Genomic DNA, 288,358 nt, shown 5'->3' on the forward strand with positions numbered 1-288,358 from the left:
GATTTTAAGGTCACTATAAACCCTGTACTAAAAGTTGAAAAATACCCCCTATCTCAAATTGAAGACACTTTTGCTACATAGGTAGGGGGACAATGATTCAGCAACACTGATTTGTCCCAGGTCTACCTACATGTTGCGGAAGAGTCTAAGGCATACCTTAGAATCAACAAACAAGGCTAGTGTTTGGTATTGCTTCAGCTCCTGCTATATGACAATGGACCATGATTTGCAAGATATTCCAAGGATACAGTGTTATTTAGATCAGTGGCTCTCAACCTTTCTAGATTACCGCCCACCTTTCAAGAGTCTCATTTGTCTTGTATACCCCCAAGTTTCACCTCACTTAAAAACTTACAAAATCACATGAAAATACAAAAGTGTCACAGCACACTATTACTGAAAAATTGCTTATTTTCTAATGCTTACCATATAATTATAAAATAAATCAATTGGAATATAAATATAAATATTTCCTTACATTTCAGTGTATAGTATACAGAGCAGTATAAATATGGGTACCCGCATGGCTCCTCAGTATGCCAACATTTTTATGGCTGCCTTAGAACAACGCTTCCTCAGCTCTCATCCCCTTAAGTCCCTACTCTACTTGCACTACATTGATTACATCTTTGTCATCTGGACCCATGGGAAGGAGGTCCTTGAGGAATTCCACCGAGATTTCAATGATTTCCACCCTACCATCAACCTGGACCAGTCCACACAAGAGGTCCACTTCCTAGACACTACAGTAATAATAAGCGATGGTCACATAAACACCAACCTATACTGGAAACCTACTGGCTGCTATACTTACCTACATGCCTCCAGCTTTCATCCAGACCACATCACACAATCCATTGTCTACAGCCAAACTCTAAGATACAACCACATTTGCTCTGATCCCTCAGACAGAGACAAACACCCACAGAATCTCTATCAAGCGCTCTTAAAACTACAATACCCACCTGGTGAAGTGAAGAAACAGATTGACAGAGCCAGAAGGATACCGAGCAGTCACCTACTACAAGACAGGCCCAACATGTTGACCAATTGCAAGACTCCATGGCTGACAAAAGAAGCAAAATTCGGGGAGTCGACAGTTGTTACCACCTCAGTGTCCCAGCTAGAAGCAACACCAATGATATTATAATGGAAAGCAGCTGTGCTGAGCAACCAGCATCATCTGAGGGAACATCTGAGTCAGACATTGCTGCAGACACGGTATTTCCTCATGGAAGTGTTCATAATGTTGGCAGACACTCTCCAGAAAGAGAACGCAAGCTGCCTGCAAGGCTTGATATGCAACTGGACATTTGGCTGTTTCCCCACAAGTACCAACCTGCTCCTGTATTTTTCACTTCATGCATCTGATGAAGTGGGTTCTAGCCCACAAGTACTTCTAAAGGTGTTTTGCCTATTTCATTTCAGTGGTCAGGACAGATGTTATATACCTGTACGTATTGAGCAGAGTGATGAATCTGTTTATGTGAATTTCCAGTTATAGTTCTTTAAGCAGTTTTTTATGTTGAAACTGTTGTTACATAATACTCACAGTTTCTTTCTTCTTCCGTATTAAAAGACAGAGTCAGCCCTTCAATCTTGTGTGCATGTCTATGTTTCTAATCAAGGATTTGTACTATATCTGCCATATACAATAGCCATGACAGGTGTACAAAATAATGATTCATAAAGAGAAAATAAATCAGGGGCTCATCGTTACCCTTTTGTATAATGCCAGACAAAAAAAAAGGGGACATTCAATTAAAGTGAAAGGCAGCAAATTTAAAATTGATGAAAATAAAATAAATTATTTTACAAAATAAACAATTAACCTGTGGAACTAATTGCCACAATAGATCATTGAGACTAAGAATTTAATAATATTCAAAAAAAGGATTGGACATTTATATGAATTACAGAAATATTCACAGTTCCACTAGATAAGATGAGAAAAATATTTAGAAAGAGTACAAAACTCTCTGCATCAGGGCATATGCCAGCCATCAGCTGAAAGGATCTGGAAGAAACTTCCCCATTGGACAAATTATTCCATATCTGTCTTGTCTGGAGTTGCTTGAATCCTTCTCTAAAGCATCCTACACTGAACGCTGTCAGAGAGTGGATACTGGACTGGATGGACCACTGGTCTGATCCAGTATGGCAGTCCCCATGTTCCTGTGAATCCCCACTCTAGCACAGCATGCAGAAATTGCAAACTGTAGCCCCTTGAGCCCAAGAAGGTGAATCTGGCCAAACATATGGAATTCACTGCCTGAGGTCACTGAGTCAAATAATGTGGACAATTGTTAAAAACAGCTGAGTAATTTTATGGTCAACCATAACATAAGTGTACATTCAAAGAGAAATGATAATCAAATCTCCTATTTCAGGGTATCAGCTGTTTGCAACAGGGGACAGTAAGAATTACAGTGTTTTGCTGGGTGTAAGATGTCATCAGATCAGATTTTTAATACCAAACTAGAGAGATGAATAGTCTGCTCTAATATGACAAAACCTACATTCCTATCATGCAAAACAAAAACAAAAAAACAGAATTCTAGTCCAATAATACGAGTGTTCTACACTGCTATTCAAATAGCTTTTAAATGATGTTAGTATACTTCATGCTAGCATCTTTTAAATAAAGGCTTTTTAAACAGCTATCTCCAGTGTATCCACAGTGGGTTCACTCATGCTGGAATAAGCATAGGAGAATCTGCTGTGAATCATGGAGGAGCATTGCTTTAATATAGTGCAACATAAGCAAGAGCAAATAAAACAATGAAAACACAAAAGAGTTCGACTCTTGAGGCTGTTTATTCTGCAGCAATTTCAGCACAAGCCATGCTGATGGCTTTTCTAATGCCTTAAATCAAACAGCAGGTATCTGTGGCCTTAAGGTAAAAAATATTAAACATCTGCCAGTTTTTAGTCTTGAAACATTGCAGTAGTCTTGTCTGAGGGGAATTCTTAGTATTGCTCCTCTGGGAAGCTCTGTCTTGCTGTCATCTGGGGATGCAGACATTTTCATCTATGCACATATGACTGTCACTTTGTGGTGGTGACCGATCACGAACAACAAACTCATGTTCAGCAACCAAAATTTTCAGCCACCAGTTTGCTGATCAAATTCAAGTTTGCTGAAGATTCATATCCATAATAATGTAATTTATCACTTGGGGAAAGATCTATCTTGCAGACCACTTCTTCTGACACACACAAACAGCAGCTGCTCATGTAAATTTTCTCAACTTTCTTGTTGTTTCTAAGAAAGACAATGTGGGTGAGGTAATAGCTTTTATTTTACCACCTTCTGCTGGTGAAAGAGACAAGCTTTTGAGATACATGGAGCTATTCTTCTGGTCTAGGAAAAGTACTCAAGAGTGTCACAGCTAAATAAAAATTGGAACAGATTGTTTTGCATAAGTAGTTAACACATATTCTCAGAAACCATTCAAGGAGAAGTTCAAAGTAAACATCTCTGCTGCCATAGGACAAAAAAAATGGGGTTAGTGGGTTACAGATTGTTGTAATAAACCATAAATGCAGTGTCTTTATTAAGACCATGATTTTGCATCTACAAAGTTATGAACTTAAGCTCCTAGGTTTGTCTTTTGAATGTGTTGAGCAGGGTTCCTTTGAGGATGAAAACTGAGAGGTCAGATATGGAGTGCTCATTTTGTGAAAAGTGTTCACCCATGGGTAATATGGTGTTTTTGTCTTTTATCATTTTCCATGTGAGTTCATTTGATAGTGTAGTGATTATCTGGTTTCACCCACGTAGTTGTTATGGGGCATTTAGCTGTGACATTCTGAGTACTTTTCCCAGACTTGAAGAAGAGCTCTGTGTAGGAAAGGCACTGAGTTTTACTTTTCCCCGTGGGTGCTCCACTCCTGCTCTGCCCGGAGGCCCTGCCCCCACTCCACTGCTACCCCAAGGCCCCGCCCTTGCTCTGCCTCTTCCTGCCCCTGCTCCCCAAGGCCCATCCTCACTCCTGATCGGCGACGGCACCCAACAGCTCTGGCTGGTGGGTGCTGTGCACCCACTGGGTTTTTTTTCTGTGGATGCTCCAGCCCTGGAGCACCCAGAGTCAGCACCTACGCTGTGTAGCTCGAAAGCTTATCTCTTTCACCACCATAAGTTGGTCCAATAAAAGCTGTTACCTGACCTGCCTTGTCTCTCTAATATCCTGGGACCAACATGGCTAGAACAACACTGCAAACAATGTTGTTCCTAAAGCAATAAATGATTCATCTGACACATAAGAACTGCCATTCTGGACACCTGGTTATAAACTATTATTGAAATCACGCTAGAGCAGTAATGGAAATGTTTATCTGCAAGTTGATGGCATCAGATGCCAGAAGTACAAGAGTAATGAGCTCTTTAAACATCACATAAAAGATGAACTTACACTCAGAGCTATAAGCCTCAGATCATAATGTACACTTCTGTGACACAACATTGCTTTTGTCTCATTTCCTGTGGTATCACACAATTGACTTAACTCCTGAAGGCCAACAAAGTACACTGCAATCCAAAGTGTTCCTGAGAGAAAAAGTCTAATTCCCAAGATTAAACCACGAAACTGAATTCCATATAAAAATCCAACTGATTTTGTCAAGCTGCTTACCCTTGATAAGTAACTATGAACTACTCAACCCAACCTTCAAAAAACAGTGATGTCCATGCTAGACAAGTCTATTTAGTATATGAAGTGTCAGCAGTCATTGAAACACACAATTGCCCACCATTCCAAAGTACCCAGTTTAACACAATTTGCTGTGTATCTTGATTTCCATCATTAGAAAATCTTGCCACATTGGCCACAAACCAAGGATAAAACCGAACACTTCATTAGGACACAAGAACATTCAGTGTATCTCCATGATAGCTGAGGTAAGAAGTTGTATCAGTTCTTATTAGTTCCTCAGGCTACCCCTCGCAACTTGATTAGTGCTATTGGATACAATTCTGTTTGGCCTGCAACACAGAACTAGGTTGCCCAAGGTAAAAACAATCACCTATGATGAGTCCATAAGAGTATGCATCACACCAGCAGATTTAAAAATAAAAGAATATGCGGAGCATAAAGATTCCACTTCTGAGCACTGGTGATGTGGTGCTCCTCAAGAATACATAACTACACAACAAACTATCCACCCTCTATCACACTGACTCTCACTTGGGCCATCAAAATCAAAGGCTGTTAACCAACAGAATAAGTAAATATGAGGTGATTTGCTATATCTACCTCATTAAAATGCAGTTCTACACTAAACATTGGCTCCATAAAGACTACATAATGAGGCTCCGTGTTAACTATTTCTCAGTAATTTATTTATCAGATTTGCTCAGTTGTAACTCACCCTGAGATCTGAAGGTAAAGCAGGGTTTTTTCCTTCTCAAACATCGAGAATAATGCAGGCCAAATGCTACACTCAGGGAGCAATCTGGCCAGTTGCTAAACACTCTGACCTAACCCAGCAAAGCATATAATCACATGCTTAACTTTAGGCATGTGAATAGTTCTATTGAAGTCAATGGGAGTGCACAGCATCTTATAGGATAAAGCCCTTACTCCTAGGAAACACTACTGTTTTCAGATTCTGCCCTTAGTTACAGCTCTACACCCTCTTTGCCGTCAGTGGGGTGGCAGAGGTGTAACAAACAGAGTTTGGCGTTCCATTTGGAATTTAGTTAACAATCCTAGTTGCTAATCTGCACCCACCAATAGAATCAGGCTCACTACCTCTTGTCTGTGTTGCTTTTGCTACCAAGTTTAAATTTTAGGAAGCAGATCTGTTGAGTGAGAAAATGTCCCCCGTTTACAAAGTCCCTTTTCAGAGTACAAGTACACTTAAGCCATGATCACAGCCAAGATTTTCAATGAGAGATAGGCATCTAACCAGTTTAGGAGCTTTTGAAAAATCCCACTAGGTGCCTATCTACACCTGTAGGTGCCTAAACACCTTGTACAACTGGCCCCTGAATCTTGACCCAGTTCTGAAAAGTGGTGATATCATTACATCCCTCCATCAGACCTTTCCTGACAGCACTTCCACCTGAGTTGAGCTGCTCTGTGCCAGGCCCAGTGAGTTGCCTGTGCTTCAATAAACAGACCACAGGCTACTGATTGGTTTTGGAAACTATAACACATGAACAGAAGCCTGTTTTTACAGTTAGCAAAAGGAAGGATGTATTGTTCTAAGTGGGTTCCCTCCAGATGTCTAGACTGATCCTAGAGACTCCATCTGTATATTGGCCAGTGTATGCTGGAACAGACCTGTGTATGTACTTAGCATTGTGTGCATTCAGTACAAAAATGATTAATAAAGTTCATGGTTATGTACCTCATTATCAAGTCTCAGGAAACTTCCAGTAACCTGGAATAAAATATCCTGCTTTCCAAAAAGCTTTAATAAGCACAAGCAGATTTTGACCTCACATTTTACTTCGTTTGGAAGCAACACGTTCAGATATGGTAACCTCTAGAACACACACTACCACTGTAATGAACCAGATGGACTAGATGGTGCACTAGATGAACAGATGGTGCACAATTGGAAGCTATCCTTAGTGGCAGTTCTCCATTGTGACTCTCACCTCTGTTAATACCAGTTAGGCAAGAGCATCAAGGCTAGAATTAGGCCCCAGAGTGTCCATTGTTCCAGATGTCTTTTCTTTTTTATCTGCAAATTTTATAAACATATCTCATCTATATTTAAGTGCCCTCTATCTCTGCTCTAAAATGCATTATGGTTAGACCATAGTGTTTCAAAGTTTGTGCTTCAGAGCATTAAGTTTCCATGTATATTTTCATCTGCAAGAAATCATAATGCCAAACTCATATGGGTCTGAGTCTCAGTTTCCTCATTCCTGTGTGTTGGCCAGTGATGGAGAGGGGACAACATTGGATTTATGGCACTCTTGTGCTCCCCATATTCTGGGACCATGCAGAGGCTGGTCTGTCCCCCTGTATACATTAAAGCAGCCTTGGACCTGCTCCAATTCGCACTTTGCTTCCCATAGCCCTCTCCAGTAGGCAATGGGTCCAGGGCTGATGCAGAGGCTTTACGACAGCTCTGCACCAAGGAGTGAGGCCCTCTCTACAAGTGGATTTGCAATGGGTCTTTTCCACTCACTTTAAACTCCTGCCAAAGCAGCACGAAAGGGATTTTACTACAAATTAGCATCAGATGCTATATGTTTAAGAAAGTTAGTAAAATCACATTTTTAGTGATTTAATTCCATTCCTATGGCTATACTGACCTCTAGTGACTACAATTCTGATTAGACTTTTTCACAATCAAATCCATTTATATTTTTCTTAATTTTTATTTTTTAAAATTAAATATTTATATGCTGTAAAATCTGTACTAATGATCACCTCCACTGGGAGCTCACTGCCTTAAATCCCTATATTAAAGTATCACCAAAGTTTCTGGTACAATTTTGTTCAAACTTTAAAGACAAGCTGTACAAGGCTACAAATTTGTGCTGGTCCTTTGGGTGTATACTAAAGAGAGATTTTGAGTTATTACTTATATATATAGCTTATTTCATGTTACAATGCTATTATACCCCTGGAGTTATTACTCTGAAATGTAGGGTCTCAGGATGGGAGTTTTTGCAGGTTCTTATAAAATACAGGTGATGGCATTTTTTAGTCTGCTAACTATCTAAAATGTCTAACCTATTTCAGGTGCCTAAAATGCCTAACCTATTTTATTACTAATATAATTCTGCTTTGAGAAATATGATCTGGAAAACAATGCAAAGTATGGGCCTGTTTGTGCAAAATGCTGATTTTCCTCAATTCCCACTGAAGTGCTTAATGGGGTACTAAAGACAAAGGCCTGGTCTACATCGGGGGAGGGGGGGATAGAGGGTGGAATCGATCTAAGTTACACAACTTCAGCTATGTGAATAACGTAGCTGAAGTCGATGTACTTAGATCTAATCACCGAGGTGTCTTCACTGTGGTGAGCTGCCACTCCCCCGTCGACTACGCCTGTGCCTCTTGCGGCGGTGGAGTACAGGAGTCGACGGGAGAGAGCTCGGGGGTCAATTTATCGCGTCTAGACTAGACGCGATAAATCCACCCCCACTGGATCGATTGCTGCCTGCCAATCCGGCGGGTAGTATAGACATACCCAAAGCCAATCAGATATAAGAGGATTAAACAATATTGTAGGAGAGGCCCTGGTAATTTGGAAATAACAATACCAGACATTGTTCCATTTTTGTTTGGGTATTTTTGTTTTTTAATTAATTCTAAGACTATTTTCCAACTGTGACAAAGACCTAAGCTAGGCATCTGATCCTGTAAAGTGCTGAAAACTCTCAATTCCAATTGACTTCAGTGGTAGTTAATGGCACTTAGCACCTCACCAGAAGTGTTCAGTACCTAAATATCAAGCTCTGTATTTATTGTGTTTTTGTCAATGACTGAGACTTAAAGTGGTAATGAACATGGGGGTCATGTTTGTAATGTCTTCCTTTAGGTTAACATTTACCAAGGGGCTTGTACACACTAGCACTTACTTTGGTATAACTTAAGTCACTCAGGGGTGTGGAAAAGTCACCTCCCTGAGTGATGTAAGTTACACCAACCTAAGCACCGGTGTGGACAGTGCTATGTCGGTGGGAGAAGTTCTCCTGCTGATATAACTACTGTCGCTCGGGCAGGTGGAGTAATTATGCCAACGGGAGGGCTCTCTCCCGTCAGTATAGAATATCTGCACTAGCAGCACTACAGTGGTGCAGCTCCGTTGGTACAGCTGAACTGCCATAGCAATTCTAGAGTAGACTAGCCCCAAGTCATTACAGATAGAGTTTAATAGTTGACAGGGCCGGCTCCAGGCACCAGCGTAGCAAGCAGGTGCCTGGGGCAGCCAGTGAAGAGGGGAGTGGCACATCCAGCAGTTTGGCGGCGGGGCCGTCACTCCCTCTCAGAGCGAAGGACTTGCCACCGTAGAATGAAGCAGCGATAGAGCTGCCGTTGATCGCGATAGCGGCTTTTTTTTTTTTTTTTGGGTGCTTGGGGCGGCAAAAACGCTAGAGCCAGCCCTGATAGTTGATAACATTTTAAAAACCCTAGTTCTCAGTTAGGCTATGTCTACACTACAAGTGCTACAGCAGCACTGTTGCTCTAACGCTGTAGTGTGGACACTTACTACAGAGACAGAAGGGGTTTTTCCATCGCTGTAGTAAAACCTCCTTTCTGGGAGGCAGTAGCTAGGTCAATGGAAGAATTTGTCCATCGAGCCAGCTGCATCTACAATAGGAGTTAGGATGACCTAACTATGTAGCACTGGGTATGAAATATTTTCAGAACCCTGAATAATGTAGATAGATTGAACAAACTTTTAGGTGCATACCAGGTCTTAGTAAAAATAAAATAGATTTTGGAATGCAAAAGGCATTAAGGACCTGATCCAAAACTCATTCATGTAAATAATAGAGTAAGAGCATTTCAGAGATATATGGATCTCAGTGGAGCCAAAACTGGGAATTAGGTACCTAAACCCAAAACTTAGAGGCCTGGGGTTTAGGTACTTAAGTACCTTTGTGGATCCCACCCTAAGTCCCCTAGTTTGAAGCTGTTCACAGACCCTATCTTACAGATCAAGACCCTCTCTGCCCAGAGTGAGATGATATTTCCATTGAAATCCCTCTGAAATGCTGCTGTGCTGCACTAAATCCAGCTAGCCATATCCCCATTCTTATTATTAATTATGCCCTACAGCATTTGGGCAAACAAAATGGAAGGAGGCTGCATTCAAAGATCTGGTTTAGCATCAGTCTGTACTTTACAGCCAGGATCACAGTTAAAAATTATTTGAATAGTCCAACTTTCAAACTAGGTTAAACTTCAACAATATACAGAATAGACTGCAGACCTCATAAATACACAAGCAGTATGTAGGTTTTTTTAATTTGCATTTTTATCAGTTTTGAAACCATACAGTGTACACTTCCTGCATCTTATTTTTAGAATTTGCATTTTATCATCTTTGGATCTCCAGTGTGAAGCATGTGATAATCTCATTCCTTGAATTTGCATTTTTATCATTTTTTATTGTAAATTGTATGATGGATTGTGCTTCACTTCTTTATTTTCTCGAAGTCTCTTTCTTTCTGTTTTTTACTTGCTTCCATTTCTTTTTGGATCTGTAGTCAAAATACACAGCATATTTTTGTATAATATATTGTTATAAATGTCTATGTCCATTTAAAGACTTATTCAGTATTTGAGCATTTAGCACTTATAACAATTACAATAAAGAGAAAATATTCACTCAATATAACTGACGCATTTTTAAAATGCAACACAGATTTTTTTTCTCCAACATCTTCACAAATAGATCTTTAAGCACTGTGTGAATGCGTGTGTGTGCACATTAAAAATGCATATCACATATAGAATTTATGCAATAACGTTTGGGAAAATGTGGGCAGCTTTGTAAATTGGAAAACCTGAATGGCAGAGCTTATTTATTAACTACAGTCAGACCACCACTGAAGTCTGATCCAACAGTGGAAACATTGATTCACTCAGGGACATCATTTTCAGCATTTAAGAGCAATTCAGTTCACCAGGTCTGTGGGTGTTCGCACACTATTTAAAAGATATCTTCTGAAACTAGCAATCTTGAGGACGATATAAGACTGTATGCCACCAAGGAAGAAGAACCTGCCTTGCATCACCTAGCAATTTCCATAGCTGGGGACTATGAGAGGATCACAGAGATTCCACAAGCTCCACCGCTGTATTGCCACATATGGATTGGGAAGGGCTTCGGGCCTGATACAGACACTGAAGTGAAGATGTCTGGACTTAGGTTTCAGTTCAGCAAGGTACTTGAGCATATGCCTAACTTTAAGTCTAAGTAGCCCACTACTAACATGGTTTCAGTTAGGTACATGCTTAAATACCTTGGTGAATAGAAGTCTTAGAAAGCAAAGGGAGGGTGAGGAAGGGTGCCAATTGTGATGACAACCCACCATGGATTGTCAGAGGGAACCGACACATTCTGCATTCAGTGCATCAGCTCTACTGCTTGAGCTACAAGACTTAGTCCCCTAGCTTGCAGCTGTTGCATTCTCATTAAGGTCTTCTTTGGACAAACCACTAAAGGGGGACAAAGCTCCACACTGTACTAATGTGGATTGCATAACCATATTACTTTGTCCAGCACTGCAAGCCAATAGCTACTCCATACAGTAACAACAGCATAGTAATTCCTGACTTTAGAGGAAGTCACGTATCTTGCCAAAAGTGGGAAAGCATGAGATATTGGGTAAAAGGAGGTGGTCTCAAAACAAAAGGGCAGACAACTATCTCAGATTTGTCAGCACCTCTTAGAAACCAGCAGTCTTAAGATAGGTGCCTAAGTAGAAGCTTCTTCCAGATTATAGCTGGAGAGAGAATTAAAACAGATATGTCATCTTTAATATATTACAGTGCACTGAAAGTAATGCTGTCAAATAGGTACCTGAATGGATTTTTTCAGATTTAGAGTATGCTTTTGTATGTGGGCTTCTTTTTCTCCACGCTGGTGAATTATAGGATGCTGCAGTCCATTTGTCTGTAAGAAAATATATTTCTTGATTTACATTTTCACTTGCAATTACAGTACACTGCTTCTCATTCTGCTACTCATGTTACAAACATATTAGCTATAATATCAACTGACACAACACAAGCCAGCTCCAAAATATAAATAATTTAAACTTCAAACAGAGACTGAGGGCTTGTCTACCCAGCGCCTCGGTTCACACCAGCTGGCATGTAAATTCTAATGTGCACCAGCATGTTGTGCACTAACTGGCCTGGGTGGCCCCTGTTGGCATGCACTAAAAATTCCCAAGTGCATGTTAAATTAGTACCATTTCAAACAGTACTACATTAATATACACTAGGGAATTTTTGGTGTGCGCCAGCTGGGTTCACATGAGCCAGTTAGTGCACAATATGCTGGCGCTCATTAGAATTTACACAGCAGCTGATGATGACTAAAACACTGTGTAGACAAATCCTTACTCACCAGTAAGAAATCATTTGTATTCTTGTAGCATTTTCAGGAGACCCATAGGCACTCCCAAATCCGATGAATATTTTCATGGCGATCCTCGTCTTTGACAAAACAATAATATAATAATAGCCTGGAAGATATATTTGACTTTTTGGTAAAGAAACAGATTTGGAAAGTGAATCTCAAAATGTGATTTCCAGAGATCTGTACAGCCCTTCCTAGAGCCACTGAATGGAATGTTGTGGGAATCAAACATCAGGGAAAGGTGAGTTTGTGTATACCTGTTTCTCTGTGGAAGTGGTATGAAGAACTACAACGTTTAAGAAACTCTGGCTTAGTAGATTACTACATTTCATAAAGATTAAGATCTCAATCCAGCAAACTGTTTAAATATGTGCTTAATTTTAAAGAACATGAGTAATCCCACTGAAGACAGTGTGCTTAAAGATAAGCACACCTTAAGTGCTTGCTGGATCAGGGCTCAAATTGATATGAAAGATTTTGAGCTGCTCTATTTTGTTTCCTAAACATGGCACTGAAAACATGCCTTTGCCACCATTAACTGAAAATAGGGGAAGAACTGAAATAAAATTAACTAAATGGGTAAGAAATAAGATGGCAATAGTAGACCTTAATGTTAAGATGCATAAGTTAACATTTGGAAACATATTAAAAAGGATGAGGTAATTGTTTACAGTTTAATAGTTTGGTAATTTGGTATGTGTAAAGTGTTGGTGCAGTCAAGCAGAATGAGATGGCATTTTAAGATCAGCCTATGTTGGCAGGCAGACAAGTGTGGGATGAGGTCAGGTAAAGGTAACTCCAGCAGTACAGGGAGCGATTAGTCAGGCATGTTCAGTCCAAAACTAGGTGAGAGTCACCATACCATAATAATAAACAGCCCATAGCACTAAAACTTGTGTAACAGCTCTGACTGACAGTTAGATTTAGCAGTTGTGATTGGCCTATAAGTATGGACCAATCAGACAGTGTGCTAATGTCAGGATTGGGAAAAAACGGTTACCTACCTTTTCGTAATTGTTAAAAAAAAAACAAGGAGTCCGGTGGCACCTTAAAGACTAACAGATTTATTTGGGCATAAGCTTTCGTGGGTAGAAAAACCACTTCTTCAGATATGTTGCTCATGTCCATTTCATTCTAGGTGTGTGCGCGCCCACGTGCACAGTCGGAGATTTTTGCCTTAGCGGTATCTGTAGTGTTGGCTGTAGCGCCTTCTTGTGTACTGTACCCATCTGCCGGTATATTAGATGCCGCCGGCCCTATGTCCTCTCAGTCTCTTCTTGCCAACAACTCCGACAGAGGGGCAGGAGGGCGAGTAATGGAATGGACATGAGCAACACATCTCGAAGAACAACAGTTACAAAAAGGTAGGTAACTGTTTTTTCTTCTTCAAGTGCTTGCTCATGTCAATTCCATTCTAGGTGATTCACAAGCAGTATCCTTGGAGGTGAGCTAGGAGTTCACAATCAAGTGGCTTGTAGCACTGCTCTCCAGAAGCCAGAATCATCCTGGGCCTGCTTGGTAAGTGCGTAATGGGACGTGAACATGTGGACGGACAACCAGGTGCTGGCCCTACAGATATCCTGGTTCAGCACTTGGACTCGGTAAGCCGCCGAAGAGGCTTGTGCCCTGATTGAATGGGCAGTTAAAATCGTCGGAGGGGACACCTTTGCCTGATCATAGCAGCAGCGAATACAGGCAGTGATCCAAGATGAAATTCTCTGAGCCGACACTGGGCGACCTTTCATCTTGTCGGCCCCTGCGACGAACAACTGCATTGACTGGCGGAATGGCTTAATCCTTTCAATGTAGAAGGCTAGCACCCTGCTAACATTTAGGGAATGCAACCTGTGCTCCTCCTCCAACTTACACAGTTTGGGGAAAAAAGACAGGTAAGTATATATCCTGGCCCATATGAAACTGTGAAACCACCTCGGGCAGGAATTCCGGGTGCATCCGCAGCTGGACCTTGTCCTTGTAGAAGACCAAACACTGTGATTCTGAGGTAAGCACCATAATCTCCGAGACCCTGTAGTCAGATGTTATTGCAAGTAAGAACATGACCTTCCAGGAAAGGAGGAAGAGGGCGAGCAGGAAGCCAGAGGCTCGAAGGGGTGGACCGTGAGTCACGAAAGCACTAAATTCAGATCCCTTTGGAGGAATGGAATCCCAGACATGGGGTAGAGAAGTTCCAGGCCTTTGAGGAACCTGAACGTCATGTCCTGAGTGAAAACCGACTTGCCCTGGAACAGAGGATGGAAGGCCGAAATAGCAGCCAAGTCGACCTTACAGATGAAAGGGACAAGCCGTGGAGCTTGAGATGCAGAAGATAGTCTAGGATCAACTGCAGTGAGGCCCACTAAGGCTGAATGCCTTTATCCAAAGTCCAACATGTGAACCACTTCCATTTGGCCAAGTAGGTTGCTCTGGTGGAGGAGGCAGAGGATGGAAGGGCTTCCTGGCCTGTGAGGAGTATGAAGGCCCAGAGAGTGGAAGGTGGCATGGGAGTCTGTCAGGCCATGCAGCCGTGCGTCCATGAGCTCAGAGGAGAGCCCAGTTCTCTCAAACAGTAGGTCCTGCAGAGTGGCCTGCATCTCCTGGCATAACCTGCAATCCAGGCTGGGCTGATGGAGGATATGACACTGAAAAGGTCATCCAATTGATCTGCCAACTCTTCAATTTCCAGATTTAAATTGGTAGCCACCCTTTTAAGGAGAGCCTGGAGCTCCTTGAAGTCATTGGAGGGACTGCCAGTCTGGGAGGGGCCCGCCACCACTATGTTTGGCAATGAAGACGATGATTGCACCACAGGGAGGGGCGGGTTCCTCTTCACTTTCTGGGGACGGGCTCCTTTGGCACTGGAGCCTGCTGTGTTTCCCCAGTGTCGGATTCTGCACCATATTCCAAGCCTGGTGTCTGCGGTGCCGTGGGTGGTTTGTCCGAGGAAGCCAGGGAGGAGTTGTAGGAGTGCAGGACCAGCATCATCAGCACACCCCGAGGATTCCAATAAGGCCATTGAGCAGGCCACTGTCCTTGCTGCCACGCTGCTGCCACAGATGTTGCACCGGTCTTGTGGGTGGGCAGCGACTCACCCTTTCTTGGCAAGAAGCTGAAATCCTGCTCCAAACTGAACCATTCCCCCTCCAGTGACCAGGGCAGAGCTGTGGAAGCCTGTGTCTGCTGACTGACCCTTGTCGGAGACCAGCGTGTAGAGGGCAAGGATCAATTCCTGTCCGATGAGTGGTACTGGGACGGAGAGGACCAGTGCTGCAATGAGGAGCAGTCCCACACATGGGTGGGGACTGACACCTGGGAGATCGTCTAGGCGATAGTGAACTGCGCCATGGCGATCTCTGGTGGGAGGTTCGCTGGTACCGCGAGAACGGGGACCGGTGCCTTGACTTCAGAGTTCCATGCCTCGTAGAAGGAGAACACAGCACAGGGACCTGGGTCTTCTGGCCGGAGACCGGGGTTGCGGGGCTGGGGTCCTAGGCTGTGGTGATGGGGCCTACCCCTGCAGTCCGGGGACCGAGGGCACCCCACTGCCCTTTTGGGTGGTCCCATGATTGGCTTGCCCTTAGACAGTAGGACCGTAGCTGAGTCCAGTGCCTGGCGCATCTGCGGTGTCAGCTGGCCCACTAGATCTTTAGCTGCCTGGGCCGCTTCAGGCAACAAAGACCCTAAGAGGAGCCAGAGTCCCCTGCCACTCCCAGGAATCGGAGTCGGATCCTTGGCTGGGGGGTCCAAATCCAGCAGTACCCCCTTGAAGCTCCGGGGCGGATATGTGGCCTGACGTAGGTCCTTTGCCTGAAGCCCCATTCCCCTCCTTAGTTGGTGCCAGGGAGCCCTTCTTTTTCTGCTGCTTCTTGGGCACTGGTAAGGGGGAATGGTGCCAGACGGGGCCCGGTGCTGGTGGTGCACTCCACACCGATGCTGAGGTGGCTAGGAGTGGAGTCCGAAGGGGAGGGCTCTGATGCCAGATGAAGCTCAGACTCCATGAGGAGGGCCCAAAAGCAGATATCCCACTCCTTCTGGGTTCTAGGGTGAAAGTTCTTACAAATCCTACACTTGTCCTTTATATGTGACTTCCCCAAACACTTCAAACAACTGTCGCGGAGTCGACGAGGGAGCCTGCCTGCCGAGTGTGGACCAAGGTAAATTCGAACTAAGGTACTTCGAACTTCAGCTACGTTATTCACGTAGCTGAAGTTGCGTACCTTAGTTCGAATTAGGGGGGTAGTGTAGACCTGGCCAAAGAGACTGATGTGCAGAGATTGCAGCAGAGAGGCAGGTGGCAGTAGAAGGTGACTGACAGTCAGCCAGCGAACAAGTGGCTGGCAAGGTGGTGAGCAGAACGAGCGGCTGGTGAGGCAGCGAGGAACTGTGGCTGGAGGGATGGCCAGTGGAGAAGAACCGCGACTGCAGGGGCAGCCAGGTGACAGGGAGCAGCGGCTGGCAGGGTGGCCAGGCAGCAAGGAACAGCGGCTGGCGGGGCGGCCAGCCAGAGCAAGCACAAGCAAGGTGCCTTCTTCCCCAGGTGGGAGGTGAACTGACACAGATGCACCTCTGAACCCCGGGTCCTCATTGACCAAGGACAACTACTGTGAGTGGGGTATGGTGAGGGATCAGAGAGGAGCACAGAAAAGGAACTTTTGGTTGTAGAACTCAAGAACATGAGGCGGAAGGCACTGCCCCATGCACTCTGGTGTCCTTCTCACATTTTTATGATTATGAATCCTGCTTGTGGCATTTTCCCTAATTCATGTCAGGTGACTTCCCTTCTTTCATTAAAAGTTTATTTTCTACACTCAGACTCTGTGGGGAAGTATTGCCTCTCAGAGGCACACAGGCATGATGTGTAATTTTCCCAGGTTACTGGATGGGGGCTTGAGCCAGTTCAGTGTTGTGTTGTTGAAAAGGAACCCCTAAATATTGAACCTGGCTCTGACTGCTGCCAGCTCCACCTGGCAGAAGGGTTACACAACTAACACTTAAACTAATGGCTAACTAAGTACATAAGAACTATAAAACAAAGGAGGTAACAATAGCTGTTGGGAACTGCTAATGCTCTTGCAATGCTAGATGAGGCGCTCCGACCAACCGTCACAGGCAGTAAGAAGGAACAGAGAGGACGTAGGGCCGGTGGGGCCTAATATACTGGTGCAATAGCCTGGCACTCAAGAGGGCACTACAGCCGACCCTACAGATACCGCTAAGGCAAAAATCTATGACGACTGTGCATGTGGGCATGCACACACCTAGAATGGAATCGACATGAGCAAGCACTTGAAGATGAACAAGCCAATCAGAACAGGTCAAAAACTATATAACAGGAGAGAGGGTTAACAGGCAAAAGTCAGTCAAGACAGGGAGCCAGGAGAAGATTAGACCAAAAATAAGGAATCTAAGGCTAGGTCTACACTACCCGCCTGAATCAGTGGGTAGAAATAGATCTCTCGGGGATCGAATTATCGCATCTCGTCGGGACACGACAATCAATCCCCGAATCGACGCACTAACTCCACCAGCAGAGGTAGGAGTAAGCGCCATCGACGGGGAGCCGCGGAGGTCGATTTTGCCGCCGTCCCCATAGCGGGGTAAGTCGGCTCCGATACGTCGAATTCAGCTACGCTATTCGTGTAGCTGAATTTGCGTATCTTAAATTGACTGCCCCCGTAGTGAAGACCTACCCTAAGAGAGCGAAGAACAGTGAAGAGGCAACCCCAGGGTAACAGCAGTAGCAGCGGTTCCACTGAGACAGAGCCGAGGGAGAGAAGCCTACAGAGTGTAAGCATGCTAACTATAGTATAGGATATAGAATAGAAGTAGGCTTAATGAATGTGTATCCTTGGGTAAATAAAGATGGGTGTCTGTGGTGTATATGTCTATGTTATTATGTCTAAAACTTAGAGTTTATTAAGATTGCTGTCAGTGTCCTGCACATGACACCATGTGCAGAACATAATCACTCAAGCCATTCTAACTGTATGACATTATGATCTCAGGTACTTTAATTTGTATACCTGTGCTAAGGGATTTATGTTTATATTTTAATTTAGGTTTAGATTAATTGTGTTATGAAAGATTGGTTACACTAAATAAAATACTTTGTTTTGCAAAATAACTGACTGGTTGTCAATACTTTGAGCGGAAGGCTATATCTGTGTCCTCCCAGGGGTGAACAGATCTAGTTTGTTCTGGGAAATTTCCTGAATGGCATAGGGAGATCCTTGGTAAGCCTTAGCAATTTCACTAGGGCGGGCCCCCTTTCTCCTTGCAAAAGCGGTCAAGTAAAGGGAATCACTAGTAAGCCCAGGAAGGGACAATAAGCAAGCTATTGTGGGGGGTACCCTGGATTTGTTTTGTGGGGGTAACAAAATGAGAAAGAAGTGGTGAACCAGATGAACACATTAATATTACAGGCAGAGCTGGTAGCATGGCCTATCATTAAGGTTACTTGACACTTCCCATTATAAGACACTGTCTTCAGTTGCTTATAACTTTGCCAAACTTTAACTGTTTGGGTTGCGGTTTTCCATACTGGGTATCTCAGGCTGAATGTTTTTTGGAAAATTTCAGCCAAAATGATTCAGCCTTTTCCAAGAACAAGACTAGGGGGAAAATACCTTCTTTTGCTTTGTCCATATGAAAAAAATCTGATGACCTTATTTTTGAAAAGTTTGAACACCCCTATGCTTCGGAACAGGGACTTGAAATTTAGCAGCACGGTGGCCTTTGGCAGCACATGCCTTTTGAATCCCTGTGAACAATTGCTCAAATTTGGCCAAATTGCAAGCCTTTGGAAATCACAATTTGCACATATACAGTGGAGACTTCTTAGATTTTAGCAGACAAAATCCATCTACCCTAAGTATGCTCCAGCCCTGGGCTGAGCCTACTTTCCCCACAATTGCATTTCTGGCCTGCTATGGGACATACTAGGTCTGAGTATCTGAACTGAGAGCAGGGAACCTGTCTCTGCTGGGCCTCTTACTGGCCCTGGCAGCCTCAAGGAAGAAGCTGCCTGATTTGAATGCAGATGGGACAACAGCAGGACCTGTGGAGGGTGGGACGGGGGAGTAGTAGATTGGGAGAAGGAACTGGAGAAGAGTAAAATGGAAATTGGTACTAGAGGCTGGCAACAGTGGGAGGGAGGGTAAAGGGAAACTGGGACTGAGAGTTAGGAAGGGAGGGTTGGGATTTTCAAGGAGACTAGGACTGGAAGCTACAGGGGAAACTCGGGCTAGCTTGGTATGGAGACTGGGAGCTGGGTGAGACCAATAGTGACTGGCTGAGGAAGGAGAATGGGAGTGAGAGAAATGGGGTGGGAGTGGACTGAATCTTTGTAATTACCTATGTCTAAGAACATTCTTTTCTCAGAGCAAAATTCAACAAGAGAAATCAGGAAAAAAGGAAACTAAAAGAATTTGTAATGACTCTGTAGTGTTTTTAGTGACTCTCTGATGGAGAGTGGACTACAGTTTAAATTATTTACAACTGAATTTGTGGCTGGAATAAGAGATGATAATTTGTCCAAAAGAATGACGTTAATCCCCAATTAACCCCTGGAGACTGCAATCATATGGGAGAGGAAAAGACAAGATGCTGAATTGCAAGTAATAATTATGATTTTGTTTGTGGAGTAAGACAGCTTCAACAAGTTTAAAACAGAGAGAAGGCCATAGAGTAAACTTAAAGCTATGCCCTGAAACAAAATGCCAGAAACAAAGACAAGACTTCAGAATTTGACCTGAAACTTTCTTCTCAAGTACCTAAATGGTACTAGGCACTGCCAGGAAGGCAATGAACATACTTCAAAGATGGAAGAAGAGCACAAGGAAAATGTCATTGTTGCCATCCTGGAAGGACTGCAGACAGAAGCTAATTCAGTTGTCAGAATGACAGAAACAGAAAGTGACAGCCTATCAACCTGTACATCATGAAAATCCCCAATAGATTTAAAACTGGCACAAGAAGTTTAAAAAATCCCCATTTTTACAATAGGAAATAGATCCCAACAAAACCCCAGCAAAACACTGGTGAATCAGGGATAAAATTATCTTGTGCAAAGGTGGTTCCTTGGTCTCCTGTTTAGGAAAAAAAAGGTTGAATAAGACATGTTTGTGGAAGGGAACTGGGATTTTCACTACTGAGTTGTTCAACTAGACAAGGTCTGGAATTAATATTCAGTATAGGCAGTGGAGTTAAAGATTGAACATTGGGTTATAAAATAAAGTTTCTTAAACCCTTCACAAGATTAAGCACATTATAAAACCGGATATCCAATTACACTAAACTCAGATGTATTGCCCCCTTTGTCCTATCTATCGAATAGCTTAAATTTCCTTTCCATGAACAGAAAGAGAAGCGGTAATGAGATAGAACAGAAATGCTTGACTAACAACCACAGCAGAAAACAAATGCTCTGAGATAATCATAATTCCCAAACCATTGACTAAATGTACATCTTTGAGGATTTAACAAAATGAAGTCAGAGTGCACACCATAGGAACTAATCGGTAATACATGGCATAAAATGCCTTCTGCTGCCCAGACCTTAGCCTGGCTGGGCAGAGAAAAATTCTACAGAACATGTGCCTAGCAAAGAATTCCAATAAATCCAACTCCCTCAGTAGACTCTAACCTAATACATCTTGGGGAACCTTCATTTTAAATCTCTTTACATGCCAGATGGAGGACATAAGGAGAGATCTGATCAAACTATGACAAAATGCTCAATGCTACTGTTAAGAAACTTCAAGAAGACGCCACGCTGAATGACAAAGTTCTCAAGAGACAGATTTATGTCTCTGGGTCATATCACTAACGGAAAAGGAAAGGTACAGTAGAGTCATCTAGTAAATTGATCCCAGAATATAGTACACCAAGTAAAATTCAATACTCGATTCTTGGACAAAACTAGATTCTGATCAATCTGCGGATGGGTTTATACAGGTGACGGGTCCTCTCTCTCCTGTGCTCCTGTTCAGGAACTGGTCAAAATCTTTTTGAGGACTACAGCTGTGGACTGCAGATCACTGCCAGTGCTCCAATGGGCACTATCTGTTGAAAATGGTGAGGATGAGAGTGAGGCCATGGACTCATCTCTTTCCTTCAGACAGCAGAGCTGACTGGACATGGAGGTGGATTTGTGCTGCACCCTCTAAAGATGACAGAACTACTGCTCAAGAAAATTCTGTCTGATTTTAATTGGCAACTTCCACAGAAGTCCATGACAGTTTTCATTTTTACCTGTAAATATTGCAATGAGACCTGCTTATTACAATTATATTGGGTCAAATTCTGCTCTTGGTTTTTCATAGACTCCAAGACAGAAGGGACCATTGTGATCATCTAGTCTGACCTCCTGTATAGCACAGGCTATAGAACGTCCTCAAAACAATTCCTAGAGCAGATCGTTTAGAAAAACATCCAGTCTTAAAATTGTCCATGATGAAGAATCCACCATGACCCTGGGTAAACTGTTTCAATGGTTAACTACTCTCACTGTTTCTAAGTGATGGAGAAGCCACCATGATGCTTGGTAAGTTGTTCAAGTGGTTATTTACTTTCACGGTTAAAAATTAATGCTGTATTTCCAGTCTGAATTTGTCTAGCTGGTTATGCTAATCTGGTGGAGTTGCACTGGCATAACTGAGGTACATGACCAATTATATGGCTCTTCTAGGCAAGGAATCCTGTGTAATCAGGAGCTCACCTTTAGGCGGATTCAGCTTGGATTCTTTGGTAACACTGACATTACTGTAGGTCGTGTTTGTTGATCTTCCAGGTTCTGGAGAATTCAAGGAAATGCTTCTCCCAGTGGCTCTTTGAGATGGAACATAACAAGTATTTTCAGCATCCTTGCTTTGATCATTTTGTTGGCAATTTGCTTTACCTTTTGGGTTTGAAGCATGCATTGCTGCAAGGGGGAAAAAACAATATTATGCTAAACTTGCTAGATGCTATTCAATGTCTGACATAGTGTGTCAGAGAGAAGGGCACTCAGAGTATGTCTACACAATGTTTTGGAGTGAGCCTCCCAACCCTAAGGGGATTCCAACAGCCAAGCCAAGGGGCTTCCACCAGCATTCTAAAAATAGCTGTGGAGACAGTGCTTTGAAGTTCCAGCTTGGGCTGGAGCTCGGGCTCTGATGCCTAGTGAGGGGGGTGAGCTTCTAGGGACAGGGAAATATTAACTTAAAACAAATTAACCAAATGATTTCTCAAAATACCTTTGCCTGCAAACATGCTGAATGAGTTTTTTGGTTCTTCAGAAATCCATTTCTTTTTCTTCACTCCTTTAAAGTGACGCTTCTTTACTGGCTCAGTGTGACTCATTGCTAAGGGAGAAAAATAAGACAAATTTATTTTTTGAAAAAACACATTATTCAGTAAAATTCCCTCATTAAAGTAGTAAAGTGTTGTGGTGAATTAAAACAAGAATAACTTCCTCACATTTTACATACACTCTCTGTTGGATACAGACCTTTCTTTTATGTGCTTAAAAAATGATTCTGAAAACAGTAATTATAGTAAGAATATCAGTAAGTATCATCCCTAAGAGCAAAATCATAATGCTTCCAAGAAGTTTTGTTGATTCTGTTAGAAAAAAAAGTTCTCAACATTTTGGCAGCAAATTTCCAGCTTATTTTAGAAAACTAGGTGTTACTAGAGTACGTAACAGATATTTCTGGCCCAAATTCTGGCTCAAAAGGTGTCCATATGCAAGCCAAAAAATCTGAGCCAATACAACATATATTTTAAGGAGTACAGATATTTGCTGTAATCCACACATATGTTCTCCAACTATAACCCATGGATTTTGTGTAAGCTTGTTTGAGCAGGAGATCCTTTACAAAAGTGAGTGTGTTACACCCACAACAGAATTTTATGCATGTTCACCCAAAACACAGCATGGCAACTATGGAATGAGCTATTATGCAACATATAACTGACCTGTATATGTCCTTGGCCTTATCAGTCAGCTGGACTAGATGAGACACTGGTAATTATGATGCTTAACATGTGCTTACACCAAGAGTAAGGAGATTGAGTAAGGGAAGAACAGAATCTCACATCCTGCATTGCATGGCAGCTATCAAGCTCTATGACCCTATGTTCCCTGCTCCATACAGGAATTCAGGGCTTTGTCTGCTCTCACATCCAGATGATCAGCATAAGCACTACCTTTTGTTCCTATCAGTTCAGGCCAAAATATAGGAGAAATGCATTACTTCCACTTCAATGTATGTAGGCAGTTTCATTACTTTTTAACCTACTTATGATTTATAGCCAGAATTTGTCTTCTTATCTTTTACTTCAACAACAGAAAAATAATATGCAAGAAATGATTTTCCCACAATAATCATATACATAAAAAACAATATATTCAGATAAGGAAATTTTGTGTTCTTCCAAACATATTCTGTAGTGCAAATTATGGTCCCAATTTAGAAAGTTACTTTAACGTGTGCCTAATCTGAAATACAAGAGTAGTTCTTATGTAGATTTAATCATGTGCTCAAGTGCTTAGCTGAATCAGGACCTTATACTGGTATTCATTAGGGTCCCGATTCTCTGAGATGCTATGCGCCCTCAATTCTCATCGACTTTCACTGGAATTGACAGTGATCACCGCCTCCAAGGATTAGACCTTTGGGCTTTAGGAAGATAAAGATAACTAGCAAGCTGATAGTGTTATATTGAAGTCATTGGGAGCAAGACTGCCCTAACCCAATAAAAGTGCTTTCATCAATTAGTATGATGAAAGAAACCATATTGTTGATGGGACTTCACCAATTCACTCAAAGTGTGTGGAATATAACATATATCATTTAGGTCCTGCCTCAAGTGTCCAGTCTAATTACAAAGGAAGCAAAAAATGTTTTCCAAAATTACAAAACATAAAAATAATGATTCAGACCTTTCACATCTGAACGTCTGGACGTAGTTAATTCTTTTTCTCCAGTTAAGATTTCACTTTGCTTCCCTCCAACAAATATGCTCCTTTGTGGTACATAACAATCACCTCCTGCAAAAAATTATGATGCATCACCAAATTATAAATAGAGACATAGTATGTCCTCATTTTAAGATAAAATTGATTGTACTGTATTTAAAATGCAGAATGCAACCTTTTCACTTTATTCTTTTTTATCATTTAATTTGTGTTAGTTTTTGGTTAAATTCATATAAAATAGTAAGAACATAAACATGAAAAACAAATAGAAACCAGTTATGTAAAAATGTATTTACAAAAGTCAGATAAATGAAAAATATATTTAATATTCTTTTAATTCATACCTCTCAATATGAATGTACATTTCTATAATTAATTCTCCCTCTGAATTAATTCTTGATTAACCAAATACAAAGCACTAGGACAACAGGCAATAACACATAAAACATAAAACGAACACATACCTTGCTTATAACCCATACAGGGCTCAGGAAAGTGATAAAATTTATAAAATGCTACCAAAAACCCTATTATTTCTGCTATTACTTACATCTGATATCTTTCTGATAAGATCACTCTTTATTTTTGCAAGAAAAATGCAGCAAAATTAATCTATCTGGGCTTCAGTAAAGCATCTGACACAGTACCACATGGGAAATTATTAAATTGGAGAGGATGGGGTTTCAAAGGAAAAGGGGATAGCCAATGCTAGGTAAACATAAATGCTTGTGGTATCCAGGTTCATTCTTAATGACTGAAATCCTGGTCCTGTACTGAGATCTCTAAGCAGACTCCTATGGCTGCACAGAACCCACTGAAAATGGGCACAAGGATCTGCCCACATGGAACAGGATCGGGGCCTTAATATTTTCCCATGTGACTGCCAAAAACATAGTCTGTTCAGCTTTACTAACGATATTCTCTCAAATACACCTCTACCCCTATATAACGCTGTCCTCGGGAGCCAAAAAATCTTACCGCATTATAGGTGAAACCGCGTTATATCGAACTTGCTTTGATCTGCCGGAGTGCACAGCCCTGCCCCCCCGGAGCGCTGATTTACCGTGTTATATCCGAATTCGTGTTATATTGAGTCGAGTTATATCAGGGTAGAGGTGTATAGCAATTTCTGAAAGTTTAGTATACCCCTGTTATATCTGACTGTCATGCATGTCTGAGTTTCTTTGCAGCCAGCGTAGCTCTAAGAAACAATCTCTTTTCAAGATTAAATTAAAATCCAATTAAGTGGAGTCACCAAACTGAAAATATTTTTTCACTATGTTACTGAGATGGGTGGAATTCAAATACAACAGTAATATTTTTTTTATTAACAGCACTGAAATAAAAGACTTTACAGAAAATACAGAAATAAATTCCATGAAAGGTATATTTGGAAATTATTTTATCTACCAACGGATATTAGATAATGAGAACACATATTTTAAAGTAATTACCTCCATTTTCAAAGGCACCAAGATCAGTCCTGGTGTTACCATCTAATGATGATGTTACCTCTCCTTGTCTTTCTATAATATTAAACTTTGTTGGAACTGTAACACCATCACCTGGAAAGAAAACAGAGGGTTTTTTTTTGGCTTAGTTATGTGGAGTCAGTGTATTTATGATAGATGAATGAACTTGGGAGAGTAAACAAAGATATGGATAGCACTGTGCAACATGGACATTTTTGCACACTGACTGATTTTATGGATAGACACATCTGCAAGCATTTCTGAATTATGAGCAAAACTTGCATGAATGCTTAAAGGTTTAATAGAATTAAATCTCAGAGTATAAAGTTGAGAGTAAACCCCTATCTCTGACAGAGGTATTCCAAAAATACAATGCACTAAAACTTTTGAATTGATATCTGAGCAAACCTTGTTTATTGCACATATATCAAACATATTTAATTGTACTGCAAATGATTAGCCATTTCACTTCAGCATAATTAATTTAATTCTACTTGTATTATTTCTTTCTGTAAACAATGACAGAGCACCAGCATATTTTTATTCATCAGCAGATTTGGTCGAAATTCAGACCTATGAAAGGAAGTATCCTCATAGGATGCAACTGCTCCAGCCTCCTGTCAAATCCACAGAGTTCATATTCCACAGACACTCCACAGCCAGACCCACGGAGGTGGGATCCTGCGGTGGGGGATATGGGCAGTATGCTTTAATAAATTCCCTGACTTATGTCTCACACAGGTCTTAACAGGAAAGATCTGCCTAAGATTTCTGGGGCCTCAGTGAGCATTTCTACACTGCCTCTGGGAGCAAGCCTCCCAGACCTGGTCCACAGACATGTGGTAGATGGGCTCGTGTTAGAGCTTTAAAAATAGCTGTGTAAACATTGCAACTGATGCTGGAGCTTGGGCTCTGAAGCACTGTCTACATAGCTATTTTTAGAATGCTAGCATGAGCCCCCAATAACACAAGTCTGCGGACCCAAGCTGGGCGGCTCACTCCCAGATGCAGTGTAGACATACCCAGTGAGGTCAGATTATGGATCCAAGTTAGTGTTGCTTTTGCTAATGAATATCATAAAAGTGAACAGAACCTGACTGCATCCCAAGAAGTATAGTGAGACATTGTGATATTCATAACTGACTGCTCTGTGCCATTATAAACTTTCCTTTTTGAAGATAATGTCCCTCTCCTCCCACACCACTCTCTATGACTTAATCATTGGTTTAGAGTATATTTCCTCTAACCTCTCCTTAAATATTCTCCTTTCCACTTTTATTGAGTCATTTGGGTGCTTTGTAATGTAATTTACACTGTAAGTACATGAAATACACATTACACGATTCCTGTGAAGTGCCACCACACACAGGCTATAGGAGAGCTGGTAAAAATTGGTAAAAACCAGAGGTCCAAAAATATAATACTTTTACCAACCAATATTATTTCAGATTATCTCTATCTGAACCAAAATAATATACTCTCTTTCACTTTGCAGTTCTTCATTATTGTTCACTATCTTCCTGCTTCAATTTTCTTTATATGTAATTGTAGATCCAGATGGTTATCCATGAAGTTTTCTATTTTGTTGTAAACAACTTTATGGCAATGATAAATGTGTTACTAATACTAACATCTCACTTCTTTCTCAAACACTTTAATGGCCAACACACTAATTACACTAACGTCCAGGAATGTTCAGAGCATAAATCACTCTGTTAAGAAGCAGCAATACTATCACCTATTATAATAATAAAAGCTGACATTGATTTTTGCAGGCATACCACCTGACTAACGGGGAAAAAGAAAAACTCTTTAAAATCTTGAGTGGAATAAATGTTCATTAATTCATGTGCCTTGGAGCTCAGATGTGTTGTAGCAGGCCCAATAAAAAAAAGAGATTGTAACCTTATTTCAAAAGATACTAGAAGACAAATTGTAGCAGAGATGCATGTCATGGAGTTCAGGAAAGTACAAGATGTTCTACTCAATTGACCTGGACTTATTTCATCATTCTGTAGTCAATGCAGGTGTCCCATCCTCATCACCATGTCTATGCTGTTTCCATTTAATTAAAAAAGTCACAAAAATATTTCTATTGGTTTTATTTTGTATAATTCTTTTTTTCTAAATTTGCAAAACCTAATATTTGGATCTAAACTACCTGATAGTGTCTTTCTATGTAATTACATATATATAAACCTTATCCTTGAAGTGAAAAGCGTTACCACTCAAGTACTTACCTTCCTGTAAGTCTCTGCCAGTTTCCATGGGTTTCAATAGCTCATTATCCAGCGTTGAAGACATGATTTTTGCTGACTCGTTCTCCTGAGGAGTCTGAATTCTGTAATATTCTCCTACTCATGCCCCCCAAAAGAAAGAAAAAATTGTCTTTACTTACTGATTATATTAATATTTTTAAAATTATCAATAATTATATATTTACCAGATTTATAACACATCTCCTTTATTGCTTTTTCTTCCTCAATGTCTGCTGGAGTCTTTGTCAATAAATAAGAGGCATCTATAGGAAATATTTTTAAAAGAGAGAACTATACCTGAGTACAGACACCTCAGGATTTGTTAATGCACTATTCTTAAATATAAACAAATTCATTATAAAATGAAGTAACTTCCCCCCTGCCCCTTTCCTATTGCTAGTGTATCCCAGCCCTCTGCTTTCCGGACAGAGAAACTATTGCTTATTGACAGATATTTTTATGACCAATATTGTCTTAGTTACAATGAAAGTCAAAAGGTTTACCATTACTGATGTTTATTTTAGATGGTGATTAAATTAAAAATAATTCAAAAGCCTTTCTTCGGTCCTATCAAAACAACCATACAATCACACATAAAAGGAAGTGATCCTGAGTGGGTAAATAAAAAATACTTTAGTTGAATGACCTATTCTCTGATAGGCTATCTGGGGACGCACTGAGCATATTTTGCACATTCATAAGACACTTGGCTAAAGCCTTGTCTTCAAAAGGAAGCTGCACAGATATAATTAACTATTTGTTTTTTAAACAGTTTAGTCAATTCAGTGCAAACTCATGTGTGGACACTCTTATTTCAGTTTAAGAGTGATTTAGTTCAGAAGCTCAACCAAAATAGGACTGTCTACGTAGGGGTGAGAAATAAAACTGATTTAAATTACAGTGGTGCAACTTTCTTATGTAGACAAGCCCTGTGGCTATGACCCTAGCCCTAGGTTGAATAGTTGTATGCAACTATATGCAAGCAGCCTCTTCAGAAAGGTAAGTACACACTAAGAATAGGGGTAATTTCAAGGGCAGGTGTAGTCCATGAGGTTAGTACAACCTCTGTAGAACAGCAAGCATGGAAATGACTTTAGGCTGGATAGAACTCTAAGTCTTCTTGTTTGGCATAAAAATTACATCATCTCTGAACTGCTGCAGATACTTTAAATTCTCAACTAAATGCCACCTAGCAACAGCTAACATGTTTCTTGTTAAAGCTAAAGCACAAAATGAAATTAGCATCCTGATCAAACATATACAGTGATAAATCTAAGAGCCTTGGGAGAAATAAAAGAATGAGTAAAATGATCATTTAAATTACAGATAGAGCCAAATAAGTCTGAACATCCCTGAACTTTGAGTGAGAAAGTTTGGATCTGTATCTGAATTGTTGTATTTCAATGCCAGGTGAATTGTGGCACTTGGATCCATTTCCAATTAAGGAAAAAATAGTATTTGAATTATATCAGTAAGAAAAAATAGATATTAGATATTTTGAAAGTTTATTCATGAGAGTCTACATTTACTATGTGTTTTGTACAATAAAATAAAGATAATTATAAAATGAGTTGTAATGAGGTTATTCCCAAATATTTGACCTCTTTCCTCAAAAATGGCATGATTGTTGAAAACAGCCAAAAATCTGTTGGCAACCATTTTGCAAATTATTTGAGAAAATCCATTTTAGTTTCAGATTTCAAAAAAAAAGTCATATTTACAGTTCTCCTCTTCTTCCTCTTCCTCTTCCTCCTCCAGGCTGATGTTTATGATCAGTGGAGGATGAATGGGTCTTAAAATGCTTTCTTGACCTTTTAGGGGTTCTTGAGTGTGGGCAGGATGCAGAGTTCCTTCTTGAACTTCCTTTTGGAGTGTGCCATCTATAGGAAAGTACATGAAGTTCAGTCTGTTAATAAGGCACTAGAACACAAAAATCAGGTTCTGATCAGTTTGTTATACATTTGAAATCATAATCGTATTTGACAAAGCCACAAATTGCCAAACTGTGTCTTTTAGGCACTGTACTGGGAAGGAGGTTGGCAGAAATGTGTCTCCACAGCAGAAGGAACAGGGGGAGACATGGTGACTCAGGGACACACAGTGCCTCCCAGAGATTTTCAGCATGCAAGGATAACATACCATTGCACCAGCCCTGAGTAGGAAATAGCATACAGTCCTTCCAGTGGCTGGCCATCTCTTCTGGCTGGTGTGTGGATGGGGAGGTATAAATAACTTTGCCTACTCCTGCCCCTTTTTAGGGGCTTGTCTACACTGACTGGGCTTTGGCTCAGGCTCAAATCCCCCTTCACCTGCACAAAATTCTGTTTAACTCTGTCCAAACCCCAGGATCTCACAGGAATGGAGGATTCAAGCCTGAGTCCAACAGAGGCTTTGGCCCAAACTCTATTGTTTTGCATTGTAGATGCAGCTCAGGCCTGGGCCCCCCAGATTTGGGTCCTGAGAGTCCACCAACCCCATCTCACAACCCCATGGACATGTCCTTTGTCTTTCCTATCCCAAGACTGGCCAACTGACTCCTAATTCAAATGCAACCCTCCTGGTTCAAATGCAACTGCTCAGCGTTTAACCCTTCCATTTTATTCTGCCCACTGAGCTGCAAGCAAAGTGACCAATTTCCTGCATTTGTAATGGTCACCGCCATCAAGAAGTCTTTTGCCAAGCGTGCTGCTATTTGGTCATGGGAGCACCACCACATTTTGCTTAATCTCTGGTGCAAGGTGAGCAAACAGTTCAACTTTCGCAAGAATTCCAGGAATGAGCATGCATACCAGCTAATAGTGAAGAAACTGGCAGTGCTGGGGATTCACTGGACCAGTGACCAGTGCAGGGCGCAGATTAAGCAGTTCAAGACCAACTCCCGGAAAGCTAGGGATGAGAACTGGATCTCTGGGAACTCACTATCATCCTGCCACTTTTACAAGGAGTTTGACCAGGTGCTGTGTACTGTGCCGAGCACTGAGCCACCAGTGCTCTATGGTCTCACCCCTGAATACAGTATAGGATCAAAAGGGAGCCAACAAGTGCTGGCTGAAGCTGCCCAAGTGACTCTTGTACCCAGACCAGTCCCCCAGAGCAGCTGTAGCACATTCTGGGTCCCTACTCTGAAGAACTTTTTGATGACTCCCTGGAAGAGCTGTCCACCACGGAACCGGCATCAGAAACACAAGAGGCAGAAGTAGCCCCTGAGCCTGGTAAGTTTCTGGATTCATGTTTGTTGTTATTAATATAGGGATGGGAGCGATTTCCAGTTTATGGGAGGGATTTCCAGTTTATTACCCAATGCAAAATTTATTGCACGCTCCAGGCAGCAGTATGTATCTGCTAATAGGGGATTGCACAAAGATTTTGAAGAACACAGCAAGCCACAGTAATACAGACAGCATTGATGACGCTGGAATCCTAACGTGTCTATAAACAGCACCAGTGGGATTTTAATCTGCTAAATGCACATTCAACCACCATTCCACACATACTCAGAGTGTAAATAAACCTTCTTTTGCTAGGGACTCTTATAACGATATGGTTTCATAAGCAAAAGAAAAAGGGGTTACACTGGATACTCTAAAATAACAGTGGGGATAGTAACTCCATTTATGACAATGTCATTTGGTGGGAATAGTGTCCCAACCTGTCCATGAATGTAGATTCCCGATCAGTGGAAAACCCTGGCATTATGAACGTTTCCAGTGTAGCCCACACTGGTGTCCATAAATCAGCCTCTGTGGTCCACGAGGGCCTGCATAATAATGGAGTAGTATCCTTTGCAGTTTATGCACTCATGTACTCCTTGAGGAGGTCAAACTGTGGGCACATGAGTCCTATCAATGGCCCTGGCACAGTTTGGAAACCCCATTCTCTCAAAACCAGCAATTACTTAAGGAATATTTGTTTACGCCCACCACCTTTGGGTAAATCACATGCCTGACTGCGTCTGAAACCTCTGTAACCACTTTACATGGTGGGGGGGATAGCTCAGTGGTTTGAGCATTGGCCTGCTAAACCCAGGGTTGTAAGCTCAATCGTTGAGGGGGCCATTTAGGGATCTGGGGCAAAAATCTGTCTGGGGATTGGTCCTGCTTTGAGCAGGGGGTTGGACTAGATGCCCTCCTGAGGTCCCTTCCAACCCTGATATTCTATGATATTCTACACATAGTTGACTTTTCAATGCTGAACTGGTTAGCAACAGACTTGTAGCAGTCTGTGGTAATCAGATTCCAGACAATTATAGCAGCCCACTTCTGGACCAGTATGGCTGCCCTCATGAGTGTCTTTACACTGGAGTGTAGGTGCGAGTTGCTCACAAAGTTCCAGAACTGTAGCTTTCTTCATGCAAAAGTTCTGGATCCACTACTGGTCATCCCAGGTCTGCATGACGATGTGATCCTACCAGGCTGTGCTTGGGCCCCTGCTCCAGAAGCTCTGGTCTACATGGGGGGAAATCACCAGCTACAGCAAGAGTTGTGAGCAGCATCAGCCAGTTTGATTCTTCCATGTCTGTATCATCCTCCTCTTCCATCAGGCACCTTTAGTAGGTCAGAAACCACCTACAGAACATCCACCAGCATCTCATGGATGCTTTGCCTGTTTGCTGAAACAGGCTTGGCAAGATCTATTGCTAACGTGGCAGACTGCAACAACTTCCTGTAACATGTGGGGTAGACAGTCAAGTTTTCCCACACTGCAACACTAACCAGGGGCTGGAATGGCTACAGCTGCAGAGGGCACTAGGATGCCAGAGAAACAGTGGTTTGACTCAGGACTGAGTATTGCAGTGTGGACACTGGAGCCCTGGATTTGCAGCCCAGGTCAAGAAATTCTAAACCTAGAGTCAATATGCAGTGTGGAGGCCAAGCCCTGGATTTTTTTGTAATATTTAATGACCTGCTCTCCCACAGACATCCGGAACCACTGTTGGTAAGAGGAAACCCTACTCCACCACTGAACAAAGCTCCCTATTTAATGCTGCCGTGTGCATCCAGCTGTGGATCACCTGTGAGTTTAGAAATTATACTTTCTAATAGCTCTTCCAAGCTGCACTCTCATCCATAATTTGGTATGCTTTTACAATTGTTATTCTAAAAAGAGAGCTTCCTCTGTTAAGTCTTTCATGGGTTGCCAGTGCACCATAATGTGTTTGGCTTGCACACGTGTCATCATGTACAGTACGCGTTGGACACACTCCCATGAAATAGACAGCTCTGGCAAAGTCTGCATTCAGCTTTAGTTAGATTTGTCTCACAGACAGAAAAGAACTCCCCCATTAGGCTACATTTTCTTTGTTCCTGTTCTTCTGGAACAAAACTGAAGCCTTTTGCCAATGCCTGTCCAATCAGTATGCTTGGAAATATGCCACATGATAGTCCATGTTAATGTGACACCACTATAATGATCAGTAGTGATCTAAATTATTGAGAAAGTATTGTTTAAGTTGTATTTTTTTTGCAAATTAGTATACATTAATGTGTTTAATATACATATTAAAGTAGTTTATAAAAGTCTAGAGTCATACTTAAGTCAAATATGAACTGAAGATTCATCACATATGTATTGTTTAAGGGCTACATAACACTCCCACTGAAGTTATTATTCCACTGACTTCAGCATAAGCCCGATATTTTTAGCGTCCATATTGATCCAAATGTTGACCTCAATCAGTAGGGTCTGTGACACATTCACTGACACCATCCCATTCTATGAAGTTGAGTTGGTCTTTAATATTTTGCCTTAAGGCTACAGTCACTTTTCTTGCTTTACAGATCCATAAGAGGGACACTTTACATGAAACAACCTATTCCACAAAATACAACCTTGTATTCTTTAAGAATATCATATGCAGTAGCTTTGGCTCCAGAGTCTGGATGTGTACATATGGTGATCCCAGTCCTGAAGACCTAACTCAGGCAAAACTTCATTAAAGTTGGTAGGAGTTTTGTTTTAGGAAGGGTTGAAAAAGTACTAGCCATTTTTCCAGAAATAGTCTGGATTTCTGGAAATCAGAGAGTAAAAGAGAAATCATAATTAAGAAGTATTTGCTTCACATATTCTCTCCCTACCCCCATCCCCATGTGCCCAGCCTGAAAGGCTTAATTGAAGTCAATTAAGGGGGAAAAACACTTAAAAGTGACTTGCACACATGATGCAGCATTAGAAATTATTTTTAACTGTCTCCAAATGAGGGCCATTTCATACATATGCAATTTTAAATTTCCATGATTTGATGTGATGTCCCATCATAGACTGCTGGTGACATCATACCCAGCAAAGAACCTTTTTCTTTTAAAATATTGCCTAGGTTTCTAAACTTTTTCATTATTTTATGAATAGTAAAAATAATAAAAAATAGTAAACATTCTGAGTAAATTCATAGATTCATAGATTCTAGGACTGGAAGGGACCTCGAGAGGTCATCGAGTCCAGTCCCCTGCTCGCATGGCAGGACCAAATACTGTCTAGACCATCCCTGATAGACATTTATCTAACCTACTCTTAAATAACCAATAAACCAAAATATGAAATAGTAAATGTTTGTATGTGTTGGTTTTTGTGAATATTTTATTGCTATTCCTATCTGCTAAATCTAATCTGTCTTTCATTTTGAGATTTTCTATTTTCATCACCACCGTTACTATGCGCTAACTTTCTTCCCCACCTCAGGCTGTTTAATAATTGAAGGCAATTGATGGAATCTAAAATTTATCTTTACTTAGCTAGCCTGTATTTGCAAAAACAAAAATCAGTTCTCTCCTATTTCATTTGTTCATTGTATTTTAATTTCTGGAGTAGCATACACCATGTTGTGGCCACTGTGAATGCTGTGTTTTACACCAGGAAAAGGTTTACATAGATTCTAACTCTCTGGTTCACTGTAACTATGAGGCACTTGTCTCAAAAACATTCCCATTTGGCAAAGCTAACCATTTAATCAACATCTAATCACTTGCTCCATTACTGAACGGAATCTTAAAATAAAAAGTTTTCCACTCAGCCAGAACCCCACTTTGAAAACACAGTTCTCCCAAATGCCAAGAGATGCTGTAAAACCGGTGCAGGAGGATGAGTTCTTATTTTGTTATTGACATTCGGCTGGTTACCTGCTTTGAACTTATAAGTGAGAAATTTTTACATAGCCTCACCCTCTTCAGATGTATAAATTAGATCATTTGTATCAGGAATGTGAGCAGAACAGCCAGCAGTTGACAGGAGAAAAATTTTGATTATTTCTTTCTATATTAAGATCAGTAGATCATTCCCACAGATGGAATGGATTATTTCAGATGTTGTTTTAGAAGGCTTCCTTGATTTGTATGTATGTGAGGGAGTGGGGGGAAATTAAAAAGAATAGCGAGAGAAGGTGTAACTGCTGCCCACACAGTTGCAATCCACTAGTCATGTATGGTTAACCAATGAATCATGGCCATGCAGTAATGTACAGTATACATTCTTCTAAAATTGTGACTGCATAAATGACCCCAAATGAATACTATATGCTGTGAAAAAAGTACTGTACTGCTTTAACATTCAGCTCCTGTGTTTGAGTGAAGCCCTGAAGAGACCTCACTGTCAGTGTAGAGGCCATTATGTAGTTGGAAGTGGATGAGAGTGGGTGTTAGCAAGGCCCAAAGCTTGACAGAGGTAGTAAAAAGTACAGGGATTTCCTATAACACAAACTCTTCAAACTAGATTTGACTGCTTATACACAAATCACTGCCTCACATGACTGTCATTCAGCACATCAAGGACACACATAGCATGTATAATGTTACAGTGTATAATTTTTCACTCGTGAGACAAATGGATTAAAATTTGAGTTGCTACTCAGTACATCACCTTTGATGTAACTGTTACCTACAGAAATTCCTAACACAATGGCCAAAAAAATTCCTATGGGAACCCTAGTCAAACATAACTATAAGTCCTTTACTAACCTTAACTTCAGATCATATTCCACCCAATCTGCAATGCTGTCTTTCTTCACCTACAAAGGTTTATATCAACACTAGAAGTGGCCAATACATTTTTAGCATATCTATTTCAATATGCAAATTATTGAGAAAATAGTTTTACTCACTGCTACTAGGTGGCAAAAAAAGTCCATTTATATTACGAGGTTTGCTATGATGGAAGACACAACTGATCCTCACACAGCCTAAAGGCTGTGTTTCCCAGAAACATGAGATTCTGTTGTATTTTTGCTACAGGAAAAATAAAAAAGGGACAGTTTTCAGATATGATGATTATAACAAACAACAAAAAATAATGGGCAGAACACTGATTAGTACCATATATCAGTTAAAAAATAATATGGTATTGTTACGAAGGCATAGGATTAGGATACATGAGGCCTGATTCTGATCTTTTACAACAGTGTAAATTAGGAATTTCTTCACTGAGATCAATGGAGTTATAATGGTGTCAGATCAGAATCAAGGCAATGGATTCTACTCCTGGCTCTGCTACAGACTTTCTGAGATGCTTAGAAAAAAAACATTAATTTTCTAATACCCCAAATTCACTTAATTTTTGTGTCTCAAGGCTTGTCTATTTGAACAGTTAGTGCGCAGCCAGCTGGGGTGTAAATCTATCTCACATTAGTGTGCCGCACACTAACTGTACATGTGGACCCTGCTATCACACATTAAAAGTTCCATAATGTGCTTTGATCTACTCTGCTTTGAAATGGGAACAGAATAAAGTGAACTATAGAACTTTTAGTGTGTGGTAGCAGGGTCCACATGGACAGTTAGCGTGCATCACACTAATGTGAGGTAGACTTATTCCCGCACTTACTGCGCACTAACTGTTCATCTAGACTAGCGCTTGGTTTCCTTATCTGTAAAATAGGGATAATAATACCTACCTCACAGGCATGTTGTGAAACTAAATACATTCATGTTTGTAATGTGCTTTGAGAGCCTTGTATGAAATCTGCTATATAAGTTCAAAGTATTACATTTGTATTCTTTTATTATAAAAAGGATATTATTAATTATTATTATGAAAGGAAAATCAGAAAAGCAATTAACATCCAGTGACTGACTTTGAATCAATACAAGTTTTAAAGCTTGCAGTGCATGCTAGCCACAGACTTGGAAAAATAAAAAAAAGCTTGTATCTGGGTGCCACAAGGTCTTCATATTTGAATATGAACTTGAGTGTTAGATGTGAAGTTTAACAGAAGTGAGGGTCAGTTTTGCTTTAAGAATGAGTGTACTTCAAGAAACTTATCTACCTGTATTTCCATATGTCTAAATCGGCAAAGCTGATGTGAACATCTTCCCTCTCTCCATAATGAGCAAACAATCTCACTGCCAATGGCTTTTTCACAGTGACGGAATCGGCACTTGGAACCCTAACACAGAAAAAAGGCAAGTCAAAGTTGTATGATGTTAGATGCGTCAGTAGTTGGTTTATATCTTCTTTATTAATGAGGAAGTGGGCAATACACTAGTCTGTATTATTGTTGTGACAACATACCTGCAAGCAACGGAAAAAATTTAGGACCTGATTCACTGATGCTAGGTCCACTATGCCCAATACCTGCTGCACAGGTAAAAATCCCAAGCCAGTGGGAGTTATACCTGTGCGGTTGAGGGCAGAAGAGGCCATTGGTCTCAATGGAACTGCAACTGATTTATGCCAGTGTAAATGGAGGGAAAAATCAGGTCCTGATATAATTGCTTTGTCCAGTCTAGTTAAAATACCTGAAGATATGGGGCTCCCATTACTTATGAACTTGGGAGACTATTCCACAGTCTACTGGGTATTACTGTTTTCCTGATATTTGAACTAAATTTCTCTTGCCCAGCTCTATCCCTTTACACCTATTTATATCCCTGGATCACCCTAAGCAATTCCTCACCCTCCTTGTTGTTTATACTGCTCTCAGATACTAGCAAATGTTAACATAACTCTCCCGTAGTAATCACTAAGCAAACTACATAGATTTTGTTCTTTCAGTGCCCTATTCTCCATTACATAAGAGCTATGCTCAGAGGTAGTGGGCAGTGGCAGTCACAGGACGTCAGAGTAGCAGGGGGCATTTTCTAACATCCGCAGCTAGTGTAAGACCTATAATGGGGCTTAAGAAAGCAGGAGATCAGGCTTAGAGAAGCTCAGCTCAACCACATCCCCCATGCCAGCCCCAGTCACCAACTGACACCAACTTACAGCAGGGATATCAGGGCAGCTGGTGTTATGCAGCACAAAGTAAATTTAGCAGACTGAAAGATTGATCCTTAATCTTTTCTCATAAATCAAACATTCCAGCTACTTAATCATTTTGTTCTCTTTCTTTGATTCCATCCAGCCGGTCAATATCTTTCTGGTTCTGAAGTGCCCACCACTACATGCAGTCTTAAAGATGTAGTTTCACCACCTGGGAGCATGGAGTGGTATGATGCAAACTACTTAAATGCTCTCTTGTATTAGCTAGCATTTGTCCAGGTTAAATTTCATTTTATTTTCTTTCTGTTATTCCTCTACCATTTTTGGAGTTTGGAACACCTCCTAATTTAGTAACATCTGTGAATTTTAATACCATTTACTCCTCTTTTCAGAGCATCATAAAAGACATTAACTATAATAGGACCAAGGAGTACTGTCTGTAAAATGCACTACTTTATTAAATAAAATCACTGCAGCTGGCCAGACTGGGGATTTGTACTGAAAGTAATACCTATTCACTAAGGTCCTAATCCTGCAACTGGAGTACTAACATAGACTTCTGCATCACCCCATTGACTTTGCCTACTGGGTCCATTCTCACAAGCACTTCTTCAAAGGGTGATAACATCAAGAATGTCATGTGTCTGACAAAGTGGGTATTCACCCACGAAAGCTTATGCTCCAATACATCTATTAGTCTATAAGGTGCCACAGGACTCTTTATTGCTTTTTACAGATCCAGACTAACACGGCTACCCCTCTGATATTAGGAATGAAGTGATTTCAAAAAAGCAGTATTAAGGAAAGTCAGTTAGTCACACTATCAATACCAGGCAAAGTTCCTGTTGTCTAACAAATTTATAAATGTTGTTTATCACAGGTTATAAAAAAGTTGTTTAAATGAAACAGAAGTGTGTTGAGTGATCTTTATGTAGTGTTTACAAAAGTCCACCTTGAACAGTGCACATTTTTTATGAATTAAACCCCTTTAGAGTGTGAGCTTGATTTTCAGAACTAATGAGCACGCACAAATCAATCTGAGGTGAATGGAAACTGCAGGTCCTTATCATCTCTCAAAATCAGGATCTATGGTATGTCAAATATACATGTATGGAGACACACACAGAGTGACATATATATCAGTATATAAAGAAGAGACGTAAGTTCAAACGATAAACTCCTCCTTACAGCAGGAAAATCAAAGATGCAAACCACTGTAAATTCTACAATATTTACCTTTATGCAGGTGGAATAAAAATAGAAATAGCAGTCATTCCCAACTTCTGCCATTGTCACCTCTTGTACTTCTACTCCACTGTCTTTATACAAGAAGAGTATAAACGTACAGGTAAGAACTACCAATGTGTATGGAAACAAAACTCCTTTTTCTGAAGACAGTGGTTTTCAGGATCTAAGCTCTATTTCCTTTTAAAAACAGACTTCCAATTATAGTATATCTCAAAATTATATTTAAACTAATTACAAATCAGACGGTACCTTCTCCAGGTTTGCCGAAGTGATGAAACATTGAAAGTGGTTGCTAGTCAGTGCACAAATTCAAACTTCCAGAATTTCTCTCATTGTTACTTTAGTTCTTATGACATCATCACAAATGACATCACATGACTGTTTAGACTGGGACTGCTCACTTATTTCCATTGCTGTTGAGTAAAAGAGAAAAAAACGAAGTTGTTCCAAATAGTCTGTTATCCTAGTGTTTCTCTGATTCAAAACAGATTGAAACATAATTCACATGAGTTAGAGAACATACAACATTCACATAAATATTTGATGCAGGAACATGTATAGTTTGTAGCCGTATCGATCTCAGGATATTAGAGAGACGAGGTGGGTGAGGTAATATCTTTTGTGGGACCAACTTCTGTTGGTGAGAGAGACAAGCTTTTGAGCCACACACAGCTCTTTTTCAAGTCTGGGGAAGGAACTCTCAGGTCAAAGCAAAATGCAAGGTGGAACAGAGTATTTAGCATAAGTAGTTATGTAAGGGACCATTGAAGGCAGAGTGGCCCATTAACACTGCGGCAGTCATAGGACAAAAAGAGGGAGTTAGTGGGTTACAGATTGTTGTTTGTCCAATGATTGCAGGGATGCTAATGGACTCCCCACCTCCCGTGCCAGTAGACTTGGGCTTGCGAGGCTCAGACTAAAGGGCTGTTGAATTACGGTGTAGAAATTTGGGCTCGGGCTGGAGCCCAGGCTCTAGGACTCTGCGAACCCAGCCAGACATCTGGAAAAGAATTTTCTGTAGTATCTCAGTGCCCTACCCATCTAGTGTCCCATCACCAGCCACTGGGGATATTTGCTACTAGCAGTCGAAGATCGGGTACATGCCATTATTGGCAGTCATCATACCATCCCCTCCATAAATGTATCAAGTTCAGTCTTGAAGCCAGTTAGGTTTCTTGCCACCACTGCTCCCTTTGGAAGGCCGTTATAGAATTTCACTCCTCTGATGGCTTGAAACCTTTGTCTAATTTCAAGCATTAACTTGTAGGTGATCAGTTTATATCCATTTGTTCTTGTGTCAACACTGGTGCTTAATTTAAATAACTCCTCTCCCTCCCTGATATTTACAGAAAGCAATCATATCTCCCCTCAGACTTCATTTGGTTAAGCTAAACAAGCCAAGCTCTTTGAATCTCCTCTCATTAGGTAGGTTTTTCATTCCTTGGATCATCCTAGTAGCCCTTCTTTGCACCCATTTCAGTCTGAATTCTTCTTTTTTAAATTTGGAAGACCAGAATTACATGTTATTCCAGATGAGGTTTCACCTGTGTCTTGTATAATTGTACAAACACTTCCTTATCTCTACTGGAAATACCTCACCTGATGAATCTTAGGGACTTCATTAGACTTTTTCATGGCCACATCACATTGGCACCTCAGTCATCTTGTGACCAATTAATACACCTAAGTCTTTCTCCTCCTCTGTTGCTTCCAACAGATAAATCCCCAGTTTATAGCAAAAAATCTTTTTAGTTCCTAAGTGCATGACCTTGCACTTTGTGCTATTAAATTTCATCCCATTTCTATTACTCCAGTTTTCAAGGTTGTCCAGATCTTCTTGTTTGATATTCCAGTCCTCCTCTGGATTGGCAATACCTCCCAACTTTGTGTCATCCACAGATTTTATTAGCACACTCCCACTTTTTGTGCCAAGGTCATTAACAAAAATGTTAAGTAAGACTGAGCCCAAGACAGATCCCCGAGGAACTCCACTAGTGGTCTCCCTCCAGTCTGACAGTTCACCTTTCACTATGACCTGCTATAGTCACCCTCGCCCCTTTAACCATTTCCTTATCTACCTTTCAATTCTCATATCAATCCCCATCTTCTCCAATTTAACTAATACTTTCCCATGTGGAATTGTATTAAATGCCTTACTGATTAGATTTACTGTATTCCCTTTGTCTAAAAAATCAGTTATCTTCTCAAAGAAAAAGATCAGGTTGGTCTGACACAATCTACCTTTTGTAAAATCATGTTGTATTTTATCCCTATTTCCGTTTATCTCTATGTCCTTAACTACTTTGTCTTTCAAAATTTGTACTAAGACCTTGCATGCAATTGAAGTCAAACTAACAGGCCTGTAGTTTCCCAGATCACTTCCCCCTCCTTTGCTAAAAATAGGTCCTATATTAGCAATCCTAAAGTCAGAGGGTACAACACCCAAGTTTACAAATTCATTAAAAAATCCTTGATATTGAGCTTTCAATTTCACGTCCCAGATCCTTTAATATTCTTGGATGGAAATTATCCAGGCCCCCTGATTTAGTCCCATTATGCAGTTTGTTTTTGACTTCCCCCTTGGATATAGTAATTTCCATTAACCACTCTACCACTATCCCTAAGCTCCTCATTACCCTTATTAAAAACTGAGGTGAAGTATTTATTTAGGTGTTGGACCATTCCTAGATTGATCTCCACCCCATCTTTACTGCTTAGCAGTCCCAATTCTTCTTCCTTTGTTTTCTTTTTATTTATATGCATACAGAACTTTTTATCCACTGGCTGTGGTAAGAAAAGAACTGAACTAATTAGCTCTACATAGCCCTTTTATATCCTCAGATCCAAATATTCAGAGCTGTGAGAGGGTGTTTGAGGAATCTCAGTGGGTGCTGCTTTCCAGCAGATTTCTGAAGCTCAACAGTGCCAGTGGGTTTATCTCATAATAAGAAATATGCAGAGGCCAACTCCAGAATCAAATTAGTTTTAATAAATCAAATTATTTTGTGATGTTTATGACCTGAGATGATTCTGCTTTCTCTCTGTGATTTCAAATCACTTTAGAAACGTTAATTGAGCACTATTCCACTTCTTATAGATGTGGAAACTGAGGTACAGACCAGTTACTTCCATAAGATCACACAGCAAGTTTGTGGGAGAACTAGGAATAGAACACAGAAGTCTTGACTCCACACAGTCCTCCATATTAAAAACGGTATTGTTAATAATAATAAATACATAAAATAAATAACAAAATGTCCTGGTACTTGGATAGGCCTTGTTGAGAACAGTTTAGGAAACTGGCATTCCACAAAGAAGTACCATGCAGCACATGCTAGTATTTGAGAAATTCTTACACGGGGAAATAGGATAGGACCCTCACAATACATTAAGTTGGAACCAGCAACATTTTCCAGTGACAGATATTTAGTTTATGTTCTTTCTGAGAAAGCAGACATCACTGCTCTCAGCCCAGTCCTGTCCATATGCCCAATGTCTCATTTCTATCTTTTCCCATAACCAGGTTTCACTGAGTTTCATCCACCCTTCCATGCCTGGAAAGTCAGTGAGGAAAGATGCGTTTACATTACTGAATAGAGGACAATGAAAGCCACGGACAACACACATGTAGAAAATGGAGCTGAGCTACTGCAGCAGAGGCAGCTTACAACATTGAGGCTACTTCTGAGCTGAACCAAGGTTGAGGCAGAGGATGAAGGTCTCCAACTGCAACACACAAGCGCAAGGCTCGCGCCCTACCTCCCTACATCAGGGGACTGTGGGGCTCTAACACCCACACAGCTACCCCACAACCATTCCTAGAGCAGGGGCATGTGGGGGTGTAACACCCACACAGCTACTCCCCGACCATCCCTAGAGTAGGGGAGTGTGGGGCTGTAACACCCTCACAGCTACCCCCCAACCATTCCCAGGGCAGGGGGTGGGGCTGTAACCCACACGGCTAACCTCCCTCCCATCCCTAGAGCAGGAGAGTGCGGGCCTGTAACACCCAGAGGGCGACGGATGCAATGAGCGGTCCCTGTGCGGCGGGGAGGCTACAACTCTCGCACAGACACACCCGCCGGGCCCGGGGGGCGGGCCACTCACACACACGCAGGGCGCAGCTGCAGGCCGCGAGGCCCTTCGGCGGCTGCCGCCCCTCGAACTCCATTTCCCAGCGCGCGCTGCAGGCCCGGCCCTGCCCTGCCCTGCCGGCGGGAGGCGGCTCCGGCTCCGCTCTCGGTCCGGTTGCGCGTGAGGGGAGCCGGGGCCATGAGCCGCCTGGGCTCGGTGCAGCGGAAGGTGCCCTGCCTGTTTGTGACGCAGGTGAAAGAGGAGCCCTCGGCCAAGCGGGAGCGCCAGGTACCGGGGCAGCGCCTGGGCCCGGCCGAGCGAGCGGGGGCAGGAGCCGCGGGTGCGGAGGGGACCTGCCGCCCATGAGGGGCGAGCTCAGGGGTCGCGCTGGAGCTACTGGCCGTGGGGGAGGAGAGGAAGCCGCTCGGGCGTGGTGGACACCGGGTGATGGAGGGACTGGCCGGGGCGTGTGCTGAGGAAGAGGGGGCGCGGTGGGTACCGAGGTGATGGGGGAGGGGGTGCCGTGGGTACCCGGGAGATGGGGGGGGGGGGGCTCAGGATGTTGGGGGGAAGGAGGAGGAGGGGGCGCGGTGGGTACCCGGGTGATGGTGGGACTGGCTGGGGGGAGCCTCAGGGTGCTGGGGAGGAGGGGTTGCAGTGGGCTGGTTGGGGACAAGGGCGTTTGAGACTTGCAGCCACATCTAGCTCTAGCAATGCTGGTGCATCTTTGAATTCTTGGTGGATCCATGCATCTTTTCATTGTGTAAGGCAGCAATAGGGAACTGTCCACATACCAGGTTGAGGGTAAGGCAGGTGGAATAAAACCTTATCTGAATGATGATTTCTTTTTGAGACGTAATTGGGGTGATTTGCTCTTTTTTATCCTCCTTCAGCCCACTTTTCTTTAGCATCTTTCTGGGGAGGTCTTTCCTGGAGACTTTGGTTGGTTGATCTATCCCAATGACTTCAGGGGTGGCCTGCTGGCATCATTCTTCCTTAACTCTGATGGAAATGATTGGTCACATAACACTTCTGATGGGTTCTCTTAGAGTATGTCTACACTACAATATTAGGTCAAATTTATAGAAGCCGGTTTTATAGAAATCGTTTTTATACAGTCGATTGTGTGTGTCCCCACATAAAATGCTCTAAGTGCATTAAGTCGGCGGACCGCCTCCACAGTACCGAGGCTAGCATCGACTTCCGGAGCGTTGCACTGTGGGTAGCTATCCCACAGTTCCCGCAGTCTCCGCCGCCCATTGGAATTCTGGGTTGAGATCCCAATGCCTGATGATGCAAAAACAGTGTCGCGGGGGGTTCTGGGTACATGTCGTCAGGCCCCTCCCCCTCCGTCAGAGCACCGGCAGACAATCGATTTGCACCTTTTTACCTGGGTTACCTGTGCAGACAACATACCACGGCAAGCATGGAGCCCGCTCAGCTCAGCGTCACCATATGTCATCTGGGTGCTGGCAGACATGGGGCTGCATTGCTATACAACAGCAGCTTCTTGCCTTTTGGCAGTAGATGGTGTATTACGATTGATATCTGTCATCGTCATATTCCTCAGTGAGTTCAATCAGAGGCACCTGGGCAGACATGTTTTGTCTCCTGGAGACTCAGTCCTGCTGGCAGTCCTATTGAACCGTCTTGACGATGATGACTAGCAGTCGTAATACAGCATTTTCTGCTAAGCACCCAGGAAATGCCGATGGATATCAGTCATGCTGCACCGTCTGCTGCCAGCTTAAGATGTAAAAAATAGATGGACCAGATTTGTTCTGTATTCATTTGCCCCCCCCTCCGTGAAATCAACGGCCTGCTAAACCCAGGGTTTTGAGTTCAATCTTGGGGGGGGGGGAGGCATTCTGTGTGACAGTTGTTTGTGTTTCTCCCTGATGCACAGCCACCTTTGTTGATTTTAATTCCCTGTACCTGTAAGCCATGTCATCACTCGCCCCTCCCTCCCGCCCTTTGTCAGACAATAGTTTCGTGCCTTTTTTCAGCCCAGACGCCATAGCACTGGGATCATGGCGCCCGCTCAGATCACCGCGGCAATTATGAGCACTATGAACACCACGCGCATTGTCCTGGAGTATATGCAGAGCCAGAACATGCCAAAGCAAAACCAGGCGAGGAGGCGATTGCAGCGCGGCGACGAGAGTGATGAGGAAATTGACAGGGACATAGACCTCTCACAAAGTACAGGCCCCAGCAATGTGCAAATCATGGTGTTACTGGGGCAGGTTCATGGCGTGGAATGCCGATTCTGGGCCCGGGAAACAAGCACAGACTGCTGGGACCGCATCGTGTTGCAGGTGCGGGACGATGCCCAGTGGCTGCGAAACTTTCGCATGCATAAGGGCACTTTCATGGAACTTTGTGACTTGCTTTCCCCTGCCCTGAAGCGCCAGAATACCAGGATGAGAGCAGCCCTCACAGTTGAGAAGCGAGTGACAATAGCCCTGTGGAAGCTTGCAACGCCAGACAGCTACCGGTCAGTCAGGAATCAATTTGGAGTGGGCAAATCTACTGTGGGGGCTGCTGTGATCCAAGTAGCCAACGCAATCAAAGACCTGCTGATATCAAGGGTAGTGACTCTGGGAAACGTGCAGGTCATAGTGGATGGCTTTGGTGCAATGGGATTCCCAAACTGTGGTGGGGCGATAGACGGAACCCATATCCCTATCTTGTCACTGGAGCACCAAGCCACCGAGTACATAAACCGCAAGGGGTACTTTTCAATGCTGCTGCAAGCCCTGGTGGATCACAAGGGAAGTTTCACCAACATCAACGTGGGATGGCCGGGAAAGGTACATGATGCTCGCGTATTCAGGCACTCTGGTCTGTTTCGAAAGCTGGAGGAAGGGACTTTCTTCCCGGACCAGAAAATAACTGTTGGGGATGTTGAAATGCCTATCGTTATCCTTGGGGACCCAGCCTACCCCTTAATGCCATGGCTCATGAAGCCGTACACAGGCAGCCTGGACAGTAGTCAGGACCTGTTCAACTATAGGCTGAGCAAGTGCCGAATGGTGGTGGAATGTGCATTTGGACGTTTAAACTCTGCCAGCACGCTTTTACTGACTCAGATAGACCTCAGCGAAGCCAATATTCCAATTGTTATTGCTGCTTGCTATGCGCTCCACAATATCTGTGAGAGTAAGGGGGAGACATTTATGGCGGGGTGGGAGGTTGAGGCAAATCGCCTGGCTGCTGATTACACGGAGCCAGCCACGAGGGCAGTTAGAAGAGTACAGCAGGGTGCGGTGCACATCAGAGAAGCTTTGAAAAACAGTTTTGTGACCAGCCAGGCTACGGTGTACCCCCGGTTCACTCTACTTCCCTGTAAACTAACCACCCTCCCCTCCTCCCTTCAAGCACCGCTTGCAGAGGCAATAAAGTCCTTGTTACTTCACATTCATGCATTCTTTATTAATTCATCACACCACTAGGGGGATAACTGCCAAGGTAGCCCGGGAGGGGTGGGGGAGAAGGGAAGGAAAAGGACACACTGCAGTTGTAGTGGCGGTCTCTGCTCCTGCTGCCTTTCCTGCAGCTCAACCATACGCTGGAGCATATCAGTTTGATGTTCCAGCAGCCGGAGCATCAACTCTTGCCTTCTGTCAGCAAGCTGACGCCACCTATCCTCTTCAGCCCGCCACTTGCTCTCTTCAGCCCGCGATTCTGCCCACCACCTCTCCTCTTGTTCATATTGTGCTTTTTTGCACTCTGACATTGACTGCCTCCACGCCTTCTGCTGTGCTCTGTCAGCATGGGAGGACATCTGGAGCTCCGCGAACATATCATCCCGAGTCCGCCGTTTTCTCCTTCTAATCTTCACTAGCCTCTGTGAAGGAGAAACATTTGCAGCTGGTGGAGGAGAAGGGAGAGGTGGTTAAAAAAGACGCATTTTAGAGAACAATGGGTACACTCTTTCACGTTAAATTTTGCGGTTCACATTACACAGCACATGTGCTTTCGTTACAAGGTCGCATTTTTCCTCTTATATTGAGGGCCTGCTGGTTTGGTGTGAGAGATCACTCACGCAGTGCCAGGCAACAGATTTCAGCTTGGAGGCAGCCAATGTAAGCCACAGTCTTTTGGCTTTTTTAACCTTCTTAACATGTGGGAATGGTTTCAAACAGTAGCGCCCTCATTTCCCGTACCAAGCACCCATTGGATTGGCCATTTAAAATGGGTTTGCAGTGTAAAAGGAGGGGCTGCGGTTTCCAGGTTAACATGCAGCACAAACCCAACTACCCCCCCCCACACACACACCCAATTCTCTGGGATGATCACTTCACCCCTCCCCCAACTGCGTGGCTAACAGCGGGGAACATTTCTGTTCAGCTGAGCAGGAACGGGCACCTCTGAATGTCCCCTTAATAAAATCACCCCATTTCAACCAGGTGATCGTGAATGATATCAGTCTCCTGAGGATAACAAAGAGAGATAAGGAATGGATGTTGTCTGCATGCCAACCAAACGCTGCCATGCTTTGTTATGCAATGATTGCAGACTACGTGCTACTGGCCTGGCGTGGTAAAGTGTCCTACAATGGCGGACGGGATAAGGCAGCCCTCCCCAGAAACCTTTTGCAAAGGCTTTGGGAGTACATCAAGGAGAGCTTTCTGGAGATGTCCCTGGAGGATTTCCGCTCCATCCCCGTACACGTTAACAGACTTTTCCAGTAGCTGTACTGGCGGTGATTGCCAGGGCAAATTAATCATTAAACACGCTTGCTTTTAAACCATGTGTAATATTTACAAAGGTACACTCACCAGAGGTCCCTTGTGTGCCCTCGGGGTCTGGGAGCATGCCTTGGGTGAGTTCGGGGGTTACTGGTTCCAGATCCAGGGTGATAAACATATCCTGGCTGTTGGGGAAACCGGTTTCTCCGCTTCCTTGCTGTGAGCTATCTTCATTGTCTTCATCATCATCTTCCTCGTACCCCTAACCCGCTTCCCTGTTGTGTGATTCTCCATTGATGGAGTCAAAGCACACGGTTGGGGTAGTGGTGGCTGCACCCCCTGGCATGGCATACAGCTCCGCGTAGAAGCGGCATGTTTGCGTCTCTGCCCCGGACTTTCCATTTGCCTCTCTGGCTTTGTGGTAGGCTTGCCTTAGATCCTTAATTTTCACGCGGCACTGCTGTGCATCCCTGTTATGGCTTCTGTCCTTCATGGCCTTTGAGACTTTTTCTAATATTTTGCCATTTCGTTTACTGCTACGGAATTCAGCTAGCACTGATTCGTCTCCCCATATGGCGAGCAGATCCCGTATCTCCCATTCTGTCCATGCTGGAGCTCTTTTGCGATCCTGGGACTCCATCATGGTTACCTGTGCTGATGAGCTCTGCGTGGTTACCTGTGCTCTCCACGCTGGGCAAACAGGAAATGAAATTCAAAAGTTCGCGGGGCTTTTCCTGTCTACCTGGTCAGTGCATCTGAGTTGAGAATGCTGTCCAGAGCGGTCACAATGAAGCACAGTGGGATAGCTCCCGGAGGCCAATAACATCGAATTCCATCCACACTACCCCAAATCCGACCCGGAAAGGCTAATCCCCTCGTCGGAGGTGGAGTAAAGAAACCGGTTTAAAGGGCCCTTTAAGTCGAAAGAAAGAGCTTCATCGTGTGGACGTGTCCAGGCTTAATTCGATTTAACGCTGCTAAATTCGACCTAAACTCGTAGTGTGGACCAGGCCTTAGTCTCCTGTTAAAAGGATTTAGGAGTTTATAACCCAGCAAGCAAGTATTGTGAAATCCCTGCTCTTGCAGGATCCAGTCCTAACTCTGTTTCAAGGAGTTAGCTCCTGCAGACCCGAAAGAGGGCGATGATATGGGTATTTGGTGTTTCACATTTTGTTCGTTTAAGTTCTTGGGGCTAATGTTATTTTGACTGTGGTTATGTTAGTGTGTTTTCTTCCTTACATTACTGTTTCTTACCGTTATAAGAAACAGACAGAAGGTTAGGGTAAAGTAAGAACTTGTTACATGCATAATTATCAAAAATTAGTCAAGTATTACCCTGTTTCCCCGAAAATAAGACATCCTCCGAAAATAAGGCCTACTTACAGTTTTGCCTCTCGTTGTAATATAAGGCATCCCCCCGATAATAAGACCTCCCCGATAATAAGGCATCCACCGATAATAAGGCATTTTTCATTTCTGAAAAATAAGACATCCCCTGAAAATAAGACCTAGCGCATCTTTGGGAGCAAAAATTAATATAAGACACTGTCTTATTTTCGGGGAAACAGGGTATGTGGAAGAACAGAAGATTAAGTATATATGTACTGAAACGGAAGGAAAAAAGTGTGAACTTGATTCTGTCCTGTCTTGCACCTTCTGTATTCATCTACACTAGTGCAATGTAGGTGTCATGCTCTAATAAATTTGTTAGTCTCTAAGGTGCCACAAGTACTCCTGTTCTTTTTGCGGATATAGACTAACACGGCTGCTACTCTGTAATCTGATCAAGTAGCATTTTACAGCCATGATGCACAGGTGTAGATTGCTGTAGAAGGTGCAAAACAGGGAGAGAATCAGGCGCTTTATTCTTATGTATTTCAATAACAGTAGTACTTAGAGGCTTCAACCAACATTGGGGCACCATCATGCTAGGTGCTTTACCACATAGTGAAAGAGACAGTCCCTATGTCAAAGAGCTTACAGTCTAAAGAGTGGGGGAAAGGATATTATTCTACAGGAGAATATTTTAAAAGTAACCTTTACCAAAAATGATTTTTCTTCATCTAAACCTATTTCTAGAAATCGTACCAACACCATTTCTCAGAAAACAATATCAACTTCACAATGTCCACTGGGTGTCTGTTCAGACTCCTTGGAACACTCACCTCTTTATTCTTTCAGGAAGAAAGGTTTAGTTCAAGACTACAATCTTTATTATGTTGTTCAAAATGTGTCTGCTTTAACCAGCTTCCATCACTCTGGTATGTTTATTATCACCATCGTTTTAGTACTAGTAGGGCTTCCATCTCTAAACTGAAGTTTAGGAGCAGTTAGTCCCTCAGATGATGCATGGAACTTTTGTTGCCATGGTAATGTCTTGAAGGCATCTATTGAAATTCTGTAGCACCAGGCTGGAACTCTTCTACATTACACACATTACTTCAAAGCGGGGGAGCAGATTGTTCCTAAAGATAAACCCAGGATAGAAAGGAGGGAAGCAGCCTCATTAAATGATTATTTATCTATGACAACAGGTGTGATAGTTTTATTCGTTTGCCTTGGTGCATTTTCAGATTGTAATATATTGTGAAATAGTTGCATTCTTAGGCAATATTAGAAACTAGGAATAAAAAAAATGATGCTGGATTTGTAGATGTCAATTATAATATATTAGAGTCCGTATGGGAAGTTATGGAGTGAGGTTTAAATAATTGTTGTCTTTTCAGCCATTTAAAGTTTTGGCAACTGAAACCATAAATAGAAAGGCGTTAGATGCAGATATATACAATGCAATTCCAACTGAGAAGGTGGATGGAACCTGCTGTTATGTAACAACGTATAAAGGTAATATGGAAGATTTGTATGCAGACTTCTCATGTTGATTAGTACCCATAAGTTGTGAATAAATTTCTTTTTATTGATTTCACATTTTATTGCATTCCTTTATCTGGGAAATTCAGATTCTCACATTAAAAAATATATGGCTTTACTATAAAATTATGCAGTAACTGATAATGTAAGTATACTGTAATTATATAGAAGATAGACCTAGCTGTAAAATTGTTCTGGATTTTCGTATAGCTTGTGAAACCAAAGTCCAGGTGAAAATGATCTTGTTTAAATTAACCTGGTAGCCAAAGAAAACTATTTTACCTGGCTAGTCAGGTTGGCATTTTGTCATTAGAACTATTTTTTCTCAGAAAGTCCGATAGACGGTATATTATTTGCAGAGGTGCGAGGAAAAAGTGTAGTTCAATGAATACCTGATGAACTCTTGAAAATTCCTCCTGTTCTCACTTACTACTGAAAGTATATTTTTAATATGCATATATCTGTTTTGTGGGTTTTTTAAATATATATTTCAAGCAGTTTGTGCATCATATTAAGTAAGCAAGGTACTGTTCACAGTGCTCTTAGGTTTTCTGATAAGTGAGCAAATTAACCTCAATTTAAATATGTCCTCTTTTTATATGTTGTTTTTTTTTTTTTTGAAGGCAGGAGGGAATAGAATATTTACTGTTGGATATTTTACCTCTCATGTTAAACTGTCCATTTTAATGGCAGAAATACTGTTTTGCATGCTATTATCTAATTTTTTTTCGTAATTGTGAAACCTGTAGGGCAGCCGTATCTTTGGGCGAGGTTGGATAGAAAACCCAACAAACTATCTGAGAAAAGGTTTAAAAGATTCCTGTATTCAATGGAAGACTCAAAAGGTCAGTGAGGGTTTTTTCTCTTTTTTTTCTCTTGGTAATTGAAGTATTTCTTTGAGATAAAGACCTTTGGTTAAACAAAACCAGTATTATGTTGAAATATTAATGATCCGGCTCAAAACTTTTATATTTCTTTTCAAATACTATGATGACTTTACTTATCTTCATGTACTATCATTATAATTTTGGCTAAATAGTCACTTGATCCTCACTCTGGGCTAGTATTAAATACTAAACTTTTTCTGAGTGCATGTCTCCTTCATGGTATTTCTTTTGCTAGAATGGAAATTCATTGCTAGCACAGAAAAATTCTTATCAAGGATTTCCTTTCTGCTAGCGCCATCTCCCACAATTCTGGATATCTAGAATCATAGAAGATTAGGTTGGAAGAGACCTCAGGAGATCATCTAGTCCAACCCCCTTCTCAGAGCAGGACCAGCACCAACTAAATCATCCCAGCCAGGGCTTTGTCAAGCTGGGCCTTAAAAACCTCTAAGGATGGAGATTCCACCACCTCCCTAGGTAACCCATTCCAGTGCTTCACCACCCTCCTAGTGAAATAGTGTTTCCTAATATCCAACCTAGACCTCCCCCACTGCAACTTAAGACCATTGCTCCTTGTTCTGTCATCTGCCACCACTGAGAACAGCCGAGCTCCATCCTCTTTGGAACCCCCCTTCAGGTAGTTGAAAGCAGCTATCAAATCCCCCCTCATTCTTCTCTTTTGCAGACTAAACAAGCCCAGTTCCCTCAGCCTCTCCTCGTAAGTCATGGGCCCCAGCCCCCTAATAATTTTTGTTGCCCTCCGCTAGAGTGTCTCCAATTTGTGCACATCCTTTCTGTAGTATGGGGCCCAAAACTGGACGCAATACTCCAGATGTGGCCTCACCAATGCCGAATAAAGGGGAATAATCACTTCCCTCAATCTGCTGGCAATGCTCCTACTAATGCAGCCCAATATGCCCTTAGCCTTCTTGGCAACAAGGGCACATTTCTGACTCATATCCAGCTTCTCATCCACTGTAATCCCCCGGTCCTTTTCTGCAGAACTGCTGCTTAGCCAGTCAGTCCCCAGCTTGTAGTGGTGCATGGGATTCTTCCGTCCTAAGTGCAGGACTCTGCACTTGTCCTTGTTGAACCTAATCAGATTTCTTTTGGCCCAATCCTCCAATTTGTCTAGGTCACTCTGGACCTTATCCCTACCCTCCAGCGTATCTACCTCTCCCCAGCTTAGTGAACTTGCTGAGGGTATAATCCATCCCATCATCCAGATCATTAATAAAGATGTTGAACAAAACTGGCCCCAGGACTGACCCCTGGGGCATTCCGCTTGATAGTGGCTGCCAACTAGACATCGAGCCGTTGATCGCTACCCGTTGAACCTGACAATCTAGCCAGCTTTCTATCCCCCTTATAGTCCATTCATCCAATCCATACTTTTTTAACGTGCTGGCAAGAATACTGTCAAAAGCTTTGCTAAAGTCAAGATAGATCACATCCACTGCTTTTCCCATATCCACAGAGCCAGTTATCTCATCATAGAAGGCAATCAGGTTGATCAGGCATGACTTGCCCTTGGTGAATCCATGTTGACTGTTCCTGATCACCTTCCTCTTCTCCAAGTGCTTCAAAGTGGTTTCCTTGAGGACCTGCTCCATGATTTTTCCAGGGACTGAGGTGAGGCTGACCGGTCTGTAGTTTCCCGGGTTCTCCTTCTTCGCCTTTTAAAGGTGGAGCTTCGTTCCTCTTTTTGCAGCTCTCAGAGGCAGATCAGTGTTTTAGTGTTGCAGTCTGGCCACAGCCCTTCTGCTCCTGCTTGCTGCCAAATGAGTTATTCCCAAGATGAAAAATTTGCATAACATCATTATTAAAAAACATTCCAGGGATAATGGAATAGCTATGTACATTAGACCAAGGAAGATGGTCATATGGTAAGGATTCCACTTAATATCTGACCTTTGACTCATGAACTATCCAGGGTGGGAATTTTGGGAGATGCTGCTAGCAGAAAAGAAATTATCAGTAAGAAGTTTTCCATTCTGCAGCCTAGCATCTCTCACAGTGCTGGACATCTGGAAAGTAGCAAGCAGTGAACAGATGTAGGGAGGTTATGAAACAAAAGTTCGGTAGGAAAGAATTACCCCACTTTTTGTGAGTCTGTATTCATTTCTGGGCCACTGCTTGCAGCATCTTCCTGCCAAAGGAGGCCTCTGCAGAAAATAGAAGGTCCATGTCATAATACTTAATGAAGGGGTTGGCTGTAGACCAAGTGGCTGCTTTTCAGATTTCCGCAGTGGATGCAGTTGCTTGTTCCACCCATGAGGTTGCTAAGGATCTCATGAAGTGTGCCTTGATCCCTTCGGGGACAGGAGCCTCTGATGATTTGTAGGCTTCCACAATACATAGTCTAATCCACCTAGCGATGGAGGATTTGGAGAGCTCTGAGTACTTGGCATTTTGGGTGGAAAGACACGAATAGGGAGCCTGGTATTTTTGTGGATTCTGTATGTTTGAGAGAGATTTTCAATGCCTTTTGACATATAAGATGTTGTGCCTTTTTTAGTTGGATGCTGTGGTTTTGAACAGAATGAAGGATGCACATCCTCTTGTGTAGGCCTGAGACCTGATCAACCTCCCTCCCCCCCTTCCCCAATATTAAACCAGCCTTAGGTGAAACTGAGGGAGTTCACCACTAAAATTGAAAAAAAGAATGTTCTGCTGCTGATAAAGCACCCACACCTCAGGAATGTCCCTAACGAGAGTTATAACCACCAGCATTGTAAAGTAGACACACCCAGGCGTTGGGAAATTACGGAGGATACAGAAAGAAATTCAACAAATGATAAGTTAAGCTCTAACCAGTGTTTTTATGCTGACCATCTGCATAAACGGAGAAGGTCACAACTAAGTTACAATTTGGGCTTGAAAGATAAAATGTAAAAAAACTCGGGCAGAAAGGCGGACACAGGTGCCAGTGTGTAATTGGTAAAAATTTTTGTTATTTAGGTTTGTGGGATAGGTTTAGTACATTTGAAGGAGGTAGATAGCTTTACCTATATAATATAAATGAAAAACAGTGCTCTTTGGGAGCCATTTCTGGACTGCAGTTCAGCATCAAGCTGCTGGAACTCTGACCCCTTTGCACAACCGTGATGTGTAGAGGCATCACCAGAAATCCCCAGATGAGTGGATCCTGACTGGCGATTGGGTGAATTTTGTCTGTATATTGGGAGTGATAAGCATAAGAGATTTGCATGGTATATGTATTCTGTGTGTGCTGCTAATAAATAGATGTTTAGAGCACAGCTGTGTAAGGCTCTTTCACTGGGAAAAGATTATGCAGACCTGTAGAGCTCTGAGCCCCATGGAAAGGGCAGGTACTTAAATTGACCAGGTTTCTCCCTGAGCCCCATGAGAAAGGGTAGGTGCCTTACGCCCCGAGCCTTTGGAGGGAGAGGGTTGGGGTGCCTAAATTGACAGGGTCACACCTTGAGCCCTCAGTAGGATATAGGCGGGGTGCCCTGTATTGTGCGAGGAACACTTGGGAAGTGTGGGAGGAAGAGCTTACCTTACAAAGAAAGGATTCTGTTGTCCTGAGCATCATCTTGTCCTCATGGAACATGCAGTAAGGCTCCTGTATAGATAAGACTACCAGCACAGACTCTTGCCTGGCAGACGTAATTGCTATTAAGAAATAAGTCTTATGGATAAATAAAAGATTAATACTAAAATCAGAGGCTTGTCAGGGCGTACAGAACTAGCAGAAAGTCCCATTTTGGGAAGAGTGGCCTGACCACTGGTCTGGCTAATCAGACTGCTTGAAGGACTCTAGCCACCTGTGGATTGTCTGCAGGGAGTCTGAGGATCCTGTGAATAACATGCTACTAAGAGCAGATATCTAGCGTGCAATGGTGCAGGGCTGAAGGCCTGTGTCTATGATTTCCTGGAGAAAGTCCAGAATGATTGGAATTCCTGGATTTCTGAGATTTGCATTGTGCTCCTGGCACCATGTTGTTAAATCCTGCCCAGACAAGGGAGTACGCTTTAGTATTGAGACGCTGCTAGATTAAAGCAGTCAGTGAGTGTGGAGGACAGACAGAAGCACTTGAATGTCTCGTTCTCAATAATCAGGCTGTTAGTTGAAGCCATTTGAGGTTCTCAGTCTAGAGGCCCTGGGCTATTTGGGTCTTCAAGTGAGCACCCCAGCCTTCTAGGCTGGAGTCAATTGTAAGGACTAAAGGATCTGGAAGGCAGATGGGCATATCATTGGGGTTATTGCCATGGACTGACCACCGCTATAAGTTCCAGCAGCTTGATGTTGAACTGCAGTTCAGAAATGGCTCCCAAAGAGCACTGTTTTCATTTATATTATATAGGTAAAGCTATCTACCTCCTTCAAATGTACTAAGCCTATCACATTATCCCACATACCTAACTAACAAAAAATTTACTAATTACATTACCTATGTGTCCTCCTTTCTGCCCAAGTTTTTTTACATTTTATCTTTCATGCCCAAATTGTAACTTAGTTGTGACCTTCTCCGTTTATGCAGATGGTCAGCATAAAAACGCTGGTTAGAGCTTATCTTATCATTTGAATACATATGTTGGAATATGTACTTGATCTTTCATGTGTTCTGGGAGTGGTCCCACACATTTAATATAAAGGCTGAAGACTTCTGATGCGTGATTGTGCCTATGGAGTGTTCCTCATACACAGCACAAGGAGTCCTAGCAATTCGAGGCATAGAGCTATGCCTGCAGCTCTGGAGTAAGAAAATAAATTCCTGGGTGGAACCAGAGCACTTTTCTTCGCGTTTATGATGAAGCCATGCACCTGGAAGAGATCTGACGAGGGTCTGAAACATAGCCCCGCATGCTGCTGACTGCACTGGAACTCTGATGAGGATGTTGTCCAGGAAAGGGTACAGCTGAGTTCACTATGACCTGTCTGTGGCTATTATCATCAACATCATCTTTGTAAAAACCCTGCGGCTTGAAACAAGCTGAACAGGAGAGTTTGGTACTGATAATCTTTCCTGCCATAGGCAACCCTCAGAAGTCTGCGGTGGCACTGTCTGATGGGGATATGAAAATATGTATCTGCTAGATCTACTGAAGTAAAGAAGTCCCCCAGGACATCGATGACATTGGTGGGCAGGGTCTTCTTCTGAAACTTCATTTTCTTCATCTACTTGTTGAGCCTTTTGATGTTAAGAATGGCTCAAATACCCCCTGTGCACTTCTGTACAGTATCATGCCCATATCCAGAAGATAAGATATTTCATTCTGGATTGGATTGTCTGGTTGTTAGAGCTGGGTAACTGGATGAAGAACGGATGGGGTGGAGTCCACAGCCTATGAGAGTATCCCTGGCTTATTATTTCCCTGATCCACTTGTCTGTGGTCGATGAAAACCATTCCGTTACGAAATGAGAAATCCTGTCCCCTTGCTTCAGCTCTTGGTGAAGGCTTATGAGATCTTTGTCATAAAGTGGATTTCAGGGAGGCTGAGGTCATCTGAACTGTTTCTTCCCTCCTCACCCCACTCCCTAATTCCATTGTTTGGGGAATCTGACTCTGTGGGGAAGAGGAAAGGTGCACTTCTTTCTGAATGCCAGTCTCTGTTCTTTTCTGTGGGCACTTAGTGGGAAGGGAGAAAATATTTGGATTTAGCCACATTGTCAGCAACCACCATATCCAGCTTTTCTCCAAAAAGGAGGGAGCCTGTAAACTTGGCTGAGTATAGGACATGCTTAGGGTACGTCTACACTACCCGCCGGATCGGCGGGTAGTGATCGATCTATTGGGGATCGATTTTATCGCGGCTACACCCCAATCGCTCTGCTGTCGACTCCGGAACTCCACCACTGCGAGAGGCGGAACCGGAGTCAACGGGGGAGTGGCAGCAGTCGACTCACCGCCATCCTCCCAGCCAGGAGGAGCTATTCGCGTAGCTGAAGTTGCGTATCTTAGGTTGACACCCCCTCCCTCCCCCCAGTGTAGACCTAGCCTTAGAGTGAGTATCCACCTTCCAGGGTTGTAGCCATAGGTGACGCCTGGCTACTGGACCTCATTGCATCCACTGAGGCATCAGCTACGAACACTGTTTCTAGGGAGAGTTCTTTGAAGTGGAGTAAAAGTCAGGGTGATCTCTCTCTTTAAAGGCCTTGAGATCTTACAGCCAGGAAAAAGATGCTCTTGTAAAGCAGGAATACTTGGAGAGTGGTGGAGGAAGCTTCAAAGTCCATTTTAAGAGTGGCCTTCATCTTTCTATCCGTGGGTTCCTTAAGCTTGAACTCCACTTCTGAGGAAATAATCATATCCCTGGTGAGGGACGCTACATTGGCATCAACTTTTGGTTTATCAGTAATAGAGCCCTTGGGTTCTTGAAGGTTGTAGAGTCTGAGGTCGTTGTTAATATGCTTGCCTTTTCCAGGTTTGTTCCATCCATCCCTAATCACTTCCTCAGAGGGAGAAGCGAAGGGATATTGCAGCCACATGTGAGGATTTTGAGGGGAGAAATTTACTCTGAAGTTTACTCACAGGAGTCTGCTTAGGTTTCAGAGTCAGAAAGCTCATCTTCCTCAGTGGGGGAGGAAGAGGAATCAGAGGACTCATAACTTCTGGATTTTTTAATGTGCTTTTTCTTTCCCTTTTTTGCCTTTTAGATTTTTTTTTTTTTTTACCTTTTGAATGCGCTTTGGGAGTGCAGAAACTCTGCTGTGGCTTTGGTGAAATCTTTTGCGGCTTGCCTTCCTTAAGACCTGAAGACCCTCTCGAAAGCTCTTTCTCAGAATCCTTCCCACCCAGTCCCATTGTCCCTGGGAGGGGGAAACTCATTGTCAGAGGGTATGTCTACACTGCAATTAGACATCTGTGGCTGGCCCGTGCCAACTGACTCAAGCTCAGGGGCTCAAGCTAAGGGGCTGTTTAATAGCCGTGTAGACGTTCAAGCTTGGAGGAACAAGCAGGGGGACACTGCAGTGGTGGTTCAGGGAGGTTGAACTCCCAAAGGGTTAACTGACTCAGGGAGGGGGAGGAATTCTGAGAAGGGAGAACACTGCTCCCCACTGGCCAAAAATTGAGCAAAGAAGTTAATTAGAGGTAGGGCAGGAGCAAAAGAACCTGCCACTGTCTGCTGCTGCAGTTGCAGAGAATCTGGCAGCAAGCAGGAACAGAGATGTTCTAGCCAGACCGTTCAGTGCTAAAAGGCTGCCCTGCCTCCATGAGCTGCAGAGAGGAGAGCAGCCCCAGAAGTCCAGGATTGTGGGAATGGAAATTCTTTGCCTAAATATCTTAGTAGACCAAATTACTTAAAAAACAAAAAACAAAAATTGAACAAAAAACCAGAAGTGCTGGTACTCTTCCTATGTCAGATTATTTGAAAGATGATCAGATGGTAGAATTAGCTAATGTTTTGTCACAAAATAAATATTACTTTTTTTTTTTTTTTTTTTTTTTTTTTAGAATTTATTTGGAATATTGAAGAAGACTTCAGACCTGTCCCAGAATGCTGGATTCCAGCAAAGGAAATCCAGCAATCCAGTGGAAACCCTTTGCCTGATGAAAATGGACACATTCCAGGTATATACCATACAGTCTGGTTTAAATGAAAACGGGACTTTTCTCTACTTCTAAAGTGGATTAGAATTAGGCCCAGAATTAAAATACCAACAGAACAAGACTCAAAATGGCACCAGACCCTGCCAGAACAATAGATGCAAAACCTGAAGACACCTTTCCACTGCTAAAATGATCAACACCTCCCACCCCACACCTTTCAAGATTCATTGATCCTACACATGCCTACCTCAAGCTATGGTGTACCTCCTCCAGAGCACTAAGTGCCCGAATAACAACTGTGTGTGTGTGTGTGAAACCATAGGCGCCGACTCCTTGTTCCACAGGGAATAATTAACGGGTGCTCCGCACCCACCGGCAACCAAGCTCCCCCCCCTCGCATTCTCTCCCCCCGTCCCCTCCAAGCGCGCCACGTCCCTGCTCTTCCTGCTGTTAGGCAGCGCTTAGGAATTTCCGGGAGGGAGGGTGAAGGAGCAGAGACGTGACACACTCAGGGGAGGAGGCGGAGAAGAGGCAGGACAGGGACTTGGGGGAAGGGCGTGGGAAGGGGGCAGGGCTGGGGTGGGAAAAGGCGGGGTGGGGCAGGGACTTTGGGGAAGGGGTGGAATGGGGGGTGGGACGAGGGCGGTGCAGAGACGGGGCAGGGGTGGGGCCAGGGACGGGTGGGGATTGAGCACCCACCGGGCAGAGGGGAAGTCGGTGCCTATGGGTGAAGCCAATCACTACCCTCTCTAATGAACTCGCACCTGTGGATGAACACTTTTCACAAAGTGATCACTCTATATCTGACCTTATCAGTCCCTCATGCTCAAAGGAAGCCTGCACAACACTTTCAAAAGACAAGTCTGGGAGCAAAAATTCATTACTCTGCTAGACATTAAAAATGTGGACTGAACAGAGACACTGGATTTATGGCTTATTACAACACTAACCCCCTCTCTTTGTCCTATGACTGCAGAGGTATTAACGGATCACTCTGCCTTTAATGATCCCTTACAATATGTGCAAACTACTTATACTAAACAATCTGTTCCACCGTGAATTTTGCTGTAACCCTGGGAGTACCTTTCCCGGGCTTGAAAAAAGCTCTGTGTGGCTCGAAAGCTTGTCTCTCTCACTAACAGAAGTTGGTCCAATAAAAGATATTACCTCACAGACCTTGCCTCTCTGATATCCTGGGACCGATATCACTACACTACACTGCATAGTACCATATGTTAGGAAGGGACTTCCTGAATGTCATTTACTCGTTATTCAGTCGTGCTTTGTTCCGCTGTCGTAGAAATTTTTTTTCCTGTGGCATTTGGCCTCGCTGATTTGCAAAGCTTTGAGCCAGAAGAGACAGTTGTCCCTGTTAAATTCCTTTGACACATTTCTTTGAGTACAGTGTAACTTTGTCCTTGGGATAAGTTTATTTTCCTTGTAAAAATATAATTAGATATGTAGCTCTTCATATTAGTAGAATGCTATAGTTTACAGCTACTTTCTAATGCATGTACAGCTTTTAATGTGATTGACAAGAAGTAAAATGGAATGTTTTCTCATAGGTTGGGTGCCAGTGGAGAAAAATAGCAAACAATATTGCTGGCATTCATCTGTTGTTAATTATGAGGCTGAAATAGCCCTTATATTGAAGTGCCATGCTGATGATCCTGGACTTTTGGAAATCAGTTCTGTGCCATTATCAGATCTTTTGGAACAAACACTGGAGCTTATTGGAACTAATATTAATGCAAATCCATATGGCAAGTATAATGTGTTGTTGTTTAATACTCATTAAAACCTTAAATATTTTAATGTGTTTTAATTGAGAGTGAATGGTATGGTGTTTCTTAATTACAAAATAAGAGATTGGAATGACTTCATTAAGCTCCATGAATTAGAAGCAACTTTTACGTTGCCAAAATGGCTTATTAACATATTATAATCCAGTGGTTCTCAAACTTTTGTACTGGTGACCCCTTTCACACAGCAAGGTTCTGAGTGCGACCCCCCCCCCCCCCCCGGCCCCCATAAATTAAAAACACTTAAAAAAATATTTAACACGATTATAAATGTTGGAGGTGAAACAGTGTTTGGGGTGGAGACTGACAGATCCGGACTCTTCCCCCCCCCCCCCATGTAATAACCTTGTGACCCCCTGAGGGTTCACAACCCCCAGTTGAGAACCCCACTTATAACCCTTTAAAAATGAAAATGAGAGGATAGTTACAGTAGTGCCCAAAGGGTGGAGTACAGAGATATTATTAGATATTTCAGTGATTGGCAGTTTCCACACAATGCACACAGTCTCTTTAACTATCTTTCTCTCCCTTCCCAACCTGTTGCATGTAATTCCAAAGGGTTGCCACTAAGATACTTTTCTTCTCCTCCATGCACGACTACAACTATGTCTTCACTGCAAACAATAGCTGTGCTTTTACAAGGTAGCTAAGTTGATATAGTACTGTAGTTGTTACCTCTGTGCAGCTAGTCAAGTTAATCCCTGTGCCTTCCACATGGGTTGACCTTAATTAGTTACATTCAGGTAAAAACTACCCAGGCTATGTGTTCACTAGGATTTTACATCAAGATAGCTATCATAATGCAAAAACACACTTTTTTCTTGCAGTGAAGACATAACCTTGAACTAGCAGGGGCAATGTTTGCTCCACTTTCCAAAGCCAGTCAGTGATGTGCTGCTAACTTTTAATAAGAGGCCTCCACAAAAAAATTTCCTTTTGGGTTGAGGTGAACTGCTGCTGCAGTGAAGTTGGATGAATGACTGGAGCATATACATTTGTTTTCCATTTAAACAGACATCTTTTCTCAGAACCAAAGAAGGGTGCAACACCACTTGGGAAACAAACAATAAATTACACTTCACTGGAAATATTTATTTATATATATATACATTGATAGAACAAAATGATCACCCCTCTCTCTCTCTCTCTCTTTCTTTTATAACACAGTTTAAAAATGAGCAGGTTAAATAGGCTTTGGAGTGTTACATGTGCTTACTTGTAACAGTTTATTCCGAACATAACAGCTTTTGTCCTAGCATAGCAGGAAGAGTATGCTATAGTTCTACTATAGCATCCCTATTATCACTTCAATAACGACACATGAAGTTTGTGTTATTCCTGGGGGAATTCAGCACCAAAGAATTAAACATTCTGTGCACAATATTTTGAAGTTCTGCAAAATTCTGCATATTTTGTGAAAATAACTATATAATCCTACTAGTTTCAATTATTTTGGTAATTTATTTCAAAATACCTGCCAGCAATTATGTCTGTAACAATACAGAGAACAAAAAAGATTCAGCAAATGTTTTTTTTTGACAGATTCCTGGCTAAGCATATTAATACAGAACTTTGAATAATAATTCATTTAAACTACAATACAGAAATATATTTCCCATACTCCTCAGAAGCAGTGGAAAGGCTTGGGGGAGTCAGGGGTAACGGAGCAGCTGAGGGAGAGAGGAGGAGTTTGAAAGTGAACCTGGAGGGTTGTTGAGCGTGGGTAGGAGAAGTATGGAACAGGTTTTTTATTTTTTATTTTTTTTTGATTGGGGGGGGGGGATGTTGGGGAGCCTCCCCCATGCAGACCCTGGCTGACCCCTAGCCTCTCCCATTCAGTCAGGCACATCTCCCCTTGTCCCAGTGTTTCCCTGCACCCCGACTCCCCATTCAGCCAGGCATATCTGCACATGTTCCCATGTGGCTCTGTAGCCCCCACTCTTGTTGAGCCCCTGGCTCAATGCTGTCACCCCCTCCCCCCCAGCAGCCCTGTGTGCCCCACTTTGTCCTTCCCCCCCATATTCTGTGCTTTCTCACCTGGCCACATAGCCAGGATGCTGTGAGGAAGGCAGCCTCTGACCCCTCCCTGCTCCAGCTTGTGAGCTAGCTGCCCTGTCTTCTGGTGCCACAGCAACCCCTGGTGGATGAAAGATGTAATTGAAGCACATCTCCCACAAAATGTATATTCTGTCACGGGGAGAGGAGGAGGGGGCGGGATTTGTGGGGGACATGAATTCTGCATGTGCGCAGTGGTGCATAATTCTCCCAGGAGTATTGTGTCAAGAAGTGTTAACTTGTGGCTCTTCAGAGCATATTGAAGCAGAAATCTCTTAGCTTGCAACAGAGACTTAGTATGTTCTAATCTAATTTAGACTATTTTCATTTGGTAACTGTAGAGCTTAAATATATAAAGCTTGCTGTTTACGTATCTCACCACAATAGTATGTTAAGGGTAAATCACAGTTTAAGAACTAAGAACTCTCTAGTTCTTAAACTGTGAGAGTTTTTTCTGTGGTAAGCATGTCAAGGTGTAGTTCCTTTGGATTCTAATAAGGTGGTTGTAGTAGTGTTGTTATGGGACACATCTGGAATCCTGTCAAAAGTCAAAGATATCTATCTACACACACTTTCTTTAAAAACAAAAAAAAAATACTTGTTTTTTAGATGCACCTTCCCATACAAACTGCAGAGGTGATTATTTAATTTCCTAGAAGCTGTACCTTTAAAACTGAGAATACAGCCTATATACACGACTGTACTTCTGTTGGCTTACATTTGTAATGTCATAATATTGTATGGGGCAAGAAGATACAGTGGAATCAGAAAATTATGAAGACTTGTTATGTCTCCCTAATATGAAAATAAAAATGAATATCCCACGTTACCCTGGACAGGAAATCTACTTCTATTGCTGAAAAGAAGGGGTGAAATCCTCTCTTTAGAAATCAATGGAAAAATTTCCATTTATTTCAGCTGAGCCTGGATTTCATCCAACGTGTTTTATAGGCCAACCCTGGGTATCTGACAGAAATATTCTGTGACAGCATTCTTAATGTGGCTGTAATAAGTAATAAAAATAAGGGAAATTTTGGCTTCAGTGACTGTACATGATTTAACAGGTTTTTTTTTTTTTATTTATTTCTAGGATTAGGAAGCAAGAAGCACCCTGTTCATCTTCTTGTACCACATGGAGCATTTGAAATAAAGAATCCACCTATGCTGAAACACAGTGATATATTGGCTTGGTTTGAAAGCTGTAGAGAGGGTAAAATTGAAGGAATTGTATGGCATTGTAATGATGGACATTTAATCAAGGTAATTATTTTAGAATGTCATGAATGAATCTGCACTCCCCAAAACTTAAAAAAAAAAAAAAAAAAAAAAAAAAAAAAAGCTGAAACACTTCAAGGACAAAACTACTAGTGTAAAAGGCACTGGATTAAAACACCATATGCACTGCTACTTCTAGTTGGGTGAGAATCAGTTTAGCTACTTCGAGATCATTTTTCAAATTAGCACTCGACAGCTTTGATCGGCTCCTCACAAGCCCAGTGTGATAATTTTCAACATAAACTGTGAGTTAGGCACTAGTCACCTATCTTTGCTCCCAGTACAAGCTTCAGTGGGAAGCCAACTGGAGTATCTTACCCAGTTTCTTTCCGGGGGCAGGAGGGCTCCAGCACTCCACATACCACTTCTCACTTCTTGTAGCCGGAACACATGGCTCTCTTGCCCAGCAGCTGTACCTTTTTGTAACTGCAGTGTGATGTAGCTTTTCAAACTATATTGGACTCCTTGCAATACTTACGGTATTTATTAACTGTTATAAAAAAAAATTAACTTCAAAAACTGCTATAGTCATTTAGGTTGATGGAGGTAAATCCACCTGCCATTATCCTATACATTGCTTTCAATAAACATTCCACCCCCCTTCAAGGTCTCTAAGGTGGATGCCAAGAAGAGCACACAAATGTCTTAGCATAATAGGTCCAAATATTCAGCAAGTAACAATGTATAAAACTCCTGCCTCCACCCTAAATAAATTATGCCAGTAGTTTGAACAATTAATTGAAAACCCCTGTATTGTCTTGTCCTGTGGAGGTAGCACCCAACAATTAAGGCTGGCTTTTTTTTTTAATTTCAAGGGCTTGTTTGTGCTAAAAAAAAACCTATTATAATCTCTGTAACTGTTGTTCTTTGAGATGTGTTGCACATGTCCATTCCAATGTGGATGTGTGTGCATCCCAAGCACAGTTGCTGGAATTTTTTCCCCTAGTGCAAGGGTGGGGAACCTATAGCCCACAGGCCAGATCTGGGCCATTGCTTAATTTCATCCGGCCTGTGACAAGTCTTGGTGCCCTCTCTCCCCGTGGGGCTGAAGCCACGAATGTTGGCTCACGCCACTGCAGGGGGAAGCTCTGAGCCTCCGTGCTCACCTGGGCAGGTGAGTTGAATGTTTTATATTTCTCTCTTTAAACTCCCTCCCCCCCCCACAAATTAATTTGTTTTTTACTTGTGTGGGGCCTGCAATTGATTTTTTTTCTGTGGGTCAGTGGCTTGGAGCGCTCACATACCTATATTGGAATGGACATGTACAAGCACTCGAAGAACAGATCCTTCTAAAACAAGGGATCACTTTATAATAATCAAAATGAGCTGGCATTGTTTCTGCAAGAACGGTCTTCAAACTCTGGTTTGTGGAGGACTAGTTAGTGATGTAGTCTGCCACTTTTCACATTCACCTGCTAAATCACATTAAAATGACAGCTAAAAAATATAACGCTGTCGTAGTTTTCATCACAGCAGTTGCAATTGTTGCTACCTACTTTTTTTGAGATCCCTATCCCCCTGCTTTTCTTCACTTTTAATGTCTGAATTCCTGCTGCTATCTAAAACAAGTTGTTATACTTCAGCTGTAGGAAAGTTAGTAGTTTGAAGTGGTATATGGCAAACTTCCAGAAGCAATTTGACATATAAGTTTCACACACTGTGTACAAGAGCTCTGAGCTTTGTAAGTGATTTGTCAAAACCGGGACATCAGTGACCACAGCAGCTAGCTGTTGAGTTACCAGTGATGGATATTTGTAATAAGTGGTCAAATGTATGAGGATGTTTACACTGATCTCCTGTTTCTCTCTTCTTAGCTCCATCGACATCATCTTGGTATGTGCTGGCCAATTCCAGAGACGTATCTGAATTCTCAACCAGTTGTCATTGCTGTTAATAGGACCAAATATGACTGTGACTTTGAACCAAAGTGTTTGTTTAACCATTTTTCAAAGCTGGATGGGCAGAGGTTCAGTAGACTAAAAGATATAAAGTTTGATGTTTAAAGAGAAAAAAGAATCTTGTCAGAGGTGGCTGCCATATGTATTATTGTACCTTCTTCTCCTGCTTTGCCCACAATATAAGTGGATATTTTTGCAAATAATTGTGGCATAGGGAGCTCCATAGCTACAATGCAAATGATTGGCATAAATATGATCAATAATATGAAGCAAAAGAACAGTAAAGGCAAATCCAAAATCCCTCTCTTAGATTTCAGCACATTTGTTGTTTGGTTTTGAAAGAGCCTTAAATGTTGAAACTGTTGGGGCTAAGAGGAGGACAGTGTAATGTTAGCTGCTTCCATGGGCTTGTATAGTGAAGCAGAAAGTGATGGTTTTAAAACAAAAACAGAAGTCAGCTAACTTTTAGAGTTTCTGAATTTTTACAGCCTGCAGTTTATTCTGAAGTCAAACTGCAACTCACAGAACACTCATGTTTGGGCCCAATGCTTTCTATTATATCTGTGAAGTAACACAGATTTAAATCAGTAAGTGAGACCATAATCAGGCCCTACATTTTTTAAAAATGTTTACAATTGTAACAATTTTTTATTTGGATTTAAACATTCCACAATATTTGTAAACCCTCTCCTCCCCCCCCCCCCCCCCCCCATGCTGCAGTAGCGTGCTACGGCTTGAAAACCAAGTAGTGAAATTGTTTACATTATCCAATCTCTTGGGACAAACTGTTTTTTTTTTGTTAATAAGCGAGCATAAATAGTGAAAAGTAAACTAGTTTTAATTATTTTGAAAATGCTTTGTAGAAACAGACAAATAAAAGGAATGTGATAGTCCATAACCGTTTAGAAAATAACTACACTATCAAGAGCAGCATGTAATGTTTCAAAAACTTAACTTAGAAAAATAGACAATTCAAATTGTGTATTTTCACAATTTGGTTCTATTTACATCTATGCTCTGCATGTACCATACATTCACCAACACTAAATCTATAAAACTATTAACAGTTTTCAAATAAATTAAATTAGCTTTACATCTAAGCACAATATATACATATATATATTCATTGCCTTGAAGTATTACAACTCTTTCTGTTGTGCAGTAGTGTCAGGCAGCAGGTCCGGCTTTGTAGTCAAGGGCTTCCTCACCCCAGGATTGCTGAAATCCTTTGATCTCTCCTGCTGTTTCCTGCTGACATTTCTGAACTAAAGCATAAAATATGCAAAACGAGTGGGGAGGAAATAAGACAAGTTTTCACATTGATTGCTAGATCTTTAACATCTGAAGTACTAATGACAAGATTTTAGTAACTTTTTTGAAAAGTCTGCTTCTCTCGTTCTCTGTTGTCAAACTATTGTAACTTCAATGGAGCTGGTCCTAATTCACAACGGTGAGAAATTAGAATCAAGCTTGCATACAAGCTTGCATACATATAACCGCCAAGTGACGCAATTTATGTGTTACTTCTTAAAATACTTAACATGGATTTAATCAATAGACACATTAGCTGGAATATCCACTTGAACACCAAACTGTTCAGAAAGCTTCTTTAATTTCTCCTCCAAGATAATATTTTTTTTTACTTCTTCATTGTAGTTGTATTTCAGATCCTCAATTTCTTCAAAAAAGGAAGGGTCAAAGTTATCTAGTTCTCTTTTCAGCTGTTTGATTTCTTCCTAATAAAAGAATTGAATAGTACCAATTTACTACAATTCAAAATTCTACATTCTGTTTTTGTGTCAACATGTATATAAAAGACTAAATGATAACATTAATTGTGTTATTGCCTTTTCCTTTATGGGATAGATTTTTAAAAACTAGCTTTGCTTTGTGCACTCTGAATGTAAAGGTACAGGTTATCATGTGTATACCTTAGTACCTAATTGCACCTGCAAGTCAGGTGCTCTGGTATATGAAAAAGGAAGCTGGGTTAAAAGTTTGGTACCTACCATATGTTGAAACAGAAATGTTTACAGTGAGACTGAAGTGAAATTGTTAAATTAATCACACAGTCAGTACAGCATAATTATTACATAACGTGATAAGAGAAAAGAGCTTTTGGGGGGAAACAGTGCTGTGCTTCTAAATAACGTATTCTTCTGACTCTAGCTTTAGGGACTGAGTCTCAAGTCCGAGTACATTCTATTCTGGATCTCCCCTTAATAGTTGAAAGAGAGCAGAACTTCCCTTCCTCCCTTTTTATTTGATACTCTCGATAGCCCCATCAAAGTTGTGAACCAAACATGCAGCTGTAAGAAGGTTTTGGTTGCAGTTTGAGTCATTTTGTAAAAGTGGGAGGGGCCAAGGAGTGGCAGTTATTGGCCACTGAAACATTCAGGGGAGAGACACGCATGACGACAAGCTGACAAAGTGGTTCAGTATTTTTAACAATGCCACTTTCCATCTGTCATGCACTACATGCATGAATCCATAGAGTAGGGATGTACTATAAACTTGTTTTTAGAGAATTTGTATTTTAAAAGTCATAAGTCTGGCCATTCTATAAGCTATTGTATTCTCAAGTTGAATTGCTTTGAATTAGTAAATGTAACTACAGATATAAGACCTCAACTAATGGGTGGATGCAAACTTCTTAGCTGTCCATTAGTTCATAAGATAAGTGAACAATATCACAGTGGTGGTATCCATACAATACTCACTGTAAGTTGCTTTTTTTCCAGATCTGAGGCTTGCAGCTGTGTCTGGAGATCTACTACATCTACCATTAATTTGTCAATTCTTCCTTTCTCTAAAAAAATAATCATGTTATGAAAAGGACAAGTTAGATTACTAAATTCAAGATACTGCAAGACAATTAAAATGCTTAACCTCTTCGTAAATATTATATCTAATAAGCAATACATAGTGGAGAACATTAAACCCAGTTACCCAATATTGCAATGTGGCAAAAAGTCATCCCCAACACTATTCTGGTGGCTCCATCTATTTCTGTACAACAAGGTTTCAATGAAAAATATTAAGTGGTTAGTCTTTGTTGTGAAGTAAACATTTTGATTGACTGAGTGCAGTGCTATCTTAATGAATCTGCAGTCAGAATCTGAAATGAATCTGAAACAATAGCTCTGAGAGGTTTGACATGCCCCCCCCCTTTTTTTTTTAAATTAAGTCTTATTAACTTTGGTTCCTGGTAATAAGTTTAAAGACCAACATTGCTAATTTCACTGTGATAGCTGAATGTTTCTGCTGAAACTTTTGTTTTTTAAATCCAATGCGCCTGGCAGTGCTAGACTGTTAAACACAGAAGAAAGCAATTATGTCATTTACTCCAGTACATTGTCCAATCCAGTTTTAAATGATTCAATCAACAGTGCTCCTACCACTTCTCCTGAGAAACTATTCCAAAACTGAAGGATGGGAGTTGTGGTAAATGTTCTTTAGATCAAAGGTGCTTTTAAAATTTAATTTAATAGCATAGTTCCACTGTTACGCCCCCGTCCTGACACTTGTTATGTGGTTACAAGCAGTACTGAGTAGCTGTAAACTTGCTAGTGGATAGCCTAAAACATGATTCCTGATAGCAGTTGTATAATACATACACAGTTGTAATTTAATTTACTGTTATGGAATTACTCCCAATTCTCACTAGCGTAGTAAATGAGAGCAGATTCCAGCCCAAATTATTGAAAAATCCTTATACTTTAGATACTGAAAAGGACTACCGGCTGCAGAGCCTTCGCTTGCATTGATGCCTGTTTGATGTCGGTAAGCCTCCACCTGGTGAGCTAGTCCTGCTTTTTCCTTCTCCAGCCGATTATTGGTTAATCTGTAAAACAATTAATTTGAAATACTGTGAAGAGTAAAAATTGCTCTGGGTATTCCTCTCTAAGAACTTCTCAGTCTCATTTCTGTACATGGTGGAGCGGGGGTTCATTTTTTAGGAGTGATTTTTCTTGGTACTTTACCTGAGAAGCTGAAGCTCTCTAGCAAGACCTTGCTCTGTGCTAGCACCTTCAGGAAAGTGTTTGAGAAGCTCAATCTTAGGTTTAAAAAAAGGATAAGGAAAATGAGGAAATTTTACATTTGAAAACAATATCTGTAGTTACATTTACTAATTCAAAGCAACTCAATTTGAGAATACAATAGATAAAGTAATACAGGGAAAGGAAAAAATAGAAGCTTAGTAGCAGAGAGAATTGTAGTATTAATCTTAAAGAAAAGGCAAACTGAACTTATGATTGGACAAACAAATAAATTGCAATATAAAATCTTTCAGAAGCATCTTTGTAGATGCTGGTAATTCCTATAAAGACTCTAAAGTTATCTGCAAGCCTATTCTAGTAAATATGAATTAGTGCTTCGGCTGCCTTGTAGGAAGGAATAGAAAATACAGAGTAGTCTAGATAAAGATCGAGGGCGAGATTTACTAAGGTATTTATATGCATAAAGATGCAGATAGACATCTAATGGGATTTACAAAAGTGTCAAAGTGAGCTAGGCCTAGCCTCCTTAGGTGCTTTTTGAAAGTCCCACTAGGTGTCTGTCTGCATCTCTAGCTGCCTAAATACTTTTAAGTTTGGCCATAAGGACTTGATTATGTAAAAAAACTTAAATGAAGGTAAAATTTTAATCTCTATGAATTCCACTATTTTAAAGTATTAACTTTCACATTGTTTGAAGCTGATCATAACTAACATCTTTTAAGCAATAAAAGCAGAGGACCTGATCATGTGATCCTTATTTTTGTTAGAAACAATTACTTATGAGTAAAGGTTGTAGGATCAGGCCCATAGTCACTAGTTGAGGAATTAGTGTCCTTTATCCTCACATACTGTTCTCTCTCAGAGGTTTTGGAAGGAGGGAAGTGGTCAGGAGTCAGAAGGAGTTTTGAGCATTATCAAATATGGAAGAAAGCAAAGTAGAGGTGGCAGTGGGTATGGGCAGCAATCAGTTAAAACAAGGCATTCAAAGAATCAGACAAATCAAATAGCACAATTGGCAAATCACCTAGATAAATGCAGTCAAATAACTAATTAGTTGAAAATATGGTAGTCAGTTGAAAACAATGGAAGATAAATGGGAAATAATCAGTTCAAATAAAATGCAGATCAGTCTAATAGGGGACTATACAGAGAAGTCAAGAATTCTGGGACAACGTGGATGCACTCCCTTCAAGCTTTGGTCCTGGATAGGTTAGATACAGATGAATGGAACCTTCCTGTGGCCACTGAGGGCTTGCACAATCTGGCCCTAGCAAGAGCTCTGGCTGTGTGGCATGGCTCGCTACTGGTGGCAGGTCAGAGGGAAATAGTATAGTAGTCACCTCACTGAGCCTATTTGAGTGAGCCCTAAGATTCTCTTGGCATGGGAAGCCTTCAAGAGAGTAGGAGTGCTAGATACACACTGATCCAAAGAGACAGACACATCAAAGAGTTTCTCCCTTTCTTGAGATCCTTCAGACAGGATAAATAATAATACTTTACTCTCATAAAGTGCTGTTCTTTTGTAGCTCACTCAAGGTGCTTTACAAAGAAAGGCAAGTTGTATTAGCTGAATTTTACAGAGGGGCAAACTGAAGTTTGGAGATAGAAAGTGACTTGCTCAAAATCACACAGCCAGTAAGCGGTAGAGACAGGACGTGAACTCAGTTCTCTCGACTCAACGTATGTCTACACTTACAGTGGCATGTAGAGTACAGACACTGCACATGCAACTAGCATGGGTATAAATAGCAGGGTAGATGAGGAGGCATGGATTAGGCGAGTAGAATACCCTACATGCTTGAACTCCCACAGTATATGTCCTACACAGGCTCTCTACTTGCCCAAGCAGTGCTTCCCACATCTACACTGCTATTTTAACTAGTGCAGTGCAATATCCTGCGGCTACCCCACTGCCAGAGCGTTTCCCTGCTACAGTGAAAGGCTCTGCCAGCTTCCCAGCTTTTCATTGCCACAGTGAAAGGCTCCAGTAGTGTGGAGCTGCTAGAGCCTTTCATTTTGGCATGTAGCTACACACAACAGTGACAAATGTGGACGTGGTCTACTTTTCACTGTGATGTTGTGACTTACTGTACTTCAAAATAGCACCCTGTAACCCCCATATTCACCACTTGTATATAGTTATTTTGTACAAAGAATGCCCTGTAAATTATCATATGAAAAGTAATGATTTGCTGAAACTCACTGTTCTGTCAAAATATGTATAACTTCATTCTACACAGAGTTATGAGATTTTGCTATATGGTTGTTACTGAAATATGTTGTGAATCTGGGAGACGCCCACAACTAGCTCTCAAGTGGCAACAAAGGACGTGACCTACACCCTGACAGGTGTTAAGTGACCATCACCAGCCATTGACCAGCATGGGAATTGTAACAAGAGATGTACTATTCAATAAGAGACAGCTGCTTGAGCTCCACACAATGGGGATTGCTTAATTCCCTGACTCAGCAACCTATCAGGACATGTGATACCTGACTCCATGTCTGAACCAGTATTTTTCCAGGCCCATGAACTGAGGGTATAAAATAAAGGACAGTGGCATCATAAGATCACTTCTCTCCTCCCCCATCTACTCTGAAGGCAATAAGAATGTTGGGAAGAAAAAGACTTTGAACTGGGGAGATTGGTTCTAGGCTAAGCAGTATTAAGAACTGTGAACTGCTTACAGTGCCTAGTGGGGTGAGATTGACTGACTGACTCAACCCATGCTTAGTCTGATAAAGTTTAGGATTTAGAATGCGTGTTTACTTTTTATTTCTTATGTAACCATCTCTGACCTTTATACCTAACACTTATAATTGCTTAAAATCTATCTTTCTGTAGTGAATAAACTTATTTTAATGTTTAATCTTAACCAGTGAGTTCGTCCTAAGCGCTTGGGGGAATCTCCTGAGATAACAAAGGCTGGTGCATGTCCACTATATCCTTTGATAAAGTAGCGAACAAATTAATGAGCTTGCATCGTTCATGAGCAGTATAACATTTCTGGGGTTGAAGGCTGAGTCTGGGGGGAATTTGCTGATGTTTCCCTGTGTACAGTTTGAGTTGCTTGGAGAGCACTCATGCAACTTAGTTGGGTATGTCTCTGCATGTTGTTAGCTGAGTGATAACAGGACCTGGGCGGGTTTGCTGCTTGTCACTAGCATAGCATTGGAAGAGACAACCCTGTCTGAAGAGTTAAGGGCATACCGGCTCCCACAGTTCCAGATTTTACCCTGAGGGTCTGTCACAGATATATAGCTACATGTGTAGTGCCTGTACTGTACATTTCTGTAAGTGTAGGCATAGTCTCCACCTTGTGTTCTATCCTTTAAATCACAGTGTATTCTTGACCTAAGTCAATGGGACATTTTGTCAGTGGCAGGGTACGAATGGAATGTTCAAAGGGAAGCATTTATACATGGGAATAGGGGGTGAGTTATGTATACTGTGGGGCCTAGCTCACACTCTACCTTACTATCAGGTTAAAAAAAAAAAAAAAAAAAAAACAGACCCTGGGGAATTTTGCCAATTTCACTCCAATGAACTAAGGCCCAAGAATGAGAATTCTGTGCAGATGGTATCTTTCAAGGATGAAATGGTCAATAGGGAGAGAGTTTAGAGGTAGTATTTTAATAAAGCAAAACATTTAAATCAGTATTTCCTAAATAAAGCCTTTATCTTTTTGTGCTAGATATGTTATGAATACAGTGGTTTGTATTTCAATTAGAAGAGGTTTATTCCAGTTAGGGCATTTGAATGAACATGCTTCTCAAATGAATTGTAATAGTCAATGATCTCATATAGTTTTGCTTTTTGTACTGGGTATTTTAATCTATTGTTGCTGAAGTGTTTATTCTTAATCACGTCCACAACTTCTGTTCTGCTGATATAGAGTTATGTTTGATGAAGAACAGCTGCAAACTTTATTTGAGAGAGACAAATAAATTGCAAAGTGTCTTGCACCAGATTGTTGATACAAAACGGCAAAGTTTACATACAGATCTCTGCTGATTTTGCCCCTGCCCAGTGTTCAGATTACTGATACTTAATCCAAAACTAGCAAAGAAGAATATAGCACATAAACTTTAAAAATTACTCAAAATAAGTCACAGTTCTATGCATTCTGACAAACCTTTGATTGCTCATATAATGCTGGAGAAATGGGATATACCCATTAAAAACAAGACAAGACTGAGGCTACTCCTGGCAAATAGAGTCCTGGGGCTAATTACTCGGGACATTTAAAAGAACCATGTGTCAAGTCTAGTGGGCCAAAAATTTGACCCAACTTTTCTTTTTAAATATATGATTGTAAAGTGTTTATTAATTTATATTTTTCAATATATTAAATACACTTGTAAGCATCTCTACATTCTGCATATACAGAATATAACATTAAACAGTTACAAGTTAAATGATAAAATGTCAAACTGAAAGCCTTCCTCCTATACAATGTGGGATTCCACCCTCTGAACCAACCCATGAAAGCTAAAGTCTGAATAAGGAGATTGTTGACTTTGACTTTCTGAGCATAGTGCAAGAACTAACAGCTCTATTGAATGAGTTAGAAGAAAATTTTAAGGCATATTAAAATATCCATACCTACAGTTCAGCACTTACAAACAATACTACAGTGATAAATGTTTAGACGTGTAAAGTGGAGGAAAGTCTACCTCTGATTATGTTTCCCATTTAATTATGTTAAAATGGAGTTAAAGTTGAGAATTCATATCAGAAATTTAGGGTTAATCACATTATAGGGATTAGACCAATATTAAGCTTTGTTAACCAAGAACATTCACAGTTAAGGTTAAATTTAAAAGAAATCCAAACATGCTGAAGTATGGAAATGTATAGTTAGGGTACACAAATAATGAAAAACATTACAATAACAAAGCTACAGACATGTACAAGGGAGAAAAAATCTGCCTTTTATTATAGATAAGATAAATTTGTCACCGTTAGACTATGTTTTACTCACTTGTTCCTTTAAGTCCTGTGTGTTTTTTTCAATCTTGTGTTCACGCTCTGTTGCCTCTCGCAGTAGCTGTTTAAGATCAGTAATGCTTTGATTTTTTTTGGCAACATCAGTTTCCAGTTCTTTCATCTTAGTTTCATACATCCTGAAAACAGGAAAGAAAATTAAGGCCATTCAGCAAATACTATGCTTAGTCTAGAAAATATTTTTTCCCCATCCTGCAAACCCGACACACAGTCCAAAGGACTATAGCAAAATCTAACCTTTTGAAAAACAAAGATGGTGACCCCAGTAGAACACGCGCATGTGTGCTAAAAACAGAATGTAGCCAAACAGCACAGGCAGCAGGACAGGCTAGTCACACTGAGTACGTACCATGGTCTTGAATGGGTACTTAGGATGTACCCATCCCCCTGTCTGTGCCATCGCAGTTACACTCTACTGATAGCCCATTAGCTCAGTGAAAGCTAGCATGAGTATGTCTCCTTGAGCTGGGAATCACACCCCCAGTTCTAAGTGCAGACATACCCTTAGTGTTCTAGAGTTCTAGTGCAGACACTCTTATTTAGATAGGCTGTCAAAGTTTTGGAAAAACAACCACCCTGTTTGTAAATAACTTGTACAGAGCATAAGAATGGGTGTTGGCTTTGATTTTCAAGGGAACAGTTGAGGAACATGATACACCTCTACCTCGATAGAACGCTGTCCTCGAGAGCCAAAAAATCTTACCGCGTTATAGGTGAAACCGCATTATATTGAACTTGTTTTGATCCACCAGAGTGCGCCGCCCCACCCCGGAGCACTGCTTTACCGCATTATATCCGAATTTGTGTTATATCGGGTTGCGTTACATTGAGGTAGAGGTGTATGTAGCAGTTTATAATGAAATTCATCAACATTAAATTACTTGCTACAATAAGAGTAAATCTAGTGTCAAATAACTCATAGTTAGGAGAAAAGATCCACAAGGCAACATTTATTAAGTGAATTGACTGTAGAAGAATGGAAGTTATATGAATAGTGTTGTTGAGCAATTAATATAATTTACCACAGTATATGGAAAACAAACTTTCCTTCAATATTAGCTAAGAAAGTGTTCTTCATTGTGCATTTTTTCTGGGCAAGTATATTTATTATGGCTAAACCAGAAGGAACTTGATGCCTTAAGATCAGAGTAACACTTTCTCATCCACTACAGGTGGAAGAATTGACTGGCTCCAGGCCCAACTGTTTACTCAAAATATATTATCTTGGAAAGGTAGGCAGAAGGGTCTGGGTATATTACCTTCTGTTCTCTCTAATCCTTTGTAGGATGCCTGGGGTTCATCTACCATCATACTCCTGATGTGGGGAAGGGGCTCCTTCCTCCTCTCAGACTATTGTTTTGTTGAGGTATTTTTTTTTGTGGTGGTGTAATTTTGAAGCAGCATAACCCCTTGTTTATATCCCTTCCCATTGACCACCACCACCAGAGTGCTATTAACAAGGCAAAGTCAGAGAAATTCAGGTCACAGACCTTTCAACAGTTTTGTGGGTGGCTGTTGTTTGATCAATTGTGGAGGAATTTGCCTTCATGATAGGGTGCTATGGGGCTTGCTTATCATGCTCAACAAATACCATAAAATTATTCTTCAAAGCCCAGTTACAATATTCTGTAATAGTACAGGGCAGAATCTGGAAGGTAGTCCCCTCAGCATAGCAATCCAGCATTTTGCAGCTGCAAGGGAGGGTTCATTCTCAGAACAGGAAACAGTTTCTGGAGCAGCAGAGCCCAACAGGGTGTAGGGACACATGTCTGCTGGATCTGGGTTAGAAGTTTGTATGTTGAACATACGTAATACAGTAAATTCATCACTGATTGCTATGAGGTCAGTAAAAAATGCTTTAGAAAAGGAACTGAGAACTATGATCATGAAAGTATCATTCATTTAAAAATACTTAAGAAAACAAATCATTTTCCCTGTTTTATTCTCAGTTCCTACCTTGTTACAACAATTGATTTCCAGCTTTTGCTGTCAGCTCCTTCGAGTTGTGGACCTCTGCTTTCAGCAAAGTTTAACCTCTTAACAGTCTCCTCCAGTTCCACAGTCAACTTCTCATTTATTATCTCTATGTTATTCTTTGCTATTCGTAGCTTTTCTGCAGTGTCAGCTTCCTGTTGTCCAATGAGGCACAAAATTATATACATTGTGGCAAAGTGCATTTATGCTTCTTTTATCTTATCCAAAATACAGAACCTCATGCAGCACTGAACTCTACAAAATTACACTCAGAAACTGGGTCAGTACTGATTCAGATGGAAGAGCGCCACATACTAGATCATAAACACTATTGCCAATAGCATCTGGGTATTTCTTCGAAGTCTCCCATCCAAGACACTGGCCTTATTCAATTCTGCTTAGCCTTTGTGATCTAATAGGACTACAGCACAAATTGGTATGGTATCAAGAATATAATGAATACTATCTATTTTGTATTTAGGGAGCCCATCAAAATAGTATCTGAGTGTGTACTGAATAGAACAAGTGTAAATTCAATATTCAATATGTATACTTCCAGCCAAATTAAAAAGAAAAGATGCTTAATATAACCAACCATTTGCTCAAATGGCTGGATACTATCCTATAACCGTACTTTTTTCAGCTCTTTACGTAGCCTCTCATTTTCAGCAATGATTTTTTCCATGCCTCTGGTTTTTGATTCATAACGCATACTGAGCTGGCCACCCAGATGAAGTTTCATTTTTTCCATTTCAGACTAAATATTAAACAAAAATCAGAAAAAAAATATGTATTTACACAACTTAGAATCTTTTGAGTTCTCATTTTGAATGCTACAGTTATCTAGCACATGCAGGTCCCAATTCAGCAAAGCACTTTAGCACATGCTTGTATCTATACCTCAAATACATAAAAATATATTTTGAATATCAAAATTTCCCTTAGAAACACATCTCTGTGTCACAATAACTTGCATTACACTAAAATTCACATTTTGCTTTAGAAGTTACTCATATAATTATGAGAGTGAAAGAATACAGAACATCTGTTTTGTTTGGCAGGTCTAGTACTTTGTGGAGGAAGTGCATATGTAAAGCTTTGCTTCTGTGTAGTACAAAGTTCACATTTGTGATTTTTTTTTTTTAACTGAAACAAATTTTTGTGCCATATAATGTGAATAGCTTTGATTATATACACTACAGAAAGTGTTTCATCTAAAACATAAATAACATTATTAATCAGTTTTCCTAATTAATTTACATATAAGTTGCTACACAAAATAATAATGAATGCTAAATTAGTACCTTTAGCCTCTCATTTTCAAGTTCAAGGCTAACTAGTTTTTCATTAGAGACAACTCCTGGGGCCTTTTTCAGATCTTCATTTTCTCTCTGCACTTTCTCTACAACCTTTTTCATCAAACCAATGGTTTTTTCTAATTCTGGAATGGTCTTTCCACTTCTACCAGACTACACAGAAAAGACGGGGGGAAAAAGAAAAGGAAAAAAAGCATAATGAAGTAAATGCTTGAAATTCTAAGTGAGATACAAATGTGTCTGAAGTCTTGTTTTTTTTTTTAAATTGCCTTGTTGTAAACACACAAAATAAGGTAACCATAATTTGGGATTATAGTTCTGAATCTGAAATTTGTTAGGACACAAATGGAGGTGGAGGACACAAAGGAAGTCCATGCTCAACAAATCGCAAGATTGGGGGTCTAAATTTTTGTGTTATCAAAAGAACTGACACAACATTTATACATTTGGTATGTAAATACATTGTGCTATGAAAATTCTGCATTTATACATACATATTAGCATAGTTCCACTGTGCTAATTCCTTTAGAATGCACCACTTGGCCAAGCAAGTATGAAGTACTGCATTTCAGTGGATTATCTCTTCCCCTTCCTACTTCATTAATACAGAAAAAAAAAAAAAGAAGGGAAAAAGACTCTACACAGAGTAAACTCCAACGTACAATCACTTCAGTAAATTAAGAGACTTTCACAACTACTTTCCTCTTATCCAGTAAAGGAGGAGACAGACCTTGTTGCTTCTGAAGTCAAGAAGTAAAGGAACAGTGGCATAGTGTAGGAGGTCAAAGGAATATGGGGAGTCCTGTTATGGCTCTCCGCAGCACTATGCTGACTCCTCTTTACTTCTTGGGAAGCCCAGGGAGGAAAAATTGTGGAGGCAGCACACTTCGCTCCTTGTACAGTTTAAGAGCCACAGTGTTTGCATCTTGTAAGTGTCATGCTTGTGGTTTCATGAGACGTTGGTAATGGAGGAGTGCTGTTTTTGCTGCAGTATTTGTTTTCTGGTCTTCTGAGGAATGAAGAAGGGAACTGACGACTGCATCAATCAATAAGATACGCTTGAGGTAAACTGAAGCTTCATTTATATAATTCTCTTGTATATTAAAAAACAGAATATTTCTCTAGCAACAGGTTCCACTGTCTAACATCCTAATCCCATTTGATTAGCTCTACCAAAAGATTTTCAAATACATTATTCAATATTTTGCATACACTTATGGTTATATTCTCTTATTGGTGAAGAGATATTTTTGCAGGTAACTGTTGTTAATCCAGATGGTAGACTAAGGCTCTGATCCTGCAAAGATTTAAGTGTGTGAGAAACTTTACTAACAGTAATAGACAATTGACTAGTATCTTGGATCCTTAATGAAGGAACTACTTAATGTAAAAAGTGTAAAAACTAATATTTCCCATCTTCTTTTGCTTGATGATAAACATTTCAGTTGTAATTAAACCGTACTTGTGTATTTCAATCATTTAATTATTCTGAAAAACACAGTAGCATTACTCACCCCTCTAACACTGCCTAGCTTGCGCTCGACTTCCGCTTTCTCTCTTTTGAGAAGCTCACACATTTCTTTCAAGTCACCTACTTGGTCCTAAAGAATACAAATAATAATCATTTTATTTAGGTTTTACTCAATTAACAGGTGAATTGAAACTTTTTTTTTAAATTACAAATTTTCCAGCTTCAGTTACTTTACTTTGAGAAACCTGAAACAAAACGAAAAAATAATTTCCCCCTTGCCCATATAATTCATCACTTGCTACCAACCACAGTTTACAAAAGCCATGCCCTCTAAGTTTGCCCCCATATTTTATTCTTTAATAGAAACATTAAAGAATGTTGGTATGCTGCTGGTCTTACATATTAAGTGCATTATAAAGATCTTTTAAAAACCCAAACAAAAAAATGATTACAGATTATGTGAGAGTTCTGTATATTTTCTCATAATCTAGATTCTTAGGTTACGGCACAATCTAGCTTCAACTAATATGTTAGAACATAGGAATAATTAAAAAAAAAAAAAAACCCACCTTTTCTGATTTTTTTACAAATTTCCCAGGAAAACTCTACCCTACTAGGAGAGATGTCAATCTGAAATTGGATTGGGTTTTTTGGGGGGCGACGGGGGTGGGGGTGGGGAAGGGAAATGGGCAGAAGTTGGGAAAGGGCCAGTTTGAAAATAGGGACTGTAATGGGAAGCTGGCTTCAACTACACAATGGAACAGCTACTACCCCACTCCATAATTTATACCATAAAGGGACAAATTTAAAAGGGACCTCTTACCCAGGCATATTTAATTATTAATTTTCTAAATTTGTAAACATTTATGTATGATAAACTGCAGCTACGTATTTAGGTCCCTTCAATGGGCAGGACTCTGTGCATATGCACAACTCCATTGACTTTAAAGTGCCTCTCTGAGGGTGCAGGGTTCCACTCTTATGGTATTCATTGCAGGATGTGGGCTTTAGACCCCTAAGCTGTAAATAGATGTATGTATTTGAAAGACTAGGCCTTACAGGTGGGCTTGTGAAATCTGCCCCCAGTGTTTTTGGTTTTCAATATATTTACATCAAATGTATATAGTATGTATGGAATATGTATTAGCACAACAGAGTTCATAAAAGTTTTTTTTTAAATGTACAATTACATTCTCAATGAGCCTTTAAAATATGTTATATGCTAAAAAAAAATACCTTTAATCTTGGCAGATCTTTATTAGCCTGCTCTAGCTGGAATCTTAGTTCAACATTTTCAGATGATAACCTCAAATTTTCTTTCTGAAGCTCCTGTTGTCTTTGACACTGATCATCTGATCCTATTCCTGACGTCTTAAGAAAAAGAAGGAGCAGAATAAAATATTATGAAATGTTGAGGTATTAATTCTTACATTAGTTACACTGGATAACGATCAATAATCTGGGCAATAAAGATACAATCCTGTTACATTCCATATTGAAATACTGAGACTAAAAAAAGTGTTTATACAGCAAGATACCTTCTTATAGAGTTCACCCATCAGTATTTTTTTTACCACATTAAAGTTAATAAAACAGATAGAGAAAGCTAATGTGGACCTTTGACTCAACTTCTTCCTTTAATTCCTTTATGAACATTTTAAAAATTTGCTTAAATTAAGTAAGGTGAAGGTATAAAACAGTATAGACTTCTGTTTGGCAAAAATAAACACTGTATTTTGAAATCTCAAAATCTAGTAAGGGAAAAAATTACAGTGTTCTAAACAGGGATATTATGCTTGTGAATAGCATCTATTTTAGAGCCACCTTCTGATACGTTTACTCACATTGATAGCACTTCACACTATAATCAGTCCCCCACTGAAGTCAGATCATTGAGACTAAAGTGCATCTCAACAGGAAAAGGATATCTGAATCTGGTCCCTAGTAATACCTAGCGCTTATACCTCACTTTTCATCTGTAGATCTTAATAAAGGAGGCATTATTATCCGTATTTTTACAAAGGGGAAACAAACACAGAGGTGAAGTGATTTGCCCAAAGTCACCCAGAACATCAGTGGCAGAGCCAGGAATAGAAGCCAGGCTGTTTGAGTACCAGTCCACTGCTGTGACTATGAGACCATACTGTAACTATCCATCTAGGTATTTTGTACCAAATTCATTACCATAGAATCTGAGCACCAAGTAAGATGAACAAATTAGAATGCAAGAATTAATAAAAGATAAGTGGAATTATTTCTACTATACTTTTACAGAGACTCAACTTTGAAACAGCTATAAATTGTCACTAGCCAAGAGGCTCCAACTGTTAGCATAATTTATGCAAAGTTAGTCTCAGAAGAAAAAGAAAAATCCCAAGAACCTTTTCTCTTTTTCAACCAGATCAAACTGCTTGGATTAAAAAAAAAAAAAAAAATTGAACAAGGAAACAAAAAACTCCACATTGGGCCCAATTCTGAATATGTGTGCAAGGGACTTACTCTCACAGGATTACAACATGAGTAGAGATAAGGCAGTAAAAACTAAGGATAGTCTCCCTTGAAATAAATATAAAATAAATATAGAAACCTGCAAAGATAAAATAAAGAAACTCTGATAATTCCACAAATAATTAGAATTAATGAACTAAGTATCACCAATAAAAACATGGGGGAATAAAGCAACTGCCTCACTAGTAAAATATATTCTCTCTAATAAATATAAATGATATTGTCACAGCACAGACTGCTAAAGAAGCACACAGCAGGAAGATAATCAAAAAACTAAATGCGTATCAGGAAACAAACAATTTTACAATAAATATTTTAGTCTATATCATGTAGACATATAAACAATGCAGCTAATAGGGAAGTGAAGGATTAAAGGACTGCTATAGTGCCAAACCTGAGGCATTTCACAAAGTCCTGGGGTTGGTTCAGTCCCCTCTGTACCAGTTTGGTGATTTCCATATGTATCTTCTTCAGTGTGTTTATCCACTCCATTATTCATTTTTATATTTTCTGGCTTATAATCATTAGGTTGATTAGAAGGCTCCCCGGAATCAGACTGATTGCAACTCATTCTAGCAGCACAAGATTCTGCTCTACTTCCTTCATTGTTATTAGTTGATTGCTTGCACACTTTTTGCTTCCCTTCTTTCTCTCCATCATGTTCTTCATTAACTTCACCCTCTTCAGGTCCTGTTATATTTTCTTGTTCATCACTGATACCCTCTTCATCAGCTTCGGTTTTCAGAGAGCTTCTCCTTTTGCCTTTTGATCCTACCCTAGAATTATTTGAATTCTCATGTTTTTCACAATCTTCAATTTCCTGTTCTGGAGTTAATTCAGTAATTGCATCTCCAGCAGCCTGATGGCATTCATCAGTAATGTTTGCACCCTCATCTATTTCATTGCCATTTGTAATACTAAGAGTGGGTTGGTGTTTTACTTTGCCCTTACTTGAAGCAGTTTTCTTCCACGGATATTTCAAATGCTTGTGTTTACTGACATTGTTAGCAAAAGAGGAATTAGTCAATGCAGCTGTGTCACATGCAGCACTCTGTTTGAAGCAGAAGAAAGGTGTAATGAAGCATGAAAAGAAAAGAGATAGATAGTAAAAGAAATAAGACAGCATACCTATATATAACATCATGTCCACTTGTGGTAGATTTATTAAGAACCAGATAACCTGACATTAGGAATACAGAGAACTCTGTGTGCAAGAGACTATGTAGCCAAAACGAAACTCATTATCTCCTCCCCAATGTTCCATTGCTGTGGACAACACAGCATCCTCCCAGGCTCTCAGTCTCACAAAGCTGGGTCATCATTGACTACTTGTCTTCTCCCTACACATTCAGGGTGTTAACAATAGTGCTGTTTCTATCTGCTGAACATTTAAAAGAGCTGGAGCTTCTTCTCTATTCTAAAGGCTAAAAATACTCTTGTCCATGCCACAGTCAGTGTGTCACAGACATGCCCAAGCATGTGCTGTTAGGTACATTACATCTGTGTTCGACCACTTTCTTGATATTACACAGAAAAGGGTCTTGTGTGGTCTCTGCCGAAAACAAAGAACTACATGATTGTCATGTTTATTACAAGATGTTTGTATGGGAAACAATTTTAGAGTGATGTAACATGTAGGATATTGTGTTCCAAATCTGTTGTGAGTGAAACCTATCACCTGAGGAGGGGGAGTCTGACAGCAGACTCAAGCAATGTAAGTAAAATGAACATTCCTGGAGACAGCCCATGGTTACTGTCTGGACTAGATGCAGGCTGGAGATTTACAAAGACAAACGAACCTCATGAGAGTTCTGAGAAGAGCGGGCCCTCTTGGTTAAGAGAGCAGGAGGAAATGGCCCTAGTGGTTATCCTTTATAGGAGAAGACTGACAGCGGGAAGGAGAGGTCTTATGAATGGTGAATCCCAGCTTTATGGGCTGGATAAGCACTGAAAGACAGACCATTGGATGCGAAATACCTTATTAGACAGGAATAGTCTAATTGTTAATAAGTATAGACTGTAGATTTGTGTTTTATGTTTTTTCTTTTACCTGTAAGGAGGGGTTACTCACCTTATGCAGTAACTGGAATTCTTCAAGACGTGTCCGTAGGTGTGCTCCTCTTCAGGTGCATACCCAACAGAGGGAGGACTACAGCCCTTTATGCCCTCACAAGGAAGCAAAGGGCACATGTACAGCCCTGACAGACATTGCTATTAAAAAAAAAAAATCTGATCTTGTGCATGAGGTGCATGCACACCTACAGTGGGATTCACACTGATACACATTCAAAGAAGAATTATTTATTTCCTACAGCCACACCCAGCTTTGTACCTTCTTCCATGCTGTGCCCTACACTGTCCTCCATCTTATTGTGCTGGTTCCCCGTTCTATTCAAATCCCTCCTAAACAAGCTCCAAACGCTAGCCAATGCTAGGCAATAAATAATGAAAGGGGGGGGGGGAAACCCTACACTAAGCCAAGACCTTCCTCTGGGTCTCCCCGTGTGTCTTGCCTTTTATGTCTTTTAGACTGTAAGATCTTTGAGGTAGGGAGTACAGTAACTCCTCGCTTAACGTTGTAGTTATGTTCCTGAAAAATGTGACTTTAAGTGAAACGATGTTAAGCGAATCCAATTTCCCCATAAGAATTAATCTAAATGGGGGGGGTTAGGTTCCAGGGAAATTTTTTGCACCAGACAAAAGACTATATTTTATACACACACAGTAAAAGTTTTAAACCAACAATGTAATACTGTACACAGCAATGATGATTGTGAAGCTTGGTTGAGGTGGGGCAGTGGAAGAGGGTGGGGGATATTTCCCAGGGAATGCCTTACTGCTAAATCTAGCACTCGGCTAAGCCCTCATGGGTTAACACATTGTTAATGTATCCTCACACTCTACAAGGCAGCACAAACGGAGGGAGGGGAGACAGCATGGCAGACAGAGACACACACCCCGTGTGTGAGAGAGAGAAATGTGCATTGCCCCTTTAAGTACGCTGACCCCACTTTAAGTACATTGCCTTTTTAAGTAGATCAACAAGTTGAGACAGTGGCTACTGCCAGAAAGCTCCCTCTATCCTGATCCCCGTTGTGTATCCCCCCTGCTCTATGGAAATGGGGTAAGCGGGGGACAGGAGCAGGGGGGGGAGGGACACTCTGACATTAGCCCCGCTCTACCCCCGCACAGCAAGCGGGAGGCTCTGGGGAGCAGCTCCAAGGCAGAGGGCAGGAGCAGCACACGGCAGTGGGGGGAGGGACAGCTGATCTGCCAGCAATTGATAGCCTGCTGGGCGGCTGCTGCACAGGGAACTTAGGGGAGCGGGGAGCTGATAGGGGGGCTGCTAGTCCACCCTGGTTCCAAGCACCCACCAGCTAGCTCCAACGGGTTGCTCTTTCTGCAAACAGTGGACAAAGCAGGCGGCACCCAAACAACATTATAAGGGAGCATTGCGCAACTTTAAATGAGCATGTTCTCTAATAGATCAGCAACGTAACAACGTTAACCGGGACGACTTTAAGTGAGGAGTTACTGTATCTGTCCTCTGTGCTTATAGCACTAAGCACATCTTTCTTCCTTTTAGCCCCATAATGTTTATGAAAAACAGTAATACATTTTAGTTCTTAGAATTAAAAATAATGCTAAACATTCTTGCCATAAGGTTAATAAAGGAGAAAAAAGTTCATTTTTTCAGATGCTGTATTGGATGATTGCAATCTGAAACAAAATGGACCAAATACTACAGAATAACAGATGGATGATAAATATGTCTTTGAGTAGGAGATGCATTCAGTTTTCACTTTGGGTAATAACATAAAGTTGTTTGCTTACCGAAGGTCTTGAAAATGTGTCTCTTGAAAACTGTCTCTCCAATGCATGAAGCTTTTCCTGCAAATATCGATTTTTTAAATGTAACTCTTCTACCACAGAATCTCGTGGGAGAGCCTGTTGTGTTCTATATCAAAAATAAACAAATCAATGTTTGTTATTAATACAGGAAAGCATCCTTTAATGTAAATCAAGTATGGACTTCTGGTTTCCTAGACTGAAGATTTTAAATATTTTTTTTAGATAAATGTAGATATACTAAATCAATTTTATTTATATAAACTGAATTAAATAAACCCCAGGATCCAAGAACTCAGAATTTGGCATAGTATTCAGACTTAAGAAATCCTAAGAGTCTATTTTCTCTTGATGTTTATGTGAAATTTCTGTTACCAATAATGGTGCATTATGCATACACACTGAAAACATAACACGTTTCCAAAACTTGAGAGAAAAAAAACCTAGCGCTAAGGTGTTATAGTTGAACTAACAACTCAACTGTGTTTTCACTTTCATGCACTGGGAGCCAGCTTCTATTTATGTGAATTAATTCCTTGAACAATAAACCCAAAATGTATTTAAACGGGAAAATTATAAGCTTTCCAAATGGGGTCTCTCCTTTTGGAACAACTCTTACCTCATATGAGCAATTTCATTTTGTAAGTCTATATTCCGTTTTCTTAGTTCTTCCAGCTCTTTCTCTGACTCTGATGCCCGTACTCCCACAACATGGTCAACAGTAATACCACTGGTCTTGAGTTTCTTTTGTAAAGCAATTTTCTCTTTATCAGCTCTGCAACATTCAATTTGTGTTTACTAAAATCTTGGTACATTTGTTTACCAATCTGCTTCATCTAAAAGTGAACAGCATTTCATTCTAATGACTCTAGACCTGCAATCCAATTGCCCATTGAACTTTTCTTGATTTAAATTACCTTATAAATGGACATTTTTCTAGTTTCTCATCAAAGATTTTTTTCTGGTTTCTCATAAAAGAATATTGAGTGAATATTGTGCATTTCACAAATCACTTGCAGGTTTTGCTTAAGCATTCATTGATATTTTACATTTATGTAACCCTTTACAAAAACAGAAAGCCCAAGCAAAGCATAGCTAGTGAAAGGAACTTACAAATATATATAATTCTTTGTTATTCTTTTGTTACTTTTCATCTCTTGAATTCTAGGTCAGTGAAAATTTTGCTATGACTACATTGAAAACATGGTTAAATGAAATAAAAACATCTTTTCTTGAGTTTTGCTGAAAAAGTCTTGGTCATCACAATGCCAGCGGGGTAAACACTGCAGATTAATACAGCTGCTAATTCTAGCAGTCTGATGAAACTAAACAGCGGTAAGAAAAGTCTGTCCTCACCTGCAGCTGGTGCTTCTTTGACTGTGATAAAAACAAATTATTAATAGGGCTGTCGATTAATCACAGTTAACTCACGCGATTAACTCAAAAACATTAATCACGATTAAAAAAATTTATAGCGATTAATTGCAGTTTTAGTCACACTATTAAACAGTAAAATACTGAAATGTATTAAATATCTTGGATGTTTTTCTACATTTTCATATATATTGTATTCTGTGTTGTAATTGAAATCAAAGTGTATAATTATTTTTATTACAAATATTTTCACTGTAAAAATGATAAAAGAAATAGTATTTTTCAATTCACCTTATACAAGTACCGTAGTGCAATCTCTTTGTCGTGGAAGTGCAACTTACAAGTGTAGATTTTTTTGGGTTACATAACTGCACTCAAAAACAAAACAATGTAAAACTTCAGAGCCTACAAGTCCACTCAGTCCTACTTCTTGTTCAGCCAATCGCTAAGACATACACGTTTGTTTACATTTATAGGAGATAATGCTGCCCTCTTCTTATTTACAATGTCACCATAAAGTGAGAACAGGCATTTGCATGGCACTTTTGTAGCTGGCATTGCAAGGTATTTACATGCCAGCTATGCTAAACATTTGTGTGTCCCTTCATGCTTCGGCCACCGTTCCAGAGGACATGCTTCCATGCTGATGACGCTCATTAAAAAAATAATGTGTTAATTAAATTTGTGACTGAACTCCTTGGGGGAGAATTATATGTCCCTTGCTCTGTTCTACCCACTTTCTGCCATATATTTCATATTATAGTAGTCTCGGATGATGACCTAGCACATGTTGTTCATTTTAAGAACACTTTCACTGCAGATTTCACAAACGCAAAGAAGGTACCAATGTGAGATTTCTAAAGATAGCTACAGCACTTGACCCAAGGTTTAAGAATCTGAAGTGCATTCCAAAATCTGAGAGGGACAAGGTGTGGAGCATGCTTTCAGAAGTCTTAAAAGAGCAACACTCCAATGCGGAAACTACAGAATCCGAACCACCAAAAAAGAAAAACAACCTTCTGCTGGTGGCCTCTGACTCAGATAATGAAAATGAACATGTGTCAGTCCACACTGCTTTGGATTGTTGTCAAGCAGAACCAGTCAACAGCATGGACACGTCCCCTGGAATGGTGGTTGAAGCATGAAGGGATGTATGAATCTTTAGTGCATCTGCCATGTAAATATCTTGCCACGCCGGCTACAACAGTGCCATGAGAATGCCTGTTCTCACTTTCAGGTGACACTGTAAACAAGAAGCGGGCAGCATTATCTCCTGCAAATGTAAACAAATTTGTTTGTCTGAGTGATTGGCTGAACAAGAAGTAGGAGTGGACTTTTAGAGCCTGCAAGTCCACTTGCAGGCTCTAAAAGTCCACACCTACTTCTAAAATTTTACATTGTTTTATTTTTTACTGCAGTTTTTTTTTATGTAATTCTACATTTGTAAGTTCAACTTTCATGATAACATGATAAAGAGACTGCACTACAGTACTTGTATTAGGTGAACTGAAAAATACTATTTCTTTTGTTTTTTTACAGTGCAAATACTTGTAATCAAAAATAAATATAAAGTGAGCACTGTACACACCATATTCCATGTTGTAATTGAAATCAAGATATTTGAAAATGTAGAAAACATTCAAAAATATTTAAATAAATGGTATTCTATTATTAACAGTGCGATTAATCATGATTAATTTTTTTTAATCGCTTGACAGCCCTAATTATTAATAGAGAACTTAGAAACAGTCTTTGAGCAAAACTAATTTAATTAATAAAATACTGTCAGCTCCTACAAAAAACAGGATACTAGAATAGCCAGAAACAAGCTATCCCTTGTAGTCTCAACATAAATGTAAATTATAAGCATCTATTTTGTTAATATAATAAAACTGTTACAATATTTTTGGAACCAAGAAACCAAGTTTCCTTTATTTTATACCATCAGTTTAGAAATATGTCTAATTAAAATCAACTCACTTGGAATAAAGTTCCTTTAATGTATTGAACTGCTTTGTTAAAGTGTCCATTTCTTTCTCCTTTTCTTTTAGTTTGTTCCGCATCCCTTCCATTCTGGCTTGCCATTTTTTACCCTCTTCCCACCTAGCTATTTCTTCCCTAGAGCTCTGTAAAACATTCAAAAAGAAAGTAACATTTCCTTTTGGTCTAGTTTAACACCACAGAAAAAGAAACAAGTTTGACGAGCACTATTTGATTAAAAGTTCCTGTTTCAAAATTTTAAACAAAAATAGATGTTTAAATATAGCAATTATTACTAGGTGATTGGTGCATATACTGGGTGTTATGAAATTTGATGCACAACCTGGTACATCTGAATGCTATCAGAGAATCATTCTGTAAAATTAAACATTCACTTTACAAAAAAGGACTGACACATTTTTATGAAATCCAATGTTAGGGATGCTTACACAAGATATTTTCCCACTTTGAAACAAGTTAACGGAAGATAGGAGAAAAGATCATGATGCTATTTTGTGCTAATTATAATATATACAGCAGATCCTCTTTCCTCCTCCAACTCACCAAGAGCTCAGATGCCCCTGCAGTATCGTAGTTGCTGGTCCAATGGTGATTTTAAACTCACTTTCTATCATAGAAAAATGAATTTCTATTTAATAGTCCCAATTCAGTTTTTATAACAGAAAATAAGGTACGACTTTATGACAAATGGCTATTGAAAAAGCTAAGCTAATGTTATTTTTACAGGTGGCAATGAAGTTTTTTGTCCTGGAGTCCCTTGCCTCCCTTAGTTGATCCTCTCGCCTTTCTTTTCCACATCCACTTTAAACTTTTACTATTAACTACAAAAATGAATTGAGATCTGATTCATAGGAAAATGGGGGGGGGGGGGGGGGAGAGAGATGATTATTTTTCCTAGCATTTAATAGGATTTAGTATTTTATTTGGGTCATGAGATCCCAGCTGTGCAATGTTGAAAGTTGGTGAACAGCTGTCCTAGCACAAAAAAGGTCAAAATGATTACCTGGAGCATGTCTTTTGAAAATCAGTGAACTGGATTCAGTGAATCAGATTTCATAATGAGAAACAAAATCCTGCAACCTTAACTGTGGAGTCAGGAGTGTGAGTCCTTAATAAAAACATGGTTATTTAGCAACTCAAACAGTGCTCCCCTAAGATAAACCCCTACCCCCTGCAAAATTCAAAGTTCTGACCAATGTTCCAAACCTGCAGAAACGTGTGCATGTGATGTGCATATGTCATTTCAGAATTGGGCACTAAGACTGAATCGGAAAGTGAAGTTGAATAATATCAAATAGCATAAACTGTCTTGATAAGCTAGGTGTAATTTGCATTAGTTTGGATCAACCACTTCAATTACTTCTTGGAATTTTATTATTCCACTGATTAATAGTGCTCTCACTACAAACATGTATAAGTAATTTCAAGAACTAAAAATGTTCTTTACCATGAGGCTGGCAAAAGAGAAATAACTACAAGAACTCAAAGTGGTTTTATACCCAAGATTCAGTCTGCAGAACCAACACATAACATACATAAATATCTGCTCTGCATAGGCACACCCTTACTCTTGAAGAAACTCCCACTGAAGTCAATGGGCCACCACATGGATACAAGGAACTACAGATACAGACAGCCTCACTGAATTCAATGGGATTCCATTTGAGAGTAGGGATCTACCTGCATGGACTTAGTTGCAGGACCAGGGTCTAAGTGTATTTGTTATTTTTAATTCCATACATACATATGTAGAACATTTACAAATACATTAATGCTATGGAAAGTAAAATAAAACACATTTTTTATATACATACATACATACATACATACATACACACACACACATACACACCCATAGTACAAGACAAAAATACATCTCAAACACTAGCAATTTATGTACAGTGCTTCAAACTTATCTAATGGGAATTGTAAGCTCTTGCTTAAAATCATCTTGAATGTATAAAATGCCACTGAATGCAGTTTGAGAACAAAACATGTATTTTGCTCCAGTCTGCTTTACTAGGTACCAAGACAAGACACTAATCTGTTATCATAGCAGCAGAAACCAAACAAGAGACTGAACAAATACATCCTTCGCCAGTCAGAATCGATATCCAGTAGGAAATATATCTTTTTGAAGGGACACCATCCATTAAAAAACAAACAAACAAACAAACAAACAAACAAACAAACACACATTTTTGTCTCAAAATGTTTTTAAACTGCTATAATTACAAGAAACACCATAGGTTGCTACCACTGAAAGAAATAATATTTTTCAGTTTCTTTACTTTATGAATTTGACAATACTTTTATGTAGTCAATCACTGTTATCTTGTACAGTCGAGTCAGTTTCCTAAATTTCTTGTACAGATTTTGTATTCAGCAAGAAGGGAAGGGAAAATATTAATAAAATATAGGAATATGTGACATCAGAAAAAATTATAAGGGGAATCAGGAGCAGGTGAAATTTCTGAAGCCACTTCTGATTTGTTGTTTTTCTTAAACTGGGTAGATTTCAAGTTGATGGTGTCCCTTTCAATACCATAAATTAAATGCCTTGTCACATACCTTGTCTTCTTTTACACTTTTCTTTTCTACCTCCTCACTCTTTTCAACTTCACTTTCAAGCTTTTTAATTTTTTTCTGAAGTTCATCGATGAATTTTTGTTCATCAGCTTTGCTCTGAAAAATTATGATTATCTTTACACCTTAATGATCACCATTTAGATACTTTCCTACTTTTTCTCCCACTGGGATAAATACAGAAACTAAATATTGACTGATTTATTCATTTCAACGGAAGTGCTTTGAACAGATATTACAATTTAGGTTATAAAGTGTCTTTTTAAAGATTACAACTACTATTTAAGTGTTAGATGGTTACTTTATATTCTGTCATGAGTAATAGACTCAAAAAGAATGTTTACACTATTGCTGTTTTAAACTTAGTAAGGATTAGGTATTAAATTGCTGTAAATTACTATGACTCTTTCGAACCAGATAAGTTCACACAACTTGGTTTAAAGGACACATACCTGAGAATTTAATAGTATGTGAAATCTCTATTTGCAGATTTAGAAATGAAAAAAGAATGGATTCGTAGACAGAAAAAACACTGTTACTTAGAAATATCTACAGAGCACAGAAACTATACAGAAAGTTTTTAAACATTTTAAGACCATGTTCATTTGACAAAAATAAACTAGTACCAGTACTTCGTGCTTAAATTTCTGAGAGGAATCCAACTGGAGACTGCTGGGAACTGCATTACCAGTAGCATAAAATGATCTACTATGCATAGCTTGTATTGAGAAGAGGAGGATAGAGAAGAGTAAATAAAATGGCATCTACTAGAAAAACAGTATGTTCGTGGAGGGAATACGTAATTGAAGTGGTGGATTGACCAGGCCACATACAAAAATGAAACAAAGACAAAGGGACGTATTTAAAGCGGACTGCAACTTTATTAATTTTTAATTAACTGTAACTGGAGGTTGAAGCTAAACCCTCTCAGAAAACCACAAAGCATTTACTTGGGTCTAGTATGGTATTAAATGATCTCATTGCCATATAACCAATAGCTAGGGTTGGACCTTTTCAGCCTGTACACCTAGGTTTCAACTCACCTTTGAAACTTCTTGACCTCCTACTGCGAGAAGAAAGGAGAGTTCCCTCAGTTTGCAATAATTTAAGTCTCCCCTTCTTCTTACAAACTGTGAGTTCTACAAGCCATCTCGTGGGTCTTTCATTCACCTTTACCTCAGGAAGCTGGTCTTTTTCAGCCTCTTACCCACATTTGACATCTGCAACAAAGGATGCTAGCCGATAGCTTGGTGGCACCCCCACTACACTGTTTGGTATCTGCTGCCTCCAATCTCTAAATTCTCCTCACCATGTATTGATCCCTCTGCTTGATAAACATACTCAGTGGTCCAAAAACAGTACATCCATTAGAGAATATTTGACTGAATTCCTAGATTTTTACACTAATAAAAACGAAGCTCACCTGAATGCTGTTTGTTAGTCTTTTTATCCGCTTTTTCAGTTCTTCATTTTCATTTTCCATTTCTTCTTTTTCTCTTAGCCTTTTAGTAATGGCTTTTTGCTTTTTTTGAAGTTCTTGGTTTAAATCATCCATCTCATCTAACAAAGAGCGCTCTCTAGTTTTACTTACTTTAAGGGCATCTTTGAATTTTGTAAGTTGCTCATTTAATTCCTCTATATGAATCTATAAAAAATAAATTTTAAAAAAGTGTTAGTCAAAGTTGCCAACTATCTAAAACATATTGAGGTTAAGGAGATATATTTCCTGGATTCCACAGACATTTCTCAAATCAGTTATTTCATATATTGTCAACTATATTTAAGTAATCTGCAAAGTGAAGTAAAATATGTTTAAATAATCACTTAGAAGATAATTTGTAAATTCCTATAAATCTGTTGATATGTTTAAGTAGCAAAAAGTCAGTTTGAAAAACATTTTTAAGTTTAAATTTAAATAAGTAAAATAAACAACCAAAATAATCAACTTTTGGGGTGTGTTTTTTTTTTAAATGGCAAAACCAAATTTATTTTCTGTGTTAAAGAAAAAGGTTGAACCTTTATATACACCTCTACCCTGATATAACGTGACCCAATATAACACGAATTCGGATATAACGCGGTAAAGCAGTGCTCGGGGGGGCAGGGGGAGGGCAGCGGGGGCGGGGCTGCGCACTCCGGTGGATCAGAGCAAGTTTGATATAACGCGGTTTCACCTATAACGCGGTAAGATTTTTTGGCTCTCGAGAACAGCGTTATATTGAGGTAGTGGTGTACCAAGTTTAAGCCTGGTGTAAGTGTTCTATCTGTAAGTTCTAAAATTCTGAAGAAAAAATGTAGGCTAATTAGTAGTACTGCAAGTACTTATACATTTTGTTTGATTATTTGTTTTAATATTTAAAAACAAATGTACACAATGGGCCCGACCCAACTTCCAATAAAGTCAATAGAAAGACTGTCACTGACTTCACTGGGAGTTGTATCAAACCTTATGACAGTACAACATTCATTATTATAATACTCAAAAAGAAATTATGAACATTGTGTTCTCTTTTCAAATAAGAATACAATGTAGAACACAGTGTAAAGAGGTTAATTAGTGCTTACCGTGAGCTCCTTTGTTTGTTTGTCAACAATCTGCTGAACATTCATGTATGCCTCTTTTTGTGATGCTACAGAAATAATCTGCTGTTCAGCATTAGCAGTCATTTCTGCTCGGAGCTCCAGAAGTGCTTTACTCAAAGCCTGAAAATATCAACAAATTTGTTTGTAAGTAAGCAAATTGCTGAAAATGAATGTTAAAAAATTGCTAAAGGGAATTACATTTTACTACCTTTTATGTTAAATTACCCATATGTATTCCATACTAACTGCACAATTCATATAATCTTTTGGCCTGTTTCCATATGATTTACAATGATGAGCCAGATTCACTAGTATGCTCTAACTGCTTTGCAATACTCTGGCAACACAAAATCACAATAAATGCAGCTTAGTTGGCCAGGTAATCTAAGTTTAAGGCTGTTTTGCATCACCGGAGTAGCATAAAGCAGCTGAAATATATCGGTGAATCTGGCTCCACAAATTACAGAGAAGTTAAATTCTACATCAAATGTCATTAATTTTCTGGTCCTTTTTCTACAGCAGGCTATACAGTCCTAATGAATCTCCATAAAACGGCATCTTTCAAGTATTCTTTGTCCATCTCTTAAACCCTCTAGTGGCACTTCTGAAAACAAGTTGTGGAAATGTTTGCTATAAATAATTTTCATAGTTATTTGGTTTTACATCAACTTCTTGTCTCCAAGATAGATGCTAAATCATAAAATAAAATTAAATTACTTACTTTCTGTTGTTTCTCTTTTAAGGCTAACTGGTTCTTCAACCTTTCCACTAGGTTTTTCATTGTAGTTGTTGGCGCTCTATTATTTGCTTCTTTTTGGGCCTCTAATTCAGTTTTTACTTGCAGCAATTCCTTCTCTATCTGCGACAACAGGTTTCTCAATTCATTTGCTTCATCTTTCAGTTTTTTCACTTCAGCTACATGCTTTTCTTCAAGCCTAGTACAACAAAGTAATAAATAGCAGTGTCACGAAGTACTTAATTTAGTAAGCTCCAGGTGGATAAAAAAGGCTGAAAATATTACACGTTTTTGATAATTTCAGATTACAGAATAATTGTGGTCCCACTTCCAGAATTAATACCAAACAGTGATCAAATGCACAGCACCAGTGGGACTACTCACATGAGTAAAGCAAGCAAGACTAGATAACAATTTCCTTTTCTTAAACATATCATATGGGCTAAATTTTCATAACGTTCATCTCTGTTACGTAGCAAGCCCAATATGTTGTTTAAGATATAGAAGAAAATATTTTTGACAGTTCAAAAAACGATGTTCAGAGCACCAAAATTTCAATTAAAAAGGAAGTGTTCAGTAATGCAACATTTATAATTGACCATTACATATTTTAAACAACAATTTTCAAATGATAGCCTTGATGACGACCCACAAAACAAATATTTTAAAGTTACACTTGTGGCTTTATAAATTGTTAGGTTAGTTTCTTCAATCAAACCTTATATTCAGCAGTCATATTAACAAATTGTTGCTAAAGCATGTACAAGAAGGCTAACGGCATATTGGGCTGCATTAGTAGGAGCATTGCCAGCCAGATCAAGGTAAGTGACTATTTCCCTCTATTCGGCACTGGTGAGGCCGCATCTGGAGTATTGCGTCCAGTTTTGGGCCTCCTACTACAGAAAGGATGTGGACAAATTGGAGAGAGTCCAGCGGAGGGCAACAAAAATTATTAGGAGATGAGGACACATGATTTATGAGGAGATTCTGAGGGAACTGTGCTTATTTAGACTGTAGAAAAGAAGAGTGAGGGGGGATTTGATAGCAGCCTTCAACTACCTGAAGGGGGGTTCCAAAGAAGATGGAGCTTGGCTGTTCAAAGTGGTGGCAGATGGTAGAACAAGGAGCAATGGTCTCAAGTTGCAGTGGGGGAGATCTAGGTTGGATATTAGGAAAAACTTTTTCACTAGGAGGGTGGTGAAGCACTGGAATGGGCTACCTAGGGAGATGGTGGAATCTCCATCTTTAGAGGTTTTTAAGGCCCAGCCTGGCAAAGCCCTGGCTGGGATGATTTAGTTGGGGTTGGTCCTGCTTTGAGCAGGGGGTTGAACTAGATCAGGGGTTCTCAACCTTTTTCTTTCTGAGGTCCACCCCAACAGGCTACAAAAACACCAGGGCCTGGCGGGGAGAGAGCACGGAGCTCCGGGCCGGGGTGGGGTGACCCTTAGGCATAGGCATAGTTTTACTTCTATTTTCTGGGGGGCATGGGCTGGCGGGGCTCGAGCCAGTTCCACAGAGCAGGGTCCAGCAAGGGAGCACCACCTCCAGACTCATTCAGGAGGCCACCTAGCCTGTCTGGGCTGTGGGGGGGATGCAAACAAAAAATATAACTCAAAGGGGGGGACTCAGTTCAAAAAGTTTGAAAACCGCTCAGGTTGCTGGGAGAGGGTAGCTAGGGGCTGTGTGAAGTGAGGGGAATAGTTCAGGGTGAAGGCAGGGGATAGCTAGGGGCTGTGTGCAGGCAGGGGGTAGCTAGGGATTGTTTATGGGCGGGGGGCTCCCAGTGTGGCTCCCAGCTTCAGGCGGGGGTGGGGGAGCGATGGGGCTCCCGGCTTCAGCCCCCACTGCTCCTGGCTTGGAGGGGGAGGGAGGGGAGAAGTTTGCCGGCTTCAGCCCCGCATCGCTCCCAGCTGGGGTCGGGGGACTGCAGGTTTCAGCCCCGGGACTCCGCGGACCCCAGAAAGGGCTCACGGACCCCCGGTTGAGAAGCACTGGATTAGATGACCTTCTGAGGTCTCTTACAACTCTAATCTTTTGTGATTCTAATTCAATAAATGGTCTTAATGACACAGTATACGTTTTAGACCAGGGATCGGCCAACTTTGGCATGGGCCGGGCCAGTTTGTTTACCTGCCGCATCTGCAGGTTCAGCTGATCGCGGCTCCCACTGGCCGCGGCTCGCCGCTCCAGGCCAATGGGGGCTGGAGGAAGCAGTGCGGGCTGAAGGATGTGCTGGATGCCGCTTCCCACAGCCCCCATTGGCCTGGAACGGCGAACTGTGGCCAGTGGGAGCCGCGATTGGCTGAACCTGCGGACACCCGGCAGGTAAACAAACCGGCCTGGCCCACCACGGGGCTTACCCTGGTGGACCATGTGCCAAAGGTTGCCGATCCCTGTTTTAGACTTATAGCTGATTGGTCTAATCAAATTATTACTTGAATTGTAATAATTGTATATCTAAATACTTACTGAGCCTTGACGTTTTCAAACTCTCTGATTTTTAATAAAGTAAGTTGTTTTTGTTTCTCCAAATCATATGATGTTTTCTTTAATCTGCCTAGAAGTAAAGCAAGAGAGTTGTCCTGTTCTGCTACTGTTTGCTCCATCTCAGCCAGACGAATGAAATGTTTGTTGGTGGGAACTGATAAAGAAGGTTTTTTCATTAACTCCTATAAAAACAGAAAAATCATTTGTATTAAATATTCTACATCTTATACAGCAAAGTGCTGCAATTATTTCATTATGTTAAATTTGATCCCAAACATAACAAAGCAACAACATTTATAGTATATTTTATAACCAGTGATGTGACTCATAGCACTATCCTCAAATGTTAGCCACACTGAACGTTGGTAAATGGTCTCTGTATCTGAAGAGTAGTTTTGTAAATGGTTAAATATAGATGATCAGTCTTTGAGAAACAGTGTCAAAAGCGAATCTTTAATTAGGATGGAGCTTATTTTATTTTCTGTAGGACAGAGGTTCTCAAACTTTAGCAACCCAAGAGCCCCCATTTTGATTTAAAAATTTTCAGACCCCGAAGCTCCCCACTCAGCCCCAGACCCCGCCCCCACTCCACCCCTTCTCCCAAGGCCCCACCCCACCTCTTCCCGGCCCTGCTCCATCCCTGCCCCCCTCTTCCCCACCTCGTTCTTTCCCCTCCCATAAGCGCGCTCCATCCCCGCTCCTCCCCCTCCTTCCAGTGCCTCCTGCACGTTGCTGAACAGCTGTTCTCTGGCGTGCAGGAGGCACTGGGAGGGTGGGGGAGGAGTTGATCAGTGTGGCCCGCAGACGCCCTGGAGTACCATTGAGGACCCCCAGGGGTCCACGGACCCCAGTTTCAGAAATGCTGCTGTAGAATATTAAAAAAGGAGAGAGAAAATGGAAGACATCAACCTCCCCAAGGGATCTCTATTAAATAGGACATGTTGAATTATGCACTTATACACTGAAGTACCAAATGTGTTAATTGACCCCTATTTCCTCACTCGTCTTTCTCAAATTCTTTCAATTTCACCTTCATACAATAATAATGTAATGACAGTCCTACTTATTTATCTTCCTGTTTATACTATCTTGGACTGAAAAACTGCTCCTCTGGTATGGAGAATTAACATAATTTTCAAAATTTACAAAAAAACAAACCAACATACAAACAAATATACAACAATGAACAAAATAATCCCCCATCCCAAACAAACCAACAAACCTACCAAAGCAGTTTGTTTGAATTTAATAAGTGAATTATCAGCTTGAAAATCTAGCTTCTGATGTAGAACCCGGAGGTCTTCTTCATGTTTCTTTGAGATTTCCTCTTGCTCCTATTAGCACAAAATGAACATTTTTTTAATTTCATGTATACATGCATGATACTCCAGAAATCCATGGAACTGGTGTACTTTCCATGCTAATTACTTTTACTTTGAAATAGAATACGAGCTGAGGAAATCCTTTCACTGGCAAGCAAATATAAGCACTAAGGAGTTAAAGTAATTTCATTATCCTGGCAATTTTTTCTAGGAGAGGGGGAAAAAAAGTAAATGCCCAAAACTACATGAATGCAATGTTAAATGAAGCCTCTCAATATGTTCAGATTTAAGTCATAGTATTACATTTTTCTGGAAGTGTGCAAATACCCAGAAAGAGACAATTTTCCCTTCTTTAATTCTCAAAGTGCAAGACAAAGCTTGGAGTTTGTAACATTCTGTACTCTCACTGGTTTTGTGTATATAGGCAGAGCATCAATCATAGAACACTCCTTATTCAGTCAGGCAGACCAAGGAGTATTTAACATATTGATTTGGTCATGCAGGAGTCACTGATTGTGGGTCTGACTAAAGAACAAGACTCATGAATCTCAAGAAAGGCGCTGAGTATGTTTGCCTCTCTGCCTTCCTTTTATACGGTTTTCAATGCTAACATACTTCCCAAAGAATCAGTATTCCTGCCTTTCCCGATTGTTCTCTCTACCATCTCCTTTAAGACGGTCATTCTCTTCACCGTTTCTGGTCTTTTCCATCCTTTATTTATGCACCTCATTTCCTCATCAAATTGGCATCTTTAACAAACTTTACATTCATCTTAAAGAATTTTTTTAAAGTTCTTATACAGCTAATGAATAAAATGTTTTTATGACTGCAACCACAGGTCACAATCCTGTAATGAGACCTGTGCAAGAGTCTACCCATGCCAAGCTCGCTGCATGATCTGGGCCATAATGAACCGCTACAGCACACAGAATTCTGGTTTTCTCCCCCCAAGGAAAGTGTAGGAAAAACAACCAAAATGCAGAATTATACTATTTGTTAATTTCATGCATCTATCACTGCAGACTTTGCTTCCTAATCCTGCCATATTAAAGCAATTCCAAAGGAGAACAATCAGAACATTTTTACATAAATACATTTTTAAATACAAGAGGTTAAGAAAACCTGAACTTTGTGCAATGAGAAATTCATAACAAAGGCCCTGTTCTGCTCCTACTAAAGTCAACGGGAATTTTGCAATGCCTCTGTTAGGGTTCCTTCCCCACTCTGAACTTTAGGGTAAAGATGTGGGGACCTGCATGAAAGACCCCCTAAGCTTATTTCTACCAGCTTAGGTTAAAAACTCCCCAAAGCACAAATACTTCCTTGTACCTTGGATTAGGTAACGCTGCCACCACCAAGTGATTTAAATAAACATTTAGGGAGGGCCACTTGGAGCCCTACCTTCCCGAAATATCCCCCCAAACCCCTACACCCCTTTTCCTGGGGAGGCTTGAGAATATATCCTCACCAATTGGTACAGGTGAACACAGACCCATACCCTCGAATCTTAAAACAATGAAAAATCAATCAGGTTCTTAAAAGAAGAATTTTAATTAAAGAAAAGGTAAAAGAATTACCTCTGTAAAATTGGGATGGCAAGTACTTTATGTTCTTGAGTCTTTTGTTATTCTGTAGAGGATCTCCCCTCTAGGCAAAACCTTAAAGTTACAAATCCAAAGACAAAACCTCCCTCTGGACAAGGAAAATCACAGGCCAAAATAAAAGTAAGCTAACGCATTTCCTTATTATTACTTATTAATTCTAATTGAGTTGGATTGCTTACCTTCTTGATCTGTCTCCGGCAAGCATCCAGAACAGACAAGACAGACAAAGAACAGACAAAACAATGCCTTTTCCCCCTCCTCAGATTTGAAAGTGTCTTGTCCCCTTATTGGTCCTTTTGGTCAGGTGCCAGCTAGGTTACCTGAGCTTCTTAACTCTTTATAGGTCAAAGGAGTTTGTGCCTCTGGCCAGAAGAGATTTTATAGTACTGTATACAGAAAGGTGGTTACCCTTCCCTTTATATTTATGACACCCTCCATTGAAAGCAGGACTGGGCACAAAATTAACTCAAACTCTTAAAAAAAAAAATAATACAAAATAACACAAAAAGTGTGTGTACCTCTCTAGCTTTTGCAAGGAGATGCTGATACTTCTTCAACACTTCCTCCTTTTGATTTAGTCTTGCTTGCATATTTGTAATGGTTTGATGGGCAACTTTCAGGGCATGATGGTATTCTGGATCATCTTCTTTTCTACCTAGCTCAGCTATTATCTTCTCTCTTTCTGCTGTTGCAGGTAATCGAAGCCTTAGTTCATTTATAACTCTGTCTCTTGATAAAACATTTTGTTCTGCTTTCCAGAGTGCAGTTTCTTTCTCTTTCAGTTTCTACAACAAAGGAAATTATTACTAATCTTATAGAAATATTATGTTTAAAAAAAAATGTGTCAGAATATGTCTAAATCGAATTACAAATCAAAAAATGGCTTTGTTTTCAATTTTCCCTACTTGGAATTATTAGACACACTACACACCAGTACAATTATAACTTGTATTTCACTGTGCGGAATTGTCATAGCACAATGTATTTACATACCAAATTTATTAATATAGTATTTTTAGAGGATTAATTTTATATTTAGTGTTTGATAAGAAATCTATGTAACAGATTTTCACTTTGGTAACCTTTCTTAAAGGAATTAGTGGTGTCATTTGTGAAATTTAACACTGTTTATTAAATCAATTAATGCTACAGAATGCTAATTAAGCCTAATTAGTACTAAGAAACCTAATTTTATACAATCTCAGCACCTTGAATATAAACTGTTTCCAATTCTCTTCCTGTTTGAGTTTTTTCATATCTAAAGAGCAACAGAAATTAGCTTTTCATAATATTCAGATATCAAACTATTCAGTGGTACTCTTTTCTTATAAATGCATGCCTCATATTACACATTAGAAAATAAACTCAGATGAACATATTTATTCTTGTTCTATGCATATGCTTTTAATAGTTTAGGTGTATATTCATCTAATTACCTCTTCTAATAATTTGCAGGTTGCCCGCGTTTCTAAGATTGTTCGAACGTTCTCCCTAATTTTCCTCAAAGCTAGCTCAAGCTGCTGTGGAAGGGGCAAACTAGGATCTGGAACCGAACCTGTAGCATCTTCAAACTGCACAGAAAAGACAGACATGAACATTACTTTTCTGACAATTCTAATCAGCACACTTATTAATTTATTTAAAATAAATCAGTATAGGTACCTTTCGAGCAGTACTAAGTATTTCATTTTGCTGACGGTCATATACGTCTAGTTGGCGTTCTAACTCTACTTCTCTCTGATCCCAAGCCATCTGCCGCTCTTCATAAAACTATAAAAAAAAGTTTGATTAAAGAGATCTACATTGAAATCCTGACCCAATGATGTCAATGAGAACTTTATTATTCACTTCAACAGGGCAAGGATTTCACCCCTACTTTAGAGAATTTGAAAGCAATTCCAATGTGCCATTGATGGCAATACATCTTTAACTGTAACAGCATGGGATAACAGACATTTAAGTAGCATACATCTTGTACTTGTAAGTTATGAGTTTTTTAAATGTAACAAAAGAATTTTAAAAATCATTAAATAAAACAGAAAATATATGGTTATTCTAACACTATGCAGAAGTTTATACCTTGCTCTGCTGTACAATTTCTTCTTCCAGATTGCTGATTGTACGCTCATATTCAGAAATGATATTATTCAAATATTTAATCTCTTCTTTTTGTTTGACTAACTCTCGAGTCAGTTTAAGTTCCTGGAGACGAAGTTCTTCCATTTTCATATGCCATTCAATTACCTTATAAATAATAATAGTTCGTACAGTTCATTATCAATATCATCTTAATCAGACGAAAAGAGCAAAATGTTGGATGTCTTTTCCAAAGTGAAACTAAGTTTGCAAAACAACCCAGAAAAGTTGTATATAATTAACTATAACATTCAAATATATATATATATATATATATATATATACACACACACACACACACACACACACACACTAATAGTAGCAATATCTATCACTTACATAGATCCCAAAATGCTCAAAAAACTTTACAGACTGATTGAAAACTAAATATACCAAGGCCACTTTACTCACCATTGAAATACAAATGTCAGAATGCAATACTATACAATAGTTGGGACAGAAAATGAGACTGTCTTATCCAGTTGAAAGGTAACTGTCTAGAAAAGGCAAAATATAATTATCCAAATAACAAAGTAGTTGGGACTTGTGCTATAAGTGGGTAGCACAGTGCTTCCTATTTCATACTGTATTGAATCTCTAATACCACTTCCTACAGCATTTAAATTTGCTTTAGAGGCCTTCAGTCAAAAGAAAAACCAAGTCTGACCCTACTTAGACTATGGGCTGGTCTACACTACTGTGGCACGTAGACTCAAGTTACGCTACTTAAATTACGTGAATAACGTAATTGAAGTAGAAGTAGCTTAGGTCAATTTACCGAGGTGTCTACACCACGCTGGGTCAACAGGAGACGCTCTGCCACTGACTTCCCTTACTCTCCTTGGGGAGGTGGAGCACGGGAGTCAACCAGAGAGCGCTCTGCAATCGATTTAGCAGGTCTTCCCCAGACCCGCTAAATCGACACCACTGCATCGATCGCAACAATGCCGATCTACCAGTAAGTGTAGACATGGTCTGATATACCAACTAGTAAAGCTGGCCATTATCCTTTCTTTAGAAAACAAAACAAACAGATGTTACAATACTGCACATTCTGAAATCATGAAGGCACATATTAAAGCAAAAATTTAGTGTATAGAGTAGATTAAAGTTTTAATTAAACATATATAACATTAATGATTACTAAAAGCTATAAGATGTCAAACCTTTTGGGCTCCTCTTGTATCTTTCAATGTGCCTATTAACTCTTCTAAACCTTTTACTTTTAATTCCATCTCCATTGCTCTGTTCTCTATGTTTCGACGCTCTTCCTGGGCACGCTGGACTTCTTCCATGATTTTTAATTTGTCATTCTGTAGCTGAATCATGGTTTTAGAGAATTTCTCCTGTTGTGCCAAGGGCAGAGCACCACTAAACTGTCGCCGCAGAGACTGCACAGTCTGGCGTAGATGTTTGGCTCTATTTCTCCCTTCTAGTCGGGCATAGTATAATCCCTGCTCTTTGTCGTCAAGCTTCTGTTCTAAGCGTAGATTATAAATCTCCATCTTTTGCAGTTTCATTGTAAGTGCTTCTAGCTTGCCCACAGCAGTGGTCTCACTAATCTGAAGAGCTACGATATGCTGGTGTAATTTTGCAATAAGAGCTTTTTCATCTGACTGCGCCTAAGCACCAAAATATATAACACAGACATTTTTTAAAATATAAAACCATTCGTTGAAAATTAAACATATTTACATGAAGTGTAAGTGATTACCAGATTACAATGCCTATCATACTCCCAATGAAGTTAATGGCAAAACTCCTTTGTGCATCAATGGAAGCAGCATCTGGCCTCATATCAATTCATGTTTTGTTCAGTATTACTTCTATAGCCAAAATAATAATAAAAAAATCTGTCTTTTCAAATACAGATTTTAAAAATAATATTTCTCCAAAGAAAGCACTTTCTTAACCTAATATAAAAATATTCTATCCCTAACCCGCCCTCCCAAAACAAATCAGTTAACTATAAAGTCTTAACAAAGCAGGGCAGTACTGACCATACCTGATAGTCTAAAACTTGCATTCGAAGGGATTCCACTTCCTTCTCTCTGGATTGCTGCCGTGCATCCAGAGCTGCAACTTGCATTTTGGCAATATCAGAAAGTTCCCTTAACCTAGTAGAGGGAAATAAGAATACTATCTCAATTTAAAATATTAAATAATCATTCAAGCTAAAATGGTGTCCAAGTTCCTTTACCAATATAATGTTAAGCTCTACTACACAAAAGGTCCTGAAGAGAGGTGCTTAAAGGCATCTCTCCCTCATATTAGGAGATTCAAAGTTAACATACTTTTCAGCATTTCTAGATCTTTTTCCTTCCCATATACAAGTATGGATACTGTCCCCATTATTAAAGCTCCTGCTAATCTCTTCTCATGCCTATTTTGGAAATAAGACTGAGGTTTATGGATCTGATTCTTCAGTTTCACTACTTAAGTCAATGGCAAACATCCCAATTGACTTCAAGATTACAGGAGCAGACGCGTTACAAGCACCTTATTAAAATTGTCTTTACAAAAGTTTATAATTGCTCTATAAGGAACAGGAAAAAAAAAAAAAAAAAACAGTAGAGAAGAGTCCTGGAAGGGGTATAGACTGTTTACACAGAGAGACCACTATCCACAGTCACAATTATAATTCTAGGCCACAAATGTTAGTATTTCAATTCATAATCTTGTGAAGTCAGAAAGATAATCTTGTAGCATCTTTATAATCTCTGCAATTATATGGCATTGCAGATTTGCTTTTAACTTTTGGAAATTTTGATACACAAAAGTCTTGATAAAGTGTATCTTCCACATCAAAACCAGTATTTTTCTTTTACCGCAAAAAAAAAAAAGCGCCAAATATTACTTAAGAAAAACATATTTAGAAACAATTCATTTTACAGAGTATATCATATTTGTTTCCATGTCACTTCCTCTGCTATTTTCTACTGAAGACATTCTTATGGGAAAAAAAAGGTATTTTTTATGTCTGATGACAACTTTCAGAAGGGCATAAATGGCAGCAGATAATTCAAAGATCTTGTTTTGGGGCAAATATGACAACACTTAGGTAACAATATTTTAAATACTTTGTATAAGCAGGATTCTTTCAAAATACTCAGTGAAGTATCAATGGATCTTCCAAAAATTAATATTTTTGTTTCCCTGCAGTATTTTCACCAGTTTTCTATATACTTGATAAGGATGCAACAAAAGGAACAGATTATTGTTTTGCTAATTTGTCTGAAATATTTTAATAACCCCAAAAAGTTGTTGTATCTAATTAAGACCCTTATGCAGGAAAGCATTTAAGCACCTGCTTACATTCATACCTATTCAGGACAGCACATAAGCATTTGCTTAAGTCCCATCAGAATCAGTGTTCTTCTAAATCTGATCCTTTATGTAATGCTTCATCCAAAATTCCAGGTTTAGAATATGTAAAGACAGATGAAAATTCTTTTATTGTTAATGTAGAAGCAACATATATCTGTATAATTCAATTATGGAATACTTCCAAACATACTGTAATACTAAATTTGGTACTTCTGCACTTACTTTGATACCTCAATCTTCAGTTCCATTTCACTCTTCTCTAATTCCATGATTTTTCGTCTATCCGCATCACTTATTGATTTACTCACACTGTTTGTCAGTTCATCTCTTAATGCCTGTTCCACCTTTTGTGCCTCGAGGTTGATTTTAGTAAGCTAAAAAAAAAACCAGTGTATTTGCTAAACATCTTTGGAATAGGCATACAATATATTTTTAGTCAGCACAAAATGTTACGTAAGAACATAAGAAAGGCCGTATCAGGTCAGACCAAAGGTCCATCTAGCCCAGTATCCTGTCTACCGACAGTGGCCAATGCCAGGTGCCCCAGAGGGAGTGAACCTAACAGGCAATGATCAAGTGATCTCTCTCCTGCCATCCATCTCCACCCTCTGACAGACAGAGGCTAGGGACACCATTCCTTAACCATCCTAGCTAATAGCCATTAATGGACTTAACCACCATGAATTTATCCAGTTCTTTTTTAAACTCTGTTATAGTCCTAGGCTTCACAACTTCCTCAGGTAAGGAGTTCCACAAGTTGACTGTGCGCTGCGTGAAGAACTTCCTTTTATTTGTTTTAAACCTGCTGCCTATTAATTTCATTTGATGACCCCTAGTTCTTGTATTATGGGAATAAGTAAATAACTTTTCCTTATCCACTTTCTCCACATCACTCATGATTTTATATCTCTCTCTCATATCCCCCCTTAGTCTCCTCTTTTCCAGGCTGAAGAGTCCTAGCCTCTTTAATCTCTCCTCATATGGGACCTGTTCCAAACCCCTAATCCTTTTAGTTGCCCTTTTCTGAACTTTTCTAGTGCCAGTATATCTTTTTTGAGATAAGGAGACCACATCTGTACGCAGTATTCGAGATGAGGGCGTACCATCGATTTATATAAGGGCAAGAATATATTCTCAGTCTTATTCTCTATCCCCTTTTTAATGATTCCTAACATCCTGTTTGCTTTTTTGACCGCCTCTGCACACTGCCTGGACATTTTCAGAGAACTATCCACGATGACTCCAAGATCTTTTTCCTGACTTGTTGTAGCTAAATTAGCCCCCATCATATTGTATGTATAGTTGGGGTTATTTTTTCCAATGTGCATTACTTTACATTATCCACATTAAATTTAATTTGCCATTTTGTTGCCCAATCACTTAGTTTTGTGAGATCTTTTTGAAGTTCTTCACAGTCTGCTTTGGTCTTAACTATCTTGAGCAGTTTAGTATCATCTGCAAACTTTGCCACCTCACTGTTTACCCCTTTCTCCAGATCATTTATGAATAAGTTGAATAGGATCAGTCCGAGGACTGACCCTTGGGGAACACCACTAGTTACCCCTCTCCATTCTGAGAATTTATCATTAATTCCTATCCTTTGTTCCCTGTCTTTTAACCAGTTCTCAATACATGAAAGGACCTTCCCTTTTATCCCATGGCAGCTTAATTTACATAAGAGCCATTGGTGAGGAACCTTGTCAAAGGCTTTCTGGAAATCTAAGTACACTATGTCCACTGGATCCCCCTTGTCCACATGTTTGTTGACCCCTTCAAAGAATTCTAATAGATTAGTAAGACACGATTTCCCTTTACAGAAACCATGTTGACTATTGCTCAACAGTTTATGTTTTTCTATGTGTCGGACAATTTTATTCTTAACTATTGTTTCGACTAATTTGCCTGGTACAGGCATTAGACTTACCGGTCTGTAATTGCCGGGATCACCTCTAGAGCCCTTTTTGAATATTGGCGTTACATTAGCTAACTTCCAGTCATTGGGTACAGAATCTGATTTAAAGGACAGGTTACAAACCTTAGTTAACAGTTCCGCAACTTCACATTTGAGTTCTTTCAGAACTCTTGAGTGAATGCCATCTGGTCCCAGTGACTTGTTAATGTTAAGTTTATCAATTAATTCCAAAACCTCCTCTCATGACACTTCAATCCGTGACAGTTCCTCAGATTTGTCACCTACAAAAGCCAGCTCAGGTTTGGGAATCTCCCTAACATCCTCAGCCGTGAAAACTGAAGCAAAGAATCCATTTAGTTTCTCCGCAATGACTTTATCGTCTTTAAGCGCTCCTTTTGTATCTCGATCATCAAGGGGCCCCACTGGTTGTTTAGCAGGCTTCCTGCTTCTGATGTACTTAAAAAACATTTTATTACCACCTTTGGAGTTTTGGCTAGCCGTTCTTCAAACTTCTCTTTGGCTTTTCTTATTATGTTCTTGCACTTAATTTGGCAGTGTTTATGCTTTATGTTTTGACTTTCACTTTTTAAAGGAAGTCTTTATCTCTCACTGCTTCTTTTACATGGTTGTTAAGCCACGGTGGCTCTTTTTTAGTTCTTTTACCACGTTTCTTAATTTGGGGTATACATTGAAGTTGGGCCTCTATTATGGTGTGAAGTTGTATTTAGTGAAACTGTTTCCTCTCAGTTTCTTCCTTTGGTTTTCTTTTGTTCTACTCTGAAACATCCAACTTCTTGCTTACAACATTGCATGCATGTCAGAGTAGCTATGTAGGCATCCATACAACAAAATATTCTAAAAGAAAACCAATATTTTCAGTTTCTTGAAACAGTGAAAGCAAAAAAACTAACTATAAAATGGTGTAGAAAAAGGGAACAATACTTGGACTATAAACTCTTCAAGACAGGGATTTTCTTTGTTATATGTTTGCACAATGCCTAGAACTAAGGTGCTGGTACTACAAATAATTATTATTAATACTAAAATAATAATAAGACGACTCACTGAATAGTGTATTTATATTACCATTACTAGCCAGCATTTTCACAATAATGTGACTAGTCATTTTTGTTGCTCAATTCGAGACACAGAATCATAGAAGATTAGAATTGGAAGAGACCTCAGGAGGTCATCTAGTCGAACCACCTGCTCAAGCAGGACAGCCCCAACTAAATCATCCCAGCCAGGGCTTTGTCAAGCTGGGCCTTAAACATCTCTACAGAAGGAGATTCCACCACCTCCCTAGGTAACCAATTCCAGAGCTTCACCACCCTCCTAGTGAAAAAGTTTTTCCTAATATCCAACCTAAACCTCCCCCACTGCAACTTGTGACCATTGGTCCTTGTTCTGTCATCTGCCACCACTGAGAACAGCTTAGCTCCATTCTCTTTGGAACTCCACTTCTCAAAAAGGCCAGAATTTAGGAGAGTTAGTGCTCAACAATTCCTGAAAATCAGGCCTCTTGAAGAAGTCTCAAATTGGGCACCAAAAATTGAAGCACTCAAGGGCACTAGTCACTTTTGGAAATCAAATAGCTTTGGGCCAAGACAGATTTCTGCAGGGCCTGAAGTGGCATAGCAGAAAGCCCTGCAGATAACATTCCAAGCATAAGACACAACATAGAAAAGGACACAGAAGGTTTGTTAGAAAGTCAAGATAACATTATTTTGTGGGGAAGAAAGGGTGGAGGAGGACGCAAAAGCCAACAAGGTCTGAAACATATGCAAGACCATGATAGTCACTGATGATCATAGAAAAAATAGCAGAAAACAGTTTATATCAGTTAGACATTGGGAACAGAAAGATCAAGAACTGTGATTCTTGCAAAAATCTGGTTGCCAAGGAACTAACAAGGTTTTGCAATATGCCCACTGTGTGAGAGTCATATTATATCAGCATTAATTTTATAGGGAATAACTAAGTTCCGAAATAAATTACTGACAAATTAATATATTACATATTAAATATATATCTCTTCAAGCAAAAATCTATTTACAAGCAGTTACATTTTGATAAGTAAACCTATCTATCAAAAAAGGCACAAATGGTAGGTATCTAATACAGCAACACACCAAAAAGCTCTAAGTGCATTTCTAGGATGTAATTGACAAATTATTTAATTACATCTCTTTATACCTCAGCAAACTTAGTTTCCAGTTCAAAGTTACGTTCTTCCACTTGCTTTAAAGTGTTCCTTAAGTGTTCATACATTCGATGCGAGTGTTCAGCTCTCTGTCTTTCATTTAGTTCCTTCATTTCCAGCACAGTGATTTTCTTAGAAATAGAAACAATCTCACTGTTGGTAATTGCTTTTGTGGTCTTGTCCATGGCATTGTCACCCCCTACATTCAATAATATTTTAATTAGGCTTAACAAGGTTTTCAAATTAGAAAAACAAAAATACAACTTCTTAACATAGCACAAGTACTTTTGATTTACCTCTGTAAGGAACCAGAACACCTAAACAGTTTCTGGAATTGGAAGAGCTAGGCATTTAACTAGTCTTCCCTCATCACACATCAGAAATCTAAAAAAAATCTTATCAATTTTTAAGAAAACATTAGCTATGTAAGAAGATCCCAGGATTATCACGTTGTCTGTGTGTCACTCTGAAGTCTAGAATATTTGTTGAGTCAGTGTAAAATGATGGAAAGAGCTACAAGCATGGTTGAGAGCTTTTTGTGTTTAGACTAGAACGTAAGAATCTAAAAATAGCCATACTGGGTCAGACCAATGGTCCATTTAGCCCAGTATCCTGTCTTCCAACAGTTGCCAATGCCAGGTGCCTCAGAGGGAATTAATAGAACAGGGTAATTATTGAGAGATCCATCCAGTCCCAACTTCTGTTAGTCAGAGGCTAGGGACACTCAGAGCACAGGATTACATCCCTAACCATCTTGGCTAATAGTCATTGATGGACCAATCCTTCAGGAACTTTTCTAAGGCCTGGTCTACACGGGGGGGGGGGGGGGGGGAGGATGATCGATCTAAGATACGCAACTTCAGCTACAAGAATAGCGTAGCTGAAGTCGACATATCTTAGATCAATTTAGAATCACTTACTTCGTGTCCTCGTGGCGCAGGATCGACAGCCGCCGCTCCCCCATCAACTCTGCTTCCGCCTCTCGCCATGGTGGAGTTCCGGAGTTGACGGCAGAACGATCAGGGATCGATTTATCGTGTCTAGTGTAGACACAATAAATCGATCCCCGATAGATCGATCACTAACCGCCGATCTGACGTACCCAAATTATACTTTTGGCCTTCACAACATCCCCTGGCAACAAGTTCTATATGTTGACTGGGTGTTGTGTGAAGAAGTACTTCCTTTTGTTTATTTTAAAGCTGCTGTCTATTAATTTTGTTGGGTAACCCCTGGTTCTTGTATTATGTGAAGGTGTAAATGACACTTCCTTATTTACTTTCTCCACACCATTCATGATTTTATAGACCTCTATCATATCCCCTGTTAGTCACCTCTTTTCCAAGATGACCAGTCCCAGTCTTTTTAATCTCTCCTCATATGGAACCTGTTCCATACCCTCAGTCATTTTGTTGCCCTTCTCTGTACCTTTTCCAATTCTAATATATCTTTTTTTAGATAGGGCGACGAGAACTGCACGCAGTATTCAAGGTGTAGGTGTATCACAGGTTCAATCATCACTGGGATTTGCGGTCTGTTACTGTCCAATTTTTAAGTTCCCAGCCATTTTCAGCATTTTTATACATTAAGAATTACATCCATATGACAGCATGGAATTTCATTTAGTAATTAATATAACAGGCACAACAGCAACCATCATCATTAAGACTGCATAACCATTTTCAATGTAACCTCTCATTTTTAGTCACTCAGCCAGCAAATAACTGGCAGAAAATGAATAAAACACTAAGTGAACAAACAAGTGTAGAAGAGACGACTACATAAGAGAGAAATCGGGGAAGTAAGTTGGACCCACACAATGCTGCAGTTATTGAGAACATTAAAGTAGTATGTTGAAGTTTATAAATCCAGGCAGAGGAAACCACTGTCCTGCAAACCACTTGCCTGCTTACTTGACTGATGTTCCAACAGGACCCAGGGCCTCTGAATCAGATTCAACTGAGGTCACCTAAAAAGTCCCACTCTTTAATCCCAACCTTTAGCCCACTTGAAGGGAGGGTGACTGAAAGCTGTTGGCACCACTGGGGGCTAGCAATTCCCCTGTGAGAGAACCAGGTGGTTCAGCAGCTGCTGGGTCAGAACGTATCTGCCCTGAGAGTGTACTGTCAAAGAGGAAGAAGAGCCAGAACTGGCCACCTCACCAAGTCCACCTGCCATCAAGGCAGTGAAAAAGCATTGTTAAATTTTTTTTGCTGGATTTCAAGCTTTAACAAAATAATAATATAGCTAACCTTACTAAATAATAAAAGTCTATTCTATTTGGAAAATACCAACCAAGAAGTTCTCTAAAAGACTAAAATAATCCTAAACTTGAGTAAGGTTTATGCACTAAAATCTTCTTAACCTCTGAATGAAGAGGAAATGAGGGAAATACATTATAATTTAATCTAAAGTTTCCTAAAGATATTTTGTTTTCAATCTTTATATAAAAATTAGTTTTTCAAAGGAAATACTGTATGTTCTTTACTTATATGAAATAGCTTTTATACTTGCCCAACTTAGTTGTTTGGTCCCAAGCTTGTTCTACAGTGTGAAGTTTTTCTTTTGTGATCTCAAGTTCTTTATTTAATGAATTTATCTGTTCCTTCAAGGATGCATTCTCACTCTGTATGGCAGAGACAACGTAATAGAGCAATACAACAGTAATGTGGTTGATGGTTAAAAATATTATTGTTTGGCATAACTTATTAACCCATAATAGAACAGCCTATGGTATCCAGTTCTTATACAATAATCAAAATGTTTGTCTTTGGCCTGTGTATGTTGTATGCTTCTATTTACCATGCATTCTTATCAACAAAATATTAAACTCAAAGAGTTTTTTTCTTATAGAAGACTAGGTACACGATGCCCAAGACTTAAAAACCAAAACCCTTTATTGGTATTTCAAAATGTTCCCTCTCCCCCAGACCAAATGATGGCTGAAACTAATACTTTAAACCAGTACAACAAATAAGATCTTTATGTTGCTTTAAACGTTCATGATTAATTCCAAAAGAAACAAAAAGGAGGAAAGGATTGCCAACTGTTTTGTTTTAAAATACTCTTATTTTAATTGGCTTAGTTTGCAAACACATTTCATACAATTTGTTCATGCTGAGAAGTGCTTCTTAGTTTTGGACCTTTCAGATTACTGGGATAAGCAAAAGAAGTAAACTTTTCTCTCAGTAAAAAAAAAAAAAAAAAAAAAAACAACCAACACATCTTAGGGAAACACTCATTCTGCAGTTACCAATTATACATCCAACAGCCTGAAAACAATGTCTGGAGTAACTGGCTACTGTGAGCTAAATTGTCATTACCCTCAGAAAAATCTCTGGACAGGGTTATTACAAAGTTTTACCTTATGAGGTTCTCCTTGAACTAGCCCCTCTGGTGGGATTAAATGGAAGGAGAGGGCATGGATTTTTGAAGAGAGCCCCCACTTCAGTATGGAGAAAAAAGTTTGCAGGAATAGTTGCAGTTTCATTGGTCTCTATATCACACTGTGACCATATTTTCTAAATCAAAACGTAGGTCATTTTTGTTTTGACATTTTTACAGCGTTATCTTTTTGAATAGTTATTTCACAAAAGTACATTTGAAAAATACATATGCTGGTATCACTACTGCCAGCTTCTGACTCAGGCATGTGTTGTTCTTGTTCCATGGAGCAGGAGATTGTTTCCAATAACTCAGTGTTTGAATTTATCATGAAACATTGGATAAAAGTCATTAACATTCCTTTGGAAAAAAGCATAGCTTTGGTTGCCTGATAAAATGAAAAAAAAACAGGACATTTCAGGTAAAAACCAACAGAGGGTCCTGTGGCACCTTTAAGACTAACTTTAGTCTTAAAGATGCCACAGGACCCTCTGTTGCTTTTTACAGATTCAGACTAACACGACTACCCCTCTGATACTTGACATTTCAGGTGTTTTTCAAAAAAAGTTTGTGGGACACCAGGAGCTTCATATGAAAAACTGGGACTCTTTACCAACAACACTGATAGTGGCTGGGTTCCCTTTGATTGCTCAATAACAATTACGGAAAGGAAAGCTTTACAATTTGGTGCTTTCCTGCCTAGACTTTGCCCTGAGTCCCTGAACTAACTTACTCACTCACTGTCTCTGTCAGGTCTTTCTAAAATTGCCTATCACTTTGGTGCTTAAGTGAAATATGACAGCTCTTTTCCTTCACTCCCTCCAGCTCATATACTTTTCTCATAGCCACAGTTTATCATTTTTGGTACTCTCAAACATATCATATAAAAATGTATAACTAAATTCCTTCTAATTTTTAAAGGTTTAATGCTGAGAATCACTTCTTACAGTTTATGAAGTTTAAATTGTACTTAAAATTAAAATTGTTAGCTGAAATCAGCACTTTTGAGCTTGAACAGTGACACAGGCTGAAACAGAGCAGGAGCCTCAATGTCAGATATTGTAAACCTGTTTTGTTCTTTGATACCAATTTGAATATTGAGAAAAGCTGTATTACATATTTCCATGTATATGAATCTCTTACTGTGAGGAGCTCCAGCAATGGGACTTCCATAGGAGTGAGGTAAAGGAAGAGGGTATGGTGTTACAGCAGCTACAGTGCTCTCCTCTTCTTAGGGCTGGTCTACACTGGCAACTTACACAAGCATAGCTATATCTCTCAGGGATGTGAAAAATCCACACCTCTGAGTGACATAGCTATGCTGACCTAAGCCCCGGTGTAGACTGTGTTAGACTGAAGGAAGAATTCTGGGGAAGTGGATTTACTACAGCAACAGGAAAACCCCTCCCATTGCTGTAGTGAGTGTCTACACTGAAGTGCTATAGAGGTGCAGCTGCAGACATACTCCTAGTGGACCCAAGGGGGACAATCTGGCCCTATATATTTATATCTTTCTTCAACATAACAAAATGTGGTTATTTCCATAACGGTCAAGAGAGTATCAAATAACATTACCTCCATGTGCTCCAAGTTAGTTGTTCTCTGGACAAGCAAGTTATCTTTTTGTAGCATATCCCTGTATTTAGCAGTTAACTCATTATACTGCTTATTAGCCAGTTCTAGCTCAGACAGAGGCACACTGTCATCCAAACCTTTTTGCAGAGCTGCAATCTTAAAGCTTGCCATTTCCTATGAAAATAATGATATTATATTGGTTTACTGTATACCTGAAGCTTTTAAATTGCTACCATTAGCCTAAAACATATACACACACAGCTAAAGCAATGCTTGCTTCTTTTCCAAATACATCCAATACTAATATAGTTTTGTAAGGACAATTATTTCACTATTACTTTTAGAACCTGGTCTGCCCCCACCCTTTTTTTCTATTTAAGAGATAAATTTCAAAATAGTTCAGTAACAATTTATTGTAATGAAAGAGAACTGAAAATCTGTCTCACAGGGAACAGAGCATTTTGAGACATAAATTAAATATGGGACTATAACAATATCAGTTATGCCATTGCAAATCTAGCAGTTTGCCTAGGATGCTGAACACTATGCATAAAAAGTACAGGGGCTATGCTGTATTTGGCCCTTTTTAGAATCCCAGCCTTGATTCTTAATTTTATAGCTGAAATCAGCACTTCTGATGTGGGTGTAACATATCAATACCCAGTGCTGTGTTTACTTTTCTCATAGCCACATGATTGCTTATTGCTGGTTCAGTTGCATTTGTCATCTCCAGTTTATCATTTTTGGTACTCACAAACATATCTTTAAAGATTTAATGCTGAGACTCACTTCTTACAGTTTATGAAGTTTAAATTGTACCTAAAATTAAAATAGTTAGCTGAAATCAGCACTTCTGAGCCTGAACAGTGACACAGGCTGAAACAGAGCGGGAGATTCAGTGTCAGATATTGTAAACCTGTTTTGTTCTTTGATACCAATTTGAATACTGAGAAAAGCTGTATTACATATTCTCATGTATACACATTAACATGCTATTTACATGTTAAAATATTCAACGTCTAAATAGCAAAGTTCTTCTGACTGGTCAACCAGTATTATGGCAAGGTGTAATCTGTTTAATAATCTCTGATATTGTGTTTCTATTCTTCCAAAATCACAATCGTGTCTTTTTTTCCAATCAAACTAGCAGTAGGAGACTCCAAAATGCCAATTTTAACTTAAATAAATAAATGGAATTCACAAATGTTTCCAATTCAGTGTTCACCTTTCAGAATGTCGGTCAATGCAAAATGAATGAAGTTTTAAGACAAAAGGTATACCATACAAGCCATACCTTGAATCTCTGCAAGTGTCCAATCTTTTCTCCAACTGCAGTCTCCATTGATGTTAGTTCAGCCTTTTGTTTCTCATTTTCTTTTCTAAGATGCCGTTCCATTTCAAGTAAAGTTGTATATTGTCTTGTCAGTGACCGTTCGTTCACTCGCAAGACGGTCATTTTTCTACTGTTTTCTGCAAGTAGTTTTTTGGTTTCATCCGTACCCAGCTGAAGTGCATCCAGTAAATTCTATAAAAATCAATAAAATATTATTACTGTTGTGCTGAAAACTTTTATAATGTCTGGAAATACATGCCAGTAAAATAAACTAATCAGAGCTCCGTTCTGCTCAAACTCTCGTTGTTGAAATATTTTTTGCTACTTAATTCTACTAGCAAAAAACATTCTACATTTGGATAATTAATTGACAGGAATTTTGTATAAGGCAGGCATTTTCTAAGGTTAGAAGGACATGGATATTTCTCAACTCATGTCTCGTCATCAAAGGCTGGGTAGGAGAATTATTTTTTCTCTACCCCCTCATTTACAAAACCTGTCAAAGGGTCTATGATGTGGCTTTTACTTTCTGAATCAAAACATTTTTCTCTGTTTGATTGTTTTCTAAATCAAAGAAATTTCCCAGTGACACTTGCCTCTGTAGAAACTCTTTTACAAGGAATTTTCCAGTTTGAGAGGTCAATAATACTAGCACTGCATGGGGACTGGAATTTCCCATTCATGGAAAATTTCACATTTCTCAAAAAATAAATGAGTCAGTGCTCCGGAAGCCCTGAGAATCCTGGCTCCATGGCAACTCACATGGTGGGCTGCTGAGGAGACAGAAGCCTGGGATCTGGAGGAGCTTTGGAAGTGGGGATGTCATGGTTCCCAGTCTCCTGACTCCCCGTCAGCTGGAAGACTGGAAGCTCTGGGAACCCCAGCTCTACCGCCCTCCAGGCAGGAAGTACCCACACACGGTATTGGGGGGGAGGAGGAGTGTTCCCCCAAAGATTAATCTAGCACTAAAAACTATGAAAACACTTCAACTATTAACTGTATAAGATACTAAAAACTATTTACAAAGCTACATATTATTTTAAGGGATCAAGCTGAAGCTAGGGACACCGAGAGGTTCCGACCCAGATGATGTAGCGGTGAGAAGGAACTGGAGAGGTGGTCAGTCTGCCCCTCCTTATATCCCCTTGGTTTAAGGCTTGAGGTGAGACAGGGTGCATAGGCGGACCAATGGACACCACTTTCAAATTCTCCAGCTCCGGGTGTATGCGTAATCCACAATAGAATACAATAGGGACCATCACTTGAAGGAGAAAAGATGGTTACTCACCTTTGTAACTGTTGTTCTTCGAGATGTGTTGCTCATATCCATTCCAATTAGGTGTGCGCGCACCGCGTGGACAATCGTCGGAAGATTTTTACCCTAGCAACACTCGGTGGGTAGGCTGAGGCGCCCCCTGGAGTGGCGCCTTTATGGAGCCGGATATATGCTGTGGCCGACCCAGCGCCCCCTCAGTTCCTTTTTGCCGGCTACTCCAACAGAGGGGAAGGAGGGCGGGTTTGGAATGGATATGAGCAACACATCTCGAAGAACAACAGTTACAAAGGTGAGTAACCATCTTTTCTTCTTTGACTGCTTGCTCATATCAATTCCAATTAGGTGACTCCCAAGCCTTTCCTAGGCGGTGGGGTCAGAGTGAGATGTCGCGGAGTGAAGGACCACTGAACCAAATGCAGCATCACCCCTGGACCGCTGCACTATCGCATAGTGGACGGTGAAGGTATGCACTGATGACCAAGTCGCTGCCCTACATATCTCCTGAATGGGCACATGCGCCAGGAAAGCAGAGGATGAAGCCTGAGCCCACGTGGAGTGGGCGGTAAGCTGCGTAGATGGGACATCCGCCAAGTCATAGCACGCATGGATGCATGATGTGATCCAGGACGAGATGCACTGGGAGGAGACCGGAAGGTCCTTCATCCGGTCTGCCACAGCAACAAACAGCTGTGACGTTTTCCTGAAGGGTTTTGTTCGCTCGATGTAGAAGGCCAGGACCCTGCGAACGTCTAGGGAGTGCATGCGGCCTCGGGTAGAAGACAGGGAGGAATATGTCCTGGTTGACATGGAAGGCAGACACCACATTAGGGAGGAAGGCCGGGTGGGGTCGCAGCTGTACCTTGTCCTTGTGGAACACCGTATATGGTGGTTCCGATGTGAGTGCCCTGAGCTCAGACACGTGCCTCACCGAGGTGATAGCTACAAGAAAGGCTGTCTTCCAGGAAAGGTACAGGAGTAAGCAGGTGGCCATCGGCTCGAACGGGGCACCCATGAGTCTGGATAGGACCAGGTTAAGATCCCACATAGGGACTGGTTGTCGAATTCGTGGGAACAGGCACTCCAACCCCTTGAGAAACCTGCTGACCATGGGACTGGAGAAGACCAAATGCCCATTTTCGCCCGGGTGGAAAGCCGAAATAGCTGCCAGGTGCACCTTGATGGAAGATACTGCCAAACCCTGCTGCTTTAAGGACAGGAGGTAGTCCAAGATGATAGGTACTGATGCCTGTAGGGGGGGGGGGGGGGTCATATGATTCCGGGCGCACCAGCAGGAAAAACGCTTCCACTTGGCTAAGTATGTGGACCTGGTAGAGGGCTTCCTGCTATCCAAAAAGATCTGCTGGACCGAGTGAGAACAGCACAGCTCAGACTGATTTAGCCATGCAGCATCCACGGTGTGAAGTGAAGAGACTGCAGGTTGGGATGACAGAGTCGACAGTGATCCTGAGTGATCAGGTCTGGCCACCGCAAGAGTGGAATCGGGGTGTCCACCGACAGCTCTAGGAGAGTGGTATACCAGGGCTGTTTGGGCCACACCGGGGTGACCAGAATCAGACAGGCTCTGTCCCTGCGCAGCTTGATTAGGACCCTGTGGATTAACAGGAATGGAGGAAAGGCATAGCACAGGTGATCCTTCCACTGAATTAGGAAGGCGGCCGACAGGGAACCCGGAGAGTGCCCTTGGAGAGAGCAGAACACCTGGTATTTCCGATTCTCGCGAGAGGCGAATAGGTCCATCAGGGGAAAGCCCCACTTCAGGAAGACAGAGTGGATGACGTCCGGGCGAACCGACCACTCGTGAGCCTGGAATGATCTGCTGAGATGGTCCACTAAGGTGTTCTAGACCCCTGGGAGAAACGACGCCACCAGATGGATAGAGAGGGCTATGCAGAATTCCCAGATGAGTGGCCTACTGACAGACGGGGGACGACCGGGCTCCCCCTTGCTTGTTGATGTAAAACATGGCTGTAGTGTTGTCTGTGAGGACGGCAACACAATGGCCTTGAATGCGCTCTCAGAATGCTTGACATGCCAGGCGCACTGCTCTGCATTCCTGTACGTTGATGTGCAGGGATAACTCTCCTGCCGACCATAGCCCCTGTGTACAGAGGTTCCCGAGGTGGGCTCCCCATCTCAGGGATGATGTATCCGTGACTAGGGACACGGAGGGCTGCAGGGTGTGAAATGGCACCCCTTCGCACACTGATTTGGGGTCCAGCCACCAGCATAGAGAGGCTAATACCCTTGTCGGGATGGTAACCACTGTGCTCAAGCTGTCCCAACCTGAGCGGTATAATGTTGATAGGCAGGCTTGGAGTGGATGTAGTCGCAGCCTGGCGTGCTGGTCACAAACGTGCAAGAGGCCATGTGTCCCAGGAGGCATAGGCATGTTTTCACGGTCGAGGTTGGGAAGCTTTGCAGGCTGGGGACGATGTTCACCAGGGATTGGAAGCGTGCTTCCAGCAGAATTGCCCGGACTAGGCCTGAATCTAATACTGCTCCTATGAATTCTATCCTCTGGGTTGGTACCAGAGTGGATTTCGCGACATTGAGCAGGAGGCCCAGCCGATTGAACATGTTCATGGTGATCTGAACATGAGACTGCACTGATCCCTGGAGCAACCTCGAATAAGCCAGTCGTCGAGATATGGGAACACTTGGATCCGTTGTCAACAAAGGGAGGCAGTCACCACAGCCATGCATTTGGTAAACACCCTGGGGGCCGTGGACAGGCCGAAAGGAAAGACGGTGAAGTGAAAGTGCTGTTGATTGATCACAAAGCGTAGGAAGCGTCTGTGCGCTGGGTAGATTGCCATGTGGAAGTACGCGTCTGCATGTCGAGGGCGGCGTACCAGTCTCCAGGATCTAAAAAAGGAATAATGGTCCCTAGTGAGACCATGCGGAACTTCAACTTTACCATAAATTTGTTGAGTCCGCGTAGGTCCAGGATGGGCCGAAGCCCGCCCTTGGCCTTGGGGATTAGGAAGTAGCGGGAATAAAAGGCCTTGCCCCTTGACTCTCCCGGAACCTTCTCTATCGCTCCCAAAACCAGGAGTGATTGGACCTCCTGTAGAAGGAGGTGCTCGTGAGAAGGATCCCTGAAGAGGGACGGGGCAGGAGGGGGGAGGGAGGGAGAAAGCAAATTGGAGGGAGTATCCCCTTTTCACCGTGCGTAGGACCCAATGGTCTGATGTTATGTAGGACCACGCACGGAGAAAACGGGAAAGACTATTTTGGAAAGGCAGGGAAGGATCCTGAATGGAGACTGGTGCTCCGTCGTTGGGCGCACCCTCAAAAGTTCTGCTTAGGCCCTGCTGATGGCTTGGGAGGGCCCTGGCCTTGGCTGGCTTGGTGTCCAGTTTGTTTTCTTTTACCACCTCAACTTCTTCTAAAGAAGTCCTGTCTCGGCCGAGCGGGAGGGTATGACCTCTGATGCTGTGGTCTGAAGGGCCTTCTCTGCGTTACTGGAGTATGCATTCCCAAAGAGCACATGATAATTCTCGAGTCCTTCAGACTCTGCAGCCTTGAGTCTGTCTTCTCGGAGAATAGGCCCTGGCCATCAAAGGGCAGGTCCTGGAGGGTCTGCTGTAACTCTGGTGGTAAGCCAGAGACCTGTAGCCAGGAGATGCGGCGCATGGCTGTGCCCGAAGCCAGGGTCCTAGCTGCCGAGTCTGCCACGTCCAGAGAGGCTTGTAGGGAGGTTCTGGCCACCTTTTCTTGCCCTCCTCTATTATAGCCCCAAATTCCTCTCTGGGCTCCTGTGGAACCAACTCCTTTAATTTCCCCATAGAGTGCCACAAATTATAGTCATATCGGCTCAGGAGTGCCTGCTGGTTGGCCACCCTGAGCTGCAAGCCTCCGGCCAAGTACACCTTGTGCCCAAACAAGTCTAAGCATCTAGCGTCCCTTGATTTAGGTGCCGGGGCCTGCTGACCATGCCACTCCTTCTCGTTGACCGAAGCCACAACAAGGGAGCACGGTTGGGGGTGCGTGTAGAGGTACTCATAGTCCTTCGAAGGGACAAAGTACTTCCTTTCCACCCCCTTGGCCGTAGGTGGAATAGAGGCTGGCAATTGCCAGATTGTCTTGGCATTGGCCTGTATGGTTTGTATGATGGGGAGGGCAACTCTGGACGGTGCCTCCGCGGACAGAACGTCTACCACAGGGTCCTCTACCTCCACCACCTCCTCTACCTGGAGGTTCATATTGCCCGCCACTCTGCGAAGAAGTTCCTGGTAGGCGCGGAGGTCCATAGGAGGAGGGCCCGAAACCGTAGACCCCGCCACTGCCTCATCAGGTGAGGAAGATACCCCCAAGACTAAGGGATCCTGCACGAGGTCCTCTTGTGGAGGATCTTGTTGCTCAAGGTCCATCACACTAGGAGCGTGGGCTTGCATTGGTGCTGGAGCAGTCGCCTCAGAGCCTCCGGGGGGGGGAGGGGGAGGGCGAGACAAAGTGGCAGGGCTCCGAAGGGGCAGAACGGGAAGCCCCCGAAGGAGCCCCCTGGGTCTGATGGTATGCCCACGGGGTCCAGAAGGACCACTGTGGGGGATTGTGGCCCAGGTCCTGGCCTTCTTCTAGCCACTGGCCTGTACTACCCTCACCCTGGCCTGGGCATGGTAGCCACCTTGCGAGCACAACAACGCAGAGGTGGAGCAAGATGGCCAAGGCGGTGCTGTACGCGCCGGTGCCGAGTACCCCGGTGCTGTGGTGCCATGAGGCAGAACAGTACCGAGACGTCGATCGGTGCCTGCGGTCGTATCGGTACTGGGGGCCTGATATGGATCTCGATGACGACCTCCGGTGAGATCGGCGTTGGGATCAGCTCTGAGTCGAGTGCCGCTCTGACTGGTACCAGGAGCGGTGCTGGGAGTCCGATCAGTACCGGCTGTAATGCAATTCGAATCTCCGTGAGCTCGAGCGGCGTCACGAGTATGACCGGCGCCAAGAACGAGAGCGGTGCCGGGGCTGCGACCAACGCCGTGATGGGTGTTGGGAAGAAGATCGGGACCAGGACTGGTGTCATCCTTCTTCACTCGGCGACGGTGATCGCATGAGCGACGGCTTTCCCTTCAACATCACCGTCTGTGCCGGAGGTGCTGCCAGCTGCAGAGGAGTCGGCTCTGTGAGAGCGATCAAGTCCCGCGCCATTGAAAAGGTCTCTGGTGTGGAGGGTAGTCTCAGCTCGACTGCGGTGTGCCCCAGGGAGCTTACGTGCACCGGACTCGACGGCCCTTGCAGGAGCCGATATTTGTCCTTTGTGCTCTGGTAATGGACATGGCTCCAACTGTGGTGCGGGAAGCGTCGGCAGCTGTCGCACTGACAAACAAGAAGTGGCCGGCACCTGCTTGGGCTGCTTCTTCTTCTGTCTCAGAGACAGAGACCTGCGCCATGGTGGTGGAGGTGTTGGGGAGATCTGGCGCCGCCAGTCTTTGGTAGAGTCCGAACGCGGTGCCAGACTAGTCGGTGCCGCAGGGGCACTCCGCACCGAGGACGACGGTGCCAAGTCTCGGCATGCGGAGGAAGAGACCAGGCTAAGTGCTGCCTCCATAAGGAGCTGCTTCAGTCTAAAGTCCCACTCCTTCCTGGTCCTCGGTTTTAAGGCTTTGCAAATGCGGTACTTGTCTGCTTGGTGGGATTCCCCCAGACACCGTAGGCAAGAGTCATGGGGGTCTCCCATGGCATCGGCCTCTGGCAAGCCAAGCAGGGTTTGAAGCCCGGAGACCCAGGCATGGGTCTAGGTACCGGGATAGGGGAGAGGGGAGAAGACCCCGTTCCCCCCCCCCCACTAATTAAACTAACTCTAACTATACTAAGTAATTCACAACTATTAACAACTATAACCAACTATTAACAACTAATCAGAAACTATTAACAGGTACTAAAGTGAATGCTAGGGAGAGTGTAGATCAGCTAAACTGCGCTCCACAGTTCCAATGACCATCACGGGCGCCACTCCAGGGGGCACCTCAGCCGACCCACCGATTGTTGCTAGGGTAAAAATCTTCCAATGATCGTGCACGCGGTGCGCGCACACCTAATTGGAATCGATATGAGCAAGCACTCGAAGAAGAACATTTTGTTTGAAAACTTCTAATCATTCTAGTCAAAATTTCATATGAATAAACAAGAATATTTTAAAATACATTAACATACCTCCTCTTTGGACAGATTTATGTGCTAGTGGCTCTGGAAATGAAAGATAGCTGGAAAAAGAGATTCTTAAAGAAACAAACAATTTTTGGATAGCACCATAAGTGTGTCAGGTGTTTAAATATATATTTAAAGATTTTTCCAAGAGAAAAATTCAAAATATCCTAATTTCACTGCTGTGTATTCCAGAAATTCTAGACACTCAGAGTGGGATACTATAATAATTTAGTTACGCTGTAGGTTCTTTTAAATAATTTTTACCTTTTCCCTTTTATCTCCAAGAAAGAGACCTAAAATTCAGGCTTTTGCTTGTGCTGCAAAGGACAGAGTATTTTGTCTTTTGGGGTTTTTTTTATGACCCAAGTGAAAATGTTCAGAAAATGAATGTTCTAGCTTTTGGATATACATTTAGGTCATAGTTGCTCAAAAAATAACTTAAAAAAAAATCTGTCAAGGATCTACAAAAATGATTGCAAGTGATACAGTGGGAGACAAGCAGTCTTCTGAATTTCATAGTCTGATACAGTGTTTATTTGTGCCAGGAACTGCCAGGGCTAAGCCACCCTAGGCTTGGCAGTTCATAGCCCCGGCACCTCTGGGCTTACCGCGTCAGTTATGAAAGTCAAAAATTGCTTGAGCCCCGGCACCTCTTTCACTACAAATTAAGTGCTGGTCTGATAGGGTTATTTCTTGCTCCTAATAAAATACACTGGGTCAAACACAACCATGATATAAGCAAGTATGACATCACTAATTAAGCAGCAAGAACTTGCAGTCTCTTATGGGGCTGAATTTGGTCTATTATTATACTATTCGTGCCAACAGTTTAAATACATTAAACGAATAAAACACAAAGTGCATAAATAAGATGAACATGTGAGTAATATTACAATTCAAGATAGTGTAGTTGTAAGTCATACCAGTAACTAATTTCTCTCTCCACTTGTGCCAAGTTAACTTTGGAAATTTTTTTACTCCTGCATTAATAACTCTAAAATTGCAAAAATCAACACATTTTCAAGCAAAGTTAAACAATTAAAAAAAAAACCACACTGCTTACATTGTATTCCTTTATTTTCATAGCATCCTGTTCTTTCTGATCTTCTAGCTTCTTCTTTTCTTCTTTCATTTTTTCAGATTCTGTTTGCCAACTTTCTTTTTCACTAAAAAAAAATATATTTATTTAAATAAAAATAGTTCAATTTTTTCATTCAGAAATATGAAATATTGTAAAGATTTTTCAAAACTGTTTGTAAATCATGTTACCATTATAACCTTATTTACTGAAATATGCTATTTTAACATTAACACATTTTTCAATTTTTTTAAACATGTTTAGAAAACTCAAAATTAACTTCACTATTAAAAGTTGGAACTGTATTTTATAGTCTGTGGTGAAGAATGCATACTTATCTAAATTTGAAAACATGTTATTAAGAGAAACATTCCAATAAACTTGAACACGTGAAGTATGAGATACTTCTCGCAGAAAGCCCAGATCTCCCTCTTGTGAAAAAGGAGATTCAAAAAGGATGCCAGCCTTCTTGCCAGACTGCTACCATGTTATGAACAGGTAAAGGAATCCTGGTGTGTTTTCCTTCTGAAGTCTATTAGATCAGCAGATTTGAAAAGATATTTGAAGTTGCTCCCAAAGATTGCAAGGCTTGTCTACATGGCCCTGCAGTGTGGACTGCCAGAGGGTGAACTGCAGTGCACACTACAGTGTTGCTCTCTAAGTGTCCCATGTAGACCCTGCTAGAGTGAACTAAAAGGTACCAATTTCACATTAACACAATCCCATTTGAAAGGTACCTATTCACGCTAGCAGGATTCACATAGGGCAGTTATCGATTAACACTTTAGTGGGCGCTGCAACTCACTTTAGTGGGCCCTGTAGTCTGCACTGTGGGGCCAAACCCCCCTCATCAGTGAGGAAAGTGTGGCCCGTCGGGACTCAATAACTGAAGAGACTGACCTAAGCTTCGGGAGGTTCTCCCATACAAGTTTCAACTGGTCTGGGGAGATGAGGAAGCTCATAAGCAGTCCAGACTCTAAAATTTTTCCCTGGTCACAGTGAGGTTCTGTGGGCTAGGAGCAGTTGTGGGAGAGCTCCTCTTCTTTGGCTCCAAGTGGCTCTCCTCGCAGACAAACTACATCTACATCTTAGCTTCCACCATGGTGGGGATAAGGGGCAAAAAGCAGAGAATAAGTTTGACAGTGGTTCTATTTGGGATACAGAGGCCTGGAATCTTTGCTTCTTTAAGGGGGTGGCAAGATTCTGCTCACTGTTCCTTCAAAAAAGCTTTTACACATTGAATGATCTAGTCAATAATTTTGTGATGATATAGAGTTTCTTTGCAAGATGCCAATTTATCAACCACAAAACATTTTGTGGAAATATCTTGGGTTCTGCAAACTTTCATTGAATCACAGTCAGGATTCCTGGCAAGCTGCTGAGTAGCTCAGGCTTCCAGGATCTGCGGCAGCTGTGCCATACAGAGTGCCCAAAGGCTAAGGGCACCATGCCTTCTTGGGCCCACATATCCAGGGCAGCCCTGCCATACAAACTGGAAGCTCTGTAATAGTGGAGCTGCCTCAGAGTTATGGACCCTAGAAGGCAAGGGTTGTTGGCTCCACTATGCAGACTGCACCAGGACTGGAGACCCCGGACTTCTAGTATCTGCGGCTCCAGAGTCCCTGCCGTGGTCCCGGGAACCTTAAAGATTTGGGAGGGTCATGAAGCAGGGCAGCCCTTGGGGCACTAGCTCAAACCAGGGCTCTCAGGATTTTCCAGGTCTCTGCTATACAGCAGAGTGCCTGGAAACTTTGGAAGCTGTGGAGACCCAGCTTGAACCAGAGCTCTCAGGGCTTCTAGGCGGCCTGCTTCATGGCAGGTGACTCCCTTGACTACGAGAAACTCCCAAGGCTGCCTCCAATTCCTTCTGGGGATGTGGGGGAAGTTCAGGTAGTGCCTTGCAAGCAGCGGAGTCAGCTGCTCTGTTTAGTTTCAGGAAAATCTAAATAAAATGGATACTTTTTTTCCTGAAACAAAAACTTATAATTTCCTTTTCATGAAAATTTAGAAATGTCCTGTTTTTGTTCCAAAATGGAACAAACACTTTCAAAATTTCAGAATTTTCAATGGAACAGAAATTCCAAGTTTTGACCAGCTGTACTTGAATGCATCAGGGAAGGTAGGAGCACTCAATCACTATTTTATTTGCCTGGCTGGAGGTAGAGAATCTAGTACATAGGCAGAGGGGTGTGGCCAAACCTCAAGGTCCCATGCGTAAGACTATCTGCCTCTTGTACTTGCAGGAATAGAAGTGCTACCCAAATGTCACAGACTGACACAAAAACAGGATCCAGAAACTGCTAGTGAAGTTAGTCAACAAACATAAATCTCCAGAAAAAAAAAGAAAGCTCTTTTGTCTCAGAAGCTGCCCAAGTGAGCCTCCAGGCCTAATTCAATAGTGAAATATCAATCTGGGCAGCCCTCAGAACCTAGAATCCAAATTAGGACATGCTTGTATCTAAATAATTTCTGCCTTAACCCTCCGGTGGGAAAGATGCATTTTGTGGTAATCAGAAGCAGTCATCACTCAAAGAAGGAGAGGAATTGTCCTAGGAACTGACATTACACGAAGGGCCAAAGACACCCCTGGAGCTGACATCTCCAATCTGCACTTGTGTTCCCTGGATCCATAGCAATGTTTCCTTTTCCTCCTTTGTAATAACACTGGGTCCCTCAGCTCAAGATTCCATCTGAGCTCCAATTTTTCCTACTCTTATGTCTGAAAGCAGAAAAGAGTGGAAGTGAGGCTTCCACAAATGTCAGATACAAATGAGTTCCCAGATGCAGATTCAAGAGAAGCTTGACAAGGTTGCAGTTTGCAGATTTCCCTGGTGCTAAAATGATCTCTGTCACTATGAAAATTGTACAGGCTAGTTCTTGCCACAAAGCAGGCAACAAAATGTGAGTGCGACACTGCTTTTCTAAAAGGTTTTTGAAGCACAGCAGCACCAAGGGGAATATACAGAGGCCACCTAAAAGAAGAATGATTATTTCACACAAGTCTCCATGATGCTAACAGAAATAACAACTTGAATATAGTGGGGAAATTATTAATATTTTCTTCTATTTAAAATATTTAAAACACTTTGAAAGTTTAAGGTTTGAACAGCCCGACTATCTCAAAAGGAAGACCCCCAAAGGATTTGTACCTTTGATATTCCTTATATAGCAAGCCTTGTTGATGGCGAATTACTGCAAATTTTCGCTTATATTCTTCTACTGCTTCTTCTAATTTCTTAAGTAACTGTTCTTTATTTTCTAGTTCCTAATAATCATTTTCAAAATAAAAATTAATGATATAATTAACAATGTATGCTTCAAATCTGAAAATATTCATCAATGGTATTCTCTAGCATAGACCTTTGCGCCACTGAGATCAACATATTGAAGAAACGGAGCTTGTGTCTTTATGCTAAAACAACATGTCAAAAACAGTCTAAATAAAAGTAATGTTTAAATATTTGTAAGTAATAAATTAAAAAATAATAAATAATTTTACAGCTCACAAACCAAAAAGAGTTGAGAATTACTTGACATTTTGGATTTGTCCACACAGACTACTAATGAAACTGCACACCTGGAAAGTGTTAAGCATTTCTCACACTGCCAAATGCATTCATACTTCATAACTATACAATGTAAAAAATCTTTTCTGATACAAGCAAGCTGATCGGGGTGATGATAGGCACACATCTTATTAGTTATGTTTAGTGTACTTGTTTTTTAAGTTCCCATCCCCCATTTATGTTTCGTGTGCTTGTTTTTTAAGTTCCCATGCCCCCATTTATCACCATATCTTTCCCTTCATCCCAGCAATCAACAGTTTTAATTCAAGCATATTTAAGCCCTTCTTCTCAACATTCAGACCATTCCCTCCAAACAAATGAGCAACTAACTCACATGAGAAATAAAAGAAGTAAACATAAGATTACAAGGAGCTTTGGACAGAACAAGTGTGTGGCAGAAGAAGGAGAGAATTCAATGAGAATAGGTGCATGGATCTGCAGACCAGCATTCAGTTAAAAAACAACAACACAGATTTCTTTTAAACAACATAACTCTTACATATTAACTTTTGTGTATTTCTTGATAAATGCCCATTCTAGAAGAAGAATTACAGGTTTGTAAAAAGAATGCAAAAGCTACAAAGGTTATAAAGGCTATAAACACTTTTTCATGGCAGAACATACAAATATTTTCAGTACTTATATATTTCTTCCAGCTAAATGTACTCTGTCAACTTTCTGGGGGAAAAATCTTCTAATATAATCTTGGTAAAACTACATTTATGGCATTCTGGTCATGAAGAAATTGACCCATAGCAAGCAAAGCAAGTGGCTTTCTTTATAAATTCACAGAAAAGACCAACTTCCTACTGGCCAAATTAGGAAGTTTATATTCTTCACCATTTATTTTATGCTTGAATATGGTCTCCTAACCTTCCGTACTATATAAAACAGGCATAGGAACTTAGATGAGAAGAACAATAGAATAGACATTTTTTGTCGATTGTCCTCTGGCTTTACAAACATTAGACTTTAGGTAAAAATGTAAAAACTGTCCACTCTCTTCCATACATATTTTTCTCCCAAGTGTATTGTATAAAAGTCTGTTTGTGATGCTGGGAATATATGGTTGTTTAATAAACTCTTTAACATTACTCACAAAGCACATCAAGCTTAGCAGCCCCAAAATGAAAAATTCGAGTACCTCAAGCTGTCCAGGAGGAGGAGCCAATTCATATTGAGTTTTCTTCCAGACATTCTAAAATATTCCTGATTTTTGGGATCTTTAAATTGCATTTGATGACTACACTGCATATGAAACAATGCAATTCTAGACAAGAAGTCTTTTGTCTTGTTGGGTACGGGAGAGGAAAGAGGGATTGGCTCTTCCCTGCAGATTGCTTTGGTGGGGTTAGAAATAAAATAATCTCTAGCCCAGAGATGTCATACAAGGAAGGTTCAGGAAACTATATTCTATTACAACAATACACATTACAGTTTTTAGGAGACTCCCCAGTTTCCACATACGATATAGTAACAGATTTGGAAGGATTTACAAATACCCCTAGTGTGCAGGTTTAAATCAGTTACCTGTAAAAGATGTATTAAATATTCGTTCTGAGAATTAACTATATTAGCATTTGAAGGAGTCATCCCTTCTGGACGGTTTACTGCTCTGAATACTATATTGGCACCTTCCGATTGACGTAACAAACAAACTTCATCTTTAAGTTGTGCAATCTAAAGAAAATAAATAAAGAGAATAGAAGCAGTAAGACGAAACTCCTATTATTCAGCCAAAAATATGGATACAAAATGTAGAGGTGTCCAGTCTCACACTGTTCTGAATTATAAACATCTCATAATTTAGTAGTCCCAATTATTTTTTTTAATGTTTTAAAGTAAATTTTTCTATTTTTAAAATTACAATTCCACAAAAAAATTAAACACAATACTTTGAGTCAAATGGTTAAAAATGATCAAGCATCCAGAGCAGGCTCACACAGCTGGCGATCCATCTCAATTTTACTTCAGTTGCTCAATCATATAATTTGTAGGTTATTTTTCCTTTCTTTTTACCCGCAAACATTCATATGGAGACTGAGCTAAGCCTCGATGTCCAAAACTGCATGGCTCAGATGGCTATCCAGCACATTTATTCTAAATTTACCATGTCTTTCTTTTTTAAACTCCTCAAAGAGCTTTTGGTTGACAACAATCTCTAACTACAATGCTCCAGAAAATACTGTTCTGTAATGCTACAAATACTAGGAAGTCATACTGGATCACACAGCTGTCTTAAAGGGTTTGTATAGAGAGTATGCCTTTTTATAAAGATGTCAGTTTGAAGATATGTTCAATATTAATATGTTATATCCTTTGGGATATATAATATAAACATTTGGAAGCATTCACAGTTGAGCTAAAATCACCAGCTATTATTTCAGTGGCAAAAAGGGAAAACATTTTAAAATCAATTTATTCGTTGAACCCCCGTTAGCCTTGTTATTTGAGTCTCTCACATATTTAAGAAGTGTAAAATGATTATTGCTCATTTTAAGAAAAATGAAACAAAAATGTTTTTGCAACTGACATTTAGCACAGCTTTCCCCAACACCTCACCTAGTAGACACAACTCTATGATGGGGCATTGGATATTAGGGTTTTTGTAAGTATGGAATAACATTTGGATTATTTGGATTTTAACTCAGTGAGAACAAGTACATAGATTATAATCCATAAATATAGCAACAAGTATGTATGATTGTATCTCTTGTCAATTATATCTGCAGGTTTTAGATATTTTCAAAATGTGTACGTAAAAAATAAAATGCAAGTTACGTTAAAAAAACTGACAGCAATATCTAGCATTTAAAACTATTTTAATACAAAATATTAAGTGTATTTTGTTCTGTTATCCATGGAGCCAGCAAATTATTCTATATTTTCACTGTAAAACAAATTAGAATATATACCTTTATATTAGCATTTGCTAACTGGTTAGAGAAATTTGTTGCCTCTTTTCGAGATCCTTTCAGCTCCTGCCTCAATTCTTCATTTCGCCCCGTAAGCTGGTCAACTTGAGCTTTCAAATGCAAATTGGCATCAAATATTCCTTCTGCATTCTTTGATTCGATTGCCTATCACATTAAGAATTAATTTAGTAAACAGAAAAACAAAAAACAAACAAAAGAACACAAATACTTCTCCATATTTCCCAATAAACTGGAGCTTTCCAGTGTGAATAAGTGGGGCTCAAAATTGCAGCCACTGTGACAGAGGGAGTACAGAGACTAATACCATCAAATCATCATAAGGAGGAAGTGAGAGATAAAAGTAGGCAAAGCCATAACTCAACCCCATCCTTGTGTCAGCTGGCAGAACTGGCTGGCTGTGCTGAGGGGAGTTCCAACAACCCAAAATGAGCATCACTGATGCAATCCCACCAGTAAAGCTAGGGTGCACTGGGAAGCATTCATGACTGTGAGCTCGGCGCAGATCTAGCCGCTAAGTGATTAAGAAAACTAAATCTAACAGTACAAACACTTTCAGCATGAACATCATGTCTCAAGCTAATATTTCAGTGATCTGATTCTCTACCAAGATAACTCAAAGTAGATTATTACTTTTTAAAAGTCATATATTTAATACAACATTATAATCTGCTTTTATGTAAAATACTACATCCATATTTAAAGTATTCTGCAATGCTTTGAAGACTGACTATTCAGTCAAGATGAATTTTACTCTCATGGGTCAATTTGATTTGTGTTTTTAAGATTTTAGGGGGTATTTTGAACATATAACAGCTAATGTTCAACACTGAAGCAGTCAAAGCAAAGATAACTCTATAAATAACTTCTACCAAGCCAAATAATTCAAATGAAAGAAGGCTTACATTTACTAATCGCTCCAGACTAGGGATCATTAAGGCCGTTTCTCCTCCTTTCACACTAGGATCCTTCTGCATTTCCCTGACAGCTTGTAAAATCTCTTTCATTCCTTGCTCAAGCTGCTTGTTTTCTTCTGATAATTCTTTTACTGCAATACAATAATGTATATTTCTAAAATACTTTAAAATACTCTGGAAAAATACATCTTGGAAAAATTTCATCTTGGTTTCTGTTAGTCTGATATACAATAAAAATGGCTTATCTTATTCAAGGAAATACCCACCCACTTACAGAGTTCAGAGACTTCAGATTTCTGTGCACAAGTAGTAAATGCATCATTCTGACTCCCCAACCCTTTGTTTACTAATGATCTAATCCAGCAAAGCACATAAGCACATGCCTAACATTAAGCAAGTAAGTTGTACCACTGTCTTCAATGGGACATTCATGGGTTTAAAGTTAGGCATGTGCTTAAGTGCTGTGCTGGATTGGATCTAAGCAACTTGTTATTTTAATACCAAATATTAAAATAAATAAAATGTGTTCCATGAAGTGCCACTGATGTAAATCTTTAAGTTTAAAATGAGGAATATGTACCACACAGTAGAATCTCTTTTAAAGAAGATATATGAAAGTTTAAAGTATTTATTGAAGTTCTAAAGAAATAAAAGACCTTGTTAAATTAAATTTCATCGTCATCATTTTGTAGCTTATCAGGAACAACCCTCAATCTACATTTCAGAGTTTAAAGGTATTAGGTCACACACTCACACACACACACACACACACACACACACACACACACACACTTTCATGCATTCTGAGAAAAACACCAAGTAAACTGTAAACTTAAAATATTAAAGGAAAAAATAGATTTGCAAGCGTAACAAAATAAAGCAGGAGAATATTAGCCCTCTAAAAATTATACATAAAGATCTGACTATCAGCAGCTATTTATAAATTTAATCATGGCCTATACTAACAAAGAATTACAGCTTACATTTAGATTGAAATTTGGCTATCGCAGTCCTGTTCCGTTCCAAATCTTTCTCTCTCTCATTTAATTCTTTTGCAAGGTATTCATTCTACCAACAAAAACAAAAAAACAAAAAAAAAATCTTAAAAACTGGATTTTCAAGACATAAGTTTTAGAGTCTTTTAGTACTAGAATACTTAAGAGCATGCAATTGAGTAATAGCTGTTAAATAAAAATAGATTCCTGAAGAAATATTAAATCATACATATCTGACAGTACAATTATATTATTATAAGAAAACAGTAAAAGAAACAGTGTCATCTGCACAACAACAAAACCAGTAAAAGAAAAATATTAAAGCCATAAATAATGTTTACGCAAGCATTTAAAGTTTCCTCTCTTCATAAATATCCTATGAAAGCCTTGCACTACCTGAACTGCCTGGCTTCTGTATCTCTCAAGCTCGAGTTCTGCATTTCTATATAATGTGTTCTTGGCCAACAAATCCCTGGATATCTGCTCATTCTAGAGGAACAATGAATAATTAGCAAATGATTTGATTTCCATTTATGTATGTTACCTTTCCAAGACCTTTTCTGTGATATGAATAAAAGAAACAACTTTTACATTTTAGCAGTAAATTAAATGAATATTATTTGTTTTAGAATTTAGTTAACACATTACTTAAAAATGACCTGTTGGAGCAAAGCATAAGAGACAATAGTTTAAAAGACTGACTTATACAGACATACGAGTCCCATTTACCAATTATGGATATCAAAAAGAAGAATAGTTTGATAAATATAGAAAATACCTCTCATAGCTGTCACTCATTTAAGTTAGTGATGGGAAAGAACTCTTTAATTAACTTGTTCATTCCTGTGCTAATGATGTTCCCTATGTCATATTCTCCAGGGCTTCTTTCAGTCCAATTTTAAAAAAGATTCATGCAATAGAGACTCCACTACTTCCTTTGGAAGATTATTTCAGCAGACTAATATAGAGTTCCCCAAATTTTTCATATTGTAGACTTCATGTCATGAATGACTCCCATACGATTCATGATCAAGTGGGTCACCTCCCCTTACACTGGAAATCCAATAAAATCCGTTTGGGAAGTACAGCAATTGCTTACACAGACAATTAATGTTAGGAAACTATTTAGTGCATTGAAAAATAAATACAACTTTGCATATGTGACCAACTAGCTCCTTTATGAATCACTGGAAAGTGTTCATATACCACCATCTAGGAAGCACTAATCTAACAGATTTCACCACTTGAAAACTTTTCCTAATATTAAATCTACAGTTTCTTTGCCACTAGATGAAGAGATGGGAGAGAAAAGCAATTGAAAGCCAGCTCAGAAACTTCTCACTAGCTGGAGGATGACTGAAAGAAAGGAATCTTTCATCTCCTTAATACCTTGGTTCTTTTCCTATCCTCGTTGGTAGAAGAAACTTCAGAAGCTACTTCTCCCCTATGCCTTGCATTGGCTAAAGCTGTGGCATCCTTTGACAGAGGACACTGCTCTGATATTCCACCAATCACAAACTCATAGAAACGTAGGACTGGAAGGGACCTCAAGAGGTCATCAAGTCCAGCTCTCTGCACTTAGACAGGACCAAGTAAACCTAGACTATCCCCGATAGATATTTGTCCAACCTTCTCCTTAAAAACCTCCCATGATTGGGATTTCACAACCTCACTTGGAAGTCTATTCCAGTATTTAACTACCTTTATAGTTAGAATTTTTTTCCTAATATCTAATCTAAATCTCCCTTACTGCAGATTAATCTGATTACTTCCTGTCCTACATTCAATGCACATGGAAAACAATTGATTACAGTCCTCTTTATCAACAGTCCTTAACATATTTAGCCTTCCTTTCTTGACTAAACATGCCTAGTTTTTTAACCTTTCCTCATAGGTCAGGTTTTCTAAACCTTGTATCACTTTTGTTGCTCTCCTCTGGACTCTCACCAATTTGTTCACATCTTCCCTAAATTGTGGCACCCAGAATTGGACACAGTACCCAGAATTGGACACAGAATTGTGGCACCCAGAATTGGACACAGAATTGGGACACAGAATTGGACAGTGAGGCCTTATAAGTGCTGAGTAGAGTAGGACAATTACCTCCCATGTCTTACATAAGATACCCCGTTAATACACCCCAAAATGATATTAGCCTTGTTAGGAACTGCATCATTGTTGTGTATATTCAGTTTGTGATCCTCTATAACCCTCTGGTCCTTTTCAGCAGTACTACCACTTATTAGCCAGTTATTCCCCATTTTGTAGTTTTGCATTTGATTTTTTCCTTCCTAGGTGAGGCACTTCGCACTTGTCTTTATTGAATTTAAGATCAATTCTCCAATTCGTCAAGATCCTTTTGAATTCTAACCCTGTCCTCCAAAGGGCCTGCAACCCCTCCCAACTTGGTGTCATCTGGAAATTTTATAAGCATATTCTTCTCTCCATTATCTAAATCAGTAACGAAAATATTGAATTCTGTGTCTCTCACAGAACTGACCCCTATCAGACCCCACTATATACATCCTCACAGTTTGACAGTGAACCACTGATAACTATTTGAATATGGTCTTGCAACCAGTTATGAACCCACCTTACAGTAATTTCATATAGACCACATTTCCCTAGCTTGCTTATGAGACTATTAAATGGGACTGTGTCAAAATACTTGGTAAAAATCAAGATATGGCAGCAAACAAGTAACTCTATCAAAGAAGAAATTAGGTTGTTTTTTGTTCTTGACAAATCCATGCCAACAATTCCTTACAAGCCTATTATCCTCTATGGAGTGTTGTTGTAGCGGTGTTAGTCCCAGAATATTAGCTTATCTTCAAGTATGGGAAAGAGACTCAAAATATAACAGCTAAATACAAGATTGAACAGCTAGTTTATAGAATAAGTAGTTAGTGGGTTTGATATACACCTTAACACATTCAAAATTGTGTTCACCAAACAAGGATATTCCACAAGAGAAGTAAATCTCATCATGGAATGGGCCACCCAAAATTCTCAGAGAATCTGCTTCAATACAAAAATAAAACCCCCTCTGACCGCACACCCCTGGTTGTCACCTATCACCTCACACTGGAACGCATGCAAAGCATCATCAAACAACTGCAACTCATACTCAATGGGGACCCCACCCTGAAAAAAAAATCTTTCCTGGCCTTCAAACAGCCCCACAGCCTCTCCAAGCTCATCATCAGAAGCAAGCTTCCCAGAGACCAGGACACACCAACTCAAAGTAGCACCACACCCTGCCACAACAACAGATGCAACACCTGCAGACATATCTCCACTGCTACAATGATCAACACTCTCCACAACACACCTTTCCAGACCCATGGATCCTACACATGCCTATCACAACATATGGCGTACCTCATCCAGTGCACTAAATGTCCCAATAACAACTATGTGGGTGAAACCAGACGATCACTAGACTCTCCAATGAACTGAAACAGGAAAATAATAAAAGACAAAAACACTGTCACTTATGTGTGAACACTTTTCACAAAGCAATCACTCTATTGCTGACCTATGAGACCTCATCCTCAAAGGAAACTGCACAGCACTTTCAAAAAACAAAGCCTGGGAGCTTCAATTCATAACCTTGCTAGACACTAAAAATCACGGTCTTAATAAAGACATTGGATTTATGGCATTCTATAACCCACTAACCCCTACCCCATTTGTCCTATTACTACAGGAGTGTTAACGGGCCACTTCACTTTGAATGGTTCCTTAGAATATGTGCTAATTACTTATGCTAAACTAGCTGTTCAATCTTGTATTTAGCTGGGACGCTCTTAGGCCTTATCTACACTGCCATTTTACAGTGCTGAAACGTTCTCACTCAGGGGTGTGAAAAAACACCCCGCCCCCGAGCGCTGCAAGTTTCAGCATTGTAAAGTGGCAGTGTAGAGAGCGCTGTTAGTTACTCCCCTCATGGGGATGTTTTTTTTTTGTTTGTTTGTTTTGTTTTTTTAACAGGTGCCGCGACTACACAGCCACGTTAAAGCACTGCTGCAGCAGCGCTTTAAAGTTGCTAGTGAAGACATACCCTTAGAGCCCTTCCCAGACCTGAGAAAAAGCTCTGTGTAGCTCAAAAGCTTGTCTCTCATCAACAGAAGTTGGTCCAATAAAAGATATTACCTCATCCACCCTCTCTCTCTGTTATTCTCTAGGTGCTTACAAATTGATTGTTTAATAATTTGTTCCAGCATCTTTCCAGGTATTTAGGTTGACTGGTCTATAATTCCCCAGGTCCTCTTTTGTTTCCATTTTTAAAAATAGGTACTATGTTAGCCCTTCTCTAGTCCTCTGGGACCTCACACGTCTTCCATGAGTTCTCAAAAGGTCATTGCTAATGGTTTTAAAGGTGCTTCAGCTAGTTCCTTACGTACCCAAGAATGAAATTCATCAGGCCCTAATAACTTGTATACACTTATCTAAATATTCTTTAACCTGTTCTTTCCCTATTTTGGCTTGTGTTCCTTCCTCCATATTGTTAACATTAATTGTGTTGAGTATCTGGTCACCATTAACCTTTTTTAGTGAAGGCTGAAGCAAAATAAACATTAAACACTGCAACCTTCCTGATGTCATGAGTTATTACCTCTCCTTCCCTGCTAAATAGAGAACCTACACTTTCCTTTGTCTTTCTTTTGCTCCTTATATATTTAAAAAACCTCTTCTTATGGCCTTTTATATCCCTTGCTAGGTGTAACACATCCTGTGCCTTAGCCTTTCTGATTTTGTTCCTATATGCTTGTGCTATACTTTTGTACTCCCCCTTAGCAATTCATTAATGTTTCTACTAGTATCAGGCCTTGGCTACACTTGCAGCTGTACAGCGCTATGAGATAAACCTGTCTTTGTACAGCTGAGTAGGGAAAAGCGCTGCAGTCTGTCCACACTGACAGCTGACAGCGCAGTGGTGTGGCCACACTTGCAACATTTGCAGCTGTATTGGGAGCGGTGCATTATGGGCAGCTATCCCAGCATTCATGTGGCTGCAATGTGCTTTTCAAAACGGGGGCGGGGGGGGGGGATTGTGACAGGGAGTGTGGGGGGAGAGAGAGTGCTTTTTGGAGCATATCAGCTCTCTATTTTGCAAGTTCCGAACTCCCGGCCCCCTGCTCATTCATTCACTCACTCAAAGCAAGCTGCAAACTGTTTGCTTTTCTCTGTGGTACGAGCTTTAAAACCAGCACTTCCGCATTCCTGCAGCTGGTCACAACAATGGAGAGGATTGGCCACTTGACAAGGTGATTAGTACAGCGCTGCAAGCGTTTACACTCACACCCGTGAGTCGTAGCCATTCCGCTGCAGCTGTTATTCCTCTCGGGGAGGTGGAGTACCTGCAGTGGTGTACCCAGGGAGATACAGCGCTGCAAGTGCCCTGCCAGTGTGAACGGGGAGTTAGTTACAGTGCTGGGGAGGCTTTACAGTGCTGTAACTTGCAAGTGTAGCCAACGCCTCAGAGAGCGGCACTGTCTCAGCCCCCACTTCATTCAGATAAGGGCTGTAAATTTCTGGACTTTATCTAAATGTAAACTAATTAACAAGTGACTCACCTCATGCCACAGGCACCGGCTTCCTCCAGGCCCCGGGGTGCTCAGCCCCCCCCCGCCCATCCACCAACCCTGTCCCCTCCCCACAAGCCTCCACCACCACTTCACCTCTTCCCGCCCCCGCTACACCTCCACCCCACCTCTTTCTGCCCAGTTCTGCTCCATCCCCCGAGCACGCCCCATCCACACTCCTCCCCCTCACTCCCAGTACCTCCTGCACACCACCAAACAGCTGATCACAGAGGGCGGGAGGCGCTGGGAGGGAGGGGAAGGAGTTGATCATTGGGGCCACAAGTGGACAGGAGGTGCTGGAGAGGTGGTGGGGAGCCGGCCACTGGTGGATGCTAAGCACCCACTAATTTTTTTCCGTGGGTGCGCCAACCCTGGAGCACCCACCGAGTCAGCACCTATGCCTCATGCTACTGTGGCCTGTTGCATAACTGAAACTAAAACATAAGAATGGAAAGAACACTACAGTCATGAGGGAGTCTGAAAGGTAAGATTGGAAGGGGGAGAAGTTAAACAAGGGTTTGTTTTGTTTTTTTGCAAAACACAAAACTGACCACAGAACTAAAAAGCTCTCTAATCTTGTTTTCCATTTAAAAACAAACAAACAAACAAAAAACCCTCTTTTGTACTTTTGATGTCTACATATTGGCTAAGAAGCAGTTGTGATTCTGGTGGCTTTATATTTAAAGAACTTTCTATGTTTTATTACTGACGCCTCAAATGTGCTGGAATGGAACTGTCTTATATATGTTAATGAAGTTGAAACACAGAAAATAAAAAATGTACATTGTTATCTGTTACTGCGTATATTTTCTGAATAATTACAAAAGGTAAACTTACAGGTATGCTGGAGAAGCCTCACCTGCGATCTAAGAAAAAATAATTCACTCCTCAACTGCCCTATGAGATTTTCGACTGGATCTGCCTGACATACGTATTCTGATGGTCCACCTTCAAGTCCACTTTTCAAAATTTCTGCCTGCAATGATTCTGGAAAGGCTATCTGTTCTTTGCTGACATCATGAAAATCAGTTAAGAAATCAGAATACTTTATTTGAGAATAGTCCTGTTCATCTTTCAGCTTCGCTACTTGTGATTTATAGGATGTTAGTGGCTTTCCAAGAATAGACTGACAAAAAATGGCAGATTTTTGACTAAGAGTCAGCCCTCCCTGGAAATCTTCAGAAAATGTTTGGTCTGAACCAGAGCATATTGCTGTTTGTTTCTGAAAAGATGCTTTTTCCTCATAATTTTCACCGTTCTGTCCTTGAATCTGCTGGCTTTTGGAATCCTTTTGCATTATTTGTGCAGCAGAAAATGAACATGGATAGTCTGATTTTAAGCCTTTTGATAGCTGTCTATTAGTTACATAGTCTGTTGTTCCTAGTGTCTCTGTAGATTGTAATCCTGATGATCTGTAAAGTTCTTTTATAGTAAAAGTTTCTGAACTATGGCCATCATCTTTTGGCTGCATCTGTGCCAGGTGTCTAGAATCTAACTGGACAAAAATATTTCCACTTTTTTCTGACTGATTTAGATTACGAAGTACACTAGAAATTCTTCTTGATAGATTTCCCAAAGCCATGGTATTTTCAGATATATCCTTCTCAGATTTTACCAAACTAACTGATGCTCCTCTAATTGAAAGTATGTTTTTCATTTCCATGTTATATGAACTGTTATCCTGTATTCATAGAAAAGTAAACAATGCTTATTATTGTTACATCAGTATGTAAAGACAATTCATTTATGATTAGGAGTACTTGTGGCACCTTAGAGACTAACAAATGTATATGAGCATAAGCTTTCGTGGGCTAAAACCCACTTCATCGGATGCATGCAGTGGAAAATACAGTACAAAGATGTGTATATATATATTTTCCTACTGTATTTTCCACTGCATGCATCCGATGAAGTGGGTTTTAGCCCACGAAAGCTTATGCTCATATACATTTGTTAGTCTCTAAGGTGCCACAAGTACTCCTCGTTCTTTTTGCTGATACAGACTAACACGGCTACCACTCTGAAACCTGTCATTTAGGATTATTTCTTTAGATAGTTACACTAATAATTAATAACTATATGGAAGTCTAAAAACTATATATGCAGACACTAACAGTTCCTAGTTTGGGGCCCAACTTGTACAGAAAAAATACAATACACACTAACATATCATGACCCTACCTTTGCTTTAACTTCATCAACATTAACTGTGCTCATGAAGTCTGATTTCCCTTTTTTTGTCTTCAGATCTTCAGTAAAGCTATCAATCAGCTGCAGGTCATCTGCATCCAATCCTAATTACCAATACATGTATGAATAACGAATTATTATGAATGAATTTATCAATCCCCTGACAACAAAATGAAATGTTCCAAACAGTGGGCTAGCTCTATGGTCCCTGTTCTGTGATGCAAAGAAGTCATAAAGTTGCTCCTGGTAGGCAGCTGATGATTCCCCTGGGGTGGATGTACTTCTGGCTGGTGTAGAATTGGCATAGCCAGCTCTTTGCAACATCTCTGTTACAAACATTTGCCTGAAGAGAGAGGGAGGGTGCGGCTGGAGCGTTCTGCACTCTGACAACACTTCAGATGCCATTACAAGCCAGCACAAGTTAGAACACACATGAGGCTGGAGAATTAGTGAAATACAAAGCCACTCCATCCCTTTCCTTCCAACTTGAACTCGGGTGCAGCTGAAGATCGGGGCCACTATCTATACTCAGCTTCATAACATTTAGATATATTAGCAAATGCGGCACATTGTCAAGTTATCCCAAATAAATCTACACAGAACCACTTTCAGTGGCTGGTCTGAAAACTGACAAAATCTAAATAAACAGCCATGATTCTGTCCTACCTAACATTGCTGCTCTTTTTCCTTTCTCCTGAGCCAGTTTACGAATCTGTTGTTTCAGTGCAAGTCTTTCTTCTTCCAGTCTTTCAATCTGCACATTAATCAAATATTAATATTTATTTCTGTTCAGTTTCATTTTACAAAATATGCATAAACACAGTTTATCACTTGCCTCTTTTAAAAGGATCTGGTTTTCAGCTCTGTACTGCTGCTGTTTTAGTGCCTTGCTGTTTTTAAATTCAGTTAAATCTATCATTGTTTTTGGATCAAGACCTGCAACACAATCCATGCTGTGTAATTATTCATTAGTTAGAAAAAATAATTCTAACTTTACAAAGCATTAACACATAACCCATTTAAATAAGAATATTTTGATAAATATTCAAGTAGGATTACAAATAATTATACAGAAAACCAGTAAGGGCACTTATTTTCTTCATATATAACAGCTCTTCCATGCCTAATATAATCTGGAAAAAGGACAATATTAGTTGACTTACCCATAACTAAAAGTAATATACTTAATTTCAGGTAGTAATTTATCTTTTGCTATAAAAGACCCTAAACAGACTAACTCATGTTTTTTCTTTCTGCATTTTTCAATCAATATTATGACAGATAACACTATAATATTTTCTTTGCAAATATCATAGTGTTAGAATGTAGTATGCTGGATGAGCCATTCTGGAATCAGGAAAAGTTAGATAGCATCATGGAAATAAAAATGAAGATTGCAAACACTGCTTCTTCTTGTTCTTCTGGGGGACGTGGAGGGGTGGGGGAGGAGAGAGAGAAATGTAGCTCTGTCAAGAGCAGCTTACTGACCACATCTGTTCATGAACAATCCTACAGCTAATAATTTCTTCCTAATAAAGAAATAAATTCATCACTTCATTTTTAGTAAGACAAATAAAATAACTTACACACACTGAATTACAATAAGGTAAGATATTTGAATAATATAATGTTATTTGAACTCTATGACACAGTGAAATCTTTGTAAAATTTCATGAATGACATACCTAAGCGTTCCCTGAGGTCTTCATTTTCATCAAGAAAATCATTGATTTTAAGTTCAAGTTTGTTCACTTCCTTAATCAATCCTTCAGTCTCATGATCTCTTATTTTAATCTGCTTTTTTAAATCCTTTATTTCAGCAATAGCATCTTCCAAACCATATATCCCCTGAAATAGTCCCAAAAGTGAATTTAAAAGGACTTCATAAATTCTCCAAACATTATACTAAAATTAAAGACTCATGACAGGCAAGAAGAAGGTTATGAGTAAGAGGAGGGATTCTTTTGAAAGAACATTATAGGAATAAGTTGAAGTAATCCACCCCCTTGAAAGGCCTGATCCAAAGTCCATTGAAGAGCAAGTATAATAATTTTTCTGATCATGGAAAATAGCACTTTGTAATTAGAGTGGAAGTCTTAATTTATAATACTTTATGTCTCTTTCCTTTTTTAAATTTTTGATCAAAATTGGCACATGACTATAAGTGTTTGTAAGTAGTGTCACCATGACAATGCATGCAGTTTTACTGAATTCCAGCATACCTTTGTCAAAAACCATACATACAGATTTTACATAATGTCATTGGATGCAGATATCTTCTTCTGGAAATCTGAAGTGTCCTATTTTTTTTTTTATTTTATCAATCAAAATAGAAGGGTTCTTTAATAATTAAAAAAGTTTACTTAAGACATATTGCTAATCCAAACAGCATTTGCAGTGAAAAGTTGAATGAGTATGAACACAAAGGTGTTTTTTGCTTAAAGTAAACGTTAACCATACTTGTTCAATGTTTCATAATAAACTTATTCAGAACACGGAGTTATTTGAACAAATCCTCTACCTTTGAGAAATCCACATGCCTCTCTGTTGAGTCTGAAGTAGCAATACTAGCGCACATTTTAAAAAAGTACTTTTTAAGAATATTCTGCAGCCCTAAAAAATGTTGCCATAAAAAGGTCCTGTTTTTTTATTTTGAAAATATGGTTAAAAAAAAAACAAAAAAAAAACCTTTGTTGCACTGTCAAACAGAATTGTCATGTGATCACACTTTCACAAGTATTGCTTAAAAAAAAAAAAAAAAAAAAAAAAAACAAAAACTTAAAGCTTATCACTGATAATCAGACATCATCCGGCAATGTGACACTTACTATTTAACAAACAACACAATTCAATGCAATGGAAAGGAACTGCATCTTTTTCTTTACCCTGAGATGTACATGTGTAACATGTACACGCTAAGTCCCTGATCCTGCAATGAGCGCCACACACACACAGATCTCTGCAAAGAATCAGGGCCCAAATTTGCAGAATATTTTGGGAACGTAAACATTTAAAGCACAGTTAGGATCAGGAAAGCAATTATCTAAAAATAGCATCTTTTCATTCATCTTACTTCTCTGACAAACATTTTTTTACTTGGTGCTCTCAGTGAGTTTCAGAAGTGCTTTTCCCACTGTCTGCATGATGGAGTTCTGTTACTAGCTTAACTGTGGACCCTTCAAAAGCTCCTCATCTTGGCTATCCAACTTCTGTTGTCTCAAGACAACTATTCTGGATGCTCAAATAGAAGCTTCACATACCTTGCCAAATATAGCTTAACTCAAGACTCAATTCACTCATCTACCATTTACAACAAGATCAAGGAATGCATAAGAATGAGAGAAAAACAACATGGGAAGTTGTTCATTTGACATTTGTTTTTGTTTTATTTTTCAGCTAGAACATAGTAAATGGATAAACTGCAAATAAAAAAAAGATCTGTTGAAGATATAGTCAAAAACTACTCTTTTCATTTTATCAAATAAACTGTGTACCGTTTCATAGTCTCTCATTCGCTTCAGAGCCTCAATGAGTTCTTTGTCCTTTTCCCTAGCATCAGACTCTGCTAATTCTGCCACTCTCTCAGCCTCTTTAGTTCTCTGTTCCAGCAGTTGCAATTTTTCCTGTATTTCTCCAATACGATTCTGCTGAGCAAGAGATGAGAGACCTGGAAAGAAAGGCAAATTTTGCTGTTATATTTTGAATGATTAAGAACATTAAGCCATTTCTGATATGAAGTAACTGAGTGCTTCCACTTTGCTTGGATTGAATCTAGAAAAGTTGCCTCAAGTAAATTATTATTTTGTATTTCAGTTTTGGTTTTCACAGATCTTTTAACTTCATTCTGCAATAAATAGTTTTAAAGCAGTTTATATTATGGCCTTTTTATTTTTACAAGCAACCATTAAGGCAACTTATCTGAAGTTAGTTCATATAACGGACAATAGCATTCCATTTGAGTTCAATGGCACAACTCACATATTTAGAACTCTTAATGGTGTGTAAGACTTTACAGGATCAAGACTTTATATATTAAGGCCCTGATCCTGAAAAGACTTATGTATATGTTTAATCTTATGTATTCTGATTACTTCCATTGAAGCCAATAAGAGTGCTCACAGTAAATGAAGTTAAGCACATATGTAAGGGCTTGACTACATGGGAAATATATTCAGTTATAATGGTATAATTATACTAGTGTAGTTAAATTGTTACATTTATGCTGGTATAACTCTCCTACATAGACACTCTTATTCCAGAAAAAGAATGATTTTTTTCCCCAGCTCATCTTAGTCCTTGGCTACACTGTCGCTGTACAACGCTGCAAATTGCTGCGCTCAGGGGTGTGAAAACGTGTTCCCCCGCCACGGCAGCACTGTGAATTCCCAAGTGTAGCCAAGGCCTTAAACTGCTTCCAAAGTGACATAAATTAAACCAGAAAGAAGCATTTTTATACCAAAATAACTGTGTCCACAAGGGGTGTTATACCAGTATAATTATAGCAGTTTAAATTCACACCTTATACCTTTATAACTTCCCTATGGAGATAAATAAGGCCTAAATCTATGCAGAATCAGAGCCCAGCTACATTTCTTTGCTTCTGGAGGTCTAATAAATGTTCTCTTACTGCAGTTTGTATCTGAATTTAACTTACTCTTTTTAAGTTAATTTTTCACAGAGTCACAGTTAAATTACCGTATCTACTTTTGTAATTGGTATGCAGGCAATATATTACTGTTTGTACATATAACTATGCAACAGAAGATGTAACTGCATATTTCTGAGTAAAACTTACACAAATCTACAGAACTTGAAGAAATATGACAAGTATTTATAAAACAGTCTTTAATACTAGATACTTCAATAGCTATAAACAATGAATTTGATCACACCCACACACTGAAAGTCAGTCCCCAATGTTTGTCAATGGAAACAGTGAATCAGTAAGGGAATAAATGTCATTCATATTCTTTAAACAATGTAAAGTTTTAAAAAATGCTCATTATAAGTTGCCAACATGTATCTTTAAATAAAAATACCAACTTACCTTTATCTTTTTGGAGTTCATTTTTCAAATCCTCAATAATCAATGCATTTTTTTCCATTTCTTTTGTATATTGTTCAATTTGCTCAGTGAGCAACCTGATCTGACTGTCTCGTTCTTGCACCCCCTACAAAAATGCAATTATGTTAGAAAAGTAATTAACATTTAATAAACTGCTAACACAGAGTAACTTACTACTTTGAACAGAAAGAAAATGAAGAGATGTAGAACAGTTGATACAAAAAAAATCTGAAAGAAACAATTAAAGAAACAGTAATACTTACAACATAAAGTTCAGATATTATCTAGTAGTTGGGTATATAAAGGCAAAGCAGTAAAAATAAAAGAAAAATAGTCAAGTAAAATATACAATTAATATAAGCTTGTAAAAATAGTACTTTAAGCAATACCCTTTAAATACATATTTATTGAGCTGTTTTGAGATATATATCAACTTCAGTGGACCAACATGCAAACTTAAAGTTAAGCATGTGCATGTTGGCAAGATTGGGGTCTTTCTTGCAAATTCCTCATAAGCATCTGGTGCTGGCTACTGACAGAGACAGGATTCTGGACTAGACAGACCACTGGCCTGTAGGGCAATTCTTGTGTTCCTGGATGCATGTGTCTTTCAGAGGTTTAGTGAAAATTTGGTTGGGATTTCTCAAAGTTAGAGGTTTAAAAAATAAAAATGTACTCTGTACAATCTACAAAAAGAAGAACAGGAGTACTTGTGGCACCTTAGAGACTAACAAATTTATTAGAGCATAAGCTTTCGTGGACTACAGCCCACTTCTTACAGACTAACACGGCTGTTACTCTGAAATCTGTACAATCTAGTTGCATATATGCAATGTGAGCTCTTAACTGTATGCCACTATTCTACAGATTCTGTGCATGCATGTGTAGCTTAGGAAACTGCATAGAGAGTCTGATGTATTTCTCTATGCTAAGTGAAAGAAGTCAGACTGGAAAGGAGAACAGTTCAAAAGAAGTCACAGAAAGACTGTAAAACAGGAAAGTCTCAAAAACAGCAGCTGAACTGATTTGATAAAAACTTTGCAGAAACAAAAGTTCAGTCTTTCGCAGAAATCAAACCAGCCACATTTCAGCTGAAAGGTAAGAGATTGACACAGTTACATATGGTTTTACAATTCCTTATTTCTGATGTAAATAATTTTCTACACAAAAGTGCGAGGACACCAAATTTGTGTGGAACATGCATAATTTTGGGACTAAAATGAGGGACACTTGAAAGGAGGTAAGCCTTTGCATAGGTCTGAAACAGACTCTCAACTGCCCAATGACATAGTGTTTGACACATGGACTGTACAGGTAGTTATTTAAAAGAGAGGTTATGACACATGCACTTTTGCATAGACAGTACCTGCTGGAGTGCCATAACGTTGTTTTTGTCTGCATCAAGTTGGGCCATTTTCAGTTTCTCTCTCAAGTTAAACAACATCTGCTGATATTCTATGATTTCATCATCTTTAGAAGCCAAGATTCTCTGCAAGGAACATAAGCAACATAATAAGGAGAGACACCTTAAATAATTCCTAAAGGTAACATGCAATCGGAAACTACTATAAAGTACCTTCCATTCTTCAACTTTTGCATTTACAGCTGCCATGAGGGGATCATCTTCTTCATTTTTTGCTTTAAGTTGGTCTGTTAGTTCCTGTATCTGTAAATAGACACTCTGATTAATTAATAAAAATTTACACATATTATATTACACACACACAAACAAACACCTGTAAATACACTTATTACATTAATGCTATAGCAGTAATACAAACTTGTGCTATAGTTAGAGGAATGCTAACATTTTATATGAAGCCTTTTTTCTATGATTTATAATCAAGTTCTTAACATTTGTGCTGGGTTTCAAGTTAGCTCTCTAGTCAAGAACGGGGTTTTTGTTGTTGTTTGTTTTTTTGTTAAAGAAAGTAGTATTTTTTCTTATTTGGAGCTGGATAAAATAAACTGAACATTTTTTCTCTGATAGAAAGAAAGCTGCATTTTTAAAACATTAAAAATATTGTGCTTTAGGTTTAAGGCAAATTGCCACTATGCAGCATTGTCCAGAAAAGTACATACCCTTCAATAATGGACAAGCCATTTATTACCTGAAACTTATACTGTTCCTTTTCCTTTCTTAATTGGTCCATAACAATATCAGACTGCTGCACAATAAGTTTCATTTTGTTATACTCATCAGTCATCTTCTCCATTTCCTGCACTGATTCTTCCAAGTTCTTCCTCATTTCCTGGTTTTGAGCTTCTAATTTCTCATTAGTTTCGGTCAAACTCTACAAAGTTAAAGAAAAAGTTACTTTTAAAAATATATGGTTTGGTACTTCAAATCTTCTATCAGTATATAACTTGTACTAAATGTAGAGTCTGGAAGTTTAGGGGATTAGTAATGGGATACAGTTTTTCATCTCTAGATGACCACTTGAAATTCAGCCCAGTCTGTTAGGCACTGAAAGGTTATGCCAAATGACAATGAAGTGGTATCATTATCATTGTACTAAATTGATTAAGTATCCATAAACTTTACCTGAATTTCATCCAGATATTGGACAAGCTCAAAGTTCTTTTTGGATAATTGAGATCTGTAATCGGACTCATCTCCTCTACGTGACATATGCATTTCCTTTTGTGAATCTATTTGTCTCTGGTAGTCAATTACATCCTGGCGAAGTTGTTCATTCTGCATACAAAGAAGCCCCAAAATAAAGAATTAGTAAAAATTAGAGGTAGAAAATACTATTTTTCTAGAAAGCTACCACACACACTTAAGATAGTAAAAGTTCATTCAAATTCCTACAGTACGCTTTTGAATACCTTGGATCCTCACCTTTTTCTTTATTCGTTTTTTCTCCAAATTAAAAAGGACAGAACAAAGTAAGAAAGGAGATGAAAAGCAACACAGAATTAGAAATAATACATTTTAAAAAAGTAAGACAAGCAAAAAGAGAAACATTTTAAAAATGCATAGCTTTATATACATTAACCAAGAATAATGGAACAGTATACTAGAAATGAAAAGACTACCAAGCACATAGCTTCTAAACTTAAATAGGTGAAACTCATCAGTTTTGACAAGGAAGGGAAAAATTAGCTTTCAAAATCTCAAACTCATTGAAAGTTCACGATCTGGAAATTTCTCAGCAGACAGAAAAAAATACCAGAAACTAAAAAAGTTTGTAAGATTCTTTTGAATGTCCTTTAAAACTTGCTTTAAAAGGCAGACAAGTGAAATTTCACATAGCCAGTCAACAGGAATATAGAATTAAAAATTTTATTAAAGTTAATGTTTAAAATTGAATAGACACAAGTTAAGAGGGAAGGTACTGTACATCTGGGGTCAGGCTTGAGTTAGGAGGGATTAAAGGTAACGGTTGCAAGGGTGAAGAGATACGTACATACCACATAACCAGCATAGACCCAGATTGGGGTGCAAGAGTTTTTCAAGTGTCAGTGGATAAGTGGGCTCGGGTATGCCACCCATGGACTGTATAAGGAGTCCAAGTCAGTATTGGTGTAACGAATGAGTACATGGGTGGGATGCATCCCTTGGTTCGTCAGGGAAGGAAGTGGGTTATTTCCCTGGTCGGTGGTCTCAGTTACTCAGTGTGGTAATGACGGTGTCCTGTGATGTGTTCCATACAAATGTCTCTGGACCACCTGATGGTGTCGGACATCATGAGCTGTCTCATGAGCCGGGCGTAGCGTCAACCGACTCCGCACGCTCTCAGAACCGGCTCGTTGTGGGGGTCCCACGAGCCCAGGGCTCCTACGATCAGGGAGTGTATCTGGACCTCGTAGCCCTGGGCTCTCAGGGTCTCGGCCAGCGGGGTGTACTTCAACTCTTTCCGTGCTCGGGCCTCGTGGAAGGCCGGTGACCTGTTTTCAAAAGGCACCGTGACGTCTACCAGGAGGACCTTCTTCTTTTCTGCATCCATCACGATGATGTTGGGTCGCAGTCAGCTGTCTGTCCCGGGGATGGCGGAGTCGAGGGTGATCTTTCCCCGGGAAGGCAGGATGGCTTTCACCAGCCGGTTCTGGATGGCATTGTGGCGGTGCCGCCAGGCTCCGGAGTGCTGCTTGCATCCACACAGGACGTGCGGCAGGGTCTCATTTGCGTAACCGCACTTCCTGCAGCGCTTGTCCCGGATGCCGTGGCAGATGGCTCCGTTGAGGGGAACGCAGTTGAGTCGGGCCCTGTGGACGAACCGCCAGTCAGCGAACCTGGTGAAGCTGCCCCCGGGGACAAGTGGTTACTGGCGTCCCACTTGCTGGACACCTCAAACACCTTGCTCTGGTCCGGCTTCCGCTTGAGGTTCTCGGCACAGTGGCAGCGGATGGCATCTTTCAGGGACCTTTCCAGCATAGCTCTGGCAGTCGGAGTGATGATGGTGTGGTCCGGGGTCTTTACACGTGGCACCAGTATTCCCAGTTCCTGGCGCTCCTCGCACTACTTCCAGCAGCAGTCGATCCTCTTTCAGGTGTCTCGAGGCGTTGCGGGCGCGGGACCAGAGAGAGGACAGCTCTCCCCCCACTCTCCCGAACTCAGCCTCCAGGGAGCCGCTGAGGTAAGTGGCGACGTCTTGCTCGGAGGGGGCCCTGGCGATGCGTTTCCGGATCACGTCCCATACGGCTTCCTGCATGACGCTCCTCACCGTTGGGTCCGGGCACATCAGGAGGCGGAAGGCGTGGGTCATCACTGCCATGTTGCACAGGTCACCCATCCGAGGAACGTTGGCGCCGCCCTGACTGTGGGAAATGTAGATGATGTCGGTGCTGGCCCTCTGGGGAAGGTAGAGCCACTTCCTTACCAGCTGCCTGATGGTGCTGTCGGCCTTGTTCAGGGGCACCTTGGCTACGGTCGATCCCCTAAGGACAAAGGAGATGCAGGGGATCAGGAAGGTATTGAGGGTGTTGATCTTTTGCCAGGGGGCGAGCAGGGAGGAGTCAATTTTGGCCGCGTCTCGCAGGATCTCCGCGATGGTGTCTTCGGGGGTGTGTCGGATGCGGACTCCTGTTGGTGTGCCCAGGTGTTGGTATACCTCTCCCTCTTCAAGGGAGGCCATGGGCACGCCCTGGATCAGGAGTCGTGACAGCTGGATCAGCACCCTGGCACCACCATCGACATGGAGGGAGGCGCGCTTTTTGGGGTTGAAGTGAAGGCTCATCCACTCAGTGGCTTGGCTGGTGACGTCGAGCATTTGCTGGAGGCTTTCCAAGCTGTCGGTGACCAGGGCCATATCATCTGCCTAGGCCAGAATGCTGATTTTCCTGCCGTGCAGGTTAAAGCCGGTCGGGCCACTGGAGATGGCTCAGATGAGCAGTTCCATGGCCATGTTGAAGATAATGGGGCTGAGGGGACATCCTTGTTTCACGCCGCGGCAGATGGGGATGGTGTCCGTCTCTCCGTCCGTGGCGTGGATGGTGATGGTGCAGTCCTTGTAGAGATCCCGGAGGATCTGGGTGAAGGTTTCTGGCATCCCGAACTCTCCCAGGGTGGCAAAGATGTGGTGGTTGGTATGGACCCAAAGGTGTGGTCAGGTCAAGCCATGCTACAGCGCACTGCCTCTTGGACCTCCTGGCCTCCTGGATGGCCGTCTGAAGGAGGAAGTTGTGCTCGTAGCATCCCGCTACAACCAGTGACATGAGAAAGGAGCCGGGCAGTAATGGAAGAAGTGCATCTTGGTAGCTGTGGCCTGAAAGAGGACCTAACTGAAGGATGAATGTTAGAAAAAGAGAGGGGGGGAAAAACTGCAAAAGTTCCCACACACAAGAAAAGAAAAGTGTCCAGTTGCCTAAAATACTTTATGAGTATCACTGAATAATCCACCCTGAGAGATCAGCCTAACCATTATTTTACTTCATTTTGGCATCTAAAATAACATAGTATATTTAAATAACACATTATTTTATATTATGACTCTACAAAAAGGTTTTTATTATTTCATATTTTTATTACAGTAGATCTCAGAGGCTCAGTAAAAATAATGGCCCCATTGTGTTATGGGCTATGCAAATTCGAAGACAGATGCAATTCCTACCCTCGAAGAGTCAAGTTTCATCAAACATGTACTTCTTTTAAAGGAGATTCTTAAAATCTGGTTACTTAGAACTTAACGTTCCCCTAGTTCCAGTACCTGATAAATGTGCCAAAATAAAATTAGACTGTCGCGTCAAAAATTCAAGAGAAACATATATGAAATAAATTAATTCGATAGGTATTATATGACTAACACTTTTCTACTAACCTCTCTTCTTAACTTGCTGTTTTCATTTTCTGCATCCTCATTTCGAAGAGCAAGCTAGAATGACAGGAATAGCGTCATTATATATATTTTAAATAGCCTAACTGTCATATGTTATGGAATCTCAGAGCCAAGTTCTACCCTTGGATACATACTGGAGAAGACAGTGGGAGGTACTTCATTTGGTCTTTAGTTTAGAATTCCTCAGGAGAGTAAGTAGTGCTGGCACAAACCACTCAACTACGTACATAAGGACTAAAGGCCATCTAAAACTCAATTTGATTTTCTACAATTAAATGTATCATTTATATAGTGCTTTTACAATTTTAAAGCACCATCAATACTTTAACCATCACAGCAGCCCTGTAAGATAGGTGATATCATTATCCCATTTTACATACGGAGAAAGAGACACACAGATTAAAGGTCACAAAATGAATCAGTGACAAAACTAGTCACCCACCACCATTCATGTTCCCCTACTTCATGTGGGCTCAAAAATAAAGCTTTGTTAAGATAACAATATAAAAGTGTATGACAATCAGAAAACCAAGACATAATGCAAATAATTCTACTCCAGTTCATTTGTTATCACCATTTATTACAAAAAATAAAACTTCATACACACACACACACAAAATGTGTGCTGTGGTCCCATATCATCAACACATTTCATTTCAAAGACCATTCTCAGAATGCTCTTCTAGTAAAGTATGCATTAGAATCTTATGATAGTTTTAGAGATGTTGGATTGAGAAATTTCTTACCTGATCATTTTCTCTCTATTAGCAGCTTCTCTCCAAATTCATTACTCATGGACTAATGCCCTCCACCTGTGGAATTCACAGGTGGTTCAATGTTGTTGTGGGGGACTTGAGGGCTAAGCTTCACCCTTCAGCTCAGGCCACCAGAAGAGTTCTTGCACCGTCATAGAAACATTCCAGCAAACAATTATTAGCATTAAGGCAACTATACCCTTAAGACAATATATGTCTAAATCTTCATTTAGAGAAAAATTTCAATTATATTCTGGTGAATTACCAGACTACTAAATTGGATGAAATTCAGAGAGAAGCTGCTAATAGAAAGAAAATTATCAGATAAGAAATTTCTCATTCTGTTGCACAGCTTCTCTCATTTATTACTCATGGGAAGTAGCAAGCAGGGAATCCCAGTAGTAAGGAGGGAAAGGAGAAGCAGTTTAATTATTATAGTAGAATAATATGCAGGAAAGGAAAATCCCCCATACAAAGCAAGAGATTTATAAACTAAGGAGCTGTATGGGAACCAAAGCAGTAGCATCTTCCTACTAAAGGCTGCAGAGGAAAGAAAATCTTCCTGAGATGAGGCTCATACACTTTTCACTGAGTGCCTTTAGGGACTTCTATGAATAGTTTCCCATATGCCTAACAACTGATCCAGGATTTTTACATCTTGCCTGCAGCAACCTCGAGCCCTTGGCATTTTGGATAGAATAAGATGAACCAGCTACAATTGGCATACGTACTCCATATGCTGGAGCTATATCTTTAGAGCTCTAGGAATGCCCATTTGTTCCACAAGCTTCCAAGGGTTCAAACAAAATGATGGAAGAACTATTTCCCAGGAATCGTGGAGAGAGGAACTTACCTTGAACAGAAAGGTTTCTGGGGCTATAAAAAAATAACCTTTTCCTTATGACAAAGGTCTTGTATGGATATGGGAACTAATTCCAAAAGTTGCCTTTCAGAGGCAATGGTGATGAGAAAGACCAGGCAAGGCATGTCTAATTTGTCACTTTGATTAAACTTGGCACCTGATGGTAAGATGGAGTTTACGAAATGCCAGTATGGCTGGTATCCTCATTTCTAAGTAGGACTCCAACCAAACCTCCTGGAGAAACTCTAATATAGCTAAAATCACCAGAACTTTGGGATTATTATTTGCATCACAATAACATCTAGTGGTAAGGGCACCATTGTGCTGGGCACAGTGCAAACACTACCCCAAAGAGCTTTCTGTTTCCCTTCGCACCAGAAATATAAATTTGACCAGATCAATTAATTATTCTGGTGGAGTTCTGTCTGGATACCAAACTGTATTAGAAGTTAATGAAAAATCCATGCTGAACTACACTTCTCTTCTGATACCCAGGCTGTTAAATGCAGATATTCCCAATCTTAAGGAAGGAGTCACTGCTTCAAGAGGTCTGGTGTTTTCTGCAGGTACAATGTGGGGTCGCTGGCTGTCTGGCACGTCTAAAGTTTCTTCTGGGCCACTAGAGCACTAGAGTTAGAGCACTAGGAGGAGGACCAAAATCTCCCTTTTCTTCTTTTCTGTATCTTTTAGGTGAACTCTCTGGAAAGGTAGCAGATTCTTCTCTACCCAGGGCATTATTTCCTTTGCCATGGAGAAGCTTTGACTTTTGTATCCCTAGTTTTGGAAGTGATATAAACACTCATGGCTCAAACATAAGCAAACCCCTAATGGCAAGGAGGAAACTTCTGAAAGTACCATAATTGCCCACTATATAGTTTCTTGCACCTTCTACTGATGCGGCTGGTACTGGTTGCATCATAGACAGTATAGGGGACTTGATGGAAGACTGGTACGAATTCCTATGGCCAGGTATGTGATGTATTTTTTAGGATACACCCTGAGAGAGGTGTCCAAATGAACTAAAAGGATGTATACTATTAGATTTTGGAAATCTTGTATGCTTGCTTCCATAGTAAATATGCAAGGATCTAGACTGAAAATTGGGTTGGCTTTCCACATGTCATTTGCACTTACTGTCACAGTTCAGGAAAACTGCACCTCTATTCTCCCCCGCAGGGTCGCTCGAGGGCGCCCACTCTGAGCTTCTCAGCCGTCACCTCTCTTGGTTGGAAACCCATGTCTCTCTCCATCATGGGCAGGATTTTTTCCAGAACACACAGCTTTCTGCCTACACTGTGATATCCCCAGCAAGCTAGGCTGGAATTGTCCAGATATTAGATCCCCAGAAACAAGGATAAGGGAGCTAACCAACACCCGGGCAGGTGTCAAACAACCATCAACAGCCATTGTCCTGCAAGGGTTAAAATTCAATGACTCACTTGCACAAGGCCACACCAGGGAATTGCTTAACCTTGCCTGGTGACTCAGCAATGCCAAACAGACATGCCTGGACTTGTGTTCTCCAAGCACATGGACTAAGGATATAAAACAGAACACAGTGGCCCCATGCTTTTCCTTTTCTTCTCCCGCTACCTACGCTGCAAGCAACAAGAATGCTCAGAAAACTGAAGACTTCAACAGAGGAGACTGGCCCAGGTTTAAGAGAGAAACCTGTATATTAAGGACTGTAAGATCCAGTGGGGTGAGAACATTGCTTCATCTAAATACTGTCTATGTGATAAGGGTTATATTTTATTTTATTTTGGTAACCACTCTGACTTTTTGCCTATCACTTGTAATCACTTAAAATCTATCTTTTGTAATCAATCAAAAAACTTGTTTTACTGTTTATCTTTACCGGTGAGTTTGCCTGAAGTGCTTGGTAAATCTGCTAAGGTCACAAAGGCTGGTGTATATCTACTTTCCATTAATGAAGTGGTGACCCAATTAATAAACTTGCATTGCTCAATAAAGGGTCTTCAGCAGTGCAAGACAGTATATTCCTGAGGTACAAAGCTGGGAGCTGCGGGTGGGTTGGCTGGTATCTTTCTCTGTGTGATTCATGAGTGGCTCTGGGAGCATTCATGCAATCTAGCTGGATGTGGGGCTCCACATGCGGTTATGCTGAGTGATAACAGTGCCTGGAAGGGTTTGCTGCTTGTCACTAGCAAAGCATTATGAGAGACAGCCCAGGCTGGAGAGTTAAGGGGGCACAGTGGTCCCACAGTCTGATGCTGCACCCCATGGATTCTGTCACAGTTCTCTTGGAAACTTCTGCTCCATATTTTTCCCTCTTCCATGGTAATAGCCCCTTCTTGGGTGCCCTTTGGGTTGGTAGCAAGCAACAGATTGCTATGCTGGCTTTGAGAGTGAGTGATGAGGTCTCTTTGCAATCTCATCTGATAATTTCTCTGTTTCCCCCCACTAGCTCCTCACCTGTAAGTTTGCATTCATCAGATAGCCGTTTAGGATAAATGATGGCGATTCGTGGATGTAACATGGCTTCCTTTTGATCACCAAGTTAAAACCCATTGCTTGTTACAAATCATATCAAGGGTTTGACCAAGACAGAACCCAAGATGTCTCACTCCAAGCAAAAATCATACCCCAAGTCTATGAGCCATTCATTTGCCATAGAGTAGGCTTTCCTTGCAAAGTATATGAAAAACCTTTGGCCTGAAAGGCGATAGCTGAGGGCTTTGAAATTGATGTGCATCGTGTCATCACTGTTATGGTCTATGGCACTGGTTCGCAAACTTTTTGTATTGGAGACCCCTTTCACACAGCAAGCCTCTGAGTGCAACCCTCCCCCTTAAATTAAAAACACTTAATATATTTAACACTATCTTAAATTCCAAATTTATAACCCTATTGTTTAAAATGAATGTACTTTTTCTCACTGCTTTTAAATTAAGACTAAAACCCATTTTTATTGAAATTAATGTTAGATGCAGAAAAGTTATTTTTAAGTTACTGTTAAGTAGAATTTCATTTTAATACATGACAGCAATTAATCACCATAAACATAAGCATCATCATAAGCATCAAGAAAATCAGTGAGATGGACGATACTGTTTATTTGAGACAGGAAATTTTATTCTTGGTGTTGTGCTAGAAAAGGCACATCTGATGTTGACCTTTACATCAAATCAGTTTCGGGATTTCGTCTTTATTGTGAGAAGGCTGCAGAATCCACTCTTGAGTTTATAGATAGTGGGGAATGGCAGAAGGACTCTCAGGGCCATTTCAGCCATGAGTGAGCAACTGAACACCAGAACTGGTTTGGAGGCACCTGTGTGAATTTTGCTTTCACTTCGTCATCATTGATCATGTTGATAAACTGTTCTTGCTCAGCCATCACACTGAAAGGGTTCTTCACCAAGGAATGAAGTGCTTCTGGTAGCACTGGAAAGTAGTGTGAGAACTCTTCATGAAGGGTTTTCAGATGTTCACTAATAGCTGACTTGAGAGCACTATCAACATTGACTTCCTCCTCCTTGCTGAATGAGAAAAGTGTCAGAAACATGCCATATCTGTCTGTGTCCAAATTACTGCGCCACAGATCCAACTTCATCTGGAAGGCTCTGATTTTATTAGTCAGGTCTATTAACATTGAACATTTTCCCTGAGGTGACAGATGGAGGTTCATTAAGGCTATCGAAGTTATTGACTAGGTATGCTAAGCAGAGAAGCCATTTCTCGTCACTGAACATTTTGTTCAGCTCTTGTTTCTCTTTTTGCAGGAAAAACTCCTCCATCTCTTCATGAAGTATAAAAACGCACTTTAATGAATGGCCCCTAGAAAGCCATCGAACTTGAGGAAAAGCAGAACTTCGTATTCACCATGCATTTCTTTGCAGAGCTCTTGAAAAAGATGACTATTCAAAGCATATAACATCCACCATAGCATTAAAGCACATTGGCAATGTCTTTGCAGCTAGGACTTGACAATGGATTCCACAAGTGTCAATCACATTAGGTGACACGCACTTTACCTTCTGCTGAACGCCAGACCACACATCATTCGTGGCTGGAGCACCATCAGTACATATACCAAAGAAAGATTTTTTCCACTTATTGTCACTGCTTTCAAAAAAGGCATTCACCTTACTGAAAATGCCCTGTGCTGATGTGGTTGTTTCAAGTTGTTCACAGAATAAGAATTGATCTTTAACATCCCCATTATTAACATATCGTACAAACACTATCAATTCCACACAGTCAGTAACATCAATAACTTCATCAAGTTGAGGCTGAACATACTGAAAGCAGAATGTTTAATTTTCTGCACAACTTGTTCTTTGATATCTTCAGACATCTCACACATCCTGTGTTTCACAGTATCATTCGACATGGAAAGCATATTAAGCTTTTTGACAGTATCATTGCCAACCATAAGCGAGACAACATCTTTGCACACTGACAGAACAAACTTCTCACCTCTTGTATGTAGCTTCTTGGCACGGACAATTCATAGCAACACAACATAAGAGGCCTCCACAGCCGAGGACCTTTGCTGACGGAAATTTTCATCTGCATCAGGCATGGCTGGCTTTGTCGCCTCTTCGGTGCGTTTGAAAAAAAATCCACATTTTGATTTTTATGCTCAGGATGTCTAGTTTCAAGATGTTGCTGCAGCTTGCATGGTTTCATTGATTCAGCCAACAAAACTTGACAGCACATGATGCACTGTGGTTTTTCAATACCAGAGGTAACAGTGCTGGTAAAACAGTGTTTAATGTAGACTCAAGCTACTTTCACTTTTTAGCAGTTTTAAGCAGTAGACGTGGCCATTATTTTCAAGAGAAAATATGTGCCTGTGTGTCTGACTGTTAAATTATAAATTACTTTTTTTTGCCTATCTCAGTGTTCTGATAGGTCTGCAGTTTAATGCAGGTCTTCAGCTACTGAATAATCAAGCCCTCTAATGTTGTCTCAATCCCAGGGCCAGCTTTGGGGAAAATGGTGCTCTGAGCGAACTTCTATTTTGGCGTCCTTTCTTTGGAAGCAAAGCAGGGCTGGAAGCAAAGTGGGGCAGAGGGTGGAGCTAGGCTGTCAGGCCTGTGCATGACGGGACTTGGGCTGACAGCCCAAGCACCATCATGTGTGGAGCTGACAGCTCACAACTCCCATGTAATAACCTCATGACCTCGTGAGGGGTCACAACCCCCAGTTTGAAAACCCTTTGTCTATGGGGTCTTTTGGCAGAAGTCCCCTTCTGACTTGGTTTTTGAGTAGCAAAGCTATCATTGCACCAACCTTGAGATCCCCAAATTTATGAAATGTTTATGTTTTATATAAACATTTTAGTTTAACCAGGTGTCCTCATTTGGATTTTATGATGCCTTCAAAGGACGCATCATTGGGAAAACATGTATCTAATAATGATTCAAAGGGAAATATTTTATTAATATTAATGAGTTCTTTGAAAGCCCCTAAGTCCTGAAGAAGTCCTGTAGATTCTGTTTGGTTTGTCTGTGATGTACTTATGGTACTTATTTCCCTGGCTGTTTACCAGGGGAAGGTAGTACACTATTCATCCTGGCATGGGGACCACACAACCGAAGAGGGGTACTGTACACATAACTTGAATGTGGAAATAGCTTACTGGATGTCCCAGGAGCCTCAGGGCAAGTCTACACAACCTGCAGTACCGAGCCTCCCAGCCTGGGTTGACAGACTCAGGGCACGTCTTCACTACCCACCGGATCGGTGGGTAGCAATCGATCTATTGGGGATCGACTTATCACGTCTAGTGAAGATGCAATAAAATCGATCCCTGATCGCTCTGCCGTCGACTCCAGAAATCCACCACGGCAAGAGGCGGAAGCAGAGTCGACAGTAGCGCGTCAGCGGTCGACTCGCCGCCATCCTCACAGCCAGGTAAGTCGACCTAAAATACGCAACTTCAGCTACGCTATTCATGTAGTTGACGTTGCGTATCTTAGGTCACCCCACCCCCCCCACCCCAGCCTCAGGCTCGCTCTACCACACTAAAAATAGCTGTAGAGATGTTGCAGCTTGGACTAAAGCCTGGGCTCTGAAGCCTAGGGAGCAGCGTGGACTTCAGAGCCCAAGCCACAACTATAAAGCTCTGTTTTAGACACCTATTCTTAATATAGTAGCGCAAACCTAAGGCTGTTGACCCAGGTTGGGAGGCTTGCTGTTACGGTCCAGGTCTCTTGAGGGACTCAGCCCCTGAGCTGGCAGGGTACCTTCTTCTTGTCCTTTGACTCTCACCTAAAATGCTCCTGATGGGACCCCTTCCGAATTCCAGGTGGGGGACGAGTAATGAATTCAGAGAGAAGCTGTGCAATGGAATAAAATATTTCTTACCTGTTCATTAACTTTCTTCTCTTTTTCTAGCTCCTTTTCCATATCTGTTAATTCTCTGTCTTTTTGTTCCAACTGCTTTTCCAGCTGACGGATCTCATCACGCAAAAACCGAGTATCACGACCACCAGCAGCTCGCTGTGCCATCTTAGAAGAACATTAAAAACTAACAAATGTACATTTTTTCTTCAAATTAAAAATGTAGGGCAGCTAGTGAGACAGATTTATTTGTATGGAAGTAAAAATGTTTGCAAACAGTTTAAAAAAAACAAGATAATGGGTGATGTTTCCATGTAATGTTTTAGTAACAACAAAAATTACTTGAGCACAAATCTTCAGAATTATTAAAATAAAGATCTCCCTAGATATCTCCATACATACACTGTGCTCTGCAGATATGTACTTGGTACATATTCCAAATTAATACTGAAATTAACCACCATACATGGCAAATACATCTCTTTCAACAGTAGGTACTGTTTTTATTTGTGAAACAAATTTCCTCAGGCATGTCAAAGGCACTTTCCCTCACTGAGGCCTAAGTGTCTGATCCAAAGCCTAGAGAATCAGTCCCCAAAAATCTCAGCATGGGTGGGTGGGTGTGTGTAAAACGGGACATTTGTTTGGACATCCGGGAGAATGCAGTATCCCCAGAAGAGGAATCACTGAGGAGAGCCTCTGCCTGAAATATCCCCTCCTCCAGCTCACACCCCCTCAAAGTAGGTCAGGGGAGGATGTTACTGGTTGGACCTAAAGCGGGGATTTGCCACTCCCATGGGGATAGGTGGGAGGAAAGTACAGGTTGGAGTCAGGCCCCTCTCCCTCTTTGGGTTTGTTACATCCCACTGGCCAGTTAGGAGGAGGATTGGTAGCCAGTTGGCTCTCATACTCCCCTCTCTTAAAAATTTAAACTTTTTCCTGTGCTACACAAGTCTTTTGCCTCTTCAGCAGTCCTGCCCTCCCTCCCTGTAGGGTAGATAGAGAGCTTTGTTTCCTCACAATATCATGGAGGCACAGTTGAAGTAAAAAATAATAGGATTTAGAAGTCTGATACTAAGCGATAATATAAGAATGTGTCATTTGTCACAATCTGCAGTCGGTGTCCAGTGTGGATAAAGGCTAATAGAGCCAGCTTCCAGAGGTAAATGAGACCCGTGATTTTTGCTAGCTTTGCTTGTGCCTGTACACAGAAGAGGACGCCTGAAATCTTTCAGACAGAGGCTTCCCCTTGGTACTCTCTATCCCACGTCAATTAAAGAACTCAGACATGAGCTGAATCCAGGGAGTAGACTGAAGGGTATACAGGATTATAGATTAGATCAGGGGTTCCCAAACTTGGTTCACAGCTTGTTCAGGGTAAGACCCTGGCGGCCGCGAGATGCTTTGTTTACCTGAGCATCTGCAGATACGGCTGCTCGCAGCTCCCAGTGCGGTTCGCCATTCCCAGCCAATGAGAGCTGTGGGAAGCGGTGGGCTGACCCGCACCACTTCCTGCAGCTCCCATTAGCCAGGAACGGCGAACCGCGGCCACTGGGAGCTGCGAGCAGCCGTACTTCTGGATGCTCAGGTAAACAAAGCGTCTCGCAGCCCAGCAGGGACTTACCCTGAACAAGCCGCGAACCAAGTTTGGGAACCCCTGGGTTAGATCAGCAGTTCTCAAACTGTGGGTTGCGAGTTCATTTTAATGGGGTCACCTGGACTGGCGTTAGACTCACTGGGGCCCAAACCCCACCACCCGGGGCTGATGCCGAAGCCCAAACCCCACCACCCGGGGCTGACGCCGAAGCAACTTAGCTTTGTGGGTCCCCAGGGAATTGCCCTGCTTGCCACCCTCTAACGCCAGCCCTGATTTTAGAGTAACACAGGGCACTGGGGTCGTGTAGAGATTTTGTTGTCAGATGGGGTCACAGTGCAATGAAGCTTAAAAATGCTGGGTTAGATATTGGGAGCGCTGTAATGATGCACTGGACCTGGTTATGTGCCTGGTATGTGAGATAAGGTGGAGACATATACCACCTCTACCCAGTGTTAAGTTCATAAAGTTGCAGCCTGCAGCTTAAAATCTATTTCACTGTCTGTCTTTCATTTACTTGAATGGCCTGAAAAAAAAAAATCAATGTCTTCTAACTGACTTTTATAGGCTTTTGATAAGTCCCTAACATGAACACCTATCTAGGTTTTTTGAGTTCTTTATCCAAGCACAAAACCCACCACTTTTTTTTAAACATTTTAAAAAGGAACAGATTATTTCTCCATGCTCAAAACTCAAATAATGTTAAAAACTGTATCCAAGTCCACAGAGAATAAATACCATTGGAGCTCTAGAAACTAATTTAGTTTAAAAACAAACATACCTCTAATTCATTTTCTAGTTTCATAACCTTTGCTTTTAATTGATTTTCTGTTGAAATAAAAATGGGACATACTGGGTTATCCAAGACCTCTCAGCAAAGGAAATACTTATGAGAACTACAGTAACAGCAGCAATCTTCATTCCCATTTATCAATATCGGGATGAAATCTTGTCCCCATTGAAATCAATGGAAATTTTGCCATTGGTTTCAATGTGGACAGGATTCCACCTATAGTTATTTAAGCCTAATGTTTTATTAGTTATAGACCCCATGTAATAAGTCACTTTGTGCATAGCTATTTTTTTTTTTTTAATGCTTATTCAGAAGAGTTACTCACCAAATTTGGCTTGCTCCTCCCCAGCTTTTTCAACTTCTTCTAATGCCAGCTCTACCTCTTGGGCTTTCATCTAACAAAGAAATATACATAGCAAGAAAACAGATTTACCTTTAGGCTAATTTATGAGATGATGAGAACTTCCTCAAAATCTCATTCTAGAACTAATGGAACATCACTCACACCAGTGGTCGAGTCAGGTATAGAACCAGATACCCTCCGAGCACCAGGCAGCTGCTCTATCCACAAGGCCACACTAGGTATTTTTCCATAGGAATCATACTAACAATAAAGAAACCTTATGTACTCAGAAGCACACATCCTGAAAACTATAGAAAAGGTCCCTACAAAAAACAGACTTTGTAACCTGGTTGGCACTGCCATTTTCAATACATCTGTGATAGAATACAAGTAGTGTGATATAAAGATTTCATAAGCATGGTTTTGGGAGATACCTCGATATTGATGCAAAAAATGACATTAATAAATTATAAAATAATTTTAAAGTTGTTACAAACTTGTCTGCACATTACTGAATATTAAGATATAACTACAAGAATGTTATACCCAGGGTGCTTATAAATATAAGAATACATATGTTTAGCTAGTTAATGTTAAAACTAATCAAAGAAATTCAATAAGATTTCGGTTTCTCTCTCTCAACGTCAACCATACCTCTGACCACGTAGAACAATGTTTTAAGTAGAGGGCTAACTGTAAAAAGGAATGTAGGATATATTATCAGAGCAATAAATCTAGGTAGAGTGAACTCTAATAACCCCCACCCTCTTGCAAGAAAACCTACTTATGTTCTTAAAAACCTTATAGAATAACATGTGTAGCTGGAGATGTTTTAAACTTTTGTTTATTTCTTAAAATGTTGAAATGAAAAACACCTTTTGTGAAATGGATAATTGCAAATACATTAGCTAAATGCAAAGCGCCTAATACAGCTCCTAATGTCACTGCAATGTGTGACGCTGGGCCAGAAAGAGTTAAGCAAGTATCAGCGTAAATGACCCAAATTCTACCTTTAAAGACATATTAGAAAAGTATGTCAGTGGTAATTAGGGCTATTCCTTACAAGTAGCTAGCAAAGCAATGTTAGATAGACTACAGCTTTGAAATGTAAACTTGTATTGTTAAAGAATTGGAAGAAGATAGTAATTGTAGTAGTCTATGTTTATCTATATCTTGTTAGAGGTTAACAATGTAGTCAAATGGTTCCTGTCTATGTTGTATTCTGTGAATTGAGAGATCAAAAGGAGATCTTAACATTTAAATGAACTGTGAATATAGTAGTATCACTGTATCAATTTCTCTTTTAAATATATAGCAGAGCACCTGCGAATGGTGGAAGATAGACAATTGATTTATGTTAATCTGTATATCTAATTACCGGTGATGCTTAGGAAATAGGTCTACTTCCAAGTCGCGATGATTGCCTATTGGTCAACTGAGGACTCCGTGCTGTCAAAAGAAGGCCTGGAACTGTATAAAGGACTCTTGGGTCCTGATCCTTTTTATCTCAGATATCCTTAAGCTTTATTCAGGGGAAGCTTGAGTCGTAAAACTGAAATCTCCAGTCCCATCTGGATCACCCTGGATATGAACATTGGATTATAACCTATGGACTAACTCTGAAAGAACTCTTTGCAACTCCAAAGCTCCCAATCTCTACTATGAAACTGATCTCAAAACTGTACTCATATCTGTATGTATAATGATCTTAACCAACACTCTCTTTTCTTTATTAATAAATTTTAGTTTAGTTAATAAGAATTGGCTGTAAGTGTGCATTTGGTAAGATCTGGAATATTCATTAACCTGGGAGGTAATGTGTCCAATTCTTTGGGATTGGTAGAACTTGGCTGTCTGGGAGAGAGCCCAAAGGCTGGGTTGCTTTTAAGTTAAGGGAGCTGGCGTTTTGGCTTCTGTGTAACCAGTAAGATATTATAGAAGCTGTTTTGTGGCTAGCTTGGTGGATCTAAGTATCGGAATAACCACCAGCTTTGGGGATTGTCTGCCCCATTCTTTGCAATTTGCCCTAACTGAGTAACCTCAGCATGGCCCCCCTGGGACCTCGGTCACACTATGTAAATAATAACGTTTTATGTCCCAACATGGAATCAAATGACCTTGCAAACTAGAGTAAGAAGCCATTTATGTAAACAAGGTTTATATTAATAGATAATAAATTAATTACTGACAGTGCACAAGCAAACCCTCAACCAATTCAGGAAGACAAGAAAATCCATCATTCCAAAAATCATTTAGAATCATCAACTTAAGCTAAAGACTTTCTCAAAGTTATTTAATTTTAAAAGACTTTTAAGAACCAAAAACTCATATATAAAAAACAGGAATATTTGGACTTTTTGAAAACAGACTTTCATTTCCTGTTAAACTTTTATAAAATTGAAAGACTACCTCAGACAATAGACTGAATAAAGAGAAACTAGCTTTGAAGAGTTATCTGATGCTTTCCTGCCACAAGTCAATTAAAGGACTGTTGTATATTCATTAAACAGACTGCACTGTCAGGAGTTGAAGAGTGTCACCTAAGCCAATCCTGAGGGGATGAAGTCAATGAAAGGGTAAGCAGCCAACTGTGAATCTAAACAAACCTGAAAGAGGTATGTTCTCCTATAATTTCATTAAAATAGGAAGGAGAAGGGTATAGAAACTCTGAAGCAAGCCTCCCTCACATACACCCTCTGTCACCCTGTTCAGACACAGCTCTCCATAAGTAAGTTGCCACAGACAGATAAGAAAAACAAAGAACACTCAAGAAGAAACCAACTCCAGGAAAATCTCCCGAAGACTTCAACATGGATTGGTGAGAGAAAGTTCACTAAATACACTGGTAAGTGTTTCGATTTAAAACTTTTGTAATGATTTTGTTGAAAGACTGTTGTAACTTAGAAAACATGGGGCTTGTCTATACGTACAGCTTAGTGAAGACGTTACCTACATCGACAGGAAAGCTTCTCCTGTCATCTTACATACTCCACCTCCCTGAGAGGCGGTAGCTATGTCGAGGGGAGAAGCCGTTCCGTCAACATAGCACTTTCTACACCAGGAGTTCGGTCCATATATCTGCATTGCTCAGGAGTGTGAATTTTCCCCTGAGCGATGTAGCTATACTGACATAAGTTTGCAGTGTAAACCAGTGCTAACACCAAGTTAATCTCCAAGTGGTTAGACCCTGTATTTCTGGAGAGGATAAACAGAGAAATAATGGGATGTAACTGGATCTAAAATTCTTAATTTTCATAAGTTTTAAGACAGATCCTTAAATGGCTTTCTTCTGAGTAACTAATTTAAATATCTTCTTCAATTTCATAGGATTTAGCTAAGATTGCTTACTTTACCCAACTATAAATTGTTTAGGTTATTAATTATTAATAGGCTTCACTTCCTTTAAACAAATTATTTTGTTCAGATGAACAGTTTTAAATATCTAATAAGATGCTAAAGCTTAATTCACAATAATTTGGGAAATAATATACTTTGGTCTTAGCTTACCAAAAGAAAAGCATCCCCACCCTCTGGGATGGCTCACGCTCAAGGGAATTAACAGCTCTCCACAGAGAGACATGCAGAACAGATTGTAACAGAAGTAACCAGTTTATTATTTGTGTTCAGTCATTTGTTTGGTTTAATTTTTTAAAATCTTTCTTTAATAATAAAATAGCCATGGTTAAAAATTGTGATTATTTTGCTTGGTCTTGATCATGGTGTCCTGTAAGGTATGTAAAAGAACCTCTATGACTACATGAGGGGGAGCCACACCCCTGAACTGGCAATAAGAGAACAATTAATAAGAGCTCGCCTACAATTCCTTGTTTCTCTAAACTAAATGTTGTTAGTAATTTTTCAAATAAAATTACTTGGCATCCAACAATTTAAAACTATCCTTTTCAACCCTACACCACCTTCCTAATGAGCTGACACTCAAGTTTTGAAGGTTATTCCAGACTAGTACCACTCAAACAGGCACCACACCATCATGTATTTTTATGCACCACAAATGTTACAGAAAAACAATTTTTAAGATATTTTACAGCATCTAAAAATTGTTTGAGATTTGTGTTTGTATTTCTCTATCTGGAAAGCAGGCTCTTTTAATTACACAATCTGTTTTTCCATTCATCCTACACACATGTAACTCCCAGGAGCACTTATGTGAAGCAACAAAGTGTGCATGTCTTCCAGTAAACCTGGGGAGTTACATGTGTGTAGACAAAAGAACTGAGCCCTGAGTTTCCACTTGAAAATGGAAACGAATACTTTTATCTAAAAATAAATACATGAATGCATTTTAAAAAGTCATGTTGTTTTAAAAAATAAGATTAATACAAACCTTCATTAGTGACTGTGTAATTTTAAAAAGATGTACCACATGTTCAGGATTTTCATCTTTTAAGTCATTTCCTTCAACCTAAATATAGATGAGAATATGGTTTAGTTAAACATCAAGAAAATTAAATAAACACACTTAATACTACACACGTATTATACCAGTTCAGGTTAATTAAAGAATGAATAATAAAACTGTTAAAGTTCACTTAAAATACCTTGGATACAGTCACCAGCAAACTATCTGCCAATTCTTCTTGACGAGGCAGATCATCAGCATCAATTCTCATAAGCTTCTTCCAATCTAAATTGGGTGGCATCTTGAATTTAAAATAGTTTTTCTGTAACAATAAAATAATCAAACACCAGTATTTATTACCATTTATGAACTTGTAGCTATGATTGTCAAAAGCAACCATGTGAATGGCAGAGACCGATGCTCAGAACCATCCACCAATCTCATAATGCAGTACATTGTGTTTCTCGGTGAACAAACTGAGATCTTTGAATCAGATATTCCAGAAGGCAAATCTGCCTGTGGTAACAGAAAATCTCATATATAACATCCAACAATTGCACTGCGAACATGTGATTACCGCATCCATTTCTGTAAGACAGCAAAATTCTTGTGCTAGCTACTACCCTCTTCTTTTCGCTTACTGTGGCTGTATCTATAAAATCCAGTAGTTAACCTGAAAGCTGGCCAATCTGTTCTGAGGGTAATAAGAAGTGAAAGAGTAAATCCATCTACAGGGATGTCTATATCCTGTCTATATCTGTGTGTCACGATGGCTTGCCATTGTATTGGACGTGGTGAGAAATGCCTGGACTATATCCATAAGGGGGGGTTTGAGTTTGTGGATTACTACATTCACCTTGGCTGCTCCTGCCACGCGCTGACAATAGCCCCAAAAGAGCAATTAGACCCTGCTAAGTTTAAACACAGAACAAGCATTTTATATATATATATTGCCCTAAATTAGAAGGATAGCAACAATGCAGTAAACAAAACAAAAACAAAACAAAAAAAAAAGCCAGAACAGTCAATATATTTAGTCCATTGCTGCGAACTAACAGAGAATTGGACAGATCACCCTCTCAGGGCTGGTCTCCACTTACCGGGGGATTGACGCATGGCAATCGATCCCCCAGGGGTCAATTTACTGGGTCTAGTGAAGACCAGCTAAATCGACCGCCAATTGCTCTCCCGTTGACTCCAGTACTCCACTGAAACGAGAAGCATAAGGTAAGTTGACGGGAGAGTTTCTTCCATCAACCCAGCGCCGCGTAGACACCGCAATAAGTCGACCTAAGGTACGTCAACTCCAGTTACGTTATTCACATAGCTGGAGTTGCATAATTTAGGTCGACTTAGCCACATAGTGTAGACCTGCCCTCAGACATCCAACTTCTCCTATGTACCCCCGTCTACAAAAAGAGAGGACTTTTGATGTCTTTTTAGCCCTCATACTCCCCACACTTGAGGCTGTGGGAATCTCTCACATACTTCTGGGAACTGGCACAACTTGCTCTGCATTACTTCAGCCCAGTCTAGAGTTTCACCAGCTTAACCTCCCTTTTTATATTGCACAGCCACACAACCTCAGCTGCCACTACCTTCCTCGAAGCACTCCTAGAATTGTCTGCAATGACTACATGAAAACTTTTCTCCTCCAGCCGTGCAATTAAGTTATGAGGCAAATCATCCTTCCCTAGCCTCCAGTGACCTGCCAGCTCTCTGTACTTCAGATTTATTATCTCAGTTATATCGTTTTTACAAGTCTAAATCCTGTTTTATTGGGGAATCCTTAGACACTGAGCAAAAGTACCTAAAGAGAGGGAGAAGAGATCTATTAATTGCTGCAATATAATTCAGAAGCTCTACATTACTTGATTTCATATACTGGCCAGTATTAAAAAGTCTTTAATAGCCCATATGCATAATATGCCATAAAAAAGAAAAACATAGGAATTGTGGGAAAATATATTCCATAACATTCTAGAGCAGTGGTGAACAACCTGCGGCCCACATGAGGCCCATCAGGGTAATCCGCTGGTGGGCTGCAAGACAGTTTGTTTATGTTGACTATCTGCAGGCATCCCACCTGCAGCTCCTAATGGCCGTGGTTTGCCGTTCCCGGCCAATGGGAGCTGCGGGAAGCGGTGGCCCCCACGTCCCTGTGGTCTGCACCACTTCCCGCAGCTTGCATTGGCCGGGAACAAAGAACCGTGGCCACTGGGAGCTGCAGGAAACCATGCCTGCAGACGGTCAAAGTAAACAAACTGTCTCACAGCCCGCCAGCAGATGATCCTGACGGGACACATGCGGCCAGTGGGCCGCAGGTTGCCCACCACTGTTCTAGAATCAGTTTCTCTGTGTTTACTAAGTGTTCTGGAAAATATAATCAATCGTTTTCCAAGGATGACACTACACATGCATTATGTATGTATTTCTGATCTTCTGCTTCTCCTGGATGACAGGGAGACACAGCTGCAGTATGCCATAGAGAAGAAATTCAAGGACCTTTTGAAATGCTAGTCCTACCCAGTTAATTAGGAGAAAAGAGATTAAGAAGGGGAAAATATTCTAAGCAGAAGGAGAAAATGATGTGTCAGAGTAGCAGATGACCAAGGAAAACAAGAGGCTGAGACTGCAGATTAGGCAAATAGGCTATTGGCATCATGAAAACATGGGCCATGAGATGTCAACAAGTAGTACTGAAATGGAACCACAGGCCCACTTCCACAGACAGATAAATGATTGAGGGTTTTGCTGATGAAGGGACAGTAAAACCCTCAATCAAGGACACATCTAAGAATATAAGCACAGAATTATCTTCCAACAGCCCCACTCTAAAATTCTGCTGTGCAACCAGTCCTTCACTATTCTTCCACACATCTCTTGTCCTTCCTAATCCCTAATTAGCTAATGACTCAGGCATCACAAATCCTATTTACACAAACCTATAGGCTACTTTCATTTCAGGATACCAACTTTATGTCTGACCATGTAAGCAGGATCTGAATGAATTCTACCCTGACATCTAGTGATAAACTAGGGAAGAAGATTTTAGCAACCGACCTTGTTTGCATAGATTGGCCTAAGTGCGCAGCATGATGGAGCTGCTTTGCACAAATGATCACTTTTGGCAGGTGTTGGATTGCAAATCACTTTGTTATTTGGTGCAGGGCTAATAAAGTCTTGTTATCCTTGGTGTGTGGGAGCAGAACTGTGCTTGGCATGCCCTGATTGATGGTTTTACCCTCAGCTGAACTGCACTCACTAAGCGAGGGGAGGACCAAGGACAGTGGGATATGGTGGAAGGAGAAAGGAGGAATATGTTAAAGGAACTTTTGGTTGTTGGACTTAAGAACCTGAGGCAAAAGACACTGCCCAACATACTCTGTGGTGGGTATTTTGCTCATGATCTTATGCTTATGAATCCTGCTGTGACGTTGCACGCCATGTTTTATGGAAATATGATCATGAGTGTAAATATGATGTAACTGGAATATGCTTTATGCAAAAGATCTCTTGTAAGGTATCATAACAAAGGTTATAACCTACTGAATATATTCCTCCTATTTGTATGCATGTATCATTCTTGTATCTGAAGCTAAAAATATGAAGTATAACTCTGAGGTCCTATTATAATTATGCAAAGTGGGCCATTAATGGTGGTTTAGAATCTTGATGGCTCCCATTGACCCAGTCAATTGGTTGTAAATGGTTCATTTACGTGCAAACCTTCCTGTGTATGTGTGGGCCAACACAGGAAGAATAGAGACTAGGGGTCTTACAGGGACGTGACCAGGTCACATGATGCTGGAATCCATCTTAATCCTTGTACTTTTCCATTGACGAGGCGGGGTGGAGACAAGCACAGATAAAAGATTCCAGCCTTGTGCCAAAGCTATAAAAGGGGGTGGAGCAGAAAAAAGGGGGTGGCCAGTCATGAGAAAACCCCTGCTTACCCCGAGATGTCTGCTGGATCTAACAAAGACTATACCAGGGGAAAGGACTGGACCCAGACTAGGAAGGAGTCTAGTCTGTGAAAGAAGCTTATTGGAACATCTTTGAGGGTGAGATATTACCTGTAATCAGTTTCTTAATGTATTAGGCTTAGACTTGTGTGCTTTGTTTTATTTTGCTTTGTGACTTACTTTGTTCTGTCTGTTATTACTTGAAACCACTTAAATCCCACTTTTTATACTTAATAAAATCACTTTTGTTTATTAATAAACCCAGAGTAAGTAATTAATACCTGGGGAAGCAAACAGCTGTGCATATCTCTCTATCAGTGATATAGAGGGCGAACAACTTACGCATTTACCCTGAATAAGCTTTATACCGAGTAAATCAAATTTATTTGGGGCTTGGATCCCATTGGGAACTGGGTGTCTGGGTACTAGAGACAGGTAAACTGCTGAGCTATTTTCACTTAAAGCCTGTAGCTTTGGAGCATGGTCCAGACCCTGAGTCTGTGTCTCGCTCAACAAGACAGGGTTCTAGAGTCCCAAGATGGACCATTTATTTACTCATATGTCTTTTATATAGGCATCAATCTTGCAATTGGTCCAAGTGGAAAGACCTCTGTGTTTGTATGAATGAATCTATTAATCCAATTATAGGATTGGGACTTTAAATTGTAAATTCTTAGGAGCACTGATTGGGTCTTATATGTCCTGTAAATCCAAAGGACACTTTTGGGTGCAGTAAACCAAATAATGCTATACAGCATCAGTTTATTGATGATGGCACAGTCCAAAAAAAAAAAAAAAATCTCTATAACACTTGCTCGCTCCACTTGCTAGAACATGCTGTGCTGGTTGTATTTGTAGTTGATCTCTTTATGGCAATGGATGAAGCTCATGGGTCTATGCTGATATTATTAAATCTATCTGCTGCTCCACTGCAAAATCCTCATCGTGGCACAGCGGTGGCCCTGGCCGTCTGACAGCTATGATAGCGGGGCGTATGCCCTGGTAGGTCTAACCATGCTACAAAGGTGTCAGACTATTCAATCCAGGGAGGGGGACTGCTCTCTCAGAAAGAGTGCATCTCCTTCTCCTTAGAGGTTGAAGGCTAGCTAAACTTGAGGAGGTACGCATGCCTGCCTGCCTAGCCAGTGGGATGGCTTGAAGTTAACTAAAACAACACGAGTAAATGGGTCTTAGTTCCCTGCACGTCATCAAACTAAGGTGGCAGAGTGGAAAATGAGCGACAAGAGGCTGCTAGGCCAACAAGGAAAAGGACAACCCTCGCTGTGTGTACTTACAATTGTAGGTTGCTGGCGAGGGAGGAAACATTAAACCATCTGATGGAGGAGAAGAAAAGGATAAGATGCGATATCCTTGGTGTCAGCGAAACCCAACAAAAGAAGGAGTTGGAAGTCAATTGGAAGGATGGAAGCACTGTGAGGCTCGGAAAGGAAGATGGCACTAGAAATGTTGGAGGAGTCAGATTTCTCGTCAGTAAGGATTGGTCTTTGAAAGTCATATCATGCCAGCTAATATCATTGTGTATTGGTGTGTTGCATCTTCAGATGGAGTCAAAAGCTATCCTAAAGGTCATCCAGGCCTATGCTCCCACAAGTGCAAGTGAGGATGAAGAAATGGAAGAATTCTACCGAGAGCTCGAAAGAGCCCTTGTGCAAAAGTCCACTTACACTATCACGATGGGAGATTTTAACGCCAAGGTCGGGCGAGGGAAAGCTGGTGAAAAGTTCTTAGGGAGATACGGCAGTGGCGAAAGGAATGAAAGAGGAAAAAGGCTGGTAGTAATGGCAGAAATGAAAGAACTGTACGTGGCAAACATCTAGTACAAAAAGAAGACCGCAAGAGGGTGAATGTTGATCACACCAAACACAAAGAGCAAGAATGAAATTGACTATATTTTAGTCAATAAAAGGTGCATTGTTCAAGACGTCTCTGTGGTGCAGCCTTTCAAAACTGGCAGTGACCATCGCCTGCTTAGCGCGAAGTTGATTTTTGACGAAGCGCCGGAAAAGAAGGCGTTACAGATGGTAAATAGGAAACAGCGGCCGAAGACATTCGATGAAGCAAAGCTGAAGAAAGTGATTTCTGGGTTTGACTGGAGCCAGACGGAAAAGTGTGATGAGGACTATAGCATCTTTGCTGACAAGCTGAGATGTTGCATAAAAGCAGCTGAAATTGAAAAGCTGAAGAAGGCGAAGGGAAGATTCTCTAATGAAACGAAAAGCTTGCTGGAGAAGCAGAGAAATATGAAAAGGAGCTCAGATAACAATCTCGAGTACTCCATTCTGTGCAAGCTTATACAGCGAAAACTGAAGGATGACTTTAAGAACTTCCAGAAAGAAAAGCTCCTCAAAATAGCTGAATTATGCAAGAGCCTCAAGACATACAAGCAGGAATTGACGCAGTATAGATTGAGTGTAACAGCATTGAAGAACAAGGACAGACAGACAGTAATCGATAGAGCAGGAATGGTGGAAGTCTGCAAGGACTTTTATACAGAAGTGTTCAATTCAAGAATCAACGTCCCTCTCCCAACGCTGCAAGAGTCAGAAGAACGCGTCCCCCCCAATAATTGTCAGCAAAGTCCAAAACGCACTATACCAGATGAAGAAGGGAAAAGCTCCAGGCAAAGATGGAATAACGTCAGAAATTATTTCTGCAGGAGGCGAAAAACTTTGGAAGACCCTCGCTTTAGGATTCAGTCGATATCTTGAAAAAGGAAAAATACCATCAAGCTGGAAGGAGTCGAACACCTTCTTGTTGCACAAGAAGGGCGATTGAGAAAATCTTAAGAACTACCGCCCTATATGCCTGCTCTCTCACATCTACAAGCTCTTTACAAAGGTGTTAACAAACCAAGTCTCACAGAGTCTGAATGAACAACAGCCGAGAGAGCAGGCAGGGTTTCAAAGAAATTTTAGCACGATCGACCATATATTTAACCGTAGCCAGCTCCTAAAAAGAGCGAGGAAATACAAACTCCCACTGTGCATTGCTTTCGTCGACTATGAAAAAGCCTTCGATAGCATCGAGTTTAACGCACTATTAAAAGCGCAGGGTATTAACACGCAGAGCAGTGTATTAACACGCAGTACATCAGTTTGTTGAAGGAAGTGAATACTGGATGTACAACAGACATTACTCTCCTCCGCTTCCCAATCGAGAAAGGCGTAAAGCAAGGAGATACGATTTCACCAAAACTATTCACCACTTGCCTCGAAATGGTTATGAACAAGATCAATTGGAGGAGTGGTGTCAACATAAACGGAGAACGATTATCTCATCTCAGATTCGCAGACGACATCGTACTAATTGCTGAAAGCATCAACCAACTGCAGAGCATCCTACGAAGACTCGACAAGAAAAGCACTCAGGTCAGCCTGAAGATGAACTGCTGCAAAACGAAATAGATGCGATCAGACGTCTTACGAAATGCCCGAATAACGGTAACAGGAAAACAAATCAAAGAAGTGGAACAGTACATATATTTGGGCCAAGAAGTTAATGTGCACCAAGACCTAAATGGAGAACTCTCGTGAAGGATTCGGGGAGGATGGTGTGTGTTTAATTCCATCAAGGACATCCTTAAAGGAAAAATCTACAAGACCACACATACAAATATCTTCAATTCAACAGTGCTGCCAGCCATGCTGTATGGCAGTGAAACATGGGCACTGACAAAGAGAGAAGAGCAGCGGCTGTTGGTAGCTAAAAGGACAATGGAACGAGCTATGTTGGGAATTTCCCTTCTGGATCGCATCCCAAATTAAATGATCAGAGAACGCATTGGTGTGAAAGATATTGTCATGGAAAGCAGATATGACAAGATGCGACAGGCGGGCCATACAGCATGGCTCACGGACAATAGGTGGACCGCAATCATTGCTGAGTGGTACCCACAAGAGCAGAAAAGATCACCTGGTCGGCCTCCAAGAAGATGGGAAAATGACACTGTTAAACGCTTCGGACGAACGTGGAGAAGAAAGGCAAGAGTGCAAGAAGAATGGCGGACGTGTTGTGATTGGTGCAGCTGAAGACTGATCGATCCAGGTGATCTGCTGCTTTGGATACTAATGATCATGAGGTGTTGTTGACCAATTTGCCTGTGGACCTATGCAGCAGCAGATGGGGCTGATTTTAGATGGCTCGGGGTTCTCAAATCGCTCCTCTTCCCTAAGAGTCATCGCATACAGGGCTCCATTTAGTTACACCTTTTCTTCAGTGTACAGTATATATAGGATCATTGAGAGGGTATGTGAGGAGATGTGGCTTGTGATTCCATCAGTATGCTGATGACACACAACTCTGACTTCTTTTCATCTCAGCCAGCCAGAGTAGTAAACTGCATTACCTTGTAGTTGTTTGAAATGGGAGCATGGTTGAGATGTAGTTCAATCCAATGACTTGAATATAACACATTATAGTTAATATAGTCCAATACTTTAAGTGAAGTGTAGAGAATGGATAAGCAAGTTCCATCAATGGCATCATCTGTGACCTAGGAACCTCTGGGTGCCAACTGGCAGAAGGCACAGGGAGTGTAGACACTTTTACAGGGATCCGCTGGGTTAGATATATGCATAATAGTTCACCAAAGGGTGGCATATGAGCTTTCTACCAAGAGCCAATATCACACTAGTCATCATAATCATTGCCAAATGTATGTCAGGATAATATTTCAGAAATTATCCATCTATACTGTGAATTATGTTCTTAAGGTAGGCAGATCACCAGAAGGGGACACTCCACAGACAGATTCTTTGCAGGCAGGGATAACAGATGCTTACCTCACTGTCCAGTCATTGTATACCAGTGGTTCTCAACCTATGTACCATTGTGGACTGCATATACAGCTGTCTATGTGTTATGTGGGCCTCATCCACAAAATATGTATGATGTCTATATGGCCCTGAGGATGTCACATAGGCCGCAGATGTGTGCTGATTGGGCCACAAGCGGCCCACAGGCTGAGAACCATTGTTGTATACTGTCCACTTTATAATGGCAGTGGTCTATTTGCATAGTGACTGTGATACCAGTGGAAAGACTGTGAAATCTACAAGAGTAAATTTACAGAAAGAAATAAACAGCAGGAAGGGATCCGGTTTACAAGTAAAGACAGTGGATTGTGGGGGCATAGCCAAGAGTGGAGAGGTATACTTGGCATACCTAGCATACCTTCACACCTAGCAGACAGTGTGTCATCTCTCATGAAAAAGGGATCACATCCTGCCTGGCTGGAAAGTGCTGGTGAACAATATTTTATTAGGCATGAGAGTATCTTGTTAACTAAGACTAAACCCTAGAATGCATGTTATGCATGTTATTTTATATGTAACCCTTTGTTTCCGATACTTCAACTTGCTATCCCTGGAATCTCTATACTTAGATAAATCAACTTTTGTTTTCACTCTAAACATAACTAAGTGATAAGCATTAAGAGGAGTGGTAACCAGTAAGTTAAGATGTACCGATTTGGAAGCAGTGAATCTGTGAATTATGTAAATGCCCCATGGACCAGGGGCTGGACACTCTAGGAGATGCTCGACGGGCTCGAGAGAGCTGGCCCAGTCAAGGCATCCTCAGGCTAAGGACAGGTAGCAGTGAGCCTGGGTACACAGGGAGCATCACACCATCACAGTTAGAGACCCGATGGCTTCACATCCTTTCTATTTGCCAGGAACGTTTTTAAAGGCTTGACACGCACCCTGTGGCTCCCTCCCTCACAAGCCACCAGACCATGGCTGTGGATCTTCCCCATCAGCGTGTCCCAGCGCACGGCAGTCTCCGCTCGCACACAGCCTCCACCAGCAAGAGCCGTGCTCTTGTCCACGCGGACCGAGGCCCTCCCACGGTGCGTGGCCGCGCTCTGCAGGGAGGCAGCTGCGCTCTCCCACCCGACCACAGCCAGGCTCCGGCTCCTCAGCCGCGCAGGGCGCTGCCAGCGGGAGGCTGCGGCGCGGCTCCCTCGCAAGTGCCCGGATAACGCGCCCCGAGCCCGGGACCCGTGGAGGCGGGACGTGGGGAGCAGACGGGGGACGCCGCTACCACCCCAACTGCGCTCCAGGCCCACCGGCGGCCTCCCCCCCCGCCCGGCAGCTCACCTCCCCCGCGTCCCGCCCCATCCCCCCACCGCCGCGCGCTCCTGCCCTCACCCCTCTCCGTGGAAGCTACTGCAGGCAACGGCTGCTGCTAGGCGACGCCATCAAACATTGCTCCGCGGCCGCGCTCAGCCACAGCAGGGAGGGACCCGGATACACGTAGACGCCAATCGAATCAAAACTCCCGCGGGACTACAAGCCCCAGCGTGCACAGCGGACCCGGCGGAGACTACCACTCCCGGCATGCAACGCGCCACAAAGGGCGAGGACGGCTCTCAATGGCACATAATTACATGCGTCTGACGAAGTGGGCATTCACCCACGAAAGCTTATGCTCCAATACATCTGTTAGTCTTAAAGGTGCCACAGGACCCTCTGTTGCTAATGGCACATAAGACCGCGTTGTGCAAGGGGGAATCCGCCAACCCTAAATCCAAGACTACATTTCCCAGCATGCCATGCGGCATCGCCGAGACTACAGGTCCCAGTATTTTAGGCTACCTCAAGCCAGCCCGCACGCTGGGACCTGTAGTCTGAAGGGATAACTCCCGGCATCCTTCGGGCGGGCGGTGGCTCTGCGCTTGCGTAGCGCAGAAGGGCGCGTCCCCGCTCTCCCTAGCCCGGGCTCGGTGGCCGCGGAGCGAGTTATGGGTGTTTACAGCAGGGAGCGCGCATTACCCCACGGCGCCAGGTAGGGGAGCGCTGCCAGGGAGGGGCGATGGGGGCGGCCGGGCTGGGACCTCCCCCAGGCGAGTGGGGTGGAGGGAATACGGCGGGGTGGTTGATGCCGCCCGCGGTCACTCGCCGGGGAGGGGCTGCTCCGCCCGTGCCGCGACGCGCTCACCCCGCCCCGCTTCTCACCCCGGCTCCTGCGCGCCTCTTGCCGCCCCTGCTCTGAGTCTTGCCTCAGCGTCGGCTGCGAGGTCCCTATACCGCCCCGAGTACGGGTCCTTCCAGGCCTGCCTCAGCCGTACACCCCTTCCCGCCCGCAGAGCAGAGGTCTGCCCCGGCTCCGGACCCCTAAGGCCCTCTCTCCGCAGTTCTGCACCTCGGAAGAGGCTGCATTGCAGTGCTACTATCCACATACAGCTGGCATGCTGTGACTGGGGGCTCCTTGGGGCAGGGAGCAGTTTCTTGAGTTGTGCAGTGCCTGGCCCAGCGGGTATCCCCTACCTCAATACAAATAAGCTATGGAAAATATTAGGATATTCAGAACAACAAAAAACCCAGTAGCATATAGCCCTCAAAGCTGAGCTTGGTTTTTCTCCTGCCTTGCAAGTGGATCTGTAGCTGTTAGTTTTTCCATAGTCTTCTTTGTATGTACTGTTGAACTTTGATGCTCAACCATGCCTGGCACATTTTAGATTATTTGACTCTCCCTATGTGCATACATGCCTCATCCTGATTGTAACCCCTCTCATCCTTGAGGGAGTGTTCAAATTCTAATATAGTTTCCTCAGAGGTCACTTTCACTTTTTTCTAGGCGTGGAGTTGCAGGTAACCAATCCCAATGTAAACAAAAGCAATGCTTAGGCCATGTCTACAGTACAGCAGCTATGGCAGCACAGCTACAGCACTGCATTGGCCTGGGACGGCGAACCGCAGCCAGTGGGAGCCGCAATCGGCCAAACCTGCGGACGCGGCTGGTAAACAAGCCGGCCTGGACCGCCAGGGGCTTTCCCCGCACAAGCAGCGGCCCGACTTTGAGAAGCACTGCAGTAGAGTAGACGTTTCGTATATCAACGGGAAGGATTTGTCCATCAGTGGAGTTAATCCATCTCTCAGGGAGGTGGTACTTAGGTTGTCTACTTAGGTTGACCTTAGAAAAAATGTAGAAAAATTCTTAATGACATTGCAAAGGGTGCGCAATTTTTCACAAACCTGAGGGATATAGCTATGTAGATCTAATTTATGGTGTATACTAGGTCTTATTTAGTGGGGTGGGGACAGGAAGGAATATACAGAAATCCAGAGAAGAGTGTAACAAACTTCACTGTGACTTAACCAAGCTAAGTGAGTTGGCATCATGATGGCAAATGACATTGTATGTAGGTAAATGCAAAATAATGCATACTGAAAAGAAATATTAAACTGTTCGTATGCCCAAGAGCAGTGGTCCCCAACGTGGTGCCTGTGGGCGCCATGGCATTTATGTGCACCACCTAGTACACAGCAGGGGAGAGAAGCTGCGGCTCTGCGCCTGCCGGGGACAGAGAACTCCGGGTCTGCAGGCTGTGGGCGCCAGTGTTCTCGGGCCCAGGCAGGCGTAGTGCCGAGGCTTAAGCCGGAGAGGAGCCGCGGCCCCGCGCCTGCCGGGGACAAAGAACTCCAGAGCTGCAGGCTGTGGGCGTTGGTGTTCTCGGTCCAAGGCAGGCGCGGTGCCAAGGCTTAAGCCGGAGAGAAGCCGCAGCCCCGCGCCTGCTGGGGATAGAGAACTCCGGGGTGAGGGGCTCCCGGAGTGTGTGAGGAGCCGGGGAGGGAGGGAAGCGGGGCCTGGGATGCAGGGAGGGAGGGAGGAGGAGGGGTCCTCCTGCCGCCACTACTGCTGTTCTGAATCTCCCCAGGGCGGCACGGCATTTCCCTGCCCAAGTGGGCTGTGCAGGGCGCCCACTGGGCTGGGCAGGGGGCGCAGATCCCGGCTCGCGCGCTGATGGGACGAGTGGCTGGGCAGCTCGAGCTGCCAGGGAGCTGCCCCCTCCTCCTCCTGCACCCAGCCTGCTGCGCACCTCCCTCGCCTGAGCCCTGTGCTGCTTGCCCCGGGCCCCCACAGTGCCAGGGGTGGAGAGAGGCAGAGCCCGGCTCCGAGCAGGGCAGCGGGGGATACTGCCCCGCCGTGGGAACCTCGCGGCTCGGGCACCTGGGGGTCAGTGTCCGTCCTCTCAGCTCTGCCTGCACAGGGCTGGGGAAGCAGCTGTCAGCGCCTGCCCCTCTCAGCCCTTGCACCCCCATCCTGCTCACTGCCTCTTCACTTGTACCTCCCCCCATCACTCCTTCACCGAACCCCTTCCCCTTGTACTCTCCCTTCACCCGCACCTCTCCCCTTGTACCCTCCCCCAGCCCTCTCCTCCCACACCTCCTCTTCCCGTGCACCTCTTCTCCCGCAACCCTCCTGATACCCCCTCTCCTCCTCCATGAGTACATCACACCCCACTCCTCTGCCAGTGTAGAGCCCCCAAGCACCCCCACACCCGCTCCTCTGCCTGAACCCTCTTTACTACATCCCCATCCCTTTCTAGGTACAAGGTTTGAGGGTTAGTCCCTATGCCTTCCATGTGCATTTGGGTGCGGGTGGGGGAGGGCAGCCAAAAAATTTTTTGCTTGGGTGGCAAAAACCTAGAACCGGCCTTGCCCCGGCAGGTGCAGGGCCCGCCTAGTGCCCAGCAGGGGAGAGAAGCCGGGTCCCCTCGCCTGCTGGGGACAGAGTACTCCGGGGTTGCGGGCGCAGTTCTCTGTCTTCGCGGCTTCTCTCTGGATTCATACATTATGTAATATTAAATATGATGTTTTTTGTATTATTTAATGTACAAATACAAAATAAGCCTTGAAAAATTGTTGGTGCCCGCCACACTCTTCTGAAAACATGAATGTGCTACTGGCCACAAAAAGGTTGGGGACCACTGCCCTAAAGCAGTGGTTCTCAAACTAGGGCCGCTACTTGTTCAGGGAAAGGCCCTGGTGGGCTGGGCCGGTTTGTTTACCTGCCGCATCTGCAGGTTCAGCCGATCCAGACCAATGGGGGCTGCAGGAAGCGGTGCTGGCCGCCCTTCCTGCAGCCCCCATTGGCCTGGAGCGGCGAACCGCGGCCAGTGGGAGCCGCGATTGGCCGAACCTGCGGACGCGGCAGGTAAACAAATTGGCCCGGCCCACCAGGGGCTATCCCTGAACAAGCATCAGCCCTAGTTTGAGAACCACTGCCCTAGAGGGTTCTGAGTCAACTATCTACTCCTGTGGGAATTCTGTGCCAAAAAATTAAAAATTCTGCAACCGAAATTAAAAATTCTCTACGCCAGCCGAACTATAAACCAGACTTTCTATGAAGATTAGAAATGCTGGTTTATAGAGCTTTCTAGTTGGTACGGGGACAGATAACATAGATTTTATTGTATAAGGAACAGAATGGAGAATCTTACAGCAAATATCCCATAAATCTAGATGTTGCCTCATCTAGTAAACTGCAGTACTGGTCCTCCAGTTTCAAAAAGAATATTGCAGATTGAGGGAGGGTTTGGAGAAAGGCAAATAAACTATCAGAAAGATGGAAAAACTTTTATGAGAGATTGAAAAGACTAGGAGTGATTACCTGAGAAAGGAGCTAAACAAGAAGGAATAGGATAAAGTATACAAAATAATGAATGGTACAGAGAAGGTGGACTGGAAGCTTCTGTTCTACATGTCTCATCATACAATGAAAAGTGGGACAGTCAGTGAAATTAAAAACACCAAATTTAAAACCAATAAACACAACATATAATTAAACTTTTGGAACTTGTAGCCACAGGCTGTTGTTGAAACCAAAGGCTTAGAAGAGCTCTGTTTCTTTTGGAAAGAATTAAAGTTAGTAACTGTTTGTTATTAATGTTTTCATTTGAGAGCTTCTGAAAGAAATCAACGAAATTGGAATATATCTGAACCCTCAGAAATATTGAGTAGATGTAAATTATATATGTAATATTTTTCAGGAGTTAGAACTCTAGCACAAAAACTTGCTACAGGTTACTTAACAGTCCTAGTATCTGAGGAATTTTAATGGAGACCTATTCTTGTCAGGTTCCCACGCAGTTTTGAAAAACACTAAGTGGCTCAAACTGGTATTCACCTATGTAAAAGTGTGTGTGGTGCTGGACCATGAACTGTTCTTAATGCATTTCTTCTGTGCTGGAATTACTTTACCATCTTTACACAGAACTTGAAAAGGTTTATTAGAGTAGTAAAGTATTCTGGGAATAATATAAAAGACACACTATACAAGACTTATACACTGTATACAAGACTTACACAATGTAAATGTATTTCCCTTCTACCATTTGCATATGGAATAACCAAAGGTGTAAAATAGTAAATGTGTGAAAAAGTAGTAAATGCTACACAACCAGCAGAAGAGGAATATTCAGTCCACTCCCAGTTGTATAAAATTGGTTCTCAATTAATTAAGTCTGTCTGATCAATATAAGCCCAATTCTTTTTTTTTTCCTGCAAGATTCCATAGTAGGAATGATGTTGCAGAAAGCTTGCTTACCACAGGATTGCTAATTATGAAATCATGAATAGGTGTACCATACTTTGAATTACAATAGCATTTCTGTCTAAACAGGAATTTTCTAACTTCTCCACAAAGGTAGTCAGATCATCTTGAAAACTGACATGCAAATTTATGGTTTAAATTTAGGGCTGTTTGGTCTAGGGGTTCCTGGTTACTCACAAAAGTCCTACTCCTTATTCCCCTTATGGCCTTTTTTTCTAAATTCAATTTTCTTAACCATTTTTGTTGGGGGGAGGGGCATATCTGTGGGCAACACCCAAAGGAACATCGTTGTTCTAGCATAAAATGCCAGCACGGTACATGGAGGGCATTGAGAACCCTTGCACACAAAATACCCACTAGTTTAGGGTGAAAGCCAGGAGACCGTGAATTAAAGTCTTATGTTTAACTGGCAATATTTATTTGCCTCTCATGATTCTTATTATTGGTTAATACCCCATATTCTCTGCTTAGGATAGACATCTGTCATATCCCCACCTGTCTTACCAGTAGGATAACTGAGATTGTGTCAGCTTTCTGTGGATAGTACAGGTAATAGACCTAGGTCCTTAAAGTACAAGACTCAAGTCTTCATTCAGCCACCCTGGCTTTTGAAATGACGGTATCAAATGTCAGTGCTTACCTAGTCTGCCAGTAACAACTGCCCTAATGACTAGATCAGCGATTCTCAAATTGTGGGTCATGACCCCATTTTAATGGGGTCACCAGGGCTGGCTGCTTTGGCCTCCCAGCCTGGGGCATTGGGGCTTTGGCTCTTTCTCACCTACCTCCGCTCTGGGTGATGGGGCTTGGGCGGGCTCAGGCTTTGGTCCCGCCCCTCCTGGGGTCCTGTGGTAATGTTTCTTGTCAGAAGGCGGTCACAGTGCAATGAAGTTTGAGGACTCCTGCACTAGACTACAATTCCTTTACCGAACTAGGAATAGAATTCGGGGATCCTGATTCCCAACATTCTAATGATGTCTTGCAAAAAGTTTTGCAATGTATTTGGAAGATGTGTTAGCTCCAGGGGCAGAAGACTGTGGTGTAGATTTGAAGGTCCCTAATGCTGAATTCAGAGTAGCAGCCGTGTTAGTCTGTATCGCAAAAACAACAGGAGTACTCGTGGCACCTTAGAGACTAACAAATTTATTAGATCATAAGCTTTCGTGGACTACAGCCCACTTCTTCGGATGCATATAGAATGGAATAAATATTGAGGAAATATATATACACATACACATTCAGAGAGCATGAACAGGTGGGAGTTGTCTTACCAACCCTGAGAGGCCAATTAAGTAAGAGGAAAAAAAACTTTTGAAGTGATAATCAAGCTAGCCCAGTACAGACTGTCTGATAAGAAGTGTGAGAATACTTACAAGGGGAGATAGATTCAATGTTTGTAATGGCTCAGCCATTCCCAGTCCTTATTCAATCCTGAGTTGATTGTGTCTAGTTTGCATATCAATTCCAGCTCAGCAGTCTCTCGTTGGAGTCTGTTTTTGAAGTTTTTCTGTTGTAAGATAGCCACCTGCAGGTCTGTCATTGAATGGCCAGACAGGTTAAAGTGTTCTCCCACTGGTTTTTGAGTATTATGATTCCTGATGTCAGATTTGTGTCCATTAATTCTTTTGCGTAGAGACTGTCCGGTTTGGCCAATGTACATGGCAGAGGGACATTGCTGGCACATGATGGCATATATCACATTGGTAGATGTGCAAGTGAACGAGCCCCTGATGGTATGGCTGATGTGATTAGGTCCTATGATGATGTCACTTGAATAAATATGTGGACAGAGTTGGCATCGGGCTTTGTTACAAGGATAGGTTCCTGGGTCAGTGTTTTTGTTCAGTGATGTGTGGTTGCTGGTGAGTATTTGCTTTAGGTTGGGGGGTTGTCTGTAAGCGAGGACAGGTCTGTCTCCCAAGATCTGTGAGAATAAAGGATCATCTTTCAGGATAGGTTGTAGATCTCTGATGATGCGCTGGAGAGGTTTTAGTTGGGGGCTGAAGGTGACAGCTAGTGGTGTTCAGAACACAGAGCTTATGCTCTAATAAATTTGTTAGTCTCTAAGGTGCCACAAGTACTCCTGTTCCTAATGCTGAAGTGAGTCAGTATAATTCAACGTATTGGAATTTCTGTCTTGCCCATTTAAAGTTGCAGCCAGTTTTCAGTTTATAAATCTTCACATGCTTTCCTTAATTCACCAAAAAGTCAAATGGTTTTGGCCTCACAAAGGTAGGCTTTGGCCTGACAAAGGTTTCACAAGGTAACTTCTCACAGAGCCAGAAACATAATCCATGTTCTTCAGATAGCAGAACGTACTCATCCACTAAGGGTACGTTGACACGTACCTCCTTCTCTTACATAGCAAAAAACAAGCATGCAAAGTCACTCCCAGCTGAATACATGAATGCTATGCTCAGCCATCTATGAATAGGTACAGGGCGACATATCCCTTGGTCCCAGCCTCATATCCCTTGGTTCCAGCCTTGACCCCCAGAAATGTGCATCTTGTACTGTTCAGTAGCCGACTGGATGGTACAAGCTCATATTTAGTCCATCATTCTGACAATGGGTAATCAATATTCACCTGCACTGTTGACCTGAACAGAGATGACTTTTTTGTTTTTGTTTACACTGTCACCTACTAACAAATGGTTGCTTCAGCAATTAATAGTTTTCTAAAACCTGTAGTCAGTCCTTTGTTGTCTCTGAGGAGCTAGTCTGTGGGTGTTCCTCAGAATTACAATATCTCTCAGCAACAACATATAATAAAATCCCATGGCTTTACACACACTTACATTTTAACAGAACAATGATTTTCAGCAGATTGAGTTTTCAAATGATGCCTCACAAGGCATACGTTGTACAAAATATATCATAATCATATAAACGTTGTATATATGAGGTACTGGGTTTTACATGGGATACACGATGTCACATCTTGGTGTAACATTTTAAAATTTCAAATAATTGGGATCTTTCTTTAAGCGATACCATTTGTTAGCTCTCTCTAGCAGTGGCTGTTTCACCATTGTTGAGGATGACCCTTGAGTCGAACTCAGCAATGTCTAATGTTGACTGAGAAGAGGTGATATCCCAGCCAAAGAGTGAACCCATTCTGATGATAGAGATATCAGAACCCCCTGTCTGCTTAGCTTGTTCACTTCATGTAGTTGCAGGGTGTTTTTTTTCTTAATTTTAAATAATAGTGAATTCACTTAAAAAAAAAAAAACCTTAAGATTATTGCAGAAAACAGAGCCTTTTTGTAATAAAAAATATGCCTTCTGGAATGTGGGGTGTCAAACTCCAAACTTATGTTAGAAAACTATACGATGCTCAGTTAAGGTTTTCCTAAGTACTACTGAAAAGTATTACTACAAGAAAAAAAAAAAAGGGGAGCGTGGGCGGGAATTGATTTGTTCAGTAGTTAGAGTTCCACTGTGTGTGAAATAGCTTTACTCCCATTAGGATGACAGTAGGAAGTAGGACATAGCAGTACTTTGTGCATTCCTTAAAAAAATGTCATTTCCTTCTTGTCCAACACAACTCCAGATTACTCTTTATTCATGCACTCCTACTGACCTCACTGTGCTCTGTAGAGCAGTGCTTCTCAAAGCCGGTCCGCTGCTTGTGCAGGGAAAGCCCCTGGCGGTCCGGGCCGGTTTGTTTACTTGCCGCGTCTGCAGGTTCGGCTGATCGCGGGTCCTACTGGCTGCAGTTCACCATCCCAGGCCAGTGGGGGCTGAAGGGCAACCAGCCCGCAACATTTCCCGCAGCCCCCATTGGCCTGAGACACGAACTGCGGCCAGTGGGAGCCGCGATCAGCCAAACCTGTGGATCCAGCAGGTAAACAAACTGGCCCAGACTGCAAGGGGCTTTCCCTGAACAAGTGGTGGACCTGCTTTGAGAAGCACTGCTTTAGAGCACTGTTGATTTAAGGAATTACTCGCAGCTGCTTTGGCAGAGGTCACCATAAACAGACAAGCTTAAGTATGGGTAAGGTGCTATGGCCTTCCTGAGGGACTCCTGTAGGGAGTAGTGGGCTGGCAGAGTTAATGTTGTATGTGAACCAACTCCTTAGCTGTGCATTTCCTGTTTTTTTGTTTTTTAAAATTCAGTGACTTATTCTCTTTTTTAATTACAAAGGTATTTTTAAATTTGAGGAGAGGATCCCTGAAATAGTTGAATTGCTCTATTACTCTACACTTGGAGTACTGAAAAAGTCTTCTGTGCTATTTGTAAAGAAAACCCTTTCCAACTCTCACTTTCTTGATTTCAGTTTCTTCTGACTGATACTTCTCATAGCTACCTGGGCTAATAGCACATCTTATACCTCCTGATCTCTTTAAATGCTTACCCCCTTAGGCCCTGGGCCCCCAGCCATCACCATTATTTATTTAGGAAAAAAGCTTTTAAGAGAACACAAATATTAAAACAATAAAACAGACTATGCACATGTCTAGTTTACCAGGTGCCTAACCATCAGTGACGCTTGCTTGGAGCGCTCAGGATTGTGAGTCACCTTGTTATGCTCCACCCCCCTTTTTGTCCTCTCCTTTGCCTCCAGAGAGAGAGAGAGAGTTGCTTGTGCTTAACTAAGTGTTAGCTCCTTGACACCACCAATCTGTTAGCCACCCAAATAATCTCCTTAGGGTTCTGCCAAACCTTACATTACCTTGCGGATGACCAATAGATATACCTCCTGAGTCCTTTTGAAGTGTTCCCCTGTAGCGTCCAGCTCTTAACCACTGAACACTCACAGAAATTACCAGGTAAGCTGTTCTCAAAGGAATAGTGCATATACCAGTTTGGTTCAACGGAGGATCAGCTGCAATATAACATCACAGTACTAAGATATATTTATAGTGAAAACAATCATAAGTTTATTTTCAATGGCTAAGGTTTAAGAGATAGTGAACAAAGATAATGATGGAAACGTAAATGATTACAGATAAAACCAAAAGTACCACACTTCCTAGAGTCTACACGTAACTTTAGACAAGGATTTTAGCCCATTAAAGTTGTTTATCGTACCTAAAGCAAACTCCCATCGTTTCCAAACTCCCAGTGTTTCCAACCAGCATGGCTGGGATCCTCCTTTCATGAATGCAAAAATTGTACTTTTTGTTTCCACGGTGAAAGATAACAAAATGTCTCTTCACATTCTTTTTGTATTCCCGAAGGTCATTGTTTTGTCCCTAGAGTCAGGCCTGTGGTTTATTCCCTATTGTGCAGGCTCCATGTTGCCTTCATATTCTCATGTTGATATCATATGCAAGCAGTCTTCATTGTATTGGCTGATGATACTTATTTTACATGTGAATATACATCCCTTGTCTGGCCAAAACCTGTTTGTCAACCCTGCCTGGGATACAGGCTCTAACAATATTTTTCAGTATGTATAAACAGCTCCTTAAATATCAATTGAATGTACATCTTGCAATGATTATGAGGACCAGTATAACATGAGCTTTTATTAGAGACCACACAAGACTTTTTTTGCATAAATACAATGAAAGCAATGTGTTAGGTGTAATGAGTTTATCAGGCCTGAAAGGAGTTGCTGCTAGAGAAGAGTGGACCCTTTGCCAGTTGGCACTGAGGTATTCATAGTGTCACACCATGTTTCACATTGGGATCGTGGTAGGTCTCTGCTTCCTATAGACTCCCCAAGACCCCTAGGGGCTGGCTGGCATTGTCTGTACTCTAATTCACAAACCATTTTTTTTTCTCCAGCTTCATCTGCTTAGTCCTTGGATAAACACTCCCTTTCCATAAGGGCAAGTCTTCCCTGGCAGCACTTTAATGTGCCTTGTGTAGTCACGGCATAGCACTGGGAGAGAGCTCTCCCCACACTCTAAAAAAAACACCTCCATGAGGGGCATAGCTACCAGTGCTGGGAGAACTGTCTACACTGGCACTTTACAGCGCTGAAACGTGCAGTGCTCAGGGGGGTGTTTTTTCACACCCCTGAGCGAGACACTTGCAGCACTGTAAAGTGCCAGTGTAGACAATCCCTAAGAGCAGGTCACTTTTTAACTGTTTATTGCTCTTTGATCTGTTAGGTCCCAGCCTCAGCAGGGCCTGTAATTGCCTTCTTGTTTGTTCTTCCCTACAGCCCCCTGCTAATTTAGAACAATCTATTCATACAGGAAAGTCTTATAACCCAGTATGCAGTAACTTCACCTCACTGACCAGGTCATATCAATGTTAGTAAAATAATTACTTCACAGTATTCTTAGATTAGTGCATAGCAATTTATTGACTGTTTCTAGTGCTTGATGAGTTTACCAGACAACTGTGGAAGATGAAATTGAAAGAGGGGGTTCAGTTTTAGTATTTTCCCTAAATATCATTTTTCATCTTTATAGAAAATCCCCATAAGCATGCAATAAGTGTGATCAGGAGTAATGCCAACATAGTTTGCATAATTAGAAAAAAATATATTAAGTTCACCTCTTCATGAACTTGCTACTGAGAATGCAGATAAACAAAGTGTCCGCTTCAACAGTAAGTTAAACTTTTTATTATTACAAATCATTACTTTCTTCACTTGCAGTTGAGCGTCCAAGGTACTTAACTGAAGCACTTACGTTTTATATAAAATGTTTCCTGTATATTCCAGAAGGTTGGGTTTATAGGATTAGTTTTCTATTTAGTAGCTGCTTTGCACAAACAAAATTATATTAAAAATGCAGTTTTAAAATTCTACAAAAACATTAACCATACAGTCTATGCCATTAAGGTAGGCAAGTGCCCTCTTATTTGTGATTAGGATTTGAGAGCACTAGAGTTTTACGGTTCTGTTATTTATACTAGAGCTGTCAAATGATTTTAAAAAATCACAATTAATCATGAGATTAAAAAACTCATGATTAATCCGAGTTTGAATCATGCTGTTAAACAATACTAGAATACCAATTTAAATTTATTATATGTATTTTGGATGTTTTTTACATTTTCAAATATGTTGATTTCAATTACAACACAGTTCAAAGTGTACAGTGCTCACTATCTTATTTTTATTACAGATATTTACACTGTAAATAAGATAAACAAAAGAAATAGTATTTTTCAATTCACCTCATACAAGTACTGTTGTGCAATCTCTTTATTATGAAAGTGCAACTTACAAATGTAAAATTATTTTTTTACGTAACTGCACTCAAAAACAAAACAGTGTAAAACTTTAGAGCCTACAAGTCGAAGCATGAAGGGGCAAATGAATGTTTAGCATACCTGGCACATAAATACCTTGCAATGCTGGCTACAACAGTGCCATGTGAATGCCTGTTCTCACTTTCAGGTGACGTAAATAAAAAGCGGGCAGCATTATCTCCGGGAAATGTAAATAAACTTGATTGTCTTAGCAATTGGCTGAACAAGAAGTAGAACTGAGTGGACTTGTCTGAGGTGAATTGAAAAATACCATTTATTTCGTTTGTTTTTACAGTGCAAATATTTGTAATAAAAATAATATAAAGTGAGCACTGTACACTTTGCATTCTGTGTTGTAATTGAAATCAATATATTTGAAAATGTAGAAAAACATCCAAAATATTGATAATAAATTTAAATTAGTATTCTCTTATTGTTTAACAGTGCAACTAATACTGTGATTAATCATGACTTTTTTAATTTAATTTGTTTTGCATTAATTATATGCATGAATTGTGATTAATTGATAGCCCCAATCTATCCCATTCATAGAGCAGTGCTCTGACTACAAGTGTCTCTGGCAGCAAGGCTTATGGTATGTGATAGCCACTTTTGATTTTTTTTTGTAAATTGAAATAAGTAAATGAAACACAGCAGAAGAGAGGTTTGTTTGGATGTAAGCCTTCATTAAGGGGAGAAAGTTTAGTCACAACATTTTTCTTAATATTAGGTTTTGTAAAATTTGTTTTGAAAACCTCAGTTTTAAGCTTAAATTTATTACTGTGACCTCGTGTGTATAAATTTAGCTTTGAATGAAGTTAGTTTTGTAGTGTTTATACCTTTTTAATATGGATTGTTCTAAAGCTATTCAACAGCTGATGTTGAAATAAACTAAAATTGAAATCAATAAAATCTGTGTTCATGAAACTGTCAATTTTTCTAGATTTAATCCATGAAAGCTTGCAGAGAAGATGGCTGATGTTAGCCTGAAGGAAATAGCACTGATAGTAGGTGTGGTGGCAGCCTGTTACTGGAACAGTCTCTTCTGTGGCTTCGTTTTTGATGATGTTTCAGCAATTCTGGACAATAAAGACTTGCATCCTTCTACTCCTTTAAAAAATCTGTTTCAGAATGACTTCTGGGGGACTCCGATGTCTGAGGTAAATTGGCCATAAGATATATTTAGTCTCAGAAATATTGAAGAACGTACAAAGTTCCACTTCTTATGTTCTCCTTTATCATTTCATTTTTGCAGAATAGTTTGATACACCTTTACCTCGATATAATGCTGTCCTCGGGAGCCAAAAAATCTTACCGCCTTATAGGTGAAACCGTGTTATATTGAACTTGATTTGATCCATCAGTGTGTGCAGCCCTGCCCCCCAGAGCACTGCTTTACCGCGTTCTATCCGAATTTGTGTTATATCGAGGTAGAGGTGTAGTTGGTAAATAATACCAATTTCTAACCTGTGTTCCTGATTTATGTGTTTTATAAACTCGTTTGGTTAATCGACAGCCTCTTGTAACAAAATATAAACTAGGCCGGTATCACCTATAATGTTTTTGTCGGTCCAGTCTTATTTTTTATATTAGGACATGTAGTTTCAGAACACTATCCAAGAATTAAAAACAATAACAAAAAACCCTAATAGTAGACTATTCTATGGAAACTGGAAGAAAAGATGGTCTTGTAGTTCATGCAGTTGCCTAGTACTTGGGAGAGATGAGTTCCCAAACTTTACCTTGGGCAAATCACTTCATCTCCCTAGATGAAATCCTGGCAAAACTCCTTTTGACTTCATTGGGGCGAGGATTTCGTCATCTGTGCCTCACTTCCAAATATTTCCCAGTCTCACATAAGAAATTCATTAATGTTTTGGAGGCACTCATTACTAAAATGGAGGGAGAGGGGCATATAAGTACCTAGATACGCCTCTGTACACAGTCTGTTATATCCTCAGGTCTGATATTAGACATTCTGAGACCTTAGTAGAAATACAGAGATTAAATAAAATATGCATGCATATATTCACAGCTAAAATCCAACTGCTAAAAAGTAAATGGTCTCACGTATACAAAACTGCCAAGCTCTGTTTAATTGTAATGTAAACCTAACAGTTGAGTATTGAATTTTTTTCAGTTTGAGAGAAACCCAAAGAACTATTACAACACTTTAACCATTAAGAATGTGCTTTACTAGTAAACAAATCTATTCTGATACAGTCTCACTATTTTACAATTCATAAGGACTGTACCCTGAAATAAAACAAAATTTCAGATGCATCAAATGTTTACCTGTGTTAATTAGTCAGTCAATTAATTAGTTTCCCTATATTTGTTTTACAGATCACCCAACAATTTAAGAAATGTCAGTACAATCCATGTATTTCTTCATGAATATTAATTTATTTTTCTCAGTTTGATAACTTCCTAAGATTTAGTATCACAAGAATAAAATAAAATGCCATAAAAATAGTTTGGAAACACTTCCACATATTTTAAAATATCTTTTTATGGCTGTGATATTATATCATTTTAAGAAACAGTCCTCTGACTATATAGCCATGAAATAGGATTTGGGACTTTCTTACTAGCTTGCAGTGTCAGGATATAATACTGTAGATATATTTGTAATTTCTGGTGCCTATATTAATAGCAATTGAGGTACCTTTTCAAGGAAGAGTTACATTAATATCCTACTTATTGTGACTTCACAGTCTTATGTCAATTCACACTCATTTCATATCGAAGGAAAATTATCTTTATAATGACATGTGGCAACTCTACTAACTCCCAGTAATCTAGAAAGAGTTCTCACCAAACTGTACATTCAGAATATTTAAATTATAAGATTTATCAATTAAACAGATTAATAATCTTTGAGAAAACTATCCTAATTGTTTCATCTCAAATGCTTCTTATTTAAAAATGTGTGTATTTTTAAGACATGCCAGACTGGAATGGTATGATGATAATGGATGATAATGAGTAAAATACACATTTTATTTTCACTTTTCTGGTTAAACCAGCTTTGAGTACACATTATATAATTCAGAAGTATGCTCATGAAGGCCAAAGAAGAACCTAGATAGATACAAACTTTGCTCATATATCAAACTAATACATGTATTAAAAATAGTTGAATTTTAATTTTATGTTTTTGGCCATTTTTATGAGTGCTTTATCTAGTAGAGCACCAGCTATGGTAAGTAGTGGATCAGACAGTATACTTGAAAAATGTACAATACCCACTTGGAAGCTGGGGAAATGATCTAAATTAACTCTTTACATTTTTACTATCCTCCTTAATTCTCCCTAGAATTTTAAATGGATGTCAATCTCTACTTTCTGCTCCTAATTGCTGCATAGTGCTACTCTGTGCTGTTAACCAACTGGTGTTTTCGTCTTCGGTAGATGCACTTCGGTAGTGGAAAAAATACGTGTGTGTAGTTTAAATTGCTTTGGGATTAAAGGCCCTGTATTAGTGTAAATTGATGATTATTATGGTTTATTTATTTCCCTGTAGGAGAGGAGTCATAAGTCATATCGACCGCTTACTGTCCTCACATTTCGTTTAAACTACCTCTTCAGTGAGTTAAATGCCGTTTCTTATCACCTCCTAAATGTGGTTTTTCATGCGGTGGTCTGCATAGTCTTCCTTAAGGTCTGTAAGCTTTTTCTGGACAACAGGAGCAGTGTAATTGCATCCTTGCTGTTTGCAGTGCACCCAATACACACTGAAGCGGTAGGTAAACCTGAGAAGGGCATTTTTCATTCATTTATTAAAATGTGTGGCTCAATTTAATTTTGTGTGTGTATGGTGTGTGTGTGTGAGTATATTGTAGCCTCTAAAAGTATTTATACTGCTGAAGTGTAAGAAAAAGTATCATAAAGTTAAACGCATTTTAACAGTGAGGATTTGATACGGCTTTTGCTATTGTACAAAAAAAGTTCCACAGTTTAAATCTATCCCAATTCAGATTTTGTGGCTTGTGTTAAATTACTTTTATGATCTCAATCCAATTCATAGTGAACAAGTAGCTGCATTGCAAAACTAATAATTCAACACAATTCAAAACAATTAGAAATAATTGACAATCATAGCACAAAAGTCAAGGATGATCCAGATCCTGTTTTGGTGTGTTGTTTGTGTTTAAACAAAGTTGTGGAAGCTTTTGCTGGAGCCAGTTAGCTTAGCTCACAGAATGAATGAATTTCTGGCTCTACCTAATAATTCATTTTACACTAAGTTCTACAAGAATTAGGTAGTGCTATGGTTACACTTTAAGTCCCTTCTGAAAGTGGTAATGGAGTTCCACTCCAATTACACCAGTTATCCTGACAACCTTTTTTCATTACTGTACAGCCATCCCAATAAGGCCTTTTTCCACAAGTTTGATGTGAAAATATCTGTATGTTTTATCTGGAACGTACACTAGAGCCCTTAGGAACATAGTGATTGTCATACTAGATCAAACTTGTGGTCCACCTAGGCCAGTGTCCTGTCTTTGACAGTGAGCAGTACTGGAAACTTGAGAAAGATGCAAGAATTTCCATAGTAGACAAGGTATACTCTGCCCAGACAGGATATTCTTCCTAACCTCTGATTGTTGAGGTTGGTAATGCCTGGAAGCATAAGGATTTATACCTCCTTTATTTGTGTTCTCTTGTGTAATCTGCAGATGTTATCAGAATAAATTTATTATCCTCTTTTTGCCTCCTACTGATCTCTTGGTTTCAGGGATATCTTGTGGCATGGAGTTTCACAGAGAATTTATACAACACATAAATAACATTTCCTCATTTCAGATTTGAATGATTGCTTTCGATTTCATTGGTTGATCTCTTGTTCTCTTATTATGATGATTTAATTTGGTGCATCTAGTGGAGTCACTTTACACTGTTAATTATTTTCTTATACCTCCATCATGTCTTCTTTTAATCATTATGGAAGTATTTTCCCTGCCACATTCATTGTCCATTATTGGACTACTTCTAGTTCTGACATTGAGTGTCTTGCAGATTCACTATCTGTCTTGTTTGACACCAAAACAATAAACTTCATTATTGCCAAGAATACCTTGTCTACAGGGCTTTTTGATTGTATTTTTACTGCTTCAGCCAACCAGTCTGGTAGCTTGGTAATGTCAAAACTCAATTCTTTTTGAAACGGAGCAGCTCTGGTTAGCTAGCATCAGATCTGTTTCTATCTCGGAGATTTGTAAAGCAGCTACATGGTATTTTCTGTACATATTTCCAAGTGTATCTTTGTATAGATTGGGTTTCCATCCAGGATGACATTGTTCACAAACCTGTTCCTCAGACACTCCTAATCCCAAGAATTGTATTTGTCTCAGGAATTCTCTTTAAGTTGCCCACTTTTGAAAATTTTCTGAATATCTCTTAGTCCTCCCCAAGTTTTTGCATTGTAAAGGAGTTATCTTTCATATACACCAAAAAGAGAAACTAGTCCTGTTTTTCACCTTTTAAGGCAGGGGTTCTCAAACTGGGGGTTGGGACCCTTCGGGGTCATGAGGTTATTACAGGGGGGGCATGAGCTGTCAGCCTCCACCCCAAACCTCGCTTTGCCTCCAGCATTTATAATAGTGTTAAATGTGTAAAAAAGTGTTTTTATTTTATAAGGGGGGTTGCACACAGATGCTTGCTATGTGAAAGGGATCACCAGTACAGTAACTCCTCACTTAACGTTGTAGTTATGTTTCGCTTAATGTCACATTTTTCAGGAATGGTGTTAAGCGAATCCAATTTCCCCATACGAATTAATGTAAATGAGGGGGTTGGGTTCCAGGGAAATTTTTTCATCAGACAAAAGACTATATACTTACATACGCACACAGTATAAGTTTTATATAAACAATTTAATACTGGTACACGATGATGATTGTGAAGCTTGGTTAAGGTGGAGGGATCAGAGGGTTGGATATTTCCCAGGGAATGCCTTACTGCTAAATGATGAACTAGCAGTTGGCTGAGCCCTCAGGGGTTAACTCTCACACTCTACAAGCAGCAGGAATGGAGGGAGGGGAGATAGCATCGCAGACAGAGACACACACCCTGTGTGTGAGAGAGAGAGAGATGTGCATTTCCCCTGACCCTACTCTTAAGTACACTGCCTTGTTAATTAGATCAGCTTGCTGAGACTGCAGCTGTTGCCAGCAAGCTCCCTCCATCCTGAGCCTTGTTGTGTGTCCCCCCCGCTCTATGGAAGATGGGGTAAGCAGGGTGCAGGACCTGACAGCCCCTCTTTTCCGCCCCCCCCCCCCCCCCCCGCACAGCAAGCAGGAGTCTCAGGGAGCAGCTCCAAGGCAGAGGGCAGGGCAGCACATGGCAGTGGAGGGAGGGACAGCTGAACTGCCGGCAATTGAAAGCCTGTTGAGCAGCTGCTGCACAGGGAACTTAGGGGAGCGGGGAGCTGATAGGGGGCTGCCAGTCCATCCTGGTTCCAAGCCCCCACCAGCTAGCTGCAACAGGCTGCTCTTCCTGCAAGCAGTGGACGAAGCAGGCGGCTGCCAAACGACGTTAGAAGGGAGCATTGCGCAACTTTAAACGAGCATGTTCCCTAATTGATCAGCAACGTAACAACGAAACAACGTTAACCAGGACGACTTTAAGTGAGGAGTTACTGTACAAAAGTTTGAGAATCACTGTTTTAAGGCATGATTAGATTTGATTTTTCTCTTGTTAATCGTTTTATTTCTTATTTTAGAGATGTATCTTTAGCTTTAGTTCCCAAGAGTGGGAAGCATATGTTTGGGGAAAATAATACTTATTTATAATTCTAGTTCTCTAAACATACAGATCTCTGCATCACCTCTCAACTTTTTCCCTCAGAACTTGAAAAAAATTATTTAGGATATTTTTACCTTATTTGTAATTGTTTGTTTGTTTTTTATTTGAATCCCCATTACAAGCTTTTCAAAGGAAGGTATTTTATTAAGTGTCTCAAACTTGCAAAAATTTAAAGACCAGGGAGTTCTTGTCCGGTCTTGTGCTTCCAAGCTGTCACAGATCCAGGTCCAGTGCTCTTGCATGGCTTTGGAACAGTCCCTGAGAGGACTCATTTGGAATGTTAACCCCCTTTAGGATCACACTCTCACTGGGGCAAACCCCTTGGCTTCACCACCTCCTGCGATCAAACCCTGGAGCCTTCTGCACACCCGAAGGGAGCAATGTATCCCCCAACTTCCTTAGATTGGAATGACTTTCAGGCAGTATTGTCAAAGCAGAAGGGTTTATTAGATGTCTGGAACACAGCGTAGATAGCATCGAGGATAGAAAGTTACAACTCAGTCTGTCTGGCTCAGTCCTGACCCTCCAGAGCCTCCTCCCCAATTGCCCCAGTCAAGAAGCATGTCTCCTGCTTCCAGTAGTCCATATTATACTCAAGGGCACCTCCTCCATTCTTTGTTCTCATTCCCAGACAAAAACAGGTCACCTGGTCATCCTCCTTAGCTCTTTGTTCTCCTTCTGGCCAAAACTGACTGGCTTCCTATTGAGAGGGGGTCTGCAATCCCAGGTCTTTCATTGTTAGGCACTGAATGTCCGGGCCATTGTCTCCTGAGTTCATCATGGGTGTGAGACCCCAGACAGCCAGGTGTCAATCCCACTGCGTTGCTACAAAGAATAAGCCACCTTTTACCACCATCTAGTTAACCATGCAGCACTTAGGGGAAACTGAGGCACACACAGAATTCATACAGAATATTAAGAAAAATTCCCACTTCATCACACAAGCACAAACCCAAGAGTAGCAATTCAGAGAGACATATCTTTGAGAAAAAGAATTACCGGTAAGTAGTTTATTTTATTTTCTCTGTCCTTTTATTAATTAATGTAAGGATTGACTTGCCTCTCATCTTTACAGAAGCAGCTACTCATTTTAGTTCTGTTTGGCTAATAGTTTCTATTAGTGGTTCATGACTTGGTCAAGTCACTCTATCTATAATTTTATCACTTTATTTCATTGCTGATGTGATACATTGTTTCTTTATCTTGCCTATTTACACACCCTTCTGCAATGTACAGAGGAGGTCTGTACCTTGTTTTAAAGTTACCCTAAACTTATTGGTACTATAATTTTATAGTATAAGGGTCATACTACTCTCATGCTGCACAATGAACTTTCATTGAAATCATATTGTATGTTCTTTGCCAGGGTTATTCATAATAAATACTCCAGTAATTTAATTAGATAGTACATGAGTAATTCCCGACATTTGCCACATGAGGGCACTTGAGGACTGTATATGTAATTGGTGGAAGTAGTAAAGCCCCAGTCTGATCTCAGGTATATGGGTGCATTTCTAAAGTGAACTCAACAGGAGTTGCATTTACATACCTGTGGAAGATTCAGGCCCTTTTTTTTTAATTCTTGTTTAGTTCTATCACTGGCTTCTAATTTCTGTAATATGAGCAATTTTCAAGACCTAATTCTGTTCAGAAGTTAACAGTGTTAACTTTTTTCCCCCCATTAGGTAACTGGAGTGGTTGGCAGAGCAGAGCTTTTATCATCTATCTTTTTTCTAGCTGCTTTTTTGTCATACACCAAATCAAAAGGGCCAGACAATACCATAGGTAAATACCTAACATCATATATACAGAACGGTTTTGATTTTAGTATATTGGTTACAGGTAGTAAAATATAAACATAAATATTCCAGTTAACCAGTTAGTCTTAAAGAATGTCTCCTTAATTCAGACTGATGGTGCCTTGGTAATAACATAAATAATACTTTGTACTATAAAGTGTCTTTCATCTGAGTTACAATCATTAACTAAACCATACAACTCTCTGGTAAAAAGGGTTACTATTTTCATTTTTATAGAGGAGAGTGTACTGGAGTACATAGGCTAATTGACTCTCCGAAGTCAGTGACAGATCTGGAAGTAGAACTTAAGAGTTAAGAATCAGTCCCCTGTTCTAACAGCTGCAACACTTGGAAATTTATGCAAGTATTGCTTAGAGCGGTGGTTTCCAACTTTTTTTCATTTGCAGTCCCCTAAAAAATTTCAAATGGAAGTGCAGACCCTTCTGGAAATCTTAGGAAGGGGGGTCCACAGATCAAAAGTTGAAAACCATTGGCTTAGAGATACAGGTATGAAAAGAAATTTTTGGAAAGCTAGTAAATTATTTTCTTTTCATTTTCCTATTTGGAATATTTATACAAGTCTTCACACCTCTTTTCTTTATCACATATTTCAGCTTCAAAGAGATGAGTGAGAAACTGATAAGGTACTTAATGTAAAGTGAGGCAAAGACAGAGCGGGTGGTAAATGTGTGGATAAACTGCAACCTAATAGGGATCTTGTTGAAATACTGGCAAGTGAAAACTGTAGATAGTTAACTTTAATTAGTCAAATTATGTTGTTCACATGGCTGTCCTGTAAAATAGTATGTTTTTATAATGTCTGTCCTTTTACGTTGCAGTGTGGACTCCAATTGCAGTGACAGTGTGTCTAGTAGCCGTTGCAACTTTGTGCAAAGAACAAGGAATAACAGTGGTGGGGATATGCTGTGTCTATGAAGTATTTATAGCTCAAGGGGTAAGTTATTGTTGTAAAAATTTCCATTGTAACTATTTCCTTTGTCAAGCAGATCTGCAGTATTTTTGTAAGCGTTTTAAATAACCATCACGTACTTGTGTGCTGAGTATTTTGTCTGCTGAAGCAAATTGTGTATTTTTGTGATCTTGAAACAAAAAAATGCATATGTTCCCCGTCACTGTATCATGTAAATACCTACTAACACAGGTACTTTTGTATGCAGACAAAGATATTAGCAAAAATGGAAATAAATTAAAATTTGACATCTCTTTAATTTGAATACAGACTGACGCTTGCAAAGGCCAGAATTATGTATATAATGTGGTTAAAGTGTAGGGCACATAAAAATTAATTTTCCTTTTCATTTCTTTACATGAAATTAGAGAAGGTGCTTTCTATGGAGACTTTTTCATCAGATGTTAATGAACTACCAAGTGTTCTGGAGTATCGCATTTGAATCAATTAGCATTTAGATTTTTGTGAAATCTCATCCTTCTGTAAAGGCTCTAAAGTCAGTTTCTAAATAAAATATATTTTAAAATGTAAGGTTTCATTTTACCCTTTGACAGTTAAAATTTGACTTGTCCATAATTTAATATTAATTTTCTTTATCAAGAGAAGGTGATATTCCTAGCCATTAAAATGTTTTTTTTTCTTAACATATCTTTCAGTAGTATAGTTTGTATAGTTTAAGTATATTTAATTACGCATTTTAAGAAATTTTATTTTTAGAAGTTGTGCCAAAACTGCAAAAATATTAGCCAAAATAAAAAGAAATTGTCAATAACAAGCATTCGAGGCTACATTTTCAACTTTGTGCCTGCAAAAATTTGCATGTGTGTTTTGTGTGTGCAGTTTATGCACGTGTCTTTTGACTTGTTCCTACCTTTGAAATTTTGGTCTAGAATTTCTAAACTAATTCAGTAGTATTTCTTTATACAGTGGATGCCACTTAATAGCAAGCCTGATTTTTAACAACTTCTTTAACGGCGTTTTTCCAGGAACCCATCCCATGCCATTGACATTGTTAATATAGGTTAATGGGATTCAGATATTGGCGATGGCATGCTTTTTGAAAACTCTTTTTGAACGAAAGTCCTGCCCGCAGGCAGGTTTGTGGAGTTGCAGCCAGGGAACGCACATCCTAGTACTTCTTTCCTTGGCTGCAGCCCTGCAAACTTTCTTGCCCACAGGGATCACACAGGAGGCATTGGGCTGTGGCATCCACATCTCTGCCCAAAGCAGAAGCCCTGCCAGAGTCCTGGGGTTGCGGACTGGGTGAGGAGGTAGTGGACAACGTGGGTGCAGGGAGGGTGGGCCTGCAGCCCAGATGCCAGAGCTTTTCACAGGGCACTTGGGGCTCAGAGCTCTGCAGTACCTCTCCCCACTGCTGTCCTGCACTAGCTGGCCCACAGCCTCCCCTCCTTATGGAAAGTGCCAGGCCGCAGACCCCCTTCATGCTGCTGCCTTGCCCGCAGCCAGGGAAGGCACCTTACAGTGATTCATTACTGCAGATCTTCACACACCTGCCTTCACTTATTGGTAGTTGCTAGATAATTGAAACTTTTTTGCTGGCAACCATGGGGTTGCTAATAAGCAGAATCTACTGTATTTTCATTATTTTGTCATTGCAAAGTCATGGGTGATCCTCATATGCCCTCTTGGAGTCCAGTATGGCACTGCAGATGTGCTCCACCTTAATTTCCCCAGCTGCGACAGCAATAGATTCACTTTAACAGCCCAGGGCCAGGAGAAGCCAACATCATAACAAAATAGCATGTCCCCTTTTAATAAGGTTTGAGGACATAAGCAATTACAATACTTCACCTCAGGGCCCTGGTTCAGAACTAGCTCCCTATATTAAAGTCCACAAAACAAAGACTCAGAGTTTGGTTAGGCTGATCTCCTAGATCAGGGGTGCGCAAACTTTTTGGCCCGAGGGCCACATCTGGGTATGGAAATTGTATGGTGTGCTATGAATGCTCATGAAATTGGGGGTTAGAGTGCGGAAGGGGGTGAGGGCTCCAGCTGGGGTCACAGGCTTGGGTGCAGCTGGGGGGTCGAGGGTGCAGGAGGGTGCACTGTGCTGGGACCGAGGGGTTCAGAGGGTGGGAGGGGGATCAGGATTGGGGCGTAGGAGGGGGTCAGGGGTGCAGGCTCCGGGTGGTATTTATCTCAAGCAGTCCCAGTAGCAGCAGCATGCTCCCCCCTCTGATTCCTACGCAGAGGCGCGGCCAGGCAGCTCTGCATGCTGCCCCATCCACAGGTGCTACCCCTGCAGCTCCCACTGACCACGGTTCCCGGCTGCCCCTACACGTAGGAGCCAGAGCAGGGACGTGCCTCTGTTTTTGGGAGCCATGCGGAGCCACAGCACACGTGGAGCAGGGCAAGCCCCGGAACCCACTCCCAAAACTTCTGAAGGACTGATTGTGGCCCCCGGGCTGTAGTTTGCCCACCCTGTCCTAGATCCTGAAAGAGAAACTAAACTCGGCATGGCTTCTACTGCCCTTTGTCCTATTCAATTTTCTGGTCCTGTATAAACAGCTTAACTGTAGGGGCAGGACCTTCTTAATTATATAGCAAGCTGTCCACAACTGTCCCTTAAAGAAGCAGTATATTTTTTCAGTCTATAAAAGTTTTATTGAAACCTAGTACAAAAATCTTACACTCAAAGTAAGGGAATGCTCACACAGTCTTAATTCTATCCACTTGCACATATGCATTACAATAGTCTAGTTATAATCCATATTATTTTTTAAATAATAAAATAGAATGTACTGATTTTTTTTCTATAATCTTATACCTTGATGAAACATCTTGGAGCATACCGTTTTATGCCTGAGTTCATTGAAATTATTTATATGAAAAATATACGATATACAGAGTTTACTTTGTTTCTGTTTATGCAACAGTGTATTAGTGAGAATTTGTTGACATATGTGGGCTATCTGAATTCATTGCTAAGTTTTATAGTTAATTGCCTACGCCCTTGAATTGCACCGAAAGAAAGCTAGCTGCTGTTCGAAAAGAAAATGAATAGTCATAGTGCATAGCTGCTGGTAAAATTAAAAAAATAAATTCCATAAAGAGAAGAAAACTTCTTCTTTAAAAAGTTTGTCAATAAAAATGTATGGGACTGTTATGACAGTGAAAATGGTGTTAATGTAAAAGAACAAAAAAGAATGTATCTACAATTGTCATAAAAATTGTGTTTGAGAATGGTGTCCTCATGTAATATGACTGTCTTCATGCAGATTTAAGACTGCACATGATACCTTAACTTTTGGTATTTTTTTGACTTTGGGGATTGATATTTTTTTTTTTTTTTTTAAGAGAAAACAAAAAGGAATTTCATTCCTTTAGAACTTAAAAGCTTTGCTGTCTTGACAAAAAATTAGTAATATGTTTTTTTTTTTAACTCCATAATCTGAAACTGACTAGACACCTGTGGAATGTCCTGTTCCATACATCTTCAGTACAGTTAGTTGTTAGCCTCAGTGAGGCCTAGTTAAGTTAGCCTGTATGATGGCTACTTCTGTGTAATATTACAAGCTGTTTGGCTTTAGTGCTGTTCAAAAAATTTGCAAGAATTTTTTCATAATATGGAAAGTGTTTCTCCCCCTCCACACACACGCGCGCGCACACACACACACACATTTTTGTATACAAAAACAGGTGAAATATTTTTGTTCTCATTTATTTAAAATAAAAAAAAAGTTACTTTGGGCAGAGACAAACCATGTGAAAAACCCTTGGATGCTTTTGTTCAAAATATTAAAGCTTTCAAAAGTTGTTAGTTACTAGACCCAGGCAGGCAACCTTAACTTTAGCAGGCACTGACAGTCCCCCTAGAATAAAGTTCGTGTTGGTTAAGTATAGTGAATGTGATTAAACAAGACTGTACTGTCTGATAACATACATCATGTTCTGTTTTCTAGTATACTTTGCCTATGCTGTTGGATGCTGCCGTGCAGATTCTCCGAGGGAAATGCAGTATTCCTTATTCTATGCTCCAAACACTGTTAAAGCTTATTGTTCTGATGTTCAGTACACTGCTCCTTGTTGTAGTCAGAGTCCAGGTCATTCAGTCTCAGCTTCCAGTGTTTACCAGGTAAAAAACAAAAATTAATTTAATGGGAAAGTTTGTTTTATTATTTTAAAAGATAGTAATAAATCAAACTGACCTCATTAAGTGACAATTAAAAATGGCCACAAAATACTTTAGGTAGTGTTTAGATTTAACTTACTTTAATATTACCTTGGAATTCCCATACAGTCTTATATTTATCTGTGATAAACCACCTATTATGTTACAGCAATAACTGCAGTTGTTAAGCTCCAGTTAAATAGCAGTGGCCAGTGAGCACTCATTGAATGGTAAGAACATTTGGTCACTAGTATATTCAAACTTGTAGGCAGAAGGTAAAAGCCTTCATTAATGAAGCATTTTCACTATATATAGTACAATGTGTGTCTAATAAACCTCACACACAAATAATTTAGTGTTTACAGTAAGTAAAACTGCAGTCCTTCAGTTCTAATACCACTCTCCAGATGCATGTCTGAATATCAAGCATCAATATTTGGAATGTATAAAGCCTCCTATATCATCTAAAATAGCTAGAAAAAGATAATTTATTTCATGTTTAGATGAGAAACTATTTTTAGTAATGCATTTATTAAAAGAATAAGGTAATGAAAGCTGTGATTTCATTTGAGAACTCAATATGAAGTAATCTGAATAAATTAAATGATTAAAAAAAGCTAAAATATTTAAAATCTAATTTTCACTGTTTAGGCTGCATCTTTGTATATCAGACCTGATCCTCCAAGTGCTTTTAGCCCACATGCTTAACTTTAACCTCAGTGGGATTACTCACATGTTCAATGTTAAACACATTAGTCCCATGTTGATGGAAAAAACGGGTGCGTTAGCATAATGTGACTGAAAAGCCCCATTAGGATGCAAGCTAAGACATTTGAAGCAGTGTTAGCTGGCTGTGTTTTATAATATTGTGTAAGTACATACACCTCTACCTCGATATAATGCTGTCCTCGGGAGCCAAAAATCTTACCACGTTATAGGTGAAACCGTGTTATATTAAACTTGCTTTGATCCACCGGAGTGGGCAGCCCTGCCCCCCCGGAGCACTGCTTTACCGCATTATATCCGAATTCGTGTTATATTGGGTCACGTTATATCAAGGTAGCAGTGTATTTATAAATCTAGGCTACAACGCAGCCAGCTATCACTGCTTCAAACATATTAATCTCCACTTTTTTTATTTCATACTAATTTGCCTATATTTGGACTGCAAACTTGAGTTTTTTCTCTTGTAAACGTGTTAGTCCACGTACTAATATTTCAGTTTGAATAGAAATATAGTTCAAAACTACATGTAGTGTTGCAGTCAAAACAAAATAATGGAGGAAAATAATGAAAGATAATGCTGTTTGGTGAAACCTGAGATACTTGTCACTCATTATATAGGTTCCATTCTTCAAGATACTGGTTCTTTATTGTGGTCAGACTTTGGAAGACACATACCCTTTACTATTAATTTCATTGCTCTTACTATTCATAAATTTGGAATTTTGTGTCATTCTTGTGAGTGATATGTAAATGTAATATACTAGCATTTCCCCTTGGAAATTAGGCCTGAATACTTAATTATGGCCAAAGACTGTTCACAAGGGTTTTAAAAGTAGTCTCTACACTCCCTCTGTGCTAAGCTAGTTGTGTAGCATCCCAGCCCTCTGAAGAAACTTAGAGCAGCCTCAGGCCTACTCTAACTTATGCCATCTGCCAGTGGTCCTAAGGAGCTGATATGGCGAGTGTTTACAGAAGCCCCAGCCAATTCCCCTTTCCCTAGCCATGCACATTATAAATGCAACAAAGATAAGATGGCTTGCTAGTTCCTAATCCATCTTTATCCTGCTGCAGGAATCCCCCACATAAGTGATGTTTTAGGTCCAGCATCTGGCAGTGGTGTGGTGCAAAATGACTGCATTGCAGTGAGGGGTCTAAGCTGTAACTTTTTTCCAACTAAAAGGTCCTTTTTTTTTTCTTCTCTTCTTACTTAGGTTTGATAACCCAGCAGCTGTAAGTCCATCTCCTGCAAGGCAGCTGACTTTCAACTACCTCCTCCCTGTAAATGCTTGGCTTCTTCTAAATCCCTCAGAGCTATGCTGTGATTGGACTATGGGAACTATTCCACTTGTGGAGTCTTTCCTAGATATAAGAAATATTGCCACCATTACATTTTTTTGCTTTTTGGGATCTTTGATTGTCTTCAGTCTCCGATACCCTGGGGATTCCTCCAAGACTGTATTGATGGTAGGAATGATGCATGTTTTTAGTCTTTTTGGTTACAATGACGTGGCCTATACTGAAAGTAGTGGAAAACTCCTGAGATTCCCTTAGCTTTTCCTTACATGAATTTCAGCATCATTTTTAAGAAATAAAAGGGCTTTCCCTGGTAAGGAATCTTGAACATTGAGACTCCATAGTTCCAGAGAAAATAATCAGTTCAGAGAGAAAAAGGATTAATAGAATTTACATCACAAATAGTCAGTTAAATAGTACTAGCTTATTTTAAAGAGGCCTTTTTATTTCTAGTGTTTAAAGTGTCTGCTTCACTGATTGAAACATCTTTTTATAATAGAATGTTCACTGCAAGTCTCATGTAGCACAGCTGCATACACATGGGTTGTTTTTTAGTTTGTTTATTTGTTTAATTCTTTTAGCTGTTAGATTTCATGCCAAAGAATCAGTGTCAAAGTGCCTGGAGCCCAATTCCCCAGAAAATGGGGATGCATTACTATATATTAGATACAACAGTCCCTCAAGTACTGTAACATGTAAACAATACTGTAGGTCAGAAAACTGCTTCTAATGTGTTTTCTTTAGGGATACTAGTACAGTGAACCCCTTGTAGGCTGGATGTAGGTGGTTCGGCTAGCATGAAGCAACATTGACTTCTAGAATATTCCATTTTCAAACTTTGATCAAAATTGCTGCTACCATGCAACTTTCTTTTCCTCCTAGATGTTTTCCCTATTAAGAAAAATCACACAACAGTCATTAAGTAAAATGGGCAAACCCAGTCTTTGTCCAGTGAGACCAATTGTAATGTACATCTACTTTGTACTGATGTATAAAAATCTATAGTATGTTTATGCATCTGTATCACAGCTGATACTGTAGGTGGAAAAAGAGATTTCACCCATCTGGTAGAGCAATTGTATGAGAAAGAGCTCATTATCTAAATAAACTAGGTAAGCTATAAATGCTGCCTAATAAAGGTATAAGACAGTTGCTGTCTAGATATCTTAATTGTGATTTAGAAATCTTTTTCTAAAGTAACCCACCAAAAGTCTTTTCACTAATTGGCTAGTTTTGAAATAAAGACTCAATGACTTCCAAGTGTGACCTGTTCTTAGCCAATGGATATAAGGTGTTTTCTTCAATTAAAAGTTTTGTTGCTTTAATTTATCCAGCATAGTTAAAAATGGCAGACACCCTCTTTAACTTGCACACCAGTGTAGAACTGCTCATTCTGATTCCGCAATGAAAAATAAGCTGTATAGTATCTTATGCCTGTAGAACTGTGCCCACACCTGGTCTTTTACCAGCATAATTGTATCCGCGAAAAATCATGCCTTTGACTCACATACTTGTTCTGGTAAAACTTAAGTATAGACTGTGTCTTCATTGTCCAACAATGGGGCCCCATCTATTGTCTATAAAGAAAATTTGGTGTTGTGACTTTTTATGTATCTCTTTATTTTGAACTAATTTTTTACCTCTGCATTTTTACAACACATTACTTATTTAGTGCTTGCTAATCTACGATCCACAAGATAGGGAGTTAAAATAGTCCCAAAGCCAATTTCTAATTGGGTATACTGCATGTTTTGGTGTAGAATAAGTAGTTAAGCCATCAGACCTAATTGCAAATAATACAGTAATTATCTAATTGCAGATATTATTGTTCACTGAATCAAGACAGAAAATGCCATCACAGCTCCTGGTACTGAAAACTGCCAGAAAACCCTGTTGACTCTGGCTCAGTTTTAGCTGGGTTTCTATTGACTTTCTTATTTGTTTTGATCTCATAATTAAACCAAAGTATTTATAATCTGTAATTCAAACTATTCTGATGCCAGATATTTTTAATTTATGATTTAGCGTTAAATTTTCCAAGATGAGTAATTTGTAGTAGTAAGTGAATGGATATGGCAACTTCCATTGAATTAGGTGAGCTTTTCCCTCTTAGTTTTTTGACATAATTTTTTTTCTCACCTTTAGTTTAGTTACATCTCTCAGTAACCAAAGAGAGCCGTAGTTAAGGTGGCACTTTATGCTCTAAAAAGCTTATGCTGATATATTCATCTTAGGTGTTTCCATGTGTTCATCACTGCTGTATCTACTAACAGATTTTAATTAAATTATATCTGATTTTAATGTACTTTCCCTATGTACTTGATATGGACTGGAAAAACAGGTTATAGTATATGGTTAAGCAACATTTTTTTCTTCATCCCACAACTTGGTATTAGATTGATCATTTTAAAGTGCAGTTCTGCTCCATGATAAGTCCCTGTGAATGTGACACCTAATTACTTAGTGGATTAGCTCCATGTCCGTTTGGTTTAGTGACAAAAATAAGTTTACTGCTTGTTATTCCTGTCAGCACTTCAGAACTACAGCAGTTGAGAGAGCAAGCTAGATTTTTTTTCCTTCTTGTGCATCACCAACAGAGGAACTTAAAGAAATTAGGTGTCCAGATCCCACTGAAATTTGAGTGCCTACCTCCTTTGAAAATCCTGATGAGAATTATTTACTAACACTCAATGAGTTACACTTGAGCAAGCCCATTGCAGCTGGCACTGAGGGCACATTTTGGTCCACAGATGATGCATGAGAAGAAAAGAACCCACGCCTTCACTTGGATCCCAGGTGGAGTTTGCAAGTCTGCCAGTTGGGTGGCAAATTATAAAAAGACATTAACTGTGCTCATTTTACATGTACCATATTAAATGTGAAATCCCGTAATGCCATTTTACAGACCCTTTCCAGAATAGAACAACAACATAAAAGAAAGCTGCCATTTTTGCTTGACATAAGCAGTCTGAAAATCCTGTTCTTGGAAATAGAACAGGAGTACTTGTGGCACCTTAGAGATTAACAAATTTATTAGAGCATAAGCTTTCGTGGACTACAGCCCACTTCTTCAGATACTGAAATCTGTTCTTGGAAATAAGTCTCCAGAGTCAATGTCAGTATGTACAACTGGGTGTTATGATCTCTGTAATAAAGTTTAGCACCTTTCAAGTCATTTTGGTTTTTCTTGTTCCAAATTTCCTTTTGACCTTTAACTAGTAACTCAAGCTGTTGACTTCATGTAGAAGACTGTTGTTCAGAATCCTTCTTTCTGAAGTGGCTGACAGCAATTATAGACAGTGCAGCAGTATGTACATCCAGTTATGGCTGCCTTAAACAGATTTAATTTGTATACTGCAGAAAACACAAAGTAAAGTTGTTTACACAACTTTTATTAACTTAGTATGAAAGATATCCCTAAACAGATCCCAAATATTTAAGAAAACTAAACACAATTCAACTTATACTGCTATTGAACACAATTGGTGAACTGTTAGGGCATTTAAATAGCTCTTAATATCAATGAGAATTGATAATTAGTGAGTGCATCCCCGCATTATATTCTTACCCTGTTCTGCTTGTTAGTGCTGTTCTTGTAGTAATTTCTGACCATGTTAACTCTGAGCATCATTTTTTGCCCTAGACCAGGGGAGGCAAACTTTTTGGCCTGAGATCTGCATCGGGTTTTGGAAATTTGTATGGAGGCCGGTTGGGGTGAGGGGAGTGGCCCAGCCCCCACCTCCTATCCACCCCACCTCACCCCCGCTTCTGGCCCCCTGACGGTCCCCCTGGACTCCTGGCCCATCCAAACCCTCCTTCCTGACTGCTCCCCCGGGACCCCTGCCCCATCTACCCCCGCTGCTTGCTGTCCCCTCACACACATATCTGGAACCCCCGCCCCGACTGCCCTGCGCCAGCCCATCCAACCACCCCCTTTCTTCCTGAGTGCCCTCCCAGGACCCCTTCTCTCTGTCCCGTGACTGTCCCTGGAACCACCGTCCCTGACTGCCTGATGCCCCATCCAACCCCTCCTTCATTACTGACTGTCCCCCTGGGATGACTGCCCCATCCAACCACCTCTTCTCCCTGACCACCTCCAGAACCCCTGCCCCTGACTGCCCCTTGCCGCCCATCCAACCTCCCCTCCTTCCTGACTGCGCCCCCTGGGACCGCTATCCCCATTCAACCCATGTTCCCCACCCTGACCACTATCACACCCCCACACCCTGACCACCACCCCGAACTCCCCTGCCCTCCAGCTCCCCCTGCCCCCTTACCGTGCTGCTTGGAGCACCGGTGGCTGGCGGCACTGCAGCCGCGCCGCCCGGTTGTTGCCAGCCACGCACTGCGCAGCACAGAGCACCGGGTCAGACTGGGCTCTGCAACTGTGCTGCCCCAGGAGCTCGCCGCCCAGAGTATTGCGTCGGCGGCGCAGTGAGTTGAGGCTGCGGGGGAGGGGCCGGGAGCCAGCCTCCCAGGCCAGGAACTCAGGGGCCGGGAAGGAGGATCCCGCGGGCCGGATGTGGCCCACGGGCCGTAGTTTTCCCACCTCTGCCCTAGACCCTTTATATTAAACAAAAAAAATTACTACACACTTCCATCCTGGGCCATTAACAAAAAGTCACTGTTATATAGGGGACCAGTGACAGTTCTGGTGTCCAGCGCCACTAAAGCAATGGTTCCCAACTTCACATTGCCTATGAATTGGTACTTAAACTAACTTCGAAAAAGAGTACACACCTTTTTTAAAGGAAATTGTCCACTTTCTTCTCTGAGTTCCCAATAAGTAGTAATATCTGACAATATCCTTTCCTACCACCACGTCTTTGGAGAGTTGGTTCACTCTTCTAGTAAGGGAATTAATTGAAAAAGAAACTGGGACTGTGCCATAGTAGACTTGCAAGAAAAATATATTAGTAACATTATGTATCTCTTATTAAACTCTACACACAAGTAACTCTTGCCTTTTTCCAAATAAATTGGATTACACCTTCAATGCTTTACTTATATATTTATTTTATACTTCTGAAAGTTTTTCAGCAGATTACAAAAATGAACATGAAAAGTCAGTTAGGCTTAATATAAGGAAGTATGATTTTAGAGTAAAACAGTTTTTTAAGTTCAGATCTAGGTTATTGCAATAAAACTACCAGCTGCTAGTGGTTAAGTGGCCATAAATATGGCAAAGTTTAATTTATAGCATGAAAGGGAAATTCAGATTATATGGCTGTTTGTTAAAGATGCATCTATTTCAGTATGAGAGTTAAAATATATCTATGGTAGCATAACTTAATTCCTATATGAAGCTATATTTATTAATACTTACAGCAAATGTCAGAGTATTTGAGATTCAGTATTAATATTTGGTCAGGTTTATAAAATACCTCTTTCTTTTTCAACATGGGCTTGTAAATTTACTGAACTGTCACATAAGTAGATTCTTGAAGATTTCCAGCCAGTTGGCTTCACTTGAGAGATTTATGCATCCAAAAAGCCCCAAGAAAAATGGGAAATGTAAGCAAATTTAGTTAAATCAATTTTTTTCAGTGCCTTCATGAAATCATTTAATGGATTTAGCTTTTGAGTATTCCTAACAGTGTAATTAACATAAAATTAATTTAGGCCTTGTCTATGTTGAGCTTTCTGATAAGTTACTACAAAGTAGCTCCACCAGCATTAGCAATGTAGCTTGTGTAGCTTGGTTGAGGGCTTTTTATACTGTCACTTATCTGGGAAGAGTAGTATGATTCAATGGCAAAAATACCAGCAGCCAGTCTGCACTTGTGTTCCATTTGTAGAGCTAGCACTATGCAGTGGGAGAAATTGACAAAAAAAAAATAGTGTAGAAACAGCCCTAGGATAGCTCAGGACTATGTGCAGGCTTGTCTAAACTCCTTCATAGTCTAAATGATGACTTTGCCAGTTTCCGTTTTCAGGTCCACTATATAATTGTGAGCTGTAGCAAATATAAATGCAATTGGTCATAGTTTCAACAACAAAACCATTTTTATGGCATGAACATGCACTATTTTGACTTTATGGAGATATTTGGCATGCATTCACTCCATGTGTAATTGTAAAAGGTGTAAATTGGTTAAAATGCTTTTAAATCAAATTGTAATTTCCAAAACTTGTCTTTTTATTTGAAGTCAAATGTCTTCTGAAATATACTTGATTAAAAGTATTTTTAAAACCAACACATATATTTTGTACTGTTAGTTTTGGAGTGAACAACATGTGAGTAAGAGTTGGGAGGGAAATATTTTAAAATGGACAAGAATGATCACAATAATTATTTCACATACTTACTGATAATAGGAATTCAGCTAGCCACATGTTTAGCAATATGAATCCAAACATAACTGAGTCTAAATCGAGTTTGAAAGTACCATTAAAGTGTCATGGGAAGTTTCATTCTCTTCCTTTAAATATGACAAAAGCTCTGAAATGGATTCAAAGGGCTACGTTATGGGTCAATAACCAATGCAACTGGATTCTAGAACTTCTCTGATAGAGCTCTTACATTATACAATTCAGAGTTTTGTGTAATGTATAAGAAAGATAATATTAAATCTTATTTCAAACCATTAGTAAATAATTTCAAGGCAAATTAGGAAATTCAATTATGGTTCTGATGCTCATATGTCATATACTAATGCACAAGTTTAACAGCATACAAGTAATCTACATGGATACAGGGCAAAAAAGAATAGTTGTAAGAGCTATAATGTTGAAAATTCTGACTTTCACATTACTGAAACACGGTGATTTAGAACCTAGGACCATCTCATGTCACTTTTTGTATGCAGAATTCCTCATTGAAATCAGTGGGAAATTCTTAAAAATTATGGTATAAAGTTGGTCTTGCTGTTTGGGGTTATTTGTCTTATTTCCTATTGTTTTTCATGCAGTGTGAGAACCATTGTTTTAAAGAAATGTTAGCAGATGGATCTTTTTCCCCACTTCCAACTTGTAGGCCACCAAATAAGTTAATTGGTAATGCTTCATAGGTTACTAAGCAAAAATGGATTCTTTCTCTTTGTAGACTAAAAATTACCTCCCATGTGAAAGAGGTCTATTCTTAGTGTAACGTAGAAATTACACTTGAGATTTAAGTGTGCTTAGTCTTCTACTTTTCATAAGGATTGTTTAATTTAATTTTATTATTATTTTTCTATTTGTTCAGGTGGCAGGCACAATTTTTATAACTCTCTAGTTTTGATTACTAGTTCGTGTTTGCTTTTGTTTTCTAGGCACTCTGTTTAATAGTGTTGCCATTCATTCCTGCATCAAACCTCTTTTTTCCTGTTGGGTTTGTAGTAGCAGAACGAGTGTTGTACGTCCCTAGCATGGGATTCTGCATTCTAGTAGCACATGGGTGGAAAAAACTATCAAACAAAAGGTAGGTCAAAATTAGGGTTTTTGGGGGGGCGTATGTGTAATTCTATGAATAAAGATAGTGGACAGAAACCATGCATAATTAATTAATATCTGTAAAATGCTTTGAGATTGATGTAAGTGCTATATAAATGTTAAGTATTTATTCATTATAAAATAAAGGTAGATAAGTGGCTCTGCAAGCTTCTTCTAAAGAGCTCTAACCAGGTGTGTTTCTGTCTTTGTATGTTATATCTGTTATTCCAGTCCAGGTTGCATCTTGAACAAGGACTGCTAGTCAGGATGAATTATATGGCAGTTTTATGATGTGAACAAATGTCCAAAAGGGACTTGGGAGGAGGTTCTCAAACGTATTGTCAGGCTATACTGGGAAAAGGACAAGAGTGGTTTAATTAGGCCACAAACTTCATTATTAACTGTCTGGGAGTACCTGGCAGATAAAAGTTTACAGCGTAGGTAATTCCATGATCATTTCAATATTTACTGGAGGGCTTCCATCAGTCCCCCCACCTTTTCCATCCTGGTCCCCAGCCAACCTGCTGCTGGGACCCTACCATCCCCCTATTCCCTCAAATGAGGATTAAGGTGGGGCTATATGGGGGGGGGTTGGCTCCGTGCTGTACCAGTTATAGGAGCCCAAACCGTCCCTATTTCTATTCTTTTAAGAAACACTTTCTTTAAATTCTTTACCAAACTATCTGATCGCTGTATCCTTCGCCTATGGAGTACTTGTATTGGACAACCACCCCATAGAATTGAGTTGCAACCTCATAGACTAGCACCTCTTCCTTGCTCACCCCAAATAAGCTCCCCCTTTCTCCCTGGAACCCACTGTGGGGAAGGTGGAAAAAACCCCACTCTGCCTTGGTTAATCTGGCAGTGAGGGGAAATTCCTTCCCAGCCCCTTGCAAAAGCAGCCCACAGTGGATACTGACCAAACCTAGTATTTCACCATTTTCGAGGGTGGGTGCTGCTCTGCTTGGTCCAGATGAAAGAGTGCTTCCCTCACCCGGCTCGTACCTATATACTCTCCCCCATCTTCTGGTCACCGGGGGAGAGGGGCGAGTTAGCATCCTCACACTGATATGTTCTGCAGCTACAGCAACATCCTCGTCTCTGCCCTTAAAGAGGTATACCCTTTTTCTCTGGCAAGTCAGACAGTGCACCCCCCTGCCCTCCCTGCTTAAAGTGTGGTGCAGTAATTTTCACTTGTATCCAAAATGTTATTTGGACTTAGTGTCATTGCTTTAAAATGTGGTGTTCATTTGGCTCTTGTAGATTCTTGCAATGAGAGAGCCATGAAATTCCACCTTTCTGCTATTTTTAGGTGGTAATGAGTCTTTTGATTTATGACAATGAAAAAATGCAAATTTTGAATAGGGAGAAGCATATTTACTCACCTGCTTATGTTGAAATCTGCCTTGTTTCTATTAAAAAAATTATCACCAGTCAGAGGAACCAATGGCATCTTGAAAATTGTGTCTCAGATTAAGGGACTGTATGTAATTTTAAAATTACTTTTGTATTAAATATACTTCTTGAACTAAAACTTGGAGGTAAAAGAAGCTATTTTTGTTGGTATATGTGTAGGATGAACATAGATCCCATACAATTATCACAGGTGCTTTCAAAATGTTGTTCTGCCTTGTGTTAGTGTCTTGCTTTTAAAGTGTCTGCACTGTACATATGCAAAGGTGAAATGCTAATGTACTTAATCCCATTGAATCACTTAATATTTCAGGTTCAAATATTGTGAAGCAATCTTGGAATTCATACCACCACCTTCGCAGAGGAATATTTGGGTTTCTTTGATATTTCCCTGATTAATTCGCTATCTTTTATACTGAGCGCTTTGTTAGCTTTTAATATTTCTAATTCTTAGTGCCTGCCACATCCAAATTGTAAGATATTTTACAATTGCTTAAGTGTAGAATAAGTGGGTTAAAATTTGTTTTGAGATTGAATTTGGAAATGGGATCAAATGCTAAGAAAGGAAGGTAGTCCTTGCCTCCCTCTTTCTCCTGATCCACAAATTGTAAGCTCGAAGGATTTGACTTGTTTAATTAAGTTTCTATAATGTATTGGTGAAAAGCAAATTGGGGGTGTCTTTCAGGTTATAGAGGAATGGCTACTTTGAAAACCTATTCCTAGGGATAATTTACAGTGCAGGTAGTCTTTCATCTTGTAACCTGAGTGGTGCTGTCAACTGAGTGTATGGTTCACTACAAAGCATTTCTTCATGAGTTTTATATTCTCTGCGATTTACCTTTTTCCAAAAGGTGTTAGTGTCAATAATTGTCTTTTTCTTTAATAAAAAAATAATAATAAAAAAATTTCTTTTTTTGAAACCAAATAGTTTCTATTGCAGTGCAATATTCTTTATTTCAGGTTACATGCTAAAGTTGCTGCTAAGTAGACCTAGCCTTTCTAAGCCTAATAATTAGTCCCATCTGTGTTTATATCAAAGAAACACAAATGTTTAATTTTATTTTCCTTAGCATTGCTATACACTTTCTAAAGATTAAGCACAAAGAAATATAAATTAAGAATCTGTTCTAAGGAGAATATGTTCAAACTTGACTTATTCTTTTATTTAAAGGATGAATACTGTCACCTGTGTATATTTAACTGCATAGTTTATATAATGTTCAAATAAAATATATTTCAGTTTGCTGTATATTTAAAAATGTTGATTACTGGTTTAGTTTTACGAGATGCAGAGCTAAGGATGGACAGTGGCAGTTTCTCTGTGCAAGGGTCACCCCATAGGAGACATTGCACAAACTCCTAGTCACACTTTCACAGCCCTAGCACTACAGTGACATGAGAGCAAATGCCCTATAAATGGACGTGAGACTTCCTGCTGTCTGATCCCTGCCATCTGATCCCTGCACACTATGTGCATAGGAAGGTCTCAGGTCTCCCATGGCCTCCCAGGACCATTCGCACAGGCACCTCGAGGGTCTTACGTAAAGAGAAAGGGCCCATTTTCTCAGGAAGGTGTGGGAATAACATATATCTTTTTGAAAAGAGAACTAATGATGTCTGGGTAAAGGAACAATGATTGATATATAAATAGAATAATAAGGTGTGTGCCAATCACCATAGTTTTTCTGGCCTGTCTTCCTCCTAGGTCTGCACAATATCTAAAGCATTTAAAAAGCCTTTTGTTTTCATCATGTCCCCTAGAGAAGCAGCAGTCCCTCATTCTTACTCCAAAAATACAGCACATTGGGAACAATTATTATAGAACATACAGTATAAGAAATTACTGACAACAATGAGCCGCTACAAGTTCTTTACGTTGATAAGGTTGCATAAGATAAGCATTTTAAAGCTGTCTTAAAACCAAACAATAGAAATGTATTTACCAGAAGGTTACTGTGTCCTTACTAATTTTTTCCCAGTGGGATGGATTAAGATTTGGGGTCCAAATGATTAGGCTGCTACTATATCTTCTATATCTATCTCAGATCAACCACGTAGCACCCCCCAAAACACCCAGTCTGGATAGAAAATAAACTGGACAAAACTCTAGAAAAAGAAGTTTTCATAGTTTCAGGCCAAAAGCGACCACTGTGGTCATCTAATCTGGCCTCCTGTATAACACAGACCTTAGAACTTCACAATAATTCCTTGTTGATGAAGTTGTATTGGGGGACTGGTCACCTAATGCTGAATTTTCCCCATTATTTTCAGTTTCTAAAACTGATTAAAAAGAGCTAAAGATGCATTAAAACTTTCTTCCATTTAAGAAATTGTAGTTGCCACTGTTATGTGCCACAGGCTGTTATGTGATTGTGAATAGACAAATTGGTCCAGGAAACAACCTCTCCACTAAAATGATGTCCAAACTATGTAAAAAAGTTAGAGAAACTGCATTAAAAACTTGTATAGGATGGTCCTGTATTAGACATAGATGATGGAATAGATGACCTAGTACGTGTTCTCAATATCTGCTTTTTAAAATACTTAAATAACTTTTTCATTTGACTTCAGGATCCCATTCATTGCCTTAATTTTGAATTCGACTTTTGAGAGTTTGTCATATGTTAGAATCTCCCACATTTTAATTTTAGTTGTAGAAAATTGTTGTGGATTATTGTAATGAACTTATTTATCAAGTGGACATTGTGACATTACAATTGATACAGTAAATAACAAAAGTTTGAGGCTAAATATTCTTTTCCTCAAAGTTTAGAGTTTAGATTAGCTGCTAGTGTTCAGTTGGAATAAATTACAATAGCAATTGCAAAATGTTCTCTCTTCTTGCTTTAAGTCACCAATGAGTACCAGGTAACAATTATACCTATTCTCTGAAAGGAGGTAAAATATCCCCCTTACCATATTATTGAAATTGTGTAGTGGTCAGTATTTTTACAGCTCCGGTTTTGTTTTGTTTTATTTTATTTTATTGTTTGCTTGTTTAACAGTGTGCTGAGAAAGCTGTCCTGGATTTGTCTGTCTGTAGTGCTGTTCACTCATGCCTTAAAAACACTGCACAGAAACTGGGATTGGGAATCAGAATACACCTTATTTATGTCAGCTTTAAAGGTACGGTGTTATGTTTCAAAGTGGCATAGGGCAAGTGGATAATGGATCATTGGCTGCGCTGGAAGAAGGACAGGAGATGCTAGATGTGGTTTAATTAAGCCACAATTTTATTCTTAAATGTCTGGGTACCCAGCAGATAAAAATTCAGTTCTGGTAATTCCATAATTGTTTCAGTAGATATACCCGGTGGGCTTCCATCAGCCCTTCCCCTTACCCATCCTGGTCCCCAGCCAACCCACTGTTGGGATCTTGCCATCCCCCACCTCGAATGAGATTTAAGGAGGGCGGGGCTATAAAGAAGAGGGGATTGGCTCCCTGCCATTCCAGTCGTAGGAGCCACAATACCCCCCTTCTTTCCCCGTCCCCTCCCCTCGCTTCTGCTCCTTTAAAGATTACCTCATTTAATTCCTTTGCCAGTCCATTTTTTCTGATCACTATCCCTTCCATATGGAGTACCTGTACTGGACATCCACCCCACATTTACATAATTAGTTGCAATGTCATAGCCTAACTTTCATTTCATGTTTGCTCCAACTAAGCACCCCTGAACCTGCTGTGGGGAATGTGGAAATAAAAAACAGTTCTCCTTGGCCAATCTGGCAACGAGGGAAAAATTCCTTCCCAACCCCCAAAGAAAGTAGCAACTAGTGCAGTGCTCACAGCGGATTCTGACAAACCTCAATATTTCACCACTTCCATTGGCGCGAGGGTGGGCACTGCTCTGCCTGGTCCAGGTAAAAGAGAGCTTTTCCTGCACTGGCATGGACCTATATAGTTCCCCCTCTCTTTTGGTCACCTGGAGTGAGGATGGGTCAGTGTCCCAACACTGGCCTGGTGTGCAGCTGCAGCAGAAAGTCATTCCCTGGCTCTCTAGTCCTTAAGAGTACACACCTTTTTCCAGCAAGCCAGACAATAGCCCCCACTACTTACTGTGCAGTGAGACCTTTTTAGCCAGTTTCTTCAAAATTCTAAGTGCAGTTGAGCATGATAATATTGGAGAATTGCGGTGTTTGGTTTACAAGTTACATAGCGTCATGGCAATCCTTATGCCCAAAGAATTGCTTCTGAGAATGTTTTAAAACCAGTGTGTCAGTTCACATTGGAATTAATGTGCAAAAAAATAAGGTATTGGGGCTTTTTCTTGATTGTGAGTAAGCACAGTAAGCATACATTTGAAGGTATTCTATAGCGTGGTTGATCATTTGGATGAACCCAAAGATGCATTTATTCTGTTGAGGACCAAATCTTTGAAAAATTTGAGCTCCAAAAATAAGCCATCTTTGAATTGAAGGTGGGGAGGGGAAATCTGTTTACTCTTGGATGCCCATTTCCCATTAAGAATTGTAATACAGCTTGGAACCTTTTTGGACTTTTATAAGGATTGAATTTGGCAGATCTTGGTAAAGAAAATAGATCCTGGGCAACAAGTTTACTTTATTTGCTGTAATTCTCCGAATCTGTGATTTGATATTCTTTTTAGTAGTTTCATGGAATTTATATAACTTTCTAAATTATTTGCTTTGCTTCTTTAAATTTATTCAATATAGTTAAAAGCACTATAAGTGATATATACTTGAAATTTAATATATGTATGCCTCTATATTCAGGTAAATAAGAACAATGCCAAACTATGGAATAATGTGGGTCATGCTTTAGAAAATGAAAAGAACTTTGAAAGAGCTTTGAGATTCTTCATACAGGCCACACGAGTGCAACCAGGTAAAAGTTATTGATGAATTTCATTTGCTCAGGTGCATTCAGTGGTGTTGATGATTTCTTCTTAATAATTTGATACTGTAAGGCAGGCCTGCACAACCCATAAAGTGGCGAGGGCTATATTACTCCAAAGAAAACAGCTGAGGGCCAAAACCCCCCGAGAGCTGCCAACCCTGCCCCAGCACCACCCAAAACGCAACACCGCACCCCCCCCAGCGCTACCTGCCCCGCGGAAACAAACCCTCCTTCTCCAGCGTCACCCCACCGAAACAGCAGTATTGAACCTCGGTAATTTGTTATAGCGGGCCCTAAAGGTAGTATAATTAAGGTAAAAGAAAAATGTCTTTTTGCTAGAAGTAGAATAAGATTCCCCCCCACACACACTTTGTAATCAATTGCCCTGTTGAATGAATGAGGTGTGAATGAGGAAGGTGTGGAAGGCAGGCACCTCCAGACAGCTGCAACACTTGGAGAGGGCAGGGCCGGCTCTAGGATTTTTGCCGCTCCAAGCAAAAAAATTTTTGGCCGCTCCCCCCTTTTTTTTCGTGCCTCTCTGCCCCTGGCCCCGCCTCAACTCCACCCCTTCTGAACCCCTTCCCCAAATCCCCAGCCCTGCCTCCTCCCCCGGTGTGCCGCATTTCCCCCCCACCATTGCTTCCTGAGGGCCCCCTGTGACCTCCTGCCCTAGCTCACCTATGCTCCGCCTGCTCCCCCTGGTGTACTGCTGCTCCGCAGCACGTTTAGGGGAGCAGGTGGAGCAGAGGTGAGCTAGGGTGGGGGGGTGCAGGAAGTAACGGGGGGGTAGAGGAACCACTCCCCACTCCAGCTCACCTCTGCTCCACCACCGCCGCCGCCTCCCCCGAGTGCCCCGCCGCTCGGCTTGTCCTCCCTCCCAGCCTTGCTGCATGAAACAGCTGTTTCGCACGCGGCAAGCCTGGGAGGGAGGGGGGAGAAGCGGAGTGGCAGTGGCGCTCTCAGGGGAGCAGGCGGAGCGGAGGCAAGCTGGGTCGGCGGGGGCACTATTTCCCCATGCCCCAGAGTCAGCGCCTATGATGGCCGGTGCCAGAATGCCGCCCCTAGAATTGTGCCGCCCCAAGCACCTGCTTGTTTTGCTGGTGCCTGGAGCTGGCCCTGGGAAAGGGGATGGGAGCCAGACCAGATCAGTAGAACAGGTCAGCCACCGATTTGCCGCTCGCCTCCTCAGCCCCCCTCCCCCGGTTCACCGACTCACTCCCTGCAACTGCCTGCCCATTTGCCTACTCACCCCCCCACGGGCTGCACAGTGAGCCCACCTACTCAACCCACGCGGTCCGCACAGTGAGCCCACGCGGGCCACATGCGGCCCCTGGGCCTCATGTTTTGCAGGCCTGCTGTAAGGGAATCTCTTTTTGTAGTCTATTCTAAGTGCACTGTTTCAAGAAATTACTTCTGCATTAATTATGTTTGTTTCCATAACTGAACTTTAAATCACGTAATGCATTTAGTAGGTTGACTATAGTGAGATTATTCTCTGTAAGAAAATGTAAACAAAAATATTATCTTATTGTAAACTTTCTTGAGTAAAGTTTTGTGGATGTACAGAAATGCAGGGTTTTTAATCTCTTAAAAGGAATACAATCTTAAGTTGTAACAAAAGTTAATGAAGCTTAAGTACATATGCAATATTAATACTAAATACATATTCCTTATATTTTATGTATTGATACTGTATTGACCCAAAGGATGCAGGTGATACTGTGATAGTTTTGAAAACTAAAAAAATATATCTGAAAGGAAAAAGTAAATAACTTACGGTTTAACATGCATATAATATTTGTGGCATACTATACACAATTTGGTGCACTTTTTGACATTCTTTACAATGTACAGTACATGTTTTATTATATAGGAGTTGTGGTTTTGGAGTGCATTATAATTAATAGTATGGTTGGGTGTTTTGTTTGAAACCCAAAGTCAAGTTTTGATTTTTTTTCGATGCCGTTACAGCTGTTAGGGTATTAGCTGTTTAAAAACAAAGGGGGGAGAGTGAAAAAGGATTATTGTCACCTAATTATAGGTTCTTTGCACTTAAGTTGCCATGGTGAAAAGAGAAAAATTACTAACCAAAAACCCTTATGATCATTTAGCTTTTGTATGCTAAACATGTGGATCTAAGATCCACAGTCTTCCTGTTTTAGTGGTTTGTTTGTGATTTTGTAGTCTCAAAATGACTTCAAACTGCTAGTACTATTACTATTTTCAAAAAGCTTTTGAAAGAATTGTTTTGTTTTGAAGTTTCATCTTGCCATTACTCAATTATGAATTAACCTTTTAAGTGCTGTGTATTGGGGTCACAAAACTGTTATAGATTGCACTTCCTTTGTCAATAAAGATATCTGAGATTAATATGTTCAAATAATTGTGTAAAATTAGCCAAAAGAAAGGAAAACAGAAATTTTCTAAAAAGAATTGGAAGTCATTCCTGGCTTTTTGAAAGTGGTTTTGTATTTTAGTGAGGTGGATAGCGTTCAGATCTATTTGTTGCTCTTATCAGAATCAGACTTCTAGTCTTCTACATTATGTAGGCTTTATTTGATTACTTCCTCTGCCTTATTCTGTAAAGCCCATTGGGTTCTGTTTGGGATGTCGAAGTCCTTTAAGCCGAAAGGGCATTTGGTTTGATTTAAGACTAGCATGTAAAGCCTGCTTCTGTCTGTAAAAGAACTTTGTAGAAATGCTTATAATTTGTTCTTTGATAAGTCTCTCACTAGAAAGTCATATAAAAAACATCGATCCATGTGAGCCGAATTGTCATCCTCATGTCAATTCTACTTGAACTGATCTGCGGGATAACTACGTAGAAAGTACTGCAGTCGTTCACTTCAGATTCTTTCCTAGATTGTTATCACATATGGAATCAAAATATATGGGATGATGTAGAAAATATACTTAGAACAATATTGTTCAATGTTCTAACATCAGCTTCTGAACATTGAGTGCTTTAGCCAAGAATCGATTTTTACAGAGTTTGAAAACCCTAAAAGGGATCTACTGACTTACGAATAAATAATCTTGACACAATTCTGCTTATAATGTTTTCCTGTGTTACCTTTTCTTTTGTATATTGTGATACAGCAGGGCAAAGGAGCAGTGGGAGAGTGGTAGAGGGGAGATATGTAAGCTCTAAGTTAATTAAGATGTGGTTCACTGTACTCTAGGGAAGGTTACTACAGGTTAATTGGAGCACCTGTAGCCAATTAAGGCCCTGTCAGGAACCTAATTAAAAAAACCCTGCTTCAGGCAGACAGTGTGTAGCGAGGAAGGCGAGAGGACTGGAGTTTGGAGGTGTGTTTCTGAAAATTGAAAGACCAGAGAACTGGAGGAAGCGAGACCTTGCCTCAGCAGAGCAGGGAGACTCCCTTCCCCAGCTTCAAGGACCGAGGGTAACCCTGCCCAAGGGGGAAGAGGGTAAGAAACCCACAGGTATTGAGAGGGGCTAGGGCTCAGAGTGAGGAGGAAACCCAGACCCCTCCCCCCACTTGCCTCCTCTACTACCACCTACCCAGGCCACTAGCGGGGCCCTCGGGTAAACGGTGGCGTCCTAGCCCCCCCACCACCAAGAAAAGCACAGGACCCACCATACCAACATCAGCCATTTTGTCATGATAGCCGTGTCTTTATAAAAAAGAAAAAGTAAGAGTTTATCTCTTGCTTACTCTTAACCTGAAGTTATAATTTTTATATAATTCTCATGTGGTATAACTTGCCCCTGGCAGACGCTTGTGCACCATTTTGGTTCACCCACAGTTAGTTATTGTAAAGATGTTTCTTTTACTGTCTCAAACATAACTGTGACTTCAGGTGAGAAGTGTCAGGAAAAGTTAGAACTCTTCAGCCATCAGATGCTATTTCAATAAAAAGTTCCTTCTTTAAGAAAAGGAGAAGGGGAAGATCCACAAGAAGTGTGACCAAAATCCAGTTCATTTAGAATATTTTGTCAGTTTTCCAGCAGGCATCAGTGACTCCTTAATACTCCTTTGGCTTACATTAATAATAGAGGCATTAATATTTAATATTCATGAGGCATAGATTTTTAATTACACTTACTTATATGAGACATGAATGTTATATTAAATATTTTTTTAAAGATGATATTGGTGCCCACATGAACGTAGGAAGAACGTATAAAAATTTAAACAAAACCAAAGAAGCAGAAGAGTCATACATGATTGCTAAATCACTGATGCCACAGGTAAGTAGTAACGTTGTTTTTTAATTACCATCCTTTGAAATTTTTCTAGGTATGTCTGCACTTATGATGGCCTGTAGAGTACAGACGCTGCATACCCAGCTAGCATGAGTAGGGCCCTACAAAATTCATGGTCCATTCTGGTCAATTTCACAGCCAGAGGGATTTAAAATTGGTCAACTTCCATGATTTCAGATGTTTACATCTGAAATATCAGGGTGTTGTAACCATGGGGGTCCCAACCTCAGAAGAAGCCCCAGAGCAGAACCCCTAACTGGGTCACCACGAGCCCCAGCAGGAGCCCCGAGGGAAGAAACTCCAAGCTCAGGTGCGCTGAGCCCTGACTGCAGCTGCAGGGCTGAAGCCTCGATCCCAGACTGCCCCAAGCCCCAGCTGGGGGCTGGAAGTCCCGGTCCCGGGCTGCCTCGGCTGGGGTCGGGGAGTGGAAGCTGACCCAAGCCCTGGCTGGAGCGGGGCAGAGGCCTTGAACCTGGGCTGCCCTGGCTGCAGTCGGTAGGAATGGGAACCCCCAGCCCTAAGAGCGGCTGGGTGAGGAAGCCCCGAGATCAGTGCCCAGAGCCGTGGCAGGAGTCCTGGGGTGGGGGGGCAGAAGCCCAGAGCCCGGACACAGCCTGCCTTTTTCTGTTGCATGTAGCTGCAAATGTAGACAGGATCTCAGGCGCATCATGGATTAAAGATTGACCATTGTGCAGCAAGTGCTTCTGCTGCTTCTTTACTTAATGTGTAAAGTTGTACACTGTTATGAATAGTTTAAGGAAGTATGTGATTAAATTGTTGCTGTGTAGTGCAACAAGTTGAGGGTTATTGATGATCTGATGCAGTTTAAATGTTAGGGCTGTCCTGATACCCACCTCAGATAGTGGCCCTTCCAGCTTTCATAGGAGCTTTGATGGTACCAATATAACATTAGGATGGAGAAGAGAAAAGTGAAGTTAAAATACCTGTCAGAAAAATATCCATGTTCCTAGTGAGTGGATGGGAAGGGTTCTGCTTGGGGCTGTAAGTTGGTGGGTAAGTATTTGCCATGGTTCCAATTATGATATTTAAGCTATACTGTCTACCTGATATTCCAGCTATAGTTTAAATTTTGTGCCTCTGATTTTTAAACTACTGGTAAATTGATATGGCTTTTTAAATAAGGTTCTTGGCATATCAAATTGCACTCTCCTATTTTTTTCTTTTTTTTGGAGGGAAGGGATGTTTTAGAATGCATATTTTCAGTGCTGACATGGCATTGTAAATTCAAGGGGGGGGGGGGGTGTTAGTGTTATATATCCTGTTTTACCTTGATGATAAAAGAAGTTTGGAAAGCAGCTTCATGCGTTTAACTATATGAGTTCTTTCTGATTGTTTTTAACTTTCCACTGATTTTTTGTTTGTTTGTTTTGCCAGATTATCCCAGGTAAAAAATACGCAGCACGAGTTGCTCCTAACCATCTAAATGTTTATATAAATCTTGCAAACTTGATTCGGGCAAACGAATCTCGCCTTGAAGAAGCAGATCAGTTGTATCGACAAGCAATTAGTATGAGGCCAGATTTCAAACAGGCTTACATTAGCAGGTATTTTTGTTGATTTTTGGAGATTGTTTATTCTTCAAAACATACTAAAGTTTTGTTTAATATTACAGAACACCAATATACAACTTAATTTATTTACTCTATAATGGATTTAGTTTTGAGCTGTTTGTTTAAGAATACGAAAAAAATCTGTCAGTTTAGTTTTGAAAACAAGATAGTTTTATTGGTTGTAGTCAAATATCATAGTTCAATCCCAAATATCATAGTTCAATCCCAGAAGTTTATGAACTTCTGCTACTGGTAATTTGCCTCCAAGCTTGTTCTAAGTTATAACTTTGTATATCACTATAAACCATCCTGCTTTAAGGAATGCTTACTCACAACGTTCTTTTCATATCCACTGGGGTTGGGGCCCCAAACTGCAGCCTGTTCAAATGGACAGTACAGCAAGCTCTGCCCTAAATTCCTGTGTCTGCAGTGCTGCCTTTTTAAAGCCTTCTGAATAGGTCTTTTGATATGAAATCCTATTATCTGATTATTTCAAGTTTTCTTTACTCCCGTTCCACAGCCCTCAAATTTAGGGAAACAAACTGTTACACATATATTTTATAATAAAAAGTTATGTTTCTTCGACATGAAAGTTAAACAGAAATTTGGTTCCTCAACAGGGGTGAATTACTTTTAAAAATGAATAAGCCTGTGAAAGCGAAGGAAGCTTATCTTAGAGCCCTGGAACTGGACAGAACCAATGCAGACTTGTGGTACAACTTGGCAATTGTTTACATTGAACTAAAAGATCCAACAGAAGCCCTGAAGAACTTTAACCAGGCATTAGAACTTAATCCTAAACATAAACTGGCGTTGTTCAATTCTGCACTACTCATGCAAGAATCTGGTATGTTGTTTTGCTTAAAATATTTACTCTATATTTGTATTTATCACACACACCGTGATTAAGCTTCTAATGAATTCTGACTTTTCATCTTTAGAAAACAGTCATATTATGTTTTTCTCAAGAACTGCAATAAGAGAAGAAACTGTTTCCTCTCTTAGTTGCCCCTGTAGGCTTTTCTAGACCTTATGAAACTTCTTTAGTTTTACCAAGGTTTTACTTGTGCATGTAACCCATCTGATGTATGTGTTTGTTTTTAAGTTTCCATTTATTTTTAAGGTACCTTCTTAGCATATAGAGCAGGGGTGGTCAAACTTATTGACCTTCTGAGCCACATATGATAATTTTCATAACCTGCTCGCCTGCCAGGGCTCAGGACTTCAGTCCTGTGGGGCTTCCCTGCTGGGGAATTGGGCTTCTGCCCTGCAACAGGGTAGTGGGGCTTGAGAGTTCTGCCCCATGGGAGGTGCCTGCCAAGGCTCAGAGCCCCAGCAGGCACACCCGCAGGGCTGAAGCCCTGAGCCCCACCAGAGGCCAGAAGCCCCGAGCTCTCCTCCCCGCCAGTCTATTAGGCAGAGAAGGTGGGGACATGGTGAGCTCCAGGAGCTGCACTTTGACTGTAAAAGAGCTGCATGTGGCTCCCGAGCTGCAGTTTGGCCACCCCTGATACAGAGCATACATAAAATCCTCGTCTCTAACCAGTTTCACAAAATGCTTGTAAATGTTGATACGTATTTTACATATGTTTATCTATTCTTCACTGACTAAAAGTTTCCATTGACTGCAGTGGGCTTTAAAGCTGGCGTTAAATAATACCTGCTTCTTTCTATATGGTGCCTTGTAATGTCAGTGGCTAATGTAAATCTACATCAGTTTTCACTTACTGTGCTTAATTTCTAGTAGAAGTTTTTGAAAAGTATTGTTAAATTAACCCTGTATATGCACATTGACAGTTACTAAGATTATGTGGCAAAAATAACTAGTTACAAATTTACTTTTTACTGTGGAGAAAAGAAGAGTGAACTGCCTCTAAATAGGAATAGTGTGTATTTTACATAAAGTTGAGCAAAATCCCATACTAAAATATATGTAGTAGAGTATTGTAAAAGGTGCAATGAGCCATTATTTAGTTTTCACCATAACCTGATCAGACCACAACCTCTTTGCAGTGTGTGTTCCAGTATTTAAACAAAATTCTTATCTGACCAATTTTGAAACACACAAACTTTAAAAGGTGCAAAATAGATTACGTGAGCTGTCTGTAATTGTGGAAGATTCTAGGATCTTGGATTTGATATGCTGTTGGAAGATATTTTAGCTTGGCTTTGAGGGTCAGATATGATGATCTAATTGTCCCTCCCAGCCTTAAAATCTATTCTTTAACAATAAAATGAGGTCTTTCACTCAGATTTCCTTTGCAAGAACTATTTGTCCGAAATGACCTTTTCTCCTCATTCTATTTGCTCACATTTTCTCAGACTTGTAGAGATCCCATTATCTGGATCTATCATATCAGAACTAAAACTTCTTCTTCAACAGGGAAGAGCAGTATGATATAATTATATCTTTTTATAGCCTTCAAAGATATTAAGTAGCATTTGAGACCCCACCATTTCTGCAGCTTTATTTAATGCTAAGCATATATAATATTAAAGAATGTTACATTTTAGTTTAGGGGTTATGTTAACATTTTTTCAGGGCTATTTTAAAAATGTTTGGAAAAATATCTGAAATGTATTTTCTGTCACTTTAGGTGACCCTATGCTTAGACCTGAAGCCAAGAAAAGGCTGTTAAGTTATGTGAAAGAGGAACCACAAGATGCAAATGGCTACTTCAACTTGGGTATGCTGGCAATGGATGACAAAAGAGATGCTGAAGCAGAGTCTTGGATGAAGAAAGCCATAAGGTTACAACCAGGCTTCCGAAGCGCTTTGTTTAATTTGGCACTGCTTTATTCTCAGACTGCAAAAGAGCTGATGGCCTTGCCAGTCCTGGAAGAGTTATTGAGATATTACCCTGATCATACCAAAGGTTTAATTTTAAAGGGCGACATCTTAATGAACCAAAAGAAAGATATAAGTGGAGCTAAAAAGTGTTTTGAAAAAATCCTGGAAATGGATCCTAACAATGTACAAGGAAAACATAATCTTTGTGTAGTTTATTTTGAGGAGCGAGACTTAATAAAAGCAGAAAAATGTCTTGTTGAGACATTGGTATTAGCACCACATGAGGAATATATTCAACGTCATTTAAATATAGTCAGAAGTAAAATTTCATTGCTCGGTGCTGCAGAACAGTCAACTTTTCCAGCAGATGGGACTGCAGCTGTGGGGGGAAAAAAAATTCCATTTGAAAACTTGAAAGAAGTAAAAAATGAACAGAAAACCACCCAGACATTGAATAGTAACATTAACAAAGGACAGTCAAATAGCAAGAAACTAACAGAAAAAAATAACACAGACAAAGAGACTAAAAAAAAATCTACAAAAGAAATCAAAGACATTGAAAAAAAAAGAGTTGCTGCTTTGAAAAGACTAGAAGAGATTGAACGTATTTTAAATGGTGAATAGCCTTTATCGTGTCACAATAGAGCGGGGAGAGGACACGACTTTTGATTATTGCATAATGTTTGATCAAACTGGAAATTAGACTGGTGCTTTGAAAATGGAAAGAATATTAACAGCATATCATTTAACAAGCAGAAGAGGGCTGCATTACAACACAGAGAACAATCTGTTGAGAAATCCATAACATTTAATCAAGTTTTTTGAGTTGGGGGTTGAGTATGAGAAGAAAACATGGATCTTCTAATGGTGAAAAATGGCACTCTAACACTAAGATACTGATGGCCAGAGAGACTCCATAACAGTATTCTCAAGGAAGCATCAAAAAATCTCAATAGAGAGTTAATGGGGTAACCCAGCTACATTGCAGCTTGATTCTGTATGATTCTATTTTTATTAACTTTTTCTAAATTTCAGTATGTGTGTGCCATTTAAATCTTTCTAGATCTTCACTATGCAGTAAACTTTTCTTTGCATTACTAGTGTTCCAGAGCTTAACAAAGAATAAATACACACACTGTCACCAGTGGTATTTTTAAGGTTGTTTTTTTTTCTTCAAACAATATACACTGATGAAACAACACACTAAAATAATAAATGCAACTGTTTTCTAAATATGGGATGATACAATAATGTTTTAATTGTTCTTCATTTACTATAAAAATCATTTGTACCGTTTTATCTAACTGATAAATAGAAATCCTGTGGTGCTCTCTTGACATTTTACTGTGTTTTTTCCTTTTGAAAAAAATGCATATGCATCTTTCTCTACTACCAGTCATCTAGGTGTAAAAAAATCATTGTACATCAAACCTTTGGGGGGTTGGTTCATTTGCTCTTGAGTTCACTGGACACTGACAAATGCATCTTCAGTAACTAGTATGCTATGCAGTGGCCCATGGTGCACTTGTATCAATTGATCCCATGGTGTAATAAATTCTTCATTATGTATAGTAAACTGGCTTTATTATTTGCAGTCATCAAACTGTATTTTAGTCCTGTGACTTTCAACAGAAACTCATTATAAAAATGATTTACCTACTCTTTAGAGCAGTGTTACAATAATTAAGCCACAAAATTCAGCACTCTTTAACATAAGGAAATGTACCTTCTGATTTACTTCCAAACACCAAACTCCTCTATTGTTTGATATTTTGTCACTGAGTAAGCATGATTTTTTTTATTAAATATTTATTTTGACTACTGAATTCCTAAAAAGTTTCCATTAACATGTCTGTCACAATGCACAAATGTAATTTCTCACATGGAACATTTTGTTTGATAATTTCAACATTGTTTTTATCCTTGTGGTTATGCATATGTTTTTGTTTAAATATACTGTTGATTACCTAAAATTGCTTATTTGTCTTGCTTTACTGTATATATGAAACATGAAAAGAAGCATGAAAATCACAGGTTAATGCGGAGTCTCCTTATTTATTTCAAATTATATTCACATTAGAATGAGCTCAACAATAATCAGATTTTTTAAGAACTATGAAAACACACTGCTAAGTACCATTTCCTGTTTACTTGCATTTTGTTTGTTAGGAGTCTTCCTGTTAGCTTAGTTTCAAGTAGTATAGATCTAACATTTCTGACTTAATTAAAATTAAAGCAGTTAAAAAAAATCAGTAATTTTACAGGCTGAATTTAAAAAAAAAATCCTAAATAAATATTTAGTTTGGCAAATCATCTCTTATTTTATTAATCAGTTATTTTAGCCCTTCATTTCAAACAAGGAAGGAAAACCATTCAGGAAGAAATTAATATTCACATTTAGATGGTAGACTCTAGATAAGATCACAATGACAACCCTGAACACCATCCTTCTGTACATAGTTAAGGGCACTCGGGTGCCTCCACTTCACTGTCTGTACTACCATATTATCCTTCCCAACCCAAAAAAGACCTTGTGGAGGCTTCCCCTTGAAGTCCAGAGTTGATGCTATAGGGAGATGAGATAGAAGATCAGTGTGGGTAGGGGCCAAAGTGCACATATCTCCCATCCGGCTCCATGGAAATTTGTTGAAAAAGATACTATTGGTTGCATTATCCTTTTTTCCACAAATGGTTTTATCTCCCTCCTCCTTGTAATCCCACAGCTAAGGACAGGATCACAGCTCTAACCAAGCCAAGGGAGGGGGCCACCTTCAGTGTACAAATACAGGACTCCTCTGCAGCTGACCCAGGCTTTCCATGGTTCCTCAAGGATTTTCCAGGCTTGGGACCAGAGGGGTGTGGAAATCTCAGCCTTCTTCCCCTATGCTTTCTCCCTGTCCTTATGGGATTTTCCATGGGAGGAGATGATCTGAGCCATGACTGCCTTATCTAGTGTAACTATAGTGCAGCACATTTACAGCAGGAACAAAGCTTTTTATAGGCCAATTGATGTAAAAAATCTAATGTTATATATCTATTTGTTACATGAGAGACTTTTTCTCTAAGCCCTTTAGGAGGAGAGAAATTTTAGTGTGAACCTATCAGTAGCCAGTCTACTTCCTGGCATTTTAGTTAGTCCTCAGATCAGGTTCTCCAGCCTCTGCGTAGGATCTTAATAAGTCACCTGCACAGTCATGATCCTTTCTGTCACTGGGCAGACTTCTGCTTCAAGCAACAGAAGCAGAAATTTTGCTGTATCACAATTGTGTTAATCTCAATATTAGCCTGGCATACGCATCCCTCCTCTCCTGGAGGGCTCTCAAATGTTTTTGAGTGGGTCTCAGACACCTCTTTGGTGCTACTACAGCAATTATTTACATGGAAAAGTAATAATTTGGAAAGTATTCATATATTTGTGGTTTTTTAAATGTGATTTAACAAACTAGAGACAAGGAAAGCAGCACCATGTGAACTGCCAGCCCTCTGCGCACCACTATCAAGTGCTCTGTGGATCACAGGTAGTCCGCTGATTTCAGTTTGAGAATCACTGTTTTATTCTCTAACTGACACAATTATGGGAACAGTGGCTGGTGATATGGAACCTGTTGGGGGGAAAAACCTGAGTCTCTAGATTAAGTTTAGAAGTGTGAGCAACAAGGCTGATGTCATGGTGGGAGTCTGCTATAGACCACCAGACCAGGGGGATGGGGTGGACAAAGCTTTCTTCCAGCAACTAACAGAAGTTACTAGATCACAGGCTCTGGTTCTCATGAGGGACTTGAATCACCCCAATATCTGCTGGGAGAACAGGATGGCACGGAACATGAACTTGCAAGCAGAGGAGGTGGTAGAGGTGGAGGTTCTGGTGGTGGATATTCTGTCAGTGGAAGCTCCATCAATGTTAGCCCTACCCCTTATTCAGACTATCCAATCCAGCACCAGAACAATCTGGCAAACATCTGCATCCATCCCACTGACTGCTAAGGGAGTGGAGCACAAATACTTTGTCCCCTCAAAGGGGTACAATTATTTGTTCACCCACCTGCAGCTTTGTTCACTAGTGGTAGCATCGGTGAACAAGAACGAACGGCTTGGCCACCAGGCTCCAGCTCCTAAATCAAAGGACGCCATGCGCCTTGATCTGTTTGGGCGCAAAGTTTATTCTGTGGGGGGGTCTTCAGCTCAGGATCGCTAGTCAGCAGGCGCTCCTGAGCCATTACAATTTTAACTCCTGGAACTCCATGCTGAAATTTAAGGAGTTAGTACCTCCTGAGTCCAGAGAGGAGTTTGGTTGATGAGGGCAAAATAGTGGCATGGACCTCATTGCAGGCCTCGCTGGACGCTGCGGATTCTGCTGCACGCACTTTGTCCTCGGGGATAGCCATGAGGTGTATCTCTTGGCTGCAAGTCTCCAGCCTGCCACCAGAGCGTCAGCAAACACTGCAGGACCTCCCCTTTGATGGAGAGGGCCTGTTTTCGGACAAAACCGATTCCAGGCTACAAAGCCTTAAGGACTCAAGGGCGATAATCAAGTCCCTGGGCATGCACACACCGGCTACCCAGCGGAAACCCTTCAAACCCCTGTAGCCACAACAGCGCTCCTATCCTCCTCCTCGACCGAGGCAGGGTTTTTATAGGAGATAGGGGCATAATAGAAGGAGGAAGCCCTCCAACGCCCTGTCTTTGCAAGGCCTGGGCCTGTCCAAGCCTTCGTCAGGCTCAAAACAGACCTTTTGAAGGGACACTCGAGGATGATGTCCCGGACCTCATTCAGGATCCTACCCCACTCTTCTTGAATCGTTTATCCCACTTCCACTGTGCCTGGTCCTACATAACTATGGACCGCTGGGTCCTCCGCACAGTGGAAGCAGGATACTCTCTCCAATTTTATTCCTCCCCACCCTCCTTCCCTGTCCCTCTTCAGGGACTCTTCTCATGAGCAACTCCTTATTCAGGAGGTTCAGACGCTCCTCGCCATGGGAGCGATCGAGGAGGTTCCAAGGGAGCTAAGGGGCAGGGGGTTTTACTCCTGATATTTCCTAATCCCCCAAGGTAAAGGGAGGGCTTCGGCCCATTCTGGACCTGCGCGATCTCAGCAAGTTCATGGTAAAGTTGAAATTCCAAATGGTCTCCTTGGGCACCATCATACCTTCCCTGGATCTTGGAGACTGGTACACCACCCTCGACATGAAGGATGAATATTTCCACATAGCGATTCATTCAGCGCACAGACGCTTCCTCTGCTTTGTGGTCAACCGCGAACATTATCAGTTCACGGCCCTTCCCTTTGGTCTCTCCACGGCCCCCCGAGTGTTTACCAAATGTGTGGCGGCCTTCCTTCATCAACGGCGGGTGCAGCTATACCCTTACCTCGATGACTGGCTTATCCGGGGATGCACCAAAGAACAGGTGCAGTCCGACCTCAGCTTGGTTAAGGACACATTTCATCGATTAGGCCTTCTTCTCAATGTGGCAAAGTCGACACTAGAACCGACCCAGAGAATAGAATTCATCGGGGCGGTTCTGGACTCTGTGCAAGCACAAGCCCTCCTGCCAGACTCTCGTTTCCAGGCTATAGTGGTCCTTGTCCAGAGCCTTTAGAGCTTCCCAACCTCATTGGCAAGAAGTTGCTTGAGTCTTCTCAGCCACATGGCTTCCTGCACATACATGACCAGGCATGCCAGACTTCAACTCCACCCGTTACAAGCCTGGCTTGCATCAGTCTATTGCCCAGGTCGAGACAGCCTGAACTTGGTGGTCACCATCCCGGAGTGGGTCCTGGCCTCCCTCCGCTGGTGGCTAAATCCCCAAGTGGTTTGCGAAGGAATCCCTTTTCACAGCCTATAGCCCTCCTTGTCCCTGGTCACAGATGCGTCAGCCCTGAGATGGGGTGCCCACCTCGGGGACATTCAGACGCAGGGCCTATGGCCCCCGTCCACGCTCTCCCTTCATATCAACATGCAGGAGCTGATGGCGGTGCGGCTTGCCTGTCAAGCCTTCCAGGAGCAGTTGCAGGGTCGTTGTGTGGCGGTCCTCACAGCCAACACCACGGCCATGTTCTACATCAACAAACAAGGGGGGCCCGCTCCTCCCTCCTCTGTCAGGAGGCCGTTCGACTGTAGGAATTCTGCATAGCCCACTCTATTCACCTGATGACGTCTTTACTACCCAGGGACCAGAACATGCTGGCGGACCACCTGAGCAGGTTCTTCCGCTCCCATGAGTCGTCCCTTTGACCAGATGTCATCCACCCCACCTTCCGAAGGTGGAGATTTCCCCAAGTCGACCTCTTCGCCTCCTGCAGCAATCAGAAATGTCCGACTTTCTGCTTCCTCCAGGGCCACTCCCCGGGCTCTCTCACAGACTCCTTCCTGCTCCCCTGGACGAGTCGACTATTTTACGCCTTTCCCCCATTTCCCCTGGTGCACAGGGTCTTGCTCAAAGTATGCAGGGACAGGGCGTGAGCGATTCTGGTAGCTCCCGCGTGGCCCAGACAGCATTGGTACACCACGCTACTGGAACTCTCTGTGGATGCTCCAGTCCCATTGCCTCTTCTTCCAGACCTGATTACTCAGGATCGCGGTCGCCTCTGCCATCCTGATGTATGCTCTCTCCACCTCACGGTGTGGATGCTCCATGGCTGAACCCTGCAGAAGTTTGCTTTTTGGAATCTGTGCAACAAGTACAGATGGGCAGCAGGAAGCCCTCCACTCGGGCCACATATTTGGCTAAGTGGAAGCGGTTAACGTGCTGGTGCACTCAGCACAGAACACCTCTCCTGGAAAACAGATTTCCTTGTCGCTATCACATCGGCGCGGCATGTCTCTGAGCTCAGAGCCCTTACCTCTGAACCGCCCTATACTATCTTTCATAAGGATAAAGTGCAGCTTCGGCCTCATCCAGCCTTTCTTCCAAAGGTTGTATCAGCCTTCCATATCAGCCAGGACATCTTCCGTTTTTTATCCAAAACCTAGGGTTACCATACTTTAGTTTTAAAAAAGGAGGACACTCCATGGGGCCCTCTCCCTGCCTCAACTCCGCCCCTTCCCTGCCCCAACCCCGCCCCTTCCCCAAAGTCCCCGCCTCAACTCTGCCCCCTCCCCTGAACGCTCCGCCCCCTGCTCCTCCCCCTCCCCTACTTCCCGCGAATCAAATGTTCGCGGGAAGCCTGAAACACGGAGGCAGCAGGTAAGCTGGGGCTGGGACAGGGTGCGGCACGGCCCAATCAGGTCCCCTTGGCCGAGCGGCTCCCTCCGGCGGCCGGCCGGACCAGGTCAAGAGGCTCCGGCCTCGGCATCTCCCGCCTGGCTCGGCTCAGGCCCTGGGGCCCCGGCCCCGGCCGAACACCACCAGCCCCGGCCCCGTCCTGGCCCCAGCCGAACACCCCCGGCCCCGGGGCCAAACACCCCCGGCTGAGCACTGCCGGGCCCTCCCTCCCTATTTTCCCGGATATGTCCGGCTTTTTGGGATTTCCTCCCAGACGGGGATTTGCGGCCCAAAAAGCCGGACATGTCCGGGAAAATCCGGATGTATGGTAACCCTAGTAAAGCCCTGAGTGGTACTAGACCTCTCCCAAAGCACACACATGGGTGCTAGCATTACTGGGAACCAGGCAGTGTCATTTCAGGCTTCTGGGGCTCTTTAGCAGGCTGTTCCCACAACCAAGGTATTTTACCTTTCACCCTTCTCACCTGAGTGGTCCCTAGGCCAGGATGAATAATACCTTCTGTAAACAGCCAAGGAAAATACTGCACCCACCAAAACAAACAAACAAAACCCTGCATGACCCTCCCAGGACAGGAAACGAGTGGTTTTCAAGGAATTATTTAAAATATCTTGCCCTTCGAGCATTGTTAGATACAAGGTTTCCCATACATGCCTCCTTTGAAGACATCATTAGATTGAAATGGGGACTTCTGGTTAAAACCAAATGTTAAACTAAAATTTTACATAAAAACAAAAAAAAGGAATTAGTTTTTGAGCTCTCACATTGGTACAGTAATCGCTCCACCCATGAAAGACATACTCACACTTTCAGAAGGGGACTTCCTCCCAAAAGACCCATAGAGCAAGGACACGCTACACAGAAATTTCAGTGGAGCACCTTGAAGATAAGGACGGAGACTTTGAACTTGAGTCTATATTCCATCATATATTTATAGCAATAAACACTGTCAAAACCATGTTAAATACTTTATAAACATACATACGGAAAGGTCCTTACTATTTAGCTGGTTCCTTCAATAGTGATATTACTAAATTGTTAATAGGTATTGTTCTACATGGAAGCACTGACAGATTTTGTATTCTTGTGATTCTACAAGTCAGATCTCACTTCAGTGGTCCTTAAACACGATAATATTTTATTGATAACTGCACTTTGCACTGCTAGAATAAAGCGCCAAGAACTTGAGAATCCAGCCCTTAGTTTATAGGCTTATAAAGTCCAAGAGTCTAATGTCTGCATTAGACTTTGTTGCTTACATCATCCTTTGTCCAGCTTACACACAGAGTTAGATTTAATTTAATAAGCATATGGCTTCACCTTCCGAAGCCAACAGGAAATGCAGGTAATCAGTGTTTCTGAAAATCAGGCCAGTATTGTCTAGAAATAAAATGAATTAAATTTCTCCTGATTCAGACATACCAGTAAGAACATCCTTTCAAATTCAGATTTCTCCCAGAGGATGCCTTTTTACCCTATCCTTTAAGGATTGCGCAGTTATTAATAAGTTGTGCCCTGGGTGTTTTGTAATTATTCTAGAGCAGCATCTCTAGCCTTGTCTACATTGAAGAAGTTTACAAAACATTCCCACCAGTTCATCTGAAACCAATGTTAGAATCAGTGTGAGCCCTAGTGTAGACAAGGCTCCTTCTTAGCTAAACCTGTTGAAAAGAAGGCTTAACTAAGGCCCGGTCTGCGCAGAGATTTTGTACAGTTATAACTAGGGGTGTAATTTTTTCTTACCAATGTAGTTACACTGGTATAACTCTAGTGTTTATGCAGTCATACCTGTATAAAGATGTAACTGCATCTACACTAGATAAATTGTACTGCTTTAATTATATATCAGTATAGTTAGAGTGGTACATTTTTTGTGCATAGACAGACCCTTACAGTGGTGAAATGTCACCAGTCTCATGAACGCTGGTGTTCTCACCAAACAGTGGTGGAAAGCTTTTGTAACTTTCCCCATTATAGATAATGGCCACAGTTCTTTACCTAGAATTCACATTTTTGTACAAAGAGTTAGAAAAATATCAGCTAAAATAAATTTATCTGAGTATTAAAATAATGCAAGCTGATCATACTAACCACAGTTACTCAACATGCATTTTTGGTTCCTATGTACCAATATGTTCAGTTCTAGGGTGTTGCCTTTTTAAATTATGTTAGCTGTGTACTTTTAATTATATGTTCATTCATCCACAAACAATAGGGGTAGATGGGGAAGGAAGTGCAACAATTACAGGATGTTTTACACAAAAAGAGTAGTAACAATTTTGATTTTGAAATACATTCCTAAGTACATTCTCACCTTTATTTGATCTGCAATTGTAAGCACAGTCCTATAATTTTGTTGCATGAGATTATTATCAACAAAAAATTTTGAAGATGAGAAAATGCACTGCTTCCAAAGAATTAGTAGGTCTGCTGTGAGAGTTGACTATATTTACTGAAAGGGAGTTTCTTTGCATGTTGACTATTGATTGTTACTTGTATTTGTCATTTTTCCCCAGCTCAAACCAAATTCAGGGGTAATGTGAGGGGGTGGTGGGAGTGGGGGGGAGGTTGTATGTGTAGTGGTTTTACACCAACTCCTCTTCTCAATTTGCATAGTTACAGTTTTTAGTGTGTGGGTGCATTTCTGTTTATCAGTTCTAAGAATATCAAAAGGCATATCTGCCTGTGCCAGTTCTGGTGGCTTTTAAAGACTTCTCTGGAATTGTTTAAGTGTGTACCCTCTCATTAGCAGACAATGAAGGCATGAATATATTGTGTAGGAAAGTGTAGGTAATTGAGGGAATGGAGGAAGCAAAAGTATATGAAATAAACTGCCAAGCACTATTGAATTCCAGTGATATGAAAGGCACACAATTACTGCTTTGTTTAAAGGTGATATAAAATAGGAAAAAATCTTATTAAATTAATCTACAGAAGTAAATAATTGATAAAACAAGTACAAAAGAAGACATTGAATACAATCCTTTTCTAAAGCAAGCATGCAATGATCAGTACACTGTTCAAACATTCAGCACATTCACAGAATTTTTTTTTTTTAAATGCACAAATGAAAAAGAAGAAAGCTGTCATGTAAAAATAAATGGGTAGGAAATTCAGATGCCATGTAAAATCACATGAGAGGCAGAATGGACTCTTGAGAATCATTATCCTAATAATAGGTACTTTGTTTATTGCAGGTATTCAGAATTGAAAGATGAGCCCTATTGGTCAGCTTTAATAGGATACATATTACATAGTGCCAGTGCTGGGTTTACAGTGGTGCCATGGAGCTGGGCCTATGCTCAGAAAGGGCCCCGGCCTGCCCTGCTTGCACTGTGCCCTGACACCCCGCCAGCCTACTGGCACCCCACCCCGCCCACCACTTGCTCTTCTCGGCCTGCCCACTGGCCGGCCAACGGCTCCTCTCCATCCCTTGGCTCCACCTGCCAGCTTCTCTCTGCCTCTTGGCTGGAGCCCAGTGCACCTCCGGCTCTGGGCAGTCTCTGCTTCCCACCACCTGTGGGGCCCCACCTGTCTCCCCAGAGCTGAGCCACTTGGGACTGGTGCAGAAGCCTGGCCAGTCTCAGCTAATTAGGGGGTGGGAACAGTGGGGGGGGGCTTGGCTGGGCCCCTCCAGACAAGTGGGTCCTAAGGGACCAGCCCTGGCTGCACCAACCTCAGCCCAGCAGACACAGTCTCCTCCCAGAGAGCCAGTGAGTGTGACCGAGATGCAGGGCGTGGGGGAGTGGGTCTCTGGAGGTGGGAAGATGCTGGCTGTGAGGGGGTGAGGAAAATCTGTGTGTGTTGGGGTACTAGGGAGTGAGGGTTCTGTGTGGGGTGTTTGGCAGTTGTGGGGCTGTGAGCAGGGGGCGCTGGGCAGGGGTGGTGGTGTGGGGGAGGCGCTGGGCATAGCAGGTCCGAGGGGGCTCTGGCCATAGGGAATTGGAGGGGGTTGTTCCGGTGTTGGGCGGGGGGCGGTAGCCTGGCATGGCCCACTCCCGAGGGAAAGGGGCATGGTGGCAGCACAGGACCGGGCGGGCCATTGTGCATCTGGCAATTGCAGGTTTATAAATAGTGCCCTCGCACTGGGCAGAGCGGGGCTGCCCCTACCATGCCCCTGGCCGGCGCCTCGCTCTGGGGACCAACCTCCTGATGCCATGCTCCATTGCCCACAGGGGGGCTGTGGCAGGGTGCTGGTGGAGAAGCTCTTAATCAGCTCCTGCCACTCCAGCCCCAATCAAGGGGAATGGATTGGGGCTGAGTGAATAGCCCTGTGCCTGCCTGGTAACGGGCACCTGCCAGCCTCATTAGCCCAGAGCTATAAAGGCTGAGGGGAAGCCAGAGAAGGGGAAGGGGAAGCGGAGTCCGAGCCCCCGTGGCTGTTTCTGGCCAGGCCTGTTGTAGGCAAAATAGCTGTGAAGCCTGTATATAGTTGGGAACTGGTGGTGGGAAACCTTTTGAGAATAAAAGGCTCGGGTGTTGCACCAGACTGAAGTGTCCCTGATTCATTGAAGAGGGAGGCCCAGGGGCTGAATGGCCAAGGGCATAGCATGAACCCTGTTACAGGGGCCCACAAATAAGTTTGGCGCCAGGCCCACAATAGGTTAATCTGGCCCTGCACAGTGCATTTCTGTTCCCTAACACAGCACTTAGAATCAGGGTTCCTGTGCAAATATTCACATTTTTAAACGTTAGATTCACTGTCCATGGATATTTCTTAGCATTTGCTGTTTCCATGAACACTCCTGATAAATTTCAGAGTAGCAGCCGTGTTAGTCTGTATCCGCAAAAAGAAGAACAGGAGTACTTGTGGCACCTTAGAGACTAACAAATTTATTAGAGCATAAGCTTTCGTGGACTACAGCCCACTTCTTCAGATGCATATAGAATGGAACATATATTGAGGAGATATATATACACACATATAGAGAGCATAAACAGGTGGGAGTTGTCTTACCAACTCTGAGAGGCCAATTAATTAAGAGAAAAAAAACTTTTGAAGTGATAATCAAGCTAGCCCAGTACAGACATTTTGATAAGAAGTGTGAGAATACTTACAAGGGGAGATAGATTCAATGTTTGTAATGGCACAGCCATTCCCAGTCCTTATTCAAACCGGAGTTGATTGTGTCTAGTTTGCATATCAATTTGCTGTAATATTCATGGAACATAAATGCTAAACAGGCATAAAAAATACTGGAGTGAATTAATCTGAAACAAATGCAAAAGCATTTTTGCATAATTTTCTCTGCTTCATTTTATTTTATTGACAAATGAACACATTCCCATGTCTAGCATTATGTTCAATTTTTCCTCCTTGTGTTGCACTGCAAATTTTCCCTAAATACTCAGTTTTTAAATTAAAAAATAAAACTCTACAAACCACAGAATGGGCTGTTAACTACTGACCAATCATTTTTTTTTATTTTATTAAAGGTTTAAAAACAATTTGTTCTTTCCATCAATTTTCTAGTTCCTCCCATCTTCTCCTCTCAAACTCCTTATTTTTCTTATGTGGATGTTCGCCACAACATCCTCTTCCCTCCTTGCAGTCTCTTTTCCCCTAAATTACAACAGCTTGTTTGTTGACATTGTGAGCATAAAATTGGCAGAGCTGGTCTGTGATCCTAGTGCTAGGAACAATATAAACAACTCCCATCTATGCAATGAGGAATAAACTTAAAGTGCAGAAAACAGCTGTTTTGTTTGAGTTACCTAATAACAAGGGAAAACAAGAGAACACAGCCATCTCAAATATACTGGGCATCAGCTCTAAAATCCTTTGGATGCCTTTCACCCAGCTCCATTGCCATTAGGAAAGTACTTAAACTTTAAATCCCATTTACTCAACAAGTGCCTAATTACTGTTGAACTCCCCTGGGTTGAACCTCTTATATGAAGTTTTCCAAACATGCTCAGTTGTGGTCCTTTAATTTTGGGAGGGACAAGTAGCTGCAGCCTTAGGGTGGCCATAATGTATCTGAATGTTGTGGTCTGCTAAGTATGTTTAGCACCTGTTTTGTTTCCCCTGTTTTTTCCTTTCTCTTGTTTCTATGGTAGTAGCACATTTTCACATCACAGTTATTCTAGGAGCCTGTACAAGAGCCTGTATGGAGGACAGTGAACCAGTAGGGAAATAAAGGGGACATGGAAAGGAAAAGGAAGAAAGTACATGAAAGGGTTTAAAAGCTTTTTTTTTTTAAATATATAGTCTCCTATTTGTTGAGATGGGCGGGGTGTTACATTTTTTCTTCTTACATGGAATTTTCTGCTGAAGGGAATAAGAAACTTTTGCAACCTGAGTACAGGAGACAGAACACAGTAATTCTAAGATCCAGTAGGAATAGTAAAATGTGTTTATTCACAATATCATTACTGGGATTTACTATACAGCAATAATGACTATGAGCTAATGAATCTGGTTACTATATGGTAAGTGAGAAATAATTATGGAGCGGTTATGCAAATCACACCAATAACTACTCAGAGGGCTGGGTTTTCCATATATGAGATCTTTCTGTAAAGTTATCTATTATCAATACCTATAAAGCAATTGATTGCTATGATGTTATATTGTATCACTGGGTTTAATCTCTAATCAAGATCTGTCTAGGGCTGTTGTAGAGGCAGGGCACTCAGTTTGAAATGAGGGTAACTTTTATCACCAATTTCTCTTCCTGCCTCAGAGCTAGATTGTGCCACACTTAGGGTATGTCTACACTACGGGATTAATCCGAATTTATATAATTTGAATTTGGGAAACAGATTGTATAAAGTCGAATGTATGCGGCCACACTAAGCACATTAATTCGGTGGTGTGCGTCCATGTTCCGGGGCTAGCATCGATTTCTGGAGCATTGCACTGTGGGTAGCTATCCCATAGTTCCCGCAGTCTCCCCCACCCATTGGAATTCTGGGTTGAGATCCCAGTGCCTGATGGGACAAAAAACATTGTCGCAGGTGGTTCTGGGTACAGCCTCACCCCTCCGTCCCTCCCTCCCTGCATGAAAGCAACAGACGGCAGACAACCATTTTGCGCCCTTTTTCCTGGGTGAACACTGCAGACTCCATACCACGGCAAGCATGGAGCCCACTCAGCTCAGGACAGTAGTCATGAACATTGTAAACACCTTGCGCATTCTCGTGGAGTTTATGCTGAGCCAGGACCAGAAAAATGAGGCGAGGAGGCAGCGGCAGCGCAGCGACAAGCGTGATGAGGACATGGACATGGACACGGACACAGAATTTTGTCAAACCATGGGCCCCGGTGCTTTGGAGATCATGTTGTTAATGGGGCAGGTTCTATCCATGGAACGCCGATTCTGGGCAAGGGAAACAAGCACAGACTGGTGGGACCGCATAGTGTTGCAGGTGTGGGATGATTCCCAGTGGCTGTGGAACTTTTGCATGCGTAAGGGCACTTTCATGGAACTTTGTGACTTGCTGTCCCCTGCCCTGAAACGCCAGAATACCAGGATGAGAGCAGCCCTCACAGTTGAGAAGCGAGTGGCGATAGCCCTGTGGAAGCTTGCAACGCCAGACAGCTACCGGTCAGTCGGGAATCAATTTGGAATGGGCAAATCTACTTTGGGGGCTGCTGTGATGCAAGTAGCCAAAGCAATCACTCAGGTGCTGCTACGAAAGGTAGTGACTCTGGGAAATGTGCAGGTCATAGTGGATGGCTTTGCTGCAATGGGATTCCCTCACTGTGGTGGGGCGATAGATGGAACCCATATCCCTATCTTGGCACCGGAGCACCAGGGTACCCAGTACATAAACCGCAAGGGGTACTTTTCAGTGGTGCTGCAAGCACTTGTGGATCACAAGGGACGTTTCACCAACATCAACGTGGGCTGGCCGGGAAGGGTTCATGACGCTCGCGTCTTCAGGAACACTACTCTGTTTAAAGGGCTGCAGCTAGGGACTTACTTTCCGGACCAGAAAATAACCGTTGGGGATGTTGAAATGCCAATAGTTATTCTTGGGGGCCCAGCCTACCCCTTAATGCCATGGCTCATGAAGCCATACCCAGGCAGCCTGGACAGGAGTCAGGAGCTGTTCAACTACAGGCTGAGCAAGTGCAGAATGAAGGGGTGGGCTCTGCTGGCGCAGGGGAAGGGCCGGCGACAGGCATAGCTCCCCAGAGCAGCAGGCTCATGGAGGCAGCTCACCACTGCTGCAGATTGTTGAGGAATTGATTGGGACTGAGTGCTCAGGACCGGGCGAGGATTGAAGTTAACTGCTCCTAATGGCCCCCCTCCATCGCCTTCTCCTGCCTTAGCCCAGTCCCCCTGCAGAGCGCAGGAGTCTCAGGCCACCCCCTGGGGCACTGAACGGTGTTGTTTCCCCAGGATAGTTTTCTCCAGGAGCCGCGAGTGTGTGTTGTCCTGGAAATAGCGCTGTACGCATCTTGGGGCATGGGCGGGCTGTGCTTTGCCTTGGGCAGTGCCTGGGTGCCCGGCCAGCTGGGAGCTGTGTAGGTGATGGGCTACGGGGGGTGGAGGTGGGGGGTGGTGGCTCAGATTGGGGGATAAAGAAGACCCGATGGGTTTTTATTTTATTTTTTCTTCCCCCCCCTTTCTGGCTTCCTAAGCAAGGTACCACATCTGGCTGCTGGGTTTGTGGATGTTCTCCTGCAAAATGCCACCTGTGCAAACCCTTCCGTGGCTGGATCATGCTTGTGTTTTTATTTTAAGTACAAAATAAAGGTAGGACTCACGGGCAGGGCATGTCTGTGTCCTCAGCCATGCAGGTCTCACATAATGCTCTGCCTAGCCCTGAAAATTGTGTATTGGAAGAACTCCGATTTTTGTGACAGCTCCTTCTGCAGACAACAATATCCTGTGACTAACACTCAATACTGCCTTCTTTTAGCTGCTCAGAGGCAATTGCTTTTTATGCACCATCCCCTACTATCTCGCTAGGTTGGGGGAGCTATAGATTGAAGGGAAATGGCAGCCATCTTGCTGGCTTCAGCCTAATTGACACTAATAGGAGATGGTGGCCATTTTGAATAAGGGAAAATTCATGAGTTGGTTCATTTCATCTTGTTATCATGACACAGGTTAAAAAGCACCACAAAATCACTAGAGTGATAATAAAATCAGCAGGGTTGCCAATACTGTTCCATGTACCACAATAGATAGGGCAAATTTCTCTGTTGCAGGAACTCAAGATAGTTTTCCCTGCAGACCAGTAACACATTTAAACCTTGATCCTGCAATCACATCAGCATGAATGGATGATTGGGGCCTTAGGCAAGACCATCGTCAACAAATACTCACATAAGTGCAGTTGTGCACATACTTATGTATTTGCATACTTAAGCCTTTAGGTGTACAGAAGCAATCACGTTTAAAAAATTGTGGGGGGTAGGGGTAGGAAGCGGTCAGTGGAGTACATTTTGGTTCAGAAGTTGAGGGGAGAACAAGGAGATGGCTCCACACATGAGCTTGATCTCCTCTTCTCAAAAGCTCCCGCTGTTCTACATTTATATCAGATGCCTGTGTGCATGCCTATGCCTATATTTGCCTAGAGTGTACATGTGTATGTGTATAGTGCTGTGTCTCCCCCGGTGTTGTGTCCCCATCTCCTCCTTCTCTTTGTATCTATGGTGCCCTCCATGTGCTGCACCCCCATGTTTTATGTGCCTACTTGTCCCCGAGTATTCTGTCTTCCCTACTGTTCTGTGACCCCCAAATCCTCCCACTGTCCTCCCTTTCATGTTCTGTGACTCCACTCCTCTAGAGTGCAGTCTCCCCCAAAAGGGTGCTCGTCCCCTTTCCAACAGTATTTTCCTCACTCCACACCTCCATTCGGCATCTGGGAGGAGGGGAGGGAGCAGTGGGTGGGTGTTCTCTGCATCCTCACATGTGTTTTAGGCCTGTGGTGGAGGGTACTTTTCTTCTGTCTTCCTAGGAGGGTAGCCATCAGGAGGAAAGCTCGGCTCTTCCCTGTGGCTCCACCTGCTAGCTTAATCTGACAATGCCTTTCCTGCCTCTCCACCACAGTCTTAAAGTTAGAGTAGGGAGAACTATCCCTCCTGATTGAAAGTGGATAAGGGAAATGTCACCCCCTAGAAGTTGTGCCTGTGCCTTGATGATTTCAGTGTGTGATTGTTCTGTTTCATTGTATCCTCTGATTCACAACAAAGAGTACTCATTGTGAAGCTAGATCTTTCCCTCTGTCTTGCAAAGGAAGAAGATGAAGAAGAGCCAAACCCTGTCCTGTGGGCAGTGGCCTGCAGAGAGCTCCTCCCACCAAAGACTGATGACTGGGGCATAGGAGGGGGTACACAAAGGACAGTGGGACCTGAGAGGGGTCCAGGGAGCCCCGCGCGCACACACACACACACACACATAAAATAAAAATAAATTTTTGTTTGACACCAATCTATTATTTATATAGATCCATCCAAGTATAGTGTAATGATGTGCAAACACTACTCTAAGAATATAATGTTTCCCGTGTGGTAAATCACAATCTGTGGGTTGCCGCCATACTAGACTATATTATATATTGGCATTTTTTATTGAATTGCTCTCCATCTGAATGTATCAGATGTTGCCATCATTGGTAAAATTGAGTGAAACGAATTCTGAGATTGAGCAATAGCTGTAGCATTGGCGTTATAGAGTGTACAGATAAAAATAAAATAAGGTTCTGCTGAGAGATCCCAAGGCTTCTTTCTTATATTTAGTGAGCACATTTTTGGAAGGCTCCCACTAATACTTCTCCAAGTTTTGTTTTCCTCTAATGACAATTTCTCTTTTTGATTCTAAACACATTTTATCGTTGATCTGGGGAATGTAACTTGTGCAATCATTGTTATCATTAATTTTAATCAAGTTTATTGTAAAAAGGACCAGTTTTGCTGCAAACAAAAATTCACTGTATTTGAAATATCAGGTGTGAGTCAACTTCTAAATTTTCAGTACCAGACAGGCATATCAACACATAGTTATATTCATGCTAAAACAAGTTGTTATATTTTATTTTTATTAAAGTTCTGACAGTATGCTCAGATAGCAAGACAGTCCAGAAGACATTCTAAATTAGAAAGAAATACAAATAATGCTTCAATGTCTGTATGGCTGTGACATACCAGGATACAATCCAGACTAAACAGTAGCTGTGTCACTTCTGCCCTGCAACGTGGGGTGCCTTACCAGCCCTTACTGAAGTAGCTCTCACTTGGACCATTCACAAACAGCCTTCCAGCCTGCAAACCACACACTACGTGTCTGTGTACAACTGCAGCCTGCCAGCCACACTTGGGTTTCATTCTGGCTCTCACCAGTCTGGGTTATACTGCAGGATGAGCCCAACACATACCCCAGTCTTAGTTTTATTTTCCCCCCAAAAATGTATATTCTGTACTGCCTAGTCCTCTCCTGGACAATACAAGTTATATTAAGTTTGTTATTTCTTTAATAGAAATAATATGCTCTGCTTACAACTTGTCATCCCAAATAGAGTTTCTCAGACACATAAATTTAAACACACTGGATTAGATAAAACAAGTTTATTAATTACAAAGAGAGAGATTTTAATTGAGTACAAGTAATGAAGCATAAAAGTCAGAGTTACAAGAAAAATACAACTGATGCCTAACTTAACTTTGCTTTGAATTTAACATAATTTATTTTCTCACCACCTGCTTTCAGCAGTCTTACTGGCCAAAGTTCTTAGGTCAGGACCCCCTCTCCCTTCCTGCTTGATTACTCTGTTTACTGCTTAAATGTAAATTAAGCAGAGCACATATTCCTTTGTTTAAAACAGGCCTGTTTTTTAACCTCAGTTTGGAACATGTGGTAATAACACCATACAGTGGAATCTTATAACTTCACATACAATGTTGCCACACACATTTTATCAGGATGATCCTGATCAGCAAATGATGAGTTTTCAAATGATACCTTACAAGCCATACTTTGTACAAAGATTATTAAAATAATGTGTAGCATATGAATACAGGGTAAATTCTGTCACAATAGCACCCAGCAGAATGGTGCCCAAAACCTGACTGAGGCCTCTGGGTACTACTGTACTATACATAGCATAAGTATCTTGATAATATGCAGAAATACAGACAATAGTTTTCCCTTCTTGCCTATAGTTTTGCTCATAAGCAGCAGTTGCATTAAGTTTGCAGGATATTTGGAAATACATACTAACTGTTTCTTTCTAAACATTGGCAGCTATTAAAACTCATATGCAAAAATCTTCATTTGAAGACAGTTAGGATAATTACACATATAACATACCTGATGCAAATTAACAAAAGCAAGGAAATGAAAAGTTAAGCCACCTAACAGTATATATGCTTTCCTTTTCCATTCACAGGCATACACCTTCCAGTTACCACTACTATATAACATAGACCATGGACTCCAACCTTAGCACTGCCCTCTTTCCCCCTGAAATGTCTTTTCCTGCGACATAATTTCCAGATGCATTGTTTCATTGTGGTGGTGATGGTGGTATTGGGAACTTACCTATAGGTAGTTTGCTTCATAGACAGGAAGGCTGAGAGTGGCCACTGTAGAAAAAGAGACAGTTGGGAACTGCTTTACTGAATAAAGATGATCTGTCAAGCACCTTGGGCCCAGTGTGATTAATGAACACCATAGTGATATCTGCATGATAGAGGAAAATAATATGGAGGTGTTTGACAAAGCTCAAAAGTAGTCTAGTTTAGTAAAACACACCTCCAACCCCCTGAACCTCTGAATTGCCTGTGTCATTTTGAATGGGCCACCTTGTCTTGCCATGCAACAGTTCATAGCTAACATGTTGGCATATAAGCAACATAGCAATGGGTAAACAAGTATGTTTGAAGTCTTTATGGAAAACCCTTTCACTGCTTTTTTTCAGGCATACAGAGCCAAGATTGACATTTCTAGCAATCAATCCTCGTTTGGTATAACAAGAAAACACACAGATTTCATCTAGTCCTGTATTTCTTCTTCTTTCCCTATGACCTTCTCATATCCTATTATATATCTGTCTAAAATAATTGTAGGTGGGTATGTTATTTTAGGCACTAAGAGACCTCAATCTGTGTTTTATTACTCCTCAAAAATTTGGCTCTAAAACAGTCTCTTGTCAGAGTCAGAGTGGTCAGAGTGGTTAGAAGCAGCAGGGGACGAGGGTGGTGAGGCTGCCTGAGGGAGAGAGAGGCTGTCAGCGAGGACTCTGAGGAGCCGAAAGTGGCCCCCTAGTTGAGCTGCCAGAAAAGCGCTCCTGCCCTGCAGCAACTCCTTGCTCTGGTGTGGTCCAGAGGCAAGCCACCGCTCAGACCCCCACAGTCACCACCTGGATGGTACCGCTCACGGTTGAAGGAAGGTTCCCAACACCATTTCCCGCTCAGTGACTGCAGTCCGCGCTGTTCCCCGTCAACCCCAACCAGGTTGTCTGGCTGAGTAGGGGTTCCAGGCACCGCTACGCTTGATGAGGATGAGGGAATGTAGACCCTGAGAAGAGAGAGTGCCCCGCTGAGACTAGCACAGACGGCACAGGAGGTTGTTATCTCCGAGAAGCTACCATAGCCCCTCACGGTATGGACATCGATGCTGTTCCCGCTCTTCATCTCGCTCGAGGTCCCTGCTGCGGCACCACCCGTGCAGCCCCAAAGTTGATCTCCAGCACCCTGCCGTCACGGATCTGCCCACTGGGGCCATTCGTGGAGCATCCACTACAGACAGTAGTCCCGCTCCTCCACGCCGGGATCACAGTCTCGCGTTTGGCACCACTCCTGATGTCACCACTCGTCCAAGTCCCGGGATAACGGTAGATCATATGCCAGCCCAGCCTCCCTTCGGAATCGTCAGTCGATGGGCCAGGCTAGTCAGGCTGGACAGCCCGCTCCGCCAGTGCCACATCAGGTGCAGTGGCACCAGGCTCCCTGGCCAGCGCCATGGTACCAATGGGCCCCGTGGGCCCTGACACAGCCTCCGGTGGTGGCTTGCTTGGTGGCTGAAGCCTTGGAAAGACCATTGGCCTCCCTCTCTCAACCTCCTAGAAAAGAGTCGGTGGAGCGCTCATTCCTAGTCCTGCACTCAGAAGGGGACCAAGTGGTGGGACCTGCGGTACTGGTGGGGATGCAGAGTACTGCACCCTCATCCTCATCCTCCCTGGATGAGGCAATCATGGACCCTCCTCCACCCATCCCACAAGAGGACACAAAAGCTCACCTGTTGAAAAGGGTGGCATCAAGCCTCAGCCTACAAGCCGAGGAGGTGGAGGAACCCTCAGACTCCCTCTTCAATGTCCTCTTGGTTTTGGCACCGGCCAGGGTGGCTCTACCACTCCATTAAAGGGTGGCAAAGATCTCGAACGCCTTGTGGCAAACCCCAACTTCCTTGCACCCCATATCTAAGAGGGCAGAATGGAAGTATTTTGTGCCCGCCAAGGAGCATGAATACTTGTATACCCTTCCTGCCCCCAACTCTCTAGTAGCTGAGTCGGTCAACCATAGGGAGCGACAAGGTCAGTCCCTCCTACTCGTAAAAATAAGGACTTGAGGAGACTAGATCTATTCAGTAGAAATGTTTATTTGTCCTCAAGCTTCCAACTGAGGGTGGCGAACCACCAAGCCCTGCTGGGTAGATACAATTTCAATTTGTGGGGCTCTATGCCCAAATTTGCAGACCCCCTCCAGGAGCATGATAAGGAGGAGTTCAAGGCTCTGGTTGAGGAGGGCAGGCTGCCACCAGGGTGGCCCTTCAGGCAGCCTCGATACCACGGATACGGCTGCACGGTCTATGGCCTCTGTGGTGTCCAGGAGAAGAGCATCGTGGCTCCTGCTTTCCGGGTTGTCCAGCGAGGCACAGAACTCCTTACAGGACCTTCCATTCAATGGCAAGGCCCTGTTTGCGGAACAAACAGATGTGAAATTACACCATCTGAAGGACTCCCGCACAACATTAAAGACCCTCATCCTCTGTGTCCCGGCACCAACCAGGACCAAGTTCAAAATGCAGAAGACTCCCAGTCAGGCCAACCACTCCAGATATGAGCCCCCATATAAAAAATCAAGGGACTATAAAAAGCACAAGCAAAAGCAATCCCGGTTTGGGCCCTCTAAGGGCAAACAGGCGGGTAAGCACCAGTTTTGATGAGACACCCGGGGGCGACTTACCAGTTCATACCCGGGATTCACCCAAAATAAAACTTCCCTTCTCCAACCGGTTGTGTGCATTCCTTCCAGAGTGGTCACGGCTGACCGCGAACTGATGGGTCCTCAACACCGTCTCCTGAGGCTATGCTCTCCAGTTTATTTCTACTCCACCCATGCTCCATCCCCGTCCCTCTTCAGGGACCCCTCTCACAAGAGCCTACTTAAGCAGTGGAGGTGGTGCCAGAGGAGTTCAGATGCAAGGGGTACTAATACCTTTCGCTATTTCCTTATCCCTGCAAGGCCTGAACCAGTATATGGTAAAGCTCAAGTTTTTCATGGTCTCTCTGTCCTCCATCATCCCCTCCCTGGATCCCAGGGATTGGTACACCGCCCTCGATCTACAGGACACGTACTTCCACGTTCAGATATTCAAGGGACATAGGCGTTTCCTCCACTTCACGGTTGGGCAGGAACACTACTAGCTCACTGTCCTCCTGTTTAGCCTATCCACGGCTCCCAGGGTCTTCACAAAGTGTATGTCTGTGGTAGCGGTCTACCTCAGATGTCAGGGTGTCCATATTTTCCCCTACCTCGACGACTGGCTAGTCAAGGAGAGCTCCAGGTCACAAGTATAGGGTCACGTAACACTCCTCCTGTCCACATGCACCACACTGGGGCTGTTGGTAAACGACACCAAGTCCACGTTAGTCCCAGGGCAGTGCATAGAGTTCACTGGGGGCAATTCTGGATGCAAAGTTGGACAGAGCCTCTCTCCCATCGGACAGATTTTAAACCCTAAGGGAGCTCATCAGTGCGGTCACGAGGTTCCCTGTAACGACAGCCAGAGCATGCTTCCAACTCCTGGGTCATATGTCAGCATGCACGTATGTGGTTCGTCACACCAGACTCAGGATGTGGCCCCTCCAGCTCTGGTTGGCTTTGGTATTCTCCCAGTCCAGAGACAGGATGGACAAAGACCTCACTGTGCCTGAACCTGTGATAGCTTCTCTACGCTGATGGTCCTCTCTGGGGAACATGCACCAAGGGGTCCTGTTCAGGGGCTAACCCCCGACCCCCCGACTGTGGAATTAGTGTCCGATGCATCAGCCCTGGGGTGCAGAGCCCATGTGGGAAACCTCCAGACCCGAGATCTGTGGTCTGTGCAGCACCTTGCCCTGCATATAAATGTCAAGGAGCTCAGGGTGGTCCGGCTGGCGTGTGTGGCCTTCTGCTCGCACCTGAAGGGCAGAGTGGTTAGGGTTCTCACGGACAACAAGGCCCCGATGTTCTACATCAACAGGCAAGGCGGAGCCTGTTCCTCAGTCCTTTGCCAGGAAGCCCTCAGGCTGTGGGACTTCTGCATAGCTCATGATATTTACCTGGAAGCCCACCATTTACTGGATGTCTGGAACTCTCGGGCAGATCGGTTGAGCTGGGACTTCTCTTGAGATCATACTTTCTTCCATATTGCCTTTGAAACAGATATTAGACAAATATTGTCTATACCAGTGGTTCTCAAACTAGGGCCTCCGCTTGTTAAGGGAAAGCCCCTGGTGGGCCGGGCCAGTTTGTTTACCTGCCACGTCTGCAGGTTCGGCCAATCGCAGCTCCCAGTGGCCGCAGTTCACCGCTCCAGGCCAATGGGAGCTGCAGGAAGCGGCGCGAGCCGAGGGACATACTGGCCACCGCTTCCCGCAGCCATGGCCCTGGAAAAAGAATATAATATTTCATAAAAGTTGAGCAGTATGCCTGTATCTTTTTACATAATCTATGTTGTCCACAAAAGAGAATTTCTATAATAATAGGACAAAAGAGTAATAGGTAACAAATGTTGCCATAAACCAACTGGGAGTCATTTTCTCTCCTGAAACATCATTAGAGCAAAGCTCATGCCAAACATCAGTGACTCCAGGAAAATATATAGTCATTAAATCATTTCCAGTGTAATTACCTTTTTGAAGATACATCATGTTAGTATTTAAATGACATTTTAGTGTGCATCTTAAGGGAAAACTTTTGGTCCCTGCATAGTCTTCTATATTCCTTTTGCTTAGCATTTTTAACTAATATCTTCCCAGGTCTTTAGTGTACTTATCCTCCAAGATAGTGATCATAACTACCATGTAGCTCATTGTCAATGTTTTTGAGTAGTTCTGGAATGAAACTTTGTTCTAGTAATCAAGAATCTCAGAAGTTTAACTATACTCTTCTTCACAAAGACAGAATGGCAATTCAATTTATTGCTTTTGAATTTTGACAGATATGGTATCTTATTCATGATTTGCAGTATTGCCAGCTCTAGTGATTTTTTTTCTTGACAGGCAAATTTCTAGTCTCCCAGTGTTGCACGAATTCTTAGTAGAGAAATCCAATCTAAAGCATCAAATATAGTAGACAACAGTGGACATATTTAGGACATGTTTTAAAGACATGACTCCAGGGGAAGTGATATTTTGAGCATCATTTGGAAAGAGAAAAAGAATGAAATCTAGAGAAACCTTATGCAGAACAATAGAGAAAGAAGCCAGATCCATCAACATGACACTCAGAAGCCTGAACAGAGAAACACAAGATTGAAATAAATGGCGAAAACTGGTGGATGCCCTATGCACTTGAGGGTGTAGAAGGATAAAGAAAAGAATGATGCAAGCAGCTCTGGAATCTAGGCCTGTCCTATCCTGAATTGCAGTTCCACCTAGTGGAAACCCCCCTCTGGTTGTTTCCCCCACTTCCTCCTGAGGAAGAGGACCTAATTAGAGCTGCTGCAGAAAGCAGGCAGAGCATCCCCTTCCCCTTAGCAGTCAACACCTTTCTCACAGGAGAGGTGAGGGAAGGAGGGAATGGAAAGACCCTAGCAAATCAGGGCAGTTCTTCCATCCACCCCTTCTGTGAGCAATAGGATGGTTCCTCTGCTCTTCTCCTCCCCTCCCTGCAACACCAGACCTGGAAAGGGGCCTGTATGAGGGAACAGCCACTAGACCTGCTCATCCTCACCCTGGAAGGCAGAAAAGGGAACCTACTGAAGCACCTAAGGCTTGAGAAAGGGGGATTAAAGAGCCCCAGGAACTGCTGAAGTGAAGCTGGGGGGGACAGAACTGATGTGGTAGGTCTGCGGAAGTGGGGCAGAATTGATGGGAGGGATGGGCAGATGATGGGGAGTTTGGGGGGCAGAATTTATTAGTGAGAAAAATTAATTGCTGAAAAGGAGGACAGGCAGATATGGGGGTGAGAGCTCCTGCAGTGGAGGTCAAAATCGCCTTACCCAGTAAATTTGGGAGCATTGACAATACTAATTTTGTCATACAAATACTGGGGTTAAACAGGGGGAGGTCAAAAATAAAAAGACTCACCAATAATACAGTATTTTAAAAAGACTCTCATGATTTTGAGGCCAGCCACATGAATTTTTAACATTTGGGGATACAGGATACAAAACAAAACCCGACACAAGTAATCACTCATGGGATCAGCAAAAATAATTTGCTTAATGGAGGTAGTCTTCTAATCAAAGTGGAGCACTATCTTTGAGGGTACTTTGAGGCAGTCCCAAGCCTGATAAGAATCATTTTATGTAAATTTCACTGTATTTAAACTTTTGCAACAATATCACTTGTCAAGCTAGTACTTCAAGTCAGTGTGTCATCATACAGCGTAATCAAAATTAATTCACTACATGAATAACCATGCACCAATTTATATAAGAGCTGATTCAGCAATGCACTCTGAGCAAATGCCTGATTTTAGGGATGGAAGTTGTCCTACTGAAGCCAATCGAATTACTCATTTGCTTAAGTATCTTGCCTACTCAACACTAAATTTTAAGGGTTTGATCCCCAGCTGCGCTGAGCTTAAGTAAGGAGCAAAGTGACTGTAAGCCACCTTTTCATTTTCCGTCATCCTGGGACTGGCCTGAGGCTGAGCTAACCCCCAGAGTTGTCAGGCTGTCTGGAATAGCTCATGAGCATGAGTGTCAACCTCAAGGCAGACTGTCGAGGAACAGGGCACAAACCCCAAACTGGTTGTAAATTCTATAATTTGATTTCACCAACCAGGTAACAAGTGTGCGCTCCTAAAGCACTATAACAACCTTAATATGTAAAAAGCAACAGAGGGTCCTGTGGCACCTTTAAGACTAACAGAAGTATTGGGAGCATAAGCTTTCGTGGGTAAGAACCTGACTTCTTCAGATGCAAGTAATGGAAATCTCCAGAGGCAGGTATAAATCAGTATGGAGATAACGAGGTTAGTTCAATCAGGGAGGGTGAGGTGCTCTTCTAGCAGTTGAGGTGTGAACACCAAGGGAGGAGAAACTGCTTCTGTAGTTGGATAGCCATTCACAGAATTTGTTTAATCCTGATTTGATGGTGTCAAATTTGCAAATGAACTGGAGCTCAGCAGTTTCTCTTTGGAGTCTGGTCCTGAAGTTTTTTTGCTGTAAGATGGCTACCTTTACATTTGCTATTGTGTGGCCAGGGAGATTGAAGTGTTCTCCTACAGGTTTTTGTATATTGCCATTCCTGATATCTGACTTGTGTCCATTTATCCTCGTGCATAGTGACTGTCCAGTTTGGCCAATGTACATAGCAGAGGGGCATTGCTGGCACATGATGGCATATATAACATTGGTGGACGTGCAGGTGAATGAGCCGGTGATGTTGTAGCTGATCTGGTTAGGTCCTGTGATGGTGTTGCTGGTGTAGATATGTGGGCAGAGTTGGCATCGAGGTTTGTTGCATGGGTTGGTTCCTGAGTTAGAGTTGTTATGGTGCGGTGCGTGGTTGCTGGTGAGAATATGCTTAAGGTTGGCGGGTTGTCTGTGGGCGAGGACTGGCCTGCCTCCAAAGGTCTGTGAAAGTGAGGGATCATTGTCCAGGATGGGTTGTAGATCACTGATGATGCGTTGGAGAGGTTTAAGCTGAGGACTGTAGGTGATGGCCAGTGGAATTCTGTTGGTTTCTTTTTTGGGCCTGTCTTGTAGCAGGAGGCTTCTGGGTACACGTCTGGTTCTGTTGATTTATTTCTTTATTTCCTTGTGTGGGTATCGTAGTTTTGAGAATGCTTGGTGAAGATCTTGTAGGTGTTGGTCTCTGTCTGAGGGGTTGGAGCAGATGCGGTTGTACCTCAGTGCTTGGCTGTAGACGATGGATTGTGTGGTGTGTCTGGGGTGGAAGCTGGAGGCATGAAGGTAGGCATAGCGGTTGGTGGGTTTTCGGTGTTAACGTGGCTATCGCTTATTTGTATTTATTTAATCCATCAGATCAGGATTAAACGAAGACTGTAAATGGCTATCCAACTACAGAAGCAGTTTCTCCTCCCTTGGTGTTCACACCTCAACTGCTAGAAAAGCACCTCACCCTCCCTGATTGAACTAACCTCGTTATCTCCATACTGATTTATACCTGCCTCTGGAGATTTCCATTACTTGCATCTGAAGAAGTCAGGTTCTTACCCACAAAAGCTTATGCTCCCAATACTTCTGTTAGTCTTAAAGGTGCCACAGGACCCTCTGTTGCTTTTTACAGATTCAGACTAACACGGCTACCCCTCTGAACCTTAACATGGAGTCACAGACAATCCCCTTGGGTACTCCGGTCCATCTTGCCACCCAGGCAAGCCTGCCTTCATCACAGATGGTCCTTTACACCAAAAATCACAATAATATTCAGGTTACTTCCGGTACGAAAGGACCAGTCACTTACCACAGGTCAATTGTACCTCAGATCTCAAACCAAAGACAATGCTTGTAGCCAATCCTATAATAAACTAACTAAAGATTTATTAACTTAGAGAAAGAAATGAAAGTTATTTACCAGGATAAAGTAGGTAAACATACACACAAATGAGTTACAGTCTTAGGTTCCAAAATATGATAGTAGCTGCTGTATATGCAAGCTCTATATGTCCTTTAGGGCAAACCCAAACTAAGCAGCTTCGAGATCCCTTGTTTTTCCAAATTCCCAGCTGCATATTGATACAGTTCCTTCTGGTGAGACATTTTTATTCTCTTCCCCCAGAGTTTAAACTGATGGAGCTTGTGTAGGTGTCTGTCTCATCTTCATGGGTTTGTGGAGAGGAGGGGTAATCAACAAAGTCTTTGTCCTTTGATGTTTCACAATGGCTCATTTGGATTCAACAGACCTTCTTGTGTGCAGGAACAGCAACTTACACTAATTAATGTTTCTTTCCTGTTTGGTGAGTTACACACTTACAGAGGTTTATAATGCAAACACTCAATATAACTATATACCATGGGCTACAGATGTAAGTGAGATCAATGCATGCAGCATCCTACAACCATTTCATTAAGTCTAAACACATTCTTATAACTCTAATATCTATTATAACAATATTAACAAACAGGTGAGCCAGATTGGTTTCCAGCTATGCATTTGTCAGTGTTCAGAGGGGCCTCGGGGCCTTGGCATGAGCTGGCATCTGGGCTTGATCCTCAGTTGTGCTGAGCTCAGGCAAGGAGGCAAAGTGGTTTTTAGCCATCTTTTCATTTTCCCTAATCCTGGGACTGGCTGAGGCTGAACTAGCCCTCAGAGTATGTTAGGGTTAGTCCTATAGGCATCTTGCTGCTGGCCTAGGTTTGCCCACTTGAAGTACTAGTGAACTACATAGTAAACTACTGCCCTGGCCCCTCCCACCTGGCCTCCCAACCCCGTGGCCTGCTTCATAATTCCTAGTAAACATAGGGGTTGGGAGTAGATGGTATAAACCAGGGGTCGGCAACCTTTGGCACACAGTCAGTCCACCAGGGTAAGCACCCTGGCAGGCCGGGCTGATTTGTTTATCTGCCACGTCCGCAGGTTCGGCCGATCGTGGCTCCCACTGGCCGCAGTTCGCCGCTCCAGGCCAATGGGGGCTGTGGGAAGCGGTGCAGGCCAAGGGATGTGCTGGCTGCTGCTTCGATTTCAGGGTAATCTGCTCTTCAGAATTCTGGTTTAACATTTTTGACCTCCATAACTATAATTACTGTGTGTCTACTTTCTATTCAACAACATTTCCAATGTTCTTCTTAGGACATAATTAAAGCCACTTTTAAGGAAAGTCTTAGTAAACAAATCCAAAATATTTAAAATAGAAAAGTTCACATAGATTCTTTGTCTAAGGCAAATTAGAAGCAGATTTTTAAAAAAACTCCTGGGTAATCAGAATCAGTTTATGATATGGAAACAAAATCCTTTGGGTCAAACAAATTACTTTTTAGCTTTGGCAGAGGGTATATTCAATGAATAAAAATATTCTGTTTTCTCAGGGTGCGTCTTCCTGTTTTTCAGTTTGACATTTACCCGTCTTTAGCAAACAAGATACCGTATTTCCAATGATGGTTGCAGAGAGTTTACAATAATCTGGCTTTACTAGCGCTGGTAGTATAGATTCTGCAATGAAGGTACTAACTCAGAAATAAAATCTTTGTCACGATTGAAAGTTAGCAAATTCCTTTCCCACAGGAGGATTTTTTTAAACTTAGAACAATCTTTTTCTTCACTTTTGTTTAGGCATGTAAAGGGCTTGAGATATCTATTTTCCTGTATGTGAATATAGATTCGACAAGCCCGATTACAGGTTCCATAGTAGGGATATGTGAAGTTTTGTTCTTAGGCAAGAAGCCTTCAGTTACAGTGATCTTTAAAAAAGAAAACTTACAAATCTTATAATTCTATCATTAGTGTGCTTCAGTATGTGGAAGTCCTGCTGTCAGTGGGAGGAATTCTTGCATCCATTATTTATTCTTGACAGAATCTCTGGGAGAAATACATATTTATTAGGAAAACTTCCACCAGAATTTTCACAGTCCAAGCTGCTTTAGCTAAAAGAAGTTCAACTTGATACTGAAAGACTACAAATTTTGGCAGTATAAAGTGATATAATGGGGGAAAAGCAATGACTGTTTCGACGAAAATATAAGCAAATTCTGAAAATAGGATTTACTCCGTACCATTCTAGTGACCTGGGAATTTGTGGGTCCTGAAAAAAATGGATTGCTGTTTTGTCAGGTAATCTTGATTGAATGAAAGGTTAAATTTTAGCTGTTTGGTTCTGGAATAAGCAAAGCACATTATTGTACATACACAATTGCCTGGGACATGGGAGACATTCTGAAGAAATCTTCATGGTTGGTGTTGACTGCTGGGATCCTTTCAGTATGTTTATGAAACATTGCTAAGATTCTCATTTAGAGATTATATTTTAAGACTGGCTCTGCTCTGATGGGGACACTCTTCTTTAGGAGAGAAGGGAATCTTTCTTTCTCTAGGAGAGATCAAAGTATATTTTTCCCAAAGTATATCTTTCCCAAAATCAGCAGTAAGTTCTATCTTAATGTGTCATAAATAACTAAAACAGTTTATAGATGGGCAAAGGAATTTCATTCAAGCGTTGATTAATCCTGCGACCTTTAGATTCGCAACTAATTCCTCTCTGTTAGTCAGAATCAGTTCTAAAATGGCTGTCCCTTTGATTACTTCCTCCACTTTCTGAAACAAAAAGTAGTCACCAGTACATTCCAGGAACTTACTGGACATTTTGTGTTTTGCCATATTACTTTTCCAATGATATCTGGGTAGTTAAAGTCATAGGTACCGACTCCATGGGTGCTCTGGGGCTGGAGCATCCATGGAAAAAAATGGTGCTCAGTACCCACTGGCAGCCCCATGGATCAGCACCTTCCTCTCCTGCCCCAGTGCCGCTTGCCTGCTGGCAGCCCCACCAATCAGCTCCTCCCCCTCTCCCCAGCACCTCCTGGCCACCATGGATCAGCTGTTCAGCGGTGTGCACGAGGTGCTGGGGGAGGGGGAAGAGCAAGGGCAGGAAGAGGCCGGGGAGGGAAGAGGCAGGGCGGAGGTGGGAACTTGGGGTAAGGAGTGGAGTGGGGGTACGGCTTGGGGCCTGGAGCGGAGCAGGGGCCGAGCACCCCGCCCCCAGGATCTGAGTAAGTCGGCACCTATGGTTAAAGTCCCCCATTACTATCAGGTCTTGTGTCTGGATATTTCTGTTATTCGGTGTCTCATAAGGCAAGAACCCCATGCGTTTAAAATAGTGGTAGTCTACATCCCTGAATTGGCATTAAGGGAGAGAATTAAGATTCGGCTTACCATTTCTTGTTTGTCTAGATTATAAATTTTCCTAATTTTGGAGATGAAATTATTTGGTGTTTAAAATATCCCTTTCTACCCCAGTCTGATAACACTAACATCTGTAAACACAGAGTCTATACAGTATATAATACACACATGACAGTTCCAAGACCGAACCTGGCTTTTATCGCATTCTTACAGGAAATGCACATTGCATGACAGGCCTTGTTTTGATTCAGTTCCCAGCAGATGTGGATTTCTAAGCTTTGTTGCTGAGATTTTGTTGTTGTTGGCAACATTTTTCCTTCTGTTTGAGACACCACAGACATATTTGCCCTCTTCTGCTGGAAATTCAGAGATGATTGTATGTTAGGCTTATAGTTCAAAAAACTTCTCCACATAGGTTTCTAGTATATCTGTTCTCTCTCAGGGCTAGGTTCATGGATCCTCAGTTTGGGTTGTCACCAGCCTGTAGCTGTAGGGGGCAGAATCGAAGCTAATTGGATAGCTGATGTGGAACTAGCCCTCACATTCTGAAGTCCCCATCACTTTAGTTTTGTGTAGAATCCAGCACCTTCTGGAAGAGAGAGAAAGAATTTTTGTTATGTAGTGATTTGGATAAAATTTGATTTAATTTGGACATATTGGTCACACAAAAAACAAAATGTGTGGGGGCTGAAAGAGGCAGTTTGTCTCCTGCCTGAAGTTACCACAATGCCCCCACTTCTGCCCCCTCTGCTCAGGCAATAGGCTAGAAGGATGAGAGAGAAGGGTCCAAAGAAGAGGAGACCCAGGTTGTGTTCCTCCTGCTCTAGTTTGTACCCCTACCATAGAGTGCTAAAGGACAAATTTGTGCCTTGTGCACTCCAGCCTCTTCATCCACTTGGACCATGGAAGGGTTTGCTTCATCCCCTTCTCCAACTCAAGAGCCCAATAATACTGTTCTCTACTATTCAGACTTATTTTTAAATATTTTATTTTCAGCAGTAAAAGGCATTTGGAGCAGCAAAAGTGCTAGAGCTGGACTTCGACTGCATTCCCTGTATCCAATTTTATTTTATTTTATTTTGCATCATGTGTTGGCTAGTGCTTATCAGTGCTGATAAATCTCCAGATGTAATAGGAAGTGTATTTTGTAGAGATGTGGTGAAATTTCTCCACAGATGATTCTATTCAAAGAAAAGAACAAATATTTATGTAAATCAAAACAGAAATCTTCTGTTAATTGTAGAGCACTTACAGATGTTCTGGCAGTCAAATCTCCCCATTGACTGACAAGTTGATTGTAAGGCTTATACTGAAAAGGAAGTCCAAAAATAATATGAAGTAGTAATACTTGGCAATTTGGTGTGCTAGGTATATAATATCATCTGTATGTCATAAATCTGAAATAGATAGAAATTAAATGACTTGCTCAAGATCACCCAATGAATTAATGGCAAAGCTGTGAACAAAATCCAAGTTCCTGTTCACCTTGTGCTCAAACCATAATGGATGTTGATAAATTGGAAAGGGTTCAGAGAAGAGTCAGGAGAATAATTAAAGAATTAGGAAACATACCTTATAATGATAGGCTCAAGGAGCTCAATCTATTGAGCTTGAGCAACCTCCACCCCCCCCCCTCCAAGATTAAGGGATGACTTGATTACAGTCTATAAGCACCTACATGGGGAACAAGTATTTGATAATGGGTTCTTCTATCTGGTAGAGAAAGATATGACATGGTTTAATGGCTGGAAAGTGAAGCTAGTAGGGCTGTCGATTAATCGCAGTAAACCCACAGAAATCTTAAAAGAGCAATTCTCCGATGCAGAAACTACAGAACCCAAACCACCAAAAAAGAAAATCAACCTTCTGCTGGTGGAATCTCACTCAAATAATGAAAATGAATGATACGTTGGTCCTCACTGCTTTGGACTGTTATTGAGCAGAACCCGTCATCAGTATGGACACATGTCCCCTGGAATGGTGATTGAAGCATGAAGGAACATATGAATCTTTAGCATATCTGGCACGTAAATACCTTGCAATGCCAGCTACAACAGTGCTCTGAGAATGACTCTTCTCATTTTCAGGTGACACTGCAAACAAGAAGCAGGCCACATTATCTTCTGCAAATGTAACCAAACTTGTTTGAGTGATTGGCTGAACAAGAAGTAGGACTGAGTGGACTTGCAGGCTCTTAAATTTTACATTGTTTTATTTTTCAGTGCAGATTTTTTTGTACATAATTCTACATTTGTAAGTTCAACTTTAATGATAAAGAGATTGCACTACAGTACTTGTATTAGGTGAATTGAAAAATACTATTTCTTTTGTTTTTATGCAGTGCAAATACTTGTAATCAAAAATAAATATAAAGTGAGCATTGTACACTTTGTATTCTGTGTTTTAACTGAAATCAATATATTTGAAAATGTAGAAAACATCCACAAATATTTAAATAAATGGTATTCTATTACAGTTTAACAGTGCAATTAATCACGTGATTAATCATGATTAATTTTTTTAATCGCATGACAGCCCTAGAAGCAAGACAAGTTCAGATCGGAAATAAGGTGTAATTTTTTAACAATGAGGGTAATTAACCTAATTAACCATTGGAATAATTTACCAAGAGTTGTGGTGGATTTTCCATCACTGGCAATTTTTAAATCAAATTTGGATGTTTTTCTAAAAAAATATATTCTAGGTATTTTGGGGGGGAAGTTTATGGACTGTGTTATACAGAAGGTCAGACCAGATGGTCACAATGGTCCCTTCTGGCACTGGAATCTATGAATTAAACTTTACATTTCTCTAAACTTAGGTCTGTGCTGTATGCAGCTAGGCTGTGAGAAGCATTCCACACAAAAACAATTATTTTACTATAAAAGATTTCTCCTTTATGAACTGTTCACTGAAAATATTCCAGAAGACACTATTCTGTGATATCAATGAAATTGGATGCTTGGTTCCCCAAATAATTCAGAGTTCTGCATTAGTAATGGATGGAAAAAGCCACATCTCCATATGTGGATTTAAATTTATTTTATAAATCTAAGAGTAAAAAAGAGACAGTAGGTATTAAAAGTGAAGTCTGCCAGTATATAGATGAAAAGTGGTGTTGGTTTTGTCAAATATGTACAGGTGGGTTTAAAAAAGAAAAAACAGGAAGAGTAGGGACAGAATATTATATACCAAAATATGGAATTAGTCCATCTAAAAGCTTACTTGATTTTTTAGCTGTCATGACAGTTGAACTAGTAGCAATTGTGCAAGCACAAATTGGATCTGGGATGTAAACCCAGGAGCTCACGGTTATTTTTTCAGATTCAATCTTGGGCTTTATAGCAATAAAAAAGAGTCAGTATGTACAAGTGATTTAATCAATCAAATTATATTTCTAATAAAAAAGTTAATACAGAAGGGGATACATATGGCATTAGCTTGGATCCCAGGACATATGGAGATAACAGGGAACAAAATGGTGGACAAAGCAGCTAAAATCCCTGCAAGAAATGGAAAGATTGTCATAGAAATATCCTTGAGTAAATATGAATTCAAAAGCCTGATACTGAAAAATTTAAAAGAGTGGCAAAAAAATTGGACTAATGAAAAAAGAGGAAGAAGGTTTTTTGAAATCTGCCCTGAAGCTGAGGATAAGGGCATACTTCAGGGCCTGGATAGAACTAATAAGTGCTTTTGTTTAGAGTACTGGCTGGCCATTGTGTCTTAAACAAAAATCTTTTTTGAATAAATAGACACAAAGATGGACTATGTGCGATCTTTAAGATGGAAAAAACAATTGGTGATCTTTTTTGGGTATGTAAGAGCTTTGATAAAGAAAGAGAAAAGCTTTCCGAAGAATTCAAATATCATAAGATAACAAAAGTTACATCATGGTATTTAGTAGAAATATCAGGGAAATTGGTTGGTGCCAGGAAGGTATTATTACATTACCTAAAGGACACAGGGCAGAGTGAGAAAATATAAACGGCTAAGTATTTAGGAATTATAGTTGGTGGCAGATATAGATTCTTCAGATAAGTCTGCTTCACCATTTAAAAAGAAAAAGGAAAAAACAAAACAAAACAGGAGAGACACCAATAGGAACATCCAGGGAGGACAGGGACTGAACTATAAAGGGAGGCAGCTGGGGAAGAAGCTGGTTTTAATATTACAGCTAGCTAACTGAACCAGCGCAGACCCCAAGAAAGAGGGCTGTGGAGCTCCTGAATGAAGGGGGATGGTGGGACCTGAAGGGTGAAGAGTCTGTGTTTTGGAAAAGGACTAAATTATTAAGACCTCACAAAGGGAGAATTTTGTTTGTATCTAAGGCCTGGTCTACACTATAGGGTTAGGTTGAATTTAGCCACATTAGGTCGATTTAAAAATGATTGCGTCCACATAACCAACCCCGTTCCGTCGACCTAAAGGGCTCTAAAAATCGACTTCTGTACTCCTCCCTGACCCTTCCTGGGTCAATTTTGGGGTAGTGCGGACGCAAATCGATGGTATTGGCCTCCAGGAGCTATCCCAGAGTGCTCCATTGTGACTGCTTTGGACAGCACTTTGAATTCCGATACACTAGCCAGGTCCAAAGGAAAAGCCCCAGGAACTTTTGAATTTAATTTCCTGTTTGGTCAGTGTGGCGAGCTCAGCAGCACAGGTGACCACGCAGTCCCCTCAGAATTGCAAACGAGCTCCAGCATGGACCGAAAGGGAGACACTGGATCTGATTGCTGTATGGGGAGAAGCATCTGTGCAGGCCAAATGCCGATCAAAAAGAAGAAATGCAAATATATTTGCCAAAATCTCAGAGGGCATGTTGGACAGAGGCTACAACAGGGACACCCAGCATTGCCATGTGAAAGTTAAGGAGCTCAGGCAAGCCTACCAAAAGACAAAGGAGGCAAACAGTTGCTCCAGGTTAGAGCCCCATACATGCTGCTTCTATGACCAGCTGCATGGTATTCTAGGTGGGGACCCTACCACTATCCCACCATTGTCCATGGACACCTGCAAGGGGGGAGTCTCACGCAACAGGGAAGAGGATTTTGCGGAGGAGGAGGAGGAGGAGAATGCACAGCAGGCCAGGGTGAATCTGTTCTCCCCGGCAGCCAGGAACTTTTCAGCACTCTGGAGCCAATACCCTCCCAAGGCGGGATCCCCGACCCTGAAGCCGGAGAAGGCATCTCTGGTGAGTGCACATTTGTAACAACAGTACAGGGTTTAAAAGCAATAGTGTTTAATGTTTGATTTGCCCTGAAGAACTGGGATGCATTCAAGGCCTGTACACATGGAAAGGTCTGTTCACATGTCTGGGGAAGGAGTGGGAATCCTCCAGGGACATCTCCATGAAGCTCTCCTGGAGGTACTCTGAAAACCTTTGCAGAAAGTTTCTGGGGAGGGCAGCCTTATTCCGTCCTCCATGGTAGGACACTTTACCATGCCCAAGCAACAAAAGGCTATCATTCAAACAGTTTGATTGTTAGTGTGACTACAATAAACAATGTGGCCTTGTCCTTCCCTCCTCCCGCACCCCACCCGAGCTACCTTGTATGTTATCTCTCTTTTCTTTTTTAATTAATAAAGAAAGAATGCATGGTTTCAAAACAATAGTTACTTTATTTCGAAGGGGAAAGAGTGCTTGGCTTACAGAGTATTAAAATCAACAAAGGGGCTGGGTTTGCATCAAGGAGAAACACATACAACTGTCACACCGAAGCCTGGCCAGTCATGAAACTGGTTTTCAAAGCCTCTCTGATGCGCAGCGTGCCTTGCTGTGCTCTTCTAATCACACTGGTGTCTGGCTGCTCAAAATCGGATGCCAGGCGATTTGCCTCAACCTCCCACCCCGCCATAAACATCTCCTCCTTACTCTCACAGATATTATGGAGCACACAGCAAGCAGCAATAACAATGGGAATGTTGGTTGCGCTGAGGACTGACCTACTCAGCAAATAGCGCCAGCATGCTTTTAAACGGCCAAAGGCACATTCTACCACCATTCTGCACTTGTTCAGCCTATAGTTGAACTGCTCCTTACTACTGTCCAGGCTGCCTGTGTAAGGCTTCATGAGCCATGGGAGCAAGGGGTAGGCTGGGTCCCCAAGGCTAACTATTGGCATTTCAACATCCCCAACGTTAATTTTCTGGTCTGGGAAGTAAGTCCCTTCTAGCAGCTGCTCAAACAGCCCGGAGTTCCTAAAGATGTGAGCATCATGCATCTTTCCCGGCCACCCCACGTTGATGTCGGTGAAACGTCCCTTGTGATCCACCAGTACTTGCAGCACCATTGAGAAGTACCCCTTGCGGTTTATGTACTGGTTGGCAAGATGGTCCGGTGCCAAGATGGGGATATGCATTCCGTCTATTGCCCCACCACAGTTAGGGAACCCCATTGCAGCAAAGCCTTCCAGTATGACTTGCAGATTTCCCAGAGTCACCACCCTTGATAACAGAACGTCAATGATTGCATTGGCTACTTGAATCACAGCAACCCCCTCAGTAGACTTGCCCACTCCAAATTGATTCCCGATTGACATGTAGCAGTCAGGCACTGCAAGCTTCCACAGGGCTATCGCCACTCGCTTCTCAACTGTCAGGGCAGCTCTCATCTTGGTATTCCTGCGCTTCAGTGTGGGGGAAAGCAACTCACAGAGTTGCAGGAAAGTGGACTTACGCATGCGAAAGTTTCGCAGTCACTGTGAATCATCCCATACCCTGCAACACTATGCAGTCTCACCAGTCTGTGCTTGTTTGCCTGGCCCAGAATCGACGTTCCACTATATCAACCAGACCTAGTGCCGCCATGATGTCTCAATTGCCACAGCCCGTGCTTTCAGGAACATCTGTGTCCATGTCCCCATCAAAATCTTCCTCATCCTGGCATCTCTTAGCGTGGTTCTGCATATACTCCAGGATAATGTGTGAGGTGTTTACAATGCTTATAACAGCAGCGGTGGGGGTGAGCTGAGCGGGCTCCATGCTTGCCGTGGTATGGCATCTGCATGGGTAACCCAGGAAAAACGGCGCAAAATGATTGTCTGCTGTTGCTTTCCCGGAGGGAGGGGTGACTGATGACATGTACCCGAAACTACTCGCGACAATGTTTTTGCCCCATCAGGCATTGGGAGCTTAATCCAGAATTCCAATGGGCAATGGAGATTGCGGAAACTGTGGGATAGCTACCCACAGTGCACCGCTCTGTACGTCAATGCTAGCCACGGTAGTGAGGACGCACTCTGCAGACTTAATGCACTTAGTGTGGACATAAGCGATCGACTGTATACAATCGATTTCTAAAAATTGACTTCTATAAAATCGATGTAATTTCATAGTTTAGACATACCCTTACAGTAAGTCATTCCAAAGAACTAAAAGAGAGCTGAGGGAAAGTAGCCTGCAGCGCTACCTTAGCTTAGGCCATAAGAGGGTGGGGCGGGGATGCTCTAGGGTGACACATGTCCATACTGCCTCCCACCACCCCATCCAACCCCTGCTCCTTCCTGACTGCCCCCCGGGACCCTTGCCCCCATTCAATCCCCCTGTTCCCTGCCCTCTAATCGCCCAGACCCCTATCCACCCCCCCCCACCACTCCGAACTCCCCTGCCCTCTATCCAACACCCCCTCCCTGCTGCTCCCTTACTGCGCTGCCTGGAGGTGGCTGGCGGCACTACAGCCGCCGGGCCGGGGCTGGAGTCACCGGGCTGAGGCCGCTGGACCGGGACCGCCGGGCTGGAGCCACCAGGCTGGGGCCAGGGCCACCCGGCTGGAGCCGCTGGGCTGGAGCCGCTGGGATGGGGCCGCTGGGATGGAGCTGGGGCCGGGGCCGGGACTGCTCAGCCAGGGCGCGCCACCACACAGCGTCTCCCTGGAACCTTCCTCGCACCCCCCCCCCCGCCCCAGCTCACCTGTGCGAAGCCGCTGCTTGCTTCTCAGCCCTCCCAGGCTTCCTGTGCGAACAGCTGATTCGCGGGAAGCAGGGGAGAGAGAAGAGAAGAGGGTTGGAGCGTTCAGGGGAGGAGGCAGAAAAGAGCTGGGGTCGGGGGCGGGGCAGAGGCAGCTTTACCGGTTGTTTAATTTAAAAGCCCTTGTAGAACCAGTTGTCCCGCGCGGGACAACCGGTTCTAAAAGGGCTTCTAAATTTAACAACCGGTTTCAGTGAACCAGTGCGAACCGGCTCCAGCTCACCACTGGCCGGCACCAGGTGGCAGGCTCCGGGGTCTGGACAGCTAGCCAGAGTCGGGGTCCGGGCAGCCAGAGGGCTGACGCCCGGCACCACACAGCAGGATCAGGATCTGGGCTCCGGCCTGCCATCTGGCCCCAAACAGCAGGGTCAGGGTCTCAGCTGCCGCTCGGCCCTGCACAGCAGGGTCCAGGGTTGTGGCGGGGTTCAGGGTCTGGGTCCTGGCTCCCCCCCAACCCCGCACTGTGGGGTCCAGGGTCAGGGGTCCCTTTGGCTTTTGGTAGGCTTGCCTGAGCCCCTTAACTTTCACACGGCTCTGCTGTGTGTCCCTGTTGTAGCCTCTGTCCAACATGCCCTCTGAGATTTTGGCAAATATATTTGCATTTCTTCTTTTTGATCGGAGTTCGGCCTGCACAGATGCTTCTCCCCATACAGCAACCAGACCCAGTGTCTCCCTTTCGGTCCATGCTGGAGCTTGTTTGCGATTCTGGGGGGACTGCATGGTCACCTGTGCTGCTGAGCTCGCCACGCTGACCAAACAGGAAATTAAATTCAAAAGTTCCCGGGGCTTTTCCTGTGGACCTGGCTAGTTCAACAGGCATCGGAAAAGGTCCTAAGTGCTTGAGAATGTAAAGTTTTTGGATTTGCCTGTTTAATAAGAACATTAAACAAAAGAGATTCCAGCAATAAGGGTGAACCTTTATTTTAAGGGATAGAAAGAAAGGGTGAAATGCACAAAGGGGACTTAGACACCTAGCTGCCACTTATAGGCACTTAAATCCAAAATTTAGATACTCAAAATACTCCTACTCAGCTGCCACCTAACTCTGTAGGTATCCAAATTCCCTAGGCACCTAATTTTCCTGTGGTAAAATCTCCTGGGAGCCTAAATTTCTGCTGTTGAACATACACACACTGCCTAAATCCTGACAGCACCAAGCAGCTCAGAGCCTAATTCATGCCTAAACCCCAGGGGATTCACAAGATAGTCATTCCCCCCACCTATCGCTCTGGCAGGGCCTGATCTGTGCTCAGAGGCTGTCTTAGAGCCCATCTACTGTACAAGCCTTGCACAAAACACAGGAGATGGTGGTGGTACCAGTGCCCTTATAACAAACAACCCAAAGGTACAGCACTCTACCAGAATGTGGAGACTCAGGTACACATCTCCTGTCTGTTTGATAGGGATTTGAGCCCAGGTCTCCTCTCTCTGAGGCAGGAGAGTGCCCTAACCACTGGACTAGGAGGTATCCTGAGGTAGGGCTTGCTCTGAATCTCTCCCATTGAAGTTGCTCTCCATTTTGTAGAACATTTAAATCATCATGGAAGCAGGGATTGACCTCAGGTCTCCCAGGGTATGTCTACACGGCAATTAAAAACCTGCAGCTGGCCTCTGCCAGCTGACTCAGGCTCGCGGGCTCAGGCTAACGGGCTGTTTAATTGTGGTGTAGATGTTCAGGCTTGGACTGCAGCCCAGGCTATAGGACCGTGGGAGGTTGGAGGATCCCGGAGCTTGGGCTGCAGCCTGAGCCTGAACATCTACACCTCAATTAAAGAGCCATAGATGGCGGATATAATAGGCCAGGGGAGGCTCTGCCTCTGCCTCCCCTAGCACAGCGGCTGTCATGGAACCCCAGTTGTGGGTTTGGCAGGAGGGACATTTTTGCTTTTTATTATGCCCCATGCAGGTTCTGTGGCAGCTGAGGAGGCAGTATATGCTATTCAGCTTCCTGGGTTCATCAGTAATCTCCCTGGAGTCACTGAGTAAAACATACCGCCTCCTCAGCCACCCCAGAACCTGTATGGGGCATAGCAAAAGCTCAGGTTCTTCTTCCAGAATAGAGAAGAAAAGAGCTTTTGAATTTTCGCAGGTGGCTTGGAGTCTGTGGAGGGGAGGCGTGGCTCCAAGAGCTCTGGCCAGCCCAGGGCTACTCTGAGCAGGTGGCGCAGGGGGAGGGGGCCTCAGGGCTCCAGATGGCCCAGGGCTTCTCTGGCTATGGGGGGAGGAAGGGGGTCTCGGGGCTCTAGCCATGGAGGGCAGGGGATCTTGGGACTCCGGCCGTGGGGGAGGGAAGGAGGTCTCAGGGCTTGGGCTGCAAGAGGGGCAGGGGGTCTTGGGGCTCAGGCCGTAGGGGAGGGAAGAAGGTCTCGGGGCTCGGACTGTGAGAGGAGTAGGCGATCTCAGGGCTCTGACTGCAGAGGGAGGAGAGGGGCTTGGGCTGCAAGAGGAGTGGGGGGTCTCAGGGCTCCAGCCACAGGGGGGAAGTTGGGGGGACAGGGGGTCTCGGGGCTCTGGCCCTGGGGGGGGAGCAGTCAGGCAGAAGGGGTGGAGCTGGGGGCTAGCCTTCCCAAAGTGGGGCTCTATCTGCTGCCCATGTAAATAGACCTTAGTCAAGCCAGAGTCATGGGTGTCTAACTGCAGTGTAGACCTACCTATACACCCCACGTGAGTGCTCTAACTACTGGGTTATAGAATCAGTCTTTCTCTGCCCAATGGTTATTTAAGTATTTTATACAAAATAACTGGCGTCTCTTAGCGTGGTTCTGCATATACTCCAGGATAATGTGTGAAGTGTTTACAATGCTTATAACAGCAGCGGTGGGGGTGAGCTGAGCGGGCTCCATGCTTGCCGTGGTATGGCATCTGCATGGGTAACCCAGGAAAAACGGCGCAAAATGATTGTCTGCTGTTGCTTTCCCGGAGGGAGGGGTGACTGATGACATGTACCCGAAACTACTCGCGACAATGTTTTTGCCCCATCAGGCATTGGGAGCTTAATCCAGAATTCCAATGGGCAATGGAGATTGCAGAAACTGTGGGATAGCTACCCACAGTGCACCGCTCTGTACGTCAATGCTAGCCACGGTAGTGAGGACGCACTCTGCAGACTTAATGCACTTAGTGTGGACATAAGCGATCGACTGTATACAATCGATTTCTAAAAATTGACTTCTATAAAATCGATGTAATTTCATAGTTTAGACATACCCTTACAGTAAGTCATTCCAAAGAACTAAAAGAGAGCTGAGGGAAAGTAGCCTGCAGCGCTACCTTAGCTTAGGCCATAAGAGGGTGGGGCGGGGATGCTCTAGGGTGACACATGTCCATACTGCCTCCCACCACCCCATCCAACCCCTGCTCCTTCCTGACTGCCCCCCGGGACCCTTGCCCCCATTCAATCCCCCTGTTCCCTGCCCTCTAATCGCCCAGACCCCTATCCACCCCCCCCCCACCACTCCGAACTCCCCTGCCCTCTATCCAACACCCCCTCCCTGCTGCTCCCTTACTGCGCTGCCTGGAGGTGGCTGGCGGCACTACAGCCGCCGGGCCGGGGCTGGAGTCACCGGGCTGAGGCCGCTGGACCGGGACCGCCGGGCCGGAGCCACCAGGCTGGGGCCAGGGCCACCCGGCTGGAGCCGCTGGGCTGGAGCCGCTGGGATGGGGCCGCTGGGATGGAGCTGGGGCCGGGGCCGGGACTGCTCAGCCAGGGCGCGCCACCACACAGCGTCTCCCTGGAACCTTCCTCGCACCCCCCCCCCGCCCCAGCTCACCTGTGCGAAGCCGCTGCTTGCTTCTCAGCCCTCCCAGGCTTCCTGTGCGAACAGCTGATTCGCGGGAAGCAGGGGAGAGAGAAGAGAAGAGGGTTGGAGCGTTCAGGGGAGGAGGCAGAAAAGAGCTGGGGTCGGGGGCGGGGCAGAGGCAGCTTTACCGGTTGTTTAATTTAAAAGCCCTTGTAGAACCAGTTGTCCCGCACGGGACAACCGGTTCTAAAAGGGCTTCTAAATTTAACAACCGGTTTCAGTGAACCAGTGCGAACCGGCTCCAGCTCACCACTGGCCGGCACCAGGTGGCAGGCTCCGGGGTCTGGACAGCTAGCCAGAGTCGGGGTCCGGGCAGCCAGAGGGCTGACGCCCGGCACCACACAGCAGGATCAGGATCTGGGCTCCGGCCTGCCATCTGGCCCCAAACAGCAGGGTCAGGGTCTCAGCTGCCGCTCGGCCCTGCACAGCAGGGTCCAGGGTTGTGGCGGGGTTCAGGGTCTGGGTCCTGGCTCCCCCCCAACCCCGCACTGTGGGGTCCAGGGTCAGGGGTCCCTTTGGCTTTTGGTAGGCTTGCCTGAGCCCCTTAACTTTCACACGGCTCTGCTGTGTGTCCCTGTTGTAGCCTCTGTCCAACATGCCCTCTGAGATTTTGGCAAATATATTTGCATTTCTTCTTTTTGATCGGAGTTCGGCCTGCACAGATGCTTCTCCCCATACAGCAACCAGACCCAGTGTCTCCCGTTCGGTCCATGCTGGAGCTTGTTTGCGATTCTGGGGGGACTGCATGGTCACCTGTGCTGCTGAGCTCGCCACGCTGACCAAACAGGAAATTAAATTCAAAAGTTCCCGGGGCTTTTCCTGTGGACCTGGCTAGTTCAACAGGCATCGGAAAAGGTCCTAAGTGCTTGAGAATGTAAAGTTTTTGGATTTGCCTGTTTAATATTTTTATGGAAAAGTTCTTTTGGAAGGCATCAATGATTTGTTTATTCTAATTACTTTGCTAAAGTAAGTTGGTATTAATACAGGTTAATGTGATGAATGCATCAATATAACAGTAATTATTTTTGCTTTAAATCAGAACTAACACCCATCATGGATGTTGGTTAGTTTATTCTACATTCTTATTACTAGTCTGAAAGTCTCCTAAGTGTACATAAAATCCACCATACTTTTTGGAGCATTCCTGTGGGGTGGGGAGAAAACATTCAAATGTCGGCAACCATGCACTGAAGCTAAACCACTGACTTCTCTTCTTCTGTGTCAGGGAGGACTTGTGACAGTGCAAGAACTTCCCTTCCACATTTCTAAAAATTGATTTGTTAAATTTAAAAGGGACCTTGAAACATTTCATCTCCCTGGTCCTCCCACATATCTTTAAATTAATCCTAGTGATGTCTGAGAACTTGACTCTGATGCAGCAAACAAATTGCAAACGCTATTCATGAGCAACACATTCTCCTGTTAAAGAAAAGAATTAGAGCTAATCTCTTCGCTATTTTACACTTACTTAGACATCTCATTGAGACTGATACCTTCATTATTAACTAGCATCAGCAGGGTATGCCCTGACAAAAAAACTCTCTTTGGGATCAATAGCAAACAACAGCTTGAGCTTAACTCCTGGCACCACTAACTAAACATGATGTAATTTGAATGTTTGACCCTATCTGACTCCATTGTTCAGAAAAAAACAAGTGGGTACATAGAGCTATAACTTGACTTCTCAGGAAAAATTAGTAAACCCAAGCTTGCAAATACTTAGGCATGTACTTTATGTAAGTCAGTAATCCCATTGAAGTCAATGATGTTACTTGCCTAAGTAAAATTACTCACTTGCCTAAATATTTGCAGGATTGGGTTTACAAATTTTTCCTGAGACGTGTGTATTACAAAGTATAGCCACGTATAGCAGTGCCTGACAACATGAATGTATTTGCTAATTCAAAAATAATTCTCCCACATCAGAGGACTTTGGTGACCTCAGTGTTTTACTATATTGATCTATCTAAGTTCTTCTGAGAGCCAGCAGCACGGTATGTGAGTGCCTCTTAGAGATAACCAGACGCACAACAGACCAGTAGTATACACTGGACATTATGCTTTTTATCTCAAAATATATTTTTAAAGTTATTGCAGGCATGTACTGTAAGGTAAACTTTGATTTTTCAAGCCTACAGTCACCACAGCTTTTAAAAAAATAAATATGATTTACTAATTAAGTTATTTTCCTAGGGAAGCCTCATTTGTGTCTCTTGGGTCTCTTTTTATTTCCCTTTAAATCTCCTTTTCCCCACCTTGCTACTTCTCATTGTTCCAAATGCTGCTGAATTGAGATGCCAATGGGAAAAATAAGAACATTAAACAAAAGAGATTCCAGCAATAAGGGTGAACCTTTATTTTAAGGGATAGAAAGAAAGGGTGAAATGCACAAAGGGGACTTAGACACCTAGCTGCCACTTATAGGCACTTAAATCCAAAATTTAGATACTCAAAATACTCCTACTCAGCTGCCACCTAACTCTGTAGGTATCCAAATTCCCTAGGCACCTAATTTTCCTGTGGTAAAATCTCCTGGGAGCCTAAATTTCTGCTGTTGAACATACACACACTGCCTGAATCCTGACAGCACCAAGCAGCTCAGAGCCTAATTCATGCCTAAACCCCAGGGGATTCACAAGATAGTCATTCCCCCCACCTATCGCTCTGGCAGGGCCTGATCTGTGCTCAGAGGCTGTCTTAGAGCCCATCTACTGTACAAGCCTTGCACAAAACACAGGAGATGGTGGTGGTACCAGTGCCCTTATAACAAACAACCCAAAGGTACAGCACTCTACCAGAATGTGGAGACTCAGGTACACATCTCCTGTCTGTTTGATAGGGATTTGAGCCCAGGTCTCCTCTCTCTGAGGCAGGAGAGTGCCCTAACCACTGGACTAGGAGGTATCCTGAGGTAGGGCTTGCTCTGAATCTCTCCCATTGAAGTTGCTCTCCATTTTGTAGAACATTTAAATCATCATGGAAGCAGGGATTGACCTCAGGTCTCCCAGGGTATGTCTACACGGCAATTAAAAACCTGCAGCTGGCCTCTGCCAGCTGACTCAGGCTCGCGGGCTCAGGCTAACGGGCTGTTTAATTGTGGTGTAGATGTTCAGGCTTGGACTGCAGCCCAGGCTATAGGACCGTGGGAGGTTGGAGGATCCCGGAGCTTGGGCTGCAGCCTGAGCCTGAACATCTACACCTCAATTAAAGAGCCATAGATGGCGGATATAATAGGCCAGGGGAGGCTCTGCCTCTGCCTCCCCTAGCACAGCGGCTGTCATGGAACCCCAGTTGTGGGTTTGGCAGGAGGGACATTTTTGCTTTTTATTATGCCCCATGCAGGTTCTGTGGCAGCTGAGGAGGCAGTATATGCTATTCAGCTTCCTGGGTTCATCAGTAATCTCCCTGGAGTCACTGAGTAAAACATACCGCCTCCTCAGCCACCCCAGAACCTGTATGGGGCATAGCAAAAGCTCAGGTTCTTCTTCCAGAATAGAGAAGAAAAGAGCTTTTGAATTTTCGCAGGTGGCTTGGAGTCTGTGGAGGGGAGGCGTGGCTCCAAGAGCTCTGGCCAGCCCAGGGCTACTCTGAGCAGGTGGCGCAGGGGGAGGGGGCCTCAGGGCTCCAGATGGCCCAGGGCTTCTCTGGCTATGGGGGGAGGAAGGGGGTCTCGGGGCTCTAGCCATGGAGGGCAGGGGATCTTGGGACTCCGGCCGTGGGGGAGGGAAGGAGGTCTCAGGGCTTGGGCTGCAAGAGGGGCAGGGGGTCTTGGGGCTCAGGCCGTAGGGGAGGGAAGAAGGTCTCGGGGCTCGGACTGTGAGAGGAGTAGGCGATCTCAGGGCTCTGACTGCAGAGGGAGGAGAGGGGCTTGGGCTGCAAGAGGAGTGGGGGGTCTCAGGGCTCCAGCCACAGGGGGGAAGTTGGGGGGACAGGGGGTCTCGGGGCTCTGGCCCTGGGGGGGGAGCAGTCAGGCAGAAGGGGTGGAGCTGGGGGCTAGCCTTCCCAAAGTGGGGCTCTATCTGCTGCCCATGTAAATAGACCTTAGTCAAGCCAGAGTCATGGGTGTCTAACTGCAGTGTAGACCTACCTATACACCCCACGTGAGTGCTCTAACTACTGGGTTATAGAATCAGTCTGTCTCTGCCCAATGGTTATTTAAGTATTTTATACAAAATGGGACATCTTCAACAGGAGAGAGGATCCTCTCCCACAACAAACCATCCTCTAGTGACTAAGGCACTGATTTAGGAGTGGGGAGAGTTGGTTTCAAACCTGCTTCATATCAGGAAGAGTGGAAATTTGAACCTTGGTCTCCTGAATTCTGGGTAAATGTTCTAGCCACTTGGGCAGCAAGGGCACTTTCACCTCCCCCTTCTGGGTTTTTCTTGAAAATGGACTGACCTGGCTTAGGCACCTAACTCCACAAGAGAGTTCATAGCTATGAATCCCAAGCAGAGGGAAGCACCTAATTCCCTCTTAAGGGTGGGACTTAGGTCATACCCTTCTGCATAGCATTTCCTCCTGGTTAGCTTAGGTGGCTTCCTGCTCAGCATTTGACATCTATGAATCCTGGTTTTAGGCACCTAACTTTCCCCATGCATTTTATAGGGAGCCTGGGTCTCTAACTCAGCATTGTGAATTCCAGTTGATGGTAGGCTGCCTGTGATAGAGTGCTGGGCAACAGCAGCTAATCCAGCACTCTGATCACTGCAACTTCAATTAGTTACCCTGAGCACACCTGAATATGGGAATTGTGCCAAATTAATAGATTGAGACTCGGCTGGAAAGAATATATTATCTCATTAATTCAGAAGGTACAAAGACACAAGAAGGAAGCACAGAGAGGGACAGAAAGTGAATGACCTGGTAGAGTTAAGGCCACAGGAGGTCTCTGCTGGGCTCAGCTTTCTTATATCCCCATGATACTGTTAAAGCTGTTGCACAATCTGTAAAGGTGGTGGGAACAAACTTTGCAAATAGATCACTGTGTGTTTTACCTAACAAATAGCTTGTTTGTCTGGCAAGAGGCAGGAGTGGAGTGTGCCCCTGCCACAGTGCCTAAATGTTAGGTGCTGTAGTGCTCATCCTAAGTCCCTCATTTGTATTCCGTCCATAGAGGGAAAACTCCTAAGTAGGTCCCAAGACCTTAGGATTTAAAGATGCTAAAAAGTTGCTCAAAGCATATCTTTTTCTAGATATTTGAATATTATCCAAGAGGCTAGAAGGGCCCCTGTATTGTTAAGGTTCCTTTTCCTTGGATATGTTGACATTTCCTGATTTCTAATGGTGTTCTGTGTGACCGCCTCCTACTCACCAGGGATGAGGTTGTTTGTTAGAGTAGGAGGGAGCATGGCCAGTTATCTTTCCCCACTTCCAGTTGAATACTGCACAAACCACAGCTCAGATGGTCCCAGAGAATTGGCTCATAATTGTTAGCAGATGAACCAGACTTCCATGATGCTTTGTAAATTAATCAAAATGCTTTGTATCTGTAATCTTTTGTACTCAGGCTAAATCTTGATGTGTTGTTGAATGATGGATTGTGTGTGACCTCTTGCTCTAATCCATTGACCCTTAGGGAAACCAAGAAAGGGAATGCTTACTACAGATACCTTCTGGGACTGAAGAGGTAAAGATATGTTGAACAGTGTCTTTAGCTTATCAATTATATAAATTGAGATACCATGAAAGGAACTCATGGGTTGAAAGATCACAAGAATGGAATTTTCTTTTTCTTTTTTGTAGGTCTGATATATAAAGGGGTGAGTTTCTGAAAGATAGTTTGGAATGGATATGGCTGCAGGACTGCTTCCCAGGATTGGTGACATATTTGCCTCTCTTTATTATGCTGACTACACTTCAATTAAAAAAAATTATTGAGCCTGGTTATCTGCCCTCTGTTAATAACAGAATCGAACCTTTACCTAACATAATGTTACAATGACAAAACAGCACAATGCAAGAGTGTGGTATGGAAAATTACCAGGGATAGAGAGAATGTCTTTTTAGGTGTCTGCACTATTAGTTACCAAAACCTAATCACATTACAAAAGTATTTTTTTTAAATAGTGATCTATTCTTTATGTGTGTTTAAAAGCAGAGGGTGAAATTATTTGCCAGATTTTGAGCTTTATTTAGATAAGTACAGAAAGATTCTTATTAGCTTGTGGCAATCCTTAGTTTTATAATAAGCCTTTCTTTTGGCAAAACACTGATGTTTCTTTCAGTAAAAATTGAAGTTTCTCAGAGATTTGAAGTAGGGAACAAACAAACAAAGCTCTGTTTTAAAGGAACAGCTGGCTTCTGGAGCCAGCTGGCTTCTGAGTGTGCATTTGTTAAACTTTCTGCAAGTTGAAAATTAAAATAATACTCCAGTACTAGTAAAGACCAACGTCAGTGTGATGATAGGACCAAAAAGAGTTCTTAGACTGAAAGACAATCTGTTCTCTAATTTAAGTATTAATTTGAGAGGTCATATGGAGGAAGGTATGACTGGATGTATACTTGTTACCTAACCAAAATTCATCATTAGATTGCAAAACAAAATTTTAATTGTTAATGTGTCCTTTAGATAACAACTTTCAGCTTTTTGCCAAAAGTACTTAATCTTCTACTGGTAAATTGGTAAGTATTACTTCTTCTAACAAAAGATTTGTTGTTAAGACTAAGTGTTTTAATTCTAAATTAAATTAATATTTACAGTGGCGATCTGTCTTCACTCAACATTGCCAAATCATAAAATGATATGTGATCTTGCACAAAATTTTGCTACTGCCTTTTCCTTCATTCAAACACTCTTCCCAACTTAGCAGCACACTTTTTTCATTTTAGAAAGTAATGGTAATTTGATAGTCCCTGAGCTGGGTGTTTAGGGGCCTCTGCTTCTGGAGCAGGCAGAACCTAGTGTAGCCCAGTGGGCTAGTTTGCCTTTATTATATTTACTGCTTTGCATTATATTCTGCTTTGCATTATATTCAGCAGTAATGCAAGAAACCTACAGGCCTGTTGTGACAGATTTATGTTCCCAATCTGCCTGGGGCATCAGGTGATCAGGCTGAGGCCGCAGGATCTTTAGGGGAGGAGATGAAGAGCAAACCAATTGTCTGAATTTTAAAGCTTTATTAATAAAATAATAAAATAACAGCGGAGAGTGCTGGGGATCCCCCACATCACTCAGAGGAAGGAAAAAGCAAAGCATTAGTGCCCCAAGTCCTAACCCACTTTCATACTCATGCCCGCACTACCCGAGGATGGCCAAGCCTGGGTGTAACATAAGTAGAAGAGCGGGAGGGGTGGACGGGAGTTCTTGTCCCGTGCACGGGTCATCCAGGGTCCGCTGTTGATTTCCAACTTGCTCCGGCTCTCAGGAGAGTTTTTAAGTCCTGGGTTCTTTAGGGGGTGTTTCGTTCAGGGACCTCTGTTCCTGGTGCTCTTTGTACCAAACCGGCTTTCTGTGGCCTCCTCAGCATTCCCAAAACGGGACGCGAGAGTCTGTTTTTCCCCTCGCTGGCCTTCCTCTTCTCGCTCATTTTGGCTGCCTCTGAAAGTCTGTTCAGCTGAATATTCCTTTCTCACGGCTGGTCGGGGTGAAATCCAGGCCCCTGTCTATCTTGGCAGGCAGCCAAGAGTCAGATGTGTGTTGTGGCCTTATCTTCAGACTGAGCTAGCCGAAGTGTCGAATTAACCCGTTCTCTGCTCTCTTCCTTCTCTTCCCCTCCCCCCCCGCCCCAGATTCTCGTAACCTGCAAAGGAATCTGCCACTCCACACTCACACCTTTGAGCCTCCCCAACATGCTTTGCGATGCTTGCAACAGCATTAGCAACATGCAGTGCTGATCTGCCTTCCCAGGGGACCTGAGGGAGGGGGCCATTGGGTTGTGACACTGTATCCTGTAAGACATTAGCTTCAGCAAGTTAGCATAAGGTTTGAGACGTATGAACTTTGAACAGATAAACTTTGCACAGATAAATGGCCCAACGGAAAACCCCAAGTATTTGGGAAGCTGAAAATAGAGTTTAAGGGGAAGTTGTGGCTGCAGTAAATAATTCAACCACACAAGTGTCTTGGCAATGAACTGATGTACATAACAGGTGCATGAGATACATTTCAGGCTAGCCTGCTTGCTTGCCTATATATATATAATATATATATATATATTTCTTATACGTTTCTTATTTTCTTATAGATTTGATTATTTGTTTTATTATAATAGGCCACATCCTGTGTGGTGAGCTAAGGCAAAGTTAGCATACATATGTTTGGGACCTTTCACCTAGATAGATGGTGATGAGCTAAAGCATAAGGTCCATGTATGACTGCGACCTTTACCATCGAGGATGTGTTAAAGCAGGTTGGCATAGGGGCTTTCCTAAATTCATACCCTTTTAAACGTAACAGGTCCACCACAACTTGGAACTTGGAAAGAACTGAAATAACCAGATCAGACAGAAATAAAAAAATGTGATACCTAACCACAAAAGGGCCATGGTAATGAATGGACGTATATGATAACACTGCTCTACAGCCAAAATGCTTCTGAAATAAATGTAGTCAAACTTTACTAATTCTGGGTCACTGAGAATGAAAATGATGCTTAAAATTGTTGATTGGCTCTAGTTTTCAAGATATGCTATTGAGTCAATATATATGACTCTTGACTTGGGAATGGAGGAGGATAAGTGAGTTATAAAGGGAAGGGATCTCAATTTAAACCAGAAATGACTAAAATACATCTTTGACTGGATCTATGAATAAATCTATGACTGAGTTTGGACAGTACTTGCTTTTTAGGCAAAACAATGAATGATGCAATCTGAAGCTGGTATTGCATCATACATGATATGAATTGCATCATGTTATTCCTAGAAGTCATGGATGATGCAATCATAACGAAGCTTACATCACTCTGCTGAACAAATTGCCCTATATCAGCTCTAGAAATCATACAGTGTCGTGCTCTCTTATTTGTCAGTGTTTGAATTTGCAAAGGGACACATTTCTGTTTAGCCAAAGTGAGCAGAGATGGCTCGTACTTGTGTGAACAGTGCAGATAACTTCTGCTATGTTTGTGGTGAAGTGACTTTTGCATCACAAAAGTGCAGTATAACCACTATGGTTAAGAAAGCCTATCGCCTTTATTTTGGCTGCAAAATTGGAGATCAGGACAAGAGGTAGGCCCCATACATATGCTGCAACACTTGTGCAACAAATATTCACCAGTGGTTGAACAGAAAAAGGAAATCTATGCCTTTTGCAGTGCCAATGATTTGGAAAGCGCCAACAGCTCATACCAGCAATTGTTACTTCTGCATGGTGCCTCCAGTTGGGAAAGGTGTGTCAAAGAAGAAAAAGTAGACTGTGAATTATCCAAACATTCCATCAGCTATGTGCCCAGTACCCCACGGAGAAGGACTGCCGGTCCTGATGCACCAGAATCATTCTCACTTGAGTCAGACGAGGAAGAGGAAGAGGATGAAACTTCTTGTCCTGAACCATCAATGTCACAGGACCCACATTTTCTCCCATCCTCCTCCTCTGAACCACACCTCATAACACAAGGTGAACTGAATGACCTGTCAGGGATTTGGAACTACCCAAGAGTAAGACAGAGCTGTTGGGCTCCAGACTACAGCAGTGGAATCTCCTGGCAGGTGATGTTAGGGTTTCCATGTTCCGTGACCATCAAAAGGATCTTGTCCCATTCTTCTTCATGGAAGGTGATCTTGTAGCCTGCAACAACATCGATGGTGTGATGGCAGCCCTCAATATCATTCACGATCCGGATGAGTGGAGACTGTTCATTGATTCATCGAAGACGAGTCTTAAAGCTGTTTTACTGCATAATGGCAATGTTTTGCCATCAATTCCAGTTGGTCATGCAGTCCATATGAAGGAAACCTATGACAACATGAAACAACTTTTGAGGTGCATAAACTATGACCAACATCAGTGGCAGCTTTGTGGCGATTTGAAGGTTGTTGCTCTCTTGCTTGGTCTGCAGACTGGATACACAAAGTACTGCTGTTTTCTCTGCGAATGGGATAGTTGTGCAAGAGATTCCCACTACATCAAGAAAGATTGGCCACTCCAACAGTCATTGGAGCCTGGGAGGAAAAGTGTTCAGCATTCACAACTTGTTGAATCAAGCAAGATTTTGTTACCACCCTTACACATCAAGCTGGGTCTGATGAAGAACTCTGTCAAGGCCATTGACAAAACACAAGCAGCTTTCAAGTACCTTGTCGAAAATTTCCAAGGTTAAGTGAAGCTAAGATAAAGGAAGGTGTCTTTGTTGGTCCTCAGATTCGTGAACTTCTTCGAGATGATGCATTTGACCATGCACTGCGTGGCAAGGAAAAGACGGCATGGAAAGCCTTCCAGTTAGTGGCAATAAATTTTCTCGGAAACAACAAGGCAGACAACTACAGGTTGGTGGTGGAAAACCTCCTCAAGGCATACAAAAGCCTTGGTTGCAACATGTCACTAAAGATACATTTTTTGCACTCTCATCTAGATTTTTTTTCCACCGAACTGCGGAGCAGTGAGCGACAAGCACGGCGAGCGATCTCACCAGGACATTGCAACAATGGAGAAATGCTATCAGGACAAATGGAGCCCATCAATGCTTGCAGACTATTGCTGGACAGTGACAAGAGATGCTCCATTTAATGAATACAAGAGACAAGCCAAGAGGCGCAGAGTAGACACTGAATAGGACTAAACTATGTACAGAATAGTTTTTTGCCTTTTGTTTCATAATAAATTTTATTTATATAACCCTTTTGCTGATTTTTAAAGTGTTACATAAACAGTACAGGTGAAATATTATCATGTAAAGCAACCATAAACACATGAAAAGACCTAGGTTTACAATTTATGATTAAAACTCTATCTACACAATATACATAGACATAAAATGTAAAAACTTAAATATCTTAGAAACAGTAGCCAATCAGTTGTTTTCATTGTCATATTTGAATTCAGCACATCAAAATACATAATAAATAGTACATTTTATCTCTGAAGCAGACGACTTCTCAAAAATTGTAGACCAGTGTAATAAGTTGAGATCATTGATATACTAACCTATAGGAAAAAGACTCTCCAACATTAGTAAGGTGAGGAAATACAAATAAGGAGAAGGGAAAAATCCCCTATTGAATATGCATCAACCATAACAGCGTCAGCGTAATATATTATAAAAGTGGCATCCCAGCCTAGGGACGGTAGGAGAGGGAGATGTAGTTCTTGTGAGGTGCCAGAATGATGGCCACTGGTGATGATGGGGAAGGTGATGGTAACGAGGAAGATGATGGCTAACATTTGAGGCTAACATTGTTCTACAAGGGATAGTGTGAGTATATGGGTGTGCAGATGTACATTCTGTAGTATCTCTATCTTACTAAGTCGAGGTGTTTGTGACTGTGCTAAATGTATTAATAAACTATATTTGTAAATATAAAAGAGTTCCTATAGTGTGAGTGTTGCAACTGTGCACATCAGGGTTCCCAACTATATAATAATTTGAATAATACTGGGCCTGAGCTTGGGGCAACCATCAAAGTGATAACTGAGGATTCTTAAATAATCAATATAATTAATACATAATCTAAAGATCAGGCAACACTAGTGACTCTGCTGACACCATTAGGGCTGTTTAAAAGCTTTTACACAATCTTCTCTGCTCCTCAAAAAAATAGCCTTTTCTTAAAAACAAAAACTGTCATCATCATCAACCAATCCATCATCATAATTTTTTGCCAGTTTTCTAGATATTTTACTGAAATGTTTATGAAAATAGTTTTTGAAAATCATTATTGAAAATATTGATCCCATATTGTCTTACTGAAAATCATGTTTTCACTAAATGAGTAATTTAGACAACAATTTCAATACATTTCTGTAAGAAATACATCAGAACATGTTATAAAATGGGTCTATTTTGAATCAGTTATGTTCAGAGCATAGAAACAGAAATTAGATAAAAATATTAAAAAATCTTGCTGGAAGGTTGCAGTGTAATGCTATTTTATTTCTTAAAATCCAGAAACTTAACACACAAGAACAACAACAACAACAAAAAACAGAGAGAAGCAGGCTCCTTCCAAAGGCAGAGAGGCACAAGTCATTCCACCTTGCTCTAGACTGATTCTTTGTAGACTGACTTAAGGCTGCCAGATCTTCATCACATGCCTCCCCATACAGAGTCCCCTTACGCTGCAGGCAGGTCCAGGAAAACCCCTGTCAATCTGAAGTGTTAAAATGGTAAGCTCTCAGTTTTCAATATACCACAGAACTTTGCAAAATAGGAACAACTTCAAAATTTTTCATAAAATTGTTTTCCTGTTTTTTGCCATTTCTAGTTATATGACATTTAAATAGCTCTGCTCTGCTGGGGCTCCTGGTTGGCTATGGATCAGTTAAAATTGTTATCACTATTATACAGATAGTGGGAGTGAGAAGGAATAAGGCTGAAAGAGATTCAATGAGTTCTCTATGGAATTCAATTTCAGAACCAAGTTTTAAACTCCAGGCCATCTGTCATTCAGTCCACTGATTAAGCCAAAAGACCAACTTTTGTGGGGTACTTGCAAGAGGAGGAACGCTAGTGCCTTAGGGCCTTATTTTGTGGAAAGATATCATGTACATAAGGGAAAGGATTTCAGTTTCCAACAAAGAACAAAGACAGCTAATTCTACAGCAGCATTCCCTTTTCCCTCAGACACTGGAGCTGGGTTCTCCATAGTTTGGGGATCCAAGTGGGTAAGCACATTGCAGTGCCACTGTGGCAGACAGTTAAAAAGGGATAAGGTAGGCAGTCAGGCTCTTTAAGGGGATTCTTTACTAAAGATACTGACTGTGGAAGCCCTGTCAGTATAGTTCTGTTAGTACCATGCTGCCAGAGCAGGCGTGTATAGAGTCATTACAGAGGTTCAGGGCTTTCTACTGAAGCTTTGGGATGCATTTTTAAAATGCAGATCCTTGAATTTTCAATTCTCTTTGGGCTGGAAATTATCATGAGTGTGAGTACATGGAGAATCCAGCAATTGAAATGAGAGTATTGCTTTCATATGGAAAGCCAACCCAGATAATGTAGATGCTCAGGCTTAAATTTTTAGAGCATTTGTAAAAATGTCACATGGGAATTGCTCATGCAAAAAACCTGCAGGGATTTGTGCCTAGATATTCCTTTTTAACATATAAACAAATATTATGGTAATAAGTTGTGTAGAAATACCTATAGTAGATACAAGTTATGTTATTTGAAAGAGTTCATTAACATCTTGGCAAGATTTATTGCTTTAAAGTTCAATACTTAATTATTTTTAAAAATAGGCTTCTACTGATGAACTTCCTAGAATTGTGTCCAACCTCTTTAAAGGCACAATTGATTTAGTCAGTACCTTGTCCTGTGTTTTAAAAGTTAACAATGTCATTGTCATTATATTCAGAATGCATATCCTTGTTGCTGCTAGACTCTGGTTAAGCAGTGATGAAATTTAGAGTTTTTTGTAGGACCAGAATAAGTCCATAGGTCTTACATGTCTGAATTTTTTGCAGCGTTCCACCATCTCTAGCCTATATTACACACACACACACACACAAAAACCCCCTATGTTAAAATAACATTGGGTATGTCTATACTAGAAAACTACAGTGGTGCCATTGTAGTGCAGATACTTACTACAGTGATGGATAGACCCTGCTCCACACCTCCTGGGTGTGAGTACGGCGGTGGTGAGTGGCAGGTGGGTGTCACTGAGAGCACAGGAAAGACAGGCCCGTGTTTTAAGTTCCAGGGTGAGGCCACAATGTGGCCTGGTGCAGCCAATATGGGAAAGTCTGATTTTGCCCCATTAAGCCCTGGGATAGAGGGAGCATGCTCAGTCCAGTCCAGACTTGAGCATACTCAGTGAAGACAGAATTTTTGAAGATTTTAGCCACTAAACCTAAAGAAATCTCTACGTCCATGTGTGAACTGCAATTTTTCAAAGGCTTATAATTTTATGAGATTTGGGCAGTTGTTTAAAGGGACAACAAAAGGCACATCCTCTGCCAAATTTCAAGTCCCAGTTCCAAAGCCTGGGGATGTTGGAATTGTTCAATGAAAAGGTTGCCAGAATTTTTTAATGTGGGACAAATAATGTATTTTTCCTCAGCTTCATTCTCAGAAATCATTTAATTGTTTCAGCTGAAAATTTCAGAAGAGCTCAGCCTGAGGCAGACCCTTGGCATGTACAATTTTAGGTCAAACACTTTGACAAAATAAGCAACTCAAAACAGGATCTTATAATGTGTTGGGAAACCTTAATAAGCAGTGCTACCAGCCCCATGTATAATAATTCTAAACTTAATATGGTAAATATATAACTATGGGAATACTTCTTTCTTTGTCCTCTATTTATCATCCTAAGTAGCACAAAACACAAAAACAGGAAGAAGTCCAAATGCTTTTCAATGGGTCTGTACCAGACTGGGCATAGTTGGCATTTCTCAGGTAACTCTCAACAAAGTAGTGCATCATACAGCTCCAGTAGGTTGTTTAGTGGTACTGTGAACTTGTATAGAGAAGTCTGTCGGCTATGGAGCTTCTTATTTAGCCTCTGGTTTGTCTTGTAATAGTGGTATAATAGACTCCTATGCCATAAGGCACTTCTCATAGTATTGGATGTTTTTATTGGCCATTCCCATAATCTAAAGATCACTTTGCAATGTATTTTACAAATACTAATTAAAACCTTCCAACACTATTAAGTCAGGTGTGTAAAGATGCAACTGGAATAGGCAGAACATAATTAATTGAGTTGGAATTTGGTCAGGACACCCAGATTAACACCCACAACTCTTATTAATTTAACAAGAGGAACAGTATTCCTCTGAAATTTCACTCCACCCCTAGTCAGTATAAGCCCTCATTAAGGCCCTCATTCTGGAAAGCATCCCTATTCAGGAAAACACAAACATATGATTAATAGCTTGAAGCATGTGCCTTTGTCTCATTGAAGCTTGGTTTTAAAAATCTTTTAAAAACAGATCTAAGGATATTTTACAAAGTTTATCAAATATATCAGCTTTGTCAGTCTCCACAAATCATGGTAGGCCAAGGTCTAAGTTATGCCCTGATATCTAATATATATCTGTAGTCTTAGCCAGACAATTCATATGATCTGTGGGGTGGGGTGGGGTGGGATGGAGTGGGGAGGAAGGGTTGGCGCAAGGCTTCTGATCAATGAGCCTCTCCTCCCACCCAAGCAATGGATGTTCAAGGCATTAGAATCTCTTCTCATCAGTCTTGTTTTGTTGAATAAAACAACTTCCCCATGGACTGCCCTAAAACTAAACTCAAGCTATCAAACTTTAAAAGCATTTGTTCTATTATTTATCAATGGGATGATTCCCCTAACCATCCTTCCTGTATAAGTGCATGATCCATAATGTAAAGAAATTGTCTTAAGAATATAATGACTGCACAATTTGAGCATACTTTGGTCTGTTAGTCATGTGTCACTTGGTAACTGAAGTTCAAGTAAGCAGTGTGGCATAACTAGTTGGAGAGATAAGGCCTACTTTACACTGTGTTAAATCCATATATGCTATTTTTTCTTCCCTATGTTTAAATAATGTATGAACTTTATGCATGTCAGAAAAATTTAAAAACTGCTCAGATTGGATGCATCTCCAAATGTTACCCATCAGAGATTTCCACGGGAAAAAAAAATCCACTTATGCCTCACGCAATCAGCTGAGGAGGTTATACAACACTAACCAATATAGAAGAGAAAACTGTGGAACACAGGGACTGAAATGTCTTTTACGTGAAGAAGAGCAGATCTGCAAATAGGAGAGCTTTTATGAAATGTTCATTTGCAACTTGGTTTTGTGCTGACATTACGCACTGAATCTCACACTACACAGAATCAGGAAATGCCTCCTGATGTGTTCATTTCAAGTGATATTTAATGGATGGAAAGAACTGGTTCTTGGTAGGGGCTTATTTTGGGGAGTTCAGGCCACAGAGTAGGACATAGAAATCTATTACATCCCATAAACATACTTACAACAACCTAATGTTGCTTTGGATCCAGTTTACAGCTTCCATACATTCTAGGCTGTCTTTGAATATTCATTTCTCAGCCCACTTTTTCTCAGCACTAACCATCCACCAGGAAAGGTTACAGGCCTGTAGGACTCTGAAACTGATGGACCTGCACCACCAGCTTCTGTATATATAGATGCTGGAGTGAATCTAACCAGCTAGCTCATTCAAATTACTGGATGCTGGAATTTAGACATCAAAGCTTGCTCTAAACTATCTCTTTTTGAATAGCTGGTAGAAAGTTTTTCCCACTGATGAAATACATTTTAATTCTGACAATTGAAATGCCATCCAACTGACTTTGGCTTAAACTGAAAACTCCATAGGCTTTCCTTTGAAATCACTCAAATGTTTGTAGATCTTGCTGGCAGAATAACCATACTACACAGGACATCAAAGCAAGTGTGCACTATGGTCACAGTCTTCAGCTGTGCCAGTCTTTAGAAATTCAAGCTAATCATCATTGCATTGTCTAAACTGTACATAGACGCTCCAAAATTGAACATCTTTGGTAGAACAAGTTTGAATCTCACAAAGATTTCAGAAATTTTAAT

The 288,358-nt window shown here is 41.5% G+C and overlaps 4 protein-coding genes across 6 annotated transcripts; 2 read left to right on the plus strand and 2 right to left on the minus strand.

The window, feature by feature from the left end:
• Window positions 1-10,151: 10,151 nt before the first annotated feature.
• Window positions 10,152-39,230, minus strand: C1H12orf50 (chromosome 1 C12orf50 homolog). Its single transcript, XM_054029820.1, has 12 exons — window positions 39,177-39,230; window positions 37,006-37,125; window positions 35,845-35,968; window positions 29,477-29,635; window positions 27,941-28,018; window positions 27,738-27,851; window positions 25,480-25,590; window positions 23,990-24,097; window positions 22,299-22,406; window positions 21,782-21,985; window positions 11,503-11,595; window positions 10,152-10,177 (listed from the first exon to the last, which is right to left on the minus strand). Exons 1-12 carry the CDS (start codon window positions 39,228-39,230, stop codon window positions 10,152-10,154), a joined length of 1,299 nt encoding a protein of 432 aa, XP_053885795.1.
• A 4,143-nt stretch (window positions 39,231-43,373) lies between these two features.
• On the plus strand, window positions 43,374-66,968 carry C1H12orf29 (chromosome 1 C12orf29 homolog). The gene is made up of 7 exons (XM_054027640.1): window positions 43,374-43,550; window positions 50,683-50,800; window positions 51,577-51,672; window positions 59,140-59,256; window positions 60,801-60,998; window positions 64,183-64,352; window positions 66,182-66,968. The coding sequence occupies exons 1-7, from the start codon at window positions 43,461-43,463 to the stop codon at window positions 66,368-66,370; spliced, it is 978 nt and encodes a 325-aa protein (XP_053883615.1). The 5' UTR covers window positions 43,374-43,460; the 3' UTR covers window positions 66,371-66,968.
• Window positions 66,969-67,085: 117 nt separating this feature from the next.
• Window positions 67,086-178,236, minus strand: CEP290 (centrosomal protein 290). 2 transcript variants are annotated; one of them, XM_054027628.1, is made up of 55 exons: window positions 178,170-178,236; window positions 168,234-168,356; window positions 168,020-168,097; window positions 163,657-163,726; window positions 163,320-163,366; window positions 160,969-161,112; window positions 152,998-153,051; window positions 149,280-149,432; window positions 148,846-149,028; window positions 148,311-148,400; window positions 148,101-148,223; window positions 146,717-146,840; window positions 145,164-145,336; window positions 143,355-143,517; window positions 142,505-142,605; window positions 142,336-142,423; window positions 141,661-141,773; window positions 140,339-141,160; window positions 134,288-134,380; window positions 133,880-133,964; window positions 132,885-133,027; window positions 131,962-132,126; window positions 130,577-130,726; window positions 128,630-128,745; window positions 125,466-125,568; window positions 116,917-117,147; window positions 115,623-115,796; window positions 113,178-113,289; window positions 110,657-110,862; window positions 106,771-106,922; window positions 105,227-105,338; window positions 104,388-104,843; window positions 103,165-103,329; window positions 102,748-102,855; window positions 102,522-102,656; window positions 101,604-101,870; window positions 99,386-99,493; window positions 98,142-98,341; window positions 95,658-95,871; window positions 94,919-95,056; window positions 93,777-93,998; window positions 92,339-92,452; window positions 89,747-89,892; window positions 87,012-87,167; window positions 86,378-86,501; window positions 81,272-81,406; window positions 80,079-80,165; window positions 78,553-78,717; window positions 77,883-78,005; window positions 77,231-77,403; window positions 75,252-75,393; window positions 70,249-70,322; window positions 70,006-70,109; window positions 68,986-69,074; window positions 67,086-68,001 (listed from the first exon to the last, which is right to left on the minus strand). In XM_054027628.1, exons 2-55 carry the CDS (start codon window positions 168,333-168,335, stop codon window positions 67,813-67,815), a joined length of 8,304 nt encoding a protein of 2,767 aa, XP_053883603.1. In that variant the 5' UTR covers window positions 168,336-168,356; window positions 178,170-178,236; the 3' UTR covers window positions 67,086-67,812. The 2 variants fall into 2 exon arrangements, with proteins under 2 accessions (XP_053883603.1, XP_053883594.1); XM_054027619.1 differs by lacking the exons at window positions 134,288-134,380; window positions 140,339-141,160.
• A 470-nt stretch (window positions 178,237-178,706) lies between these two features.
• On the plus strand, window positions 178,707-230,130 carry TMTC3 (transmembrane O-mannosyltransferase targeting cadherins 3). Of its 2 annotated transcripts, XM_054027649.1 has the most exons (15): window positions 178,707-178,806; window positions 189,730-189,868; window positions 191,460-191,676; window positions 194,043-194,261; window positions 199,012-199,111; window positions 199,965-200,080; window positions 204,019-204,191; window positions 206,165-206,417; window positions 213,500-213,648; window positions 218,078-218,198; window positions 219,806-219,917; window positions 224,042-224,145; window positions 225,556-225,725; window positions 226,352-226,578; window positions 228,329-230,130. In XM_054027649.1, exons 3-15 carry the CDS (start codon window positions 191,488-191,490, stop codon window positions 229,144-229,146), a joined length of 2,751 nt encoding a protein of 916 aa, XP_053883624.1. In that variant the 5' UTR covers window positions 178,707-178,806; window positions 189,730-189,868; window positions 191,460-191,487; the 3' UTR covers window positions 229,147-230,130. The 2 variants fall into 2 exon arrangements, with proteins under 2 accessions (XP_053883624.1, XP_053883631.1); XM_054027656.1 differs by lacking the exon at window positions 189,730-189,868.
• The last annotated feature ends 58,228 nt before the right edge of the window (window positions 230,131-288,358 follow it).

Source organism: Malaclemys terrapin, chromosome 1, assembly GCF_027887155.1.
Source record: "Malaclemys terrapin pileata isolate rMalTer1 chromosome 1, rMalTer1.hap1, whole genome shotgun sequence".
NCBI classification, from domain to species: domain Eukaryota; kingdom Metazoa; phylum Chordata; order Testudines; family Emydidae; genus Malaclemys; species Malaclemys terrapin.

Coding starts and splice junctions, on each gene's coding strand:
- TMTC3 (XM_054027649.1), top strand. CDS start 191,488: ATGGCTGATGTTAGCCTGAAGGAAATAGCACTGATAGTAGGTGTGGTG. Junction 194,262..199,011: donor ACCCAATACACACTGAAGCG/GTAGGTAAACCT, acceptor TCCCCCCATTAG/GTAACTGGAGTGGTTGGCAG. Junction 200,081..204,018: donor AAGTATTTATAGCTCAAGGG/GTAAGTTATTGT, acceptor TCTGTTTTCTAG/TATACTTTGCCTATGCTGTT.
- C1H12orf29 (XM_054027640.1), top strand. CDS start 43,461: ATGAGCCGCCTGGGCTCGGTGCAGCGGAAGGTGCCCTGCCTGTTTGTG. Junction 43,551..50,682: donor CGGCCAAGCGGGAGCGCCAG/GTACCGGGGCAG, acceptor TTGTCTTTTCAG/CCATTTAAAGTTTTGGCAAC. Junction 60,999..64,182: donor TATTAATGCAAATCCATATG/GCAAGTATAATG, acceptor ATTTATTTCTAG/GATTAGGAAGCAAGAAGCAC.
- CEP290 (XM_054027628.1), bottom strand. CDS start 168,335: ATGCCACCCAATTTAGATTGGAAGAAGCTTATGAGAATTGATGCTGAT. Junction 125,569..128,629: donor CTATATAAGGAATATCAAAG/GTACAAATCCTT, acceptor ATTTTTTTTTAG/TGAAAAAGAAAGTTGGCAAA. Junction 93,999..94,918: donor AACAAACAAAGGAGCTCACG/GTAAGCACTAAT, acceptor TATTTTTTATAG/ATTCATATAGAGGAATTAAA.
- C1H12orf50 (XM_054029820.1), bottom strand. CDS start 39,230: ATGGCAGAAGTTGGGAATGACTGCTATTTCTATTTTTATTCCACCTGC. Junction 35,969..37,005: donor TTAGACATATGGAAATACAG/GTAGATAAGTTT, acceptor TTTTTCCTGTAG/CAAAAATACAACAGAATCTC. Junction 27,852..27,940: donor GGAGATGTGTTATAAATCTG/GTAAATATATAA, acceptor GGGCATGAGTAG/GAGAATATTACAGAATTCAG.